Below are 280,332 nucleotides of genomic sequence, written 5' to 3'. Positions count from 1 at the left end.
AGGAGGCTATGCATTACAGAGCTATGATTCCTAAACCCTTTCTCCGATTTGGATGTGAAAACTCTCATATTGCAGCTGGGAGTGTGCACTTTCAGCCCATATTATATATATAATTGTATTTCTGAACATGTTTTTGTAAATAGCTAAAATAACAAAACTTGTGTCACTGTCCAAATATTTCTGGACCTAACTGTATATATATATATATATATATATATATATATATATTTCTTTATTTTATTATATCATATATAATCTTTTATTTTGTTAAATCTAAAGTGTTGAGACACCCGCTCTTTCAACAGTGCAGGGGATGTGAAGGATCGGGTTATTCTCTAGAAACCAGTGTAAGTGATGCTATGAAGCAAGGAGTGGTATAGAAGCGCATGTGTGGCGCCCTGGACAAGCCAGGACGTCACAGGTACTACACCAACACACCCCACACCCCGGTCAGGCACACCTAAGTCAAACAAAAATCCTTGTTGCCTGTTCACGCCAGGGGGTGGGCCAGGCGGTTTGTCCCGCCCACCGAGGAGTTCACAGTCCTGGAGGCTGGAAAAGCAGAGCAGATTAGTTTGGAAGTGGAGAAGTGAGGTGGTAAAAGAGCAGTCTGAAGTTGGTCCGGGTGTGTGACCCGGACGGAACAGCAAGGTTGGCAGACGGTGGTGACCGTCTGCAGGAGAGGCCTATTGGAGCTAGCCGTAAGTACCGTGGACGGGCGGTGGCCCGGCGGTACCGGACCGGTACGCAAAGAGAAGCCAGCACCAACCGGCAGGGCTTACGGACCCCGACAAGGCTAGGAGTCGCAGCTGAAATTGTCAAATCCGTTAGCGAAGGGAACCTCCGGGGTTTCCCAGCAGCCAAGTCCCGATAGAAGGCAACAGTCCAACCGTTAGAGGGAAACACAGTCACCGCCAAGGCTACAGTTCCCAGGGCCAGAGCCTTTTCACTCACGGGCGAGGAACGCCGCTCGAGTCCCCGGGATCCGGCCCACCGCTCGAGCCACCACCGAGCAGCAGTAGCAGCAGCCGGACCCGAACAGTGGGAGAGCGCAGCGTCCTCTCCTCTGCCCGCGACAACTTGGCGTCACGAACAGGATCTTACCGCTCTGCCGTCTGGTAGAGGTGCGCCTTGTAACCGCCAGAGGTGTCCGGCTGAAAAATTTGAGAAGCCGCCATCTTGGGCGCGAAAAGTCCCCGCTCAAGCGTCTCCTCGAGCAGTGGAGGCGCGAAAATCAAAACCCTGCCCCGGTAGAGGAGGAGCCAGAAAAAGACTAAGGGGGACGGAAACAAGATGTCTGCGCCCGACGGAGCCGCTGGAGGAGCGGCGGACGCAGCCGCGGTGGCACCCGCAGATGGGAATGGGCCTGCCCAGGTCCCGGCCACGCTGGCGGGAGGTGCTGTGGCCCCAGCGGTCGCTCAGGTGATGCCGTTCTCCTTGCCCTATGTGCCCGGAGCTACCTGGCTGCCGCAGTACGATGGGAAACCTGATGCGTTGCTGGTCCTCCGGAAGAAGATTAGCCCGCTATTAGAGTTGTACCCCCTAACCGATAAGCAACGTGCAGCGGTAGTGCTGGGGCAGCTAACCGGCGTGGCTGAGCAGGAGGCGGAGACCTGGGCTGAGGGGGACCGGTTCTCTGTAGCCACCATCTTTAAGAAGTTACAGGCTGCCTTTGAGACCCGTACCGAAGCTGAGCTGTGGATGCAGTTTTACCAATGCCGGCAATGGCCTGCGGCCATTCGGGACTACGCCTTGCGTCTACAAACCGCCCTCCGCACACTGAAGCGGGTAGACCCCATCAACGATGCGGACAGCAACAAAATGCTGGTGGAACAGTTTGTACAAGGGATGAGGTCCTCGGAGGACCGCAAGCAACTTCGGCTCTGGGCCTTAGAACACCATGATGTTGGCTTTGCCATGTTAAAGGAACGGGCCATTAAAGCCCTGCAGCCTCCAGCAGCGGAAGTCCCTGAGGCAGCCCCATGGCCAGTTGAGACGGCTCCCGTCGTGGTGGCCCCTGTCCTCCCAACACCTCCAGTACCTGCAACCCCAAGCGGCATGATGGAAGAGCTGGCTGCCCAAGTCCGCCGCATGGATGGGGACCTCGCCAAAATCCTTGCCGCACTCCAGCCTCCAACCAGGTCCCAGCCCCCGGCGAAGATGCAGCTCGCTGACAGCCCCGAGGACGTCCCCTGGATGCAGTGGAGAACGGCCAATGACCCACGGTATAGACCCCCTATTTGTTACAGGTGCAGCAAGCCCGGCCACTACTCTCGACGGTGTCCGTTAAACGAGCAACCCCATGGGCCACGGGCCAATCCTCAGGAGTAGAACCTCATGGCCCCCCAGACTGGCGGGACCGGTACATTGGAGCCCGACCCATCATCCCCATGGCAGTGGACGGTATCCCGCTAATGGCTCTTCTGGACACTGGATCACAGGTAACCACCATACCATACACACTGTATCAACGGTATTGGGGAAAAGACGAACTGGCTCCCCCAGATGCCAGTATGACACTGATTGCTGCTGATGGACTCCCATTGACCCAAGTGGGGTACAAACAAGTGGCCATGACTGTGGGATGAGCTGAACTGCAACACCAGGGTATGATTGTGATAATGAATGAACCCAGTGATCATAACCCGAAGGTAGTGCTAGGGACTAACGTGATGGAGCACTGTATGAATGACGTGCTGACCCTACTGCAGCAGCTGGCCGCCACGGCGGCAGGGAGCCGACAGAGAGCTGTGCAGTGTGAGATCCGAGCCCTGATGTACCGCCAACATGTGAACTCGACAGGAGGAGAGATTGGTGGGGTGAGAGTGATGGATGTTGCCCCTTTGATTGTACCTCCCAGGAGCGAGATGATGATTTGGTGTAGGGCAGCGGTAGGGGCCCAGGGGCGTAACTACCCCGCCATGATAGAACCCATGCCCTCTGAACACTGGCCCACAGTAATGGCCGCCCGAGGGGTGGTAGACGTAAAGAAGGGGAGAGTGCCCGTGAGGGTGCTGAACTGCGGGGAGGAAGAAGTCAGGCTTCCCCGGTACGCTACCCTTGCCAAGTTGCTCACTCTGGATCCCCACACCATCCACGAGGCCGTTCCCCCAACCTCACCGCCTACTGCCAGCACTCACCCATCCCAGGGGGAGTTAGACAAGTGGTACCGAGAGCTACACATAGGCACTGACAATACCCCTACATATCACAAAGAAGGGGTATACTGGGTGGTACGGGAGTACGAGCGAGTTTTTAGCAAACATCCCCTAGATTTTGGGCAGATTAAAGGGGTCCAACACCATATCCCCACCGGTGAGCACACCCCTATTAAAGAGAGGTACAGGCCTATTCCCCCAAAACACTACCAATGTGCCAAGGACATGTTGAGGAACATGAAGGAGGCAGGGGTTATTAGGGACAGCTGTAGTCCCTGGGCCGCCCCATTGGTACTGGTTAAGAAGAAGGATGGCACCATGCGGATGTGTGTGGATTATCGAAAAATTAACCAGATAATGCATAAGGACGCTTACCCTCTGCCCCGCATTGAGGAGTCCCTGGCTGCGCTGAGAACCGCTAACTACTTTTCCACCCTTGACCTCACCAGTGGGTACTGGCAGGTGGCTGTGGCGCCAGAAGACCGAGAGAAGACTGTATTTGCCACCCCTATGGGACTCTGCGAGTTCAATAGCATGCCGTTCGGGCTGTGCAATGCCCCTGGAACCTTCCAACGGCTGATGGAATGCTGTCTGGGGCATCTAAATTTTGAGACCGTCTTGCTGTACCTGGATGATGTGATTGTGTACTCCCAGACGTATGAAGCCCACCTGGAGCACCTTGCTGAGGTGTTCGCGTCCCTTGCTAAATATGGGATGAAGTTGAAGCCCTCAAAGTGTCATCTGCTGAAACCCAGAGTGCAGTACCTAGGGCATGTGGTTGGTGCAGAAGGTGTCGCCCCTGACCCCGAGAAGATCACCGCCATCCAGGACTGGCCGAGACCGACCACGGTGAGGGAAGTGAGGCAGTTTCTGGGCCTGGTGGGATATTACCGTCGCTTCATTAAAGGGTACACGAAGATGGCTGCCCCCATGCAAGACCTCCTCGTGGGACAGACCAAGGGTGGTAGACCCCTAGGAGCCCCATTGGTGTGGGAAGATAAGCATGAGGAATCCTTCCGTCAGCTGAAAACGGCCCTGACCGGGGAGGAAATCCTAGCGTACCCTGACTACAACCGCCCATTTGTCCTCTACACGGATGCCAGCAATGTGGGCTTGGGGGCTGTTCTATCCCAGGTCCAAGACGGAAAGGAAAAGGTAATAGCTTATGCTAGCCGAAAACTCCGACCGACTGAGAGAAACCCTGAGAACTACAGCTCCTTCAAGCTTGAGCTTTTGGCCCTGGTGTGGGCTGTCACCGAGCGGTTCCGTCATTACCTGGCAGCAGCCAAGTTCACCGCATATACAGATAATAATCCGCTGACCCATCTAGATACGGCCAAGCTGGGTGCGTTGGAGCAGCGGTGGGTGGCCAGGATAGCCAACTATGATTTCACCATCAAGTACTGGGCCGGCCGTACCAACGTCAATGCCGATGCACTCTCCCGGATGCCCCACCTGTCGGAAGAAGGGCCGGAGGACGATGACCTCGAAGAGATCGAGTTGCCTGCATTTCACCGGCCGTTGACTGAGAAGGTGTATGTCCATCAACAACGGTTGAACCTGGACCCGCTGCCCAGTCAGGAGTGGCAGGAAGCTCAGGACCAGGCACCTGCTGTCCACCTGGTCAAGACCCTGGTGGAACAGGGCTCTGCTGTGATAGACCCTGCCGCCCCTGCTGAAGCGCAACGCCTGTGGCGAGAACGGACCCGGCTGTACCTCCACCAGGGGAAGTTGTATCGTGAGCTGATTAATCCGAAAACCCATGAGAACATCCGCCAGCTGGTGATCCCCCAGGCTAACGTGCCCACCGTCCTGCAAGCATACCATGATGGTGCTGGGCATTTCGGGTGGAAGAAGCTGGAGATGTTGTTGAGAGAGCGGTTCTATTGGAGTGGAATGCGGGAATCTGTAGAGGCCTGGTGCCGAGAATGTGGCCCTTGCGTGTTGAGAAGGAAGGATGAGGCCAGCCAGAAGGCACCCCTACACCCGATCGTTACGCATCAACCGCTGGAGCTGGTTGCCCTTGACCATGTAAAGCTCACCCCCAGCCGAAGTGGGTACACCTACGCTCTAACCATTGTAGACCACTATTCAAGGTTCATGGTGGTTGTCCCAGTTAAAGACCTAACCGGCCGTACCGCCGCCAGAGCATTCCAGGCTTATTTCTGCCGACCACATGGGTTCCCCGAGAAGGTGCTTACCGACCAAGGCCCGGCCTTCAAAGCAGAGGTTTTCCAAGAGTTCTGCCTGTTGTACGGCTGCAAGAAAATCCGAACCACGCCTTACCATGCCCAAACCAATGGCATGTGTGAAAAGATGAACCACCTGGTCCTAAACCTCCTTAAAACATTGCCGCTGGAAGAGCGGAACCTGTGGCCGGAGAAGCTACCTGACTTGGTCGATATGTATAACAACATCCCTTCCAGCTCGACGAAATGCACTCCAGCATACCTGATGAGGGCTCGCCCCGGCCGGCTACCCGTGGATTTAGAAATAGGGTTGGAAGCCCCGGAAGCCCTCCCTTCAACGGCTGACTGGGACACTCAGCGGAGGGCGCAGTACCGACAGATCCAGGAGTATGTTGAAAAGAACTTGTGTCGGAGTCGGGGACAACAGGAGCAGCGCTTCAACAAGAAGGCGTCTACTGGTCCCTTCCATCCTGGAGATGTAGCGCTGAAGCGAAAAAGGAGGACCCACAAGCTGGATGATCAATGGGAACGAACCCCGTATGTAATACAACCCACAGGATGGGAAGATGGGAAGGCTTACCAGATCAGCCGTGACCAAGGAGGAACCTTGGCCACGGTTTCCCGAGACCATCTAAAGAGGTGCCCACCAGCATTGAGGGTAGCGGCTGAAACTCCAGTTCCCAGACCGGCGGAGAAAGAAAAGGAGGTAATCCATACCATGATGGGTGATTTCCCGGCAGACTGGCCTACGCAGAACGGCACAGTGATTCTTCCAGGGATACTATTCCCACAACCCGTGGATGAGAGAGTAATGGAAGTGATCGACGATGAACCAGTGCCCAGGGATGAACCTGTACCCAGCTCCCCTATGCCTCCGCCTGCTCCCCATGATAGCGGGGAGGAGTAACTGGTTGTTCTCCCTGCCCCATTGCCTGTCACCACTGATACTGGACCTTGAAGGTCCACTCGTCCCAACCTAGGTAGACCCCCACTTAGGTGCAGGGAAACTCCTCTGTAGAGGGGGGCTTTGTGTGTTGAAAGTACCGTTTTGAAAGTTTTAATGAATGATAAGAAAGAATAAACCGAAGATGTTACCTGATTGACCAACCCTGATTAGAACCGGTCGTTGCCGGTAACTGTTGTCCCCGTGGGGACTGTTTACAACCCAATGCATAGAAACTGCTACGGACAAGCCCGAGAACTGGCAGGGCAACCACGAACTTGTGGTGTGTAAATAGATATGTTTTTATGGCTTTACCGTTACCGCCTCCGGAGAGGCTGATTTGGAGGATGGGCCTGGAGGAAAGTGATGGCCCAGGCCCGCCACTACCGCAACCGGTGGCGATCCTCCGGGGGGGGGGTTTCAGGGGTTCCCCATGGACGTGGGTCCCCTGAAAAGGACAGAACCCGCTCGGGTAACTTGTGCTGGACTAGGGTCAAGGGGTGCTGCCCATTTGCTTAGGGGCAGCATCATGGCCAGGTTGCTTGGGTGGGAGAGAGCGGAAGCCGTTACCGTTAGCAACGTTTAAGAAATGTGCCTTCCGATGTGGGAAGAGTTAATATACTTGTATTATAAGTTACCGTTTTATCTCTTTTCAGTTGTGAAAATAAAACCGGTGATGGACGGGCAGCCCGCGGACGGTCTGCATTTTACGAAGGGGGAATGTGGCGCCCTGGACAAGCCAGGACGTCACAGGTACTACACCAACACACCCCACACCCCGGTCAGGCACACCTAAGTGAAACAAAAATCCTTGTTGCCTCCCTCCAGGGGCTGATGTTCACACCAGGGGGTGGGCCAGGTAGTTGGTCCCGCCCACTGAGGAGTTCACAGTCCTGGAGGCGGGAAAAGCAGAGCAGATTAGTTTGGAAGTGGAGAAGTGAGGTGGTAAAAGAGCAGTCTGAAGTTGGTCCGGGTGTGTGGCCCAGACGGAACAGCAAGGTTGGCAGACGGTGGTGACCGTCTGCAGGAGAGGCCTATTGGAGCTAGCCGTAAGGACCGTGGACGGGCGGTGGCCCGGCGGTACCGGACCGGTACGCAAAGAGAAGCCAGCACCAACCGGCAGAGCTTACAGACCCCGACAAGGCTAGGAGTCGCAGCTGAAATTGTCAAATCCGTTAGCGAAGGGAACCTCCGGGGTTTCCCAGCAGCCAAGTCCCGATAGAAGGCAACAGTCCAACCGTTAGAGGGAAACACAGTCACCGCCAAGGCTACAGTTCCCAGGGCCAGAGCCTGCGGGCAAAAGGGGCTCCTTCAGCACATATCCAAGCTGGGGAGCGGGTTACCGGTGGGAATCCATTGGAGCTGTCTACACTACACAGGTGCAGGGAAAGGCAGTCACCATCAACCTGCCGGGAGGAGAAACACCACAGCCGTCTGTGGGACCCGTCCATCCAGCCGTTTGTTTTACCGGAGACTTTGTGTTCATGATTGGCTGAGTGAGTACCACCGTGCCGTGCGGCACAGCGCTGCCCCCGTGATCCTGCACCTCACCAGGCCCCGTAACCTGCCTGCCATCCATCCCTATCCCATCACCGGGCCCCGGGACAACCAACCCCCTACCCACGGAGGGGAGAACCAACATCCAAGCTGCTCCCTGTCATCGCTCCCGGGATCCCCGTCCAGAGCAGCGGTGGTGTCACCAATCTCACCACAACCGTGGGTGGCGTCACGGACAATAAATCCCCAAAACCAAACCCCTTTTCACTCACGGGCGAGGAATGCCGCTCGAGTCCCTGGGATCCGGCCCACCGCTCGAGCCACCACCGAGCAGCAGCAGCAGCAGCCGGACCTGAGCAGTGGGAGAGCGCAGCGTCCCCTCCTCCGCACGCGACACATGCGTGGGGAGCAGGTTCCCCGTAGTAAAAGGTAATGAGAGTTCAGATCGTGAGAAAAAATGTAGAGCGCATGCGCAGTGTGAGAAGAGTGAGCAGTTTCCTATGATAAAAGGTAATGTAAGTTCAGACCGTGGGAAAAAAATGTAGAACGCATGCGCAGTGTGAGAAGAGTGAGCGGTTTCCTATGATGAAAGGTGATGTAAGTTCAGACCGTGGGAAAAACAGTATGGTGCGTGCGCTGAGTGAGAGAGTGATCAGGTGTCCCGCTGCATTCAGGGGGAAGATGTGGAAAGAGACTTTTTGCCATGTTGAGGAGATCCGTGATTTTTTATTTTAAAATTAAGTGAACTGATATAGATTGCGCTATATTATACATTTCATGTGAAGGCATAGAGCATAATAGGAAAGAAATTTTTGGGCTTGTTGCTAAAAGAGGGGAGAGAAGGGGAGAAAGAACAGAAACCTGTATTTTATGTAATTTATGTAATTTTTAGCTTTCCCCAGCACGTTTTTAACCCTATATTTCTATCTTTTATCTGTCAATTTTTCAACCAAACAAACTATCTTTATATTTGCTGCTTCTATTATTCCCATTTATACATGATCGTTTCACATACACCAATTTCATGCACAGACTCATATGCTTGAAATCCTTTGAAATCCGTTTTTTACCTCGGAAATTTACCATAGAGCAATTTATTTTTGCCTATATTTGATCCCTGTTCTTTCTCCCCTTCTCTCCCTTCTTTTAGCAACGAGCCCAAAAATTTTTTTCCTATTATGCTCTATGCCTTCACATGAACTGTATAATATAGAGCAATCTATATCAGTTCACTTAATTTTAAAATAAAAAATAAAAAATCATGGATCTTTCCACATCTTCCCTCTGCATGCAGCGGGACACCTGATGACTCTCTCACTCAGCGCACACACGCCATACTGTTTTTCCCATGGTCTGAACTTACATCACCTTTCATCATAGGAAACCACTCACTCTTCTCACACTGCGCATGCGCTCTACATTTTTTCCCACGATCTGAACTCTCATTACCTTTTACTACGGGGAACCTGCTCCCCATGCATGCACTTCAATGCCCCTCCTTGCTTCATAGCATCACTTACATTGCTTTCTAGAGAATAACCTGATCCTTCACATCCCCTGCACTGTTTTGTCCCGAGAAAGAGCGGGTGTCTCAACACTTTAGATTTAACAAAATAAAAGATTATATATGATATAATAAAATAAAATAAAGAAATATATATATATAATATAAAAACATCCTACAGATCCCCCTTGAGCCACTGCTCTTTAGTATTCACCCAGAACAGAGCAATGGTTAGGGAGGCACCCTCCCATTCTTCCCGACACTTTCTCCTCAGGTTCAAGCTTGATCATTCCTTTTCCCCAGCTCTTGTTTTCCTACTTCCTCTCTCCTTTCTTTTGTTTTTATTTTCATCATGAAAAATACACAAATTCCGTCTTGGTAGAATTCATTTTATTGTGGGTGCACTATCATTCTACCTTGAATGACAAAAATTATTTTTCATTTAATGTGCAACATCCTGCAGGTTGTGTTTTTTTCTATCATGACATAGCTCTACTCCTCGTGGCTATGAGTCATGAGGTGATGAGGTCATCCCCAGGAGCGTGGCTTCTCCTGGAAACTTCTATATAAACGTCTGTTTTTTCTGTATTTGTATGATTTCTTTTCCCTGAAGAAGGAGGTGCACATGCCTCTGAAACGCGTAGGAACAACTCAATAAAAGAATATCTACTTTTAATGCACCAGCTCGTGGTTTATAGTGCGGCATGAAACCCGTTTTCTATTTTGAACTTACTCGCTGTTGCTGGGAGGACTTGGAACCACGTGTGGACTAGAGGGACTCTCATGAATGGTACTTTTGCCTTAAGCTGATTTGTGGCAGAAGGTCTGGTAATAACCAGGACAGCAACGTCGTGAACGTTGAGGAACTGTGGTTTGTGGTACTTTATGTAAAGCAGGGGTGGGGAACCTTTTTTCAGCCGGGGGCCATTTGGAAATTTCTACCAAACTTCGGGGGCCGCACAAAATTATCAATGTGAAAATGACCAGGCTATATTTGGTCAAACAATTAATTAAGTTACCCCTACTGTGGCGGCCGAAGCTGCATCTCTTTGGTGCGGCTGTGATGTTTGGTGATACTTATCATGTTTCTTCTCACAGCTGCTTTTTCATTTTTGTCTGGGTCTGGAGCACAGTCAACTCTTTGTGATAAGATTGGTAAATCATATACATCACATAACAGACACTATATATACATTACATGAGACACTGGAGGCACATATAACACATAGGAGACACTGGGACTGCGGTATATATATCACAGGAGACACTGGGGGCACATACATCACACAAGGGGCTGGGGACATGTATATGCCCCCAGCCCCTCCTGTGATGTATATGCCCCAGTCCCTCCTGTGATGTATATGCCCCCAGCCTTCCTTTGATGTATATGTCCCCAGCTCCTCTTGTGATGTATATGCCCCCAGCCCCTCCTGTGATGTATATTCCCCCTGCCCCGCCTGTGATGTATAAGTCACAGGAGATGCTGAGGACATGCACATCACAAGAGGGGCTGGGGGCATGCACATCACAAGTGGGGCTGGGGGCACATACATGACAAGAGGGGCTGGGGCACATACACATCGCAAGAGGGGCTGGGGGGACATACACATCGCAAGAGGGACTGGGGGGACATACGCATCGCAAGAGGGGCTGGGGGGACATACACATCACAAGAGGGGCTGAGGGGACATACACATCGCAAGAGGGGCTGGGAGGACATACACATCACAAGAGGGGCTGGGGGGACATACACATCACAAGAGGGGCTGGGGACATGCACATCACAAGAGGGGCTGGGGACATGCACATCACAAGAGGGGCTGGGGTGCAGGTGCCACACAAGAGGGGCTGGGGCACAGGCGCCACTGGGGGGGCACAGATATCACTTGCGGAGCCCTGACGTCAGTGGGGGGGAGGAGGGACACACAAACCTGCTGTGTGCATTGGGGGGCACACAGCAGTGAGGGGAGGGGGGCCACAAAGCACTGGACAGGGCACACAGCAGCAGAGGGCTGGCGCTGGACACACAGCAGCGCCGGACTCACAGCACCGGAGAGCAGGCACCGGACACACAGCTCAGAGGGCCGGGGGGCGGGGACAGCAGCTCAGAGGGCCGGGGAATGGGCACGGCAGCTCAGAGGGCTGGGGAATGGGCACGGCAGCTCAGAGGGCCGGGGAACGGGCACGGCAGCTCAGAGGGCCAGGGGGGGGTGGGCAACGCAAAGCACTAAACCCGCCCACAAAGTAAGTCCTCTCTCACTGGCACTGGCCAGCCGGAGAATGCATTGCTAAGCACAGCAGCACATGTGCGGATTTAAAGGGCCGGCGGCCCACAAGATGGCGGTGTCGGCTCGAGCACTGCAGCTCCCGGGAATCTGCCTGGGGGCCGCATAAAAGGGCATGGCGGGCCGTATACGGCCCGCGGGTCGGAGGTTCCCCACCCATGATGTAAAGGAAAAAAGGTCTAATAAGTCATGTGCCTGCTACATATTGTGCTTGGTCATCCACAAAAGACTGTTCAGTAAAATGTTGTTTATGAAGAATCAGTGGTCTCCTTCCTTGATTGCTATAGTAACTGGTCCTGGCCTGCCCACAACAATGGCAGCATGTGGCCTACAGGTGTATAGCAACCAAAGTCCTAAAGCCCACACACCGAGTTAGGAACAGAAAACTTTTCCTGTGAAGTGTGGCTGGAGCGTCTGTTGGAGGGAATCCCTTGCTTGCGACTATCGCCCTTTGCCCCCACTTTATATTTTTTTTTGTGATACACAAGGATTGTTAACCAACTAGATGCTGTGGTTGAAATTGAAAGAGGCATCTAGGGTATTAAATGGCCATGATCAATGCTAACACTGATTATGGCCGATGCGGCAGGGTGTCAGCTGTAATATACAACTGACATCCTCTGCATTTTTGTCCATCATAGGCTACTATTTACTTAATCTTCAGTAGTGTAAGAAAGTATGCCTAAAATTAATGAGACATAAAGATGTTCATAAAATGGTGCAACAACAGTTATTAAAGGTTAATAAGACACTTGAAAGCTATAGTGGAAGTAAATGCTAAAGAACGGGGCATAAAAGGAGGACAACACTTTACATTTTCTCATGTAACACCCAAATGAAAAGTTGTGTCATATTGGATCAGACAAAGAGATTGACTAAAGGCCGTTTTACACGCGTCAATTTATCATGCGATTGCATCTGCGATCGCACCCGCCCTGATCGTTTGTGCGTCACGGCCAATTTGTTGCCCGTGTCACACAAAGTCGGGTTCCCTGTCACACGTACTTACCTTCCAAACGACCTCGCTGTGGGCGGCGAACATCTTCTTCCTGAAGGGGGAGGGATGTTCGGCGTCACAGCGACGTCACACAGCGGCCGCCCAATAGAAACGGAGGGGCGGAGATGAGCGGGACGTAACATCCCGCCCACCTCCGTCCTTCCGCATTGCCTGGCGGGACGCAGGTAAGCTGTGTTCTTCATTCCCGGGGTGTCACACGGAGTGATATGTGCAGCCTCGGGAACGAAGAACAACCTGCATCCAGGAATTTGACCGATATTTTGAAAATGTACGACGTGTCAACGAGCAACGATAAGGTGAGTATTTTTGCTCGTTCACAGTCGCTCGTAGCTGTCACACGCTACGATATGTCAAACGATGCCGGATGTGTGTCACTAACTACGTGACCCCGACGATATATCGTTAGATATATCGTAGCGTGTATCGCCGCCTTAAGTCCAGAGAAAATATTGTGCCTTGGATCGTACTGCAAATTCTTTTCAATCACACAGGAAAGTCTGCCTCTATACCACATATTCATGGTACAACCAGCAAGTGCCAACCAATTTTTTTCCTAAACAACATATTAAAAAATACAATAGGTACATTTAAATATTCTTTCTCAGGTGTTAGCCCAGTTGCATAATTTTATTTTTCACCGAATTAGACTCTATGAACTCTTTTGCCACTGACTCTTAATAATATATCAGTTAAAAAAAAGTTGAAACGCGGATGCAACTCTGAAGTAGTGTGTCTTCTTTGTTTCAGCCGTGTCTCTCAGATTTCCATAGACTATAATGGCTGAGTCAAATCTGCAAAATGGATGAATACAGGGCATGCTCTGAGTCTTCTGGACTGGAGACCGTTTTTACAACTGATATGTGACTGGCTCAATGAAACGCTATGGTTCCGTGTGCTGTCCGAGAAAAACAAAATGGGCAAAACTAGATTGTGTCACAAGGACGTGTGAAATTATGTTAAAGAGAACCAAACCACAGGATTTTCCTATATAACCTAAATCCAGTGCTATAGTGCTATACTGGCATTATCAGGCTGATTCTATACATACTTTTAGTTGTAAGCTATGATGTATAGGTTTTTAAATTCAAGAAAGCTAAGTTTATAATATCATCAGCTTCTTGAGTGAAAGCAGCTGAGGATAAGATAATAGCTGGGGTTATTCATACTTATCCCCTCCCCCTGTTAGAATTAGCATAAGTATTATTCAATCAATTTAATATTTGACTTGCATGACTTGTGCTGAGGTCATACCCATGTGACCAGAAGGGCTGGGGCCTCAGCCAACAAAAAAATGTTGCTTCCTGGTATCAGCTTTGTTGGCTGAGGCCCCACCCCTTCTGGTCACATAGGTATGACCTCAGCACAGGTCCTGCAAGTCAAATATTAAGTTGATTGTTTAATACTTATGCTAATTCTAACAGGGGGAGGGGATAGGTATGAATCCACCCCAGATATTATCTGCTCCTCAGCTTCTGTCACTCAACAAGCTGATGATTTTATAAACTTTACTTTCTTAGATTTCAAAACCTAAATATCCGAGCTGACCACTAAAGGTATGTATAGAATCAGCCTGATAGTGATAGTATAGCACTGACCTTAGGTTATTTAGGAAAATCCTGGTGACTGGTTTCCATGAAATCCTTATGGAACACTAAAGAGTAGAAGTAATATCAGTATTTTGCTCAGAATACTGAGATGAAGACTGAAGAATAAATTACCATGAGCTGTAAAATCATCATAATTACAATCACATTCTCTACAAGCGCGTTTAGCTTGAAAAACAATCATGGCTTTTCAAATTCATTTTCAAATCAAAGTAAACTCAAGGACCATCTCTAGCGCACAACCTGGTATCAAGAACATAAACTGAGAGGCAATCTGCCTTTTCACCTACTAGACACTACCTGAGAATACTGTGTTGGAGTTCCTCCTGACATCAGAGCACTCTGGGACCCGCAAACTCACTCATCTTTCTCGCGTGTGCTTTCAGTTGTTTGTTTTGAGACAATTATGGCTGTGCTATATCTTTCAAAGCACTATTTCTGTTTGTTTCTCATCATAATGCTGTACTTGCCCGACACCTTTGATTTAAAGTGACTTCACCCTTTGTAGTTTTTAGAATAACATCTCGTTTTCATCTCTGGACCTGGTATGTGACTTTGTGTCACTTATATGCCTTTAGGACTTTACAAGATTCCTCATAGTCATAGCTAACTGATGCTTGTTTGGCTCAAATTTGTTTTGTATTTATTAATGATGGGTGAGCATACTGGTCACTGCTCGAAACTCGATTGGGTATCCCTGATGCTCGAGTGCAATGCTTGAGTCCCCACCCCACATTATTCAAAGCTGTTCTTTAACAACTAAACATTGCCTGCCAATCAAGGTAATGCCATAGCCATGTTATCTACTGTTATTACTATAATTGTCTTGCTGCAACATGTCATCGAGTCTATTTAAGACTTGGTGACATGATACTTGGCTCACTGTACTCTGACAGTGCAGTGTTAGTTGCTGCAGGAGGGATTGGTTAGGATTAGAGCCATATAGGCAGGGTTTAGAGCTTTATAGTCCTTGCTGCTGAAACTTAAAACCAAAAATCCTGTGTCAGGCCTACATTAATTCTATTCCCTATAAATACAGCTGGTTTGCTGCATTCAGTGCTGCTGGAGGAGGGATAGGCTTGTATTACAGGCATATAGAAGGGATTGGTTAGGATTAGAGCCATCTAGGCAGGGATTATAGCCTTTCGGTCCTTGCTGCTGCAACCTAAAATCAAAAGTCCCTTTTCAGGGCTATATCTATTGTATTCCTTATGAATACGGCTTTAACCTGCATTTACTGTGGTGCTAGTGTAGCTCCCCTGAGAACCTCAGGGCACTACAGGGAACTGCATCCTCTTGGGGATGCAGGACCTACCCTCTGGGACCTGACGTACCAGTGCCTTTTCCACTAACACACATCTAAATCCTGGTTCTTCTCTCCACACTGGGCATAGAGGGTTAACCATGTATGGGCATGGTCGCCATGGGAGCGAGTCCCACGATATAGCCAGCCTGGTGGGAGGGTTCAGTCCATCAGTGACAGTCAGAGGGGTTGGAAGCACAAAGGAGAGGTGTGCGGACATGCCTGAGCTGGGTCCGTGTAACCCAGACCCCGGGGGCACAGGAGAGAGGTCGCCAGGACGGGTACCGAGATATCGCTGGGACCAGAGCACGAACGGGGCACAGGGCACTAGGTCAAATGTCAAGTTTAAAATGGTTTGATAAATACCTGCATGGTGAGGACACCCTCATGGACTTCATCGAACCAAATAATCCGGGGGCATCAGCAATAAACTGGGATCGGGGTTCGGACACTTACCTCCCCGCAGGGTCCTCACTGCCCGCCGTATGGAGACTGTACCTCGAAAAGAACAGTCGGGGTTCCCAAACGCTCCACGCTACAGAGAGTGCCAGGGACAGAGCAACCTGGGTCACTCCCTACATTGTCACTGATACTCCTGGGACCAGAACTAGCAAGCTGAGGGTCCATGTAAGTAGAGACTGTTAAAAGTCAACCTGGTGTGGTCTCCATCATTATACACCATATATCTCCCAGGCACAGCACTACCTGTGGAGGGCCTACCACCATAGCTGCCACTACCACTATCCCTGGGAGTACCCACGTTGAGCAGCGGCGGTTCTCCATTCTTAACCGCAACCCACAGGTGGTGTCACAAACATTAACTCTATTATCCCCTGTAAATACCCCCTTTTATTAAGCGTCCCCAGGGCAAGGGATCGGGCAACAGCCACCAGAGTGACATTCCCATTTGTTACTGCCCGTGACCGAGTACCCCCTTCCCTGGACAACACACTAGCTACTGGAGGAGGGATACGTTTGGATTACAAGCATACAGGCAGAGATTACAGCCTAAAGGCCCTGTCACACACAGATATAAATCTTTGGCAGATCTGTGGTTGCAGTGAAATCATGGACATATTGTTCCATTTGTACACAGCCACAAACCTGGCACTGATTGTTCACAATTTCACTGCAACCACAGATTTATCTCTGTGTGTGACAGGGCCTTTACAGTCATTTCTGCTGCATTTCTTATTTTAAAACCAAGAGTCCATTGTCAGGGCTACATCTAATCTATTCCCTATTATTACCATCGAATTCACTGTAGGGCTAGCTACTGGAGGAGGGATAGGTTTGGATTACAGGCAGGGATTACAGCCTAAGGAGCCCTTTGCACACGACATTGCAGGTGCGATGTCGGTGGGGTCAAATCGAAAGTAACGCACATCTGGCGTCGCTCTCGACAACGTAGTGTGTAAATCCTTTATGATACGATTAACGAGCGCAAAAGCGTCATAATCGTATCATCGGTGTAGCGTTGGTCATTTCCATTAATTGGGAAATACCGATGTTACGATGTTAATAAGGAGGCGGTTCACCGGCCAGAGCGATGTCGCAGGGCAGGTGAGTGCATGTGAAACTGACGTAGCGATAATGTTCGCTACGGCAGCTATCACCATGAAATCGCAGCTGAGACGGGGGCGGGGACTATCGCGCTTGGCATCGCAAGTATCAGCTTGCGATGTCGTAGTATGCAAAGTGCCCCTAACAGTCCTTGCTGCTGTAATCTAAAATCAAAAGTCCCTTGTCACTGCTACATCTATTTTATCCCATATTAATATTGCTGTTTGCCGCATTCAGTGCTACATCTATTCTATTCCATATTAACCTTTTAACCCCCAAGCCTACCTTCACGTTCATGACCAGACCAATTTTACAACTCTCACCAGTGTCACTTTATAAGGTAATAACTGCAACGCTTCAACGTATCCCAGTGATTCTGCTTTTAGTGTGACATATTGTACTTCATTTTAGTGCCAAATTTAGGACAATATTTTTTGCATTTATTCGTGAAAATACCGGAAATTTGGTGAAAATTTTGAAAATTTCACTATTTTCAAAATTTTCATTTTTATGCCCTTAAATCAGAGAGTTATGTCACATAAAATAATTAACAAGTAACATTTCCCACATCTCTACTTTACATCAGCACAAATTTTTAAACATATTTTTGTTAGGAAGTTAGGGTACCATCACACCTTAGCAACGCTCCAGCGATCCCACCAGCGATCTGACCTGGTCAGGATCGCTGGTGCGTCGCTACATGGTCGCTGGTGAGCTGTCAATCAGGCAGATCTCACCAGCGACCAGTGACCAGCCCCCAGCCAGCAGCGACGCATGGAAGCGATGCTGCGTTTGGTAACTAAGGTAAATATCAGGTGACCAAGCTCTTGGTTACCCGATATTTACCTTGGTTACCAGCGCACTCCGCTTAGCGCTGGCTCCCTGCACTCCTAGTCAGCATGTACACATGGGGCTAATAAGCAAACCGCTTTGCTTATTTACCCGATGTGTACTCCGGCTACTTGTGCAGGGAGCAGGGAGCCGGCACTGACAGCGTCAGAGCGGTGGATGCTAGTAACCAAGGTAAATTTTGGGCAACCAAGCAATGTGAGAAGTACCCCTTAGAAGGGTTAAAGGTTTATCAACAATTTCTTATTTTTCCAACAAAATTTACAAAACATTTGAAGAGACTTTGAGGGGCCTGTGTGACAGAAAATACCCCAGAGTGACACCATTCTAAAAACTGCATGCATCCCTCAATCTGCTCAAAACCACATCCAAGAAGTTTATTATCCCTTTAAGTGCTTCACAAGAACTAAAGCAATATGGATGGAAAAAAAAAATACTCTTTCCCACAAAAATGTTACTTTAGCCCCAAATATTTCATTTTCACAAGGGTAACAGAAGAAGAAGAACTGTACATTTTGTTCTCCCATTTCTCCTGAGTATGTGTGATGCCCTGGCCTATCAGGTCGTCACAGGGTATTGTGCAATCTGCCCTTCCTTGCAGTATCCACCTCCTCCTTGGTTACGGATCTCTAACAATTGGTGTTGCCAAGACCAGCTAATCAAAATCCTAGGAACACTCTGCACCACACCCACCAGACACACCAGTGGACAGCCTGAGTCGAATAGGGTCGCCCACTTGGGGGGGTTGGTTAAGGAGAGGTCAGGAGTGTCGGGAGTAGGCCAGTGTAGTGTTGGAAGTGAAAGTGAGAGGAGGTCAGGAGCTGGGCTCCTTGGAGTTACTAGGTAGCAGACGTTGGTCTGAGCCTGGTAGGAGCTGGACCCCCGGTCGCAGGGGATCATGACAAGGGGCACGGCATTGTCGTGGAGGATAGCCGGCAGCCTTGTACCATCACCGGGCTGGGACCAGGGTACGACTGGGTACATGGACCCTAGGTCAGGGAGTAGCTTCAGGCAACCTGACAATTTGCCCGACAAGAACGGAGCCTTCAAGATCCGCTCTCCACCCACTCCAAAATCAGGGTACTAGCGCAACGAGAGGGATAGGACTTTCCACAAATATGGTCCAAGAAATCCCAGGCGTGAACCCTGAGAGCAAGCTCCCTCATTTAGCCATACTGGGGAGCGGGACCCGACTAGTTTTAGGCTACAGGAACCAACCAGAAAGAAACAAGGTGCCATGGGAAAAGGTCACAGATCTACAGGCAAGACCAACAGAAACGGGACCAAGGTGTGCTCTCCCTCAGTGGCAGCAGTGTCCAGAACTTTGGTTTACTACATTTGTCGGTGTCAGCGTTATTGGACTGAGTGAGTACGCAAGTGACCCTTACCTCCGCAACGGCACCTCCCTGTCATCATCACCGAGCCCCGGGGCATTCCCCTACCCGTGGAGGGGTTAAACACCTGGCTGCCCACTCCATCACCACCAGGTACTCCCAGCCGCAGCGGTGGTACTCCACCTTACCACACACCACGGGTGGCGTCACAAACTATTCCATACAATACTCCCCTGTAAATACCCCCTTTTTCTATTCGAGTGGCCGCGAGACCCCCGGGTCCGGCGCCCTTCGAGCCACCGCGGATCCAGATCCAAGCAGCTCGGCTGCTGACATGGGGTCGGTACATATGCCTATACCTTTATTTTATAAATCTTATATATAAAGAGAGACAGACCGGGAAAGATACAGACAGACAGAGACAGGCAGAAACAGACAGACAGACAAAGAGACAGACAAAGAAACAGACAGATAGACATAGAAAAAGAGACAGATAGGGAAAGACACAAACAGGAAAAGACAGGGTGTTACGTCACCACCGGAGTGCGCTCCAGCGACTTCTGCTCTGATCGCCAGGCGACGCCGTGTTCCTGCCGTGGATGGTGCTGGTGATGGGAGAGGAATCGATACCAGCGGCACCGGTGGGCGCAGGCTCCGATCATCCACTGGGCTGGGTTATCGTGGGATCTGCAGTACCACTGGCTGACTGTGGGTGGCGTGTGTCTTCCAGCTGAAGTTGCCAGCGTTCAGCTACAGCCAATGGGAAGACACCACACCCTTCTTAGCTCCCCTCCTGTCTGCTCACCTCTGCCAGAGATAGTTCTGATTTCCTGGCTCCTGGTCCACCCTATTCTGTTTTGTGATTCCTGTGTGCTGACTTCTGCGTGTTTTCTGACTACCCTTCTGCCTGCTGTTTTTGTACCACGCTGCCCAATCCGGATTTGACCTCTGCTACGTTTTCTGATTACGTCCTTGTCTGCCGATTCTGTCCCTGTTCTGCTATTCCTGGTTTGACCCTGCCTGACAACTACTCTCATCGGACTGCAGCCTTCCACAGGTAGTGATCTCCAGGGCCCTGTGTAATTCCAAATCCCTGTATAGGGGTTAAAGGGTTTCAGGGTTCTGGGGGTCATGCTTGGTGAGTGGCTTCCCTCTAGTCTGTCCATTACATCCCACCTGAGTCTGTTGATCCAGGCAGGCGTTACACAGGGAAAGAGACAGACAAAGAGACAGACAGAGACAGATAGGGAAAGAGAGAGACAGAAAGTCAGAGAAAAAGACAGACAAGTAAAGAGAAAGAGAGACAGATAGGGAAAGAGACAGACAGGAAAAGAGACAGACAGGGAAAGAGAAAGACAGACAAAGAGATAGAGAGAGACAGACAGACACAGAGAGAGACAGACAGAGAGGGAGACAGACAGAGACTGGGAGAGAAACATAGAGACAGTTACTATCCTGACCAACACCGGGTGCTACAGCTAGTATATAATATATTTATTATACAGCAATATTGTGGAAATCTACTGTTTGGGTGCATGGCAGGGCTCAGAAGGGAATGAGTGCCATCTGACTTTTTGTACGCAAAATTGTCTGGAATAGTTTGCGGATGCCATGTCTCATCTGGAGCGGGGGCAGGTGCTTCACAAAATGTAATAATGTTGAGCTGTGAAAATAAAAAAATACTTATTTACCGCAAAAATGTTGCTGTAACCCCAATTTGTTTCATTTTCACAAGGGTATCGGGAAAAAGAGCACTTTACAAATTGTTGTGCAATTTCCCCTGAGTATGCCAATACCCCATATGTGGTTGAAAACTATTTTTTAGGCACAGTACAAAATGAAGAAGAGAAGGAGTGCCATATTTGAGTTCAGATATAGCTGGAATGATTTGCAAGTGCCATGTCACATTAGTAGAGCCCCTGAGGTGCCAGAAAAGAAAAAACTTTACAAACTGCACCCCTCAATGAATTCATTAAGGGGTGCATTGAGCATATTGACATTAAACGTGTGTCACAAAATTTTATACTCTTGGGCAGTGAAAAAAAACAAAATTACATTTTTACCACTAAAATGTAATTTTAACCCCAAATTTCCAATTTTCACAAGGGAAATAGGTAAAAAGGCCACAAAATATGTTACATATTTTCTCCTGACCGTGGCAATACCCCACATGTGAATGTACAGTAAAGCTTGGCCGCACTGCAGGGCTTAGGAGGGAAAGAGCGCATATTGATTTTTGGAGCACAGATTTTTATAGAATAGTTTGTGGACTTCATTTGCAGAAACCTTATGTGCCAGAACAGTAGAAACCCCCACAAGTGACCAAATTTTGGAAATTACACCCTTCTATCCATGGAGTCTAACACAATGAATGTTGATGAATTTAAAGTTGCAAATAAGCCCTCCTTGTGCTCATACTTCTGGAGACATACAACCCAAAAATTAAGCGAGCTCACTACAATAATACCAAACATGTCGATGTTAACTATGGTTTAAGCACATTGTGGGGATCAGAATGGAGGGGGGCATTTGGATTTGGGAGTGCAGATTTTGTTTCATTTCATTTTGTTTGATTTCATTTTTGAAGGATTTCCATAGCGCTTTTCCAGAGCCTTTGTGCTACCATTAACATGGAAGCCTCCTACATTTCGATTAACAAATGTTGGACCTGAGTGGGGGCTTGTATTTTTGCGGATTGAGTTGATCACAAGGATGTGTAGATGAAAGAAAACCAAATGGCAGCTGCCATTTTATTGGTCAGTATACAGCATCAGGTTCGAATACAGAGTCATGCCACGCCAGCCTTACCAAAGTCCTCGGTGCGTGTGTGCCTCCAATGGGGTGAAGCTCCTCTTACTGCTCCATATAATAATACCCACTACTCTGTTCCTTACAAAGTAAAATGCCTCATTTTTGCCATCTAAAAGGTAAAATTGCCACAATAGTAAATATTAATGCCCTGTGCAAGTGCCCTAGAAAACAGTGTCCACATTTGCCCCTAGAAAGTAATAATGCCCCATGTGTACCCCTTTAACTGTCACAATACCTTTGTGCCCCTATAACAAGAATGCTTCTTAAAATCCCACACAACATTAAATAATGTCCTTTGAGTCTCCCTATGTACAGCTCCCCTATAAACAATGATATAGATCCACAGCTCCCCAATACACAGAATGATGGTTCCACAACTCCCTTATACACAGTATACTGGACCCACAGCTCTCCTATACAGATTATGATGAGTTCACACCTCCCTTATACACAGTATGATGAACACACAGCTCCCTATACAGAGTATGAAGTCCCAACAACTCCCCTATACACAGTATAATGACCCCTAGAGTAGCCCTCACTCTGTATAATGGCTCCCAAAGTAACCCACAGACTGTATAATGGCTAACACTTTATAATCGTCCCCACATTAGTCCCCATACTGTATGATGATGACCCCTATAGTAAGTATAAAATGGCCCCCACAGTAGTCCCCACACTGTATAATTGCCCTGCCCTCACACTATATGATGTCCCTCACACTGTATGATAGCCCCCACCATGGCCCACAAACTGTAAAATGGCCCCCACTTTAGCTACCACACTATATATTGTCCTTCACAGGTTTCCCACAATGTATGATGGCCCCCAGAATAGCACCCAAACTGTATAAGTCCCCCCACATTATTTTTCCAACTGTATAAAGATCCCTCAATAGTCCGTACATCATATGTTTTCCCCCACTATAGGCCCCAAATAGTATAATGGCCCCAAACTGTATGGGAACCTTCCACAAGAGTCCGATCAATGTATGAGGGCCCCCCCTCACAATGACAGCAGACACGTGGGGCTAACAGGCGTGGGTGGATCCGCTATCCACCCATGCCTGTTTGACACTTAGATCATGCTGTCAAAATGTGGCAGCGTAATTTAAATGGCTTTGGCAGGGATCTCACTATTCCCCGCCACCATTGGAGGCCCCATGACGTGATCACAGGGAGCTGATGGTTGCCATGTTCACTATCACGTACTTCTTGTAAAAGCTGACAGAGTGGCGGCTCTTAAAGGAACAGTACATTTTTGCTGATCAGAGCTGTGCAGCTCTGATCAACAGAAATGCACAAGCGATCAGACTGCTGATCCATAAAATTCCCTAGGAGAACTTGTAACATAAATAAAAAAAAATAAAAAACGTTTTTAAAAATATGAAAAAATAAAAAACCCTAAAAGTTCAAATCACCCCCCCATTTGCCCCATTGAAAGTAAAACAGTTAAAAAAATAAAAAATCTACACATATTTGGTATCGATACTTTCAGAAATGCCCGATCTATCAAAATATAAAATCAATTAATCTGATTGGCACACGGTGTGGCGAGCAGCAATTTCCAAAGGCCAAAATTACAATTTTTTGGTCGCCACAAAACTTTTTTAAATTGCAATAACAGGCAATCAAGTCATCACTGAGCCCCAGATTCCAAAAAATGAGAAAGTTACGGGTCTCGGAAAATGGCACAAAAGCGCAAAAAAACCTTTTTTTTGGACAAACTTCTGAATTTTTTTAACCCCCTTAGCTAAAAGTAAAAGTATGCATGTTTGGTAGCTACGAACTTGTACAAACGTGAGGCATCATACTGACATGCTAGTTTTACTATATAGTGAACACTATAAATAAAATATCCCAAAAATAATCATGCAATTGCACTTTTTTTGCAATTTCACCGCACTTGGAATTTTTTTTCCTGTTGTCCAGTACACTATATGGCAAAACTAATGGTTTCTCTCGAAAGTACAACTCATCCCACAAAAAATAAGCTTTCATATGGAAATATTGAAGATAAAATAAAAAAGTTACAGCTGTTGGAAGAAGAGAAGCAAAAAACGGAAAGTCACCCTGGGGTGATTAATGCTCGTGTTTCTAAAACGTGAAAAAAGTTTTCAAAACTTGATTCACATATATTGAACTTTAACATGCTGCAGATTAGTGGTGCAGAATACATACTACAATTCCACAGAAAACTAGATTACCTTAGCAAACACCTAGTTGACAAGATGAATACATATTTGTCCAGTTTTTCATATATTCACTAGTAGCAAGAACTGCACAATGCAGAGCTCTAAGCATTTACTAAAACATACATGTTAGGCCCCTTTAAGACATCCATGTTTAAACAGGTACAAGCCACACAAACCGGTATGGGCATCTGTGTGACATCTGTGTGTGCATGCATGTGGAATCTGTGTGACTGGCACCAGTAAAAAAATGCATGACACTAAATTGAATGGGTTTTTAATGTGTAAAAGATGGCAAAGCCTGAAAAATTATGGATATATATAGAAAGATAGATAATAACTGATAAATATGTACAGATAAAATAGATAGATAGAACAGATAAAATAGAGAGATAAAAAGAAAGAAAATAAGAAAGAATATAAAATAGACAGAAAGAATAGATAGAATAGCTCAATAGATATAGAGGTAGCTAGCTTGGCCAGCTGTTTTACAGCATTTTTATTTTTTAATTTAAAGAAAAAAAAAAAATGATGTTGGGTCCCCTCCAACTTTCATATCCAGCACAGGAACAGCAGCAGCTGCAGGTTGCAACCCTCTGCTCTCTGGCTGGTTATTAAAAGTAGAGAGGATCCCACACTTATTTTTTTAATTTTTGATGAAAAAAAAAATGACATGGGGTCCACTCCATTTTACTAAAACCAGCCAAGCTACAGCAGACAACTGGGGGCTGATATTATTAGGGTGGGAAGGGCCATGGTTATTTGGCCTTTTGCAGCCCAACAATAGCAGCCCGCAGCTGCATGCACCATGGTGCTGGACCGGGCTTTTCCCTTTGCCCTGGTGCGGTGACAAACAGGGTAATATTTGTGGGGTTGATGCCTCCCTGGTATTAGTGTCTAGCAGACACCCGCCGTTACCAATCCAGTAGCTGAAAGAAGAATAAAAAAGTTTATTTGAACAAAAACCCCCAAGTAGAGCCATCATTCACGAATTTATTTGTTTTTAAAATAAATAAAAATAAAATACAAAAGGTCCGCTGTAATCCATTGTGAGGTCCCACAACGTTCCCCAAAAGCAAACCTGAAAAGATAAAAAAGGAAAATGATTCAATAAATAAACACAAGTGCCACACTCTTTTCCAATTTATTTCCCTGTCAAAACCCTAATCTTGGTCCGCCGTAATCCAATTAGGGGGTGCACACGTTGATTCCATATTGCTGGCACATTCAATGGAGAACCAAACATTCCCCAGTGATTGTAAGAGCAGCCCCTGCTTCCCTGTGGTGACCTGGACCTCATAAGGTCAACCCAGGTCCCCGCAGGAGCGCCCTCAGCAGTGTGTGTGTGGTTGTGGCAGTGACATCACGGGTTCATCAGAGTATCCAATGAACTCGGATGACCTCCTGACGACACCCCAGCGACACCCACACTACCGCAGGTATCGCGGCAGTAACGTCATGGGTTCATTGGAGCTCCCAATGAACTCTGATAAACCTGTAAAGTCACTGTCGCGACACCCGTGCTAGCACGGGTGTTGTTGGGGTGAGTTACAAGGTCATCCAAGTTTATGGAACACTCCGATGACCTCCTGACATCACTACATACACACTGCTGGATACTCACCTGTTCCTGGCAATGCTGTGCTCGATGCCTAGGTCTCCAGTGATGTTACTGCTTCCAGGTCCTTGGTGTATTGGTGTAGTGCATATGCAATGAGCATAAGGAGTGGGGGTTGGAAGCAAGTGATAGTAGACTAAAAACAGCAGGGCTGGAGACAGGTGAGTATAGAAATCATTCTATTTCAAAGACATGTGTTTTCTCTGGTACATGTCACACTGATGTCACGCAGATCACATCAGTGTGCGATACATGTGACACCAGTGCTGCCTGAGAAAAAACGTACATGTCTCCATGTGTACGTGCAGGACCATACGGTCCGTGTGAAAACCCAGATATGTAACACCATAGAGTGACATGAGTACAGGTAGCATCCGTGTTAAAAACGGATGTCATATGTACCTGAAACACAGATGACTGAAAGGGGCCTTAAAAGAACTACCAGGTGTGTTTAAAGGGAATCTGTCAGGTGGTTTCTGCTATGTAATCTGAGGGCAGCATGAGGTAGAGGTTACATAGTTACATAGGTTGACACACTATTTTCACCAACGTTTCACTTATAAGGCTGCGTGCTGCTGTTTCAATACAATGTCTCTTATCAACAGGAGATTAACATTTACTGGAATAGATACCACATGAAACCTGGTCCAATCAGGCCCTCAGCAATGATTAGTAGCTTACTATCAAAATATTAAGTGTACAGAAAACTGCTGAGGGTGGGGAAGGGGGTTAGCTTTCTAAGCTCTGCTACATGCTAGATCTAAAAACTTTGGTTGTATCATAAATGCTGCATCCCGTAAAACTAAGTGATATATGTCACGAGTGTGTCCCTCCCTGCTATAACCTCAGGGGTATCTAGGATCCGAAGGTCACAGCATTTGGCTGATCGCAGGTCCTTTTTTGAGCCTGCTTGCTGATTATCATGAGGATATATTTCCTTTCTGTGCTTAAAGGGTTAAGAGTGCCTTTCTTTTCCTGCTGACCATCCTTGTAGCTTTAAATAGCTGTTGAACTTTATGACTGCTCCAAACCTCTATTTAAACTCACTCCTATGCCGGTTATAGATCTTCTATGCAGACCACTCTGGTGAAATTGTTCCAGTTGAAGCAGCGGAGTCCTTTCCAGTAGAGGTTATGAAGTCCCACTCTGAAGAAGCTTTGGAGTTCCTTTATGTATTTTGTCCTGCTTGTTTGCCTCTCTCCACATGTGGTCTTATTACAGTAGTAAGACTCAGGGTACCGTCACACTTTAGCGACGCTCCAGCGATCCCACCAGCGATCTGACCTGGTCAGGATCGCTGATGCGTCGCTACATGGTCGCTGGTGAGCTGTCAATCAGGCAGATCTCACCAGCGACCAGTGACCAGTCTCCAGCCACCAGCGACGCGTGGAAGCGATGTTGCGCTTGGTAACTAAGGTAAATATCGGGTAACCAAGCGCTTGGTTACACGATATTTACCTTGGTTACCAGTGCACACCGCTTAGCGCTGGCTCCCTGCACTCCTAGCCAGAGTACACGTCGGGTTAATAAAGCAAACCGCTTTGCTTATTTACCCGATGTGTACTCCGGCTACGTGTGCAGGGAGCAGGGAGCCAGCACTGGCAGCGTGAGAGCGGCGGACGCTAGTAACCAAGGTAAATATCGGGTAACCAAGCAAAGGGCTTCGCTTGGTTACCCGATATTTACCGTAGTTACAGCTTACCGAAGGCTGCCAGAATCCGGCTACCTGCTCCCTGCACATTCAGATTGTTGCTCTCTCGCTGTCAAACACAGCGATGTGTGCTTCACAGCAGGAGAGCAACGTCCAAAAAATGAACCAGCACTGTGTGTAACGAGCAGCGATTTCACAGCAGGGGCCAGATCGCTGATCAGTGTCACACACAGCGAGATCGCTAATAAGGTCACGGGTGCGTCACAAAAACCGTGACTCAGCAGCGATCTCGCTAGCGATTTTGCTATGTGAGAAGTACCCCTAACATCTTGCTGCTATACACACTAGCTAGGGCTGTTCTGGGATTACCCAGGGCTTGGGCAAGCGACCCGTGTAGGATGATAGGAAGTGCAGGATTCAGCCTCAAGTGAGTGTTAAGGGGTGAACCTTCTTCCCTCTTCCTATTTCCAGGGCCTCCCTTTTACTTTTTCACTGGTGCTCCTCTCCTGTTGCAACACCATTCGTTGAGCATTTTCTTGCTATGGCAGGACAATACATCGCCGGAATCAGAGTCCCTTTTCTACATTATGTTGCTCTAAGATGAGGTTTCAAAAACCTGATGACAGATTCACTTTAAAGAGGTTTTTTTATAAATACAATCCTTAGCCATATGCTCTCTTGAGTTAATATTTGGTTATATGAATGCTCTAGTCCTCAAGAATCCCCTATAGACACATTGAAGAAGATATATTTTGTTCTAATTTTCTTTATTAGATATAAGTCTGTACAAGAGAAATGTACTTGTTCTTTTTTCTTATTGTAGATAAGTTTTATTTTTTATGAGGATTCCATATTGGAGATTCACTGTTACTGCATTATCTAAGTAGTCAGCTCTATAGTGTGAATGTGTTTTACAGCAGCTGCAATAATTGATTGGCAAAATATCAAGAGAGAAATGGCTTCCTGGAGACTATTAGACTGGGTTCTTGCAGGGTATTTTATTGTCGATTTAACTTGTTTTTGTTTACTCGTAAAAACAATGCTAACTATTGATGTAGTGTAACTAATTAAATCACCCATTCCATATTAAATAGTCAAGACATAGTCTGTTGTTGATATTTGGAAACAGATTTTGGAAACAGCGTTTCCCCCACTCCTTCAGTCGATGTCTGTATTAAAGCGTAACCGTTCGTTTTCAGGTTTTTTCCTTTAATAAATCAATAGTGCACGTGAGAATAAGCAACTTTGCAATGTATAGTCATGGCTGAAAGTGTTGATGTCCTTGAAATTGTTCCAGGAAATTATTGCAATTACACAAGTTTTATTATACACTTATTTATTTCCTTTGTATGTATTGGATCAACACAAAATAGAGAAAACAAGGCAAATTGGTTATAATTTCACACACAACCCCTAAAATGGGCCAGACAAAATTGTTGGCAGCCTCAACCTAATATTTGGTTGCACCTGTTGCAATATGTAATCAATCTCTTGCTATCTGGGGTGGGATTCAGATTTTTAACATCAGGTTCCCTGTTTGTGTTTGGGAACCACGCCCAATTTAAAACCACACTAGATGGATACCACACACATTTTTTTTTTTAAGCAATAATTTTCATTATTTTACAAAATATGTAAATCACAGCCAAAATATACATATTGTATATTATATCATATGACATTTTTTTGTCTATTGCATTCCTTTTTTGTAATAAAACTCCAATCAGATCTCTTACCCACACCCCCCACAACAACACGCATACGTTTCTATCTCTGTAAATAGGACTTCCCTACTAAGTGCAAACATTTTTCTGTGTTACTAATTTTTATATTTTGTGAACAGTATATGCTTCTTGAAAAGCAAGTTATCCATAGCATTTTAACCCGTTTCTTCCTTGGCAATAAAGACGTCACCAATCCCTTGATTTGCCCATATTGCAGAGCTTGCTGCGCATTTAATTCAAATGTTGATATTATTTCCTCCTTCTTCATCCATCTACACTCCTCCCCATGAAGCAGATGTATTACCTTATGAATCCCCTTTTTTTCCATTCTTGAAATAGCCTACTATCCCTAATGTTTGGAAGGGCAGGGTTTCCCATCAGAGTGCCAATTAGTTCTTGTTAGCCAATCTAGTGTATGACAGAATATGCATCCTAGGCTATACCCTCTTGTGTCAAGTAAATTTATACCTCCATCTTATCTTGATATCATAAGTGTATGTAATTTTATACGAGAGCGTCGCCGCTTCCAAATTAATTTTCTAATAGCAGTGTTGATCTGTGACGCCCTGGCCTATCAGGCCGTCACAGGGTATTGTGCAATCTGCCCTTTTGCACAGTATCCACCTCCTCCTTGGTTACGGGTTCCTGACCTTTGGTGTTGCCAAGAACAAGCTAATCAAAATCCTAGGAACACTCTGCACCACACCCACCAGACACACCAGTGAACGGCCTGAGGAGTCGCCCACTTGGGGGGTTGGTTAACAGGAGGTCAGGAGTGTCAGGAGAGGGGCAGAACAGAAGTAGCTCTCAAAGTGAGAGGAGGTTGGGAGCTGGGCTCCTTGGAACTACTAGTGGCAGACGTTGGTCTGGGCCTGGTAGGAGCTGGACACCGGTCACAGGGGATAGTGACAAGGGGCACGGACTGTCGAGGAGGACAGCTGGCGGCCTTGTGCCATCACCAGGCAGGGACCAGGGCACTCCCCGTCGCCCATATCGAGTCCCGGGGCATCGCCCCTACCCGTGGAGGGGTTAAACACCTGGCTGCCCACACCATCGCCACTGTCTACTCCCAACTGCAGCAGTGGTACTCCACCTTACCACACACCAAGGGTTGTGTCACGAACTTCAAACAAAAACATCTCGTGTAAATATTCCCCCTTTAGTCCGAGTGGCCGCGCGACCCTGACCCCCCCGGGTCCGGAGATCCCTCGAACAACCGCGGATCCGGATTCGAGCAGCACGGCTGCTGACGCAGGGGCAGCACACTTTTTTTTAACATCTATATGTTTTAAAAGAATATGGATTGTTTGTAGGAGATAAATTTGTGAAGCCCTGGCCTATCAGGTCGTCACAGGGTATTGTGCAATCTGCCCTCCCGCACAGTATCCACCCTTCATGGTTAACGGATCCCAGTCCTCCGGTGTTGTTAACAGCTAGTCCAATTAAAATCCTAGGAACACTTTCCACTTGAACCTACCGGACACACCATTGGGGGGCCTGAAGGGAATAGGGCCGCCCACATGGGGGATTGGTGAGGAGAACGTGAGGACAGTGACAGTTGAGAGTTTTGAGTTGAGAGTCAAGGAGGGAGGAGGTGAAGTGGCTCTTGTGAGGAGAGGCCACGGAGGAGAGCTTCTGCATACTAGGTGGCAGACGTTGGTCTGGTTAGAGCTGGAACCCAGTCGCAGGGGATAGTGTCGAGGGGCACGAGCAGCCGAGGAGGGCAGCCGGCCTTGAGCTATCGCAGGGCAGGGGCCATGGCACGACGGGGTACGTGGACCCTAGGCTGGAGAGTAGCTTCACGCATTCCAGTAATTACCTGACGGGGTGAAGACTTCAAGTGTTATCCCCAACCCGCTTTAAAAATCGGGGTACTAGCGCAACAATGGAATAGGACTTTCCCACTACAGTCCAAAGAAATCCTACGCGTGAACCCCGAGAGCAAGCTCATCTCGTTAGCCACACAGATGAGCGGGACCCGGAGAGTTTCATATCAATGGGTCCAATCACGTTTAAGGTGCCAGGGATAGGGCCAAAGACCAACAACAACACCAGGGGCAAGGATCCAGGCGTGCTCCCCGCAGACTACGGTGGTGCTCAGAACTTTGATTTACAAGCTGTCGGTGTGGTTATTCTGGGACTGAGTGAGTTCATTGGAAACCCTCTACACCTGTCCCCTAACGGCACCCAAACACCATCCAACACCAATGGGCCCCCAGGCACAACCCCTACCCATGGAGGTGTTAAACACCTTGCTGCTACACCATCGCCACTGAGCTCCCCCCCCACCAACAGCAGCGGTGGTACACCATCTTACCACGCACCGTGGGTGGCGTCACGAACTTTCCAAAATCCCCCTGTACATAGCTCCCCCCTTTTTCCTTTTACTCAAGTGGCCGCGCAACCCCCAGGTCCGGAGACCCCTCGTGCCACCGCGGATCTGGATCCGAGCGGCGGCAGCGGCCCGGCTGCCGGCCCGAGGGTGGTACATATTCATTTAGAAATACTCATCAATTTTAGAAAGTGTATTCTTCCCAATAGACGCATCTTTCTAGTTCTGCTTGGATATTGGGAATGACCAGATTGAAATTAAGGACATACACTGAATCCAACCTTCTACCCAATTTGATTATCAGATATTTTATATAGGATTTAGCTATTGGTATCCCTCCAATTCTCCCTTCTACGTGACTCAACCTTCCCCTCTCTCTCAAGTATAGAATCTCATATTTAGTTCTATTTAATACAAATCCAGAGAAATTCCCATATTCTTCTAATAAATCTAGAACTTTAGGTAAGTCTGTATTGACTTCTGATATGTATAATATAATATCATCTACAGATAATGAGGCTTTCAAATTCTAATTTCTTTTTGCAATACCCTCAAAAATGTTAGTTTTTCAATGTGTCGTGTTAAAGGTTCTAGCTTGAAGTCAAATATAAGTGGAAATAATGGGCATCCCTGGCAAGTCCCCATTTGAAGTGTGAAAGTGTTCTATGGGTGTCCAGGACTTTGTATCCTCACTAGAGGCCTTGTGTAGATTGCAGTTATGTAGTTTCGAAAGCTCCAAACTAAACCAACTTCATCTAAACCTTGCTCCAGCCATTCCCATTTTATATTATCGAATGCTTTCTCTGAATCCAGTGTGATAAGTGCAGACCCTATTCACTCTTTCACTTGTCACATCCATTGCTAGAAATGCCTGATATTAGTAACCACACTCCTCCCCTTACTGAAGTCTACCTTTGATGGAGTTATTAATTTAGGACAGAACTCAGTTATCAGTTCACCAATAGCTTGTCGGCAGAGGGCAGGCCCAGGGAATCTGCAGTACCTCGGCAGCTGGCGCCATGGACACAGTACAATATTTGGTAGAACGGCAGCAGCAACAGGCAGAGTAGTGGGACCGTCCTGGATAGATATATGGCTGGATAGGTATTGCAGCAGCAACTGACGTGGATATTAGCGGCAGCTTGTATCATAGCAGACAGCTGGCCAAGATGGACATAGCAGCAGCATCAGATAAGGAGAGCACTGAAACAGAGGTACAAATCAACAGCAGAAAGTAGCAGAATATCATCAGCAGCAGCACTGAGGACCTAGCAACATAACTAACTCATTGCCCAAGCACTTCCCTTAAGGGCAAGGCGCCTTAACCCCTTCACGACCAATGACTGATATATCCGTCATGGATCGTGTGAGGTTAATCCCCGCCCACTGCCATGGGCAGGTCACGGCGATCCGCGCACATATCAGCTGTTTTCAACAGCTGACATGTGTGCCTGCATGTTACGAGTGGAATCGCATTCCACCCGCAACATTTAACCCCTTACATCTTGCTGCCAAGTCTGGCAGCGAGATGTATATGCGTGCGACCATTACTTTCACTTACCGCCGCCCCCACTGGAAGTCACGTGCGTGATCACGTGACTTTCGGTGGTTGCCATAGTAGCACAGGGTCATGTGATGACGCCTATAGCTAACATGAGTCACTTTCTCTCAGTGCCGGCATAGTGCCAGCATGGAGAGTAAAACACCATATCTGCAGATCTCGGCTCTGTAGCTGAGATCTACAGATAGGGCAGAGCGATCGGATTGTTGATCTATATAGCCCCCTAGGGGGACTAGTAAAATAAAAAAAAAAAGTAAAAAACAAAGTTATAATAAATAAATAAAAAACAAAAACTAAAAGTTCAAATCACCCCCCTTTTGCCCCATTGAAAATTAAAGGGTTAAAAAAATAAAAATATACACATATTTGGTATTGCCGCGTTCAGAAACGCCTGATCTATCAAACTGGAAAATCAATTAATCTGATCAGTAAACGGCATAGCGGCAAAAAAATTCCAAACGCCAAAATTATGTTTTTTGGTCGCCGCAAGTTTTGCACAAAATGCAGTAACAGGCGATCAAAACGTAGCATCTGCGCAAAAATGGTACCATTAGAAACGTCAGCTCGAGACGCAAAAAATAAGCCATCACTGAGCCATAGATCCCGAAAAATGAGAATGCAACAAGGTAAGAATACTATAGAAAGTAGATATAACAAGTGGAACTGATAATAGTTTGCTTTTATCAATTAACAGAATGGGAACTGAATCAACAAAAATCTAAATCTAATCGATATTTTATATGACTACACTTTGCTACCAAAGAAGCATCAATTCTTCTTGGTATACTTGCACACAGTGTTTGAAGAAATTGGCTTGGATGTCATATAAAACATCGTGGAGGACTAGCCACAGATCTGTGGCTGTAGACTTGTGAAAATCCTTCTCTCTCCTCATATAATCACATACAGACTCAACTTCTTGTTATTATGCTGAAAATAGTATTTAAGACATTGTTTTGTATATAAGATATTATTTTTCAAGTAACCAGGTATGGAGGCCCAAGGGTCAATGGGTGCTCTTGTCCGCTGGCCTGGCTGTCTTCAGAAAGACAGCATGGACCAAGGCTCATCCCATTGAATGCTTGCACTCTTTCCCCATGGGCTAAACACTACTCAGACAAAACAGGATGAGGGAATCACACATTAGTAGGACTTTATTGGTTCATCAACAGGCAAAAAGATATAGTACATTTCCAGAAAAAACATATGATGGTACAAGCGACATTAGAATCTTCGTGACTTTGGGGCTCCAGGGCCAACTATCCCAGCCAGCAGCACCCTGCATTTTGCGGGCACCCACTGAAAATAGATAGCGGCAAGCTTAGGAAGCTTAGCACACAAGATATGTAGCCAGGCAACCGAGTTGTTCCAACCTGGGTTCTCCAAGCAAATCAGTGGGCTCAAATTCTGTAATTGTCCAGCTGGAACCATCCTATGCTCAAGTCCTGTAGAAAGAATGAAGTGAAGCAGTTCTTTGAGCATCCATCTGGAACCGTAGATCCTATGCTGAAGTCCTGTAGAATAGGACTGAATCTTGAAGCAGTTCTGTGATCTTCCAGCTTGACCCATAGATGTTAGGCTGAAGCCCTGTAGGATATTAATGAATGAGTCTGGTGACCGGAGCAAGACCCTTTTTATACCACTCAATTCTCATTTCAGGGTATTATGTCTTACAGGATTGGTGGAAGATAGCTGGACATTGCTCATTAGTTCAATCTGATTGTATAATTTTCCTCTGGATTTTTTTGAAGTCAAAAGGGCTGAGGCAATCCACATTTACAGACAATAGGGCTTTGGTTAGTCTAACATGAGACAATGGGTAACGTCTGTTGATTTTCCAAAGGAACCATACGTCTGGTCTAATTAAGATCAGTTCACCCCCACCCAAGTGACCAGATGGTGAGTCGTCATATCAGGTCTCTCTAAGGGGTACTTTACACGCTGCAACATTGCTACCGATATATCGTCGGGGTAACGTCGTTAGTGACGCAGATCCGGCACCGGTAGCGACATCGCAGTGTGTGACAGAAATGAGCGCCGATCAACGAGCGCAAAAACGTGAAAAATTGTTGCTCGTTGACACGTCGTTCATTTCCTTAATATCGCTGCTGCCACAGGTACGATGTTGTTTGTCGTTCCTGCGGCAGCACACATCGCTGTGTGTGACACCGCAGGAACGACAAACATCTCCTTACCTGCGTCCACCGGCAATGCGGAAGGAAGGAGGTGGGCGGCATGTTACGTCCCGCTCACCTCCGTCCCTCTGCTTCTATTGGCCGGCCCACTTAGTGACGTCGCTGTGACGCCGAATGCACCTCCCCCTTGAAGGAGGGATTGTTCGGCAGTCACAGCGACGTCGCTGAACAGGTATGTTCGTGTGACGCTGCCGTAGCGATAATGTTCGCTACGGCAGCGATCACCACATATCGTTACAACGACGTGGGCGGGTGCTATTGCATGCGACATTGCCAGCAATTGCCAGGGATGTCGCAGCGTGTAAAGTACCCTTAAGTCTCTTGAGACAATGATCCTTGAAAACTTATAATTGTTTGTCTTCAATTTTTAAGTATTACTGGTGTACAACATTCTTTGCTTTCCGCAAGTTCAGAAAACCAATGACTGTGAGCCAGAATTTTGATTTAAATATTGCCCCCATTTGCAACACCTCAGATTCTTCCATCATATTCATAGAGGTCCCATATACGCCTTTTACATCTTAGTTTTATTTTTAGCTTTTAATTGTAATGTTTTTTTCTAAAAAAAAATCCTTTTATGTGAATCACCTGTGAAGACGGATGTTTTGCTTAAAATAGATTTCAGTGTCAAGTATCTGCCTGTATTTCTCAGCACTGAGGACACCAATAATAATGCACCAAATCTCCAATTCGGTTAGCTGAAATGCAGCCCTAAAGGACCCTCCACCATGCTTCACTGTTGCCTGCAGACACTCATTATCATACTGCTTTCCAGCCAATTATCTGCCTTTTGTTAAAGTGAAAAAAATCACTTTATTACTTTTCAGTCCAGAGAATCTTCTGACATTTTTCTGCACCCCATTTCCTATGTTTTCATGCATAGTTGAGTTGCTTGGCTTTTTTTGTCAACAGTATGTTTTCTAGCCACAAGTCTTACATGAAGACCATTCAGGACAGAATTCTCTGAACAGCAGGTGGGTGGAGATGGGTTCCACGGGTTACTGCCATTTCTGACGTGATGACATCTCACAATTTTGAAAGGAATTTGCTGTACTAAGTTTTCATTGCCTATGACTTTGTTTATGTTCCTCAGCATTGCCCATTTCTTGGTGTCCTTAATACTGAGAAATACTGGCAGATACTTATCCATCATGCAATGAGGATCAAGAAGGAGTCTGAGTTATTCCAAATATGTTCTGTAGTAAGTAGTGCTGAGCGGACCCGGACTGTAAACGTCCGGATCCGCGCGGTTTCAGCTCTATCCCCTGGCCGGACCCGGGCGCGGGATTCCGGCTGCACGATCCGGAATTTGCAATTAATAAAAATGTTAAAAAACAATAAATACATGAGCGTTTCATACTTACCAGACTCTGTCATGGCGGCACACTTGCTTCCGGGTCGCGCTTTCACTTTCTGTGCTGTGCACGCAGTCACACAGCTTTCCGTGCTTTCCCCACCCACCGGCCGTCCTCTCAGCTGTGATTGGTTCCTGGCTGATGCGCCCCCAGCCTGTGACAGCTCTGCCACACAGTCATCGCAGCTCAGTAATAGGCTGCACTCAGAGCGGGCAGCCGTGCTCTATGGCTGCTCACTCTGACATGTAGCAGAGCTGGATGTGTCGCCGCTGGGCTGGATGTCATGTGGATTACGCCGGAGGGCTATGGTGGGATAATAAAGTGGTGAAGGAAGAGGCTGCGTTTCTACTTTATTCCAAATAAAGGATTTCTCTGTGTCTTGTTTATTTACAGTAACTTACAGGTTTGTGATGCGGGTATCTCACAGATGCCCGTGCGGTCACAAACCTGGGGTTTAGTAACAGCCGTGCGCTGTTATTAACCCCTGCTATTACCTTGATTGCCACCGCACCAGGGCAATCAAGATGAGCTGATATCGCACCGGAATGGCCACATCTAACAGATGCGACCATATCGGGCGGCTGCGGGCTGAGGATATACCAGCCCCCGGCCAGCGTTATCATGGCTGGGAATGAAAATTGGGGGGACCGCATGTCGTTTTTTTTTTTTAATTATTTATTTAAATTTAAAAACAAAAAAACCGCATGCGGTTTATCTTAGGCAGCAGTCACAGCGAGGGACTCCCACAAGTGTGACATTGCAGCACAGCCGCACACACATCTGACAGGTGCGTGCATGTGTTTCTAGGTACATGCACGCTCATGTTCAGACAATGGCAGGCTGTGACGGGTGATGTCAGACCTGCACGAGTCTGACACCGCATCACCGACGCAGCTGCACACTTCTGATAGGAGCGTGCATGTGTTTCTAGGTACATGCACGCTCATGTTCAGACAGGCGTCAAAACACCGCGATGTTTTGCCAGGAGGTGTAGATTGGATGCAGGAATATGGTGTAAAAATCACAGCATCAAATTTGCATCCCTTGGCCTCCAAAAATAAAAAAAAAATAAAAAAAATTTGCCACAGGTGGAAATTTGGTGCTGAAAGCTGGTGCAGACGATTTCAGCACCAAATGTGCACCTCCTGGCAAAAAAACGCGGCAAAAATTGCGAAAAAATAACCGCGGCAAAAACCGCGGCATAAAAATTGCGTCAAAATACCGCGATTTTTTGCCAGGAGGTGTAGATTGGATGCAGGAATATGGTAAAAAAAAAATCAGCACAAAATCTGCATCTCTTAGCCAAAAAAACTGCGCTTTTTCTACTAGGAGAGGCAGGTCTGTGAACTCAGTGACCTCCGCCTGAGGTCAGGTTACCTGCGATCACAGGTGAAGGACCGTGGGAACCTCCAGCTGTGACCGCAAATTAACGGAGTGACGTCACAGCTCAATGCTCAGCTCATTCATTCTCTGGAGCTCACAGAGAGCGGTCGGTTGAGCCGCTCTCTGTGATATTCAGATGTAGCAGAGCTGAAGCGGCGTGGGACTTCTCCTCTGGATTACGTCCGAGCTGCAGGGTATTTGGGGGTTAATAAAGTGGTGAAGGAGGAGTGTTTTGTATTTTATTCCAAATAAAGGATTTTTCTGTGTGTTTGTTTTTATTTACTGTCATTTACAGGTTTGTGTGATGCAGGTATCTGATAGATGCCTGTGCCATCACACAAATCTAGGGTTTAGCAGCAACCGTGCGCCTCTGCTAATTCTGCTATTACCCCGACTGGCACCGCATCACGCCAGCGGGAAGAGCCAGTAGCGCACACCGGTATGTCGCATCTAACAGATGCGACATACCGGACGGCTGTGGGCTGAGGATATACCAGCCCCCGGCCGGCGTTATGGCTGGATGTGAAGATTATGGGGGACCGCACGTCGTCTTTTTTTTAACTTTCACCGGAGTCACACGTGCGACGGGCTCACGCGAGTCTGCCATGGCAGCACTAGTGATGTGTCGGTCGCGAACGATCCGACACAAAGATCCGGCTCCCTGCTGTGAACGACAGGAGCCAGATCACCAGTCTGAGCCAATAATATCTCTAAATGGCTCTTTTCGCCGTCAAAACCCCGCCCACCTGTGGCTAAACTCCGCCTACTCAGCAATCTAATAGGCCGCTTGGAAGTGGGCGGGGTTTAGCCGCGGGTGGGCAGGGCTTTGGCGGCGTTACTATAATCTTAAATATGTTTTCACCTGGGGTGAACGCATATTTAATAAGGAGCCAAGAATGAGCTGAAAGATCCGGCTCTTTTTGGTGAACGGAGCCATAGGAACCGGATCACCAAAAAGAGCCGGACTGCCCATCACTAGGCAGCACCTGGCAGCCTCACACGTGTGACTCCGGGCACTGTATACACAGTACAGACTGCGCGACGGCTGAGGCTGCAGCCGAGCGCTATAACTGTGCTGCCGAGTGTTTACTACTGTGAACTGACCGACAAATTGTACTGCTTTCCCCGCCGCCCACCGGCCATCCTGTGATTGGTTGCAGTTAGCTGCCACACTGCCACTCAGAATGGGGGCGTGTCTAGCTGGAACCAACACGAGCCGGTGGGCGGGGAAAACCATGAATATTGAATTGTCGGCTCCGGAAGGTAACAGCATGACCCGGAAGGAGTGTCGCCATGACAGCGCCTCGGTGAGTATGCTGCGCTCGCTCCTAGCCCCTCCACAAACGTTTTTACCCTCCGGATTACGGTCTCCATTGACTTATATGGGCACCGGATTCCGGAGCTGATCGAATTCTTTTTTTAAATCTGTTAGTGATCCGCCGGCCCCGGATTATTGGCCGTTCGATCAGCTCTAGTAGTAAGACAATGGCATCAAATATTCAATATTTATTGAGAACTACAGTATCTTTAGTGTAAAAGTGTAAAGAAGGACAAGGAGTCATGGTAGTGATGATACGGCCCCCACAATGCCCTAATTCTAACCAACAAGTTTGTTTGGGATTACATGAAGAAACCGAAGAGTTTGTGCAAACCTTCATCCACAGACAATAGGTTGAGCCTGAAATAAAATTAACATATTTTCTCTAAGGATTCAACAAAAGGGAGGACATTTTATAGCTGATGAATATTTCAAATAGTCAGACATTAAGATTCTCATTTTATAAAATGTCATCTTGCTCCAGTGATTAATGTACAGTCAAGTAATCTTATCGCCTCATATTTTCACCGACTGTCAACTGCATAGATAGGTTTTGGGAAATGTAATAAGTATGTACAATTTTGCTGATGTGTGATGTAACTGAATAATTCAGTATTATCTATAAAAAGTGACAAACATTATTTTTAGGTTTTAAAATTACAAGTTTAGGTGTGATTAGGGACATCTCGGAATAAAGAACTGGTATCGTTTTTAGCTATCTAAAATATGAGCAGATATCTAACAAATTTATAATTATACATATATGTTGCCTATAGAAAAATATTCTGGAAACAATGGCCAGTTAATCGAGAGGTCTTTTGTCCTTTATTGTCTAGCGCAATGTGAACAGATTTCTCAACGTGTTGTAATGTCCCAATGCAGAATCTAATCTAGTAACAGTTTTTGGTGTAACAAAGTTTAGTAACTTGAAATAAATGGACAATATAACTGCAACAAACCAACAAGGCAGTGAATTCAACAAATTAAATAATTTACTTTCATATTAATGACAGCCAATACGCCTGTTAATCATTAATGGGCCTTGTCACCGCCTTCAAAAAGTTGGGCTGAGAATTACTACTACTAATTTGGCACCCTTCTAAATGTCCTACTCTTCCTCGTAATCAGTTTTCTAATATACTTCTATTACCTGCCCTGATTTTGTAAGCTTATCTCATCATGTGTAGTTAAAATGGTATAGTACTTTGTTGTGATGTAGCCACTGCCACTTATGATCTGGGGATTGAAATCAGACAAACTAAGTAGCACACATTATTGGTAGAGATGAGTGAACCTGAGGTTTGATTTTCGAACCCAACAACTTAAAAAAAAATCAAGGTTCAGATTGGGATGCTTTACGTGCGAACTTCACTCATGCGAGAAATGCTGTGCTCAGGTACGCTTAGTGCTTAACCCTGGGTAAGCCACTTATAGTGTTTGAACGGCACGCACTGAGGATAACATCAGCACAATTAGATTTAGTGTGCAACCCAAAAAAATTGTTTGAAATTGCCCACCTACCCTCCACCAAAAGGGATTGGCTTATGGCTGGCTGTGGGTGGAGACTCAAACTGCCAATCAGTTACTTGCTCCAGGGGTCAGGTGAAGCTCGAGCCTGTGGAGGCTCGGCTCCTTGACTTCCTGCAAACCAAACCTCCACGGAACAGCTCATCTCTAGTAATTGGTGGTGGTGGCACTATCACCCAGTGAATGACAGTAGTCTAAGCACACATGCTCAGCTCAGACTTCATGTTCCACCTCTGTTAGGATCCTGCTTAAGCCTTGAAGTACTGTCCCTTTAGCTGACAGGAGCTGCGATCTGCATATCACAGGGCTTGTCAGCTGATGGGACGCCACTTCAAAGCTTCAGCAGGATCCATGCAGAAAATGATCCTTGCAAAAAAAAAACAACAAAAAAACAAAACATGTACAATTCTCAGAATATTGCAATGCAAAACCAAATACATGTTTGTAAAATATTGTTTTTAATGTGCAGAATTCAACAGGTCAGTAATTTCTTCCAGCTAAACTGCAAACCATAAATTAAATCACACAATCCTTTTCGAGCCCTGCCCTGCGCACAAACATTAGATTTTTACCACATAAAAGGTAGATCAATGCATCAGAAATTATGGGTCTATTTTTCCTTTCATCTCTTGATAAAATTAAAAATTTGAGTCTAAATCAACAATTAACTGGAATAAAACTAATAATATTTATATATGAAAATGAAAAAAGTTCTGTGAAGAATCCGTAAGTATAATATACTCAGGTCAAGATGAATTTCTTGAGAGTTCTAGTTTACAAAATGGGGTCAATTATAGGGATTTTTTAGAATACCAAGGGCATCTGCAATTGTGACATGAGATACTGACACATTCAGGAGAAATTGTATAAGAAATCTTGGGGTTCATTTTCCCCTGCTACCCCTTTTGAAATTATTTTTTATCTAAATAAATATTTTAGTGAAAAAAAATTTAACATTTTCATTTTTTATCCCTTTCACTTTGCCTTACATCCTGTGTAGAATTTGAGGGATTGACAAATTTACTGAAAGTAGCCTAGATTATTGTGAGGGGGTGCAGCTTTTAAAGTCGTACCACTTCTTGGGGTTTTCTAATGTACAGGACCCTCAAAGTCACTTCAAAATGAATTTTGTAAATGTCCTTGAAAAAAAATCAAAAATTGCTGCTAAATTTTAACTGCACTTATGCAACCCCACATAAGGGCATTAACATCATTATATTTCACTGTAGTCTCAATAAATTTTTCTATATTTTTTTTTTAATAAATGCATGGTACCTAAAGTGAAACATGGTGGTGGCAGTGCCTTATGTAGGACTCCATGAGTGTTACTGGTGTTGGGATCTACATTTCATTTATGGAATCATGAATTCACAATGTACTGCTCTATATTGAAAAAGATGCTCCATCACTTTGTGCCCATATTAGAGGTGCACTTTTCCAACATAACAATGATCTAAAACACACGTGTTTCATTTTTATTGAAGAACAGGATGAAAATGATTCAGTGGCCAAGTATGTCTCCTCATTTGAACCCAACTGAAACACCTATGGGATTCTGAAGAAAGAAGTTGACCATCACTCTCCATCCAGCATCTGAATGTTAAAAGAAGTTATTCTTAAAGAATAGGAAGAGATAGATTTTGCAACGTCACTAACATGTTTATGAAAGGACTAGAAAGGCTATGTTTATATACTGCATCCTTTCTTAACCACAAAGATGCAGTGTTTTTGGCCCCAAAAAACGCAGCTGCGGCAAAAACGCATAAAAAAACACTTGTGTTTTTGACACGTTTTTACGGCATTTTGCCCAATGCATTTTTTAAGTAAAATCTATTGACTGGAAGGGCTCAAAAACGTTGGAAAAACACAATAAGAATTGACATGCTGCATGTTGGCTGCATCTTCAAAAACGCAGCCAAAATGAGATGCACTGTGTGGACAGAAAAATAGAAACCTCATAGACTTTGCTGGGGAAGTAAATGCATGCATTTGGGTGCATCTGTGTGACCTCAAAAATGCTAAACTCAGTAAAAGATGCAGTGTGTGAACATAGCCAAAACTTGATGCTGTCCTTAAAACTCATTGAGCTTGTACAAAATACTAGATGTAGTTGTATTTGATTTGGGTTGTATTCATTTTTGCATCAACCAATCTGAATAAAAATGAAGAATTTGTAATGAAATATTTATTATTAACCTAAATTTCATGTTATAGGTTAACATTTTTCCTATGAAATGTATAGACATATACTGTATTTTTTGTTTTATAAGACACACCTCAAATTTAGAGATAAAGAAGGGAATTTTGTTACTTACCGTAAATTCCTTTTCTTCTAGCTCTTATTGGGAGACCCAGACGATTGGATTGGGGTATAGCTACTGCCCTCTGGAGGCCACACAAAGCACTACATCAAAAGTGCAAGGCCCCTCCCCCTCTGGCTATACCCCCCCGTGGTATCACGGGTTCTCCAGTTTTAGTGCCAAAGCAAGAAGGAGGAAGCCATTAACTGGTTTAAACAAATTAACTCCGAATAACATCGGAGAACTGAAAAACCGTTCAGCATGAACAACATGTGTACCCGCAAACAACAAAAAAACATCCCGAAGGACAACAGGGCGGGTGCTGGGTCTCCCAATAAGAGCTAGAAGAAAAGGAATTTACGGTAAGTAACAAAATTCCCTTCTTCTTCAGCGCTCTATTGGGAGACCCAGACGATTGGGACGTCCAAAAGCTGTCCCTGGGTGGGTAAATAAATACCTCATGTTAGAGCTGCAAAACAGCCCTCCCCTACGGGGGTGTCACTGCCGCCTGCAGGACTCTTCTACCTAAGCTGGCATCCGCCGAAGCATAGGTATGCACCTGATAATGCTTGGTGAAAGTGTGCAGACTGGACCAGGTAGCTGCCTGGCACACCTGTTGAGCCGAAGCCTGGTGACGTAATGCCCAGGACGCACCCACGGCTCTGGTTGAGTGGGCTTTTAGCCCTGAAGGAACCGGAAGCCCCGCAGAACGGTAGGCCTCTAGAATTGGTTCTTTGATCCATCGAGCCAGGGTGGCTTTAGAAGCCTGCAACCCCTTGCGCGGACCAGCGACAAGGACAAAAAGTGCATCGGCACGGCGTATGGGCGCCGTGCGGGAAATGTAGATTCTGAGTGCCCTCACCAGATCTAGCAAACGTAAGTCCTTTTCATACCGGTGAACCGGATGAGGACAAAACGAAGGCAAGGAGATATCCTGATTAAGATGAAAAGAGGATACGACCTTAGGAAGAAACTCCGGAATAGGGCGCAGCACAACCTTGTCCTGGTGGAACACCAGGAAGGGAGCCTTGGATGACAGAGCTGCCAGCTCAGACACTCGCCGAAGCGATGTGATCGCAACAAGAAACGCCACTTTCTGCGACAGCCGAGAAAAGGAAACTTCCTTCAGAGGCTCGAAGGGCGGCTTCTGGAGAGCAACTAGTACCCTGTTCAGATCCCATGGATCTAACGGTCGCTTGTACGGGGGCACAATATGACAGACCCCCTGCAGGAACGTGCGCACCTTAGGAAGACGTGCTAGACGCTTCTGAAAAAACACGGATAGTGCCGAAACTTGCCCTTTAAGGGAGCTGAGCGACAAGCCCTTTTCTAACCCCGATTGCAGGAAGGAAAGAAACTTGGGTAATGCAAATGGCCAGGGAGACACTCCCTGAGTAGAGCACCAGGATAAGAAAATCTTCCACGTCCTGTGGTAGATCTTAGCAGAATTCGACTTTCTGGCTTGTCTCATTGTGGCAACCACTCCTTGAGATAATCCTGCAGATGCTAGGATCCATGACTCAATGGCCACACAGTCAGGTTCAGGGCCGCAGAATTCTGATGGAAAAACGGCCCTTGGGACAGTAAGTCTGGTCGGTCTGGCAGTGACCACGGTCGACCGATCGTGAGATGCCACAGATCCGGATACCACGACCTCCTCGGCCAGTTTGGAGCGACGAGTATGATGCGGCTGCACTCGGATCTGATCTTGCGTAGCACTCTGGGCAAGAGCGCCAGAGGCGGAAACACGTAAGGGAGCTGAAACTGCGACCAATCTTGAACCAAGGCGTCTGCCGCCAGAGCTCTTTGATCGCGCGACCTCGCCATGAATGCCGGGACCTTGTTGTTGTGCCGGGATGCCATTAGGTCGACGTCCGGCACTCCCCAGCGGCGACAGATTTCCTGAAACACGTCCGGGTGAAGGGACCATTCCCCTGCGTCCATGCCCTGGCGACTGAGGAAGTCTGCTTCCCAGTTTTCTACGCCTGGGATGTGAACCGCGGATATGGTGGATGCTCTGTCCTCCACCCACATTAGAATGCGCCAGACTTCTTGGAAGGCTTGCCGACTGCGCGTCCCTCCTTGGTGGTTGATGTATGCCACCGCTGTGGAGTTGTCCGATTGGATTCTGATCTGCTTTCCTTCCAGCCACTGCTGGAAGGCTAGTAGGGCAAGATACACTGCTCTGATTTCCAGAACATTGATCTGAAGGGTGGACTCCTGCGGAGTCCACGTCCCCTGAGCCCTGTGGTGGAGAAACACTGCTCCCCACCCCGACAGACTCGCATCTGTCGTAACTACTGCCCAGGATGGGGGCAGGAAGGATCTTCCCTGAGATAATGAGGTGGGAAGGAGCCACCATTGTAGAGAGTCCTTGGCCGTCTGGGAAAGCGAGACTTTCCTGTCCAGGGACGTTGACTTCCCGTCCCATTGGCGGAGAATGTCCCATTGAAGTGGGCGCAGATGAAACTGCGCAAAGGGAACTGCTTCCATGGCTGCCACCATCTTCCCTAGGAAATGCATGAGACGCCGCAAGGGATGCAACTGGCCCTGCAGGAGAGATTGCACCCCTGTCTGTAGTGACCGCTGCTTGTTCAGCGGCAGCTTCACTATCGCTGCTAGAGTATGAAACTCCATGCCAAGATACGTTAGTGACTGAGTCGGTGATAGGATCGACTTTGGAAAGTTGATGATCCATCCGAAAGACTGTAGAGTCTCCAGCGTAGCATTCAGGCTGTGCTGACATGCCTCCTGAGAGGGAGCTTTGACCAAAAAGTCGTCTAGGTAAGGGATCACCGAGTGTCCCTGAGAGTGCAAGACTGCTACCACCGCCGCCATGACCTTGGTGAAGACCCGTGGGGCTGTCGCCAGACCAAATGGAAGAGCTACGAACTGAAAATGGTCGTCTCCTATCACAAAACGTAGAAAACGTTGATGTTCTGTAGCAATTGGCACGTGGAGATAAGCATCTTTGATGTCTATTGAGGCAAGGAAGTCTCCTCTGGACATTGAGGCAATGACAGAGCGGAGGGTTTCCATCCGGAACCTCCTGGCGTGCACATGTTTGTTGAGCCGTTTTAGGTCCAGAACAGGACGGAACGAGCCGTCCTTTTTTGGAACCACAAAGAGATTGGAGTAAAACCCTTGCCCTTGTTCCTGAGGAGGGACTGGGATCACCACTCCTTCCGCTTTTAGGGAATCCACCGCCTGCAGCAGAGCATCTGCTCGGTCTGGATGTGGGGAGGTTCTGAAGAACCGAGCTGGAGGACGAGAATTGAACTCGATTCTGTACCCGCGAGACAAAATGTCCGTCACCCACCGGTCTTTGACCTGTGACATCCAAATGCCGGAAAAGCGGGAGAGCCTGCCCCCGACCGGCGATGCGGAGGGGGGGGGCTGGAAGTCATGAGGTAGCCGCTTTGGAAGCGGTACCTCCATTTGCTTTCTTGGGGCGTGTGTGAGTCCGCCACGAATCTGAGTTTCTTTGCGTCCTCTGAGTCCCTTTGGACGAGGTAAATGGTGTCTTGCCCGAACCTCGAAAGGACTGAAACCTCTGCTGCCACTTTTTCTGCTGAGGTTTGGATGTTCTGGGTTGTGGTAAAGAGGAGTCTTTACCCTTGGACTGCTTAATGATGTCAGCCAATGGCTCGCCAAACAGTCTATCTCTAGACAAAGGCAAACTGGTTAAACATTTCTTGGAACCAGCATCTGCTTTCCAGTCCTTTAACCACAAGGCTCTGCGCAAAACTACCGAATTGGCGGACGCCATTGAGGTGCGACTGGTAGATTCTAGGACCGCATTGATAGCGTAAGACGCAAACGCCGACATCTGCGTGGTAAGGTGCGCCACTTGCGGCACTGCTGGATGCATGATAGCATCCACTTTTGCTAAGCCAGCTGAAATAGCCTGGAGTGCCCATACGGCTGCGAATGCCGGAGCAAACGACGCGCCGATAGCTTCATAGACAGATTTTAACCAAAGGTCCATCTGTCTGTCATTGGCATCTTTAAGTGAAGCGCCATCCTCCACTGCAACTATGGATCTAGCTGCAAGTTTGGAAATCGGGGGGTCTACCTTTGGACACTGTGTCCAGCGCTTGACCACCTCAGGGGGGAAAGGGAAACGCGTATCTTTAGATCGTTTAGAGAAACGCCTTTCTGGGTGAGCGTCGTGCTTCTGGATTGATTCTCTGAAGTCAGAGTGATCTAACAAGGCACTCAATTTACGCTTGGGATAAAGGAAACGAAACTTCTCCTGCTCCGCAGCCGCCTCTTCTGCTGAAGGGGCTGGGGGAGAAATATCCAACAGCCTATTGATGGCTGAGATAAGGTCGTTTACCATGGCATCCCCATCCGGGGTATCCAGGTTGAGAGGGGTTCCAGGAGTGGATTCCTGATCACTCTCATCAGACACATCACAGGGAGACTGATTGCGCTGAGACCCTGAGCAGTGTGAAGACGTCGAGGGTCTTTCCCAGCGAGCTCGCTTAGGGTGGCTGGGGCCATCATCTGAGTCATAATCCTCGGCCTGTGAAGCCGGGGACCCCCCTGTGGGCTGGATACATTCCAAGTAAGGGGGACCTGAGGACAGAGGCCTCGCCGTGGCCAGAGACTGAGCCCCATGCATAGATTGCAAGGTTTCAAGGATTTTTGCCATAGACACAGACATATTATCTGCAAAAACTGCAAAGTCTGTCCCTGTCACCGGGGCAGAACTTACAAGCGTCTCAGCCTGGGTCGCTACCTCTCCTGACTCCGGCTGGCGAAGCAGCACCGGGTCGGAGCATTGCACACAATGGGGGTCATCGGAGCCTGCTGGTAGATTAGCCCCACATGCAGCACACGCAGTATACACAGCCCTTTTTGCCTTGGCCGCCTTGCGTTTTGAGGATGACATGTTGCTGCTTCCACAGAGCGATCTGGGATATGCAGCCAGAAGCGCACCTCACAGTGCAAGAAATACAATATCTATATATCTGTACCCAGTACACTGATACACAGTGAGGCACTAGAGGGACCAGCACAGAAAAATCGCTTACCGCCCGCTTAAAAAGCGGGTGTGTGGTCGCCAGATAGCCCCTAGTCCAGGTCTCCCAGAGCCTTGCGTCCTTCCTCCAGCCAGGCATGCATGTAATGGCTGCCGGCGTCTCGAGAGAGGAAGGGGGGCGGGCCCTGGGCGTTCCTGGCCAAGAGCGGGAAGCCTGCTTCCCTCTGTGCCTAGTGTGAGGGCTGGAGCATGTAAATCAGGCTCCAGCCCTCGTCGCTGCTAGCGAACAGCGTCTCTCCCCTACCCTGAATGACAGGGTGGGGGCGGGAACGAATCGGAGCTGCCGGCGTCCTAGGCCCAAAAAGCCGGGGACTAAATTTATAACCGCCGCCGCCGTAAAAGCGCGGACGGCGGATCCCCGGCGCACCACAAGTCACAGCAGCGCCGCCCGGTCCAGAGGGGGTCGGCGCTGCGTTCCCATACACAAAAAAGTCCCCCAGTAATCTGTAGGGACACCAACTCCACGTTGCGGTCCCCGGCGCACTACAACACCCAGCCAGCCCGGAGTGTGTCTGTGCCTGCCGGGGACACAGAGTACCTGTATGATGCAGGGCCTGTCCCTGATCGTACTCCTGCTCCGTCTCCATCAGGTTCTAATGGGTCTGTGGATGGAGCCCGGCATCAGAGCTGAGAGGCCGGCAGGATCCCACTTCCACAGAGCCCTACCAGGGGATGTGGAAGGAAAACAGCATGTCAGGCTCCAGCCCTGTACCAGCAATAGGTACCTCAACCTTACAACACCATCCAGGGGTGAGAAGGGAGCATGCTGGGAACACTATATGTGTCCTCTTTTCTTCCATCCGAAACAGTCAGCAGCTACTGCTGACTAAAATCTGTGGAGCTATGCATGGAATGTCTGACCTCCTTCGCACACAAAGCTAAAACTGGAGAACCCGTGATACCACGGGGGGGTATAGCCAGAGGGGGAGGGGCCTTGCACTTTTGATGTAGTGCTTTGTGTGGCCTCCAGAGGGCAGTAGCTATACCCCAATCCAATCGTCTGGGTCTCCCAATAGAGCGCTGAAGAAAGTATAAAAAAAATATGGTGCCCGTCTTATACTCCAGTGTTATCTTACCGGAGAGGATGCGGGAGTGAAGTCACAGGAGACAGGGGTGGTGCTGGTGGGGTCTGTGCTGGCAGTGGTATTGGCTGTGACGGCAGCGGTGGAGTCTGTGCTGGCAGCGGTCGCACTGTGCTGGCTGTGTGGAGCAGGCCAGTGCGGCGAGTGTCCCAGATCCTCTGTTGGTGGTGTAAGATTCAAAAGAAATGGCGCAAATATTTGGGAGGAAAAGTGCATCTTATAATCTGAAAAATATGGTATATACACACACACAGAGCTGGTGAACTAAGTATTGAATACGTCAACAATTTTCTAAGTAAATATATTTCTAAAAGTATTATTGACATGAACTTCTCACCAGATGGTGGTAACAATCCATCCAGTCCACACAGAAATGAAACCATAAATGTCCTTAAATTTAGTGATGTCAAATAATGAAAAATGACAAAGGGAAAAAAGTATTGAACTTGCTTACTGAAATTTATTTAACACTTCGTACAAATCCCTTTGTTGGTGATGACAGCTTAAAGATGCAGCCTTTGTGGAGAAACTAGTCGCATGCATTGCTCAGGTGTGATTTTGGACCATTCTTCCACACAAGCACATTTCAAATCTTAAAAGGTTCCATGGGCACCTTCTATGAACTCTGAGCTTTAGTTCCTGCCATATATTTTCAATTGGATTTAGGTAAAGTGATTGGCTGGGACATTCTAGCAGCTTTATTTTCTTTCTCTGAAACCAATTGCGTTTCCTTGACTGTGTGTTTGGAATCATTGTCTTGCTGGAATGTCCATCCTTGTTTCATCTTCATCCTCCTGGGAGATTGCAGCAAATTTTTATCAAGAATGTCCATTCATCATTTCATCAATTATATCACGTTTGCCAGGCCTTATGCTGAAAAACTGCTTTACACCATGATTATCCACCTCCAAACTTTACAGTTGGTATGTTGTTTTTAGGGTGAAATGCAGTGCCTTTTTGGCATCTAAACATAGTATGTATTATGGCATCCCAAGAGTTCAATTTTGGGCTCATTTAACCAGACTATATTATCCCAGTAGTTCACAGGCTTGTCAAAATGTTGTTGAGGAAACTTTAAACAAGCTGGAACATGCTTTTTGTTCAGCAATGGAATCTTGTATGGTGATCGTGTGTATATAGGCCATGGAGGTTGAGTGCATTGCTTATTGTTTTACTTGAAATGATTGTGCCTACTGATTCCACGTTTTTCTGTAGCTCTCCACAGGTAGTTCTTGGCTCTTTGAAAATTCTTCTGATATATATTTTCACACATCTGTCAGAAATCTTGTAGGAGTACCTGGTTGTAACCGGTGTATGGTGAAATTATGTTCTTTCCGCTTCCAGATTATGGCCCCAACATTGCTCACTGGGACCTTCAGTAGTTAAGAAATTCTTCTGTAACCAATGTAATCAGTATCTTTTGCAACAAAAAGATTTCAAAAGTGTGGAGACAGCTCATTGGTTTTACCAATCATAAGATGTTTCTTGTGTGGCAGCTTGGTAATGAGACACCTTTTTATAGGAAAAAGAGAAGTGCCATAAATGAGGGATCACCACACAAATATTTGATCAAGAATAGTAAATATATTTATTTGAAGTCAAGAACCCAGATCACACAACACGGTGTCCCTACACAACCATGTACAACAAATTTTTAAAAACATTTAAAAACATACAAAACAGAGATCAGGTTTTATTCTGACCCTATAACCTATAGAGGGATATACCATATATTCTTAAATTCCATCTAGAATATTGAAATAACTACTGAACAACCCAACAAAAAATATTCCAGAACATATCATATATAATTCACAAGTAGAAATTTTATTGGTTAAAAACATGCACACAATTAAAAACATAATAAAAACATATACAAAAGAGGGGAAGGTAGGGAAAAAGTGTACATAATATCCGGGTGGCCAGGTAATGGATATATTAAGTTTATTTTGAGGTCTATATGCAATAAAGAATTTTTGCTGTAAAAATGGTAGAGAAAAATGAATGTTTTTTTACATATATATATGATTATATGATTAAAGCTGGAAACATCAATGCATAAACAGCTATAACTGAATTTGTCACAGAAAGTCTATTCTAAACCATAGATAGGTGTGCAAATTCATCTATTAACCAGGGATAACATCCATGAGCAGCTATAGTGAACATCCCCGAACCCAGTAAGACAAGTAAATGGAGTCAGGATAGTAATGAGGAAACAGAGCACAATCAAATAAACATTAACATACCCATGGAACGCATAAGAAAACTTACAGATGATCAAAGCATATGAACCATAGACCAAAGGTACATCAAGGCCATACCCATTAGTAACATGAATACCTACCAACCCCTCCACACCACTCCAACGAACGTTTCGCACCCGCTTCGTCAGGGAGTGAAGTGGAGGGGTCAGTGAGCTGACTAAATAGCCCAGTGGCAGCTGTCTCAAATTAGACAGTATAATGGTAAAATGCGGCGCATACCGCGTATGTGCGGAAGCGCCGACCCACCGCCGGAGGCTCGCCCGCATCAAACCAATGGCATCGCTCACCATCGGTGACGCGGATAGGCCACCAACCGCAGAGCGCCGCCCGCGCATGCGCAGAGCACCACACAGGAATCCCAGACAGTGTCATGGAGATATCCCCATGACGCTGATATCCAGGAGGCAGTGTGCCGCGCATGCGCGGACAGCGCACAGTGGCCGAGAGATCCCCCACATACACCGCAGGCGAATCCTCACCAGCGGTGACGCAGGTCAGACCTCCAGCCACAGTACACCGGCCGCGCACAACACCACCCCCATAAGGGAACTCCAATTCTTCCAGGTAGGGCAGCAACACAGTGAGCCTTATCATAGTCTCTCCTGTCAAAAAACAAAAATACCAGAATGATGTGTGGGAACCGAAACAACCATATAATACCAATAAAATATATCAAAGCTAGTGCTATAATAGTTCCACTAGGAAATATGGTGATAAATATTCATCTAAGTATAACAGAAACCTTTTTAATATATATAATAATATATGTCCGGACATATAACTCTCCATATCACACACACCATTCATAAAAGATGTTAATTATTTAATATTGTAGAAAGGAGAGAAAATTTTGAAGATAAAAAAGAGGAAGGAGAGGAGAAAAAAGGGGGGGATTCTGAAGTCCAGGTAGATTATATCCATAAATGCTTGGGAAGATACAGTCAGCAGACCAGACCACTACAACCTGCAGAACAATGCATTAGATGGGAGAAGCAAAATTTAATTACGAAGTTATCAAAAAAACATGATCAATATTTAAAAACCACAGTGGCGCAAGCGAAGAGGCGGGAGGACAAGCAGACCAGCAAGAGATTATATAAATGTATTAATGTATTATAGAAAACTTGAGAAACCCGATTGCTCATTAAGGCTTATTCTGACCCTATTGTGAGTTCTGCCTGTCAGGGTCATAAACTGTTAGCGTAATTTTTGACACCTTCCGAACAATCTCATGAAGACTTCACTCAACTTACTATATGAATTTCTACAGGACTCATGTTCCCTACTGTTGCCTTTTTTGACTTTATTGTTAATTATCTGCCTGACCACGGCTGCATGTGTTTATATGTAGATCTGTTATGATTCATGGTCACACAACACCTTGGGTTTGTCATGTGTAACACAAATTGTATTCTTTGGCCACTGTCTTTCTTATACTTATGTACTCTATGATGATCCTACTTGATGTGTAATTGTATAGGTTTTTCCTGATAAGAAATAATTGTGTCACTCTGCATAAGTGTGAAAGCCCCCTACCGACTAGGTTGAGGTGTGATTTACTCAATATAAGTGTATACCTTAGTCTCCAATAAATGTTTTGTCATATTTTGGGGACACCATGGTATAAATAATTGTACATTAATAACCTGTTCTTGGTAATATTCTCATTTGCGCAAATGCAGTATCGTGGTCCGGCCTGTCAGGCAGTGCTACATATCAACTTTGGTGCATTGGGACAATTTCCCGTATACGCATGCACTGTTCTTCTAATGATATATTGTATTTCTCCATCATGCCTGCGCGTGAACAGTTTGTTACAGCTGGGTGCTTGCCGCGCATTGCGCGCGCGCCGATATCTCTGAGCTCCTCGCTGACTGCGCATGTGCTAAAGACCGTAAACCACAGCATGTAGGATATACTTGGAGACACAACCGTTGTTAATCCGGGTCAGGTGGTGATTGAGATCCTTAAGTATGTATACTCTATTTAAGCAACCTGTCTTAGTACTACACTGCTCATTATTTTTCGCCCTTGATAGTCACCTTGAGTAACGATACGCGTTGGGCAAGGGATCTCCTAGGTCTTTTCTGGACTACTTATCTATATCAGGGTTATCTACCAACATGTTTTCGCTCTGTATTACTGGCTTGCAGGTATAGGGCACTTATATTTTCCTGTTGCCTGCATAATTTGGGTTTCAGTACTGGAAGCCTCTTACACATTGTATTCTTTTCAGGATGTTCTGTAGAGATTATGGTTCACTATAATTGCATTGCAGGTCTCCGTTATTATATAGATATGCCTCACCAACTTGGGAATATTTAAATGTGTTTTGTGATTTTTTTTGACACAGTGTCAGTTTATACCTTGCAATCTAAATATGTCTGTGCGCTTTTGTTTGATCTAATAGCCAGCCCTTCTATTCTTGGGTCTGTCCAGACCTGGGGGATACGTGATCTCTGTTTTGTATGTTTTTAAAAATGTGTTGTACATGGTTGTTTAGGGACACCATTGGTGTTGTGTGATCTGGGTTCTTGACTTCAAATAAATATATTTACCATTCTTGATCAAATATTTGAGTGGTGATCCCTCATTTATGGCACTTCTCTTTTTTTCTAAATATGTATTCTAAGTGCCAGGGGAGATCCCAGGGGTTGGTGCCCTCCTATATTTAAACTACAAACACATTTTTATAGGCCATCACTTGAACCAGCTGATATTTTTCACTAAGTGGCAGGATTGCTTTCTAATTATTCATAGATTTCAGCTGATGTCATGACTTTCCATGGCTCTTTGCACCTCTCTCTCTGCACGTGTTCAATACTGTTTCCCTGTGTCATTTCTCATTATCACGCAACTTAATTTATGGACATATGTGGTTGTTACCAACATCTTGTAAGAAATTCATATCAATAGCACCTTTAGAAACATTTTTGTGATGTGTTCTATACTTATTTCACCCACTGTGTATCTGAGACATTTTTTTAAATGGCTTTTTTTATTACTTGCTATTTTTAAATTATTCATGTATATTACACATTGTGTTCCCTCGTAGAAGACTTCTGGTGGTATTTCAATATTTAAATTTTCATTCAATTTCCCTTGTAATTAGGGCTAATATACCAATTCTAGGAAAAAAGCAGCCTCCTGGCTGTTTAGTGGAGCTAACTAGGTCTCCTATGCCCCAGCAACTCTGCCTGCCTCCCTGCACACAGCAATCATGCGACAGCAATGTATGGAGGAATAAGTGCCATCAACATTTCCGATTACTGCATACACAGCACTTGTCCAGTCTGTGATAGCTGGATCCTGTCTCCCGTAGCTGCATGATTGAGTGTAGCTGTACTACTACGCAGTGACATTTTAGACACACGGACGTTTAAAGTCTGTGGACAGCCTGGAAGCAGTTAATGTCAATATCGGCTCAGTCACTAAAGTGTTAAAATGCATGATACAGTACAGATTGATTATTATAATAAGCACAAAAGTAGTAACAACAATAACAAGCCAATGCACAAGAAAGTAAATAATTAGTTATTAGCAGTTTTCATAACATTGCAGCAGGTTATAGCTAGGAGCTGTAGCGCTAAAGACACATTGATGTTACTATTAGAGATAGGCGGCTAGTAACTATTCGTGTTCGGATGAATCCCAAAGTACTATTCTGGTATTCATCACGAATAATGAACCTAATGCAAGTCAATGGGGAACCTGAGCATTTTTTTTTGCAATGACAAATACTGGAATAGTACTCTTTATTCGGTAAGCATAATCCAAACACAAATAGTTACATAGGTTGAAAAAAAAGACCTAGGTCCATCTAGTTCAACCTTCCTCCACCATTTCTACATTTCGTTACTAAATCAGCTATAACCGACAATGATGTGTGTACTGAGGAAATCATCCAGCCCCTTTTTAAAAGCTGTTATAGTATCTGCCATTACTACCTCTTGTGGTCGGGCATTCCACAGTCTGACTACTCTTATTGTAAAGAACCCTTTCCTATTAAGTTGCCAGAATTGCTTTTCCTCCACTCGCAGTGAGTGCCCCCCGGTCCTTAGGATTGTCTCTGGAAGGAATAAGTCATGTGCCAGTCCTTTATATTGACCACACATGTATTTATACATATAAATGAGATCTCTTTTGAGACATCTCTTTTCTATGCTAAACAATTCCATCTTTTCCAACCTTCCATCATATGGGACATCTTCCATCCCATTTAGTTGCCGCCTTTGAACTTACTAACTTCTGAACATCATTTTTAAAAATGTGGAGCCCAAAACTGGATCCCATATTCCAGATGTCGCCTTACAAGGGATCTATAGAGGGGTAACAATACATTGGGATCACTAGTTACTATTCTTTTAGTCAGAGGTTTAAGACTGATTGGACAGTATCGGAATATGATGAAATGCACCCACAACTGATAACTCCTGTCAATCTATATATTTCTTGTTGTAATAACAGAGGGATAGCGTAAAACAGAGAAGAGCGAAGACACTTTTCAAGTTTTTATATTATGGGGAATACAATTTGCTAAAAAAAAAAAAAAAAATACACGTCAAGAAAGCAGACAAGTCCTCTTTACATTGTCTGTAGAAGATTGTGAAATTACAAAGTTTATGGGTCATATTTTGTCTTGTTGTCTAGTGTTATTGAGTTGAATGGGGTTCAGCTCGAATATCACAATAGTTTTCAATTTGGGGAAATGGCTAATGTAGCATAAAGAAGTAACTACAGACATGAAAAGAAACAACAACAACGTGGAAGCAAATATTTATTTGATATGCGTCATACACATTTACAAATTCTTAGTTGCAGTGGATAACGTATGCTTTAAGATGCTGGCAGTGCAGAATCTTCAAATCATATACCCCCAAAAATATATACCGTTTACAGCCTGATCCAGGAAAGGCAATCTCAATTTCTCATTCATTACAGCTCAAGTAATAGGGATACATAAAATGAAATATGAAATTCATCTCCGATTCTTACAAAGGAATACATTAGCGTTTGTCATTTGACAGAAAAGCCCTTGTGATAAAAATAAAAATCCATTCAGCTTTAATTATTCCACCCAGCAAAGATTTAGGCATCGGGCAATGAAAGCAAACATGTCAGAGACTTCCTCAATCACTTTGGCAGTTGGCTTTCCTGCCCCATGGCCGGCTTTGGTATCCACGTGGATGAGAAGAGGGTTAGTTTGCTTTGTGCTGCGGCCCACGATGTGCTGCAGAGTAGCTATAAATTTTAGAGAGTGTAACGGAACAACCCTGTCATCATGGTCAGCCGTAAGCAGCAACATGGCTGGATATTGCCTCCCATCTCCTTCAGGCACCTTAATATTATGAAGTGGTGAGTATCTGTAATGAGACACAAATTCTATACATTAAAATACAGTGTACACAAGCTGACCTACAATATTCTCACTTCACCAATACATACTTTTCTGCCCAACTATGTGGCTTTAGAAAGGAAAATATGGAATATCAACAACTGCTGGCCTATGGCGTCTTACAGTCCTCAGTGACAGCCATGTGCTTGGCATTTCCTATCAGTCTGTACTAAGCAAGGCCATCAGGTTATTTCTCAGTGATATCATCCTTCCACAAATTTAATGACAAACGATGTTGATTTTTTTCAAGAAGCACTTTTATCATCCTGTCAACAAAATAACTTATAAAGTTCTTTTTAATAAGATTCTGAATAATAAAATATACATCAATCATCGCATTTTGTACTTGGTTGCCATTTTAATCTAACTTGAGATTATGTATATCTATCAATCTATACATATTACATGCTTATTCAAAACTGTATTGCCTTTTTGTTCTACCTTGGAGAATCCCAATCCTTTCAGAGAATATTTTATTCTAAATTAATTTGCAAAAGGAATAAATTTAGCAAAAACCTAAAAGCCTTTTTAACTAAGTGATGTGAACTGTGTCTCAGTCATAAAAAAGAAAATTACAGACAAGCCAAGTACATACAATGCCTTGTGAAAGTATTCAGCCCCCTTGAATTTTTCAACCTTTTCCCACATTTCAGGCTTCAAACATAAAGATAAAAAAATTAAATTTTATGGTGAAGAATCAACAAGTGGGACACAATTGTGAAGGTGAATGAAATTAATTGCTTATTTTAAACTTTTATAAAAAATAATAAACTGAAAATTGGGGTGTGCAATATTATTATTATTATACTTTGTAGTGCTACCTTTTGCTGTGATTACAGCTGCAAGTCACTTTGGTTTCTGTGTCTATCAGTTTTGCACATTGAGAGACTGAAATTCTTGCCAATTCTTCCTTTGCAAATAGCTCGATCTGAGTGAGGTTGGATGGAGAGCGTTTGTGAACAGTGGTTTTCAGCTCTTTTCACAGATTCTCGATTGGATTCAGGTCTGGACTTTGACTTGGCCATTCTAACACCTGGATACATTTATTTGTGAACCATTCCACTGTAGATTTTGCTTTATGTTTTGGATCAATGTCTTGTTGGAAGACAAATCTCTGTCCCAGTCTTAGGTCTTTTGCAGACTCCAACAGCTTTTCTTCAAAAATGGTTCTAAATTTGGCTCCATCCATCTTCTCATCAATTTTAACCATCTTGCCTGTCCCTGCTGAAGAAAGCAGGCCCAAACCATGATGCGGCCACCACCATGTTTGACAGTGGGGATGGGTTGTTCAGGGTGATGAGCGGTGTTGCTTTTACACCAAACATATCGTTTAGCATTGTGCCCAAAATGTTTGATTTTTGTTTCATCTGACCAAATCACCTTCTTCCACATGTTTGGTGTGTTTCCCAGGTGGCTTGTGGCAAACTTTAAACGACACTTTTTATGGATATCTTTGAGAAAATGGCTTTCTTCTTGCCACTCTTCCATAAAGGCCAGATTTGTGCAGCGTATGACTGATTGTTGTCCTATGGACAGACTCTCCCACCTCAGGTAGAAACCAAGGAAAAAAATTTTTGTGAAAAAATACCCTGCTGTAACTAAATAAAAGCATAGTGCATATAAACATAGGGTACTTTGTAAACACTGTTTTTGATCAAAAAAAGCATAAAGCTATCCCGCCAACGCCAAGGTGTACCCAGTTGGGATAGTACCTACACTCTCTAATATTAAAACCTTACCATGGGTCTAAAATAGGCCTCAATGTGGCTAAGGGCTGAGAGCGACCGGGTCCCAACAGGACACACACACAGTCAGGGGGATTCACAGAATGAAATGTCCAGCTCGCTGAGAAGGGGGCCACTCCCTGTTTGTACGGAATACAAAAAAACTACATAAAAACAAAAATGTGAGCCGGAGTATGAGATGGTATACATGGTACTTGTGAGACCATGTTCACACTGGCCATGAGACAAAGAGAAACCAAGGAAAAAAATTTTTGTGAAAAAATACCCTGCTGTAACTAAATAAAAGCATAGTGCATATAAACATAGGGTACTTTGTAAACACTGTTTTTGATCAAAAAAAGCATAAAGCTATCCCACCAACGCCAAGGTGTACCCAGTTGGGATAGTACCTACACTCTCTAATATTAAAACCTTATCATGGGTCTAAAATAGATCTTGGTAGATTTGCAGTGGTATGATACTCCTTCCATTTCAATATGATCACTTGCACAGTGCTTCTTGGGATGTTTAAAGTTTTGGATTTCTTTTTGTGACTAAATCTGGCTTTAAACTTCTCCACAACAGTATCACGGACCTGCCTGTTGTGTTCCTTAGTCTTCATGATGCTCTCTGTGCTTTAAACAGAACACAGACTATTACAGAGCAGGTGCATTTATATGGAGACTATTACAAACAGGTGGATTATATTTATCATCATCAGTCATTTAGGACAACATTGGATCATTCAGAGATCCTCAATGAACTTCTGGAGTGAGTTTGCTGCACTGAAAGTAAAGGGGACGAATAATATTGCACAACCCACTTTTCAGTTATTTATTTTTTAAAAAAGTTTAAAATAAGCAATACATTTCATTCAACTTCACAATTGTGTCCCACTTGTTGATTCTTCACCATAACATTACATTTTTTATCTTTATGTTTGAAGCTTGAAATGTGGGAAAAGGTTGAAAAATTTGAGGGGGCTGAATACTTTCGCAAGGCACTGTAATTTGGGTAGCAGAAAACTATGGGTTCCCATGTATGAGTACCCTTATACAGACAAGACAAGGGACCAGCCACATAATAGGTACTCAGTTTTGACAACAAATGTTAACCAAACGTTTTTAACACATGTAGCAATAGTGGAATTCATATATTCATTTTTTGCAGTGTTCTGACGGATAGTGTGTGTTGTAAGAAAGCAAGCGGTAAGGTCCTGGATCATATATGTGCCACCAAGGTGGTTGCCTTCAGTAATATAATGTCCGTTACAGGAAATTTGACTGGATTTAGGAGCAACAAAAAGTCTGGGTGGGAAAGGTTGTTCCCATAATCCAGCCCAGGGCTTCCAGACATAATAACAGCAGCTGGGTTAGCTCAGCAGACTGGAATTGTGCTGGAGCTGAACAAAGGGGTGTTTAGTGAAAGCGTTTTTCACTACTTGAGATCCTACTGCCTAGAATACAGAGATTGGTGAGGCTACATTCTGCCTGAAAGAAGAACTGTGTATCTAAAGGTACCGTCACACTAAGCGTCACTCCAGCGATCCCACCAGCGACCTGAGCTGGCAGGGATCGCTGGTGCGTCATTACATGGTCGCTGGTGAGCTGTCAAACAGGCAGATCTCACCAGCGACCAGTGACCAGCCCCCAGCGACGCGTGGAAGCGATGCTGCGCTTGGTAACTAAGGTAAATATCGGGTAACCAAGGAAAGCACTTCTCTTGGTTACCCGATATTTACCTTAGTCAATAGCGTCCGCCGCTCTCATGCTGCCAGTGCCGGCTCCCTGTTCCCTGCACTCCTAGCCAGAGTACACATCGGGTTAATTATGTGTACTGCAGCTACGTGTGCAGGGAGCCGGCACTGGTAGCGTGAGAGCGGCGGACGCTGGTAACGAAGGTAAATATCGGGTAACCAAGGAAAGGGCTTCTTGGTTACCCGATGTTTACCTTGGTTACCAGCGTCCGCAGATGCCGGCTTCCCTGCACATTCAGTTGTTGCTCTCTCGCTGTCACACACAGCGATGTGCGCTTCACAGCGGGAGAGCAACAACTAAAAAATGGTCCAAGACATTCAGCAACAACCGGCGACCTCACAGCATGGGCTAGGTCGTTGCTGGATGTCACACACAGCACCATCGCTATCAAGATCGCTGTTGCGTCACAAAAATCGTGCCTCAGCAGCGATGTTGCTAGCGATGTTGCTTAGTGAGACGTGGCCTTTATTCACTTGTATTGGAGAAAGGCTGTTTTTGTTTTGAAGCTGTAAAGTTTATTATGGACAATAAACTTTGCGCTGTTTTGAAATAAAAATCCTATGCCTGTGCATATCCAAAACGCTACTAGAGAGCTGAAACCCTACAATTGGAGAAGAATGCGGGCTTGAAGACCCATAGACCATGGGTGATTATAGTTTAAATATTGAATGTCCTGGGTAACGTAACTATAGAAATGCAAATATTGTCTGAAAGCATGGAGGGGCTTCTTAAGCAACTGGTGGCGCAGCAGCAAGCTCAAAAGAAAAAAAAACTAAGAAACTCCTGATCCAGCAGTTGTCCGCATCAGAGCAGTGACGGACTGCTTTTGCCAGGAATTCTACAGCTTGCAGTGATGTCACGCTGACAGAGAGGTTCCTTCTCTTCTGGTCAGCTCTGTTGATGGGGCATCACTAATGACATTAGGGTGACTGACAGCTGGTTCGCAGATTCCTGAGGGGAGCCGACTGTCAATCAGCATGATGTTGGCTGTGACGCTTTGTCAAAACTGCAGAGTGGAAAAAAATAAGCTTTCGACGTGAGGTCAAAGGAAGCTTTACACTCTTTGCCTGAGCTGGCAGAGATCATCACCGACAGAACAGGCAGGTAGTTTGGAACTACCTGACCCGTTAAAGTAAAATAGCAAAAAGTCCCAGTAACTCCTTTAAGTTTAAAGGTGCTGGAAACTCTAAAAAGTGAATTGTCACTTTTGATAATGTTCAGGTCATTAGTGACTGTTTCAAAAGGGTTGTGCTACACTTTGGAAGATGCAAATGTCAGGTTTCTCATGTTCAAAAGTTGAAAGGATTGTTTGAGACACATAAAATCTATGTTGTACTGATTTATAGACAAAGCCCTTGCGGGCAGGGTCCTCTCTCCTCCTGTCCTTGTCTGTGCCTTGTAATGTTCATGATTATTGTACTTGTCTATGTATACGTATGCCCTTTTTCACATGTAAAGTGCCATGGAATAAATCATAATATATGGAATCCTAACACTGTGTAATGTACTCACTATGACTGCTATTTCTACACTCCTGGCACTTATGTGACAGCTCATACGCAAATTGTATACTTGCGATTGTGTCTCAATTACGTTTTCATTCTGGTCCTCTCAATTGAGACCATTTATACATTTCCTGAACCACCCTATGTTTATTCCAGATTCTTTTTAATTTTGTATGTTAAGCAGAGAATACACTATTTGAATTGGATGCAAAATATCTGTCATAGCTTTTCTATCTGCAACATGGAAATAACAGGACGTATGTAGGAGAAAATGAATCAATGATGACATATAATTTACTATCTGATATAAATAAATAGCAAATCTAACAAGAAATATGAGAGTCTTACTTGTATAGCCATTCAAAGTCTTCTTTATTATCGGAGCACCCAAAATCTGTGGTCCATGCGTGACCAATTGTGAACTTGTGGAACTTCAACATGTCCATCACACCAACCTGGGCAATGGCGCATCCAAACAGTTCTGGTCTCTGATTCGCACAGGCAGCTATAAAATAATATTAAACACATATTTTATACATTTAGATGCCTCATAAAACATACATTGAGGTAAATGCAGCAGATTAGCACTTCCCATCAAAAAATCCCCATCTCATTATCTGTACTATACCTTCCAGATTCATGTTCAGGAAATTGTTGAGTGCAAATGTATTGGGATCTTTTCCAACTCAATACTGTGTGTCATTTGCAACTCTCCTAAAAGCTCACTACCATATCCACAAAAAAACCCAACAAAACAACAAATTCAATTACTGCTGAATTTGCAATATTAAAACATCTGTACAATGCAGTAATATTAGTGGGACATAAGTACACAAATTATTCTGATATATCTTAGAATTTCACCTATGCAGACTTCTGGTTCCCTCAAAAACCCATCCCACCTTGTAGCTGTTGGGTGCAGCTTCCAAAAGAAGAATCGGGAGGCTGGAAGGCATGTATATAGCTTTCTCCATTCTGTTCTATGGGAGAGGGAGCCCAGTTCCCAAGATAAAAGAGTGACTATGGGACAATGAGGCACAGTCTCCTAAAAAACAGAATGGAGAGTGGAGAGGAACACACATGCACCTTTCCAGTACCACGTTATTCTTTTCCTTCCTGGATATAGTGCCTGTCAATTGCTTTATCAAGCAGGTTTGGGCTTAAGGGAATCTACATCTTTTACATATTTATAGCATATGCTATGAATAAATGACTACGATCAGAATACCCTTCTGGCTCAGGATATGGCATTGCAGAACTAGAGTCCTGATTTCAGATCCCACCAAGGACAATATCTGTAAGACGTTTATACCCGGATGAGCAAAAGGGAAACAATGTTTTGAACTTTTGACTTTCAACCTCCATATCTTATCATCCCCACAGCATTGAGAGTGGGACAACCTTAATTTTATACACCATAATTTTAGCCACCTCATCCATTAATTTGACTAGCAATTATTTAGCAAGGGATTAGTTATGCAGATTCTTGATATGCCACTGCATGGTTACTGTTTTCCTTCTGGTGTTCGAAAACTCTTTATCTTCATGTATACTACAAATTACAACCTGTTCACACATTCTCTAATAGCTCAGTGTGTTATCAGATTGATTCCAAAGTGAAAGGTCACTGGTTCAAATCAAGGAGCAAACATGAAGATAATTGCCAAGAAAATTATCAAACTTTATTATGTGAGTGCCAAGTCAGTGAGAAGAATAGGAAATAAAGTCCATGCATCAATTCTAAAGCCAAGAAGTGGACGTCCATGCAAAATATTGGAGTCAACAAATACGGTCATCACAAGGTCTATCAGCTCTAGCAAGACAAACACGGCAATGGAGGTGGCTTGTATGCTTTGTAATAGTGTGATCACAGACATCCATGCAAGCACTGTGTGACGCACGTTAAACAAGTCTGGAATAGTGGCCCGAAAAAAGGTGAAGCCTCAACTTCAATATCATCATAAGAATCGTCAACTCCAGTTTGAAAAAAAGTACAAAAAGTGGAGAGTTGAAGATGGGTGATTTGGAGACAAAAATCAATAGACTAGGCTCTGATGGGTGAAAATGGATCTGAAAGAAACAAGGGAAAAAAGGCTAACGTATCGAAAAATTGAAGGAACTGTCAAGTTCTGTGGAGGAATCTTGATGACATGGGGTTGTTTCACAGCTAAAGGCATTGGATACTTGACCAGGATCGATGGTGGTCTCAATGCGGAGCTATATGTAAGTATCCTAAAGAGGAGTTGCTTCATAGACTCGAGTACTATACATATGAAAAGGATGCCAGTGTCCCAGCAGGACTATGAACAGAGGTATAAGTCGAGATTGGCAAAGAATTGGTTCAAAGATAATAAAGTAGAGGTGTTGGATTAGCCCAAACAGTCCCCTGACCTCAACCCAATCAAACACTTGTGGGTAGAGTCGAAGAAAAAGCTGTATACATACTCAATTGAGTCAAGCAGCATGTACCAATATTAGAAATGCGTAGACGAGACTTGGGAACAGATTTCAGTCAAGACATGTATAAATCTGATCAAAAGCATGCCCAGAAGGATTCAGGCAGTGTTAAAAACCAAAGTTGGATTTACGAAATACTAACTAAATAATAAAAATGTAACTTCACATTTTTAGGAGCAAAACCATAACAATTGAGGAATAGGACAAGAATTTGTATAACTAGCCATATGTTAAATAGTTGCAACTAAAATTTAGGTATGAGATTACCTTCATTTTATAGACAATCATCTTGGCTATCTCACGCTTAATGTTGTATTGGATGTTGAGATATGGAGCCAGAACAATCATCTTGGTTATCTCACGCTCAATGCTGTATTGGATGTTGAGATATGGAGCCAGAAAGTTAAACGTTCAAAACATTGTTACCCTTTTGATCCTCACTGTATATTCTCCCCATGTTTGCATGGGTTTCTTCCTACACACCAAAGACATACGGATAAGGAATTTAGATTGTGAGCCCATTGGGGACAGTGATGATATCTGTAAAGTGCTGTGGAAATTAATTGTTTAAAAGAACAGAGAGTCCTCAGTGGTTGATACCTTTTAATGGCTAACTGAAAAGATGGTAATAATTGCAAGCTTTCGAGACTACTCAGGTCTCTTCATCAGGCATGGTATAACACAAAATCTGAAGAGTCACGTATTTATACACAACAGGACTTAGAATAGTGCAGTAAAAAAAAAAAAAAAAAAAAAAAAAGAACAAGTTATATGAAACAGAACTATCTCTATGGCAGGGGGACAAGCTGTTCTAGCCATAAATACATGCTTCCCAAAATTCACAAAATACTGATGAACTGATACCGGTGAGTCCAAGAATAGGCACATTCTACATGCTTCCCAAAATTCACAAACAGCAGTATTTATGGCTAGAACAGCTTGTCCCCCTGCCATAGAGATAGTTCTGTTTCATATAACTTGTTCTTTTTTTTTTTTTTTTTTTTTTTTTTACTGCACTATTCTAAGTCCTGTTGTGTATAAATACGTGACTCTTCAGATTTTGTGTTATACCATGCCTGATGAAGAGACCTGAGTAGTCTCGAAAGCTTGCAATTATTACCATCTTTTCAGTTAGCCATTAAAAGGTATCAACCACTGAGGACTCTCTGTTCTTTTAAACAATTTTTTTATCTCTACTGGCTAACACGGTACAAAGATATATTTTACTTGTGGAAATTAATGGCACTATAAAAGCAAGTAAAAGAAATAATGTTCAATTTATGAACAACAATAATTTATATAGCTATACAAAAATAAAGAGGCTGTATTGTATTAGGTCAGGCTTTATGTTATTTCACAAAGAAAACGATCATCAGAATTCTCTCTGGTCAGAATTGGGGTGTTTGCAACTTAGCTGTTTGATTGAGATCTATTCCTGGAGAAGAAGAAATTGGATTGCTTTACCTGATGTTACTTTACAGTGGATATAAAAAGCCTATACATCCCTGTTAAAATGCCAGTTTTCTGTCATGGAAAAAAAATCATACCAAGAAAAATCATTTCATAACTTTTGCCACCTTTAATGTCACCTATCATCTGTACATTGAGAAACTAAGTGAAATCATTCTGAGGGGGAAATTAAGATATATCTAAAATAATATACAGTGGTACCTTGCTTAACGAGTAACCCACTTAACGAGAATTTCGCTTAACAAGCAAAGCTTTCTGTAAATTTTTAACCCGCTTTACGAGAAAGCTTTGCTGGACGAGCGAAATCCTCACCTCACACACTTCCGGTTCCGTCCATCCACCGCGCTCTAACCCGCACTTGCAGTCCACACAAACACTCACATGTACGCACAAACACACACAAACATACACACACTCACACATACAGTATTATGCTCACCTTACCTTCCGTTCCACCGCCGGCCTCATGGTTCTTGCAGTTCCCAGGTACATCGCGGCGAACTACAAGTACCATGAGGCCGGCGGTGGAACGGAAGGTAAGGTGAGCATATAATATCTGTACCTTCCGTTTCATCGCCGGCCTCCTGGTTCCTGTAGTGCGCCGCTCCGCTCCACTCCAGGCATCGGCATCCATAGCAACGAAGCAGGAACTTCCTGGTTCCTATCACGGCTTGTCAAAGGCAGCGCGCTGGCCAATTAGAGGCAAGCGGCTCTGCCTTTGACGTCAGCGCTCTGGCAGGAAGTTCCACCCTCGTCGTTATGGTTACCTGATACATGGCCCGCACCGGAGAACAGCAAGTCCCAGGAGACCGGCGATGGAACGGAAGGTAAGGTGAGCATATAATATGTGCGTGTGCTTGTGTGTTTGTACATGTTTGTGTGCATGTGTGGAATGATAGAATAGGGGACCATGATGGTACATTTAACACATTGTGGAACGAATTGTCAGCATTGCAATGATTTCCTATGGGAAATCTTGCTCTGCTGAACGAGTAACTTGATTAACAAGCACAGTCCCAGAACGAATTGTTCTCGTTAATCAAGGTACCACTGTAGTTGCATAAGTGTTTAGACCCTCATAGCTGGGTATGTGGTTGTGTTTAGAATTAGCCATTTATACTTCTAGTAAGTAATAGTCAGTACAAAGCTATAATCATTTAAAGTGATTAGAATTAACCAGATATAAATTTTTGATGTTCTAGTAGGATTTTCCTGACATTTTCTTAGTTGCATTTTACATAAAAGCCATGGTACATAAATAACTTACTACAAAGAAAATATAGATGCCATTATTGAAAAGGTTCAGTCAGGACAAGGGTACAAACATTTTTTTCAAGGGAGATGTACCATGGAACACTGTGAAGACAGTCATGAAGAAGTGGTCTAAGTTTGGCACAGCATTCTCTAGAACTGCATGTTCCTTAAAAATTGATGAAAGACAATAAAAAAATTGGTCCAGGAAACTGCCATGAGGCCAAAAGTAACATTAAAGGAGCTGCAGCAATTTCTCATTGTGGAGTGATGATGAGTTGACATGAAGCCGAGGAAGACTCATGAAGACTTCTGAAGACTCTAATTCCTGTCATTACTGTGCTTCTGTGAAAGCCAGCCTGAATCTGGAATTCATAGGAGTCTGCAATTTTTGCTATACATCGCAGTGCTCTCTACAGCACAAGTGATAGGAGGACTGCAGCTTCAAGTTTCCTTAATTAGACTAACAAAAAATACAGTAAAAAGTGAAAATATTTTTTAAAAGATTAAAAAAAATAAATAAATAAATACGTTCAAAACACCTCCCTAGTGACCCATTAAAAATAAAGCAATTAAAAAAAATACACATAGTTGGTACTGCTGCGTTTGTAAAAGTCTGGTCTATCAAAATATAAAGTAAATTAATCCAATTGCTAAATAGCGCAAGGAGAAAAAAAAAATCGAAACGCCATGACTTTTTGGGCTACCGCAACATTGCATTAAAATGCAATAGGAGGAGATCAACACATTGTATCTAAAATTGGAAAATTGCTCGGTTGTGAAGAGGTTAAACAGTCAGGCCTAGGTCCTGCTCTCCGTGTGTCTGCTATTAGAGAAAGTCAATATTCACTGCTTCCAAGCCCATAATCCAGCCCACCTCATTGGCAGTGGCTTCAGTGCCGAGAGGTGGGTTGAATTTGAGCATGAGGAGCAATGAATATTCGTTTTCTTTAACATGTGTCCACCCCAACCACTGGCTCCCTGCAGTGAAGACTCTAATCCTGCCTCCTGTACGCGCTCCACCACCCTCATTATTTCCTTCCTTCACAGCGAGCCAAGCACTTCTGGACTATAATATGCACCCCTCACTGTCCTCCCAAATTTGGGAGACAAAAAGTGTGTCTTATAGACTGAAAAATACGGTATTAGTTATCTCATTGTTTTTGTTCTTCATTTTTCTATTTCACCCCCAAAGATTTCAATTTGTTTTCCAATTGATTTGTACATTTCATGGGCAACATTAACCCCTTAAGGACGAAGCCAGTTTTGTCCTTCATGCCCAGGCCATTTTTTGCAATTCTGACCAGTGTCACTTTATGAGGTTATAACTCTGGAACGCTTCAACGGATCCCGGTGATTCTGATATTGTTTTTTCGTGACATATTGTACTTCATGATAGTTATAAATTTAGAACGATATTTTTTGCTTTTATTTGTGAAAAAATCGGAAATTTGATGAAAATTTTGAAAATTTTGCAATTTTCAAACTTTTCATTTTTATGCCCTTAACCCAGAGAGTTATGTCACACAAAACAGTTAATAAATAACATTTCCCACATGTCTACTTTACATTAGCGCAATTTCTGAAACAAAATGTTTTGGGGTTAGGAAGTTAGAAGGGGTCAAAGTTCATCTGCAATTTCCCATTTTTTCAACAAAATTCACAAAACCATTTTTTTAGGGACCACATCACATTTGAAGTGACTTTGAGAGGCCTAAGTGACAGAAAATACCTAAAAGTGACACCATTCTCAAAATAGCACCCCTCAAAGTACTCAAAACCACATCCAAGAAGTTTATTAACCCTTCAGGTGCTTCACAGGAACTAAAGCAAAGTGTAATGAAAAAAAGCAAAAAATAAAATTTTACCTAAAATGTTGCTCTACCCCAAATTTATTCACTTTTAGAAGAAATAACACAACAAAATGAACCCCAAAACTTGTTACCCACTTTCTTATGACCACATGTGGTCAGAAACCTTTGTTTGGACAAATGGGAGGGCTCGGAACAGGAGCAGCAATATTTGAATTTTGGAAAGCAAATTTGGCTGAAATAGATTGCGGGCACCATGTTGCATTTACAGGTCCGCTAAGGTACCTAAACAGCAGAAACTCCTCACAAGTGACGCCATTTTGGAAAGTGGACCTTTCAATGCTTCTATCTAGGGGTATAGTGAGCATTTTGGATCCACAGGTACTTCACAGATTTTGATAACGTTACATTGTCACATTGAAAATTTTCATTTTTTTCTCAAAAATGTTGCTTTAGCATCAATTTTTTCACTTTTTCAAGAGGTAATTCCAAAATTTTGACCCCAATGTTTGTTACCCACTTTTTTATGAGCGCGGTGATACCTCACTTGTGGTCTGAAACCTTTGTTTGGAGAATTGGGAGGGCTTGGAACGGAAGGAGCAATATTTGAATTTTGGAAAGGAAATTTGGCTGAAAAAGATTGCGGGCACCATGTCGCATTTGGAGGACCCCTAAGGTATATAAATAGCAAAAAACCACCACAAGTGACCCCATATTGGAAACTAGGCCCCCCAAGGAATTTATCTAGATGTTTGGTGAGTACCCTGAACCTCCAGGTGCTTTACAGAAGTTTATAATGTTAAGCCATGAAAATAAAAAAATACAATTTTACCACAAAATTGTTACTTCAACCAGGTAGCTTTTTTTTTCACAAGGGTAACAGAAAAAATATCACCATGAAATTTATTGCGCAATTTCTCCTGAGTTTGGTGATATTTTGTACGTGGTGGAAATCAACTGTTTGGGCACACTGCAGGGCTCGGAAGAGAAGGAGTGCAACTTGACTGCAAAATTGGCTGGAATCAATAGCGGACGCCATGTTGCATTAGGAGAGCCCCTGAGGTGCCTAAGCAGTGGAGGTCCCGGTCCCCCACAAGTGACCCCATTCTGGAAAATAGACCCCACAAGGAATTTATCTAGATGTTTGGCGAGTACCCTGAACCCCCAGGTGCTTCACAAAAGTTTATAATGTTGAGCTGTGAAAATAAAAAAAATATATTTTTACCACAAAATTGTTACTTCAACCAGATAGCTTTTTTTTTCACAAGAGTACACGGAAAAATATCAGCATAAAATTTATTGTGCAATTTCTCCTGAGTATGCTGATACCTTATGTGTGGTGGAAATCAACTGTTTGGGTGCACAGCAGGGCTCGGAAGGGAAAAAGTGCCATTTGACTGAACAATTGGCTGGAATAATTAGCGGACGCTATGTCACATTTGGAAAGCCCCTAAGGTGCCTAAACAGTGGAGGTCCCCCACAAGTGACCCCATTCTGGAAACAAGACACCTCAAGGCTTTTATCGAGGTGTATATTGAGCATTTTGAATCCACGAATACTTCACAGAATTTGATAAGCTTAGGTTGCCATATTGAAATTTTCATTTTTTTCACAAAAATGTCGATTTAGCGACACATTTCTCACTTTTTCAAGAGGCAACAACAAAACGTGTACCCCACAGGTTGTTATCTAATTTCTTGTGAGCGCAGGGATACCCCACATGTGGCCAAAAACCTTTGTTTGGAAAAATGGGAGGGCTTGGAATGGAAGGAGCACCATTTGAATTTTGGAAAAGTTGAAGTAAATTGCGCGCACCATGTCACATTAGCAGGGCCCCTTGGGTACCTATACATCAGAAACCCCCCACAAGTGACCTCCTTTTGGAAACTGGACCCCTCAAGGATTTTATTCAGGAGTATAGTAAGCATTTTGAATCCACAGGTACTTCACAAAAATGTTGCTGTAGCAACAAATTTCTCACTGTTAGGCTATGTGGCCATGATCCAGCGACACGGCGTCTAGTACCCAGTGTCAGCCTTCCTGCAGAGATGTGAGTGTTGTCCACGGGAGAACGCAGCTGCCCATGCCCACGATTTGGGTTCAGGCTGCTGTGGACTTTAGCTCTATTCTACCTGCAGAAAACACTCATCTCCGCAGCATAAATTGACATGCTGAGGCTCGGGAAGCTGCGCCACAGGTCGTTTTATGCTGCAGAGAAAAGAAACACAGTGGGCACGGGATTTCTAAAAATCCTTCCACTGTGCTTCTACTGCACAACGCAGCGTCATGGACGCAGGGAAAACACTCTGCGCCCAAAACGCTGCAAACCCTGATTGTGGGCACACAGCGTAAAATGCTACAATGGATGAATGGATAGATGTCAAACATATATATAATGTCCACCCCCCTCTGCAGATTCTAAGCTGGCGCCCTTTAGTGCCTTTCATGTGACACTAAAGGGTGCCTAGCCTTGTATTTAGCCCAAAAGAAAAAAAAAGAATTAAAATAAATGACGTGGGGTCCCCCCTATTTTTGATAGCCAGCTAGGGTAAAGCAGACAGCTGTAGCCTGCAAACCACAGCTGACAGCTTCATCTTGTCTGGTGATCAATTTGGAGGGCTCCCCAAGCTGTTTTTTTTAATTATTTATAAATAAATAATTAAAAAAAACAAAACAAAAATGGGATCCCCCCAAATTAGATCACCAGCCAAGGTGAAGCTGACAGCTGGGGTCTGGTATTCTCAGGATGGGAAGAGCCATGGTTATTGGACTCTTCCCAGCCTAAAAATAGCAGGCCGCAGCCGCCCCAGAAATGGCGCATCCATTAGATGCGCCAATTCTGGCGCTTCGCCCCAGCTCATCCCGCGCCCTGGTGCGGTGGCAAATGGGGTAATAAATGGGGTTGATACCAGATGTGTGATGTCACCTGGCATCAAGCCCAGCAATTAGTTATGTCACGGCGTCTATCAGATACCCGACATAACTAATTGACAGTAATAAAAAAAAAATTGACAACAAAAAAAAAAATGTATTTGAAAAAACACTCCCCAAAACATTACCTGATTAACCAATTTATTGAAAAGAAAAAAAAATCCGCTGTAATCCATTTGGACGTCCCACGTCGACTCTGGACCTTCTAGAATATGGGGGACACGTTCAGGGAACGTATCCCCCATTTTCTAGGTGTACAGACCCTCCATTTGAGGAGAGTGGGTGCAAAGAATCTGCACCCACCCTCCCTGGGTCACAGCTGCAGTGTGCCGAGCAGCAGCAGCAGCCAGCGTCCTAAACACAAGAAGCTGACAGCCGCGCTCAGCACATGTGACCGGCGTCTGCTGTGAAGGAGCCGGAGGAGGGGGTCGCGGGGGATCAGCGCTCCGACAGTTATGTAGGACACCGGGGAACACGGGGGGGGGGGGGGTAGGGGGTGACCTGGCAGGGCATGGGGAGCAGGTTTCTGTCGCATATGTTATGGCACATACGACAGAAACCATAAGAAAAGTGTGAATGCGGCCGGCGCGCTGCTGTGCTCACCGGTGCGCGCGGCCATCTTGGATTTTCGGGACGGGGTTGGGGGTCGGGGGGGGGGCACTTTGGGGACACCGGGGGACCGGAGGGAACCGGGAAAGAGATTTATCTCCCATCTGACATGTTTGATCATGCCAGATGGGAGATAAATCATTTTTTACCGGCGCGTTCATTTACTATAACTTGATGATCGGTATACGGTGTATACCGGTCATCACGTGACTGGGGACCGGAAAAACCGGCCCGAATCATGATCTCCAGGGTCTCAGCTACCCCCGGTAGCTGAAACCCCGGAGATTTTCTGACGCTGGGGGGCGCTATACACTTATTTCTGCCCGCCGTTTTAAAACGGCAGAAAGGAATAAGGACCCTTTTTTGGTGCCGTTTTAAAACGTAACGCGGTCGTAATGGGGTTAAAGGTGGAAAAGGTTCTGAAATGATTCTTCTCAGTAGAACATTTTTTACATGACAAAAAAGGCATTTTAACGGGGTTGCGTAGACTTTTTTATCCACTATAGATAGATCTTGGCAGAGCACTACTCCCTTTTTTATTTTTATGTGGCTGGAAAGAAAACAATCTGATAGTTAGGGAATCATTGGAAATTTGTATATTGTAAAATTTATTATATATTATTATATATTTGTATACTACACTAACAGTTTTGATTTTTTAAATTTCTAATGAAGTGAAAATTGTATTTGTATTTTTGAGAAATAATGCCATGGATGCCAGTAATTATCAGAACAATAAAATATTAGCACAGTTTTTATATCTTCTATATATTAGGAATGCATATTGTATATCGAGGCCAGGTTTCAGATGAAAGGAAAAAGGCAATGCATACCCTTGTACATATATTACTGAAAAAAGACAGAACAATGGAAATGAAACCATGAGGAAGCACAAGGATCCTTGAGCTGGTCTCCTAGTAATAAAGATAGAAAAATCTGTGCAGTGAATGTCAGATCCGGAAACATGTGTAGGTCAGCTGGCAAGTAATTCTGTCCTACAGAAAAATATAGGTCTTTTCCCAATAGAATTAGCCCATTTCTAAGTATGAACTATCTATACCCTTGCAGAAAAGTGTGTGTATGTACAATATATACTGTATACAGTATATCTACATACATACAGTTGAGAACATAAGTAGCGTAAAAGTGACCTTAATGGTAAAGCAAATGATAGTCATAGAAGTCATGAATTTTGTTTTTTGTCTTTTGTGCCCAATCCTACTCTGGGGTCCAATTCTGCACTGGGGAATTCACAGTCAATGTACAAGAAAAATCATCCTTTACAGTGGGTAAAAAAAAGTATTTCATACACTGCTGATTTTGCAAGTTCTCCCACCTACAAAGAATGGAGAGGTCTGTAATTTTTATCGTAGGTAAACTTCAACTGTGACAATAAAAAAATACAAAAAAAAAAAAATCGCATTGTATGATTTTTAAATAATTAATTTGCATTTTATTGCATGAAATAACTAATTGATACAATAGAGAAACAGAACTTAATATTTGGTACAGAAACCTTTGTTTGCAATTATAGAGGTCAGATTTCCTGTAGTTCTAAACCAAACTGTAGCGGGGATTTTAGCCCACTCCTCCATACAGTTCTTTCAGGTTTCAGGGTTGTTGCTGGGAAAGATTGAATTTCAGCTCCTTCCAAAGATTTTCTATTGCATTTAGTTCTGGAGACTGGCTAGGGCCCTCCAGGACCTTGAAATGCTTCTTACAGAACCACTCCTTAGTAGCTCTGGATGTGTGTTAATTATCATGTTGGAAGACCCAGCTACGAACTATCTTCAATGCTCTTACTGAATGAAGGAGGTTGTTGGCTAAAATCTTGCGATACATGACCTCATCCATCCTCCCTTCAATACGGTGAAGTTGTCCTATCTCCTTTGCAGAAGAGCACCCCAAAATTTTGATATTTCCACCTCCATGCTTCACTGTGGGAACGATATTCTTGAGGTTGTACTCATCTTTCTTATTCCTCCAAACACAGCGAGTGGAGTTAATACCAAAAAGATCTATTTGGGACTCATCTGACCACATGTCCTTTACCCATGTCTTCTCTGGAACATCTAGATGGTCACTGGAGAACTCCAAATGGGCCTGGACATGTGCTGGTGTGAGCAGAAGGACCTTGCAGGATTTTAATACATCACGGCTTAATTTATTACTATGGTAATCTTTGAGACTGTGGTCCCTGCTCTCTTCAGGTCATTGTCCAGGTCCTACCATGTAGTTCTGGGCTGATTCTTGACCTTTCTCGGAATCATCCTTAGCCCACCAGGTGAGATCTTGCATGGAGCCCAAGACTGAGTAAGATTGACAGTCATCTTGTGCTTTTTCCATTTTCTAATAATTACGGCAACAGTTTTTGCCTTCTCACCAAGCTGCTTGTCTATTGTCCTATAGCCCATCTCAGCCTTGTGCAGGTCTACAACACTGTCCCTGGTATCCTTTGACAGCTCTTTGGTCTTGGTGGAGAGGTTGGAGTGTGACTGATTAAGTGTGTGGACAGGTGTCTTTTATACAGGTAACGAGTTCAATTATTGCAATTACTCGTGTTTTGTTATACACATCTTTATTTCCTTTGTGTGTATTGGAACAACACAAAAAACATTGAAAAAAAAGCAAACTGGATATAATTTGACACAAACCCCCAAAAATGGGCCAGACAAAATTGTTGGCAACTTTCCAAAATTGTGGGTAAAAACTTTGTTTTAAGCATGTAATGGATGTTTAAACTCAACCATCTTATACATTCTTCCCATTACTAATCTAGGGCTTAGTGGCAGCTGTGGGCTGTTATTAACCCCTTATTACCCTGACTGCCACCACACCAGGGCAAATCGGGAAGAGTTGGGTAATCCTATTACTAGTTCAAATGCACATTTTCGGCTATTCTCATGGTGCAACCAGTCCTATATTGGTGGGTACATACTATATTTACAATGTTTTAAATTACCTGCTTAAATTTATTATTCTCTATGCACTGCTAAGTTTACCCCTAAAAGAAAGCAGACACCCCTTAAAAGAATCACAGTTACCAGACCCCTAAAAAATTAGAGTTGACCAGCGAATGGGCTCTCACATATAAATCTGAGTTACCGTATTTTTCGGACTATAAGACGCACCGGACTTTAAGACGCACCCTGGTTTTAGAGAAGGAAAATAGGAAAATAAAATTTTAAGGAAAAAATGTGGTCATGACACACTGTTATGGGGCGAGGATCTGCTGCTGACACTATTATGGGGGTAATGTCCCCAAATTCTCTACTAAGGTACCCCCATTCTGGTAATGATGCTCCTGCCTTGTATATACAGTTAGGTCCAGAAATATTTGGACAGTGACACAATTTTCGCGAGTTGGGCTCTGCATGCCACCACATTGGATTTGAAATGAAATCTCTACAACAGAATTCAAGTGCAGATTGTAACGTTTAATTTGAAGGTTTGAACAAAAATATCTGATAGAAATTGTAGGAATTGTACACATTTCTTTACAAACACTCCACATTTTAGGAGGTCAAAAGTAATTGGACAAATAAACCAAACCCAAACAAAATATTTTTATTTTCAATATTTTGGTGCAAATCCTTTGGAGGCAATCACTGCCTTAAGTCTGGAACCCATGGACATCACCAAACGCTGGGTTTCCTCCTTCTTAATGCTTTGCCAGGCCTTTACAGCCGCAGCCTTCAGGTCTTGCTTGTTTGTGGGTCTTTCCGTCTTAAGTCTGGACTTGAGCAAGTGAAATGCATGCTCAATTGGGTTAAGATCTGGTGATTGACTTGGCCATTGCAGAATGTTCCACTTTTTTGCACTCATGAACTCCTGGGTAGCTTTGGCTGTATGCTTGGGGTCATTGTCCATCTGTACTATGAAGCGCCGTCCGATCAACTTTGCAGCATTTGGCTGAATCTGGGCTGAAAGTATATCCTGGTACACTTCAGAATTCATCCAGCTACTCTTGTCTGCTGTTATGTCATCAATAAACACAAGTGACCCAGTGCCATTGAAAGCCATGCATGCCCATGCCATCACGTTGCCTCCACCATGTTTTACAGAGGATGTGGCGTGCCTTGGATCATGTGCCGTTCCCTTTCTTCTCCAAACTTTTTTCTTCCCATCATTCTGGTACAGGTTGATCTTTGTCTCATCTGTCCATAGAATACTTTTCCAGAACTGAGCTGGCTTCATGAGGTGTTTTTCAGCAAATTTAACTCTGGCCTGTCTATTTTTGGAATTGATGAATGGTTTGCATCTAGATGTGAACCCTTTGTATTTACTTTCATGGAGTCTTCTCTTTACTGTTGACTTAGAGACAGATACACCTACTTCACTGAGAGTGTTCTGGACTTCAGTTGATGTTGTGAACGGGTTCTTCTTCACCAAAGAAAGTATGCGGCGATCATCCACCACTGTTGTCATCCATGGACGCCCAGGCCTTTTTGAGTTCCCAAGCTCACCAGTCAATTCCTTTTTTCTCAGAATGTACCCGACTGTTGATTTTGCTACTCCAAGCATGTCTGCTATCTCTCTGATGGATTTTTTCTTTTTTTTCAGCCTCAGAATGTTCTGCTTCACCTCAATTGAGAGTTCCTAAAGGCCCCGTCACACTAAGCAACATCGCTAGCAACATCGCTGCTAACGAACAACTTTTGTGGCGTTGCTAGTGATGTTGCTGTGTGTGACATCCAGCAACAACCTGGCCCCTGCTGTGAGGTTGTTGGTTGTTGCTGAATGTCCTGGGCCATTTTTTAGTTGTTGCTGTCCCGCTGTGAAGCACAGTTCGCTGTGTGTGACAGCGACAGAGCAACAACTAAATGTGCAGGCAGCAGGAGCCGGCTTCTGCGGAGGCTGGTAACCAATGTAAACATCGGGTAACCAAGAAGCCCTGTCCTTGGTTACCCGATATTTACCTTTGTTACCAGCCTCCGCCGCTCTCACTGTCAGTGCCGGCTCCTGCTCTGTGCACATGTAGCTGCAGGACACATCGGGTTAATTAACCCGATGTGTGCTGTAGCTAGGAAAGCAAGGAGCCAGCGCTAAGCGGTGTGCGCTGCTCCCTGCACATGTAGCTGCAGCACACATCGGGTAATTAACCCGATGTGTGCTGTAACTAGGAGAGCAAGGAGCCAGCGCTCAGTGTGCGCTGCTCCCTGCTCTCTGCACGTGTGGCTGGTCACTGGTTGCTGGTGAGCTCACCAGCAACTCGTGTAGCCACGCTCCAGCGATCCCTGCCAGGTCAGGTTGCTGGTGGGATCGCTGGAGCGTCGCAGTATGACATCTCACCAGCAACCTCCTAGCAACTTACCAGCGATCCCTATCGTTGTTGGGATCGCTGGTAAGTTGCTTAGTGTGACTGGACCTTTAGACCGCATGTTGTCTGGTCACAGCAACAACTTCCAAATGCAAAACCACACACCTGTAATCAACCCCAGACCTTTTAACTACTTCATTGATTACAGGTTAACGAGGGAAACGCCTTCAGAGTTAATTGCAGCCCTTAGAGTCCCTTGTCCAATTACTTTTGGTCCCTTGAAAAAGAGGAGGCTATGCATTACAGAGCTATGATTCCTAAACCCTTTCTCCGATTTGGATGTGAAAACTCTCATATTGCAGCTGGGAGTGTGCACTTTCAGCCCATATTATATATATAATTGTATTTCTGAACATGTTTTTGTAAACAGCTAAAATAAAACTTGTGTCACTGTCCAAATATTTCTGGACCTAACTGTATGTCCCTCATCCTGGTATAGCCCCATCTTGCTATATACTGCCATCCTGGTATATGGCCGCATCCTGCTATATACCCCATCTTGGCATATGGCCGCATCCTGCTATATGCCCCCATCCTGGTATGTGCTTCCATCCTGCTATATACCCCCATCCTGCTATATACGCCATCATCCTGCTATATGCCATCATCTTGCTATATGCCATCATCCTGCTATATGCCATCATCCTGCTATATGCCATCATGCTGCTATATGCCATCATGCTGCTATATGCCATCATCCTGCTATATGCCATCATCCTGCTATATGCCATCATCCTGCTATATGCCATCATCCTGCTATATGCCATCATGCTGCTATATGCCATCATGCTGCTATATGCCATCATCCTGCAATATGCCATCATGCTGCTATATACCATCATCCTGCTCATATACCCCCATCCTGCTATATGTCCTGCATCCTGTGGCACACAAAAAAATAAATAAACGTTTTTCCTACCTTTCCTCGTTCCACGCAGAATCGCTCCTCCTCCCGTCTGTGCCGGCAGCGCTGTGTGGAGCCGGCCATGATCCCTGCAGCATCGCGATGTCCTCCTGTCTGTGCCGACGCGGCTGTGTGGACACGTGCACACAGAGATGATGTCATCGTGGTGAGCACCGCTAGTCTCACACAGCGCGGCCGGCAAACAGGAGGAGATCGTAGTGCTGCAGGGGAACGGTGAGTGTATTGATTCACTGCACCCCGCGCTGATGATGATGCGCGGGGAGCAGTGAATACAGCCGCACATGATCACTCCAGGCTGTAGTTGCCAGGGGTGATCATGCGGGCTGGCTGTTTAGTATGCGCGCATCCACCGCTCATCATCCCGCCCACCTGTCAGCGCCGACTTCATTGCTGAGAGTTGGGCAGGAGGATGAGCGTGCATATGTAATGAGCGGGCCCATGTGGTCACGGCAGGCGCTGCTGCAGCCTGCTCGTGCCCCCGATGACCCGCTCCACCTTCATTCCCCGCAGCCCTACATTCAGACCATAAGACGCACCCCCCACTTTCCCCCAACATTTGGGGAGGGGGGGGGGGAGTGCGTCTTATAGTCCGAAAAATACGGTACTCCATCAAAAATTAGGCACAAATTGCCGAAAGGATTGATAATAAAATATATCTATATTGGTAATTATAATTTAATAAAAAATATATATATAAAGAACAGTATCAAAAGGATCAATGCTAAATATACAGGATAGAAGGCGAGGACAAAAAAGCAAGGGAGTGTCCGAGTACACATATAGAATATAATAAAAGAGCAGTGTCTTGGGTCAGAATATGCAGAAAAATTCATATGCTGAAAATCAGTTAGGAAAATAACCTATAAAGTAGCCAATGGCACAGAAATAGTTAATTTAAACCCTCACAAGTGAAGAGAGAGATTAAATCCACCCCAACATCTAATAGTAATGCAAAGTAATAATAATATTTATTCATTTATATAGCGCTATTAATTCCATAGCAGTTTACATAAATTGGCAACACTGTCCCCATTGAGGCTCACAATCTAAGGTCCCTATCTGTGTGTTTCTGTAGTGTAGGAGGAAACCGGAGAACCCGGAGGAAACCCACGCAAACACAGGGAGAACATACAAACTTCCTTGCAGATGGTGTCCTTGGTGGAATTTGAACTCAGGACCCCAAGTCCTGCAAGACTGCAGTGCTAACCAATGAGCCACCGTGCCACCCTAGTAGTGCAAAATATGCAACAACATTTCATATGCAGCAGATCAGTTAGGGGAGAAGACCGTTATAAAACTAAACTGGCCAGGATGGTTTAGAACTAATCAATCTGGCAGCCTCACAAGTGGTGAGACAAGAGTTAAATCTATTGTAACGTTTACAAAGTAATGCAAAGTCATTTACCCATATCAGTGCTGTGTCCCAAGTACACCTTCGTGCCCCCCTGACGTACGTTTCACGATTGCTTCTTCAGAAGGGGATCTGAGTTGCTGTCAGGTGCGTTCTACAGAAGTTGGCTTTCACTGGTGACTGGAAACAGTATCACTTGCGCAGAATTATACTAGTACCCGATCGGTTTGTGAAAGTGCGGTATTTTGCCAGGAGATGTAGTTTTGGTACAGAATATCTGCAATCAAATTCTCAATGTGCACACATTGATTAATCTGACATACCAGCACTGAGTTCGATGACTTCACCTGAGGTAAGGTCACTGAGTTCAATGAGTTCACCTCAGGTCAGTTCGCCTGAGGTCACACCTGGGGTAACATGGGAACCTCCAACTGTAACCTCAGGTAAACTCAGGTGATGTCACCGCTCACAGCTGCAGCTCTGTTAGTGTGTCCCTGAAGCCACAGTGAGCGGTCACATTTTCTAATGTGACCGCGCACTGCAACCTTAGATGTAGCAGAGCTGAGATTGTCGTGGGACCTTGTGTGAATTATGTCGGACCTGTAGGGGTGTTTTTGGGGTTCATACATTTTTGTTTTAAATAAAGGATTTTCCTGTGTTAATTTATTTTTACTTACAGGGTTAATAATGAAAGGGTCTGATATACTAAATATGGCCTTCTGAGGATGGGGGCGAAGCATGTAGTGTGAGAGCTCCCAGCAGCAGCTGATGCAGTGTCAATTTGCCTCATGCTGAACTCTGTCAGGGTGTCAGCAGAAGCTCTTCTGGCCTTCCTCACACAAGCTTATCTGACCTGTCTTCCTGCTTTGTCAGCAGTGACTTCTCAGTGCTTGGTCAGCTACTGGCTTGGCACACAGCCCCCCTGCACTGTGCACAGAGCACCTTCCCCCCCTGCCCTGTGTATAATCTGCAGCTCAGTAACATGGCACTTTTCAGCTGCTGTCTCCTGTGCTGTCTGTGACAATGATACAATTTCAGCCAATGCCTCAGCACACTCAATAAATGTATCATGCACTACACAGTGTAACTCTGTCCAGCAGTCCACACTCTGCTAACATTAGAGACAGATATGTATAGAGATATCTATCTAAGTCATATCTATAGATATCTGTCTTATCTATCTATGATCTATCTATGCCCCTATTGATCTACTGCACATCTATTTCTATCTGTAGGTCTATTATATCTTCTATTATATCTATCAATTATATATCTCATGTACCTACCTGAGAATGCATGAAATATAGCTATTGAGCGAAATAGCAATAGGTAGATAGATATATGATATATGTACAGTAAATATATAGTGATGAGCGAACCTGAACTGTAAAGTTCGGGGTTCGTACCGAACACATGGTGTTCATGCACACAATCCCAAACACGAGCTTTCTGGGAAGTTCATGTAACAGTTCGGTCCAGGGGCTGTAAATAAAAAGCACATTATTAAAAAAACATTATAATTATACGTACAGGTACCGCGACGCGTCCTGCAGCCTGTCTCCCGGCCACTTCTGCTTTCGCGTCCGATCATTGCTATGCCCTCCCGGTAACCAGCACTGACTTCCAGGAACTGCCATAACGTCATAGCTATGTGACCAGTCTGGTGTGAATGTTGTACAGATATTGGGTTAGACTGATCACATGGCTATGACGTCATGGCAGGTCCTGTAAACTTCCGGGGGTATGCACTGCCCTTAATTATTTTTTAAAATAATTAAAAAAAAAATTGACAGGCTTCCTGTATTTTGATTGCCAGCCAAGGCAAAGCCAGGTAGGTGGGGGTGGCAGCCCGTAGCCGTCCGCTTTATCTGCGCTGAGAATCAAAAATACAGCAGAGTGCTACGTCATTTTTTTTTTATTTATTTATTTTTACCCTACTATATGTGTATAGGTGCTAGAATGTATGGGCTAGTTTCAGGTTACTCTAACAGCCAATCACAGATGTGACAGCGTCTGTGATTGTCTGTTATTTTAACAGTAAAATAAAACAACACAGAGAAAAAAATATTTTATTAGAAATAAAACAGAAGACCTTTTGCCCAAAATAAACACCTCCAACATAGTACCAAAGGTGGGTGAGAATCTTCAGCTGTGCTACATCTGTGTGGAGACAAACACATGTCTGCTCACACAGACTCAGCTGAAAGCAGTCAGAGACTTCACCCGAGTGCACTGCTGAGCCCATCAGCTGTGCCCCCGTGTAACGTGCACTGACACTACAGGACCTTCTGTGACATCATAGCCATGTGACCAGTCTTTAACCAACGAGGTAATACAACATTCACACCTGACTGGTAAGATGGCTATGATGTCACGGAAGGTACTTTAGTCAGTGCTGGTTACCGGGAGGGCAGAGCACTGATTGGACCCGAAAGCAGAATTGGACGGGAAACAGTCCCATCATGGGACCATGGGACCCGTAAATATAATGACAATGTTTATTATTAATTATAATCTTTCTTTTACAGCCCCCCAAGCCCCATCCTATACCTGTAAAGTCCAAGCTCTGTGTTCGGACGCGAGTTCACGTTCTCAGGACTCGAACTTTACAAAATGTTCGGGCAATGCTCCCGAACATCGGAGGGTTCGCCCATCACTAATATATATATATATATATATATATATGTATATAGATAGAAAGAGAGATAAGTAGGTAAAATATAGCTATAAGTAAGAGATACATATGGGATAGAACAATATATAGAGAGGGCAATGCATTATGGGAGGTGAGGGAATGGCCACACCCACACAGCCCTCAAAGGTTATTAAAACAGCACAAGAAAAAAATACAGATGTGTCATATGGCACAAAAAGCATAATCCTAGCTACCATGTGACTCATCACTAACAACTAGCATAGTCTTGGTTTGTTTGTTTTTTCAATGAAATGACATTTACACTTTAAAGTGGTGTCAAAGTGTAGACATGAATCTCAAGGCAACAGTAATAAAGTCATTAAAAAGACTTTGCATTATAGGAAGAGAGTTAAAGTAGATTCAGTGGATATAATAAGTAACTTTAATACCATGGGTAAGCGAGAAGTACCGTACATACCAACTAAAAGACCACCATTTGATCCTCCATTGATGGTAATCTTCTCTGAAGAGGAGTATCCTTTCTTCACGAGATATTCAGCCGCACACTGGAAGTCATCAAAACAATTCTGTTTCTTACCCATAATAGCAGCTTTAAAAAGGCAAAAAAAAAAAAAGATTGTTAGTGATGCTTCACATTAATTTTTTACTATTGACTTTAATTCAGTTTAGCGGGTTGTAATGCCATCAGCAATACCAATTCTAGTGTATTTTGTTGTTTTTATATACTGTATACAATATATAAATCATTTTTTTTTTTTACAGAAGGAGGAATTTTTAATGTTTGTAGATTTTTTAATATTTAATTACGTTTTTTTTTCTATATAAAAAGTCATCATCAGGTGTTTGCCATTAAATTTGAGACCAGCATAAAATAAGGGTGGAGAGCTTGATTCCAGGGATTTGACAGCTATATAATAATAATAATAATATTTATTCACTTATATAGCACCATTAACTCCACAGCGCTTTACATATATCAGCAACACTGTCCCCATTGGGGCTAACAATCTAAATTCCCCATCAGTATGTCTTTCGAGTGTGGGAGAAAACCCATGCAAACACGGGGAGAACATACAAACTCCTTGCATACCTGTGTGCTGTAGTTTCAATATTATCGTGTTTTATTACCAGGAGATTATCACTGCCTGATTAGGTCCCAGGTGCAGGCCAGTCTGGCTAATCTGTATAACCTGACCAGCACCACTGATTAGCAGCTTGTACCCACAAAGCTGATAACCAGTGGTATGGGAGGGGTTATACAGAGCTCTGCATTCTGGCCACTGCTACATCTACAGCAGAGAAAATAAGGATTGTATTAAAACTGTACCAAGCAGCCCAGTGAGTGATATATCACTGAAATCAAGCTATCTGCCCCGCTATCATGCTGCTCTCAGATTACATAGCAGAAAATCCGCTGACAGATTCCCTTTAACACAATCCTCCACATTGCCATTAAAAAGTGACTATACATATGACATGTATAATCATCTACTCTGATGCCCTCCAGCAGCCTCATTCACTGCGACCAAGTCTTCGTCCTCTTGCATCAAAGATGGCCAATGCGGAAGCACTGCAGTAAGTCTGAACCACACCTTTCTTGCCTGCCTTTTCTGTGCCATGGTGCGTGGTTCAGACTCATAGAATCATAGAATGATAGAGTTGAAATGGACCTCCTGGGTCATCTAGTCCAACCCCCCGTTCAAAGCAGGATTCACTAAATCATCCCAGACAGATGTCCGTCCAACCTCTTTTTAAAGACTTCCATTGAAGGAGAACTCACCACCTCTTGTGGCAGCCTGTTCCACTCATTGATCACCCTCACTGTCAAAAACTGAGGAAGAACTTACTGCTTCTTATGCCCCTGCATGAGCCATCTGGGATGCAAGACTGGAATGCTGGTGGAGGAGGCAGCAGTAGACAAATGGACCTAGGATCGTGACTCTACCTAACAAATGAAAACCTCACTTTTGTTAATTCCTCCCCTTCCAAGAACCATAACTTTTTATTGTTCCATCCACGTACCTGCCTGAGGACTTGTTTTTTGCGTGACGAGTTGTGGTTTTGAATGACACCATTCATTTTACCATATAATTTACTAAATTACAAATGCAGTGGAATTGTGCAGAAAAAAAAATGCAACTCCCAAGTTTTGATTTTTTTTCCCCACAAATAGCTTTGCAACATGATTATCCTGGAAAAAGGGTCTCTGCCCCTACGTTATGCTGCTCTCAGATTAGGTGGCAAAAACCTGCTGACAGATTCCCTTTAAGTGCTGAAAAAAATGTGGAAATTTGTAAAATCTATCACTATCTTCTGAGACCCAAAACGTTGTCATTTTTTAGTCTGCTGAGCTGTGAGAGCATGTCTTTTGCATGGCAAGCTCATGTTTATATTGATACTATTTTGATGTAGATATGACATTTTGATTGCTTTTTATTGTATTTTTTTGAGTAATTTGATTGTTTTCTTTTAGGGGTACTTTGCACACTACGACATCGCAAGCCGATGCTGCGATGCTGAGCGCGATAGTCCCCGCCCCAGTCGCAGCTGCGATATCATTGTGATAGCTGCCATAGCGAATATTATCGCTACGGCTGCTTCACATACACTCACCTGCTGTGCGACGTCACTCTGGCCGGTGAACCGCCTCCTTACTAAGGGGGCGGGTCGTGCGGCGTCACTGCAACGTCAGACGGCAGGTGGCCAATAGGAGCGGAGGGGCGGAGATGAGCGGGATGTAAACATCCCGCCCACCTCCTTCCTTACGTATTGCAGCCGGGACGCAAGTAGGAGATGTTCCTTGCTCCTGCGACTTCACACACAGTGATGTGTGCTGCCGCAGGAACGAGGAACAACATCGGACTGTCACGTCAGCGTAATTATGGAATTCGCCGATGCTACACTGATGATACGATTACGACGCTTTTGCGCTCGTTAATTGTATCATCTAGGATTTACACACTACAATGTCGAGAGCGACGCAGGAAGTGCGTCACTTTCGTCATGACCCCACCGACATCGCACCTGCGATGTCGTAGTGTGCAAAGTACCCCTAAGCTTTGTGTTGTTCATCAAGTTTAAAAATTTCATATTTTGACAATTCGGACTTCATCTACTAGTAATTATTTTACCTTAATGCTTGCATTTTAGGCTTAAAATCAATGCTGAAATTGAGCGCTTTAAATTTTTTTTTGCACAGTTTGACTTTTCAACCTCTTTATTTCTCTGCTCTTGGCTTCCTGCTGAATGAGCTAAGCTTTCACAAGTTTGAGCATTGGCCACATCATGGAATAGTGGCTACAAAGCTGAGTAAATCATCATGCCTGGGTTCTTCTCTGCCCCCATCTATTTCTGAGGCCTGCCAGCACGTAGAGGAGTTGACTACAGGAGGTAGTATCCATTCTTATATAGGTAATAGCCACAGTGTGTATGTATTAGTTTCTTTAGTTTTGCTTTTGTTTTTTACACTTTGTACATATAGGGCAGGGGTCTCAAACATGTGGTACACGGGCTGCATGCGGCCCCTGAGGCTGCTTCTTGCGGCCCACAGGCACGTAGACCCCGTGACGATTGCAGCCCGGTACACGGGCACGCCATCATCAGTGCTTTACTTAAGTTGAATGATTTGTGGCACTACGCAGAGGAGCTCTATGCGCATCTTTACAAATGGCAGCCATCGGACAATCAGAGATCAGCAGCTGACGTCTGTGTGTGATGTCAGCTGCTGGCCTCTGATTGGCCGGCAGCTGCCATTGGTATAGTTCATAGAGCTTTTTAGAGGCTTTTTTAGCATGAGGCGAGGTAACAGTTAATTCATACTGTAGATAACAATATACAGTGCAACACAGACATTATAGGCGGCAAATGAAGCAAAAATATGTATTGAAAGTCAACTGTAAGAGTGATTTTTAACCCAAAACACATGCATTTAAGTAAAAAAAAAAAAAAGATGTCTCAAAAGGAGTCCATAATTCTTACACTTTCCAAAGTAAAAAAGTACCACTAACCTTTATGCCAGGTTTCTCCATACTCTCCTCCACCTCGGATATTTGCAATAGCAAGAATGCCACCTAAATGCCTTACGAATATCAACCTGGAAACACTGGAAGCAGAGAGACAAAAAGTAATATGTAGACAAATTCAGAATCTGACTTTTTACATTTTTTCCTCTAATGTTTTCCCATTTAGAAGCAAGTATTCTGAAAAAATTCTACAAGTGTCTTCAACATATATCAATTATAAAGACTTAAGCTACATTCACACATCTGTATGACACGGCCATGCCCTGTTCGCTTTTTCTTGGACATCACACAGCCCATAGAGTTTTATGTGTACATATGTCTCTGAAAATCATGGATCCATGTATGCAACTCGTGAGAATCAGAGCAGCTCTTCTGATCCAGGTTTTCAGATCAGAGTCAGCCATTCGTTGGCGTGGAAGTGAGTTGCCCTCGTCAGTAAAAAAAAAAAAATAAAAAAAAAATGACTGCAACCTGGAAGGAATACAGATGAAACAATAGAAACAAAACAGTCTATTCCTCACTGATGGTAAAATTCACACAGATGTGTTAATGTAGGCTTCATATTTACAAGATATAGTGCAGGTAGTGTGAAACCTATCTGTAGTTGTTATCTTGATCTACTGTATTTTATTTCCAAGAAGAAAAGAACAAAAGACAACTACAATATCTATACTGTATTCTTTTAAAGGGAACCTGTCACCAGATTCGCCCCATATAAAGTACGACAAGGATCTTTAAAGGGAACCTGTCAGGTGCAATATGCACCCAGAATCACGAGTAGTTCTGGGTGCATATTGCTAATCCCTGACTAACCGTCCCTTTATACACTAGCATAGATAAAGGGATCTTTAGAAAAAGTATTTCTAAAGATCTTTTATCATATGCTAATGGAGCCAGGGACTAGTTGCAAGGGCGTGAGTTCCCTTGGCTAGTCGGCATATAGCATTTTAGCACACCCCTGTGAGCGTTCTAAAATGCTAATGAATGTGCAGCGATGCCGCACATACCTTACTCTTAATGGTGGACGACAGAGGATGGATGCACACTACGCATGATCTGGAGTCCCAGTATACCTCACTGAAGCCAGCATGTTAGCATGCCTCTGTGGGCATACTAATATGCTAATAAATGCGCAGCAATGCCACACCTACCACACTCTTGATGGCGGCCGGCGGAGGATGAATGCGCACTATGCATGATCGGGAGTCCCGGGACATCAGATCATGCTCACTAAACTGATGTTGGGTGTAAGCTTCCTGGCTTCAGTGAGGTATACTGGGACTCCAGATCATGTGTAGTGTGTATCCATCCTCCGTCGTCCACCATAGTAGCTCTTAGACTGCAGAACATGTTTGAAACTGTAATTACCATTATGTCTGTAGATAAATATGTTTTTTTTCCACAAGCTTGCTTTAAAAAATTTTTTCCACTAAATAAATTACAACGTACTCATTCTGGAGACTCAAACTGTTGGACCCCTACTAATCTGGAGAACTATATTTGAAAGAAAAAGGACTTTGAGTGCCACCAAATAGAAAAAACGTAATAAATCTAGCCCAACTCATATTTCATGCATGATCTGGAGAACTGTAGTGTCAAAATTTGTGTGTGTCAATGGAGCAGTAATGCACATGTAAAACACCACTTTAATGAATGCCTGAATGGCTGTTTTTGTGTATCCCATAGAAGTGAATGGAAAAACTTTGGAATACCATACTTGGGAGCCCAGGGTATACAAACTGTCAGACCCTCAGGTATAGGTGTTAAAATGCTAAGCGTAGGAAACTCCCTTTAAATGATGCAACATTTTTACATAGGGTTTGCTCTAAAGTTGTCATTTCCACATTAGCAGTCATGTGGCCCCAGTCATACACACACATTAGGTTACAGAAATGGAAGCGTTATATATAGATGTGCCTTGCGTTAAGTTTATCTTGCCTAGCACAAAATGCCACCAAAGCCAAATAAAAAAGATATGACAGATGCCATGTGTCAACCTTCTGTCCCCAAAGTCTTCTATTATAAACAAATGTATATATTTAATGGACTTTTTTTTTTTTTACTGGATTTTTTAACATACATTACACATCTGCTGGATGATTCTGACAGATGATATTTATTGGCCATATGTCCCTCTAGGCTGAGATGTTAAAATAATAAAATATTTAAAATAGATGTGTTTATACTGGATGAAACCGTGAAAATTTCTTAGAAATTAATATACCGTATTTTTCGCTTTATAAGACGCACATTTAATCCCCAAAATTTTGGGGGAAAGTAGGGGGTGCGTCTTATAAGCAGAATATATGGGGGGTGTGTGTATATATATATATATATATACATACATACATATACAGTGCCTACAAGTAGTATTCAACCCCCTGCAGATTTAGCAGGTGTGATAAGATGCAAATAAGTTAGAGCCTGCAAACTTCAAACAAGAGCAGGATTTATTAACAGATGCATAAATCTTACAAACCAACAAGTTATGTTGCTCAGTTATAATTTTAATAAATTTTCAACATAAAAGTGTGGGTCAATTATTATTCAACCCCTAAGTTTAATATTTTGTGGAATAACCCTTGTTTGCAATTACAGCTAATAATCGTCTTTTATAAGACCTGATCAGGCCGGCACAGGTCTCTGGAGTTATCTTGGCCCACTCCTCCATGCAGATCTTCTCCAAGTTATCTAGGTTCTTTGGGTGTCTCATGTGAACTTTAATCTTGAGCTACTTCCACAAGTTTTCAATTGGGTTAAGGTCAGGAGACTGACTAGGCCACTGCAACACCTTGATTTTTTCCCTCTTGAACCAGGCCTTGGTTTTCTTGGCTGTGTGCTTTGGGTCATTGTCTTGTTGGAAGATGAAATGACGACCCATCTTAAGATCCTTGATGGAGGAGCGGAGGTTCTTGGCCAAAATCTCCAGGTAGGCCGTGCTATCCATCTTCCCATGGATGCGGACCAGATGGCCAGGCCCCTTGGCTGAGAAACAACCCCACAGCATGACGCTGCCACCACCATGCTTGACTGTAGGGATGGTATTCTTGGGGTCGTATGCAGTGCCATCCAGTCTCCAAACGTCACGTGTGTGGTTGGCACCAAAGATCTCGATCTTGGTCTCATCAGACCAGAGAATCTTGAACCAGTCTGTCTCGGAGTCCTCCAAGTGATCATGAGCAAACTGTAGACGAGCCTTGACATGACGCTTTGAAAGTAAAGGTAGCTTACGGGCTCGTCTGGAACGGAGACCATTGCGGTGGAGTACGTTACTTATGGTATTGACTGAAACCAATGTCCCCACTGCCATGAGATCTTCCTGAAGCTCCTTCCTTGTTGTCCTTGGGTTAGCCTTGACTCTTTGGACAAGCCTGGCCTCAGCACGGGGGGAAACTTTCAAAGGCTGTCCAGGCCGTGGAAGGCTAACAGTAGTTCCATAAGCCTTCCACTTCCGGATGATGCTCCCAACAGTGGAGACAGGTAGGCCCAACTCCTTGGAAAGGGTTTTGTACCCCTTGCCAGCCTTGTGACCCTCCACGATCTTGTCTCTGATGGCCTTGGAATGCTCCTTTGTCTTTCCCATGTTGACCAAGTATGAGTGCTGTTCACAAGTTTGTGGAGGGTCTTAATTAGTCAGAAAAGGCTGGAAAAAGAGATAATTAATCCAAACATGTGAAGCTCATTGTTCTTTTTGCCTGAAATACTTCTTAATACTTTAGGGGAACCAAACAGAATTCTGGTGGTTTGAGGGGTTGAATAATAAATGACCCTCTGAATAAACTTTTCACAATTTAAAAAAAAAAAAAAAAAAAGAAATAACATTCTTTTTTGCTGCAGTGCATTTCACACTTCCAGGCTGATCTACAGTCCAAATATCACAATGCCAAGTTAATTACGAATATGTAAACCTGCTAAATCTGCAGGGGGTTGAATACTACTTGTAGGCACTATATATACATATATATATATACTGCAGGGTCCGCTCTGGAGCGCTGCTGGGGGCAGGTGAAAGCTGCGGGCGGCAGCGTTAGATCTCCTGCTCCCACTCTTATAATATGCACAGCCGCTGTCCATCACCGTGGTGCTGAAACCGCATCACAGTGACGGGCTGGGGCAGGGGTGCATATTATATGAGCCTGCGCCCCCCTGTGATCGCACATGCCCCCCCCCTGTGTTAGATATGGCCCCCATGCTGCTGCTCATCCTAAAATAAAAAAGCTTTACTTACCTCCTCCAGTGTTTCTCCCCAGTGTCCCTGGTTCCACTGTGATCAGGCATGCAGCGATGATCTCACTCTGCTGTGCCGATCACATGACCGCACCGAGAACCAGGAAGTGGAGGAACAGAAGCACAGAGGGAGGCAGGAGGGAGATCAGCGCTGGAGGAGGTAAGGAAAGAGTGTTTTATTTTGCTATGGGCAGCAGCATGGGGGTGATATCTAACACAGGGGAACGTGTGCAATCTATAGGGGGCCATAGGCAGCACAGGGGAACGTATGCAATCCATAGGGGGCCATAGGCAGCACAGGGGAATGTGTGCAATCCATATGGGATCATAGGCCGCACAGGGGAATGTGTGCAATCCATAGGGGGCCATAGGCAGCATAGGGGACTGTGTGCAACCCATAGGGGGCCATAGGCAGCACAAGGGAGTGTGTACAATCCATAGGGGGCCTTAGGCAGCAAAGGGGAATGTGTGTAATGCGTAGGGGGCCATAGGCAGCACAGGGGAATGTGTGCAATCCATAGGGGGCCATAGGCAGCACAGGGGAATGTGTGCAATCCATAGGGGGCCATAGGCAGCACAGGGAAATGTGTGCAATCCATAGGGGGCCATAGGCAGCACAGGGGAACGTGTGCAATCGATAGGGGGCCATAGGCAGCACAGGGAACATGTGCAATCAATAGGCGGCCATAGCCAGCACAGGGGAACGTGTGCCAGCACAAGGGGGCCATATCCAATATAAGGGGGCCATATCCAGATTAAGGGGGCCAATTTTAGGATGGGGGGTTATGAGGGACATATACCCTATATTATTTGTTAGATGGACACTGGCATTATAAGACGGACCCCATTTAACATTAAAAAAATTCTCTTTTCCTTCACCAAATTTGGGGGTGCGTCTTATAAAGCGAAAAATACGGTATTTAAAAATGGAATGGGAAAAAAAAGCAAAACCTATCAAAATGGCATGTAAATACTTGTTTATTTTAAGCAGTGTTTTTCATGCTAACACTCTGGTTTTTGGTACAAAAGAAACCCTGTAGCAAATACTAAACATGTCCACATATTCAATCGCCTTAGTAGTGATCTGCTAAATGTAATATATAGTATGTACATATATATTGTAAAAACATTGCATAATTTGTCAAGAGCCACTATTAGCCATCAATGAAACACAAAGATCTGGCAGTCAGATTTGTGTGGCCAATATATTTCTCCATACCGGGAGAAAACATGAACACTTGTGTCCATGCACCATACCAACTGTCTGCATCCAGAACATGGATTAATTAATAGAAAACTCTTACCTGTAACTTGGGGTGATAGATATGTTGAAACCACCATAGCCATACAAAAAGGCAGGGTGTGAACCATCCAAATTAATGCCCTTTTTATGAACAATAAACATTGGAATTAGGGTTCCATCTTTGCTAGTGTAAAAATCCTAGGAGAAAAACAAAATAATACACTTTAGAGGTGTTGTCACTACCTTGTTATGCATGACTTTTTCCTTAGGATTGGTACTCAATATGGTGTGGGACACCTGACCCGCCCATCAATCATCTGTTGACATCCACAGCCAGATGTAGCCATTGTATGGAGCGGAACAACATGGCTCTGTACATTGTCAGGCCGCCAAGTTGGTAAAAATTGTCCCTTTCAATTTACTTTCATCTTCCTCTATTGGATAGGCAGCTTTACATGGTTTTTGCCTGGGAGGCTTCGCCCCCTTGAAATTGCGCTGGTGCCGTACCTATATTTTTACTATATAATATACATATATAATTTTTAGATGTAGATTTCTGTTAATGGATAACTGTCATTGTTTGTTTTTCTCATTTTGGGAAAAAGCTGAAATGGGGGAAAGAGCAGAGTCTTTACAGTGTGCAGACTCCGCTTCTTCACAGCCACAGTGAGAGGAGTGCAGTAGCGGAGTCAGCACAACTGTGATTATAGTGATGCTATATCCACATAGAGCATTGTGCAGAAGCGTCGCTGGGGAAATTAGATCTGCCATCAGTGGCTCCAGTGCTATAAAGAGGTCAGCGAGCACACTCTAACCCCCACCCGCTCCTCTAAGCGCCTCTCTCCAGGCCACAGTTCCTGCACTCCTCTTAATGTGGCAGTGAGGAGGTACAGCAGGCACACTATGAGGAATCTACTCCCCCATTGCTCAGTTAATACAGTAGATAGGCATTGAGCGATCCAGTATATATCGCTCAGTGCACATCTGCTTTGGTCTGCCTGTGTACATAGGCAGTAAAATGACAGCCAATTGGTAAAAGTTTAATGATTGGGGGTCTTATTGTACCACCTGTAAACAGACCTTATATGTGTACCAACCCACATCATGTGTCTCTCAAATAGCAGTATCACTACATTCAGAGATATGTCTAAGACTAATATTTCTGACACCATTCTGAACCTGGAGGGCCAAATTACTCCTTTGCGTTTTTTTTTAAGTCACCTATCTTTATCATCTTGTGTTGTTTGCTGACTTTTTTTGTGTTAGTGTCTTTATAACGGCGCAAACGTTCATTAATTTTACGCAAATTAAAAGGAAAAAAAAGTGACTTTTTGAAAAGTTACAAATGATGAATCGGGCAAACATCTGGAAATCCTAAATCTCATCCACAGTAGCAAGCTAAAAATAAGGCAAATACACATAAAACAAATTTAAAAGAAGGTGCAAATGGAAAGATGAATATGGTGCAAAGAAAAAAACAAACAAACAAAACACACGAAAAGCTTCACAAAAACTAGGGAAATGTAATAATGACTCGTGGCCCAAAGTGGGCTGGAATTACAATATGTCTAATATCTTATGACGTGCATGCCATATCTCCAGCTATCCGTGTGCCAAAAAGTGAAATATGCACTTTCTAAAGGCCGCTTTACACGCAATGACATTGCTAACGAGATATCGTTGGGGGTCACAGAATTCGTGACGCACATCCGGCCTCGTTAGCGATGTCATTGCATATGACACCTACGAGCGACCGCTAACGATCAGAAATACCTAATCGTTGATCGTTGCCACGTCGCTCCTTTCCCAAATATTGTTGCTCGTGCTGGATGCAGGTTGTTCATCGTTCCGGAGGCAGCACACATCGCTATGTGTGACACCCCGGGAACAACGAACAACAGCGTTCCTGCGTCCTCCGGCAACGAGGTGGGCGTGTTGTTAATGCAGCTAGTCTCCACCCCTCCGCTTCTATTGGCGGGCTGCTGTGTGACATCGCTGTGACAGCACACGAACCTCCCCCTTAAAAAAGAGGTTGTTCGCCGCCCACAGCAACGTCGCTAGGAAGGTAAGTACAGTGCTGGCCAAAAGTATTGGCACCCCTGCAATTCTGTCAGATAATACTCAGTTTCTTCTTGAAAATGATTGCAATCACGAATTCTTCAGTATTATTATCTTCATTTATTTTGCTTGCAATGAAAAAACACAAAAGAGAATGAAACAAAAATCAAATCATTGATCATTTCACACAAAACTCCAAAAATGGGCCAGACAAAAGTATTGGCACTCTTAGCCTAATACTTGGTTGCACAACCTTTAGCCAAAATAACTGCGAACAACCGCTTCCAGTAACCATCAATCAGTTTCTTACAATGCTCTGCTGGAATTTTAGACCATTCTTCTTTGGCAAACTGCTCCAGGTTCCTGAGATTTGAAGGGTGCCTTCTCCAAACTGCCATTTTGAGATCTCTCCACAGGTGTTCTATGGGATTCAGGTCTGGACTCATTGCTGGACACTTTAGTAGTCTCCAGTGCTTTCTATCAAACCATATTCTAGTGCTTTTTGAAGTGTGCTTTGGGTCATTGTCCTGCTGGACCCATGACCTCTGAGGATGACCCAGCTTTCTCACATTGGGCCCTACATTATGCTGCAAAATTTGTTGGTAGTCTTCAGACTTCATAATGCCATGCACACGGTCAAGCAGTCCAGTACCAGAGGCAGCAAAGCAACCCCAAAACATCAGGGAACCTCCGCCATGTTTGACTGTAGAGACCGTGTTCTTTTCTTTGAATGCCTCTTTTTTTCCTGTAAACTCTATGTTGATGGCTTTTCCCAAAAAGCTCTACTTTTGTCTCATCTGACCAGAGAACATTCTTCCAAAATGTTTTAGGCTTTCTCAGGTAAGTTTTGGCAAACTCCAGCCTGGCTTTTTTATGTCTCGGGTAAGAAGTGTGGTCTTCCTGGGTATCCTGCCATACAGTCCCTTTTCATTCAGACGCCGATGGATAGTACGGGTTGACACTGTTGTACCCTCAGACTGCAGGGCAGCTTGAACTTGTTTGGATGTTTGTCGAGGTTCTTTATCCACCATCCACACAATCTTGTATTGAAATCTCTCGTCAATTTTTCTTTTCCTTCCACATCTAGGCAGGTTAGCCACAGTGCCATGGGCTTTAAACTTCTTGATGACACTGCACTCCGTAGACACAGGAACTTTCAAGTCTTTGGAGATGAAAAAACTGTGGGATGAAAGGCGCAAATAGGGTCTTACCCGGTATAACAATAGGAGGTGAATGTGTAACAGGAACACTCACCTGAATTGGTTGTGCCAGTCACAACCTCTTTGACAGCATGAAAGTAACGTGGAAGGCAGCAGTCCCGCAAAAATGGAGTGATTTCAGACAATAGGAGAAAAGCAGGTTTAAATACCGCGCCAAACCACAGGAGTCCAGATGAAGTTAGTAAATCTCTTTTCTTTATTTTCACAGGTCTACGCGTTTCAAGGACATATCCGTCCTCTTCCTCAGGACAAATGCAGAGAATACTATAGCGAAAAGGAGGCTACAGGCTCTCATATATGTATTGGAAAAAAGCCACGTATCCAATGATTGCGTCATCAGCCTCCTCGTGACTCATAGGCACGTGGAGGAGTGAATAAAGTTTAGAGTATTGACAGAAGAAAAAAGAAGGGAGAAAAAAAGGGAAGAAAAAAAGAAATGAAAAAAAAGGAAAAAGAAAAGAGAAAAAAAAGGAAGAGAAGGGGAGGAAGAGACAAGAAGAAAGAAAGGGGTGAGAGGAAAGGGGGATAAAGAAAAGAAGATAAAAGGGGGAAAGAAGAAGGAAGGAAGTGAAAAAATGGAAAAAATTAAAATATGAAATGCGGTGATTAGGGCAAAAAAATGGAAAAATATATATCTCTATAAATAGATGTAAAAACGTATGGATACACAAAAAGATGAATGTGTATAATGAAAAACTTGTGTGTACTTAATAAAGTGAGAGTGATGGATATGGACAAAAAAATCGTGTTTTGATGATTATTACTATTTTGGGGGTTAATATTTATATTACCAAAATTGGTATGGGAGGAAAAAGGGAACTGTACAATGAGAAAAATATATGTGGGATACAACGTGAGAAACATCATAATTATATAGAGTAATACAAAAAGTGAGATGGGCTCGCTATACCAGAGGAGTATAAGCGGCTATGCGATGGAAGCATTTGAAAGGAAAAAAGGTATGTAACAGAGCGGGTGCGATGCAACCCGCTGCGGGAGTGAATGGGGATTAACAGCGTGGGAAAGTGTGATGTGCGCCTGCGCAAAAGGTGAAGTGAGGTGAGAGCGTGTGAAAAAAACGGTGGGCGCCGTTTTATTAAATATTAACCCCCAAAATAGTAATAATCATCAAAACACGATTTTTTTGTCCATATCCATCACTCTTTCACTTTATTAAGTACACACAAGTTTTTCATTATACACATTCATCTTTTTGTGTATCCATACGTTTTTACATCTATTTATAGAGATATATATTTTTCCATTTTTTTGCCCTAATCACCGAATTTCATATTTTAATTTTTTCCATTTTTTCACTTCCTTCCTTCTTCTTTCCCCCTTTTATCTTCTTTTCTTTATCCCCCTTTCCTCTCACCCCTTTCTTTCTTCTTGTCTCTTCCTCCCCCTCTCTTCCTTTTTTTCTCTTTTCTTTTTCCTTTTTTTTCATTTCTTTTTTTCTTCCCTTTTTTTCTCCCCTCTTTTTTCTTCTGTCAATACTCTAAACTTTATTCACTCCTCCACGTGCCTATGAGTCACGAGGAGGCTGATGACGCAATCATTGGATACGTGGCTTTTTTCCAATACATATATGAGAGCCTGTAGCCTCCTTTTCGCTATAGTATTCTCTGCATTTGTCCTGAGGAAGAGGACTGATATGTCCTTGAAACGCGTAGACCTGTGAAAATAAAGAAAAGAGATTTACTAACTTCATCTGGACTCCTGTGGTTTGGCGCGGTATTTAAACCTGCTTTTCTCCTATTGTCTGAAGTCTTTGGAGATGGACTTGTAGCCTTGAGATTGCTCATGCTTCCTCACAATTTGGATTCTCAAGTCCTCAGACAGTTCTTTAGTCTTCTTTCCTTTCTCCATGCTCAATGTGGTACACATAAGAACACAGGACAGAGGTTGAGTCAACTTTAATCCATGTCAACTGGTTGCAAGTGTGATTTAGTTATTGCCAACACCTGTTAGGTGCCACAGGTAAGTTACAGGTGCTGTTAATTACACAAATTAGAGAAGCATCACATGATTTTTCAAACAGTGCCAATACTTTTGTCTACACCTTTTTTATGTTTGGTGTGGAATTATATCCAATTTGGCTTTATGACAATTTTTATTTTTTTTTTTCATTGAAGACAAATGAAATGAAGATAATAATACCAAAGAATTTGTGATTATAATCATTTTCAAGAATAAACTGAGAAGCACAAACGACGGGGGCGGGTGCGATCGCTAGCGACATCGCTAGCGATGTCGCAGCGTGTAAAGCGCCCTAAAGCCTCAGCCATTTTTCAGAAAACCATTGGGTTTAATGGGAAAAAGTATAAGTCATGCAGAGGGTTAACTTTTCCCACCTAATACAAAAAGGAAGAGCTCAATGTATCTGATATGTATTGTTCTGGTAAATAATGCCAGAGACACATTGCTTTTTCCCTATCCCTTCCAATCTACCCTGAAGAACAAAATCCCTTCTCTTTTATTGCTCTCCATGACGGCGATCAGTTTGGACACTGCACGCGTCTTCATCTGACCTCGGCTACCCTAAATACAAGATGAGCTTTCCTGTAATCCATCAAAAACTTAAGTTGCAATTATTACTTTGCTGTAAACAGAGAACGCATCCGATCAATTACTCTTTAGCAACATGAGATGAGGCTTTTAAGACAACTCAATGCACAGATTTCTTGACAATAAATCCAATAGCGTCTAGCACTGGTGCATTTGGGCAAGCAGTTTGTTAAATTGATAATAAGCCATAATGTGAAAGGTTTCCATTGAGCAGGCAAGTCTTAAACTGAATGGACTTTGTTGCAATGTCTGAGTTATGAATATTAAAACAATATGCCATAGAATATAGATGGATGTATAACACAGGGTTATAGTTCGCATTTGACCAGGGAATTAAAGGGACCATTCAAAAAAAAAAAAAAAAAGGAACCTGGAAGATTTGCACCAGTTCATTTCCCTGAAAACATTACTGAACCTCAGAATATTTACTGAACCAGAAGTTTCCATCCACTAAATAGACACATCTGCATGCTTTTCTCACTATCTGACAAGAAATCAGAATAAACCTCTCTCATTTTAGGTCAATTAGGAACCAAAATTATTTATATTTGCACACAGGGACAAAAACCTTAATTTTTGGAGACATGTCATGTTGTCTGACAAAACTAAAATTGAACCGTTTCGCCATAATGACCATCGTTACGTTTTGAGGAAAAAGGGAGAAGCTTTGAAGCCTAAGAACACCATCCCAACTGTGAGACCCGGAAGTGGCAGCGTCATGTTGTGGGATTGTTTTGCTGCAGGAGGAGTTGGTGCACTTCACAAAATAGATGGCACGATGAGGAAAGAAGATAATGTGGCAACTATTGAAGCAACATATCAAGACATCAATCAGGAACTTAAAGCTTGGGCTGAAATGGATTTTCCAAATGACAGTGACCCGACGCATACTGCTAAACTGGTTACAAAGTGGCTTAATGATAACAAAATCAATGTTTTGGAATGGCAATCACAAAACCCTGATCTGAATCCTATTGAAAATTTATGGGCAAAGCAGAAAAGGCAGGTGTAATCAAGGCGACCTACAAACATGGCTCAGTTACACCAGTTCTGTGAGGAGGAATGGGCCCAAATTCCTACCAAATATTGTGAGAAGCTGTGGAAGGATATCCAAAACCTTTCACCCAATCATACAGTTTAAGGGCAATGGTACGAAATACTAATAAAATGTATGTAAACCTTTTACTTTACAGAAAGTAGTCAAAATGTCTTAATATATTCCCCTTCTCTGATTATTGTGGTATTTGGCAAATATAAATAATTTCGGAAATCCTAATTGACCTAAGAGCGGAAAGGTTTATTCTGATTTCATGTCAGATAGTGAGGAAAAACATGCAGATGTGTCTTTTTAGATAGTGGATGGAAACTTCTGCTTTCAACTGTATATTGTTGAAGCCCATAGCCTTCTGTCCATCCTAACAAACATTTGTGTGAGAATGGGATGCCCTAAAGAGTTTTTGGAATTCGAATGTGGTACAGCAATAGGATGTTCCTGCACTAACAAATCAGTCCAGGTAATCTTTCTGCTTCTAAATACTCCATTATCAATGATGAGTGGAATTGAAAAGTTTAAGTGTTGAAGAACCTCAACCGTGAAGAGCCGACCACATAAAATTACAAAGTGGGGGTTGCCATTTAGTCAGTATGGGTCTACAGAGCTTTGCCAATTCAATACCTACAGAGTACTGGCATTATCTTCAGCACAAAATCTGTGTATTGGGTGTGGCATGGTTCTCTGTGGCCAGCAGCCGCATGACAGCAATAGATCATCAAGCACAATACTAACAGTCAGATGGAGTGGTATAAAACACATAGCTCTGTAGTGGTGGAAACGTAGTGTGATGAATCACACCTCTCTAGCAGTCTGATGGACATGTCTGGATTTGAAGAATGCCAGGAGAACATCACCAGCCTAAGTGCACTGTGCCAAAGGTAAAGTTTGGTGGAGATGGGATAATTTTATGCGGTTGTTTATCAGTGGCTGGCAAGGCTTTTTAGATTCAGTGAAGGGCAATTTTAATGTTTCAACATGCCTAGATATTTGGCCAATTAAGTACTTGCAACTTTTCTGGGAATAGTTTGAAGAAGAAGACCCTTTTCTGTTCCAGCATGACTGTGCCCCTGTGCACAAAAAAAGGTCCATAAAGACATTGGGTGAGTTTTCTGTGAAAAGAACTTGACTGGCTCTGCATGGAGGCTTCACCTCAAACCCATCAGACACTTCTGGAATGTACTATAATAGAGATTGTGAGCCAATATCACTGTCTGACCTCATTAATGCTCTTCTCCATGAATGGGAACATTTCTTAGACATCTTATACCTAAAGAGTAAAACTTTGAGAAGATCTTCCACTTACAAAATCAGCACAATTTAGTTCCTCAATCTGTAGTGCTAGATCTGCTAATGTAGCTACAGACAATACTCAACCTGTAAGACATCAGTAGACTATTCACGTCTGAAAGGCTTAGATTTTAGTAATTGCTATAACATGGAGACTAAAAATCAATTTAATGCACCTTATCGGACTTTATTTTAATTTTCTAAGCACAATAATTAATGGATGCCAAGATGTTATCACACATCCCCCGGTGTGAAGCATAACAACTAACGGCACACCGGATTATTTAACACTCTATATCACAAGAACAGAGCAATCTGAAAATACAATTATAAAATGCACAATAGAACAAATGATAACAATAGAACAAACGATAACAAAAAAGAACATGGTGTCACTTCTATCTGACCATGAAAAAAAACCTTAACATCTTAAAGAAGTTATTGAAGAATATACACTGCCTTGGGTGTGTAAAATCATGCAAGTTACAAGGAGCTAATTATACTGAAAGCAAACCTCAGGAGAGTCTAAAAAAAAAAAAAACTACTGTACATGCCCGTGGTTCTGCTCTTGTTCAAGATCACTTGCCACATACTGAGGAAAACCTGTACTTGCTATGTCCTTGCATGTAACAGACGTCCTGAGTAAACCTAAGAAAGAATATGTTATCAAAGGGCACATCTACGTATTTCAGCATGGTATACTATGAACTATTGAACAGGTCTGTTTCAAGAGTATCAATATAGAAAAAAAATATGTATTATTTCTTGCTACTTTTCTTGCATTTAAAATTTACTTATTAACACCCTTAGGAAAATGTGGAGTACAATATACTCATACATAACTAAAAATAATACGCACATGGAGGTGTGGATAACCATCTCATGGCAGCTTTCACGCTTTAAGAACTACAGATCTTCTGCAGTAAAAACAGCCACCAGAGTACCCAGAGGAAACCCACAAACATGGGTAGAACATACAAACTCCTTGCAGATGTCCTTGGTGGGATTTGAACCCAGGACCCCAGCACTACAAAGAAACAGAGCTAATCACTGAGCCACTGCCGTGTCTGTTCTTGATATCTGCCTTGGTTATTCAGTTTTCCAACATACCTTCCATTTACTTTAAACACCATTCCTTATCTGCACTATGTCACGTACTAGTAGAAGAGAAGAATCGGCACATCCAAGAATATAAAGTTTTCTTGCTTTATTTCCACATTAAATTTAAAAGTCCATCCAAACATACTATCCTGACGCGTTTCCGGCGTGAAGGCGCGCCCTTAATCATCTTTTAATTTAATGTGTAAATAAAGCAAAAAATGTTATATTCCTGGATGTGCCGATTCTTCTCTTCTTCGTGTTGCAGTGTACCTGGCTGGCTTTTCATCGTAGCACTCCATGGATGTATCGTGACTCCCATTCTCGGGCAGGTCCAGCTTTTCCCTCTGCCCTTTGTTTATGTCACGTACTGTTATTGCTTGTTCAAAAATAATAAAATGGAATGCTGTTAATATTTCTGAAATATTCACAAAGTAGTAAACCCATATGGATGGTCACTTTTGTACAAAATATTAGGTTTTGTTTTTTGAGTGATCAAGTTGCTTTTGATAAGATTATTAGGCAGTGCAGGAAAACCCAGCATTACTGTTCTACTAATGATGATATGCTGAACAGATGGAGGATCATACTTTGTTCCAACATTGAACATGTTCCCACTGATTTTTAGACCAGACAGATTCACAATTTAGACAAAAACTATAAATGGAGATAATTCTGACAGTAATAATTAGTAAAGGATGACTTAGACCGTGACGCCTTCCCTAGCCAACTTGATCAGTGATCGGTGGGCTAAGATGATCGAATATTCTTAGCCCTATAATGACCAGGGATAATTTGGCCCCAATTATCAAATATCATTGCTGCATAGCTTTGTTCCTTAACAAAGCTGCATGAGGGTTTTTTGCCTTTGACTTTTTATCCTGAAAAAAACCCTTTTTTCTGTGACAAGTTGTACGGTAGTTTTCATTGGTAGCTTTGCATGGTATATATGACTTTTTGATCACTTTTTATTACATGCTACAAAAACAAACCTCAGGCAATTCTAGATTTTATTTTCTCAATCATCATTCTCAGTTAGGTATAATTTACGCTAACGTGATTCTGCAGGCTGATACCATTATGACTAGACCAACTTTATATAATTTATGCTTTAAGTTTAAAGTTTTTGATCCTTAATTTTTGTTCTAACTTTTTTTTTTTTTCTTTGTCTGGTCTATAATCATCAGTACACCAGAGTATTGTAATATATAGTTCTAGTAACAGTCTCCAAGGAAACCCAACCAGAGGCTAAGCTTAATAGGAATTCCTATAAGGCGGTGATAGGGGCAATCAGCAGGGTCTCCCCCCCACCCTTGGAAAGGACAACCAGCTTAAATACCATTATTATTGATTGATGGACTGATAGCATTTAAAGGTCTACCATCAACACTATTACAGGCAGATTCCGGCTTGGGAACTCATCCAGGATATCTGCCTTGTGTGGAGCGGGGTCAGCTGGAGAGCCTGCTCCATACATATACATGCATTCAAAGACATAACATTAAGTCATGGTGCGTCATGGTAATGAATAAAACATTTTTTCTGTCGTAATATTCTGAGAGCCATCACACTTATTTTTCTGTTGACAGAGCTATGTGATGGCTTGCTTTATTCTGAAATGACCAGTAGTTTATATTAGTACAATTTTGGGATACTTGGTACTTTTTGATCACTTTTTATTTTGTTTTTCATCAGGTGTGATGAACAAAAATATATATATGTTTCCTAATAGCTTTTACTGTGTTTGCGATATAATATAATTTTATAACATGGATTGTTGCAAATGTGGCCATACCAAATATGTAGTTTTGCAGGAGCTTTTTTTCACATATAAACCAGTTTTTTTTATAACTAAAACTAGGATTTTTTTTAATATGACTTATTGTTCTTGTAAGAGGAGGACTAGAAAATAAGCCATAGCATCTCATTGGCAGCCTGTAAGGTGGCGCAAATTGGCTGACAGAGGAAATACTTTCCCTCGGTAATACTACTCACTGTCACACTTGATAGCACCTGAAGGGTTAAAGTGCTGGGATCAGAAGCTCTACTCACAGCACATGCAACAGGAGCTCAGCAGTATATAAAAGCAACTGCCAAAGCAGATGGCACAGGCCCCATACCGGAGCCTGTACCATGTTTGGGACTTAAAGGGAATCTATCAGCAGGATTTTGTGATTTAATCTCAGAGCAGCATAATGTAGGAGTTGAGAGCCTGATTCCAACAATGTGTCACTTATTAGTCTGCGTACTGTCACTTTAATACAATGAGTGTTTTGTCAGCAGGACACTATCAATAGTGGATTAGGTCTCACGTGCAGAGCAGTCAAACTAAATTGTGTAACCCCGCCCCGACCACTGATTGGCAGCTTACTGACAATTCCCAGTGTACACAGGAATCTGTCAGTCAGGGGTGGTTGGGGTTATACACAGCCCAGAAGTCAGCTCTGCTACATATACATCAGATTAAACATGGATTCTATCAAAGCTACACCAAGCAGTCCAGTAAATGATACATCACTGGAATCAGGCTGACTTCACATTATGTTATCAGATAACATAGCAAAAAACTGCTGACACATTCCGTTACTATGTATCCTGATATGGCAACTAAAATCAGATAGAGAAACACAGTTATGCCCATTTATACAAAAGGGTTTAGTCTTTATCCAATGAATGATCGTATTGGTTGAAATATGATCAACAACTTTAATGTGTATTGGCAGTGCCTTAACATCTGACATATGAATAAAAGCGGTGTTAAGATGGTCTCCTTTAGTAGAAGCAACCTATATTTTTAGTAGAAACAGGCATATAATATACACTGTATGCAGACTTATTAGGCAAATGAGCATTTTGATCACATAATACTTTTTATACATGTTGTCCTACTCCAAGCTGTATAGGCTTGAGAGCCAACTACAAATTAAGTAAATCAGGTGATGTGCATCTCTGTAATGAGGAGGGGTGTGGTGTAATGACATCAACACCCTATATAAGGTGTGCATACTTATTAGGCAACTTCCTTTTCCTTTGGCAAAATGGGTCAGAAGAAAGATTTGACGGGCTCTGAAAAGTCCAAAATTGTGAGATGTCTTGCAGAGGGATGCTGTAGTCTTGAAATTGCCAAACTTTTGAAGCGTGATCACTGAACAATCAAGCGTTTCATGGCAAATAGCCAACAGGGTCGCAAGAAACGAGTTGGGCAAAAAAGGCACAAAATAACTGCCCATGAATTGAGGAAAATCAAGCGTGAAGCTGCCAAGATGCCATTTGCCACCAGTTTGGCCATATTTTAGAGCTGCAACGTTACTGGAGTATCAAAAAGCCCAAGGTGTGCCATACTCAGGGACATGGCCAAGGTAAGGAAGGCTGAAAAATGACCACCTTTGAACAAGAAACATAAGATAAAACGTCAAGACTGGGCCAAGAAATATCTTAAGACTGATTTTTCAAAGGTTCTATGGACCGATAAAATGAGAGTGACTCTTGATGGGCCAGAGGCTGGATCAGTAAAGGGAAGAGAGCTCCACTACGACTCAGACGCCAGCAAAGTGGAGGTGGGGTACTGTTATGGGCTGGTATCATCAAAGATGAACTTGTGGGACCTTTTTGGGTTGAGGATGGAGTGAAGCTCAACTTCCAGACCTACTACCAGTTTCTGGAAGACAACTTCTTCAAGCAGTGGTACAGGAAGAAGTCGGTATCATTCAAGAAAAACATGATTTTTATGCAGGACAATGCTCCATCACATGCATCCAACTACTCCCCAGCGTGGCTGGCCAGTAAAGGTCTAAAAGATGAAAAAATAATGACATGGCCCCCTTGTTCACCTAATCTGAACCCCATAGAGAACCTGTGGTCCCCCATAAAATGTAAGATCTACAGGGAGGGAAAGCAGTACACCTCTCGGAACAGTGTCTGGGAGGCTGTGGTGGCTGCTGCATGCAATGTTGTTCGTAAACAGATCAAGCAACTGACAAAATCTATACATGGTAGGCTGTTGAGTGTCATCACAAAGAAAAGTGGCTATATTGGTCTCTAATTTTTGGGGTTTTGTTTTTGCATGTCAGAAATGTTTATTTCTAAATTTTGTGCAGTTATATTGGTTTACCTGGTGAAAATAAACAAGTGAGATGGGAATATATTTGGATTTTATTAAGTTGCCTAATAATTCTGCACAGTAATAGTTACCTGCACAAACAGATATGCTCCTAATATAGCCAAATCTAAAAAAAAAACCATTCCAACTTCCAAAAATATTAAGCTTTGATATTTATTTTGGGTTGATTGAGAACATAGTTTTTGATCATTATTAAAAAAAATCCGCTAAAATACAACTTGCTCAATAAGTCTGCACGCGGTGTATAAGGGTGCTCATAGCATTAGGAAATTCCTACAAATGATGTGTGCTACTAGTTTATATAGAAATGAAGGGAATTTTGTTTACTTACCGTAAATTCCTTTTCTTCTAGCTCCAATTGGGAGACCCAGACAATTGGGTGTATAGCTATTGCCTCTGGAGGCCACACAAAGTATTACACTTAAAAGTGTAAGGCCCCTCCCCTTCTGGCTATACACCCCCAGTGGGATCACTGGCTCACCAGTTTTAGTGCCAAAGCAAGAAGGAGGAAAGCCAATAACTGGTTTAAAGACCAATTCAATCCGAGGAAACATCGGAGAACTGAACCATACCACATGAACAACATGTGTACCCGAAAAAACAGAAAAACCCCGAGAAAACAGGGCGGGTGCTGGGTCTCCCAATTGGAGCTAGAAGAAAAGGAATTTACGGTAAGTAAACAAAATTCCCTTCTTCTTTGTCGCTCCATTGGGAGACCCAGACAATTGGGATGTCCAAAAGCAATCCCTGGGTGGGTAAAAGAATACCTCATGATAGGGCCGTCAAACGGCCCTCTCCTACAGGTGGCCAACCGCCGCCTGAATGACTTATCTACCTAGGCTGGCGTCTGCCGAAGCGTAGGTATGCATCTGATAATGCTTGGTAAAAGTAAGTAGACTCGACCAGGTGGGTGCCTGACACACCTGCTGAGCCGCAGCCTGGTGCCGTAATGCCCAGGATGCACCCACGGCTCTGGTAGAATGGGCCTTCGGCCTTGAGAGAACCCGAAGCCCAGTAGAACTGTAGGTTTCAAGAATTGGTTCCTCGATCCCCCGAGCAAGGGTGGATCTGGAAGCTTGCGACTGTTTACGCCGACCAGCGACAAGGACAAAGAGTGCATCCGGGTGGCGCAGGAGCGCCATGCGGGAAGTAGAACCTGAGTGCTCTCACCAGAACCAACAGATGCAAATCTTTCTGAAATTGATGGACTGGACGAGGACACAAAGAAGGTGAGGTGATATCCTGATTGATATGAAAATGGGATACCACCTTAGGGAGAAATTCCGGAACCGGACGCAGAACTACCCTGTCCTGGTGAAGGACCAGGAAGAGAGTTTGTATAAGAGCGTTGCTAGCTCGGAAACTCTCCTAAGAGACGAGAACGTTAGTAGAAGGCCACTTCCCGTGAAAAACGGGAAGGGAGACATCCTTCAAAGGCTCGAAAGGCGGCATCTGGAGAGCAATTAGAACCTTGTTCAGATCTCAGGGCTCAAACAGCCGCTTGTACGGAGTGCTGAGAAGACAAACTCCCCGTAGGAACGTGCGTACCTGAGGAAGTCGTCGTTTCTGAAAAAAATACAGATAGCGCTGAGACTTGTCCCTAAAGGGAACTGAGCGACAACCCATTTTCCTACCTAGATTGCAGGAAGGAAGGAAACATAGACGATGCAACCGGCCAGGGAGAAACACCCTGCGCCGAGCACCGAGATAAGAACATCTTCCACGTCCTGTGGTCAATCTTGGCGGACGTTGGTATGCTAGCCTGTCTCATGGTGGCAACCACGTCCAGAGGTAATCCTAACGACACTAGGTTCCAGGACTCAATGCCACACCATCCGGTTGAGAGCCGTAGAATTCAAATGGAAGAATGGCCCTTGAGACAGCCAGTCTGATTGGTCTGGTAGTGCCCCCGGTTAGCCTACCGTGAGGCACCACAGAACCGAGTACCACAACATCCTCGGCCAATTTGTAGCGACGAGGATGGCGCGGCCGCAGTCGGTCTTGATCTAGCGCAGTACTCTGGGCAACAATGCCAGAGATGGCACCTAAGGGAGCTGGAACTGCGACCAATGCTGAACTAAGGCGTTTGCCGCCAGAGCTCGATGATTGTGAAACCGTGCCATGAAGCTGGCACATTGTTGTTGTGCCGTGACGCCATTAGATCGACGTCCGGCCTCTGTCAGCGGCGCCAGATCTCCTGAAACCCGTCCGGGTGAGGAGACCATACTCTTTCGGCCACACCTCAGCGACTTAGAAAGTCAGCTTCCTAGTTTCCACACTTGGGATGTGAATTGTGGATATGGTGGATGCCGTGTCATCCACCCACATCAAACCTGCCGGACTTCCTGGAAGGCTTGCCGGTTGCGCGTTCTTCCTTGGTGGTTGATGTATGCCACCGCTGTGGAGCTGTCCGACTGAAGTCGGATATGCTTGCTTTCCAGCCGCTGTTGGAAGGATTGTAGGGCAAGATACACTGCTCTGTGTTCAAGAACATTGATCTGAAGAGTGGACTCTTGCTGAGTCCACGTACCCTGAGCGCTGTAGTGGAGAAAAACTGCTCCCCACCCTGATAGACTCGCGTCTGTCGTAACTATCGCCCAGGACGGGGATAGGAAGGACCTTCTTTTTGACCAAGAGGTGAGAAGAAGCCACCACCGTAGAGATTCCTTGGCCGCCTGAGAAGAACGACGACTCTGTTGAGGGACGTCGACTCCTCGTCCCATTGGCGGAGAATGTCCCATTGTAGTGGACGCAGTAAAACTGCGCGAAAGGAACTGCCTCCATTGCTACCATCTTACGTAGGAAGTGCATGAGGCGTGTCAATGTGTGCGACTGGTTCTTAAAGAAGAGCTTGCAGCCCGTAGTGAATGCTGTTTGTCTAGCGGCAGCTTCACTATCGCTGAGAGAGTAAGAAACTCTATGCCTAGATATGTTATCGATAGGGTCGGGGTCGGATCTGACTTTAAAAAGTTGATGATCCACCCAAAACTCTAGAGAGTCTCCAGCGCAACGTTCGGGCAGTGTTGGCATGTTTCCTAAGAGAGTGCCTTGACAAGTAGATCGTCTAAATACGGGACCACAGAGTGACCCTGAGAGTGCAGGACTGTGACTACTGCTGCCCTGACCTTGGCGAAGACCAGTTGGACTGTCGCTAGCCGGAAGGTAGAGCTACGAACAGAGGGTGTTCGTCTCCTATAACGAAGCGTAGAAACGCTAGTGCTCTGGATCAATCGGCACGTGTGGATAAGCATCCTTGATGCCTAATGATGCTAGGAAATATCGTTGGGACCTTGAGGCGATGACATGGCGGAGGGATTCCATCCGGAACCGCCTGGTGTCCACGAGCTTGCTGAGCATTTTTAGATCCAGAACGGGACGGAACGGCCCGTTGTTATAGGTACCGCAAAGAATTTGGGGTAAAAACCGTGACCTTGTTCCTGAAGAGGAACGGGGGTCATCACTCTTTCTGCCTATAGAGTGCACCCTGTTTGCAGAAGAGCAGCGGCCCGGCCGGGAGGTGGAGAAATTCTGAAGAATCGAGTTGGAGGACGAGAAGTGAGCTCTATCCTGTACCCGTGAGACAGAATGTCTCACACTCAATGGTCATTGACCTATAGCAGCTAAATATCGCCAGGGCGGGAGAGCCTGCTACCGACCGAGGCCGCAAGTCATGAGGAAGCCGCCTTGGAAGCGGGTTTTCCGACTGTCGCTTTTTTGGGCGAGACTGAGCCCGCTAAGAATCTTAGCACCTCTGATCCTCTTGAGTCCACCTTGGACGAGGAAAAATGGGACCTGCCCGAGCCTCGAAAAGGCCGAAAACCCCGACTGCCTCTTGCTCTGTTGGGGTTTGTTGTGTCCGGGCTGAGGAAAGGATGAATCCTTACCCCTGGACTATTTGATGGTTACATCCAACGCTCACCAAACAGTCGGTCAGCAGAAAAAGGCAACTGGTTAGGCAACCTTTTTTGGAAGCAGAATCTGCCTTCCATTCACTTAACGAGCAGACCAGGCTCTGCTTAAAAACACGGAGTAGCGGAGGCTACCGCCGCACGGTTCGCAGAGTCCAGGACAACCTGAATCGCGTAAGAAACAAATGCAGACATTTGAGAGGTTAAGGATGCCACCTGCGGCACAGATGTACGTGTAACCGTGTCAATCTGTGTAAGACAAGCTGAAATAGCTTGGAGTGCCCCAAGGGAGAGAATGCCGGAGCCAACGGTGCGCCGACAGCCTCATAGATGGCTTTCGACCAGAGATCCATCTGTCTGTCAGTGGCATCTTTGAGTTTGCAGTTCCATCTCCCACTGCAACTATGGATCTAGCTACAAGCCTGGAGATTGGAGGATGCCGCTCGGGACATTGGGTCCAGTCCTTGACCAAGTCAGGGGACAGGGATAGCGTGTATCCTAAGCCGTTTGGAGAAGCGCATATCTGGATAAGCGTGGTGTTCCTGGACTGCCTCTCTGAAGGCAGAGTGGTCCAGAAAAATACGTGAAGCTGACTCCTCCACTGGAGGAGTTGTGAGAAATAACCCACATTCTATAGATGGACGCTATAAGATTATTTACTATGGCGTCACAATCAGGTGTATCCAGATTGAGAGCGGTCTCAGGATCAAAATCCTGAGCCGCTACTTCCGCCTCATTACACAGCGAGTCCTTCTGTTAGGACCCTGATGAAACCGAGGCCGCTCATAGCGAGCCCACTTAGGCTGTCTGGGACTGACGTCCGTGCAGAGCCGTGACTCTGGGATGCGTGTGACATTCCCGGAGCTGTTAGTTATTCACACTGAGGGGGGCCATGGATCAATGATTCAACAGTGCCCATATTGTGAGAGACATGTCCGGACTGCTAGGCTTCTAGTATCATAGCCATAGTCTCAGAAAAACTGTCAGTAAATACTGCAGACACCGTCCTCATCCCCTGGCCATTAGTGCATACAATGGGAGTCTATGTACCTGCCGGCCGTATAGCCGTACATGCTGTACCAGCTGTATAGAAAAACATGTGGTTCTGCACCTTTGTTTTACACAGAGAATATGCTGATAACTCCTCCGCATAATCCAGGAGGGTATATACAACGTGCGACCAAACAGTGCAATGTATATAGTACAAGCATATCTATAAGTGCAATTCTGCACTAGTGGGGTTAGCACCACAGGTGCTGCTTAACGCCTGTTACAGCGATTGTGTGACTATCAGAATGCCAGGGTCTTCCACACTTGTCTCTGTATCGTACAGAAACTGACACTAATGGCTGCCGGTGTCCTTGTAGAGAAGGAAGCCGTGGGCGTGCCTGAGAAAGTGCGGGAATCCGGATTCACAGTGCACACAGTGAGAGGGGTGGAGTATGCAAAACATACTCCAGCTCTCAGCTCTGCTCTATGCAGCGTCACGCCCCTACCCTGACTGTCAGGGCTGTGGGCGGTAACGAAGGGAGACTAGGCCCAGAAGCCGGGGACTCGAGTTAACAGCGCGGCCGCCGTAAAAGCGCGGGCCGCGCTGAAGTCCCCGGCGCACCACAAGTGCCAGCCGCGCCGCAGTCCCAGCGGCCGGCGCGACCGCCCTAGAAGTGGCCAGCGTCCCGCCCCTCTCCTGACTGGCAGGTCTGGGGGCGGGAACGAACTAAAGCAGGCCGCAAAAGCCGGGGACTCGAGTTATCAGCGCGGCCGCCGTAAAAGCGCGGGCCGCGCTGAAGTCCCCGGCGCACTACAAGTGCCAGCCGCGCCGCTGTTCCAGCGGCCGGCGCGCCCGAGTCCTAGACGTGGGCAGCGTCCCGCCCCTCTCCTGACTGGCAGGTCTGGGGGCGGGAACGAACGGAAGCAGGCCGCAAAAGCCGGGGACTGTAGTTATCAGCGCGGCCGCCGTAAAAGCGCAGGCCGCGCTGAAGTCCCCGGCGCACTACAAGTGCCAGCCGTGCCGCAGTCCCAGCGGCCGGCGCGGCCGAGTCCCATAAGTGTGCCTGCTTCAGCTAAGCTGAATGAGGCTATGGCACAGGCGCCGCAGCGCTGATGTCCCCCGGCGCACTACAACACCCAGCATGCTGCGGTGTGAGCGCCAAATGCACGGGGACACAGAGTACCTTGAGGAAGCAGGGCCATGTCCCTGATGTACTCCGCTCCATCCAGCATCTTCTCCAGGGGCTGTAGATGGAGCACGGTCTCAGTGCCTGGAGACCGGTAAATCCCACTTCACCCAGAGCCCTGTAAAAAGGGATGGGGAAGGAATCAGCATGTGGGCTCCTGCCGCCGTACCCGCAATGGGTACCTCAACCTTACAAACACCTCCGACACAGTGGGGTGAGAAGGGAGCATGCTGGGGACACTATATGTGTCCTCTTTTCTTCCATCCGACATAGTCAGCAGCTGCTGCTGACTAAAAAGTGGAGCTATGCGTGGATGTGTTGCCTCCTTCGCACAAAGCACAAAACTGGTGAGCCAGTGATCCCACTGGGGGTGTATAGCCAGAAGGGGAGGGGCCTTACACTTTTAAGTGTAATACTTTGTGTGGCCTCCAGAGGCAATAGCTATACACCCAATTGTCTGGGTCTCCCAATGGAGCGACAAAGAAAATGTAATTTAAGATTACTTTGAGCAAACATTAGCTATATAACCAATTGGTTTCAACACAAATTGCGGTGGTGGTAAGTTTACACTTCAACAACAATATGAAGTAATACAATTGATGCTGCAAATTAATTAACTTTTGCAATGAATAACAGCAGTTTAAAGTTTTCATGCGTTGCTTAAATACATTGTTTCCAAATATGAGTCCCAGCGGGCATTAAAGAACAGATTGCTGAATACTGCACAGTGCTCAACTCCCAGTAATTAGACGACACACGGAAGCCTGGCAAATGAATTGTAGAAGATGTTATTGTGCCTTTACCGTTCTACCTGACTGGTTATATTAACTCTACAAAGACACCCACTCAAGTCATAAAACACTCGAGCATTGGCAACAGATGCACAAAACAAAAACAAAATGGAGAAAAGTTGATTATATCATGGGAGACTATCCATTTGTGTATGGCGATTTTCCATGCTCATACTGGAATGAGATTTGAGTCATACACAGCATGCAAATGCGGCATCCAAAGGAATCAATGGGCTTATACTGTAGCTTTGATTATGCAAGCTGCTACACAAAAACCCATATGGAATTCATGAGGAAAAATAAGATGTGGCATGGCCCAATTGCCTTCTGTATAATGAAAGGAGAATTCATCGCTCGTGTATATGTCATAGGATGAATTCGGTCTTAGGGCTCAAGCAGACGTCAGTTTTTTGTTTAGGAGTTCTTTCCATTTTTTCATAAATCGATCTTGCATCTATTAAATTCATTGAGGCTGTTCAGATGTCTTGTGTATTTCCGAGGATTGAGTGGTCAGCACTAGAGATGAAAGAACCCACAGATGTTCAAGTCCTGCCGGCCAGCCTTAAAAGAGTCATGTTCGGGGCCAGACTTGAACCCAAACTACATATAAGTCTATGGGAACCTGAATTTGTGTGCTGTAATATGGTGTTAGTAGGGGGCTGCAAGAGGAAGCAAAATGTGGATTATAGCCGGTCAGTTAAATTTACCAAGTTTCCGCATGGATGTCACACTGCTTCCATGTCTGCTCAATAAATCTCAAGAATATTCACAGTTTTCCTGCCCACCCCTTTGTGACAGTGTCTGTGATTGGTTGCCCTCAACCTAGCTGTCTGGAGTGTAAAAAAAAAAAATAATCTGAAAAAATTGCATAGGGTCCCTCGTATTTTGATACCCCGCGCAGATATAGCAGACAGCAGGAGGCTACAGCCCCGAGATGTGTGTGTTATCTTGGCTGTGTATCAACATACGAGGGACCCTATGTGGCTGTTTTACACATATTTAAATAATTTTAAAAAATGGTGTGCGGTCCCCCCCAATTTTGATACACAGCTAACAAAGTGGACAGCTGGGGGCTTGTATTCTCAAGCTGGGGAGACACATGGTTATTGGGCCCTGCCTAGCTTAAAAATAAAAGTCCGCAGCGACACTATAATTGAAGCTACTTTTAGATGCACCAATTCTGGCGCTTAACTGGCTCATCTCGATTGCCCTGGTACGGTGACAATCAAGGTAATATCAAACAAAGCTGTGGAAAAAGAGAAGCGCAGATAGGGTCTTATCTGGTATACAGATGGGTGTAAGAAGTCAGACAGGTACTCACCTGTTTGAGTTGTGACAGGCACAACTCCTTTGTAGGCATAAAGCAAAATGAATGCAGGGAATGGTCAGCCGCAGCCCCGATGTTGCAGTAAAAAATACAGGGTGGGTAGAGAAGTCGGGTTAAATGCTGCGCTAGAAACCACAAATCCAGGAGATGTAATGAATTCTTTCCTTTATTAACACAGGTCAACACAGACCTGTGTTAATAAAGGAAAGAATTCATTACATCTCCTGGATTTGTGGTTTCTAGCGCAGCATTTAACCCGACTTCTCTACCCACCCTGTATTTTTTAATCAAGGTAATATAAGAGATAAGAGATTAATGACAGCTGTGATTTGTGAACAAAATCACAGCTGTCATCAAGCCTGAGGTTAGTAATGGGGAGGAGTCATTACTAATCATGTAAGTAAAAAGAAATCACCACAAAACAGAGGAAAATTGTTTTAAAAAAAAACAACCCCAAAACATATACAACACCTTCTTTCTCCAATTTATTAACGCCCAAAACACTCCTGCACGTCCGATGTAATCTACAGACAGGACGATCCTGGCTCTGCTACATCCTGAGGTTGCAGTGTGCGATCACATTAGAAAATGACTGATCACTGCAGCCTACGGCATACACTGATGGAGCAGCAGCTGTGAGAGAAGTGATGTCAGTGAGTTGACCTGAGGTCACAGCTGGTGGCTCCCATGGTATTCCAGTTGTGACCTCAAGCGAACCCAGTGAACTCACCTGAGGTGAACTCAATGCTGGATTACTGGCTTAGGCTATGTCCAGACGCTGAGGATTTGGTTGCAGAAAACCTGCATCTTGGCAGAAAAACACACCAACAATGTGATGCAGCTTTGACGCATATTTTTCTGCCAAGAGATGCAAATTTTTTGCAGAAATCTGTACCAAAACTGCATCTCCTGGCAAAAAATGCACCAAAAAACGTGATGCAGTGTTGAAACGTTTTTCTGCCAAAAGATGCAGATTTGGCGCAACAAACCCGCATCTCCTGGCACAAAAATGCGTCAAAACCGCATCGCGTTTTTTGGTGCATTTTTCTGCCAGGACATGTAGATTTGGTGCAGAAGAAAAACACATATACTTACTGAAAGAAAAATGCATCAAAACCACATCGCGTTTTTGGTGCATATTCCTGCCAGGAGATGCAAATTTTCTGCAACAAAATACTCAATGTGCGAATGTAGCCTAAGCCGGTAACTCGGCATTGAGTTCATTAACGTCACCTCAGGTGAGTTCATAGAGTTTGCCTGAGGTAACAGCAGGGGTACCGTTGGTGAACTCACTGACGTTACTGCTCTCACACCTACGACTCCATCACTGTGTCCCAGACGCCCCGTAAATCGGTCACATTTTCTAATGTGACAGCACACTGCGACCTCAGATGTAGCAGAGGAGAGATCGTTGTGGGATGTCGTGTCTGTGGATTACGTTGGACCTGCAGGGGTGTTTTGAAGGTTAATAAACTGGATAAAAAGGTTTTATTTAAAAAAAAAAAAAAAATATATATATATTTTTTTCTCTGGGTTTTGTGTTTATTTATTTTTACTTACATGATTAGTAATGGGGGGATGTTATAGATACCTCCCCATTTCTAATCCAGGGCTTCATGACAGCTGTGATTTTTTGACAAATCCCAGCTGTCATTAATCTTTTATACTATCCCGAATGTCACTGCTGCTGGGCAATCGGGATAAGCTGGGTAAGCGCCAGGATTGGCGCATCTAATGGATGTGCCTATTCTAGGATAGCTGCGGGCTGCTATTAGTACCCTGTGAAGGGCCCAATAACCATGGGCCATTCTAGCCCAAGAACACTAGACCTCATCTGTCTGCTTTATCGTGGCTGAGTATCAAAATTGGGGGGTGCACATCAGTTTTAATTATTTACTATAAATTATTATTATAAATAAATTTAAAAAAAGCCACATGAAGTTCCTCATTTTTTGATACACAGCCAAGATAACTTACACAGCCGGGGGCTGTCTGCCTTATCTGCACTGGGTATCAAAATGATTTATTTTTTTTATACTTTACTCTGGCTACCCAGACAACTAGTGTGATGGCAACCAATCACAGATGCCGGCATGCTGGCAGTCCGACTGCAACCATTTTCACAGAGGGTGGGAGGAGAAAGCAGTGCATATTGATAAAGGTTTAATGAGCAGACATGGAAGCAGTAACAGCAACGCAGAGACTCTGTAAATTTAACTGTCCTGCTTTAATCCCCAATTTTGCTTCCTTAGTCCTGTTTTTTTTTTCTTTTAATTTTTATGTGGGCTGCCAAACCCGAACAGTAACACGAACAGTAGGTGTCAGGCACGGACCCCAAACTTTACAGTTCAGGTTCGCCCATCGCTAGTCAACACAAAATTACAAAGACTTGTTTGATATTCATGAGAGTCTCAGATCAAACTCACCATTGCAATCAGAAAAAAAAAATTGGACAGCACTTGGATGCCAATTATGCGCTGTCCATCTTTCAGACTGTTTGATGGAATCTTAACAGGGACATCTTGTACTGTATTAAAAAAAAAAAATGTGCCTAAGCACAAACAGGCAGGTAAGCTGCTACCTACCTGCCTGTTGTGCTTTAGTACTTAGGCACTTTTTTTTTTTTAACAAAGTCTTGGATATCCCCTTCAAAGCACACTTCCAGCATTTTTTTTTATTTCAGCGATGGAGTGATGCTTTAAATCTAAGTCCCCTGCCCCTGTCTTACGGTCTATTTTTCCTTTATTTTCTTTTTTATTTCCAGAGTTGCTGGATCTGTATCAACACCTTTGAAACTGCACGGATCCGGACTTTTACAGTCCGTGTCCTCCAATCACTATTACTGAGAAAACTGGGATTATTTTAATTTGTTATATATATTTTTAAACACTTATAACATTTTGTTTCTTGAAATATTTCTTATTCATACAATGGACCTTGAACATGCAATCTGTAGATTGCATAATTAACATCACATAAATACTACCTTTGTGGTGCAGTGCAATATCTCAGCCTATCCGTGTAAAGTGAAAGGCAGTGTATTAGACCCTGCCTACGGCAGGGTTGAATAGGCTTTGGTCTATGAAATACGCAGAGGTTACTGATAGGCCTACAGATGCCACAGGAATCCATCACCACTACAACATAGTGCTGAAAAAGAAAAGAAGCATTTTTTCATTTGGCAAACTTCTCAAAAGCTGTCTATTAACTGTGTCATAGGAAGATGCTTGAGATAAATTAAATGCTTGTGATAGGAGCTCATTCTGGTCACAGCAGTTGGAGAGGGAGCATACACCCACTATAAATGGCACATGCAAAAGTCCTGTGATAGTGCCAACTTTGAAATACATAAGTATGTCCTGAATCGGGAACCAACTCCCCATCAGGCTGTATATACTCAAGTCCATATGCAGAAAGGGCTTAAGTTCCATCCTATAGTCCCGAAAATGTAAAATACTGTCCTAAGATTACTCATTGGGTTAATGTGGCACCCTACGGTTAAGTAGCCACAGTAATATCTGGTAAGTGCAGGAAGAGATTTCCACATTGGGAGAATTCACATAGAACACTTTCCACCTCAGGCCTGTAGGGGAAGCTCGACTAACTGACGTCAGGTGTATTGGCTGACGTCAATTGAGGTCTCCTATAAGAAATGCTGAGGACGGGGCAAGAGAATCAGTTGAGCAGACTCAGTTCAGCGGAGTTGAGTGTGGGACAGGTCAGAGGAAGAAACCTGTTAGATGGTGCTGCATTAGACCGATACCAGATGAAAGCTTAGTGAGTGTGAGAGATCCAGAGTGAGGGTTGGAAGGGAGGCGAGACAGAAATGGGTGGAGGGACCAGTTCGGTTCACCCCAGAAGAAGCAACCCAGAGTCTGTACGGGTTCATTCAGGTCCAGCAGAAAAGACCGGAGGGTGAAAGGGACTTCAGTCTTCTAGTTCAGGAACACTTGTAGCACCGCCATCAATAGAGCCAGGGACCGCAACGGAGTTAGTGGTGCCCAGGAGAACGGTTCTCATCGCCTACTATACAAGTGAGAGATACAAGAGAGGTCAGGGCCAGGTTTTAGACAGCCCAGGACTTAAACAAAAATACAGTAATAAGGAGGCCTCATATCTCACGGATATGGAAATCCTAATTGCCACTCGACCACCTGGACTGTACCCTGGACTTAACCCTGCTAACAACATCAGTAAAGGTACAGAAAGAAAGACCCGATGTGTGTGTGACAGTTATTGTTATCAAAGGTACTGCTCTCACTATGGACTTCGTTTGCCTGAACATGGGGAGCCAAATCTCAGTGGCCTTGAAGAGACCGGTATCCTGAACATGGGGAGCCAAATCTCAGTGGCCTTGAAGAGACCGGTATCAAGACTCGTGTGGTAAGCTGTCTCCCTGTGCGTAAAATCTCGATCCTTATCAACTGCCCCGGGGACATCGCCCAACCTACGGGGAGCGTAACAATCTAGCTGCTTCATAATCACTCCGGAGGTCTGCAAGCAGCGTCGGTAATATTACCGAGAACCGTATGTGGCATCACAAGACACTTTTATTTTATTTATTTTTACTATTTTTTTTTATCAGACTTCTTTTACCTACCACCAGGGTCATGGGACCGGGCACATCCACCTGTGACAATCCCCTAACAACTAAAAGCCCGGGACCGGGTACCCTACGACTCTGGGCCAGGCATTAACAGTCCATACATATACACAATCTGGCGGTTAAATGAGTTATCCATCCTGTGGAGCGTTTGGCTAGTATTATGAATGCACATGGATAAGGTTTGTATAAGGTGCCAGTCACACTGATATGTGTAGTGTACCATGCTGGCTTACAGTCTATTGGTCACAAACGTGCCATTACATTAGGTAGCTTGCCCAACGCTATATAAGAACACCCCAGAAGAGCAGACACCCCTATTTCCACTAATAACAGTATAGGGCATCGCTGTACCTTGCAAAAAAAAAAAAAATACATGGCTAAAATGTGCAAGCTTGCAACGTATCGAGTGTCCCTACACTAGACTGCTCACGTTTTCCAAGAAAACATATTTATACTGCTCATTTCTTAAAATAAAGTTATGCTGTAATACAGTCTTTTGTTTGAGTCCTGTTTTAACAACCACTTTACAGAGAAAGTTTTAGTAAATGTGCTTTCAACAAACGTCAGTTTATGGCTCCATTGTCTATCTGGTGATCCTCCCAACTTAAATTTCTCTAACAACAAAGCATAAACACCACAAAATATTTATAGTCACTATGAAAAATAATAGCGAAGCATTGATAAAAAAAAATGTGAAGTGTGCCAAACCCAGCAGCAATATCAACAGTTGCTTCAGGATGACAAATCCGCAAAGTGAATTTTAACACTCACAAAATTCCTAATGACTAACTCAGCTTTAGCTTGGAGGATCATTAACTTTCCAGCAATTTTACCTTTATTAGGAAGACTCTGCTTGGGCTGAAAGCCTGTCACACGACCGTAATATCCAACACACAGCACAAAGACTAATCTACAGTATCTCAGAGAAAGAAAGGGCGCCAGGTTTCTAAATAGAGAACTTGTAGTCTAGCGAGTAAGGTGTTATAGCCGCCATGTGGTAACTGGTTACGCTAACGTAGTAACCAAATTAGAAAACTAAGAAGATTTAGTCTGGCAGTTTAACCCCATTCACAACATGCAAGCTGGAGACCAGCCAGGTACCTTCAGGTGGTTTCTCCTTTATATAAGTAGAGATGGGTAAGCATTAAAATGCTTGGGTACTCATTACTCGAGCCCAGCAGGTCAGATGCTCAACTTGAGTAATGAGTATAATGGAAGTCAATGATTGGTTCAGCTCTTCACCCACATACAGCCATCCATGAACAGAGCACTTCTGGGACCAGGGAGGGCGTTTTGTTTTTTTTAAATATATTTTGACACACTACATCCGAAAATGTTATTTTACCACCATTGACTGGCATTAAAAAAATTCGAATGGCTCTCGCTGGTGTAACTGCTCACATCAAGCAGTGAAGTCAGCCTGTGGCGTTGTGGTCGTTTCACAGTTGAACATCCAAGAACCTGTGATACTTCACCAAGCTCCGCGAGTACCCAAGCACCCTGATGCTCGATCAAAAGAGAAATTTCAATACAATTTCAGGGATTAGTGATTATGCCACCTAAATATTAATCACTTAAAGACAGACTGCTTAATTTAATCTTTCTGTAAATAGTATCCCCTAAGACAAGCGAAACTGACACAAAAAATAAAACCCCCCCACTCACTCACACCATCCAACTTATGGAAAACCTGGCAGCATAAAGTACTCTTTACTAGTGATGAGCGGACTTGCAGATAACTGGGACTGGTGGATGTCGGTGATTCAGTTTTTAAAATATGGTCCTGGGCTGGATTCCGGTCCCCATATAAGTCAATGGAATCCAGATATTAAAAATGTTGGTAGAAGGGATGGTGATAGGAGCAAGTGCGCTGTACTTATCGAGGCACCGTCTTGGTTATACACTGCTTTTGGGCTGAGCATTCATTTCTGGGGCTGCAACTTAGCCTTAATTACAGATGCACTGCTTTCCCAACCCATAGGCACCTGTGACTGGTTGAAGTTAGACGTGCCCTCAACCTGAGTAGCAGCGTGTCAGCTGACTGCTTCCAATCACAGGCACTGTCTGCACGTCTATCGTACAGTAAAAATAAATAAAACAATTGGCATAGTGTCCCCTTATTTTAAAAAAATCAACGTGCAGTCCCAAGTTTTTATACCAAACCAAGAAAAAGCCTGACAGCTGGGGGTTGGTATTCTCAGACTGGGGAGGCCCATAGTTATTGGGCTGCCACCCAGCCTAAAAATAGCAGCCTGCAACCGCCTGGGATTGTTGCTTCCATTAGATGCAACAAGCACGGAACTTTACCTAGCTCTCCCCTATTGCCCTGGTGTTGCGGCAATCGGGGTAATATAAGAGGTTAATGGCAGCCTGCAGCTGCTACTAAGCCCTAGATTAGTAATGGGGAGGGTCTATGAGACCTCCCCATTACTAATCTGTACGTGAAAGTAAATATCCACAAACACCGAAAAAATTCTTTATTTGAAACAAAATACAAAAACCCCCCACCCTCTTTCACCACTTTTTTAACCCCCAAAACACTCCTGTAGATTCGACGTAATGTACATGAGGTCCCACGACAACTCCAGTTCTGCTACATATCTGAAGTAACAGCGCGCGATCAGGGAACATGACTGCACACTCTGAGTTCCAGACAGAGAATGAATGAGCCACGCAATCAGCTTTGCCGTCAATCAGGTTAGTTGCGGTCGCAGCTGAAGGTTCCCACGGTCCTCTACCTTTGATCGCAGGTAACCTGACTTCAGAGGACCTCAGGTGACCTAATTAAACGCATAAAAAATCATCACATCACTATAGCAGCACACCTCATACATTTTGATGTATTTTTTTTGCCAGGAAATGTAGATTGGATGCATGAATATGGTGTAAAAATGTAATCACCATGGTTTTTCTGCCAGGAGGTGCAAATTTGATGCTGAAATTTGGTGCTGACATTTCAGCACCAAATTTGCACCTCCATGTAGAAAACTGCACAACCAAATGGCATCAATACTTTTTTTTTGGGGCCAATCTAGGGCGTAGTAGCAGCTGTGGGCTGTTATTAACCCCTTATTACCCCGATTGCTGATGCATCAGGGCAATCGGGAAATGCCAGGTAAAGCGCCGGGATTGGCGCATCTAATGGATGTGACAATCCTGGGTGACCGTAGGCTGTTATCTTTAGGCTGGGGGTGCCCAATAACCATGGGTCTCCTCAACGTTATCAAAATTAAGTATCAAAATTAGGGGGGGACCGCACACTTTTTTCCACTTTATTTAAATAATTAAAAAAAAAAAGCCACATGCGGTTGCTCTTATTTTGATACACAGCCAAGATAAGCAAATGGCTGGGGCTGCACTGCAGCTTGCGGCCGTGGGCTTTATCTGTGCCGGTATCATAATATGGTGGGACCCTATGCCAATTTTTTTATTTATTGTTACTGTACGTGTCGAGTCACACTGACGTATGACTCGCACGAGTGCAGTGAGAAAATCTCACATTGCACTCAGCCCCAATGACAATGCTGCAGATCACATCTGCGAGTTTTTCCTCACCTCTAGTCGGACTAAGGAAAAGAAAAAAAAAAAAAAATCGCAGCATGCAGCGATTGTCTGCTTAGTCTCCTATCACTCGCACCCATACAAGTCTATGGGTACAAGAGAAACATCAGACTGCACTGATGACATGCAGTGTGCTATATGAACAAGCTGACAATGGAAGAGATTGGGGGATTAATTCCTTCTCCTCCGCTGCTGTCATCCGATCGCAGGATCAGGTCACAGTCACATGACACTTGGACCACGCTTGCAGCAGAGCCTGACCCGAGGGTCATTAGCATATCACATCAGATGCTCTTGCCTCAGATACCATACGCCAGTTTGACCCCAGTCTACGATATAGACGAGCATAGTGCCTGTGAATGGAAGCCGTCAGCTGACATGCGCTGCCACTCAGTGTCGGAGTGACTGACTGGAACCAATCACAGGCACAGGTGGGTAGGGAAAGCAGTGCATATTCAATGAAGGTTAGTTAGATCTCCGAAAGTGAATGTGTGGCCTGGAAGCAGCTTACTGCCGCCATGACAGATCTTTGGTAATTAGATTGCACGCTCCTGTCTCTTTATCCCTTCTACCAACATTTTTAATCTCCGATTTCTGTTCCCCATAGACTTAGACGGGGACCGGATTCTGTATCAGAACTGGGTTTAAAAAAAAAAAAAAAAAAGATAACAGGGGCCCGCTGGTCCCAATTATCTTCAAGTCTGCCCATCTCTACTTATAAGTATTTATCAGAATTGTCTCAAATCCTCTCAGATAATATTCCTTTGTTAGCAACACATCATCGCTGCCCTTGAAAAAAATTTCATCATTAGATCTTAACAACTGAAAAGCTTTTTGTTCACCAAAAGTTAAATTAAGTTTTTGCTGAGGATAAATAACTGCATGTGCCTCTTAAGATATGTTCATAAAATAGGTCAACAACATTGCCAGTTTGTGTGACTGGCACCTAAGAGGATTTTATGCCACCAAGGAAAGGTTTTAAAGTCTTCTACACTGAAATAATTTTAGATAAACTCTCGTTCAAACTTCAAGTAGCTGCATTCTCAGATATGTTTGAGAAGTAAGAATCTCTGGACATGCCAAAGGTATTAGATATACTGGGAACCTCACCTGTTTTCTTAAAGTATTGATGGGAGGGGTATGACAAACATTTTAAGAAATAGACTTTTATTGCCTTAAACAAGTACACCTTAAATTCCGCAAAATAAAAATCATTGTTCAAAAAAATAATTCAAGCTCGTAGCCAACACTGCAAGCATATCATTACTCAATACACAGTCCGTAAGATTAATGACTTTCTATTGATCGTCTAGCATCTCCAAGATACATGTTTGCTTCTTGTTACTGTATTTTTGGGTTCGTCCTCATCTAGTCTATTTCCTAAAGCAATATTCACCATAGTTGTTTTATTTGGTCATTTTCTTCTGACATCTAAAAGCAGTGAGTCTTGTTTCTTCTGACGCACTTGAACCTGAGTCCGTGGTTCAGTAATCAGACTTGTTTTTTTTAAAAACTCAAGGTCTATTTTTTTGTGCTTTTCCACACTGAAAACCTTGACCTAATATTATAATCTGTTTTGTTCCTTAGGAACTCATCTTTTTTTCTTTGATTTATCTCCGATTAAACATTTTTTTCCAATTTTGTGTTGAAGTTCTTTATCTAGCTCTCTGAAAGGTGACAACACAACTTCATTTTTGCTTTACCCAATTCCATAGAAATAGTGTTATATTCTTTTTCAATCTGCATTAAGATACGCAACATTAAATTCTTAGAAATTATCCAGGTGTACATTTTTCCAGGCTGTCGAGAATACACTTCGGAATTGTGACATCTCTGTATAAACTCACAAGCCTCTAGAGATACAATCACATTCTTGAAATGATTTTAATAATTTAATAGTCCAAAAGAGACTGATCTCCTCAGCCAGCAGGGTTATATTCGGTTGTAAAATTGAATATTAATGACTTGTAATTATTCCTTGAGTTTGCAGTCCTAAAAAAGAAACAAAAAAACTCCCAAAACGCACCTATATCCTCCTCAACTGTACGAAACTTGACCATCTGTAACTATGAGACCATTTATAATATCAGTGTTTATAGTATATATTCCATTGAATAAAATGATGTGCTCAGAGTCTAAAAAGTCATCAATAAATTGAGGAAATCAAGAAAGAAAGATGCTCGGCACTTTCATGGATTTAAAATGGAATACTTGTAGTTGTAGTCTGTCTTATATGGCTACCATTAACCAGGTGGGTACTCTGTTAACAAGTCACAAGCAGGAAAAATGGAAAATCCAATAAAAACAAGGAAGAAAAAAAAAAAAAAAAAAGAGAGGGTAGCGGTACTCCTTATGGATAGTTCTTGTCATTCAATCCTAAAGGTCCTTGCACATTTGTATTAATGATCCATAAAGCTTCCCTTTGTAATAATTTATGCTGATCGCCTCCTTTTATTGGCATAGTCTAGCCTCTTCCAATTAGGCTACGCTCACACAACTGCGAGAGTGCAATGCGAGAAAATCGGACCTATGTTACTCAACGAGGCGAGCAGTTAATCAGCTTTTTTGTCATCCAGATTCTGGATGATCAAAAAGTTGCAACATGCTGCAATTTGTTGACGAAATCGTGCGAGTCTCAGTAATACAAGTCAATGGGAGCGAGAAGAAAAACGGCGTTACACTGACAGGACAAGGACCATCCTAGAGACGTCCGTTTTTATGGATACATTACTAACATGTAGCAAAGAACACTGTAAATGGTCCTGTAAATGACTAATAGCGGAGAATAAAAAACTGATTGCACACAGACAGCACATGGATAAGTGAGAAAAAAAAAAAAATCATTCTACTCTCCAGGATGAGAATGAGACCATTTTCTCATATGCTCGTGTGACTCTAGCCTTTTAAGAATTTTAGTAGAGCACCTGCAGTAGTTGCATGAACTTGCCGTACTTGTTGCATCAATTTAGGTGATCCTTTCCCTGTCTCAATAGAACATGAATGTTCCCTAAACCTAACAACTAATTGTCTGATCCTTCTTCCTATGTAAAAATTCCACATGAGCATAAGATCGCATAAACTATATATTTGGTGTTCTAAAATTCACAAGATATGAAGAAGTTAAGCCTGCTTTACACGTTGCAATTTCGCATACGATATCGTATGCGATTTGCAACGCCCCCATCGTATGTGCAGCACGTTCAATTTGTTGAACGTGCCGCACATACGATTAACCTCCATCACACATACTTACCTACCATACGACCTCGATGGGGGCGGCGAACGTCCACTTCCTGGAGTGGGAGGAACATTTGGCGTCACATCGACGTCACGCGGCAGCCGGCCAATAGAAGCGGAGGGGCGGAGCTGAGCGGGACGTAAACATCCCGCCCACCTCCTTCCGCATTGTGGGCCGGGGCCGCAGGAGGCAGGTGAGATCTGTTCATCGTTCCCGGGGTGTCACACACTGCGATGTGCACTACCCCGGGTACGATGAACAATCTGACGTTCAATTAGTCAGGAATGAACGACGTGCATGCGATGAACGTTTTTTCGTTCAATCGCAATTGCACGTCGCTGTCACATGCTACAACATACCTTACGATGCCGGATGTGCGTCACTTACGACGTGACCCCGCCGACACATCGTAAGATATCTTGTAGCGTGTAAAGCAGGCTTTAGACGAACAGAAAATGGATGGAGGATCGGCATAAATTATTATAAAGGGAAGCTGTATTCATCATTAATACAAATTCATAGGGACTTTTAGGATTGAATGACAAGAATGATCTCTTAATTTTTTATAAATAACTCTTTATGGTAATTTTATACCATAATGGTAGTTTTACTGTATTTTTGGTCTATAAGAAGCACTTTATCCCCAAAACATTTGGGAGGAAAATGGGAGCGAGTCTTATATTCTGAATGTACATGACTCGCTGTGGGGAAGGGGGGGGGAGGGCAACATTGGAGCGGGGTCAAAGGAGGGCAGTGATAGTGAATGATTTTTACTGTCACAGATGCCGGTGTCAAGAGGTGAGCGGGATCATGAGTAAGGAAAGCAGTGAATAGTAATTTCCCTTTAATGGAAAGAAAAATATTCACTGCTGCTGCCGCAACAGGCATACTGCAGTAGCAAACATACTCCTTTCTTAGGTGCACCTGTAACTGGTGGTGCATGGCACTGACATAATATGCTGTCTGTCACAAACTAAAGTAATTTGCCTGCATAAGAAGAAAACGCCGCCCAGGGGGAGTGAAGAGATGATGAGAAGAATGTTGTTTTTTTTTTTATGCGTGTGGCATAACGGGAGGCATATATACCAGAAAGGGCCCATGATGGGGAACATATGTATCAGGATGATGCACATAAATACCAGAATAGGAAACATTGATACCAGGATGGAGATATACACCTTGTGCAGAATTATTAGGCAAGTTGTATTTTAGAGGATTTTTTTATTATTGATCAACAACTATGTTCTCAATCAACCCAAAAGACTCATAAATATCAAAGCTTAATATTTTTGGAAGTTGGAGTGTTTTTTTTTAGATTTGGCTATCTAAAGGCCGCTTTACACGCAGCGACATCGCTAAAGCGATGTCGATGGGGGTCACTGAATTCGTAACGCACATCCGGCCTCGTTAGCGATGTTGTTGCGTGTGAAACGTACGAGCGACCGCTAACAAGCAAAAATACTCACCTTATCGTTGCTCGTTGACACGGTGCTCCATTCCCAAATATCGTTGCTGTTGCAGGACGCAGGTTGTTCGTCGTTCCTGCGGCAGCACACATCGCTATGTGTGACACCGCAGGAACGAGGAACCTCACCTTACCTGCGGCCACCCGCAATGAGGAAGGAAGGAGGTGGGCGGGATCTTCATCTCGCTCATCTCCGCCCCTCCGCTTCGATTGGACGGGCGCTTAGTGACGTCGCTGTGACGCCGAACTAACCACCCCCTTAGAAAGGAGGCGGCTCGCCGGTCACAGACGGGTCGGAGCGATGTTGTGCGCCACGGGCAGCGATTTGCTCGTGACGCACAACCGATGGGGGCGGGTACGCACGCTAGCGATCTCGCTAGCGAGATCACAGCGTGTAAAGTGGCCTTTAGGAGGATATCTGTTTGTGCAGGTAATTATTACTGTGCAGAATTATTAGGCAACTTAATAAAAACAAAATATATTCCCATCTCACTTGTTTATTTTCACCAGGTAAACCAATATAACTGCACAAAATTTAGAAAGAAACATTTCTGACATGCAAAAATAAAACTCAAAAAAATTAGTGACCAATATAGCCATCTTTCTTTATGATGACACTCAACAGCCTACCATCCATAGATTCTGTCAGTTGCTTGATCTGTTTATGATCAACAATGCGTGCAGCAGCCATCACAGCCTCCCAGACACTGTTCCGAGAGGTGTACTGTTTTCCCTCCCTGTAGATCTTACATTTTATGAGGGACCACAGGTTCTCTATGGGGTTCAGATCAGGTGAACAAGGAGGCCATGTCATTATTTTTTCATCTTTTAGACCTTTACTGGCCAGCTACGCTGTGGAGTAGTTGGATGCATGTGATGGAGCATTGTCCTGAATGAAAATCGTTTTTTTTTTTAACAATACCGATTTTTTCCTGTACCACTGCTTGAAGAAGTTGTCTTCCAGAAACTGGCAGAAGGTCTGGGAGTTGAGCTTCACTCCATCCTCAACACGAAAAGATCCCACAAGTTCATATTTGATGATACCAGCCCATACTAGTACCCCACCTCCACCTTGCTGAGTCGGAGTGGAGCTCTCTGCCCTTTACTGATCCAGCCTCTGGCCCATCCATCTGGCCAATCAAGAGTCACTCTCATTTCATCAGTCCATAAAACCTTTGAAAAATCAGTCTTAAGATATTTCTTGGCCCAGTCTTGATGTTTTATCTTATGTTTCTTGTTCAAAGGTGGTCGTTTTTCAGCCTTCCTTACCTTGGCCATGTGCCTGAGTATGGCACACCTTGTGCTTTTTTGATACTCCAGTAACGTTGCAGCTCTGAAATATGGCCAAACTGGTGGCAAATGGCATCTTGGCAGCTTCACGCTTGATTTTCCTCAATTCATGGGCAGTTATTTTGTGCCTTTTTTGCCCAACACGCTTCTTGCGACCCTGTTGGCTATTTGCCATGAAACGCTTGATTGTTTGGTGATCACACTTCAAAAGTTTGGCAATTTTAAGACTGCTGCATCCCTCTGCAAGACATCTCACAATTTTGGACTTTTCAGAGCCCGTCAAATCTCTCTTCTGACCAATTTTGCCAAAGGAAAAGAAGTTGCCTAATAATTAAACACACCTTATATAGGGTGTTGATGTCATTACACCACACCCCTCCTCATTACAGAGATGCACATCACCTGATTTACTTAATTGGTAGTTGGACAACATGTATAAAAATTATCATGTGATCAAAATATTAATTTGCCTAATAATTCTGCACACAGTGTATATACCAGGATGATTGACATATATAACAGGAAGGGACACATATATACCAGGATGGGGGACATTTATACCAGGAAGGAGCCCAGGATTGGGGACATTAAATTAGTAGAGAACTGGGGGGAGAATTAGCCCCATAAATTGCAGATCCCCCCCGTAACAGTGTCAGCAACAAATCCTCCCCATAACAGTTTATGATGACCACAATTTTTGCTTTAAATTTTGTTTTCTATTATCCTCCTCTAAAATCGAGGTTTGTCTTATGGTCCGGTGCGTATTATAGTCCGAAAAATACGGTGTACTGTTTTTTTATTTGGTTGTTTGTTTTGCTATTGTGTTCCCATTGCATGTTCTGTGTAAATTGGATGACGTTGCTGCTAGCAAGGAATGAAAAGTAAAGTTATCTATGTCATCTCTTGTTCAGACCCTTTGAAGCATAGTTGAAAGCGAAATGGCCGTCGTGTGTTCAGGTGCACCTGCTGTGGCTCTTCTCTCAGATACCACTGTGACAATGTCGTTTTAAAGAATTTGAACAAAGATTTTTTTTTTTACTTGTAATGGTGAGTGCCACTATCCTCTTTTTTTATTGCAAATTTCAAGCATGCACATGATTATTGTTACTTTTCATATTAGTGCGCAATGAATCCAGGTATACTGTAGGTTCCCTGGCTTCATTGGCACACAAAGCATGCCCAGGGAGCATAGCCATCCTTAGTGTTCTCATTTAGGGTACAGTCTTACAGTCTTTCAGTCCTCTGTGGATGGCAGTTTAGATTGTGACGATGTGCCCCCCACACATTTGAAGGGTGCCAATAGAGCTGGGAAAAAAACACGTCTCTGTTGTGAACTGCCATGAAAGGGTGAAAGTTGTGCAAATGTGTGAGATTTGCAAAGAGCTAGTGGTGATGCCTGTAGGTGTGATAACATTTTTGGTAGTACGAATAATCTCGAGAAAGCAACGCCTACTATACTAGTCTGACAGTACACTAGATGTAAGGGAGATAAATGGAAATGGGTTCTTATTTGTGAAGACAGTACAATACCACAGCAATTGCTTGCTCACCTGGACGAGTTGTGAGACACAACCACTATGATAGCGAAAGGTATAGCTGGAGCCCACCCCCCCACGTTGTGGAAGTGCAGACCGTAATGATGAAAAGGGTTAAAAGCTGCACTAATGTTCACTGAAGAATGAGGACCGTGCTTGGACATGTGATTTTGTTCAACACGTTTCGGACATACTGTAAAAAACGGCTTTTAATATGTGTAAAACCCATGGTAAAAAAAACGCAAAAAAACCCGCAATGTATGAAGATGGCCTAAAGAGAACTAGATTTCCCTTTAAATATTGATAGGTTTGCAATCTACCACAGAGAGAAACACAGATGTAGCAACCTGGATTTTGGTCATCATGCAGGGTAGTCTCGGGAGATTACACTACTATGTATTCTTTAATAAAGTAGACAAATACAGAAGAACTTCGCAAGCAGTGGAAATGTTCATATAAAGATAATGGTATTTTGTACTATTCAATAACATTGTACAGATGAAAAGCTTATCTCAGCTGCAACAGGACAATACTTTATGCAGGAGCCATTTCCAATTAGACTGGTGCATTGAAACTAAACATTGTATATATACAGTGGTTCATACAGCTTCAAAACTGGGCACAGCTTCACTTGCCCCACATTGAATATTTCACAGACAGCTTTTATTCAGACTATAAAATAAAAGGATGAATGGCTGTATTCATACTACAGTATTCAGCTTCTTGAGTAGTCAATAAACTTAAAGGGGGAGTCCATTATGTGTAACGTTTACTGAAAGATAATGCCCTTTATGTATCACAAACATGGATTCCAATTATACACAAGGATGGTTTAAAGACACACCATTACCAAAGGAAGATACGAGACTCAATAAATTTAACTCAGCGCACTTAAACTCAAGGCAAGAGATGTATCAAAATGAATGTGAATAGCAAAAGTAGTGCAATTGCTTATCAACGCACTTTCAGCTGTAATTTTGCTAATTTCCTAGTCAAAAATCCTGAAATGTTCTCAGCTGCAATTAAAATTATTCAACACTCACAGGAAATTAGATTAGAACATTTTTTAAACTTTCTGCTATTCAAAATATACCAATCCAGCAAGAACAATAAAATAGCTTAACAAAATACGTAATTACTTACCGGTAATGTGTTTTTTCCGAACCCATGATGGCACCACGAGAGAGGATCCGCCCATCAAGGACAGGACACCTGCAGGTTAAAAAGGGGCGGTCCTCTCGCCGCCTCAGTTGATTACAAAGCATGAGAGGACCTCCAAAAAAAACAACAGGTTAGTATAAGGCAGTGTTTCTCAACTCCAGTCCTCGAGACCCACCAACAGATCATGTTTTCAGGTTTTCCTCAATATTAGACCGGGAATAATTCCATCACCTGTGCAACATTAAGGAAATCCTGAAAACCTGACTGAGGAAAACCTGAAAACATGATCTGTTGGTGGGTCTTGACGACTGGAGTTGAGAAACACTGGTATAAGGCCACCACCAGAAAAATTGCGGAAGAAGGAAGAAAGGAAGGTGAACCAACCAACAACCCCCTGTGCAGGGTGGGAATATAAGGGTGCCGTCATGGGTTCGGAAAAAACACATTACCGGTAAGTAATTGCGTATTTTTCCCTCACCCTATGACGGCACCACGAGAGAATTACAGCGAAAGGAAAAATTAGGGAGGGACCACAGCCTGTAGAACACGCCTCCCAAAAGGTGAGGTCGGAGAAGGAAAGATCCAACCTATAATGCTTATAAAAGGTCGAGGGTGATGACCATGTGGCAGCTTTACAGATTTGAGCAATGGAAACATCCGCCGTTCTGCCCAAAAAGATGCTACAGCCCGTGTGGAATGTTCCTTCAGACCCACCGGAACGTCAGCACCCCTAGCTGTGTAAGCTAATGCAATGGCGTCCCTAATCCACCTGGCCAGCGTGGACTTGGAACTCTTAACCCCCTTTTGAGGCGCCTGGAAAGATACAAACAGAGACTTGTCCTTCCTCGAGGAACTGGTGACAAGAAGATACTGGATGAGACAACAACGTACATCCAGACAATGCAAACGCCTTTCCTCCGCACGCGTCGGGTTAGTGCAAAAGGACGGCAACACAATCTCCTGGGACGTATGAAACCGAGAAACCACCTTGGGGAGGTACGCAGGGTCAGGGCGCAACACTACCCTATTGTCCAGTATTTGAGTATAAGGAGGGTCAATAGAAAGGGCCCGAATGTCGCTAATCCTACGGGCCGAAGTCGGGCTACCAGGAGGACCGTCTTAAGGGAAAGACATTTAACAGAGATGGAGTCAATGGGTTTGAATGGAGGATCAGTCAGGGCCGCCAAAACCAGGTTAAGGCCCTGTCGTCCCTGATTTTTTTCAGGACAGAGGGGAGAAGGACCAGCGGGGGGAACGCATATGCCAGGGGAACGTCCCACGGGATTGACAGGGCGTCCACTGCATACGGAAGTTCCTTGGGATTGAGAGAGCAGAACTGAGGAACCTTCCTGTTCTGCTTGGTGGAAAAAAGGTCGATGACCGGAACCCCCCACCTGGCCGCGATGAGGTTGAAGACTGACGGGTTGAGTGCCCACTCCCCCTGGCGCAGGCGAGTGCGGCTCAGAAAATCCGCCGCGAGGTTGTCTTTCCCCCTGATGTGAACGGCAGTGAGGGACAAAAGGTGAGTTTCTGCTAGTAACAGAATCCTGTCGGCTATCATCATAAGGGACCTGGATCTTGTGCCCCCTGATGGTTCAGATAAGATACCGTCACCTGATTGTCCGACAACACCCGGGTATGGTAAACGGTCAGTGAAGTGAGAAGTCCAATCAGTGCCCGTTCCACGGCCAGCAGCTCTCTGATATTGGAGGAGGAAGTTGCCTGGGCGACCAGAGACCTTGAATCGAACGGTCCAGCAGGTGAGCCCCCCACCTGGACACACTGGCATCCGTGGTCACAACTCGGGACACCGGGACATACCATGGGACTCCCCTTGTGAGGTTCGCAGGAAACAGCCACCAGTGAAGGGAGGTGACGGAGCTGGAGCTCAGAGTAATCCGATTGTTCAACCTGTCCCCCAGAAACGACTGATGTTCCAAAATGTCCCACTGAAGGGCCCTGGTATGTCCTTGAGCCCATAAAACCGCGGGGAGAGTGGAGGTCAGTGAGCCCAGGAGAGATATAGCCCGTCGCAGGGACATGTGCGGAACTGCCACTGCCTGCTGCACCAGAGCGCGAATCTTCTCCACTTTGTAAGGTGGGAGACGACATTCCTGTAGGAGAGAGTCCAAGGTAAGTCCCAAAAAGACTTGCACTATGGCTGGAAGCAACCTTGATTTCTCCATGTTCAAAATCCAGCCTAGACCTTCCAGCTTTGAACAGACAGTCTGAAGGACGGCAGTACAATGGGTCGCCGAATCCCCCACCACGAGGAAGTCGTCGAGATACGGGATAATGAGGATTCTGTCTTCCCGCAGGTGGGCAGTGATTTCCAGGACGAGCTTCGTGAAGATTCGGGGCGCAATTGCCAGGCCGAACGGTAAGGCCCTAAACTGTAGATGACGCACCGACCCGTCAACCATCACCGCCAACCTGAGATATTTCTCGAAGGGAGGAGCGATGGGGACATGATAATACGCGTCCTTTAGATCCAGGACAGCCATATGACATCCCGGGTAGAGAGACTTGATCGTGGACTTCATCGATTCCATCTTGAAGGACAAGATTTGCAGGTGGCTGTTCAGACTTTTGAGGTTTATGATGACCCAAAAGGAGCTGTCCGGTTTCCCGACCAGAAAAAGAGGGGAGTAAAAGCCCTCTCCCCTTTCTGCCAATGGGACGTCCGTCAGGACCGCCTGGCGCAATAGGGTCTTCACTTCCCCCTCCAAGGCATGTTGTTCGCTCGGGGACGTCCTCGGGGATGTCAGGAGAAAGCGCCTGGGAGGAACACTGCGGAATGGAAGCATCAGACCTGATCGGATGATATTGAGAATCCACGGACTCGAAGAAATACGTTCCCAGGCCGGAAGAAAGTAGGTCAATCTCCCTCCCACCTAGGGAAGGGAGTCATTGGGAAGACTTCTTGGATTGGGAAGGGCCCTTGAACAAGAAACCCTTATCTTCCTTCTTTCGATCCGACCAGGTACTTTTATTCCTGGGGGTGAACTTACGGGTGAACTGCTTCTTACGAAAGGATCGCTTGAAGGAGGGAAAGGACGGGGCCGGAAAGTTCCTTTTTCTGTCCCCAGCCTTCTCAAGAACATCGTCCAGAACCGATCCAAAAAGAAACTTGCCCCGACAGGGAATGGAACACAGCTTAGACTTAACCTGTAGATCCCCCGGGCAACATTTTAACTATAAGGCCCGACGAGCCGCATTAGAAAGGGCTGCTGTCTTAGCCGCTAGTCGAGTGGAATCTGCCGATGCATCTGAGATGAAAGCCGCCGCTCCCTGCAGCCTGGGCAGAGAAGAAATAAATCGTCCCGAGGAACCTTGGTCCTCCGCTTCTTCTCTAATTCGGACAACCACATCAACCAGCCAGAGACCGTGCCGTACAAGTAGCTGCAATGGCAGGCCGGAGAGCACCCGCTGAGGACTCCCATGCGGTTTTAAGGAAGACATCTGCCTTCCGATCCATAGGGTACTTTAAGGATCCCATGTCCTCAAAGGGAATGGAAAACTTTTTTGATGCTTAGCCACTGCTACATCCAAGTTGGGTGCCCTATCCCAGTGGGAACAGGTTGCGTCCTCAAAGGGATACTTGCGCTTGAAGCCGCCTGGAAGAGAACCCCGCTTATCCGGCTTCTTCCATTCCCTGGAGATCAACGCCTGTATCTTGTCCACTACTGGGAAGGTCCTGCGCTTTCTATGCTCCAGACCCTTAAACATGACATCTTGACTGAAGGCTGCAACTTCTCCTCAGTAATGCCCATAGTGTCCCTGACAGCTTTAACCAATTTGCTCGTGCCTTTCACAGGGAAACATTGGTGGACGTCAGCCTCACTGTCAGAGGAAGAGGATGCAGAACCAGAAGACCCACACTCTCCCTCGGATCGACTGGATGGCGAGGCCGGGGAGGCCTGTCTATGCCGTTTACGAGGAGGCTCTTTCAGGGACTGCAGAGAACTCTGGACTTCGGACCGGATAATGGCACGAAGATCACTAGCAAACCCAGGTGTCTCATCCGAAAATGGTCTGCTGGATACAGTCTTTGCAGAGCCGTTTGGACCAGGACAAAGTCAGTTCCCAATTACAGAGTGCGCATTCCCTGTTATTCGATTTGGTAGTACACTTCCGTGGCTTTTTAACCTATGCATGACAGGGACGGAGGGGAGACACAACACCAGGAAAATAATGAACAACAGGTACACATGCCCGAAGATCACTCACCCACCAGGACATGAAGGGTCGGTACCGGTTCCGGGGAAGGAGCTTTCATCAAAGTCTTCCCTCTGGAGACGCCTTTGCCGTCAGATGTTTCTCGGGTCTGTTTAGTGGCCCGGGTGCCACGCTTGCTAGACAAGCTGGCATCTGAGCCAGAGTCGCTCCTGCGACGCTCCGGTGGTTTCACCACTTTCCTGCTGGCAGGAGGGGATGAGGACTCACGCACTGAGTGCCGGTCCTCCTCACGGTGCACATCCTTGTCCATACCGCTGAACCGAAGGCTGTTCGCTATGGCAGAACAATCACCTCCGTCAGGCAGGGAGGACTGGAGGCACCTTCCACTGCCTAGAGCTCCGTTTTGAACTGAGTGTGGCTTCCCCCCTGCGCCTCCGGACTCACTTCCTGGGTCTGACGTCACCGCCGACGTCAGCGCAGGTCAGGTGCGGCCGCCGCGCATGCGCAACGCCCGCCAAAACACGCCCCACGATAGCGGCAGCGTGCAGCACGCTCGGCCGCGAGCAACCCCATCACCCTGGAAGGACCGGCAGGGTGCTGCACTTACCTGCCGCACTGCACCCGCTCATGGACGCAACCCCCGGGGGTCCGCCATGGCGCCTCCAGGAACCCGAACGGAGAGAGGCAGGACCCGTGCCGCCACCAGAACCGCCCGTCGGGACCGAGTAAGGCTTGCTTGTAGATCTACGGCCCCCCAGGGCCGCATCCTGAGGTATCCGTCCAGGACAGGAAACCAAACTGAGGCGGCGAGAGGAAAGCCCCTTTTTAACCTGAAGGTTTCCTGTCCTTGATGGGCGGATCCTCTCTCGTGGTGCCGTCATAGGGTGAGGGAAAAAGTAACATAAGTAGTTTCTCAATATTCGACACAAAATGCCACTTTTAATGACTTCAGCAGTCTCAGACGTAGCCTAGGGCTACAACTACAGCTATGGCCATGACACAGGTTGCACATCTAAATATTCCAAGGTGTTGCTGCTACAAGTGAATGGGGTCAAATTGCGACCCCAAAAGTACCACAATAGGGTAGTTGCAAAAAATCCATTTGGGTCAGATTTTTCACAACTCTCTCCACGCTGTACCGTTTGGGTCACAATGCGACTCCATTCACTTGTATTGAATAGGGATGTAGAAACAACACCTAACAATGTTTGGCCACACAGCTGTGCTGAAATCAAAGTTAGGCCAGAGTCACACTTGCGAATCTAGCATGAGAGTGTGAGGCAGTACCGGGTGGTGCGATGCTAGATTCGCGCAAGTCACTCGCAAGAGTGACTCTGGCCTTACTAAGTAGTCCCAGCATTATTCAATCCCTGGAGTAGAATCCCTCACGAGAGCACAGATTTGTAAATCAGGAGTTGTCTCAAGTGCACCTGTTCATAATAATCAAGGGCTTCATTAGTTTCTAATTACTTCTTGAACCCGCATTGTAAATTAGGATGATTAGTAAAACAGAATATATAACAAGTGGTTTCTTTAAATTCACTGTTCGTGACCCCAGCTATCTCAGATTTATTCAACCCCTGGAATTGAATCACTCATTAGATCACAGATGTACAAATCAGTTGTTGTCGCAAGCACACATCATGCATGTAATCAAGGTCTACATTAGGTGTGTTACAAATCAAAAACATCAAATACCTGTACTGGCTAGTGCTTTGCTAATTGTGACAAATGACTGCATTTAAGTAGTATAACCAAGTCAAAGAGTTGTCGAAAAAGTTTTGGGTGAACAAAAGAAAAGGATACAAAAAAGACAGCAAAATCATTGCTCGGGGTACACATTTCCAAATTCGCCCAATTAAGTGCACAATAAAGTGTCATAACTAGTGCTGGGCGGACCCAAACTTTAAAAGTCCGGATCCCCACGGTTTCAAACTTACCCGAGCACCAGAACCGGGCCCGGGATTCCGGGTGTTGATCCGGATCCGGCAACTCGAGGAATAAAAAAAAAAAAAAAAAAATTAAAAGGAAAAACAAACAAAATAAGAATGAAGCAACCACTTCATACTTTCCAAGGTTCCGTCGCGGCTGTAACTGCTCCCGTGGCAGCTCATTCACTTCAGGGGCCGCTTATTAACTTCACAGCAAATGCACTGCTTTCCCCACCCACCTGCCGGCCTAATGTCTATGACTGGCTGCAGTCAGATGCACCCCCAGCCTGTGTGACAGCGTCTGCCTGCAACCAATCACAGGCGCTGTCTGCGAGTCTATATCGTACAGTAAAAATAAAAATATCTTGCATAGGGTCCCCTCATATTATGATACCCAGCACAGATAAAGCATACGGCTACAGGCTGGAGACCCAAGCCGTGCGATTATATTGGGTGTGTATTAGAATAGGAGGTCGGGGGGGCCCACACTTTAACATCTTCACGACACATGACATACTGGATACATCATGGATCGTGTGAGGTAAATCCCCGCCGCCTGCCGTGGGCAGTCCGTGGCGATCCGCGCACATGGCTTATTTCAACAGCTGAGATGTGTGCCAGCCAGGCGCGAGTGGAATCGCGTTCCACCCGCGCCTATTAACCCTCTTACATTTCGCTGTCAAATTTTGGCAGTGAGATGTATCAGCCCGCTGCCATAAGCATAACTTACCTAGCCCCATCGGAAGTCACGTGATGTGATCACGTGACTTCCGGTGGATGCCATGGTAGCACAGGGTCATGTGAGGACTCCTGTAGCTATCATGAGTCACTTTCTCTCACTGAAGGCACACTTCTCTGTGTGAGAGCTAAACAGCTTTTCTCCAGATCTCAGCTGTGTAGCTGTGATCTGGAGAAATGGGAGAGCGATCAGACTGCTGATCGTTATAGACCCCTAAGGGGGCTAGTAAAATGAACACAAGAAAAGTTAAAAAAAGTTTGAAAAAATTAAAAAAAAAAAAAAAAAAAAAAGTTCAAATCCTCCCCCATTTGGCTTATTGAAAATTAAAGGGTTAAAAAAAATACACATATCTAATGTCGCCGCGTTCAGAAACTGCATGCTGTCGCTGGCTCCTGTTACTGGGTGCATCTCTTGTCTTGACACAATCTTAAAACTGTTTACATTACCATTTTCTTGCTGACCTTGGTCTTTTTTTGCAAAAGACGCTGCTCTATACTGTGCTAATATACATTGCTGCATATATTTGTTCCAGTACGTATAATTTTGTGAGTTGTCTGATGAAGGCCACTACGTGGCCGAAACGTCACATGTTTAAAACAAAATGAATTTGAAAATAAACTTTGTTTAAAGTATACCCTGAAGAGTGCCTTGTTTTATCTTGGATATCTACGGTTTGGAAACTGACAAGTGCACCTCCATTTCCACTTTTTTTGGACAAACTTGTGAATTTTTTTTATCTCCTTAGATAAAAGTAAACCTATACATGTCTGGTGTCTATAAACTCGTACCAAACTGAGACATCACACTGACACATCCGTTTTATCATATAGTGAACATGGTGAATAAAATATCCCAAAAACTATTGTGATTGCACTTTTTTTGCAGTTTATTTTTTTACACTTGAAATTTTTTTGCTGTTTTCCAGTACATTATATGGTAAAACGTATGGTTTCATTTAAAAGTACAGCTTGTCGTGCAAAAAACAAGCCCTTATATGGCAAGATTGACGAAAAATAAAAAAAGTTAAGGCTCTTGGAAGGAGACGGAAGGAAAAAAAAAACAAAAACAGAAAAACGCCAGGGGTGAAGGGGTTAAGCCAGAGTGCTTCAGGTCACCGGAGGTCATACCGTGAAAACTTGAGTATGACCTCCGGTAAACTGAGTGACGTCACTACTGTCAGCCGAGTCCCCCTTGTCAGTGTTTCCTGGAGCCTGGAGAGATTGGACATGTTTTTGGTCTCTCCAGGCACGGATGTAGCAGAGCCAGGACCGTCGTGGGATGTCGTATGGATTACGGCGGAACTTCAAGGGTCTTTTTGGGGTTAATAAAGAGGGGTGCTGTAGTTTATTTCAAATAAAGGATTTTTCTCTGTTTGTGTTTATTTCTTTTTACTTATAGGATTAGTGATGGGGGGCTCATAGACCCCCTACCCATCACTAATTTTGGGCGTGATGATAGTTGTGCACTGTGCACTTAACCCCTTATTGCTTCGAATGCCACTGCACCAGGGCAATTGGGAAGAGCAGGTAAAGCGATGGGATTGTCGCATCTAATTAAAAATTGCAAATACATTATGCTGCCCATACACTGTGTCCAGCTAGTGCTTCTGGAGACACACACCACGTACATTAAGCGGGATCTCCTCTCAAGGTCCACATGTTTGGTATTGGGGTAAACTGTAGTATAGTCATATTGTGGGCTCCGAGTGGATGAGGGCATTTGGATTAGAGAGTGCAGATTTTGCTGGTTTTCTTTTTTTTTGTGGGAGCCATAGCGTTTATTTCCAGAGCCTTTGTGCTACCAGTAACGTGGAAGCCCCATTTATTCCTGTTAACAGATGACAGACCTGAGAGGGGACCTGTGTTTTTGTGGGTTACGTTGAATGCAATTGGTGATTATTTGGAGTATAGAACATTTTGGATCAGTTTACAACTATCCTTTGCTCTATGCTGAAACATCAGATTAATCTATTCACTATAATGAGGCAGCAAAGTTACTCTGGATTCTGCTTGGTCTCTGTTCTGTGGTGTTCGTCTTTTCAAAGGTGCAAAAAGCTGTTGCACACACATTTACACACGCCTAAATTGACATGTAAAAAGATGGACACCGCCGGAACAAACAGGTCAGATGGTAGTTTAAAGTGACTCCGTCTGCGTCATCACAGCAAATTTTTTATTGGGAATTTTGTCTGAATCACATTTTTCAGAGATTTACATAATCCCTGGTGTAAGCACTCAGCATAGAGCGCAGGATAAATGTGAGTTGAGCCTTACTGCAATTTTACGAAGCAGAATGAACACATCAACAGCAGTTGAAGAATTGGCTGTGAGATGGCGTGTGGCTACAATCGCTAATGGGCGGTATGTACCACGAAAGTGGTGGGAGCCTCAGGAATACTGGCACCTGTAATGCCACAGTTTATTTGTTTTCTTTCAGTATTCAAAGGGTGAGGCTTTCAGGTGACTAAAAGAGATGGGTGGGTCTGGTCACCTGGATACCCGCCCATGTGTGTGTTTGACATGTGGCTGACAGGTCACATGTCAAGTATAAGTAGATCTGCTGTTTGATGATGGAGCAGAGTGTGTGACGCTGTGTGCAAGAAGCCTCTGAGAGCAGTGCAACATCGACCGGAGTCAGTGTATGGGGAGACTGCTAAATCTCCTGGGTGGAATAGATTTAGATTCCATGGAGCGAACCTGACCGGGGTTGGTGAGTGGAGCTGAGTATATCTCCACTTGGATACATGACAACCATATCCCAAACCTGTGCAGGTGCACTGTGAATTAACAGACTTTAAGCAGTGATTTACCATGTTACCTTGTTTATTTTGCCTGTAAAGCCAGAGGATGCTCATGTTATGTTTGAGCATCGGTTTGTGCTGTGTTTAAATAAACCACCTGGACTTCTTAAAGAGACAGTGTTCCGGAGTCTACCTCGCATCACACCAGAGTGAGTAAACACCCCCCCATTATACAGTGTGTGAACTGTGTGCAACGTCACATGGCTTTATTATTTTATTTTTTTTTACACCGTTCACCTTGTGGTATAAGTAATTAGGCAGCTTTATTCTTCAGGTCAGTATGATTACAGCAATACCAGACCTACATAGCTTTTTTTAGGTTTAGCTACTATCACACTAAAAAACTTTTTTTTCTTAGAAAATATAGTTTTTTTGCATCATCGAACTTTGAAGGCTATAGTTTTTTTTATTTTTCTGCCAACAAAGTCATGTGAGGGCTTGCTTTTTTTGCAGGATGAGTTGGTTGGAGTTTTCATTGCTACCATTTTGGACCACATAATATTTTTTGATCGCTTTCTATTTCTACTTTTTGTGAGGCAGAAATGAGAACACGCAATTCAGGAACCCCCTCCCTCTCTCAGCCTCCTAAATGCTGAAATCTCTATTAATTGCTGCATTTAGAGGGTTAAACAGCCAGGGATGGTGAGGACACAGGCTCTGGCTGTGAACATTGGAGCTAAGATATCACTTAAGCCAAGCTCCCGGCGACAGTCGCGCGAGCACAGCTCCTGTGATGCATGATTGCCATGACGTACTAGAACGTTCATTTTCAGTAAATCACTACAAAATATCATGTACTGGGATGTCAAATGTTGGGAAAGGGTTAAAGAGCTGCAATTTTTTTCTCATTTGAGTATTAAATTAAATCTGCCATTTTTTTTCCACAATACATGCGGTGTAATTTTTTTATGTTAATTTCATACGCATTTCTTTTATGTTTTTGCTGATAGGATACAGCAGTGGAAAAATAAAGAAAACAGACAATGATCTCTACACAATTTTTGGACTACTCTCTTGATTTGGGTAATCTTCTAACATGCAGTGAAATGTTACAATTCGCAAACTCCTAGGCAGTCCAGGTATTTGATGTGTTTAATATTTCATAGTGATGAGCGAATAGTAACTATTCGTGTTCAAATTATTTGTAATGAATCCCAAAGTACTATTGCAATATTCATCATGAATAACCAACCTAATGCAAGTCAATGGCGAACCCACACATTTTTCCGGCAAATCTTCAAGTAACATGCTCAGGTTCTCCATTGACTTGCATTAAGTTCATTATTCGTGACGAATACCGGAATAGTACTTTGGTATTCGGTACGAATAATGTGAACACGAATAGTTACTATTAGCTAATCACTAATATTTAGCACACCTGATATACCTAATGAAGCCCTTGATTACATGCATGAGGTGCGCAGGAGACTATCTAATTTGTTAAATCTGTGATCTAATGAGAGATTCTATTCTGGGGGTTGAATAATTGTGAGATGGCAGGTGTCAGTAATTGTGGCAGTTTGCTTTGAATTTAGAGAACCACGTTTTCCATCCTATATTTTACTAGTCCATCCTAATTTGCATTTGGGGTTCAATAATTTTGATTGCATCTTCATATTTCTGCAGTACATGTTTAACAGTAGAGATATTTAGATATTGATATATTTTCCTAATCACAATGCCCATGACTTGTAACTGCACAGATCAAAGCTTCAAAATATTGAGTAACCAGTCACTTCAGTATATATGAACCAGTAACTATTATGTATCACTTCTTATATGGGTTGTCTGTTCACATGGCTAACCTAATCTGAGAACAGCATTGCGTAAAGACAGAGACCCTGGTTTCAGCAATATATGTCACTTACATGGCTGCTGGCTGTAGTTTTGATAAAGCATTGTTTTATTAGCAGGATAATATCACTTGAGGATTTGTTTATCTATTACCATGTAGTCTTCAATATTCATGAGCTATCTGTCTATGCACAGCTTTCTACATGGGCACATTGTACACAGAATGCTGTCAATCAGCGATGTGGGCGGAGTTAAACAGAGGTCAGCATTCAGAGAACGGGTAGGTCTGAAGCAAGTAAAACAGTGATATCAAAACTGCAGCAAGCAGCTCAGTAAGTGAGATATTGCTGGAATAAAGCCTGCTTTACACCTTACGATCCAGCATACGATATCGTATGCGATCGTAACCGCCCCCATCGTATGTGTGGCACGTTCAATTTGTTTCATGTGCCGCACAAACGATTAACCCCCGTCGCACGTACTTACCCGTCCATACGACCTCGCTGTGGGCGGCGAACGTCCACTTCCTGGAGTGGGAGGGACGTTCGGCGTCAGAGCGACGTCACGCGGCAGCTGGTCAATAGAAGTGGAGGGGCGGAGCTGAGCGGAACGTAAACATCCCGCCCACCTCCTTTCTTCCGCATTGCTGGCCGGGAGCCGCAGGACACAGGTAAGATCTGTTCATCGTTCCCGGGGTGTCACACACTGCGATGTGTGCTACCCCGGGTACGATGAACAATCTGACGTGCAATTCTAGAGAAAGGTACGATGTGTATGCGATGAACGTTTTACCGTTCAATCGCAATCGCACGTACCTGTCACACACTACAATGTACCTTACGATGCCGGATGTGCGTCACTTACGACATGACCCCGCCGACACATTGTAAGATACATTGCAGCGTGTAAAGCGGGCTTAAGGGTTTCTGCCCTTATATTATGCTACTATCAGATGGGGTAGTAAAAACCTGGTGATAGGTACCCTTTAAAAGGATTGTCTAGGATTAGAAAAACATGCCGTGGATACATGTAGTTGCACTTTGATAGAACCTCACCTTGTTGGTGGGCTGCAGGTAAAATTCTACTAAATAAGTGAATTGCTCACAATGTTATGGGAACAAATCTGAAACTATATTAGATATACGAGTTAAGATACTGCAATTTTTATTGTGGAATGATTGTGTGCTGTAACTTTTTTTTAAGCTACAGAAATGTATGAAACATAACTAGGGCTCCAGAGACGCAGGATTGAAGTCATGGCTGTCACTAAAAAAACAAATATATATATTTATATGGTTCCCTGAGATCCTGGAGAGAAGCGCTTACTGAACTACTTTCATCTTACTGCAGACTCTTGCTCGCATGGGTTACAAGCCTCAGCGGAAGTAATTTTCCCTTGACATGCATTCATTGATCTATTAACTATCAGACGACTTCTAAGCTGACAGGTGTCGTTATATAACCATCATCACATTGTGTTCCTCAGGAATGACAGGACATGAGAGAGTGGCATGTCCAAGGCAAATTAAGTAGCTGTGCAGGAGATACAGTCAGCTGTCTGCTTTCTTCGAGACAGATTATGCCCTTCTTACCATGATGCCCATTAATCAGAGCAGGGCTGAAGGAGCTTCAAAGATCTGAAAGTTAGAAAGTACACAATATTCCGTGCAAATATACAAAGTTTTTTTCTGTTTTAATCACCTGCACTGTCTGGTAGTCCGCCGGATTGAATCCTTTGACAGTCACTTCCCGGAAAACCCTTGGCTCCTGTGTGCCTTTGGTCAGGTCATAGTAATAAATAATACCTAAAACAAGAGTTCCGGAACGTGAATTGAGTACACATAGATCACGAGAGGAACAATGGATCTGAAAGCACTATGGTCGGTAATGAATGACAAAAGCTGTGCACCGCTACAAAACAGCCGAGGGTACATTTATGCAGTGAATAATTTATAAGCACTTACTCAGAAGAAAATGAAGCCCTTTATAAAGACTGCTCAATTATTCCTTATAAAGGTTTCAGGCTGGAGATGGTAACTGAACAATGTAAATGTCTGCACGTTTCAAACTAAAACCAACGTAAACCATAAAAAAAAGAGTTCTAGCAATCACATTTATCATAATACAACTTTTGTTACTGGTCACACAAGAAGGAGACCATCACTGATGTCCCCATAAACAGAGTTGGTAAAAGCAAAGTCAAACTGAATATTACATTTTCAGAATTAAAAGAAATGTATATAGGGATATTAAAGAGACCCCCCCACCCTGGCACTGAAACGTGACCATACACTAGTCACAAGAAAAGAAAAAAAAAACGAAACAGCTCACCGAAATAACTCAGTATCTTACAGTCTGGAGCTCCGATACATTCCTGCCAGGACGGAAGCGATAAAGTCAACAAAATCCGCCTTCACAAACTTCTTTATTCTTACAATGGCAGGCATCCTTAATCATGATATAGCAATCTATATAATGATTAAGGATGTCTGCAATCTGAAAAGCGTAGGGGAAAAACAATTGGAGAAGTGGCATAAGCTGTTCATATGAATTTTAAGAATAAAGCAGTTTGAAGTTTGTGAAGCTGGATTTTGTGTGCCTAAAGGCCGCTTTACACGCAGCAACATCGCTAACGACATATCGGTGGGGTCACAGAATTCGTGATGCACATCTGGCCTCGTTAGCGACGTTGTTGCGTGTGACACTTACCAGCGACCGCTAACGATCGGAAAAGTACCAAAAATCGTTGGTTGTTGACACGTCGTTCATTTCCCAAAAATCGTTGCTCGTTTGGTACGCAGATTGTTCGGCGTTCCTGAGGCAGCACACATCGCTACGTGTGACACCCCGGAAACGACGAACAACAGCGTACCTGCGTCCTCCGGAAACGAGGTGGGAGTGACGTTCATGCGGCTGCTCTCCGCCCCTCCACTTCTTTTGGTGGCCTGCTGTGTGACGTCGCTGTGACGCCGCACGAACCTCCCCCTTAAAAAAGAGGTTGTTCGCCGGCCACAGCGACATTGTTAGGGAGATAAGTTTGTGTGACTGGTACCAGCGATATTGTTCGCCACGGGCAGTGATTTGCCTGTGACGCCCAAACGACGGGGGCGGGTGTGATCGCTAGCGACATCGCTAGCGATGTCGCAGCATGTAAAGCGGCCTTTATAGATTTGTCCAGTATAGTCACCCTGCCTCGTGATTTTCAGTTTGCCCAATGACTCCTAAGCAGTGCCTCTCCATCCAAGTTGACCGCACAATAACATCTGAAGCAGTGGTAGGTCTAAACAACCCCATGCAGTGGCCATCTTGGATGAAGACAGTCATTGTGCCATAAATATGCAGACATTGAATATATGAATTTAAAAACTGCATTGCAATAGGCTAGATTTGTAAAATTGAGGTACAAATTGGCTAATTTGTGTTTTCCCACGAGCAACGACAGGCCATACCTTTTTTTTTGATGGGACACTAACATGTTATATCAGACATACCTTTCAAAAAACCAAAAGACAAATTTAAAAAGATATGTAGGATCAGCACTAATGAAAAACAGTCTTAGCTCTTGTTCAGACAAGTATATTAAAACAGACATGCGCTGTTTGTGTGTCCATGAACCGCACATTGAGAGAACATACAGCCATTGTAGTCAACGGTCTGCTCTGAAAAAAAACGCAATGCGCAGTACTTTGGTAGTGGTAGCAGACAGCATGTTCACTTGACAAATATGCCGATCAGCAGACGGAGCTGCACACTGAGCCAGTCACGGTCACAACTGTAGATGGGACTGGTCTGAACCTTTGTAAGATTGTCTGAATCCCGCCTAAGTCCGTATAATATGCTCATCTGAACGCGCTCGTAGGCTGATGGGAAGAGTGCTCAGCTATCTATGGGGGTAGTCACTACCCCCAATTGTATGCTACAAAAAAAAAATCTAAACTAATCCGGCCAACCATGAAGCAAATGTGAACAGGTGCAAGATGCTGTGACAGTGGCGTCAGTACATTTTGAGTGGCAAAACTAGGATGTACTAGCCTATCTCAGCTTTTTGGTTTTTATATGTAGGAAGTTCTAGATTTAATGAACAAATATGTGCATTTTCGTTGGCTCTCCATTGATCACAATGATCTATTCTCTACATACCCCCCGAAGGCGCTGTAGCCGAAACGCACGTTGGGGTGGTAAACAAAAGACTCTGAGGACGGCAGCTATCGCCTGTTAGGTAAAAATACAAACTTCCCTATATCACCATTTGTGCCCATGGTATTTGGATATGGATGCATCAGAATGTTAGCTACCAGTTAGACAGCATTGATGTTAAGCACTGGCACTTTACTTATTGTCTTTTATCATGTGGTATTTTCTGCACTACCCTGTAATATACTTGGGACATTATTGAATAACAATGTGCTATGTACACCAGAGTTTTTTTTCTGTAGAAAGCGGCCCCCTTTTCCCTTTGTTGACAACTATTGTAGTCTCTGTGAGTGTTGTTTCTACCCCTTACACTCAACTTATACTATACTATTGAATAAAACCTTAATTACTTTGCTATGGACTTTTGAGTTGATCTTTCTTGTTTTTGTTTGGTAGTTATTTTTTACCAACCTGTCCCATTTTTAGGCCTGTATTTCCATTCATCGTATGTTCATCATATATGGTATATTATTAAAAACTTCCAGTCTAATCAGTTGTCCTTTTTGATCAACATTTACATGCGGTTTACATTTTGACCTTTGTAATTAAGAAATTAGATAAATTTGAATATTGGTTAAAAAAAATAAATCACAAATTCATGGCCACTTCATTTTCATTACAAATACGTCCCATCTGGACTAAAGGGGGCTTTACATGCTACGATATCGTTAATGTTTTATCGTCGGGGTCACGTCATTAGTGACGCACATATGGAGCCATTAACGATATCGCAGCGTGTGACACTTATGTGCGACCTAAAACGATCGCAAAAGCAGCCAAAATCGTTTGCCGCAGAGAGGTCGTCCTAAAACAAAAAATAGTTTACCTCTCATTAGCGATGTTGTTCCTCGTTCCTGCGGCAGCACACATCGCTATGTGTGACACCGCAGGAGCGAGGAACATCTCCTTACCTGCCTCCACCGCCAATGTGGAAGGAAGGAGGTCGCCGGGATGTTAAGTCCCGCTCATCTCCGCCCCTCCGCTTCTATTGGACGCCTGCCGTGTGACATTGCTGTGGAAGGAGGCGGATCGCCGGCCAGAGTGACGTAGCAAAGCAGGTAAGCCGTGTGACGGGGGAGCGCGATTTTGTGCGCAATGGTCAGCGATATGCCCGTGTCGCACAAACGATGGGGGCGTGTACATACGCTAGCGATATCGGTACCGATATCGCTACTGTGTAAAGCCCCCTTAAGGCCTAAGCCACACGGCATGAAAATCGGAGCGAGTGGAATGCGATAAAACATCGCATTCCACTTGGACCAATATTAGCCTGTGTGTCAGCACTCATGAGCGATTATTTTCTCAGCCCTAACCGGACCGAGAAAACAATCGCAGCAAGCTGCGACTGTAATGCATTCCTGGTTTCTCTCGCACCCATTCAAGTCTATGGGGCGGGAGATAATCGCAATGCACTTGCAGTACACTGGTGTATTGCGAATGCAGTGCGAGAATGGCAATAGCCGGCTACGAAGTGCCGGGCCACCCCTCCTCAGCGCTGGCCCGCCCCTCCTTAGTGCCAGCCCGCACCCTGCAGCTGAGCTCAGTCGCAGTGACACTCGGCTCCCGCTGTGCTGCCAGTGTGAGCAGAGTGTCATGCGAGGATTGCAATAGTGCCCCTTGTGGCCCTGGCCTTATCTGAAGTGTGCATTCAGACACAGCGTCTTTGGAAAAACACTGCCCTTTTTTTTAGGTAAAGCCAAGAGTAGGAGCAAAATTCATATCGTCATATTTCCATTCCCTTAAAATCCACTTCTGGATTTGGTTCAAACAAACTATACGAAAAAAATTGCATGTGTGACTTCAGCCTAAAGGAAGAATATTCCCTCTCAACTCTTCTACCATCTTCCTCTTTGAAGTAGCATCTAAGATTTTTTTTTAGCTGGAGTCAAAACTAATGGTTAGAAATAACAAAATGAAAGTGATGTGAAGCCGTTATGCTGTGCGACATCAGCACTAATAAAAAGCAGTACTCATCTAGATTTTCTGTATTTGTTTTTGTGTGACAACAACAAAGTAAAACTCTATAATACTGCAATGGAGAATAACACTGCAAAGCCTAAAGTAAGTTTAAACTAGAACAGGAGCATTTTTTAAAAGAGCTCGGCTTTGTGATAGCGAGATGGATGAAATAGTTGATTACAGCGCTAGTCTTCCATTTGTCAATACGGTGTGACACGACAGTCTGACTTTGTTAAGTGACTGAACAGTCGCAAACTGCATAGGGACAAAGCGGGAATCAAAGTTGTATATATATTCATACATTTCCAGAAGAAAAATCAGAAGCAGCACAAGAGTTTTAGGATTTAATACTTTAGAAATGTCAACTTATGGAAAATACAAGTATTTGCTTTAAAAGATATTTCAGGGACGATAACAGAACTATATTCTGATAAAAAAAACCCCATGCTCATAGATTTCCCATGTGGAATAAATTGCTGAAGTTGACATATTTCTTGGTGCACAGATTCTCTGATGGCTTGCAATCTTTTAGATATATTCTAAAAGCCTTAACAAGATGCAAACACTGCCGCCTTATTAAGATGCTTCATGGAAAGCAAAGTGCCTTATACTCTTTTATTGCTGTAGGAATGATGGCCGAAAACATCACTTTTTAAGAAGATTTTCACTATTGGGCAACCCCTGCTTAATCAATTCATGGCCCCAATGGAAATAAACAATCTATACTCGTCTGTCACAGGAACACCATACCACAGATGTCAATGTTGCTGTTGAGTGAGTGACATGATATTATGTCTTCTATTGAACCAGAGAAAATTTACTAACCAACCATAACTTTAAAACCATCCAACTAATATGAGTTAAAGGGAACCTGTCACCAGTTTTTTGCCCTATAAGCTGCGGCCACCACCAGTGGGCTCTTATATACAGTATTCTAACATGCTGTATATAAGAGCCCAGGCCGCTGTTTAAAACGTAAAAATCACTTTATAATACCTACCTAAACGGTAGCTGCGGTGGAGTTGGGTCATATTGGCGTCTTCGTTCTACGGTGCCGGCACCTCCTCTTTCAGCCATCTTTGTCGTCCTCCTTCTGAAGCCAAGGTGCATGATGCGTCCTACATCCGGCATTGAGGTCTTGCGCAGGCACACTTTGATCTGCCCTGAGCAGGGCAGATCAAAGTATTGTAGCGCTCCTGCGCAGCACCAGTGAGTATGTATGACGTAGGACGTGTCATGCACAGGCTTCAGAAGGAGGACGAAAATGGCCGAAAGAGGAGGTGCCAGCACCGGAGAACGAAGACACCCATATGACGCAACTCCACCGCAGCGTCCGTTAAGGTATAAAGTGATTTTTACCTTCTACATAGCGGCCTAGGCTCTTATGTACAGCATGTTAGAATGCTCTATATAAGAGCCCACTGGTGGTAGCCACAGCTTATAGGCCTCAAATCTGCTGACAGGTTCCCTTTAAATGAAGTTATTTATAAAGACTGTCCACTTATGACATCATAAATGCTCTGATATCTAAGGCAGGCACTATATAGACAACAAGTCCTCTGGAAGTATCCTATGGTACCTGACATCAATATCATTGCAGCGTACTGCATCTGCAGTAGTTTTTTTGTTTGTTTTTTTTAACTTTATCCTGTAGTTAGTCCCTTAATATACTTACCTGATTTCCTTTTCGATTACATGTCTTTATGTTATCTAAAAGGGGGCCACCATCTCAGTCACCACAACAGCCTAGAGTAAGAAACTGCATTGAATATACCACTGAAGTTCTCAACATGAGGGACAGAAAAAAAAAAAACTATCAGAGTTACTGATGATAACTCTAAAGGTCGTGTCACACAACTGTAATATAAAAGTTGACCGTTCAGGCTTCAGAATGTATACCAGTATAAATATGTTAACTTATTTTAGAGTAAAGATGACCAAACCTCAGGCTCGGAAAATGACTTGAAAATGTCCCTGGTAAGTATCACAATGTGCTTGTGTCTGTGTGATGAGCAGCATTATGCACACTGTGGGAAGTGTATGATCAGCTCAAATTTGACTTAAAATCAGCGTTCTGAGATGTAATGTTCACGGAGAAATTAAAAAAAAAAAAAGCACGGTCCACCGACCTCTGGAAATGTTTTGCTTTCAGGCCACAGCAAAACATTTCCGGAGGTGGGTGGGCGGTGTTTTTTTTTTCCTCAAATTTCTCAGTGAACAATACATGTCAGAACACAGAATGTAAGTCAAATTTCAGCCAATCACACACTTCACCCAGCGCGCACAATGCTGCGCATCACACAGACACGAGCACAGCGTGATACTCACCAGGGACATTTTCACGTCATTTTCTGAGCCCGAGCCTCGAGCCTGAGGTTCACTCATCTCTATTTTTGAGAACATAAAAGGGAGAGAGGATGGTAATCAAAGTTATCACAGCAAACAGAGAATGTACTGGCTCTAGCTGCCAATTTCATGTGGTTCTTATGCATCATGGGATTGACGGCAGAAAACAGAGAAAGAAAATGCAGAGAAATCTAAGAATCCAGATGAAGGCTGTAGAGAGGCAAATTAAAAAAAGGCTGAACTACAATGATGTAGATACAGTGTGAGTAAAAAGTGTAAAGTCTGATTGACAATCAAGGGATGGATGGCAAAATGGAAACAAAAAAACCTGCTAGATAGCTCCTTTAAAGAAGCACTCCCATGAAGATTTAAAAAAAAAAAAAAAAAAGTTTATTTGATGTAGTGAGTCTTTGATAAAGAGGTTGTCTGGTCTTAGTATACAAGTCTGTGGTCACTTTGTGCGACTACATTCGTGAATCCTCACATAATACGCACTGCGAGCTATGAAGAAACTCTAATGTCGAACTACACGCATGCGGCAACATGCCGACTAGGCTGAATCTGCCATCAACACAAGTGTATTAAGCAAGGCCGAATACAGTCTAGTTAGAATGTAGCCGGAAGTATGAAAATTGCTTACTTGCGGTCACATGACCCCGTGCGCCCAGAAAATCCTCACAGCACGCAATGTGGGGTTTCACAATTCTGCTGTCACAGAGTTCGGTACAGATTGGACAATTGCAAGTTTTGACATTTTAGTAGGTTACCAAGACATACTCAAAATACAGTTATATAATCAATATGGGCTTAAAGTGCAGACTCCGCTTTAATTTGAGGGTACTATCTTCCTAATTGGAGTAAAGGTTTAGGAACTACAGCTCTTTACGCCTCTTTTTCAAGAGATGAAAGGTAATTGGACAATTGTCTCAAACGTTCTTTAATGGGCTGTTCTCGTTAATCCATCATCAATAAAACAAGTAAAAGGTCTGGAGCTGATTCCAGATGTGGCATTTGCATTTGGAAGCTGCTGCAGTGAACCCACAACATGCTGTCAAAAGAGCTTTCAATAGAAGAGAAACAGACCATCATTAGGCCAAAAAAAGAAATCCATCAGAGAGATAAAAGAAATGTTAGGAGTGTCCAAACCAGCAATTTGGTACATTCTGCAAAAAGAAAAAAAAAAAAACAAACAACAAAAAACAAAATGAGCACACAGGTGAACTTGGGAACTCAAAGTGTCCTTGATGTCAACGTAAAATAATAGTGTTGGATGATCACAGAATCCTTTCCATGATGGAAAAAGAAACCCTTACACAACAAGCATCCAAGAGTAGAACACCCTCCAAAAAGTAGCTTTTTCAGTATCTAAGTCTACTATAAAGAGTAGACTTCATGAGAGCAAATCCAGAGGGTTCACCGCAAAGTGCAAGCCATTAATCAGCCTTAAAAATGGAAAGTCCAGATTGGACTTTGCCCAGAAAAAAAAACATCTAAAGAAGACAGCCCAGTTCTGGAAAAGCATTCTTTGGACAGATATAACCTAAGATTCACCTTTACCAGAATGATGGCAAGAAGACCGTATGGAGAAGGCTTGGAGCGGTTCAAAAGCCAACGCACACCACATGCTCTGTTAAAGGCAGTGTGAAGAAATGGGCATGCATGGCTTCCAATGGCACCAGGTCTCTATTGTTTATTGATGATGTGACTGAAAACAGAAACTAACCAAATACTAAAGTGTTAAGAACTATACTTTCTGGTCAGATTCAACCAAATGCAGGAAGGCTAACTGGACGGCGCTTCACAGTACAGAGAGGCAATGACCCAAAACATACTGCGAAAACAAAACAGGAGTTGATCACCATATCTTAGCCGCATCAAGTATGCATTTCACATATTTAAGTCAAAATGTAAAGTAGAAAAAGCCACAAACAAGCAACAACTGAAATCAGCTGTAGCAAAGGTCTGGCAAAGCATCACAAAGGAGAAAAGACAGTGTTTGTGATGACCATGGCTTCCATCGTTCAGGCAGTCATTACTTGTAAAGTATTCACTACAAAGTATTAAAAATGAACATTGCTTTAATGGTAAAGTAAATTTGGCCAATTACATCTGAGCCCCTGAAATAAGAAGGCTTTATAGAGAAATGGTTGCAATTCCTAAATACTTTAAAGGATATTTTTGTTCATACCCTTTAATTAAATCTGAATGTCTCCACTTCAATTGTCTTTCAGTTGCTTCATTTTAAAACAAAACTAGTGGCCTAGAGAGGCCAAATCACGAAGATTCAGTCACTGTCCAAATATTTCTCAACTTAACACTAAAGTGATCGCAGACTTGTACACTAAGGCCAGACAACCCCTTTAATATACTCACCTACCGCTGCCTTCTCTGGGATCCTGCACCATTCTGCTCCTCTCCTGAATGACGTCTCCGCTCTTCAGACTCTCTGGCTCACCCAGCACTTGAATTATAGAGGTTATTAGTAGCGATGGGTGAATAGTAACTATTCATGTTTGGATTATTCATAACAAACCCCAAAGTACTACTAAATTCTGGTATTTGTCAGGAATAACAAACCTAATGCAAGTCAATGGGGAACCTGAGCATTTTTCTTACCATACTGAAATAGTACTCTGTATACGGTAAACATTATTCGAACACGAATAGTTGCTATTCGCCCATCACTAGTTATTAGTCTTAGGTCATTAGCAGAATGGAGAGGATGAGTAGGGTGGTAGACAGTGCAGAGGGGAAAGATATAGTGCGGTTCAGATCTTTGTGGGTGAGAGATATAAGTTTATATTGTATTCTGTAGTGAATCAGCAACCAGTGTAATGACTGACACAGGGTAGAAGCATCGGTGTAGCGGTTGAACAGAAAAATTATACTGGCTGCTGCATTTAGGATACATTGAAGAGGGAAGGGTTTAGGAAGACTACTTAGTAGAGAGTTGCAGTAGTCAAGGTGAGAATAAACCAGAACAACAGTTTTTGCAGAGTTAAGGATCAGAAACGTTTTTGAAGTTCTGGTGGCAAGTGCAAGCGAGTGAATGGATAAAGAGTGTGAACAAAAGATCTGGGTTAAGTATAACCACAAGACAGTGATTGTGCTGCTTGGGAGTCATAGTAGATCCACCATCAGAAATGGCAATATTGGGTTTGTGTAGACTAGTAGACAAAGGAAACAAAAGGATTTTAGTCTTGGAAGTGCTTTGACACGCCCAAAGCACTTAAGCCTTATTGGCACATTGATTAAAACAGCGATTTTTCAGTCAGGAACCAACAGATTGCATTAGTAAAGGGATGAATGACATTATCCTCCAGAGATCAACTGTACCATGTAAATAGTATGAACAGTTTGGGGGTGGTGGGATTGTTCTGGCTCATTCAATTGAAGAGCTTGTAGTCTAGAAATCCTACCATTTGACAGGTGTCATTGTAACAAGGTAAATGATACTCCATTTCACCTGTGGGTTGTATTAATGAATTGGCTGATTGGTGTATATTTCAGTTTAAATAACAGTAAAAAACCCTGTTCTTACTTCAGTCAGGTGCACCATGTTTTATTTCTAACTGATAGGCCATGTAGTGATCTCCAGAAATCTGTTTCATTACCACTTCTGTTTGAGCTCAAGTACTATACAGAACATTCCTTATTTCCCTCTGTATCCACAACTTGATCTTTGGACCTTTGTTACTCATGTTGCATTAGTTTACATCTCTCCGAAGAGTACTAAGCATACCCACATATACGTTCAGTGGTCCAAATTTGGCTTCCTTGAGAATTGGCACAAAGATAACCTACCTAGAAAAACAATGACTTCATATATAACGACAGAAGCATAGATCCTGCAGATCCAATCATCAAACAGATGAATGATGTACAGGAAACACTTAAAATAAAAAAAAAAATAAAAAAAAAATCCAGCATCCATTAAAAATATGTTTGAGGATCACAGAAAGCCTTGAATGCTTTCTGTTAATAAATGCCAGACTTTTCACTCATTTGACGAACCAATAAAGAGAGTAAATTACTTTTGAAAGCAAAACTAAATAAATGAACAACTACTCACCAGGTGATAAAAATGAAGTGAACTGGTAGAAGATCTCCGAGTCTTTCTTCTGGCCGCTATACCCAACAATACTGCCAACATCCAAGGGGAAAGTTTTAATATGGCTTCCCGAAGGAAGGTCATGTAGGTACAACACATTCTTCACGTCATGGAGGTAGCACAGCACCAGAAACTTGGAATGCACGCAAGATACCCATTCTAAGAAAAGACAAAGAGCACTGCTGTCATGTATTACCAAATCAATTTTGAAACAGAAAACGCTATTATCTTGTTGCCATCCTATACATAACGTATATTATCGTTATGTGGGTCATGTATATCTTCAAATCATGTACATTTTTTTAATCTGAGAGGTTAATTTTAATGGGATTTTCAAACATATGGTAAAAACACCCACCCTCATCCCTCTGTTTATTGATTTTAGGTCACAGTATCTTTGTGTTGGAGGACACCTGGCACTGAAAGCCCTAGTATGGCTTGTCACAAATAGACAATTGACCATCAAACTTTTTAAAGTACATATATCTTTCTCCAAAAAAGGACCCTATTAAAATGATTAAGCTCTTTTTCATCTAGCTATTTAGATTCTAGAAGTTTGAGCCTGAAAAATATTTCTCTGCAACTTTTGAAGATCTACATATTCCAGAATCCACACTATTTGGGTGCTTGGTGGAATAATCTGAAATACTTGAAAATGAGATGGAATGCTTTCCCCTATGTATATCACAGGACACATAGGCGCTGGAGCATCTCAGGAGACCGGTGGCTGGAGCATGTACATCACAGAAGACCATGGGCTGGAGCATGTACATGACAGGAGACCGTGGGCTGGCGCTTGTACATCACTGGAGACTGTGGACTGGAGCATGTACATCACAGGAGACCGTGGACTGGAGCATGTACATCACAGGAGACCGTGGATTGGAGCATGTACATCACAGGAGACCTTGGGCTGGAGCATGTACATCACAGGAGACCGTGGGCTGGAGCATACATTACAGGAGATCCGAAGGACTGCTGCTTCACCTGTGGGATGGAAGAGCATGGAATGCCAACTCCACCCAGAGAGTAAGTCCTGACACTGGCACTCACTACTGAAGGCTGTGTGCGTCTGCCTCTAGCTTAGGGTTTAAAGTGCTGGCGGCCGGCATGACGTGGCTGCTAGTCAAAGCACAGCAGTCCCCAAAAATCTGCCATGGGGCTGGAGAAAAGGTCATAATGAGTTACAAATAGTCTGCAGGTTGCCCACTCCTTCCCTAAAACCCCCAAAGTATAGCACTTGCATATCATATGCAGTAAATCTGCCTGATCCGCTGAACGTTTATTGCACTGCATATCTGAACCTAAAACTATATTTATGTAACAGCACTGGTACGTGCACTGGAAAGTACTCAAAACTTAAAAAAAAACCCTAAGGCGGGCTTTGCACGCTGCGACATCGGTAACAATGTGTTACCGATGCTGCAGCGATAGTCCCGCCCCAGTCGCACGTGCAATATCTAGTGAAATCTGCTGTAGCGATTATTATCGCTACGGCAGTTTCACACGCACATACCTGCCGTGCGACGTCTCTCTGGCCGGTGACCCGCCTCCTTCCTAAGGGGGCAGGTCGTGCGGCGTCACAGCGACGTCACACGGCAGGCAGCCAACTGAAGTGGAGGGGCGGAGATGAGCAGGATGTAAACATCCCGCCCACCTCCGTCCTTCTCATTGCAGCCGGCGGCAGGTAAGGTGAAGTTCCTCGCTCCTGCGGCTTCATACACAGCGATGTGTGCTGCCGCAGGAGCGAGGAACAACATCGCACCTGTCGCTGCACCGGCATTATGGAAATGTCGGAGGCTGCAGCGATGATACGATAACGACGCTTTTGCGCTCGTTCATCGTATCAAAAAGGTTTTACACGTTGCGATATCGACTGCGACGCCGGATGTGCGTCACTTTCGATTTGACCCCATCGACATTGCACGTGCAATGTGGCAACGTGCAAAGCCGCCCTAAGCATTATGGTGAGCGATGTCTAAGGGATTCTTAAAAAAACAGAAATCACTGCTTTAGCTAGAATACTCCTTTAACCCCTTAGTGACAGAACCAATTTTGATCTTAATGACAAAGTTCAATTTTTGAAATTTGACCAGTGTCAGTTTTATGTGGTAATAACTCTTGAATGCTTCAACATATTCCAGTGATTGTAAGGAGGTTTTTTCGAGACACATTGTACTAGATTCCAAGAAATAACAATTAAATCTATTATCACCATAGGTCAATGTATACTAAAATAGTAGAGATGGCAGCAACTAGTGCAAAGGACATCCATGTCACTCATGTGTCACAAACTATATATTGAAGATATATATAGATAACAAAATGGCTAGTGCGGTTATCCCAATAAGATCACTAATAGCAGTGCCAATATTAAAAGTAGGGTAAATGATCAATTAATTAGTAGATAATAAATGATATAGTGGAGAAAATAAGGTATTTGCAAGTCTAAAAATATAGGTAGTGAGCGTGTTTAAAAACACAATAGTGGTACTGCGCATATATGACAACTCCGTTGGTGGTTCGTGTGTCGCTGCAACCTTGCTGTGGAGATTGGACAGGATGGGGGTAGTAGTCGGGTACCGAGCTGGTCTATCCCACTATACATGTCCTAGCACGATGGATGTTGTACCCGGGACGCCTAGGACCATCGGCGTTACCAGCTAACGGCAAGGTCGCAGAGTGTGGCGCTGAAGGCAACGTCACTTTAGGTATGGGATCCGGAAGGCTCAAAAAGAACTCTGTATGTTACGGAGCTCCTGGGCTACTTTGTTACGGAATAGCATACCAAAAATGCTTCAGTCTGCACCTTAAATAGGAGGGCAGATCATGTGACCTCACATAGTGACCTCCCGCAACATTAAGTGAATTCCTACAGTTTTCAAATAATTGAACTTATATACTAAAAAGTGTTGTATACACTTTGTAACTATCTCATCTATTACAGGTGATGTATAAAAATAGTAATCATAAAAACTACACATTTTATTTGTGACTGATAAAATAACAGAGCTTGCTGAAGAAAAAAAAAAGAACACAAAGCTGTTTAGAAATAATATTTTTTTCCCTTTTTTTTTAAAAGAAAAAAAAAAGTGAAAATTGTTAATTTTTTTTTCAAAAAACGTTTCAGAATGTATGTATATTATAGACTCTTCAAGAGGGAAAGGAAGAAAAGAGAACTATTTGTTTTTGCTGCGTACGTTTGTCTGGGATAGATTGTGAATGGTATGCTACATACAGTTAGGTCCAGAAATATTTGGACAGTGACACAATTTTCGCGAGTTGGGCTCTGCATGCCACCACATTGGATTTGAAATGAAACCTCTACAACAGAATTCAAGTGCAGATTGTAACGTTTAATTTGAAGGTTTGAACAAAAATATCTGATAGAAATTGTAGGAATTGAACACATTTCTTTACAAACACTCCACATTTTAGGAGGTCAAAAGTAATTGGACAAATAAACCAAACCCAAACAAAATATTTTTATTTTCAATATTTTGTTGCGAATCCTTTGGAGGCAATCACTGCCTTAAGTCTGGAACCCATGGACATCACCAAACGCTGGGTTTCCTCCTTCTTAATGCTTTGCCAGGCCTTTACAGCCACAGCCTTCAGGTCTTGCTTGTTTGTGGGTCTTTCCGTCTTAAGTCTGGATTTGAGCAAGTGAAATGCATGCTCAATTGGGTTAAGATCTGGTTATTGACTTGGCCATTGCAGAATGGTCCACTTTTTTGCACTCATGAACTCCTGGGTAGCTTTGGCTGTATGCTTGGGGTCATTATCCATCTGTACTATGAAGCGCCGTCCGATCAACCTTGCGGCATTTGGCTGAATCTGGGCTGAAAGTATATCCCGGTACACTTCAGAATTCATCCGGCTACTCTTGTCTGCTGTTATGTCATCAATAAACACAAGTGACCCAGTGCCATTGAAAGCCATGCATGCCCATGCCATGACGTTGCCTCCACCATGTTTTACAGAGGATGTGGTGTGCCTTGGATCATGTGCCGTTCCCTTTCTTCTCCAAACTTTTTTCTTCCCATCATTCTGGTACAGGTTGATCTTTGTCTCATCTGTCCATAGAATACTTTTCCAGAACTGAGCTGGCTTCATGAGGTGTTTTTCAGCAAATTTAACTCTGGCCTGTCTATTTTTGGAATTGATGAATGGTTTGCATCTAGATGTGAACCCTTTGTATTTACTTTCATGGAGTCTTCTCTTTACTGTTGACTTAGAGACAGATACACCTACTTCACTGAGAGTGTTCTAGACTTCAGCTGATGTTGTGAACGGGTTCTTCTTCACCAAAGAAAGTATGCGACGATCATCCACCACTGTTGTCATCCGTGGACGCCCAGGCCTTTGAGTTCCCAAGCTCACCAGTCAATTCCTTTTTTCTCAGAATGTACCCGACTGTTGATTTTGCTACTCCAAGCATGTCTGCTATCTCTCTGATGGATTTTTTCTTTTTTTTCAGCCTCAGGATGTTCTGCTTCACCTCAATTGAGAGTTCCTTAGACCGCATGTTGTCTGGTCACAGCAACAGCTTCCAAATGCAAAACCACACACCTGTAATCAATCCCAGACCTTTTAACTACTTCATTGATTACAGGTTAACGAGGGAGACGCCTTCAGAGTTAATTGCAGCCCTTAGAGTCCCTTGTCCAATTACTTTTGGTCCCTTGAAAAAGAGGAGGCTATGCATTACAGAGCTATGATTCCTAAACCCTTTCTCCGATTTGGATGTGAAAACTCTCATATTGCAGCTGGGAGTGTGCACTTTCAGCCCATATTATATATATAATTGTATTTCTGAACATGTTTTTGTAAACAGCTAAAATAACAAAACTTGTGTCACTGTCCAAATATTTCTGGACCTAACTGTATTTCACTATGCACAGCCGTATTAAGAGGCCCGGCTGCACCCCGCATAATCAAAGTGCAAAAAAATATATATAAAATATATGTGAGGTATTAGTTTGTAAATTGGCCAATGTACGTAAGCCCACAATCCTCATCACGGATCCTCACGCTTGCGGGTTCCTACACTGATAAATATCAAAAATAGCAACAAGAAGAGGAGATAAAAACTCCCCCAAAAATGTATTATAAAATGTACTCACAGCAAAAAAGGCCTCTTAATACGGCCGTGCATAGTGGAATTTCTGTCCCTTACGTGCTGCAGTGAGTTGTGTCCGAGTAACCCGCCTAATCTAATAGTAAGGGCGTGGTAATAGGTTGCTGGCTGGACACCATGCGCATACAAGTGTGAACAGTGCCCTATGCGCGCCACTAGTGTGCAATTTACCTTGCACCTGTGAAGTGTCCATCATGTTGAGAGGCTTGTCTGCATCCTGTTTGTGCATTAAATGTGTTGGCCTGGGCTAACTGGACTGGTTGCCCTTTTTTGCTGTGAGTACATTTCCATGGAAATCCCACAAAAATGCAATTCAGACTAAATCCCAGATGGAACCACTCACTATATAAGGCAAATGGAGACACTTTGGACTCAGTCTGGCATCTGCTCTAGTGATGTCAATCTTTTTACGTGGGTACAGAATAGTGCTTGACCACAGTTATGAACTTAAAAGACACACAAGAACACTCAAAATTAAAATTGACTCCATCTGTCTTATAGTAGGGAACGATCCATCAGGGGTCTGAATTGCGTTTTTTGGGCACATGCGCAAGACTTTGGCACAGCGTGGAGGATGACGGGACCGTCGTCATCAATTCAAAGAAACACAGGGGACGGCATACAGCGGCAGGAGGGGGAAGCGAAGGAGAAAGAGAGCCCGCCCTTTAGGCCCTACCAAAAAATTTACATACGAAAAGGTAATATTTATAAAGTTGTTTATGCGGTCTGAAAAGGGGGCCAGATACACGGCACACCTTCATAGAATGCAGCCGAGAAGCGGCAGAAGGTGGTAGTTTTAGTTGCATAGGGAAAAATCTGGTGACAGGTACCCTTTAAGGGGCTAATCGGTCCTGTTCGGTTACAAAACTGTTCGGTTTCTATGTTGTAGAGTTTCAGCTGGTATCTGGGGGCCCGCTAATTACTTACGTCTCGCTGCCATTTTAGGATTTTGCTACCCCATCTGAGAGCAGCTCAATATAGGGCCAGGAACCCAGATTCCAGCTTTATATCATTTAGTGAGCTGCTTGCTGTAATTTTGATAAAATCCTCTGGTAGCCTTAGTTACAGAGGTTATGCATAGTGATAAATCTACTGATGATAAATTAGTGATTTTAGCAAAACTGCACTAATGATCCCAGTAAGTGGCCCATCGCTGGAATCAGGGTCTCTGTTTCTAGATTATGCTGCTATCAGGTTAAGTGGCAAAAACCTGGGGACAGATTCCCTTTCAATTAGAACATGAAAATCCTATCTAGATAATTAGATTTTCCAATTTGGATGCTCAGACGTTAGTCATCTGCATAGACATCTAACAGGATGAGCTGCAGTTGGTCATAGCAGGTGGAGTATTTTTCGATGGTTTGTCAGGGTAGGATTTTGCTGTTGTTGTTCAGTGAGTAGCTAAGCAGAGAGACAGACTAAAGGACTGATTTAAGTGTTTACATCAGAATTCTCACATAAATCACCTTAATAAATCGCAAAATTGGTGCGTAACTCAGTAGTTGCACAAGATATTGTGACGTTTGGCGTTTTCACCCCAGTCCCAGCTAGTTACACCAATATAGGAGGAACATGGACAAGATGTGGCTACACCCATATGACAAATGCATGAAATGTTAGTGGCATAAATGATTACAGAAATATGCTCCAGACCCTAACTGAAGTACATTTCTGCTGGAGGCACAGAGCGCTTGTAAGAAGCGCCTAATTCATTAACTGGCATGGACGTCTTAATGAATTAGATGTATCTTGCTAAAGATAAGTCATCAATATCATAGTAGTGGAAAACCCCGTTAATGGTTACTTTGAATGGAAATAGAATGATGTTCTGTAACGTTTGTACCTTAAAGGGGTATTTCAATCTTTAAGATCCTATACCAATATGTAGTAGGTGTAATAATAATATTAGTTGTATACCAATAAGGATGACGTAAAGTAGGTATTTTAGCAAAACCAGAGTGTAACTACTTTAAAAATTAGAAATTTTATTGATCAATCACTTACAAACATATATAATTAAAATGGAGGTTATTTTTTGAGAAAGGAAGAAGGAAGAAAACTTCCCTAAGTTGACCCTTCCTCAATGACGGGGGTCGGCGTCCTAAAGTGAAGACGCCCCCGTTCCTCGATGGCTTAACCCTAAGAAATCCCTCCCTCGAGGGTAGGAAATGTCCCCTAATAGATAGAATCAACCCCAAAGATGGTAACACCACAGTGAGGAAGAGGTGCTCAGTCCACAGTAGCTAATTTGTCTGTATCACTACTTGGGTGAGTAAGGGTAGGGTCTAGGGAAGTCGTCAAGTATTCAGAAGTCCATGTGCTCAGTATCAAGGTTAGAAGCAGGAGTCACATAGATTATAACCAAAGTACACTTGTCAATTATAGACACAGTTCATATTCAATGTGTAAATTAGTACAAGCAATGCCCATTGTAGGCATAATTCATATTTGACATATGGATAGGTTCAAGAAACGCCCGACGCGTTTCGCCCTTGTCAATATTCAGGGGCTCATCAGGGGCTTTCCAACATGTTCTTGAACGAGGTGTCCACTTTTGAACAATTCAGTAGTGGTATAAAATGTTCACTTCAGAGGGGTGTAAGATGAAAATACACTGCCTACCCGGCTGTTCAGTCATGAGGCTAGTCTGAATGGCTTATCCACCTTTAGTGAAGGTGTCTGTCTCACTCAGATAACGAATATACGTGATCAAAACTGGACCCTGAACTGTTTATATCACATCCACCCTGGAGTGTGCGTTATGTTGCTCAGGATAAGGGCTGTAACGAATGGCTGAATATCTCTAGTCCATGGTAGGACCAATTCCACTTAAATACGTCAGTCAGAATGATTCTCCTCCACTGGTCACTTAATTGCCGACTGCCTTGTAAGGCTGATACAGCCGCCAGTGTCAAGACAAATACCCAAAACAGTCCCTAGTTGCTGTCCCACCATGTGGTTAGGGTTTACCGTAATGAACGACAGCCAATCTTAAACAGGTCCGTCTGGGAAAAACCAGGTGTGGCGTCCAGTGATCGCTGGACGCCACACCTGGTTTTTACAAGGCAGTCGGCAATTAAGTGACCTGCTTCTAACCTTGATACTGAGCACATGGACTTCTGAATACTTGACGACTTCCCTAGACCCTACCCTTACTCACCCAAGTAGTGATACAGACAAATTAGCTACTGTGGACTGAGCACCTCTTCCTCACTGTGGTGTTACCATCTTTGGGGTTGATTCTATCTATTAGGGGACATTTCCTACCCTCGAGGGAGGGATTTCTTAGGGTTAAGCCGTCGAGGAACGGGGGCGTCTTCACTTTAGGACGCCGACCCCCGTCATTGAGGAAGGGTCAACTTAGGGAAGTTTTCTTCCTTCTTCCTTTCTCAAAAAATAACCTCCATTTTAATTATATATGTTTGTAAGTGATTGATCAATAACATTTCTAATTTTTAAAGTAGTTACACTCTGGTTTTGCTAATAATAATATTAGCAAATATCTCCAGTTAGAAATGTAGTATAGTTCTCCTGATTAGATATGTCGCTTACCTCATGTGCAGGGCATTGCAGTAGCTTAGGTATCCATGGTTACAGCCACTATCTACTAACAAACTATATGACTGGTCGCAACTAGGGATGATCGAATATCACAAATTTTCGGCAATATTCGGCTTTGCGAATATCCGACGAATAGGTCGCCGCTATTCGACTATTTGCGAATATTCGATGCGCAATGTAAGTCTATGGGAAGCCCGAATAGTTGCTATTCGGCAACTATTCTGGTTTCCCATAGACGCATTGCGCATCGAATATTCGCAAATAGTCGAAAAGTGGCGACCAATTCGGCAAATATAGGCGTTGCCGAATATTTGAGGTATTCGATCATCCCTAGACTCGCAACCATAGATACCTAAGCTACTGAAATGCACTGTACAAGTAACATAGCTAATCAGGAGAACTATACTACATTTCTAATAGGAGGTATTTGTTATTATTATTATTATTCCTACTGTCTATTGGGATAGGATTTTGGACATGGGAATAAACCTTTAAGGTTCAATATGGTAGTCAACCATTCTTGTCAAAAAATGTTGACCCCCTTTGCAAGATTGCCCACTGTCTTATCTTGCAAGAATCGAGAATAAACCAAAAAAGTGAATCTTTTAGGAAACACACAAATAGATGGGCACCTGTATAGCGCATGTAGTTTGTACTGTACACGTGTTATAGACTACACTAATCTACTAATATAAAATGAATTTGTATGCAGAACAAAATTTCCATTAAACTTCAAAAGCTACACAAGATGTTCCAATTAGCAAAGAAGAATCGGTGTAATTGCTTTCGGAATACAAATGCTTTTCATAAGACGTGTTCAACCTTTTAGGCTTAGACATAAAACTAATAAAAGTACAGACGGCAAAACTGGTCAGAAATCAATAAGTCAATATGGAATCTCTTATAATTAAAATTTCATTTGTGGAATTGTTTTTTCAATTTCATTATAGTCAGTTTGTCATCTTTTCTGTCGTTCTCTACTTTATATACAGTGCATGTCTTGACATCCTCTTGTTTTCAGTTTTGGACACTTTTTTGGTTTGCAAAAAAAGCATGACGAATATAGAAGACTATGACTTGTAGATAAAAAGAACTTTGGTTACTATCCGGTTGAGGTGAACAAAGGAATGATCCAGCTTCATGTGTCATGTGTTTCATGTAAAAACACAGCTTTAATGAAAAACTTTTTTAAAATACAAAGAATATTTTTCTTGTAATAAAGATAAGCCACAAAAGTATACTATCTCTGAGTCAGGAAAAATCCTAAGGTTCTTTAAACCGCACACCAGACGCGTTTCGAGCACATGGCTCTTAGACCTTAGCAAATACTGGAAAACATTGTTGTTCGGGAACCATTGCCTCCGTTCAAGGTAGCTACATGATATATGCCTTCAAGTGGGAAAAACTGGCTAAATTATAAGTTTTTACTTTAAGATTATTAACATTATGATTTTAGCCCCATTTGCTAGTGTAATGTTATTTTTCTTGCTTTCCTTTTATTCTCCTTCCTCATTTTTTACCAGTTTTTTTTTTTTTTAGAAAGCTTTAATACTCAAACTATAATTATTCATTCAGTATGCTGCTACATTGCAATTTGTACAAATGTATTTCTCTGCCAATATTCTTGAGATTAAATAAAAATGTGTTTATCAAAACAAAAAAGTTGAATTCCAGAAAAAGTCCCGTTTAGTTAAATGTGAAGTAATAGGGCACCAGACAGTCTGGGAACTGAAAATGTTCACAGCCGCACATTTATTACTACTTGGTTTTCTAAAATAAGCAATTAAATAAGGAAAAACACCGTTTTATACTGCCTCCATCTTCCTTTCACATTTTTCGGGTAATAGCCCAGTCTGCTGTTTAAAGAGAACCTGTCACTTGCCATAAATATGTCCATTTTTTGTACCTGTGATAAATGTTGCTAATTTTCTGAATACAGTTTTTCTATTGTGTCTGCGCCTAAGATGTTGACCGCTGTGCCTTGTATCTAAATCTAGTCTTTTTCGCCATAGATCTTCACTCTACGCTATGGGAGTTTTCTTAAGAACCACACCTAGCTAGTTAAAATGACTACAGTGCCAATTTATCATGGTATTTCCAGCAGAATTCTGGAGTTAGCCAACTTCTAATGTCGCAGACATTTTGCACAACGTGAAGCTGGCCACAAAAAATGAGCGCACCTCTTATTCTTGCATACTTAGAATTTGTCAGCAGGTTTTTGCTATGTAAGCTGAAGCCAGCATGCTGCAAGGGTTAAAGGGAACCTGTCACCAGGTTTTTCCCTTATGAGCTGCGGCCACCACCAGTGAGCCCTTATATACAGCATTCCAGAATGCTGTATATAAAGTGCCTAGGCCACTCTGTAAAACGTAAAAAAAAAACACCTTTATTTTACTCACCTAGGAGGCGGTCTGGTCCGATGGGTGTTTCTGCTCTAGGTACTGCCCCTCCATCTTGTACGATCGCGGTCCCCCTGCCCAGTCCCATGTGCATGACACGTCCTACGTCATTCACACATATGCCTCCATTGCGCACCTGCACATGCACATTTTGATCTGCTCTGTTGAGGGTACAGCAGAGTACTGTAGCGTGAAAGGTCAAAAACCGCCAGCGCATGTGCACTACAGTACTTTTATCTTCCCTGAGCCGGGCAGATCAAAGTGCGCATGCGCAGGAGCACAATGGAGGCCTCTCTGTGAATGATGCAGGACGTGTCAACACACGGGGCTGGGCAGGACGACGGCAATCACACAAGACGGAGATCACACAAGATGGAGGAGGCACTGGACTGAGAACAGTGACACCCATCGGACCGGACCGCCTCCTAGATGAGTAATATAAAGGTGTTATTTACGTTATACAGAGCGGCCTGGGCTCTTATATACAGCATTCTGGAATGCTGTATATAAGAGCTCACTGGTTGTGGCCGCAGCTTATAGTCGCCAAATCTGGTGAAAGGTTTCCTTTAACACAGGAAAATCAGGAAACCCTGTCTTATCACACTCCTATCTGTTGTTTATTTGCTATATTTGGTTAAGCAGCAAAACCATTATCATTGCTCGGACTACAAAGTCAAGTGCACGGAAGCCCTCTCCTGTGATTGACACCTCACTGTCAATGTGCAATCTACAGAGAGAGCCTGGTGTGGGCAGAGAAGCTTTCTCAGCTCTGTTAGATGGCTAAATGTAAAAATTCTGATTGGTGTAAGAATGGCTGCACCCAATAAAATAAGTGATACATTTTTGAATTCAGAATCTCTTTGCCTACATTATGCTTCTCTTAGATGAGGTAGCAAAAACCTGCTGACAGATCCCTTTAAGGAATTGGGGCCTTCATTTATATACAGTGAAGTGGGAGCCATATCTCAGGAATGGGGAGGTGCAGGAACAAAAACAGACAATGCTAGATGTCCCTGAAATTGGGCTTTCTTGTCCTATTATTATGCTGCCTTCAGGTGAAATAATGTAAAAGGAATTTATCAGCAAATTTAAGCGTTAAAGACAAAAATGCAAGCAGCAGGCATTCTCTGCTGTGAAGAGTATAAGGCCGGCTTCACACTTGCGATTAACTCGCATGAGTGCAATGCGAGAAAATCTCGCATTGCACTTGGACCCATGTTAATCAATGAGGCAGCTCCCATCTGCTATTTTTTTCTCAGTCCAAATCGGACTGAGAAAAAAATCGCAGCATGCTGCGTTTTGGTGAGTTTCTCGCGCGAGTCTCTCCAATGCAACTCTATGGGAACTGGTAAATAAATGGATGTCACACGGACGGCACATACACAATCCTAGTGACATGCGTTTTTCTAAATATATTTATCGCATGTTTCAAAAAACACTGGAAACGAGTGAGGTCTCACAATGTCGGTCTATCTCTGTCAGTCGGTCTCTCCCACTCGGTCTCTATTCTCTCTCTCTCTCTCTGTCCATGTCGGTCTATCCCTCTCATTCCCTCTCTTATACTCACTGATCCCCGATCACCAGCGCGGCGCTGCACAGCGTTCACACTGCGGCGGCTTCTCTTTTGAAAAAGCCGGCCGCTCATTATTCAATCTCGTATTCCCTGCTTTCCCCGCCCACCGGCGCCTATGATTGGTTGCAGTCAGACATGCCCCCACAATGAGTGACAGCTGTCTCACTGCAACCAATCACAGCTGCCGGTGGGCGGGTCTATATCAAGAAGTAAAATAAATAAATTAATTAATTAAAAAAAAAAAAAAGCGTGCAGTCCCCCCCAATTTTGATAAAGCCACACGACTGGAGGCTGGTATTCTTAGGATGGGGAGCTCCACGTTATGGGGATCCCCCCCACCCTAAAAATATCAGCCTGCAGCCGCCCGGAATTGCCGCATCCATTAGATGCAACAGTCCCGGGACTCTACCCGGCTCATCCCGAATTGCCCTGGTGCGGTGGCAATCGAGGTAACAAGGAGTTAATGGCAGCAGCCCATAGCTGCCACTAAGTCCTAGGTTATTCATGGCAGGCGTATCCCCAAGATACCTTCCTTGATTAACCTGTTAGTTAAATAAAATAAACACACACATCCAAAAAATCCTTTATTTGTAATAAATGACAAACAACAACAACCTCTTTCACCATTTTATTAAAGTCCCCAAATACCCATCCAGGTCAGACGTAATCCACAGAGGTCCCACGACGCTTTCAGCTCTACTACATCAGAAGCTGACAGAGAGCGGCCACAGACCACGACCGCTCTCTGTGAGCTCCCAGCAGCGACTGAAGTGAGTGGCGCTATCAGCGACGACGTCACTCAGGTTACCCGCGGCCACAGATCTCAGCTGGAGGACTTCAGCTGTGGCCGCGGGTAACCTCAGTGACGGCACCGCTGATTGACTGCAGTGATCTGTGCTCTCAGGGGATCTGCGGTCACCGGCGACCGAAAATCAGGCAATGCCACACAGACAGAGCCGCGGGATGACAATGAAGTCGGGTGACGTTCAACCGACTTCATTCTTATCACGCGGCTCTGTCTGTCTGCTGTCAGCGGCCATTCAGCTCTACTACATGGCTCTGTGTCTGCTATCAGCGACCATGTAGCAGAGCTGAATGGCAGATGACATAGCTGCTGAGAATAAAAACGGATCCCATACGCATCAAACACGGATTGCACACGGACTACAATCAATTGAAAAAACACAGATTCGCATTGCTGTTGCATTACACAGTGATCATAACGTGAACAGAGCTCATGCTACTTTCTAGCATGAGACTCGGACCGATTTTACACGCATAAGTGTGATTTCAGCCTAAGTTGCACAGTATACTAGCAGACTATTCCCATTACATCTCTAACCTCCATGTTTCAGGAAAGCAAATATGGAATAGTAACATGTGCCCTTAGTATGTCTACCTGATACTGGTTTCTTGCTCAAGCGCTATAAATAGGCATTTTAATTACCATGGAGAATAGTGTGACACCTTTCATGGACATCCGACAGAAATGTAAAAATGATCTTTTTTTTCTAATTTTCTGCAGTTTACTTCAGGATACAACAATTTCACCTCATTACCAGCTTTGTTTCAAGGTTAATCAAGGGACTAATCATTTGTATTCTTACTATGGTAAATCAGCCTTCACAGCAATCAGAAACAGTTGGGGTTAATTAATTCAGTGGAGACTTGGGCTAAATTTAGTGTTCTTAAGAAATTGAGTTCAAAGGAAAAGCCATGGTAATGTAAAGTTTTCGGATGTTTAATATCTATGTGTTTGTAGCTGTTACTAGAGCATCCCTAATGTGCATACACAACAAACATTTAAAGACAACCTGAATTGTTTTAATTTAAGGCCCTTTATTGCACATTATATAATTAATTACATTATATAAGTACTGAGGATATACTGTATTACACAGCACAGAAGTTTGGAGCTTTTAATATTGCCAAACTATAAAAAATAACATTGTGTAATCTTCAGGGCTTATTTAGGCTGAACATCACAGGTCCTTCTGCACTTCTAATGCTGTTGCCTGCTTATGATTGGTCGGCATCATACAGGGAGAAAAAAAATGACATGCCCTCAGTGAAAACTATCTAAAAACAACCACTGGGCTTAGCTAAGGTTCACTCACTAGGTGTAAACAGGAGAAATTCAGTTCACCACAATGATCTGATTGGGCTGCAATCCAGAGCACGGAATCGTCTCTGCAAAGACATGTGGAATGCAAAAGGAGGATAACTCCGCGCCACACGTTTGCAGTCATCTTTATTACATTAACATTTCTTGAAAACATAGGCAGTGAATGCAGCATATAACATTCTACATGTTTCAGATTTACAACGCTTAGAATGCTATATACTGCAGGCACTGGCTATGTATTTAAATACATTTTAATGAAATATAGAAGACTGCAAAATTGTGAAGCTCTATTATCCTCTTTTAATTTACTAGGTGCCAAATATTTAGATTGTTAACATTTCCGAATCGGAGAGGCAAAATAAAAAAAAAAATAAACAACCTGTTATTCCACTCTTCAGCCACCAGTACTAGGTTTGGTGTCCAGTTCAACATGAAAAATTTGGTCAAAGGTTTTATAAGAGATACCCCGATAGCTCAAATAAGGGTGAAGTCACATAATCCTTGAAGATACATGTTTTTCAGAACTTTATGACAACTTTTTTGGTTCTTCAAACCCTTCTCCCTGTGAGAGCCGATTGTGTATTTCCCTTCAGGCAAAACCATTCAAGTTCCTGGATCACTTTGCCACCTGGCTTCCACTTTTTCTGTCCTGTGATAGTCACAGATTCATCCTGGGGGGACTTTAAAATCCCATTGATTATTCACTTGGTGCATCTACTTACAAATGTCACCTTCTGGAGACCTGCTCTTCTTAGCTGTATGTCAGACCTGGTACTCAGTACCCAGCTATCTGACAGCTGCAAGCCACATGTGGCTCCTGAGACTGGGAACTCTGCTCTACAGAAACTGTCCTTACTAAAGTCTCTATCATTCTATTAACAGCTACACACGTGGTCAAAATTGTTGATACCGCTCATTTAATAAAAGAAAAACCTACAATGGTCACAGAAATAACTTGCATCTGACAAAAGTAATAAATGAAAAAAATCTATGAAAATGAACAAATGAAAGTCAGACATTGCTTTTCAGCTTCCACAGAATTTTTAAAAATAATAAAACTCATGGATAGGACTGGACAGAAATGAAGGTACCCTTAACTTAATATTTTGTTCCACAACCTTTTCAGGCAACCACTGCAATCAAATGATTCCTCTAACGGTCAATCAGACTTCTGCACCTCTCGACAAGTATTTTGGCCCACTCCTCAAGAGAAAACTGCTCTAGTTGTTTCGTGTTTGAAGGTTGCCTTTTCCAGACGGCATGTTTCGGCTCTTTAAAAAAAAGATGCTCCAAAGGATTTAGGTCAGGGCTCATGGAAGGCCACTTCAGAATAGTCCACTGTTTTCCTCCTAGCCATTCTTGGATGTTTTAGCACTGTGTTTTGGGTCATTATCATGTTGCAAGACCCATGGCCTGCGACCAAGCTTTCTGACACTGGCCAGCACATTTATTTCTAGAATCCCTTGATAGTCTTTAGATTTCATCGAAACCTGCACAGATTCAAGACACCCTGTGCCAGATGCAGCAAAGCAGCCCTAGAACACAACAGAGCCTCCTCCATGTTTCACAGTAGGGAGAGTGTTCTTTTCTTGATATGCTTCTTTTTTCCATCTGTGAACATAGAGTTGATGTGCCTTGCCAGAAAGTTCCATTTTTGTCTCATCTGTCCATAGGACATTCTCCCAGAAGCTTTGTGGCTTGACAACATGTAGTTTGTCAAATTCCAGTCTGGCTTTTTTATGATTCTTTTTTTAACAATGGTGTCCTCCTTGGTCGTCTCCCATGAAGTCCACTTTGGCTCAAACAACGACGGATGGTGCGATCTGGTACTGATATTCCTTGAGCTTGAAGTTCACCTTTAATCTTTTTAGAAGTTTTTCTGGGCTTTTTTGTTACCAATCGTATTATCCATCTCTTTGATTTGTCATCAACTTTCCTCCTGCGGCCACAGTCCCATGGATCTTAAATTTCTGAATATATGCAACTATAGTTACAGGAACCTCAAGCTGCTTGGAGATGGTCTTCTAACCTTTACCTTTAATATGCTTGTCTATAATTTTCTAATGTCCTGAGACAACTCTTTCCTTCACTTCCTCTGGTCCATGTTGCGTGTGGTACACACCATGTCACCAAACTGCACAGTCTGTATTTGTAGCCCTTTATACAGGCCCATTGACTGATTACAAGATTGTAGTCACCTGTGATGCTAATTAGTGGGCACACCATATCACCAAACAGCACAGTGAGTATCTGTAGCCCTTTATACAGGCCCACTGACTGATTACAATATTGTAGTCACCTGTGATGCTAATTAGTGGGCACACCTTAATTTAACATGTCCCTTTTGTCACATTATTTTCAGGGGTACCATAATTTCTGTCAATGCCTATTTCATGAGTTTTATTTTTTTAAATTCTGTGGAAGCATGATGGAAAAGCAATGTCTGACCTTCATGTGTTCATTTTGATAGATTTTTTTTTAATTATTACTTTTGTCAGATTCAAGTTATTTCTGTGACCATTGTGGGTTTTTCTTTCATTAAACGAGGGGTACAAACAATTTTGACCATGTGTGTAAATCTAATGGTCACTACTCCCTGCAGATTCTCCTTGATCTTTCTTCTGCTTTTGACAATAAGGGTCATTAGCTCTTCCTTACTACGCTCCGCTTTTTTGACCTCAAACAAACTGTTCTCTTTTGGCTCTCCTCCTACCTCTTTGACTGCTCCTTCACTATATCATTTGACTCTTCTTCCTCCCCTTTCTTCCTCTTTCGCTTTTCCTGATAGTTTGTCACATAGGGGCAGTGTATCAGCAGATTTGGTTTTTAGTACCATCTATATGCTGATGACTCCCAATTATACACATCCTCTCCTTACATCACCCCATCTTAATACAACATACCAGGAATTATGGCTCTGCTGTCTCTAACATCATATCTTTTCTCTTTCTGAAACTGAATCTCTCGAAATATGAACTTCTCATGTTACCACCCTCTACTAACCTACCCATATCCGGCATTGCAAATTTCTTGGGTGGTTCAAGAATAACTCCCAAGTAGCACACACATTGTTTTGCGGTCATATTTGACACCGAACCTTTGTTTATTCCCGCTAGTGGATCATTCACTGGCTCATGTCACCAGAATCTTTTAAATATCTCAAAAAATCTAACCTTTTCTCACCTTTGAAACTACAAAAACAATTACTTGTGCTCTTACTCATTCTCGTCTGGACTGCTGCAACTTTCTACTGATCGATCACCCACTTAGCATCCTGAATGCGGCAGCTAGGGTCATATTTCTGTCTAGCCGCTACACCAATGCCTCTACTTTGTGCCAGTCAATGCATTGGTTACCCATCTGCTACAGAGTACAATATAAAGTTATCTCTCTCAGCCACAAAGCTTTGCACAGTTTTACGCCAACATGCATCTCCTCCCTCACTTCAGTTCTAGGTGATACCCTACCTGTTCTCTCAGTTCTGCAACTGATCTATAACAAGTATCCTCCATAATCTGAACCTCCCACTTCCAACTCCAAGACTTCTCTCATGCTGCATCAGTTTTCTGGAATGCACAACTCCAGACAATCTAATACCTAGCCCCTACGTTTTTAAGCATGCTTTAAAAATGCATCTCTTTAGACATTGCTTACCTAGACACTTCCCTCTTACCCCATTTCTAAATTTTCCTCAGAATCCTGTCACTCTTAATCAGTCTCTACAGTCTCTATGCACGCAATTGAATTTGGTAACTCTACTGGCTGATGACTGGCAGCATTTTTTTGAAAACCCTTATTTATTATAATGATGGCTGGACCAAACATGACAAGCACTTGTTATCTATTTTGTCCCCCGCTTGCCAGCAGAACCCCATCTCCTCCTGTAGCTTTTGAACTGATACTTTTTGAAGTCTTTATGGTATTTACTTGTCCACGCTTAACTGTAAAATGCTGCAGAATATGTTAGTAATATATAAATACATTTTTTATTAAATTATTATTAGTTAAATTTCTCTTTAAAACAACATCACATCAGTTGTATTTAGTATAAAAGGTTTCTTTAGATGAATAGTATACTGATTGTTCAGATGTACAGCTTAGCTTGGTCCTATTTTCAGTGTGCAATCTCCTGATCTACGCCGTATTCATCACAATAAAAATCTTGCTTTGGAGAATTCAGGTCACAGTGAAATCTTAGAGAGAGTGGATAATAACAGCAGATAAGGATATGTGCCTTTTATTAATGGCTGCGTCACACATTTGGCCTTTTGTGGTGTATCCATTCTTCTGGAGATGCTATTGTAAAACTTTTCATTCTTGCCTTTTCATAAATCACAGCCCAGATAAATAGATTTGATTAGTCCTGACAAGGAATAATGAAACAACATCTGAATTCCTTTGTGACATCACTATGTCTTGTACTATGTGGAGATCCTTCATTTATCTGAATAAAAAAATTGTATGATGATAAGCGGATGGGCCCTCGGGGATGGGTTTGGGGTGTAGACGCGAACCCTGCACTCTGGTCTTCTACTGTAAATGTACATGTGCAGAAACCCAACTCCCAAACCCACCTGCTGGGTGGGTTTGGGAGGTAGACGCAAACCCTGCACTGTAGTCCTCTACTGCCAATGTACATATGCAGATGGGCCCTCCTGTGTGGGTTTTGGGTCAAACACGAACCCTGCACTGTGGTCCTCTACTGCCAATGTCCACCCCAGCTCATAAGCATATATGAGGTTGTTCAGCTTGTGTCAGGCAGCGCATGGTACTCAGCCCGCAACACACGGATGTGTGAATGTAACTCAAGGGTGCATTTACATTGGCCAAATATCGGGACAAGCATTCCTAGGATCACGTTTCAGGTTTCCAGATAATCTGCCACTGTGAACCACTTTACAATCAGCCGATGAACAAGCAGTGAAAACCTGCTTTAAAAAAACATTGTTTTAGGCATCATGCATGGTCCTGTGTAAACCTAGTCTTAATGCTTAAAGTGAAAACTGCAGGATTTTGGGTTATTAAAAGTAATGTATAAGGATTGAAAAAAAAAAAGCTAGTGGACTATTTTAGGGATGCAAAAAAAGTCTTTACACTTTAACAGAAAGCTGGTGACTATACTGTGTAAAAGCATGACTTTTATTTTTAAGCACAAATTTTAATGAAAGGCAACCGGTCAGGTCCCCTATAACCTTCAACAGAGCAGCATTGCTACCTGTATGCCCAAATACCCTCCCTAACCAGCCCTGTATAACGCTATTCACTAATATGAATGTTTAAACAAATAAGTTATAAACCTCGCTGTCTTTATGCTAAGTTATTAAGGCCTTGACTAGTTGAAGAGGCGCTGTTTCCCTATACTAGTCAGCCTTCTTTCCATGTCACTACACTCCTGTGGGTGTGATAACATGACACGAGCCGGCGTCTGAACTTCCGGTCATGCACAGGACGTCTAATGAAGCCGGAAAACGTCCACCCTGCTTCTGAGACGCACTGACACGGCTGAAACGAGGCATGTGCATGTGCAAGATTTCCATTAGCTGGTGGTGACACTGGCTCATGGAAGTCATGTTATCATGGCCAAAGGGGCTTTATCACATGGAAAGATAGCCAACTAGTCTGGGGAAAAAATACCCCTGCGATTAGTCAAGGCCATAATTAGCATAGGGACATCAAGGTTTAGTAGCTTTTAAAAAAAATTATATATTAGTGAATAGCATTATATAGGAATGGTTAGGGAGGGAATTTGGGCATACAGGTATGAATGCTGCTGGGTTGAAGACCATAGGGGACCTGACATGTTCCCTTTAATTTGACTTTTTACAGTGACAAATAACTTTTGTTTTAACAGTGCAGACAATCATAATTACACCTAAAAGGCTAATAAATCATTTCACACATAAAAATTGTGCCCTGGGAACAGGATTTCAGTTTCCACAGTAGTCTCCCAAATATGCAGGAATCTATGCACTAATGCATATAGTCTATTATTTATAATGGGGAAGCCAATGCTTAATGTATTCATAATCAATGCTATTACTGGTAGTAGTCAGCAATATTTGATCAAACTTTCATTAAAGGTAATTTGTCAGTGGTATTTAACCCCCAAACTACGGTAGTTATATAGTCATGTATGAAAGTGTTGAAACCTTGAGATTTCTAGAAAATTATTGCAAGTACACGTTTTGTTATACACCTATTTCCTTAGTGTGTATTAGAACAACACAAAAAAAGGAGGAAAAAAACGCAAATTTGATATAATTTCACACAAAATCCCCAAAATTGGGCTAGACAAAATTGTTGGCACCTTTCCAAAATTGTGGGCATGGAGAACAAAAAGACAAGAGAACTGTCTGAGGATTGGAGAACCAAAACTGTTGAAAAATATCAACATCTCAATTTATTATTATTATTTATTATTATAGTGCCATTTATTCCATGGCGCTTTACAAGTGAAAGAGGGTAAACGTACAACAATCATTAACAGTACAAAACAGACTGGTATAGGAGGAGAGAGGACCCTGCCCGCGAGGGCTCACAGTCTACAGGGAATGGGTGATGGTACAATAGGTGAGGACAGAGCTGGCTGCGCAGCTGGTTGCGCAATTTCAGTCCTTCTCTAGAGATCATAATGTTCTTTTGTTTTAAGAGTGCCAACAGTTTTGGCCATGACTTTATGTGCATGTAGCTCTTTCAAACACAAGTCTAGTCATACCTATATATTTAGCCAATTCATTCCTCCATTACTTAGAAATTAGTCTTTGAATCGATAAGCAAATGAGGCTTAAGTGCTTTCGGTGTGTGGAAGCCCTTCCCAAACCTCTGTCACTACAGCTCTATTCCCTGCCCAGCGCTGCCTTTACCTCCTTAACTGGCAACCTTTAGGTTGTGTGAATTCAAGCAAAGGATCTGTCAGAGAAGCAGAAGAAGGTGGTGCCGAGCAAGGAATAGAGCTGGAGTGACAGAGGCATGGAAAGATCTTCCACAGCCCGAATGCACTTCAGTCTCATTTGCATATTGATTCCAAAGCGGACTTCTCGGATAACGGCCATGTAAAGATATTGCTGGACTTGTCTTTGAAAGACATGTGCGGCCTCACTCTATACAAGTGACTTGAGCAACGCCATGCACAACTTGTTAAAAAGTAACATATCACATACTTATGGCCAAATAGTCACTGTAGACTTTCCCGAAAGGCCTGGACATACTTTAAAAGGTGGGTCATTAAAAATCTTTCCATTCAGATTACAGGAAGAATATTAGATATTTGACAATATGTAACTGTGTAGCTCTGAAAATTCAACAATCCAATATAGTAAAATAAATTCAAGCCTGAGGTTTACAGCTCTTATTTATTCCTACACCAATGGCAGCTTAAAAAATATGGCCACATTCACACAACACAATTACAACTGCACATTTAGGCTATGTGCGCAAGTTGCGTATTTGCATGCAGTTACGCTGCGATCTGCACCGCAGCGTAACTGCATGCATCCTGCATCCCCAGCATAATCTATGAAGATTATGCAGGAGACGTGCGCACGTGGCATATTAGAGTGCAGCGCTTCGCCTGCTGTCCGAAGCGCGCGTTCTAATAAGTGACATGTCACTTATTCCGTGCGCTCTGCCTGCAGTCCTCGCTCTGTCTATGGGAGGTGCTGCACTCAGAGCGCATGAAATCGGCTTTTTTTTTCATTACGGACTCTTTCTGCAGCGATTTGAAGCTCACGTGTGCTATTCAAATCACTGCAGAAATTTCTGCAGGGCAGAACGCTATGTGCGCACACAGCCTTATTGTGTAATTCTCCAAACTTGCTGAAAAAAGGTAGTAACTTTAAAACAATTTTGGAAAAAAAAAAAAAGATGCCGTACAATTGCATATGGTGAACATGGCCTTCAAAACTGTAAATGTTTAAGGGAAGCCATCAGAAAATAGCCTATTAGTCAAATCAGAGTTTTCTTTTAAATGTATTTTTTTTTCAATTTGGCAAAGGTTTTTTTTTTTTAACCTATCTCATACTGTATCCAAAATAAAAATACAGGGTGGGCCATTTATATGGATACACCTAAATAAAATGGGAATAGTTGGTGATCTAAATTTCCTCTCTGTGGCTCATTAGTATATGGAAGGGCGGAAACTTTTCAAGATGGGTGGTGACCATGGTGGCCATTTTGGATCCAACTTTATTTTTTCCAATGGGAAGAGGGTCATGTCATACATCAAACATATTGAGAATCTCCCAAGAAAAACAATGGTGTGCTTGGTTTTAATGTAACTTTATTCAGTCATTAGTTATTTTCAATTTTATGACCACTTATAAAATGTGTTCAAAGTGCTGCCCTTTGTGTTGGATTGTCAATGCAACCCTCTGCTCCCACTCTTGACACACTGATAGCAACACCGCATAAGAAATGTTAGCACAGGCTTCCAGTATCGGTTGTTTCAGATGCTGCACATCTTGTATCTTCACAGCATAGACAACTGCTTTCAGATGACCCCAAAGATAAAGGTCTAAGGGGGTCAGATCGGGAGACCTTGGTGGCCATTCAACTGGCCCACGATGACTAATCCACTATCCAGGACACTGTTCATGTAGGAATGCTCAGTCCTGACACCCATAATGTGGTGGTGGTTGATTTTCTTGTGAAATTCTCAATAAGCTTGATGTGTTACATAACCCTCTTCCCAATGGAAAAAATAAAAGTTGGATCCAAAATGGCCAACTTCAAAATGGCCACCATAGTCACCACCCATCTTGAAAAGTTTTCCCCCTCCCATATACTAATGAGCTACAAACAGTAAGTTGATATCACCAACCATTTCCATTTTATTTAGGTGTATCCATATAAATGGCCCACCCTGTAGACTAACTTAGTGTTGACTCAAGAAACACCACATGTGCATAGCCACAATGATCAGGTGAGCGTGTGCAAGGATCATTGTAAAGGGAAGGGAAACATGGTCAACTTGGACTTTGCATATTGTAGTTGGTGGATCCTTTATCAGATGTATATAGTTTTGTTACCCTTCATTGTAATCCTGACTTTGATGATAAGAAGTATAGCTATACTCTTCATGAAAGGATAGGAAGTACGAGATAAAAAAGGCCCCAGGGGCCATTATGAAAATTGAAAGATTATATACGGTATTTTTTCTTTTTTAATGCATGTAACACAAAAACTTGATTTAAACAAGAGGCCATTTTTTGACAGCTTCCTTTCAACCTTTCACGCCATGGCTTTTCTTTTTTTCTCTCCATCTTCCAAGAGGTATTCCCAAGAGCAAATCAAGGGCAAATTTGTATGAGTGAAAATAGGTTAACTCCTTAACGACTAACAATTCACATTAAAACAGCAGCTGTTAAAGGGCTTTATTCCCTTTAATACAATTCTGATAATCTATTTATGCTGTACAAACATATTGCACAATTCTTCACAGTTTATGTTGAATATGATATATCATTAAATAGTCGACAACCTATTTGATCTATAAATATATTCATATATTCAGTATTGTTTTACCTAGCAACATTGGAACTTTAATCAATAGTTATTTATATTTCTACGATTCATGTTATCTGCATAGAGTCACAATTTGATATGGCCATGATTAGAATGCGGCTTTAGCATAACATCGGATATCAGGTAGCCTTAGCATACACTTACCTAGAACATCCTTTTCATGCTGTGGTACAAGTTCTTTCCAGTTGGATTCACCGGGATCACTGAAGTCTATGTTGATCAATTTGTAGTTTGGGGCATTGCGGTTAGTTTTAAATGTGAAGACGGTCCCTTCATTTGTTACGTATTCATATTCTGCATCAAAATTATCTATTAGTTTCACCCATGGAAGAATTCCTGTAAGAAAAGAACAATTCAAGTTATGGAGCCTGTAGAGGATGGATGAAGAAAGGAAGTGAGTCGCATTATGTGAACCATTTTTATCTACCGCCATTTGAAGACTTGTCTATGCTGCAAGCAGAAGTGAGCCAAGACTAGGGCAGGGAAAGCACATGGTATGGCCAGAATGTAAACTACCACACTTCTTACACAGGGGTCTGTCTATATGTGGTCCGTGCCTAAAAAGGCAACCTTTAGAAATGAAAATGCCTTGCAGCGCCTCTTCTTTGTGTTCCTTATGTTCGCTTCGAGGTGCCAAAAAGTGTATAATGAGTCACTACACATTGACACTGTTCCTGCACATCAAAGTTGTTCTTATATGCCAGTAAGCAAGCAGAGTGACAAGCACAGAAAGTATTCTAAAACCTGAACTTTTCACATGATTGTTTAGGGGAGAAAAGAAAAAGCAAAAAAGAATAGCAGGAAATATACACAGTCATTGCCAAAAGTGTTGGCACTACTGAAATTGTTCCAGAAAATAAAGTATTTCTCCCAGAAAATGATTGCAGTTGCACGTTTTGTTATACACAGGTTTATTTCCTTGGTATGTAATGGAACAACACAAAAAAAAAACAGACAAAAAAGGCAAATTTGGCAAAGTTTTGTACAAAACTCCAAAAATGGGTTGGCCAAAATTGTTGGCACCCTCAACTTAATATTTGGTTCCACACCCTTTGAAATAAATATCTGCTATCAATTGCTTCCTATAACCATCAACAAGCTTCTTAGATCTCTCAACTGGAGTTTTGGACCACTCTTTTGCAACCTGCTCCAGGTCTCTCATATTTGAAGGGCGCCTTCTCCAAACAGTAATTTTAAGATCTCCCCACAGGTGAGGTTAATGGAATTTAGATGCAGATTCACTCCTGGCAACTTCAGAACTCTCTAGCGCTTTATTTACATCCATTTCTAGGGGCTTCTTGAAGTATGTTTGGGGTCATTGTCGGATGAAAGACCCATGAACTAGGATGCAAACCAAGCTTCCTGACACTGAGCACTATATTGCGACCCAGAATCCTTTGGTAATCTTCAGATTCCATGAGGTCTTGCTTACAGTCAAGGCACACAATGCCAGAGACAGCAAAATAACCCCACAACATCTTTGAAACGCCAGCACTGTGTTCTTTTCTTTGTAGTCCTCATTCTGTTTTCATTGAACAGTAGAAGAATGTGCTTTACCAAAAACCTCTATCTTGATTTCATCTGCCCACAAAACTCTTTTCCAGAAAAATTTTGGCTTACTCACATTCTGTCAAATTGAAATTTTGCTTTTTTTTATATCTGTCAGCAGTAGGGTCCTCCCGGGTCTCCTGCTATAGCATTTCATTGCATTCAAATGTTGATAGATAGTTCAAAACAGACACCGATGCACGCTGAGCCTGCATGACAACTTTAATTTCTTTGGAACTTGATTGGGGCTGCCTATACACCATCCAGACTATCCTACATTGCAAACTATCATCAATTTTTTTTCTGCCGTCTACAAGAGATTTCCACTTTTGATCTGATTTCAGGTGTGATTTTCATATTGCCCACGCCTATTACTTGCCACAGGTGAGCTGTAATGAGCATCACAAGTTTGAAATAAAGTTGTTTACCAAGAATTTGGGAAAGATGCCAACAATTTTGTCAAGCCTACTTTTGAGGTTGTGTGTGAAATTCTGTCCAATTTGATGTGTGTGTGTATATATATATATATATATATATTATACACACACACACACACACACACACACACACACACACACACACACACACACACACACTGTATATACATACACACATACACAGTGCCCTGCAAAAGTATTCAGCCCCCTTGAATTTTTCAACCTTCTCCCACATTTCAGGCTTCAAACAAAGATAGAGCATTTTAATTTTATGGTGATGAATCAACAAGTGGGACACCATTGTGAAGTTCAACGAAATTTATTGCTTATTTTAAACTTTTGTAAAACAAATAAGTGAAAATTAGGACGTGCAATATTATTCGGCCCCTTTACTTTCAGTGCAGCAAACTCACTCCAGAAGATTATTGAGGATCTCTGAATGATCCAATGTTGTCCTAAATGACTGATGATGATAAATATAATCCACCTGTGTGTAATCAAGTCTCCGTATAAATGCACCTGCTCTGTGATAGTGTCAGTGTTCTGTTTAAAGCACAAAGAGCATCATGAAGACCAAGGGACACAACAGGTAGGTCCGTGATACTGTTGTGGAGACGTTTAAAGCCGAATTTGGTTACAAAAAGATTTCCACAACTTTAAAAATCTCAAGAAGCACTGTGCAAGCGATCATATTGAAATGGAAGGAGTATCATACCACTGCAAATCTACCAAGACCCGGCCATCTATCCAAACTTTCATCTCAAACAAGGAGAACACTGATCAGAGATGCAGCCAAGAGGCCCATGGTCACTCTGGATGAACTGCAGAGCTCTACAGCTGAGGTGGGAGAGTCTGTCCATAGGACAACAATCAGTCGTACACTGCACAAATCTGGCCTTTATGGAAGAGTGGCAAGAAGAAAGCCATTTTTCAAAGATATCCATAAAAGTGTTATTTAAAGTTTGCCACAAGCCACCTGGGAGACACACCAAACATGTGGAAGAAGGTGCTCTGGTCAGATGAAACCAAAATCGATCTTTTTGTGCACAATGCCAAATGATATGTTTGGCGTAAAATAAACACAGCTCCTCACCCTGAACACACCATCCCCACTGTCAAACATGGTGGTGGCAGCATCATGTTTTGGGCCTGCTTTTCTTCAGCAAGGACAGGGAAGATGGTTAAAATCGATGGGAGATGGATGGAGCCAAATACAGGACCATTCTTGAAGAAAACCTGTTGGAGTCTGCAAAAGACCTGAGACTGGGACGGAGATTTGTCTTTCAACAAGACAATGATCCAAAATATAAATCAAAATCTACAATGTAATGGTTCACAAATAAACGTATCCAGGTGTTAGAATGGCCAAGTCAAAGTCCAGACCTGCATCCAATCGAGAATCTGTGGAAAGAGCTGAAAACTGCTGTTCACAAACGCTCTCCATCCAACCTCACTCAGCTCAAGCTGTTTGTAAAGGAAGAATGGGCAAGAATTTCAGTCTCTCGATGTGCAAAACTGATAGAGACATACCCCAAGCGACTTGCAGCTGTCATCGCAGGAAAAGGTGGTGCTACAAAGTATTAACTGAAAGGGGACGAATAATATTGCAATTTGCCCAAAGGGCAACTGGAGGTACCCTAAACTAAAGATTAATAAAGCATAACTTTTAATCCTAACAAATTAACACAGATCAATCTAAAATCAGTAGCAGGTAGAGCAATCAAACATATATTAAATCACGTATCCGGCCATGGACCGGACACTATGAGTAAGTGAACAACTGTCCTATAGCCTTAGCCCCCTGATGAAGCCAGACATGGTTAAACATGTTGGGGAGGCTATTAGTTAGCTTTTATTAGGCAGGGTAGGGCAATATCACTGACAATTATTGTAGGACAGTTGTTCACTTACTCATAGTGTCCGGTCCGCGGCCGGATACGTGATTTAATATATGTTTGGTTGCTCTACCTGCTACTGATTTTAGATTTATTTGTGCTAATTTGTTAGGATTAAAAGTTGTTTTATTAATCTTTAGTTTAGAGTACCTCTAGTTCCCCTTTGGGCAAATTGTGTTTGTGTCGCGGGCGGCGGGGCGCTGCGCTCACCACGCTCGGGTCCGGCGCTGCTGCTGCTGCTCGGTGGGCCAGATCCGAGGACTCGAGCGGCGCTCCTCGCCTGTGAGTGAAAGGGGTGGTTTGTTGGGGTTTGGGATGTCTGTTTGTGATGCCACCCACGGTGTGTGGTGAGGTTGGGGCACCACCGCTGCTCTGTACGGGGATCCCGGAAGTGATGACAGGGAGCAGCTGAGATGTTTCGTTCTCCTCCGTGGGTAGTGGGATTTTGGTAGTCCCGGGGTTGTTATCTGCTTGGTGGGTTGCGGGGCCTGGCCAGGTGCAGGGTCGCGGGGCAGCGCAGTGCCAGATGGCACGGTGGTACTTACTCAGCCAGTAACGCACATGGAGTCTCTGGTAAAACAAACGGCTGGATGGACGAGTCCCACAGACGGCTGCGAAGGTCACTCCTGGTAGGTTGGCGGTAACTGTCTCTCCCTGCACCGGTATTATGTTCACGGCCCCCATGGCTTCCCACCGGTAACCCGCTCCCCAGCGGTAGGTTGGCTAAGGGAGCCCTGTTTGCCCGCAGGCTCTGGCCCTGGGAGCTCTAGCTCTGGCGGTAGCTTTCTCTCCCTTACGGTTTGGACGGTTGCCTTCAGTCGGGTCTTTACTGCTGGGAAACCCCGGAGATTCCCATCGCTGACGGATTTGACCGGTTTAACGGCGACTCCTAGCCTGGTCGGCGTCCGTAGGCCCTGCCGGATGGTGCTGGCTTCTCTTCGCTACCCGATCCGGTACCGGCGGGCCACCGCCCGTCCCCGGTCCTTTCGGTTGTGCATCAATCGGCCTCTCCTGCAGACGGTCACCACCGTCTGCCAACCTTGCTGTCAGGTGCCCGGGCCACGTACCCGGACACGGCCAGTCAGTTCCTCCACTACCACTTCCCTGACTCTCTCTCTCTACACTCCTCGTCACTATCTGACCTTCTTTCCCGCCTCCAGGACTGTGAACTCCTCGGTGGGAGGAGCCAACCGCCTGGCTCCACCCCACCTGGTGTGGACATCAGCCCCTGGAGGGAGGCAACAAGGGTTTGTGTTTGACTTTGGTGTTCCTAACCGGGGTGTGGGGTGTGTTGTTGCAGTACCTGTGACGTCCTGGCTTGTCCAGGGCGCCACATTTGCATTTATGACCCTTTGCTAATTATGGGTATAGATTGAGGTTTAGTTGTTCGAATAATATTGCACACCCCACTTTTCAGTTTATTATTTTTTATAAAAATTGAAAATAAGCAATAAATATCGTCCAACTTCACAATTGTGTCCCACTTGTTGTTGATTCTTCACCATAACATTAAACTTTTTATCTTTATGTTTGAAGCCTGAAATGTGGGAAAAGTTTGAACAATTCAAGGGGGCCAAATACTTTCGCAAGGCACTGTGAATTATTATATTTTTCTATAGTTTTCTTTATTTTCATTACTCTGAAAATTGTAGATTCACATTGAAGGCATCAAAACTATGAATTAACACATGTGGAATGAAATACTTAACAAAAAAGTGTGAAACAACTGAAAATATGTCTTATATTCTAGGTTCTTCAAAGTAGCCACCTTTTGCTTTGATTACGGCTTTGCACACTCTTGGCATTCTCTTGATGAGCTTCAAGAGGTAGTCACCGGAAATGGTTCTCACTTCACAGGTGTGCCCTGTCAGGTTTAATAAGTGTGATTTCTTGCCTTCTAAATGGGGTTGGGACCATCAGTTGTGTTGTGCAGAAGTCTGGTGGATACACAGCTGATAGTCCTACTGAATAGACTGCTAGAATTTGTACTATGGCAAGAAAAAAGCAGCTAAGTAAAGAAAAACGAGTGACCATCATTACTTTAAGAAATGAAGGTCAGTCAGTCCGAAAAATTGGGAAAAGTTTGAGTGTCCCCAAGTGCAGTGGCAAAAACCATCAAATGCTACAAAGAAACTGGCTTACATGAGGACCGCCCCAGGAAAGGAAGACCAAGAGTCACCTCTGCTGTGGAGGATAAGTTTATCCGAGTCACCAGCCTCAGAAATCACAGGTTACCAGCAGCTCAGATTGGAGACCAGGTTAATGCCACAATTCTAGCAGCAGACACATCTCTAGAACAACTGTTAAGAGGAGACTCTGTGCAGCAGGCCTTCATGGTAAAATAGCTGCTAGGAAACCACTGCTACGGACAGGCAACAAGCAGAAGAGACTTGTTTGGGCTACAAAACACAAGGAATGGACATTAGACCAGTGGAAATCTGTGCTTTGGTTTGATGAGTCCAAATTTGAGATCTTTGGATCCCACCAGCGTGTCTTTGTGCGACGCAGAAAAGGTGAACGGATGGACTCTAGATGCCTTGTTCCCATCGTGAAGCATGGAGAAGGTGTGATGGTGTGGGGGTGCTTTGCTGGTGACACTGTTGGGGATTTATTCAAAATTGAACACATACTGAACCAGCATGGCTACCACAGCATCTTGCAGCAGCATGCTATTCCATCTGGTTTGCATTTAGTTGGACCATCAATTATTTTTCAACAGGGCAATGACCTCAAACACACCTCCAGGCTGTGTAAGGACCATTTGACTAAGAAGGAGAGTGATGGGGTGCTACGCCAGATGACCTGGTCTCCCCAGTCACCAGACCTGAAACCTATCGAGATGGTTTGGGGTGAACTGGACCGCAGAGTGAAGGCAAAAGGGCCAAAAAGTGCTAAGCATCTCTGGGATCTCCTTCAAGACTGTTGGAAAACAATTTCTGGTGACTACCTCTTGAAGCTCATCAAGAGAATGCCAAGAGTGTGCAAAGCAGTAATCAAAGCAAAAGGTGGCTACTTTGAAGAACCTAGAATATAAGACATATTTTCAGTTGTTTCACACTTTTTTGTTCAGTATTTCACTCCACATGTCTTAATTCATAGTTTTGATGCCTTCAATGTGAATCTACAATCGTCAGAGTCATGAAAATAAAGAAAACTCATTTTGGTCTGATTATATATATATATATATATATATATAAAAATAAATAATAATTGTATTCATTTATATAGCGCTATTAATTCCACAGCGCTTTACATACATTGGCAATACTGTCCCCATTGGGGCTCACAATCTAGAGTCCCTATTTGTATGTCTTTGGAGTGTGGGAGGAAACCAGAGTACCCGGAAGAAACCCATGCAAACACGGGGAGAACATACAAACTCCTTGCAGATAGTGTCCTTGGTGGGATTTGAACCCAGGACCCTAGCGCTACGGTATATCTTATATATATATGAAATACTGTAGCAAGCTTGTACTTTGTTGCTTCTTCGCAATATCAATAAAACCAAAATTTACAAATATTTTAGGAGTAGAAATCAAAGCCATCTGATGCACAATGCCATGAAACTGTGATATATAGGTAGTGATTGTATGTAAATGAACATTGGTTCTGCCAGCTTCATACCAGACTGGTTTAATAGATATCAAATAAAAATGTAATGCGGAACAGCATGTTAGTTACAAGTAAATTTGTCAGAAAGGAAAGGAAATATGATCTATTAATATACTGCAGGTTTACCATGAAATTACCATTTCAATCAATTCAAATACCGGAAGATGGAAATTATGTTCAAATTGGGAAATATCTGGACAGAGATCAAAAGTTTCTTTTTTCTGCCAATTAAGTGGTCATGGTTGGCATTTTAGAGCCAATTAAAACTGTACAAATCTGCCTTAATAAGTAAATATTCAATGCAGATTCTGCAAACTACGCTGTCTAATTTTGAAAACAGAAGCAAAAGTTATTGACCTGTGTGCATTGGAAATTATTTACATACATTGCGCTGATAACGGCAATATAGGAAGGAGGACCACAATTGAGAAGCGTACCCCATGTTAATAAAGCCCCATTTAAATAGGAAAAAAAATCCAAAAAGCTGATAAACAGAGGAGAGCTGTATGCAGCTGTGCAGTAAGTCACGTTACACACCGTACTTGTTGCCAATCACTGGTCTAAACAAAAGTTAAAACAAAAGATGGAACAAAAAGTCCAGGTCAATAGCATTTCAATAATGTCCTGCTGCCTGAAAGTGCAGAGCGAGCTGTCAATCAAAGTGCCAGGCGTGCTTACAGCCACTGTGTACTGAGCGGTGGTGACTGAAGCCAACCTGGGATTTCTCAATGACTGAAAGTTGGCAGCTCCTGGGAGGATTAAAGTTAATTTCCTTCCAGTAGCCTCAATTTCATTAAGGCAGCTGTACAACAATGGAATGTTATTAAAGGGAATGAATCAGCAAGTATTTGTTATAGAATCTAATAAGAGCATAATGTAGAGACAGAACCTGATTCCAGCAATGTATCACTTACTGGACCACTTGGTGTAGTTTTGCTAGTATTCCTGTTTTATCAGATGTAAATGTTGTAGAGCTGACTTCTCGACTGTGTATAACCCGCCCACACCCCTGACTGGCAGCTTCCTGTGTACACTGTACATCGTCAACAAGCCGCTAATCAGTGGTGGGGTTGTGGTTATACAGATTAGCCTGACTCATCTGCACATGTAGTCAGGCAGTGAATCTCATGCTGATAAATCACCGATTGTATCACATTTACAGCGCACAGCCTAGCGAAAGATACATCCCAGTAATCAGGGTCTCTGCTCTTACATTATGCTGCTCTCAGATTTAATAGCAAAAACCTGCTGACAGATTTTCTTTAGCCTGCAGATTAACCCTATGATTGCAGGTAATGGTTTTTGGGGCTTTTACAGGTTCCCTTGGGCAGATTGCTGAGGACCGCAGTACACAAACCTGCAGCTGCCAGCCCTTTAAAAGGGAATGTGTCACCAGGTTTTTGCTCCCCAATCTGAGAGCAGCATAATGTAGGGACAGAGACCCAGCAATGTGTCACAGCTGTTTGCGTCATTTTGATAAAATCAATGTTTTCTCTGCTGCAGGTCTAGCAGCTATACATGGCTCATGAATATGCAGCATGCCAAGTAGTTCGCTAATAATAATCCACTGGTGATTAAACAGTCATTTTATTAATACTACACTGAACAGCTCTGTAAGTGACACACCTCTGGTCTCTGTCTCTACATAGTTACATAGTTACATAGTTACTAAGGTTGAAAAAAGACCTAGGTCCATCTAGTTCAACCTTCCTCCACCAGTTGTACATTTAGTCACTAAGTCATTTATAACCAACAATGTGGTGTGTACTGAGGAAATCATCCAGCCCTTTTTTGAAAGCTGTTATAGTATCTGCCATTACTACCTCTTGTGGTAGGGTATTCCACAGTCTGACTGCTCTACATTATGCTGCTTTCACATTAGCTGTTAAAAGCCTGGTGACAGATTCTCTTTAAACTCCACTTTCACAAAGAACATGTAGTGTTCACTACCGAACACTGCGTGCACATGCATTGAAGCAATACGTCCTCACACGGGACATACTTTGTGGGTGGAGTTAGCACCCATTGAGCTCCTGTCTCACAGATGAAGAAAGCATAGGCCGTCGCACCATCCCAAGTGATGTATGTGCCCCCAGCCTTCCCAGTGAGGTATGTGTTCACAGCTTTCTCAGTGATGTATGTGCCCCCAGCCTCCCCAGTGATGTATAGGTCCCTACCTTCTCCTGTGATGTATAGGCCCCCACTGTCCCTAGTGATGTATAGGTCCCCAGTTCTCCCCAGTGATAAACAGATTCTCAGCCTCCCCAGTGATGTACAGGCCCCCAGCCTCCCCAGTGACGTACAGGCCCCCAGCCTCCCCAGTGACGTACAGGCCCCCAGCCTCCCCAGTGATGTACAAGCACCCAGCCTCCACAGTGATGTACAAGCACCCAGCCTCCCCAGTGATATACAAGCACCCAGCCTCCACAGTGATGTACAAGCACCCAGCCTCCCCAGTGATATACAAGCACCCAGCCTCCCCAGTGATATACAGGCACCCAGCCTCCCCAGTGATATACAGGCACCCAGTCTCCCTAGTGATATACAGGCACCCAGCCTCCCCAGTGATGTATATGGCCCGTAGCGTTCTCATTTTTCAGGATCAGGGGTCAGTGAAGTCTTATTATTTGCGTCTTGAGCTGTCGTTTTCAATTATACCATTTTTGCCTAGAGGTGATGTTTTGATTCCCTGTTACAATGTTGCGGTGATCAAAAAACGTAACTTTCGTGTTTGGAATTATTTCCTTGCCATGCTGTTTACCGATCAGAATAATTTATTCTATATTTTGATAGGTTGACATTTCTGAACGTGGCGATACCATATATGTGTATTTTTTGTTGTCGTTTTATTTGCAATGTGGCAAAGGGGGATGTTTTGAACTTTTAGGTTTTATTTAGTTTTTAATATTTTTTAATTTTTTTAATTTTTTTTTTTACACTGATTTTGCTAGTCCCCTAGGGGACTTTCTAACTGCACAGTCTGGTTGCTTCTGATCAAAGTGATGCTTCAGCATCGCTCAGATCAAGAGAAATGCCGTGTTACTGTGAGTGATGGCGCTCTGCCGGCATTCACAGGAAACACGTCATGGCAGCGACAGGGGTCAACAGCTGATCTTGTCCTGCCATGCCAACCCACTAGCGTCCCTTGATCGCTGCTGTTGACGGCAGGGAACGGCGAGATCCACGCCAAAGCCCTTTAGATTGTGCTGTCAGAGATTGACAGCACGACCTAAGGGGTTAACTGGAATGGTAAATCTCCGATCCACTCGCTCCTGTTAGCCGCACAGGTCTGCTGATCAGAGCAGCAGACCAGACATGTGGGGTGAATGACTGTGGGCTCACCGCGGGGGAGGGGAACTAGGACGTACATATACATCCTAGGTCGTGTAGGGGTTAATTGACCAAATATAGCAGGGCAATTTTCAAGTTAATAACTCTGAGTGGCCCCTGAAGGTTGGTAGAAGTATCCAAATGGACCCCAGAAGGAAAAAGGTACCCTGCCAGAGCTTTAACAGGATGAGTACTGGGCCCTTTTTTGTAACTATGTAGATTGCAATCAGAAAAAAAATTCATTATTTGCAGATCATATTGCCTCCTGTAAAATAAACCACGGGGGGGGGGGGGGTCTCTTTGGCTATTTTAAACTATCTCATGTTATCCAATGGGGAAGGTGGGTGCAATAGGGGGATGAATTATCATGAAACTTCAATTTTGATGAGCTAAGGTACGTGCTGGATATACTTCCTCAGAGTTTGTTTTGTCTAAGAGGCAAGTCTCGTATTGTAGGGTTACATATGAAAAGGTCGTCAAAATTGTAGTGTAAAACCTTAAGTTTCCAAGTATAGTCTGCATGCCGTAGTAGTAATGCAATTAAAATATTGACTTACATGTGCAAAAAAGTGTGTCACTTGCTTGATCATAAGGAATAAAAGTAATCAGATTACTTTACAGGCGTGGTGACTGACAGAAAAATAGGTACCCTACAGGACATGATGCCGTAATGCCACATCTTTAAAGAGGTCATTTGATGTTGACAGAACATTGTGAGTGTTCCTGACACTCGGATAGGAAAATGTCAAATCATTTCAGCAGCGCTCTGACACGTCTTGTTGACCTCGAAGTGCCCATTTCAATGGCTCATAAAAAAAGCAAAAACCGATTATAAGGAATTAATCCAAGAAAGATAAAACTGTTCTGCAACTCCAGTAGGTGACATTTTACAGACTTGTATTAAACCATGAAAAGCTGCAGTGTTACAAGATCGCTTAGCATGCAGCTATCACAAGGATAAGTCATGTCTATCCAAAATATTTTGGGTAATACTCCTTCCCTTTGCTGCTTTTTGTAACCTTCTTATTTCTCTTTCCATACTTGCTGAGATGGCATGTAAGAATATTGTGCTGAGGCATTCAGATGTCTCCTACAAGCTGAACTTTTACCCATCTCATGTTCAAATCTACTGAAATAAGTAATGAAGAAACTGCAGCTTCATCCCCCTCTTCCCCATTTTCACATGCTACAATTGCAGAATAGGTGAAAAAAAAAAAGTAAGGATAGAAAGTGAACAACAAAATTGTCCTATTAAATGAAGAGGTCACTAAAAACGACAATACTGTTAAAATCTTTCATTCAATAGCATTTTGTCCATCCGAGAAAAACAGTCCAATCATGCTAATCAGACTCTGATCAGAGTTTGATCAGAATGGGATCTGTTCTTCACGGATATGGAGAATAAAAAACCCCAAAAATTCATAAACCCTATTTAAAACTTAACATTTATTAATACTCGATATTAAAAGATTAATCACCACATTACATGAATATGTGCACAGAAGAGAGAGGGAAAAATCCCTACAATATCCACTCCCTCCTGTGCTCTACCTAGCCGCGGAGGTTGGCACCCTAAATTCTGCGCAGCGGCGCCCCCGCTCCTCGACGGCTATCCCTGCTATGGCCCTGTGAGTCCCTAGCCAAGAAGATAAAGTGCAGTGCAAAAAAATCAATTAAAGTGCAGTGCAGACCATAAAGTGATAATGTGCCAATATGGAACTCACAGTTAACCTCTAAACGCAAGAGGCTGTCAGCCTTATCACAATGAATATATTCTAATAGCAGGGATATAACACTTAGCTTGTGCTGCCTCTCAAGCTGCCTCAACGCGTTTCCCCATTTTCTGGTTCATCAGGAGGCCGATATAAGTCTATTGTGGTCTGATAAACCCGTGACAGTCAAAATGCTGCCAGATTCACATGATGCTAATGATGATGGTGATTAATCTTTTAATATCGAGTATTAATAAATGTTAAGTTTTAAATAGGGTTTATGAATTTTTGTTGACATCCCTAAACTAGTGGAATAAAAAACCCCCCAAAGTTTCTCCATCATCTCCATTCTGTGAAAATTGGACTGCACTCAAATGTCACCAGTGTGGTCCAATTTTTTCATGGACCGATAGACTTTAATGGCTGAGTGCCATATGAATCTTGGAGGTAAATAGTAAATGATTCAATTGTTTTCCTCGGGCCACCCGGTCTAAGGAAATAAAATTGGACATATGCACTTGCAGATTACACCAAGACTGAAAATGCAGTCATCTACACAAGCCGTAAGAGTGATGTGAACTGAAGTGGCGTATACAAAATAACATATAGAAAGGAAGGTGTAAATAATTGTACTCTGCTGGTATGAGCTCCTCCATTTTAATTATGTGCAGGAGTTCAGCCTCTAAGAGGGGAGGGAATCAATTTGGGATCTTGATCGTTTCAATTTTCAATGCCACGGGATAATCATCTCTGGAAGAAGTGTTTATAGACGTGCGGAGACCAGTAAGTATAAAGTGCTTGCTATATTCTTATTTTCGTTGATTTACTTCTTTTACTACCCAGTTGGACGGACCTGAATCATTACCCGGAGCTCCCTGAGAACTCGGGGCCCGGGGTCGGTGCTCAGGTTCTTTTGAACCCAAGCGGATGCGGACTTTTACAGTTTGGGTCCACCCATCATGACTTTTAGGCTATTTTATTACAATGTGCAAATATATGAAAGGACACTACAGAGATCTTTCTGATGATCTTTTTATACCTAGTTCTGTGACGGGGAAAAGGGGTCATCCACTACGCTTAGAGGAAAGAAGGTTTCATCATAATCACAGATGCAGATTCTTTACTGTAAAAGCAGCGAGACTATAGAATTCTCTGCTACATGATATTGTAATGGTTGATTCACTACTAAAATTCAAAAAGGGCCTGGATGACTTTCTGGAAAAATATTATATTACAGGTTTCAATCACTATGTGGGTTTTTTCCTTCCTTTGGATCAACATATTAGGCTATAGGTTGAACTATGGACTTAAGTCTACTTTTAATCTTAAAATTTTTGAAACAAACTAATTACCAGATTAAGTCCATTAAAAGATAAGGATATGCGATTAGTGTCATTTATAGATTTTCAATCAAACATGGTCTCTGCAATGCAGTTATTTTGTTTGCTCGAGATGTAGAAAAAAATAAGGCTCAATAGTTTGTTCACTCTTTCCAGTATGGAAAGAAGGAAGACGAAGAAAGAAGGAAGACGAAGAAAGAAGGAAGACGAAGGAAGACGAAGAAAGAAGGAAGACGAAGAAAGAAGGAAGACGAAGAAAGAAGGAAGACGAAGAAAGAAGGAAGACGAAGAAAGAAGGAAGACGAAGAAAGGAAGACGAAGAAAGAAGGAAGACGAAGAAAGAAGGAAGACGAAGAAAGAAGGAAGACGAAGAAAGAAGGAAGACGAAGAAAGAAGGAAGACAAAGAAAGGCGGAAGACGAAGAAAGGCGGAAGACGAAGAAAGGCGGAAGACGAAGAAAGGCGGAAGACGAAGAAAGGCGGAAGACGAAGAAAGGCGGAAGACGAAGAAAGGCGAAAGAAGAAAGGCGAAAGAAGAAAAGGCGAAAGAAGAAAGGCGAAAGAAGAAAGGCGAAAGAAGAAAGGCGAAAGAAGAAAGGCGAAAGAAGAAAGACGAAATAACAAAGACGAAAGAAAGAAGAATGAAGAAAGAAGAAGAAGGAAAAAGGAAAAAGAAGGAAGACGGAAGAAAGAAGGAAAATGAAGGAACCAGAAGGAAAAAGAAAGAAGAAGAGAAAACAAATATTTCTACTGGTATCAGTAACATGCCATAAACATAATTTAATATTTTATTTTTTTTTTGTTTGGTATACTTTGTTCTGTCCTTTAGTTATTTTTACATTGCCAAAATCATTTATGACAAAAAATAAAGGAGAATATTCGATCATTTACCATTAATAGCTGCTCACGAGTCACAATTTAATTTGCAGATAAACATAATAACTTTTAGCTGTGAACAGAGACTGACGTAAGCTGTTGCTCAATTGTGCACTACGAGGCCGCAGTACACAGTCGCGTCTGCAAACCATCCATCGAGTGTATCCATCTTACTTCTAATATGTACTCATAATGAAAGCAATTTTTAATCTAACAATAATAAGCACTGTAGCTTTTTAATTCCTTGATTTTGAGATTTCGTTTGTGAGAGTGACATTCTAGCCGGTTAATGTTCTGGCTTTCTACCCATTGTTCTGCACAATAAAAATTGTGCAAAATATTTTATATGCCTATAAAAAAAATAGATAAAATAACTGCCTTATGTTCCAATAACTTTGTAACAGATCAAACATTTTTTTCTAAAACAAAGCTTTCTAAATGCCACAAATAGGGACTGAAGAAAATAGAAACCTAATAAACAAAGGAAATGGCAACTGAGCTGCATAACGTCGCATAAATGGGTAGATTCAATTTCGAGAGAAACCACATAACGATCAATGTAGGGGATTAACAAACATTATTGGTATATTAAAGCAATGTAAAGGTCAAAATTACAATAGCATTAGCAAATGGTTTGTGAAGTCTAATGTCTTCTTTCTTTTCCTGCCCTGCTGACAAAGCAGAATCGAATACTGGCCATTAATAGTGTTCCAGCAGCTGAAAGAGGTCATTAAAAATGGAGTTATCCAGCAAGTGCTAGTTCTAATAAATCAGTATTATAGCCGAAAAGAAAATGAAAACTACACCTCCATATCCATACAGAAAAGACAATAAAGCGTAAACTGAATTTCTCAACAAGAAAACACCTCGTAAGTCACGTTGTGCGGTACAGATGACTGCAGATAAGCAAGGATTTTGCTGTAGCATGAAAAAGAAAAAATACTAGGAAGAGCACGGATTCAGATCAGTCTCTAAAATGTGTCACAACCCACATCATCTTTAGCACCAATATGAAGTCAACCGAGGACAACATCCATAGAAAATCAGTATGTTCTTCCTGTACTTGTGTGGATTTCCTACTGACCACATACTAGTCACCATGTTCAAAACAAGTGATGGTATTATGGTCGGCACACTGGTAGTTTAAGGGTAAGTTCACACAGTGCGTTTTTCGCAGCATTTTTGCGCGTTTTTCGGGTGCATTTTTGCTCAGAAAACTGCATGACTTTGCTTCCCCAGCAAAGTCTATGAGTTTTCATTTTTGCTGTCTGCACACAGCATTTTTGTTTAGCTGCGTTTTTGTGGTGCCCACAAAAACGCAGCATGTCAATTATTTTTGCGTTTTCCACCCATTGAGTTCAATGAGATGTTCAAAAACGCAATGAAAAACGCAAATTGCAAATATAGCTGTGTTTTAGTGCGTTTCTATGACTAACAACGCAGCTATAAACGCAAGGGGCGGGCAGTAAAGTGACATGTACAGGAAGAGGATTCCTTCTGTCAGTAAATACAGAAGCGTGAATCCTCCCGGTACAGTCACCGCTGCGTCCACCTCCAGTCCTGTGCATGTCAGCTCCCGTGCGGCGCTATGTCTGGGCGGGAGGTGGAGGCAGCTGCGAAAACAAAAGTGAACAGTAGAAAAAAAAAAATATCATACTCACCTGTCAGCAGACTCCCGGTGCCATGCCCGCTCCCAGCTCCTCTCCCGGTACCGCCGCTCCGGCTGTGTGCAGTGTCCCCGGGCACGTCCGATGGCTGCAGGACCTGGCGGTGGATCACCTGATGCGGTCACCTGACGCATCAGCTGATCGTAAGTCTAGCGGTGATGCCGGCACCCGGCCGGCTTAACCTGTCAGCAGATGCTGTCAGGAGACTTCATCACTGATTACCGGCAGCTCCTGCAGCGATTAGACGGGATCAGACGCCGCTCCAGGAGCTGCCGGTAATTAGCGCGTGAGTATTTTTTTTTTTTATGCACTGATGCATCAGCTGATTGTATAAACAGCTTTTATACAATCAGCTGATGTGTGATGTGATTCACGTCCTTGATCCTGACACATCATCTGATCGCTTTGCCTTCCAGCAAACCGAACAGATGATATTGGATCCGGATTGGACGGCGCGGGACCTTGACCCAGGATTACTGCGGAGGGGGGTTCTTTATTTCAATAAAGATGGAGTCACTAATTGTGTTGTGTTTTATTTCTAATAAAAATATTTTTCTGTGTGTTGTGTTTTTTTTGTTATCTTTACTAGAAATTCATGGTGGCCATGTCTAATACTGGCGTGACACCATGAATTTCGGGCTTAGGGCCAGCTGATAATATATAGCTAGCCCTTACCCCATTATTAGCCAGCCACCCGTCACCAGGGCAGCTGGAAGAGTTGGATATTCATGAAATAAAAAAAAATGCTTCCCTATATTTTTGGTTCCCAGCCGGGTACAAATAGGCAGCTGGGGGTTGGGCGCAGCCCATACCTGCCTGCTGTACCTGGCTAGCATACAAAAATATGGCGAAGCCCACGTCATTTCTTTGGGGGGCAAAAAACTCCTGCATACAGTCCTGGATGGAGGATGCTGAGCCTTGTAGTTCTGCAGCTGCTGTCTGCTCTCCTGCATACACTATTGGATGTAGTATGCTGAGCCTTCTAGTTCTGCTCCCCCTGCCTCTCCCTCCTGCATACAGTCCTGGATGGAGGATGCTGAGCCTTGTAGTTCTGCAGCTGCTGTCTGCTCTCCTACATACACTATTGGATGGAGTATGCTGAGCCTTGTAGTTCTTCTCCCCCTGCCTCTACCTCCAGCATACAGTCCTGTATGGAGCATGCTGAGCCTTGTAGTTCTGCAGCTGTCTGCTCTCCTGCATACACTAGTGAAGAATGAAGAACATATTGAAGAAGGAAATGACAAAATTACAATCAGACCTTTTTTTTTTCAACAATCTTTAATGGCATTGTTCACTGATAAAAAAAACGCATGAAGATGCAGAGAGCAAAAACGCAGCAAAACGCAGCAAAAAAACGCAACAAATCGTGGCAAAAACGCATGCGTTTTTACCGCAAAAATACCCACACAAAAACACAGGGTCAAAAAAACGCAGTGTGTGAACCTAGCCTAATAGTGCTACGTAGTAGAATGTAAACCTGATTAATATAGAGTATTTACCACAGCACTCAATTTGCATTTACAGAGATATTTTTATTTCAGCTTTTGTATACATATAAACAGTATAGTAATTCCGGGGCCTTTATCACAAAGCTGTGGCATGAAATGCTGAGGTGATACGTGTCTGATGTTTCTAACGCATGTGCTGTGCTTGTTTGATGCGTCATATGTGTGCCCTGTGTTTGTGTGATGTTTCTGATGTGTGCCCTGTGCTTGTGAGATACGTCGGGTGTGTGCCCTGTGCTTGTGTGATACGTCGGGTGTGTGCCCTGTGCTTGTGTGATACGTCGGATGTGTGCCCTGTGCTTGTGTGATACGTCGGATGTGTGCCCTGTGCTTGTGTGATACGTCAGATGTGTGCCCTGTGCTTGTGTGATACGTCGGATGTGTGCCCTGTGCTTGTGTGATACGTCGGATGTGTGCCCTGTGCTTGTGTGATACGTCGGATGTGTGCCCTGTGCTTGTGTGATACGTCGGATGTGTGCCCTGTGCTTGTGTGATACGTCGGATGTGTGCCCTGTGCTTGTGTGATACGTCGGATGTGTGCCCTGTGCTTGTGTGACACATCGGATGTGTGCCCTGTGCTTGTGTGACACGTCGGATGTGTGCCCTGTGCTTGTGTGACGCGTCAGATGTGTGCCCTTTGCTTATGTGACGCGTCTGATGTGTACCGTGTGCTTGTGTGACGCGTCTGATGTGTACCGTGTGCTTATGTGATGCGTCTGATGTGTACCGTGTGCTTGTGTGACGCGTCTGATGTGTACCGTGTGCTTGTGTGACATGTCTGATGTGTGTCCTGTACTTGGGTGATGTGTTGGATGGGTATGGTGTGCTCGTGTAACAACTCCTGTTCTTGGGTGATGAATCTCACGTGCGTGCTGTGCTCGTGTGATGGCTCTCATGTATGCACTTTGCTTGTGTAACGTGTCTCATGTGGGTGCTATCCTTTTGTGATATGTCAGAAGTGTGTGCTGTGTTATTGTGATGTATGCGCGGTGCTTGTAAAGTAGAGCCATGCACAATTTTTTCACAGGGGCCCTTTACTCTGTGATCAGACTTGATATTGTATATTGAACTATATTTCTGTAAAAGTTTATGAACAATAATTAGACTATACCGTTTCATGTGCTTTATGAATTCAGAGCCAGCAAATTCTACAGGATTCTTACCATTTAACTCAGCAAATGTGCATACATTCCACATATTATAAAATTTAATATTAATGAATGTTACTTTGTAATGGATTCGAAGTGAATAATTCATTGTGGTTTTGTGTATTTTTTAATGACTTCAATTGGTTTTCAGTGAATAAAAGAAACCAACTTAAACCCAAAAATCTCTTCCCAAAAGGCACCAAAGAAGTGAAAAATTCATAATGTAAAGTTATCACAAGGGCTGGGATCCAATTTTCTCCTTTAATGGATTTCAATTACCGTATTGGCATGAAATGACAGCACCAAAGGAAATGGTTTAATGGCAAATGCAAATTATCTAAATAAGCACATGTTCTGTAGTCATCCGGAAAATGGCATCTAAATACAACAGTGTGCCTCATGCCAAACACCAGAAAATGACTAGAAATAATGAAAATGGCACAGATTTAAAAATCAACAGCATGACGATTATTGTGGATTCTGCCCTAACAGCCAAGTTTTCGCTTTGCTATATTACAATAAGGCTAATCTGCAGTAGAAATCCAAGAATCTATTGCTCACGTCTGAGTAATGTGAACATGGCTTTAGGATAAACATCAATAAGGAGGTTCGAGTTTCTAATTTGCAATGAAAAATTACTGATTTATACGGTTTATTAGCTTTATTTAATGACAGACTGCACACTTTCTGCCATTTAATATTGGCCAGAAAGAAAATAGACAAAGGACTTCAGTAATTCAACTTATATCCTCCTTGCTAAGCACGGTAACAGTACATAGCAAATCATCTATGTATCTGCAATATTACATGATAGGAACTGTACAACAAAAAGCATTATGAAATTTCATTTTACACTAAAAGGTAGACTAAGTATTTTCATGAAAGCTTGAAGGTCTTCTTTAAAGGAAACCTGTGAGACTTTATTTATGCTGCATAAAGGCCAGCATAAATCAGAGCCTGGCTGCATGATTGCACCCAAGCAGTTTTCTCTGAAACACTCCGGTGTGTCAAAGCAAAAATATTTTATACAGTGGCAAAAAAAGAAAATGAGACTAATCCGGTACCGTCTAATGATGGCCTCTTCCTACACTGCCCTAGTTGATTGACAACTAAAACTAGTCCATGCGACAGTCTAGTTGATTGACAGCTGTATTGCTAAGTACTGACACGGGAAAGATCTGTCAGTCACCTGGAGTGGTATGGGAAGATGATGTACGGGGCGGCGTCAGACCAGTCTCATCTCTGCCTTTAATTTCCAGCTTCTCAAAGTATGTGCTCTCTGAAAAACTGAAGCGTTTAAGACAAAAATATACTTGACTGAAATCATACAGCCAGGCTCCTCTTATTTATGCTGTCTATTGTTTAAACTACTTTTTCATTCCCTTTGTTCACCTACAAAAATAAATAAGCCTAAATTTGTAGCGCCCTTGAAGCCATCAGGGAGCTACAAGGTACTGCATCCCTACCGGGATGCAGGGCTTACCCCCTAGGGACTCAGAAAACCAGTGCCGGTAACGCAAACACTGCAGGTAATCCCAGTTGCCCCCAATTATCCCCCACAGAATGTAACAAGGCTAGGGTCGAACCAATGGATGGCCGCCTAGAGGTGGAGCCACTCCAGTCCACTAGACAACCAGGTGTGAGGGCAGACAGTGGAGAGTCAGAGTGGAGAGTCAGACAGTGAAAGAGATACAGGAGTTGGTCTGAGGAAGTAAAAGTGAGCAGACGGACTGAATGGAGTGAACAGTGACCTGAGGGAACAGGCGGTTAGTTGCCGGTGGAGTATGGTGGAGTACTCCCGGAACTACGCACCAACGGGGTACAGAATCCTAGGTCAGGCAAAAGCTCCAGGCAGACCTGATAAAATCTGCACAGTGAGAGGACCATCAAGAACCTCACTGACCTTGAAGTTTGGGACTCAGTAGCAAAGGGAGAACCGGGGACAGGACCAGAGACTCCGACCCCACAGGGTTCACGCTACTGTCATACGGACTGCTGAAGAAGACAACTAGGAGGGGACCCCCTGCCACTCTACACCACGGGGACCCACCAACCAAAGACAGGTGCAGGGGAAAGAAGCCACCAGGTCACTAAACCGGCACTGGGACTAAGGGGACCTGCGGTTAAGACCAGCCAGTCTCGGATGACCAGTTATCACCAGAAAGTGAGTAAAGAACTAGTTGCACTGAAACCCGTGTGTGGCATACCTTCTTCCGACACCTGTCACATCACCTACCCTTTGGGGCCTGGACCTGCTTGCGGAGGGGCCTAACATCCAGACTGCCACTAACACCAGCCCCAGTAGTCAACATTGTGCAGCAGCAGCTCCATCCACATAGCCGCAACACCGCAAGTGGCGTCATGTATAAACTTTATTCAACAATCCCCTGTAAATATTTCCCCCTTTCAAAAAGCATCCAGGGCATGGAACCAGGCAACGGCCACCACAGTGACATTCCCCAGTTATACACCGCCTGGGACAGAGTACTACATAACCCTAGGCGACACATACTCATCTCTGATGCAGCCACAGATCCAGCGATATATGAAATCGCATCCCGGGCCCATGTGGCATTGTTATGACACGCGGGCTCCGCAACCAATCAGTCCCGGCTTCCTTCACCCTGCCTTCGGACACTTCAGGAGGAAGTCAGCGTAGCGCTCACATCCTGCTCAAATGTCCAAAGACAGGGAGACATATGCAGGGCACGGATTGGTTGCAGAACTCACGTGTCATAATGATGTCATGTGGGCCTCAGGACTTCAGAGATCGCTTGGACCATAACCGCAACAGAGGGGAGTATAGGCTTCTTTATTTTTATGCGGCGAACAAGGGGAATGAGTAGGGGTTGTCCAAGTAGTGGACATCCCCTTTAAGCCCATGTTCTGAAAAGCAGTAAACCATCTGTCTTTATGCATTATTGCAAAACACAAGGAGAAAGACAATAAAACGCTATCACTTTAAAGCACAGACTGTATATAAATTCATTATTTATTAAACCAGGATATAAAAGCTTTGGCTACATTAAAATTAAAAAAAATATTTTTGTGATTAGCCATTACACGACAATTTGCGATTTGGCTGTAAACAACAGTTCAATCTCAGGTTACAGACAAGTCGAAACCAAAAGGTGTAGGTTTTTGTGATTATTGTGCCATGATTATTCCTTTGCAATAATGCACATGCACTGATAAAGATCCTTAAAGGGGTTGTCCATCACTTTCAAATCAGTGATGAGTGGTGTTGATGATGCTGACTCCGCTTACTTGCTAAGAAGTGTGCGCGATCAGAAGGAATTGTGCACATATACTATCCTAATTAACAAAACTCGTGTACACTATTTACAGATCATGTACGTGTCTCGGTAGGTGTGCAGGATCGAAACGTCATCCACAGCGATGTGTTCCCAAGCATTGGTCCTAGCTTCAAAGCAGACCAAAATTATTTGGGGATTTTGCAACCCTATCTGACAGCAGCATGATGTGGGGGAAGAAGACCCAGATTTCAGCGATTTTTCACTTACTGGTCTCCTTACTGTAGTTTTGATTAACCGCTTCACCACCCTGCGAGTTTTTATTATTGCACATTTGTTCTTTTCATCCCCTTCTTCCAAGGGACATAACTGTTTTTATTTTTTGTCAGTATTGCCATATGAGGGCTTGTTTTTGCGGGAACCATTCATTGGAAAACAGGAAAAAATTCTAAGTGCTGTCAGCCTGCAAATAAAAAAGTGCAATTCCACAATTGTGGTTTTTTTTATTTACTGGGTTCACTATATGGTAAAACTGACCTGGCCATACAACTCCCCAGATCAGTACTAATTCGTAGATTTACAAAATGTATAGATTTCTTTCAATTTAAGTTGTAAAAAAAATATGTAGAAGCTTGCCCCCTTCCCCCAAAGAAAAAATGTCTGTCACCATTTTCCGCAATATTTTTATTTTCAGGATCTGGGGCTCAGTCACAGTTTATTTTTGCACCCTGAGCAGACATTTTTACTGATCCCATTTTTGGGAAGACACAATGTTTTGATCGCCCGTTATTGCATTTATTGCAATGTTGCGGCAGCTAATGAAAACTTATTCTGGCTTTTTGATTTTGTTTTTTTTTTTTTTAATTTAGGCTATTTACCGATTAATTTATTTTATATTTTGATAGTTTGGACATTTCTTAACTCAGCGATACCAAATATGCATTTTTTTATTGTTTTATTGTTAATGTGGCAAAAGGTGGGCGAGTTGCACTTGAGGGGTTTTTGTTTTTAGTTTTTTCGTTTTAATATTTTTAAAAACCTTTTTTTCCATCACTTTTTATTGATTGATTTTATTTATTGCCCACTCCGGACGATCACAGCTTCAAGACCTCTATCACTTGTGCTATACACAGCGGTGCATCAGCCCTGTTCTGTAAAGCACCGGCATGCAGCAGTTCACAGGACGTTCGTCATGCCACATACAGGGGACATCAGCTGACTCCTTGCTGTTATGACAAATCGGAACCCTGTCATCACATCATGGGAATGCCGCTAAGAAAGGTCACCACCTATGAGGAAATTATACATCATAGGTTGTGAAGCAGTTAAATTGCAATTTTATCAGCAGCTTATGACTAGAGGACTAATAATCCTGCTGCCATGAAGTCCCCCATAGTCATGAGCTCTATATAACCCCACCGCTACTGACTGCCAGCTTTCTGCATATGCACAGTGCACACAGGCAGCTGCCAATCAGTGGTGTGGGCGGGGTTATACAGCATTCAGATAACTGAAAGACCTGCAGCAGAGAAAACAGTTTTTTTTACCAAAACTTAAGTGAACATCCCAGAAAGTCACATTTCATTGCTGAAATCAGGGGCTCTGCACCAACATCATGCTGCTCTCAGATGTGGTCCCTTGTAAAGAGAACCGGCCATCATAATTTTCATGTATAAAGTAAAGCCAGTGCCATACTGATTGGCGTCTGCATTGGGGCAGGATGTCACCCGTCGGGTCTTGCGTTCTTCATCTGCCCGTGTAAGATGGCCTGGCCTTTCGCCACAGTTACTGCCATTTCATTTATGTCCAGCGCATGTGTAGTAGCAACTAGAAGTATTTCCTGAACTCTTTAGTAAGATGGCATCAGAGATAGCACTTTGCGCAGACGCTGATTGTGGTGCCATCTTAGTAAAGAGTTCAGGAAAAAGAGAATTTTGTTTACTTACCGTAAATTCTTTTTCTTATAGTTCCGTATTGGGAGACCCAGAGATTGGGTGTATAGCTTCTGCCTCCGGAGGACACACAAAGTACTACACTAAAAAGTGTAGCTCCTCCCTCTGAGCATATACACCCCCTGGATAACCAGATCTAGCCAGTTTAGTGCAAAAGCTGAAGGAGAATAGCCACCCACAAGTAAAGACAGAGCAAGAACCGGAACAACCGGAGCCTCTGTCTACAACAACAGCCGGTGATAACATGCGGAACAAGAAACTGCCAACAGGCAACAGGGAGGGTGCTGGGTCTCCCAATACGGAACTATAAGAAAAAGAATTTACGGTAAGTAAAACAAAATTCTCTTTTTCTTTATCGTTCCTATGGGAGACCCAGACATTGGGACGTCTCAAAGCAGTCCATGGGTGGGAATAAACAGAAAACTGAGAAGTAGGCGGAACCTAACTTCACAAATGGGCGACAGCCGCCTGAAGGATGCGTCTGCCCAAGCTCGCATCTGCCGAAGCATGAGCACGCACTTGGTAGTGCTTTGAAAAGGTATGCAGACTAGTCCAAGTGGCAGCCTGACAGACCTGCTGAGCCGTAGCCTGGTGCCTGAAAGCCCAAGAGGCACCGACAGCTCTGGTCGAGTGTGCCTTGATCCCCAGCGGGGAAGGCACCAGAGTACACTGGTAGGCATCGGAAATGGCCGACCTAATCCAACGAGCTAAGGTCGGCTTAGAAGCCGAGAGGCCCTTACGCCAACCTGTGGTTAGCACAAAAAGAGAGGTGCACCGCCTAAGAACAGCGGTGCGAGACACATAGATCCGGAGCGCCCGCACCAGATCCAGAGTATGCAACGCTTTTTCAAAGCGATGAACAGGAGCCGGACAAAAGGAAGGCAGGGAAATGTCCTGGTTAAGGTGGAAAGGAGAAACCACCTTGTCTTGATGAAAGACCAAAAAAGGTGACTCCGAAGAGAGCGCAGCCAAATCAGAGACTCTCCTGAGGGAAGTTATGGCCACTAGAAAGACCACCTTCTGTGAAAGATGAGACAAAGAAACCTCCCTAAGAGGCTCAAAGGGGGGTTTCTGCAAGGCCGTGAGGACCAGATTGAGGTCCCAGGGATCCAAGGGCCGCCGGTAAGGCGGAATGATGTGAGACGCGCCCTGCATGAAGGTGCGCACCTGAGCCAGCCGGGCGATACGCCGCTGGAACAACACTGACAGAGCCGAGACTTGTCCCTTGAGGGAATTGAGGGATAGTCCTAGCTGCAGACCGGACTGTAGAAAGGACAGAAGGGTCGGCAAGGAAAAAGGCCAAGGAGCATGGCCGGAAGAGCGACACCAGGACAGGAAAATTCTCCAGGTCCTGTGATAGATTTTGGCCGAGGAAGACTTCCGAGCCCGAGTCATAGTGGAGATGACTTCAGGAGGAATACCAGAAGCCGTCAAGATCCAGGACTCAAGAGCCACGCCGTCAATCTGAGAGCCGCAGAATTCTGGCGGAAAAACGGACCTTGTGAGAGAAGGTCTGGACGGTCCGGAAGATGCCACGGCACCTCTACGGACAGATGGATCAGGTCTGGGTACCAAGCTCGCCTGGGCCAGTCCGGAGCAATGAGGATGACCCGACGGCCCTCCATTCTGATCTTGCGCAGAACTCTGGGCAAGAGAGCTAGAGGGAGAAACACGTAGGACAGACGAAACTGGGACCAATCTTGAACCAGAGCGTCCGCTGCAAAGGCCTGAGGATCGTGGGAGCGAGCCACGTAAACCGGAACCTTGTTGTTGTGCCGGGATGCCATTAGATCCACTTCCGGAGTGCCCCACTTGCGGCAGATTGACCGAAACACTGCCGGATGCAGGGACCACTCGCCACTGTCCATGGTTTGACGGCTGAGATAATCTGCTTCCCAGTTTTCCACGCCTGGGATGTGGACTGCGGATATGGTGGACTTGGAGTCCTCCGTCCATTGAAGGATGCGTTGAACCTCCAACATTGCCAGGCGGCTGCGTGTCCCGCCTTGGTGATTGATGTAGGCAACCGCTGTCACGTTGTCTGACTGGACTCGGATGTGCTTGCCCGCCAACAGGTGGTGAAAGGCTAGGAGAGCTAGAAGCACAGCTCTGGTTTCCAGCACATTGATCGAGAGGGCTGATTCGGACGGAGTCCAAGTGCCCTGTGCTCGGTGGTGGAGACATACCGCTCCCCAGCCGGATAGACTGGCATCCGTGGTGAGAATCCCCCAGGACGGAGTCAGGAAGGAGCGCCCCTGGGACAGAGAGAGGGGCCGAAGCCACCACTGAAGGGAGCCCCTGGTCTGTGGCGACAGAGTCACTAACCTGTGCAAGGAGGAAGTCCGCTTGTCCCAACAGCGGAGAATGTCCAGCTGCAGAGGACGCAGATGGAACTGTGCAAAGGGAACAGCCTACATTGACGCCACCATCTGACCCAGCACCTGCATTAGGTGCCTGATAGAATGACGGCGGGGCCTCAGCAGAGAGCGCACCGCCAGATGGAGGGACTGCTGTTTGACTAAGGGCAGCTTCACAAGTGCCGGCAGAGTCTCGAATTGCATCCCTAGGTACGTGAGTCTCTGGGTCGGAGTCAGAGTGGATTTGGGCAGATTGACCAGCCACCCGAATTGGACTAGAGTGGCGAGAGTGAGCGAGACACTCCGCTGACAGTCTGCGCTGGATGAAGCCTTGACTAGAAGGTCGTCCAGGTAAGGAATCACTGCCAACCCCTGGAGGTGCAGAACCGCAACCACTGCCGCCATGACCTTGGTGAATACTCGAGGGGCCGTGGCTAACCCGAAGGGGAGAGCCACGAATTGGAAATGTTCCTCTCCGATTGCAAAACGTAGCCAACGCTGGTGTGAAACTGCAATTGGCACATGCAGATAGGCATCTCTGATGTCGATGGATGCCAGGAAATCTCCTTGGGTCATTGAGGCAATGACTGATCGCAGAGACTCCATGTGAAAATGCCGCACCCGAATATGCTTGTTGAGAAGCTTGAGATCCAGGATGGGCCGGAAGGAAACGTCCTTTTTGGGGACTAGGAAGAGATTTGAGTAGAAATCTCTGAACCGTTCCCGGGCGGGAACCGGTACAATTACTCCGTTGGCCTGCAAGGATGCCACGGCCTGAGAGAAGGCGGCGGCCTTAGAGCAGGGGGGAGTTGACAGAAAAAATCTGTTTGGCGGGCTGGAAGAGAATTCTATCCTGTAGCCGTGGGAGATGATCGCCACCGTCACACGTCGCCAAAGTGGGAGAGCCTGCCACCGACTAAGGACGTTACTGGCGCGGCCAGATAGTCAAGAGGAGGCTGCCTTAGTGGCAGCAGCTCCTGCGGTCTTCTGTGGACGCGCCTTTGTGCGCCAGTTAGGTTTTTGGTCCTTGGCTGAGTTAGTGGACGAGGCCGAGGGCTTAGAGGATGACCAGTTGGAGGAACAAAAGGAACGAAACCTCGACTGGTTCCTACCCTGGGCAGGTTTCCTGGTTTTAGTTTGTGGCAAGGAAGTACTCTTCCCGCCAGTAGCTTCCTTAATAATTTCATCCAGTTGTTCACCGAATAGCCTGGATCCAGCAAAAGGGAGCCCAGCAAGGTACTTCTTTGAAGAAGCATCTGCCTTCCACTCTCGAAGCCACAAGATCCTGCGGATAGCGAGGGAATTAGCCGAAGCCACCGCAGTGCGGTGAGAAGCCTCCAGCATGGCAGACATGGCATAGGATGAAAAAGCTGAAGCTTGGGAAGTTAAGGCAACCATTTCGGGCATAGATTCCCTGGTGAGGGAATGCATCTCCTCTAGAGAAGCAGAGATGGCTTTGAGAGCCCACACTGCTGCAAAAGATGGGGAGAACAAGGCCCCTGCCGCCTTATATACAGATTTGGCCAGAAGGTCAACCTGGCGGTCAGTGGAATCCTTAAGAGAGGTGCCATCAGCCACTGATACAACGGTCCGGGCTGAGAGTCTAGACACCGGGGGGTCTACCTTTGGTGAATGAGCCCACTCCTTGACCACCTCAGGTGGAAACGGAAAACGGTCATCAGAACCACTCTTTGGGAAGCGTTTGTCAGGACAGGCCCTAGGCTTGGTCACAGTGGCCTGAAAACTGGAGTGGTTAAAGAACACACTCCTTGTCCTCTTAGGCAAGGTAAACTGGTGCTTTTCTGCCAGAGAGGGTTGCTCCTCTGATACTGGCGGATTGAGGTCCAGTACAGAATTAATGGACGCAATCAAATCACTAACATCTGAGTCACTTTCGGACAGATCAATGGGGCACATGGAGGTAGCCTCCGAGCCCCCAGTAATGGCATCCTCCTCGTCCTGCGAGTCAGCTCTTGAATCAGAGCCACGGGACGAGGAAGGAGAGAGAGCCCTGCGTCTCCTCTTAGGAGGACGGGGTCTGGGACCAGATGAAGAATCCTCTGTGAGCTCCGCTGAGAGAGCCCTAGCAGCAGAGGCGCCCTGATAAGAGGGCTGATGCATGTTCAGCAAAGTCCGGGACAGCTGACCCATGGAGTCGGCAAAAGACTGTGAGATTGACCTAGAGAAGGATTCTACCCAAGCCGGGGGTTCAGCCACCGGAGCCGGAGCAGCCGGAGGGACCACTGTGGGTACGATTCCAGGCTGAGGCACCGTCAGGTTAGAGCCGGCATCACAATGTGGATATGTGCTCGGTTCATGCAGCACGAGCTTACATGCAGTGCATATTGAGTACAGCCTTGTAGCCTTGCTCCTCGTGTGAGACATGCTGCTGAAGTGAGGGCTCTGAGCCAGAATGACCCCCAGAGTATATAAGCAGGTCCACAACCGGAGGTTGTGGCTTACCAGACCGTTTGTGTGCCCTCCAGATCCCACAGCCCGGACCCCAAGCAGCTTAGCAGGGATGCTGCAGCCAGCGCCGATCGCAGAGAGAAACGCTGATAAAATGGCGCCGGAGCGAGGAGAGGGGGCGGGACCTGCTCTGAGAGCGGGATCTGGAGGGCCAAGGAGATTTACAGGGGAGGGGACATGTACTGAGAGAGGAGTGTCCCTCCCCTGTGCCGAACGGCCGCTGGGCGGAGCCGCACTGTCCCTCTGCATGATTGACATGCAAGGGCAGTGAAATCGAAAGTAGTCCTCCGGCGAAGCCGGGGCCTAAATTTAAGCGATGCGGCCGGCGCACAGGCACCATCGGCGAGGTTCTCAGGCGACAACCAGAGAACCGGCCGGAAATGTCAGAATAGTTACACAGCACACTCTCCCCAACAATAAAGTACAAGGGACCCCCCGAATATAAACGCCTCAGATACTTAGCTTGCTGAGACGCAGGGTTCCAAGTCCCTGGGGATGAGTGCTCCGTCCAGCAGGATCCTGAAGGGCTGCGGATGGAGACCGGCCTCCTGCAAAGCAAGGAGAACCGTGCTGGCTCCCACTTCAAGCCAGAGCCCGAGGGCTGGTGAAGGAGCGCGGCATGTAAGGCTCCAGCCTTGGAATCAACCTTAACAACACCGCCGACACAGTGGGGTGAGAAGGGACATGCCGGGAGTCCAGGCTTGGACCCGCTTTTCTTCAAAAACTTTCCAAAATGAAAAATCAGATGAGAATGCATGTGTGGATGTGTGCCTCCTGAACACAAAGCAATGAACTTGCTAGATCTGGTTATCCAGGGGGTGTATATGCTCAGAGGGAGGAGCTACACTTTTTAGTGTAGTACTTTGTGTGTCCTCCGGAGGCAGAAGCTATACACCCAATGTCTGGGTCTCCCATAGGAACGATAAAGAAATACTTCTAGTTGCTACTGCACATGCACTGGACATAATTGAAATGGCGGTAACATGGGGAGTGTGGTAGGTCTATGAAAGGCCAGGCCAGCATACAGGGGAGGATAAAGAATGCAGTGCATTTCTGGAACTTGGATTAAAGACTTTTCAGCAATCAAGTATGAAATTTGTGAATTAAAGGTATCATTGCATTCAGCTTCCTAGTGGCAGTATGTCACTGGCTTTACTTTATATATGAAAATTCTGATGGTTGGTTCCCTTTAAGGCCAGACAGTGTAGGTGAATACACAACCATACCATGGGCAGTGGCGAGCAGCCGGGCGAACTATCACCAAAGTTGTGCAGGAAGTGAACACAGCTTCTTGTTGTGGTTTGGCAGCAATGTTCAGCTACACCATTTGGTCTCACCCCTCACTTAAAATTTCTTGTCGCATATCTGTTTGTAAATACTAACTGTATTTACAACTAAACTCTTAAAGAGAATCTGTCACCAGGATTTTGCCACCGAATCTGAGAGCAGCATAATGTAGAGACAGAGACCCTGATTCCAGTGATGTGTCACTTACTGGGCTGCTTAGTGTAGTTTTGATAAAATCACTGTTTAATCAGCAGTAGATACTCATTATAGGACTACTTGGGTGTGCTGCTAGGTAGTCCAGCATATTCATGAGCTCTGTATAACTGCTGGATCTGCAGCAGAGAAAACATTGATTTTATCAAAATGACAGCCAACAGTTCAGTAAGTGACACATCACTGAAATCAGGGTCTCTGTCTCAACATTAGCTGCTCTCAGATGGGGGGAGCAAAAACCCGTTGACAGATTCCCTTTAAAGATTATTGGCAATTGATTTAGCTACTGTACATTTATTTTATCTTATTTTCCTTTTTGAAATACTGTATAAAAATAACTCTCAGAACATTTATGGAAGAACACTACTCACCAGTAATACCATTTGCTTGCTTGTGCAAATCACAGTACCACAGGCGGTTGACTGGATCACAGCCTTCCCGGATAGACAAAATTACGTACTGGCCATCATCTGAAACCTGTAGGAATTGATAATAGTGAGCAAGATGACAAGACCACATCAATTTAATCAGGAAAATTACTCACGTCCAAGAATTTAAACTTTTTACACTGTACAGTAGGATTCTCTGCAAAGGCACACAGTTTTGTAAGCCAAAATGGAAGAATTCAGGAATTTATTTATTTTTTTATGCCAGTCACTGTGCTATAAAAGTGATAAGACCGCTTTATTCCTCAGAGTAGTACGATTACAAAGATACCACATTTCCCTTTTTTATATGTTTTGTCGCTTTTACACAATCAACACAAATTTACAGAAAAAATTGTTGTTGTATTGATAGCTTTTTTTTATTTTTTTTGCTGAAGGAGCTGTATGACAGCTTTATTTTTGTGGGACAAGATGAAGTGTTCAGCTATACTATTTTTTATTTATATATGACTTTTTGATCGCATTTTTTTTTCTCTGTTCTATGATGAAAAGACATACTGGTAGCAAAAACTATATATTTTAATCTATTTTCTTTATAGTGTTCAGTGAAGGGGTTAACTAATGTGACTGTTTTATAAATCGGGTTGCTCCAGATGCAGCAATACCAAATGTGTACTTTTTTATATTTTTTTACTTAAATATACATATTTATCTAATTTTTTTATAGTTCGTTTTTTTTCAGTTCTTTAGTTTATGATTGTTTTTTAATATGTCACTTTTTTTTTTTACTTCGTCCCTCTGTGGGAGATTAACTTTTAATAGTCTGATCGCTGGTATAATGTATTTCAATGACACAGCATTGCAATACATTTATACCCATCAGTGTGACACTGACAGAAGCCTCTTAGACCATACTCCTGGCATGGTCTAACAGGTTTGCCATAGATAGTTGACCTAGAGGTTGTCATGACGACCATGGTTGCAACAGGAAGCACACTCCCTCTCCAAGCCCCCTTAAATACTGTGATCGCTGTTGACTGCGGCATTTAGGGTGTTAAACAGCCAGAGGCAGCGACCTGTACGTGGCAGCCAAAGCTCGGCTATACGTTATGCTGAGCTCCCGGTGGGATTGCGCGCTCTTAAACTATTTTTATATACGGGACACAATATTTTTTTCTACAGGGATGTTAAAAAAAACCTTTGCAGGGCATTTTAACATAGAATAGATTACTTTCTCCCAATTGCACCTGTAACTGGCATAATAGCCTCAGTTACACTAGAAATACAGTTCCCGGTCTGCAAAGCAGCTGTCTGAGGTTCCACCATGTTCCCTATTTACACCTAGTGATGACATCTTACCTGGGTTTGGAGTAGAGAGTAGACACTACTTCGCAATATGTATTCCCGATACTTCTACAGCTCTGTGTATATAGCGATCAGAAAGCCAATTCTCTCTGCCTTTTCTGCAGGGAGTCTGGCTGTGTCTGACAGCTGGCTCCCTACGCCACCTCCTGCAAGCTGCTTAGTAACTTGGCATTGACATTTTACAACATCAGTGCAAAAAAAAGTGAGGACTGCCCAGACAATTAAAGTCTATGGATGGTACTAGAAGTAGCTAAAGGGGTTTTCCAATTCTGGGCAATTCATTCTAAAAGGGTTTGTCCACTACTAGACATATCCTACTTAATAATTTTAGTGCCCGTGTGTCTAGTTTAGTAGCTATACCAAAAATGCTGATGTATAGTAGCATATGTATCCCTTAGAGGCTCCCCAAAAATCTGCAGTATACTTTTTTTCTTGTAGTCCACATTTCTATATAGGTCTGTTTTTAAATAAGGGCCCTTTTACACTGCATTATTACCTGTGTTCATTAGTCCAGTCATAGATTCTGTTTAAACCCCCGCAAAGAAGGGAATTTTGTTACTTACCGTAAATTCCTTTTCTTCTAGCTCTTATTGGGAGACCCAGACGATTGGGTGTATAGCACTGCCTCCGGAGGCCACACAAAGCAATTACACTAAAAAGTGTAAGGCCCCTCCCCTTCTGGCTATACACCCCCAGTGGGATCACTGGCTCACCAGTTTTAGTGCAAAAGCAAGAAGGAGGAAAGCCAATAACTGGTTTAAACAAATTCACTCCGAGTATCATCGGAGAACTGAAAACCGTTCAACATGAACAACATGTGTACCCGAAAACAAACCAAAAATCCCGAAGGACAACAGGGCGGGTGCTGGGTCTCCCAATAAGAGCTAGAAGAAAAGGAATTTACGGTAAGTAACAAAATTCCCTTCTTCTTCGGCGCTCTATTGGGAGACCCAGACGATTGGGACGTCCAAAAGCTGTCCCAGGGTGGGTAAAGAAATACCTCATGTTAGAGCTGCAAGACAGCCCTCCCCTACGGGGAGGCAACTGCCGCCTGCAGGACTCTTCTACCTAGGCTGGCGTCCGCCGAAGCATAGGTATGCACCTGATAATGTTTGGTGAAAGTGTGCAGACTCAACCAGGTAGCTGCCTGGCACACCTGTTGAGCCGTAGCCTGGTGTCGCAATGCCCAGGACGCACCCACGGCTCTGGTAGAATGGGCCTTTAGCCCTGATGGAACCTGAAGCCCCGCAGAACGGTAGGCTTCAAGAATTGGTTCTTTGATCCATCGAGCCAAGGTGGCCTTAGAAGCCTGCGACCCCTTGCGCTTACCAGCGACAAGGACAAAGAGTGCATCCGAACGGCGCAGGGGCGCTGTGCGGGAAATGTAGATTCTGAGTGCTCTCACCAGATCTAACAAATGTAAATCCTTCTCATACCGATGAACTGCATGAGGACAAAACGAAGGCAAAAAGATATCCTGATTAAGATGAAAAGAGGATACCACCTTCGGGAGAAACTCCTGAATGGGGCGCAGCACTACCTTGTCCTGGTGGAAGACCAGGAAGGGAGCCTTGGAAGACAACGCTGCTAGCTCAGACACTCTCCGAAGAGATGTGATCGCTACCAGAAAAGCCACTTTCTGTGATAGTCTAGAAAGTGAAACCTCCTTCAGAGGCTCGAAGGGCGGCTTCTGGAGGGCAACTAGTACCCTGTTCAGATCCCATGGATCTAACGGCCGCTTGTACGGGGGAACTATATGGCAAACCCCCTGTAGGAACGTGCGCACCTTAGGAAGTCGTGCTAGACGCTTCTGAAAAAAGACGGATAGCGCCGAGACTTGCCCTTTAAGGGAGCCGAGCGACAAACCTTTTTCTAACCCAGATTGGAGGAAAGAAAGAAGGGTAGGTAATGCAAATGGCCAGGGAGACACTCTCTGAGCAGAGCACCAGGATAAGAATATCCTCCACGTTCTGTGGTAGATCTTAGCAGACGTGGGCTTCCTAGCCTGTCTCATGGTGGCAACGACCCCTTGGGATAAGCCTGAAGACGCTAGGATCCAGGACTGAATGGCCACGCAGTCAGGTTGAGGGCCGCAGAATTCCGATGGAAAAACGGCCCTTGGGACAGTAAGTCTGGTCGGTCTGGTAGTGCCCACGGTTGGCCGACCGTGAGATGCCACAGATCCGGATACCACGCCCTCCTCGGCCAGTCTGGAGCGACGAGTATGACGTGGCTGCAGTCGGATCTGATCTTGCGTAGCACTCTGGGCAAGAGTGCCAGAGGTGGAAACACATAAGGGAGCCGGAACTGCGACCAATCTTGCACTAGGGCGTCTGCCGCCAGCGCTCTTTGATCGCGAGACCGTGCCATGAATGTTGGGACCTTGTTGTTGTGCCGGGACGCCATTAGATCGACGTCCGGCCTTCCCCATCGGCGACAGATTTCCTGAAACACGTCCGGGTGAAGGGACCATTCCCCTGCGTCCATGCCCTGGCGACTGAGGAAGTCTGCTTCCCAGTTTTCTACGCCGGGGATGTGAACTGCGGATATGGTGGAGGCCGTGGCTTCCACCCACATCATAATGCGCCGGACTTCCTGGAAGGCTTGCCGACTGCGAGTCCCTCCTTGGTGATTGATGTATGCCACCGCTGTGGAGTTGTCCGATTGAATTCGGATCTGCTTCCCTTCCAGCCACTGCTGGAAGGCTAGTAGGGCAAGAAACACTGCTCTGATTTCCAGAACATTGATCTGAAGGCTGGACTCCTGCTGAGTCCACGTACCCTGAGCCCTGTGGTGGAGAAACACTGCTCCCCACCCTGACAGACTCGCGTCTGTCGTGACCACCGCCCAGGACGGTGGTAGGAAGGATCTTCCCTGTGATAATGAGGTGGAAAGGAGCCACCACTGCAGAGAGTCCTTGGCCGTCTGGGAAAGGGAGACTTTCCTGTCCAGGGATGTCGACTTCCCGTCCCATTGGCGGAGAATGTCCCATTGAAGTGGACGCAGATGAAACTGCGCAAACGGAACCGCCTCTATTGCCGCCACCATCTTCCCGAGGAAGTGCATGAGGCGTCTTAAGGAGTGCGACTGACCTTGAAGGAGAGCCTGCACCCCTGTCTGTAGTGACCGCTGCTTGCTCAGCGGAAGCTTCACTATCGCTGAGAGAGTATGAAACTCCATGCCAAGATACGTTAGTGATTGGGTCGGTGACAGATTTGACTTTGGGAAGTTGATGATCCACCCGAACGCCTGGAGAGTCTCCAGTGCAAAATTCAGGCTGAGCTGGCATGCCTCCTGAGAGGGTGCCTTGACCAGTAGATCGTCCAAGTAAGGGATCACAGAGTGTCCGTGAGAGTGCAAGACCGCTACCACTGCTGCCATGATCTTGGTGAACACCCGGGGGGCTGTCGCCAGACCAAATGGCAGAGCCACGAACTGAAGATGTTCGTCTCCTATCACGAAGCGCAGAAAGCGTTGGTGCTCCGTAGCAATCGGCACGTGGAGATAAGCATCTTTGATGTCTATTGATGCTAGGAAATCTCCTTGGGACATTGAGGCAATGACTGAGCGGAGGGATTCCATCCGGAACCGCCTGGCGTTCACATGCTTGTTGAGCAGTTTTAGGTCCAGAACAGGACGGAAGGAGCCGTCCTTTTTTGGAACCACAAAGAGATTGGAGTAAAATCCTCGCCCCCGTTCCAGAGGGGGAACAGGGATCACGACTCCTTCTGCTCTTAGAGAGTCCACCGCCTGCAGCAGGGCATCTGCTCGGTTGGGGTGTGGGGAGGTTCTGAAGAACCGAAGTGGAGGCCGAGAACTGAACTCGATTCTGTACCCGCGAGACAAAATGTCTGTTACCCACCGGTCTTTGACCTGTGACAGCCAAATGTCGCAAAAGCGGGAGAGCCTGCCACCGACCGAGGATGCGGAGGGAGGAGGCCGAAAGTCATGAGGTAGCCGCCTTGGAAGCGGTTCCTCCATTTGCTTTCCTGGGGCGTGAGTGAGCCCGCCAGGAATCTGAGCTCCCTTGTCCTTTCTGAGTCCCTTTGGACGAGGAGAATTGGGGCTTGCCCGAGCCTCGAAAGGACCGAAACCTCGACTGCCACTTTTTCTGTTGAGGTTTACTTGCTCTGGGCTGTGGCAAGGAAGAGTCCTTACCCTTGGACTGTTTTATGATTTCAGCCAATGGCTCACCAAACAGTCTGTCTCTAGATAATGGCAAGCTGGTTAAGCATTTTTTGGAACCAGCATCTGCTTTCCAGTCCTTTAACCATAAGGCTCTGCGCAAAACCACAGAATTGGCGGCCGCCATAGAGGTACGGCTCGTAGATTCTAGGACAGCATTGATAGCATAGGTCGCAAACGCAGACATTTGCGAGGTTAGGGACGCCACCTGCGGCACTGCTGGATGCATGATAGCATCCACCTGTGCTAAACCAGCTGAAATAGCTTGTAGTGCCCACACGGCCGCGAATGCTGGAGCAAAGGATGCGCCGATAGCTTCATAGACAGATTTCAACCAAAGGTCCATCTGTCTGTCGTTGGCATCTTTAAGTGAAGCGCCATCCTCTACTGCGACTATGGATCTAGCCGCAAGCTTGGAAATTGGGGGATCCACCTTTGGGCACTGGGTCCAGCGTTTGGCCACTTCAGCGGGAAAAGGATAACGGGTATCCTTAGAACGCTTAGAGAAACGCTTGTCTGGATGAGCGTCGTGCTTCTGGATTGATTCTCTGAAGTCAGAGTGGTCCAAAAAAGCACTTAATTTACGCTTGGGATACAGGAAATGGAACTTCTCCTGCTGTGCAGCTGCCTCCTCTGCAGAAGGGGCTGGGGGAGAAATATCCAACAGCCTATTAATCGCCGATATAAGGTCATTAACCATGGCGTCACCATCAGGGGCATCCAGATTGAGAGGGGCCTCAGGATTAGAATCCTGATCACCGTCCTCAGTCTCATCACAGAGAGATTCTTCTCGCTGAGACCCTGAGCAGTGTGATGACGTCGAGGGTCTTTCCCAGCGAGCTCGCTTAGGCTGCCTGGGACTGTCATCTGAGTCAGAGACTTCAGCCTGTGATGCTTGAGACCCCCTTGAAGTACGGATTAGTTCCAACTGAGGGGGACCAGAGAGCATAGCCACAGCAGTGTCCATGGTCTGAGGAACTGGCCTGGCCTGCAAGGTCTCCAGGATTTTTGTCATAGCCTCAGACATTTTATCAGCAAACAGTGCAAAGTCTGTCCCCGTCACCGGGGCAGGGTTCACAGGCGTCTCTGCCTGGGCTACCACCACCATAGGCTCTGGCTGACGAAGTGCCACTGGGACTGAACATTGCACACAATGTGGATCATTGGAGCCTGCCGGTAGATCAGCCCCACATGCAGTACAAACAGTGTACACAGCCCGTGCCTTGGCAGCCTTGCGTTTTGCGGATGACATGTTGCTGCCTCCTCAGAGCAGTACAGGGTGTCCAGCCAAGAAGCGACCTTACAGTGCAACTATATATATATATATGGTACCAAGAAAAAAGTACACTAATATATCACTGAGGCACTAGTGGGGCCAGCACTACTGTGCAGCTTACCGCCCGCTTAGGAGCGGTGTGTGGTCGCCAGAAATCCCTCTAGTCTGGGTCTCCCAGAGCCTGCTGCCTCTCCCCAGCCAGATCGCATGTGTAATGGCTGCCGGCGTCCTTGTGGAGAGGGGGGGCGGGCCCTGGGCGTACACCGACGAAGAGCGGGAAGTCTGCTTCCCCCTGTGCCTAGTGAGAGGGCTGGAGCATGTAAATAAGGCTCCAGCCCTCGGCGCTGCCATTGAGCAGCGTCTCTCCCCTACCCTGATTGACAGGGTGGGGGCGGGAACGAAGCGGCGCTAGGCCGCAGAAGCCGGGGGCTAAAGTTAAAAGCGCCGCCGCCGTAAAAGCGCGGTCGGCGCAAAGCCCCCGGCGCACCACAAGTCGCAGCTGCGCCGCCGCTCCAGGAGCGGTCGGCGCAGTAGTTCCCAACACACAACGTCACTCAGCAAAGCTGCAGTGACCTAACCCCCAGCGTACAGCGCCACTGTCCCCGGCGCACTACAACGCTCAGCAAGCCCTGAGAGTGTCCGTGCCTGCCGGGGACACAGAGTACCTGAAAGTTGCAGGGCCTTGTCCCTGAACGGCACTCCCGCTCCCAATCCAGCAGGTTCTATGGGTCTGTGGATGGAGCCCGGCCCTAGGGCTTGGGGGCCGGCAAGATCCCACTTCCACAGAGCCCTCCAGGGGATGTGGAAGGAAAACAGCATGTGGGCTCCAGCCTCTGTACCAGCAATAGGTACCTCAACCTTACAAGCACCAACCGCGGGTGAGAAGGGAGCATGCTGGGGGCCCTATATGGGCCCTCTTTTCTTCCATCCGATAGAGCCAGCAGCTACTGCTGACTACAAACAGTGGAGCTATGCGTGGATGTCTGACCTCCTTCGCACAAAGCCGAAAACTGGTGAGCCAGTGATCCCACTGGGGGTGTATAGCCAGAAGGGGAGGGGCCTTACACTTTTTAGTGTAATTGCTTTGTGTGGCCTCCGGAGGCAGTGCTATACACCCAATCGTCTGGGTCTCCCAATAGAGCGCCGAAGAAACGAGTTTTGGACGCATGCGCCAATGGGTCCATTGCCTATACTGTAACAGGCAGAGTCACTGTGTGCTCTGTCTTGCACCATTTTCGGGTGTATACACTTTCTGTAGACGGACAACCAGATGCAGTCTACTGCATCTGGGTGTCCGCCTCCAGAAAGCGTATGTGCCCGAAAATGGTGCAAGACAGAACACACAGTGACTCTGCCTCTACAGTATAGGCAATGGACCCATTGGCGCATGCGTATGAAACCCAGTTTGCGGGAGGTTTGGATGGAAGCTACGACGGGACTAGTGAATGCAGGTAATAATGCAGTATGAAAGCAGCCCAATTCTGATACATACCACTATTTTGATTATAACGGTAAATATGTTTGATGAATTTGTTGGAAATTTTACCATTACCCAGTGCAACAGCAATGTGCAATGCGTACTGAGCCTACTGGAAGCTAAAATATACAAGACCTGATAAACTGCATATGACTAGAAATGTGGGGATTGGGTAAACATAGGCATTTTACTATTACTTACTTGACAGTCTAATATACATGAAACAAAGGTGTGCTTAGCTTGGCGCCATATTATTCCTCTAAGCTGTAAGTGTCCCGACATTATATATGCAGTAAACCAGGCAAGAAAAGTCTTTCAGCTACAAGAGCGAGCTGAATAATATACACAGAGCTCATTATGCTACACATAATGCAAACCGAAAAAAGTCCGCTCCGATGCAGGAGGAAAATAAGATATTCAGAATCGCACAGAAACACACATTTTTATTAAGAATTCACAAGCCATGTCTGAACAGGAGTGATCATTCCAATTTCCCAAGAGGAAGAGGTCTTTTTATCTGTCTGATGACAGAGATGTGAAATCTTCAGATGTATGTTACCTGAGTAAGGAAGGAATGATGTGCACTGCTGAAGAAAGTGGAAATGTAGAGCAGAAAAGAAGACTTTTCTTACCTGCTATAAATTGTTTCAATGCCTCAGGATTTCTAATCGGGATAGAGAACTACTAGAGATAGTACTAGGTCATCCTGACGCAGGTATTCCCAGAGGATGCAACTTGGTAAAGGCCAATTAGGCATATATTCATCACCACAAATGCGTTAACCATTGGGAATTCCACACAGTGGAGAAAAATCGGGCCAGAAACCAGACTCTACTTTATTAAATCCCCTAATATGATTTTTAACCACTTAACCCATTACAAAGAAACTATACTGCTCATGTAGCCGAGGAGGATACGTGACTGAGTTTTGCAATTTCCTGCATGTTGGAATCTGGTCGAGTGGCATGGTTTATGGAGACTATGGCTTTATACGCTGTGTATATGCACATGTCTGCATCATCAAGGCCAATTAGTATATCTGTTAGGTTAAGTAGCTAAACTGTGGCCTATGACATCTACAGCCATAGCCTTCTATGACTGCCCTGTGGCACAAAAGACGCAAACATGACAAGCTGCACAAAAGAAAAATCCCACTGTAAAATACCGTATACTGCTCAAATAAAGCGGGGAACACAAATCTCATATTGGATCTCGATGTACAGGGTCAAGGTGAAATCTTTACCAATATAAACGGTGTGATTTGCTGAGCCTAAAATGACTTATAAACAGTAAGAGGAAACCAAAATCAACTGAGAACAAAATACTAAATCCCCCAGAAGATGAAAGTAAAAGAACAGATCTAACTTGTGCAGTTTCATGACAACGACTCACAAAATGATCCAGTAGGGCAGGGGTGGGGAACCTTTTTACTGCCGGGGGCCATTTGGAATTTCCTACTAACCTTTGGGGGCCGCACAACATTATCAACTTGAAAAATAACCCTGCTATATTTGGCCAAACGATTAATTAACTCACCACTACTGTGGAGGCAGAAGCTGCTTCTCTTTGGTGTGCGGCTGTGATGTTCAGTGATAGTGATCATCTTGTTTCTCTCAGCTGCTTTTCCAGGTTTGTCTCGGTCTGAAGATGCTGGGGGCATACACATCACAAGAGGGGCTGGGGCATATACATCACTAGGGGGGCATGGACAGAACTGGCGGTGGCACAGACATGACTGGGGACAAGGGCAGCACTAGGAGGCAGCACGGACAGCACTAGGAGGCAGCACGGACAGCACTAGGAGGCAGCACGGACAGCACTAGGAGGCAGCACGGACAGCACTAGGAGGCAGCACGGACAGCACTAGGAGGCAGCACGGACAGCACTAGGAGGCAGCACGGACTGCACTAGGAGGCAGCACGGACAGCACTAGGAGGCAGCACGGACTGCACTAGGCATCACTAGGGAGACACAGACAGGACTGGGGGAGCATAGACATCACCAAAAGGGCAGGGACTGGGGGGCATAGACAGCAGTGGAAGGGTACAGACAGCAGTGGCGAGTACAGAGCACTGGGGGGTACACCATACTGAGGGGTGGCACACAACACTGGGGGGCACAGACAGCACTGACTGTGGCATGGACAGCACTGGTGGCAGCATGGACAGCATTAGGTGGTGCGGACAGAACTGGGGGAGCATAGACATCACCCAGGGGGTACAGACAGCACTAGGGGGGCATGGACAGCAGTGGGGGGTTCCACAGCGCTGAGGGGGTGCACAGCGCTGGAGGGTACACACACTACTAGGGGGTACACACACTACTAGGGGGTACACACACTACTAGGGGGTACACACACTACTAGGGGGTACACACACTACTAGGGGGTACACAGCACTGGGGTGTATACAGCATTAGGGGGTACATAGCATTAGGGGGTACACACAGCATTGGGGGTACACACTGTACTAGGGGGTATACAGCATTAGGTGGTACACACTGCATTAGGGGGTACACAGCATTAGGGGGTACACTGTACTAGCAGGTACACAGCACTGAGCGACGGGGGGCAGCGATGGGTTGAATACTCACAGTACTGGGGTCGGGAGAGGGGGGGGAGGGAGTCATAGAGCACAGCACAGGTCCGGGAGGCCGGTAATCTGCTGCAGCTCTTCTGTGACTTTATCGCAGCGTGCTGCTTACCCCGCCCACCAGAGCACACCAGCACAGGCCGGGGATAAGCCTAGAATGTATGGGCTGCAGTCAGGTCCTGGAAGTCAGGATCTGAATAGAGCTCGTACATTCTAGCATCTACCCTCAGGGCATCAGGCTGTGGGATTTAAAGGGCCAGCAGCCGGGAAAAGCGCTGCTGCTGCCAGAGTACATCGGTCACCGGGAATGTGCCCAGGGGCCGCATAAAATGTTGTCACGGGCCGCATACGGCCCGTGGGCCGGAGGTTCCCCACCCCTGCAGTAGGGTGTATGACCTCAACGTTATGCATTCCCGATAACATGGGGGGCATGCTCTTGAAGAGACAGTGTGGGTGGTGTCCTGTGGGATCTCCTCCCAAACCTGAATCAGGGCATCAGTGAGATCCTGGTTTATGTCGATACTTGGCATGGTCAGATGCAATATAAATAATGAGGTTTTTAAAGGGGTTGTCCACTACCAGCACAACCCCTTTTGATTCCACGTTTCCACCAGGTAAAATAAGAAAGCCCTAACTCACAAACAATCAATCAACAGGACGTGAGTGCAGCCACAGCGCAGGGCTCGTGTGACGTCACAACCCCATGTGAGCCCTGGCACTGCAAGGCCTTACACCGTTGGAAAAGCACCAGTACGGGAGGTGAGTATAGGCTTTATTATTTGATTTGGGGGAAACATGTGGAATCAAAAGGCGTTGTCCTAGTAGTAAACAACCCCTTTAATTGGATTCAGGTCTATGGCATGCGAGTCAAGCAACACACTGGCAACAAAAGCTGGGTATTTTCCAGCAGGAGGAGGAAAACCAGGCCCATTGCATCCCTGTAAGGACTGAAAAATGGCTCTGTAGATTTCAGAGCAGTTACAGTACCATTGACAATCACATGGAGGTTTGTGTGACCCTCCAAGGATTTGACTCAGGAGACCATTATTGACTCACTGCCAAACTGGTCATGCTGGATGATGCTGAAGGCTTATGATTGTCACAAGTGTGGACCTGCCTTGAAGTGTGAAGAGACCGAGGTGCCCATGGTGATCTGACAATTCTTGTGGTCTCTGGCGAATGCCAATTAAGTTGTACAGTAGTGGCCTATGAGTGCAGGTCCCACTACAGGACACTATATGCCACCTTCATGGAGCTGGCTTCTGACTGTCTGGACACAATCATGCACACAGAATTAAAATCTCTACTTTTTTTAGGATGGAAAAGAAATAAAGAGAAAAAGTTGCTTGTCTTTACAAACACTTTCTTTATAATTTGAATCATTTATCATGTTGAGAGAACCCATTTTTTGAGCAGTCTATATAAATAGGATTAAAAATATATAAGAAAAAAAAAAACAAAAAAACGACAGTTGCAATGGCAGCCTTTGTGAGTGGAAAATGAAAAAATGTGAGACTCCAAAAATGACAACGCTGTTTAGAAAAAAGAAAAAAAAAAAAAAAGCTAAAAACATTACCATCAAAAACTTAAAGTTTTTTTCTGTTTTTAGAAAAGTGGACCGCATACAATTCATTAAATGTAAAATAACAAAGCCAGAGAGTTCTCGTCCTCCTTCGCTCCAGGCCCTGCTCCGGTCTCAGTGTTTTGGCTGCAGCGGTGACATCATTTCAACAGCGCACATCACCGCTGTAGCCAATCACTAAGGTGGCAGAGACAGAAAACCCCTTTATTACACTATTACAAATCTTGGCATCACTTAAACAGTACTGAAAAATATAATATGATAAACTAGGGAAAAACATTTTGGAAAATGATAATATTTAGACCATATGCAATTTAACTAAAATAGCTCCCAATAGCCTTCTAGCTCCATCTGCTGGACACAGAAATACTGCACGCTGTACTATAGAAGTAAGCTGATGACAGAGGAGCCAAAACGTACAGCTAAAGTATGTATGTCCACATATATCCGGTGGGAGCAATATATATATTATGTATATGTGTATATTATATATATATATATATATATATATATATATATATATATATATATATATATATATATATATATATATATATATATATATATATATACACACACACACATATATTAATATATATATATATATATATATATATATATATATATATATATAATATACATATATTAATATATATATATACATATATTAATATATATATATATATATATATACACATATATATATATACATATATTAAAATATATATATACATATATTAATATATATATATATATATATATATATATATACACACACATACACACACACATATACATATACATATACATATACATATATATATATATATATATATATATATATATATTTATTTATTTTTGTTTGAGAACTCTGGGTTCTCTTTACATAAATCGGGTTACAGCAGCCCAATGATATGAGATAGTAAGAGTCAAGTGCATGCTATATAAATATCATTCTTGGGAAGTTTGTTAACCCTTTAGCAAATCGGATATGAAAAATATAAGGACTGAAGTTTCTTCTTACCTCAGCACCCCCCATCCACTTGGGCTCATCTAAGAATTCAGCACATAATATATCTTTTGACTGGTCATTTCCAATGACATGATAAAAAAGCTTTTGGTGAACATTGGTGGATGTTTCGGTACCTTTAGAAAAGAAGTAAACATAATGTCATATAGTCATAAGTCAGCGCCTTATTCACATCAACGCTCATCACATCAGTGCCATATGGAGCCCATTAACTAGAATGGGGCCTTCAGGTTCCGGTTAGGATGGCCAGCATGCAGAGATCACTTAGTTCTGCTCTAGGGTATTTTGGGTACACAGTTGTTGTGTACATTATTAATTTGTTGGGCCATCAATGTGATTTTTGCTGTATGTAGTTTGGAAAAAATGTGAAAAAGTATGCTTTATTTTTCAGCTAATTTTTCTGGTAATCATGCAGTGTTAACCTAAAATAGAATTATCTGAGTTTGTCATCATAGACCATGAATTTTGATATAATGCCAATATAAAGTCAATTCAGAATACCTTATATATATGTAAGACCCGGCAAAACTATCAAAAGACAGGGTGCCTAGAAGCAAAAAATAGTATTAGAAAATAGAATAGCTTCGGCACACCAATAAAGAAAGGAGGAACATTTTGTAATCAGCAACTCTCGTTATTTATTGGTGTCAAACGTATGTACAACAACATATTTATATGTATGTATATAGAGAAGGCTTAACTTACTGTATATCTCCTGTGGAGAATACAACTGTACACATACCTCTATAAGTAGGATTTTTGGAACTTATCCGGTTCAATACTTACTCTTGTTTATGTTTCCCCAGATTAATATTCTTTTATGGAAGATATGAATACTTTTTTCCTAATTGATTTTTGACTTGTTGTTTGTCAACTCCGTTATATATTTCTATACAAAACATTTTTTTTTTTTACATGTACAGTACAATGTTACCATTTTTCAGATTGTAACTGATCTAATTATTTTGTACTATTCTTTCGGTATAGACCAATTGTCCTTGAGAAAGACTCCTGAAGGGTCGATACGTTGAACACTTTGTTCTTTGTTATATGTTACCAATAAATAACGAGAGATGCTGATCACAGAATTTTTCTCCTTTTTTTATTGGTGTGTCGAAGCTATTCTATTTTCTAATTCAGAATACCTGGCTCAGAGCTAAGGCCCTGTGCGCACTTGCCGGTTTTTGCCGCGGATTTCCTGCGGTTTTGCTGCATGTTTCGCTGCAGAAAATGTTCATAACATCTCTGCAGTGATTCACCAGCAAAACCTATGGGAAAAAAAAATGCTGTGCGCACTAGGCGGAATTTGACAGCTGCATGTTTTGCTGCGGGATTCCCGCAGCAAATACAATTGCATGTCACTTCTTTTCCGCACGTCGCTGCGGGATTTCACTCCATTGACTGCCATGTAATCGTGAAATCCCGCAGGGAATAACTAACGCAGGCAGAAAATTCTGTGCGGTTCATTGCGTTTTCCTGCGTTATTCCCTGCGGTATTTTGCGGTTTACCTGCGGTAATATTCATCGCTGCCTGCGGTTTGCAGGGAAGTGATGTCATTATGCCAGGAAGAGGAAGCGGAGCAGAGTAAACACACACACAGATAACACACAGACATAGAACACACACACATCGCACTCACACACAGACATATAGAATGCACATAGAAATCAAACGGCCATATAGGAAAAAAAACACGTGGGCTCCGCTATATTTTTACCATCCAGCCAGGTAAGCACAGAGCAGCGGCCCGGTATGCTCAGGCTGGGCAGGGCGAGGGCCAGGGTTAACGTCCCCACCCTCCCGCAGCTGAGAATATCAGCCCGCAGCTGCCCCAGGACTGTCGCATCCATAAGCGGCAGTCCCGGAGTGTCCCCGTCTCTTCCTGTTGCCGTGATGCGGTGGCAGTCAGGGCAATAAGGAGTTAATGGCGGCGGATCGCTGCCACTAAGTCCAGGTTTGATCATGGCAGCGTCTATGAGACAGCTGACATGATCAACCCATAAGTAAAGTGAATAAACACACACACCGAAAAATCCTTTATTTTAAATAAAACACAAAAAAAGCCCCTGGTTCACCCCTTTATTAACCCCTCCCAAAACACACAGCTCCGGCGTAATCCACGTCCTGCGATGCTAGCATCCAGCCGCGACTGACACTGACAGCGCTGAATGCAGCCTGGCAACGAAACAGCAGAGGTAACCACAGGGCATTTCCCACGGCCAGTAATGTGAACACACTACTGCTCGGGAGAAATGCAACATGTGCTCACAGGGACTCTATCTACGGTATCTATCCCTCTATCTATTCTTCTGTCTATTTATCTATCTTCTATCTCAGAAGGAAATTACACGCGTGCGCTAATCTTTCAGACCCTGCGGAATTTTCTTAAGAAAATTCTGTTTTCCAGTGCGCACAGGGCCTAACACTACAACAATGATTGTTGTGAGTGGGAGAAGTGGCATATTTTATCATTTTATCTTTTTGGCTGCACAAAGGCTATCGTTACAGTGTTGGTAAAAACAGCAGCACTACTGGCACCCCCTGGCAATCAAGTGACCATCAATCATTGAGATCAATGCAAGTAAAGAAGACAGGAGCGGGTTTTATGGCTTCAGTCTTGTCTCCATGATGAATGTATTTTAGGCTATGTGCCCATGTTGTGTTTTTATTTGCAGAAAATGTGCACATAAAAAAAGCATGTTTTGGAGGAAAAAAACAGCTGAAAAAATGCGCCTTTGATATTGAATTTGCATGGTTTTTCACATGCTTTTTTCACGCTTCTTTTTGTGTTGTTTTTTTTAGTCATGGCGATTGCGGGGATTCAGGCGCTGTACCCCCACGATCGTCGCTGGTTCTCCGGCTGATGTTACAGCTGGGACCCAGCTCTCTCTGCTCATAGCGCTGCCCGCAGTGATCGAAGCATCAGGAATCCCTTATCTCTCCCTGGTGATCAGGTCACAGGGACCTGATCACTGCCATAGTAACCCTGGGTCGTCGCCATGATGGCCACAGGTTACTGAGCTACGCAGAGCCTCACACACCATGCAATGTGCTGCACTATAATCCTCTGTAGTGATAAAGCTCTGCAGGGGATTATACAAACGCAGGAAATAAATGCAGAAACAATTGACATACTGCTTCTTTTTTCAGCAACAAAATCTGCAAGGAAAAAAGAACCGATGTGGGCACAAGAAGTCAGGATTCTCATACACTTTGCTGGGATGAATTTTCCTTGCTTTTAGTGATTGAAATAAGCAAGGAAAAATGCAAAACAATGCCATGTGGGCACATATCCTAGAATAATAAGGGCATGGGTTTTAGGCTATGTTGAGGACTATCAATTGTGCAAAATTATTATTATTATTATTATTTATTATTATAGCGCCATTTATTCCATGGCGCTTTACAAGTGAGAGAGGGTATATGTACAACAATCATTAACAGTACAAGACAGACTGGTATAGGAGGAGAGAGGACCCTGCCCGCGAGGGCTCACAGTCTACAGGGAATGGGTGATGGTACAATAGGTGAAGACAGAGCTGGTTGCGCAGTGGTCTACTGGACTGAGGGCTATTGTAGGTTGTAGGCTTGTTGGAAGAGGTGGGTCTTGAGGTTCCTCTTGAAGCTTTTCACGGTAGTGGAGAGTCTGATGTGCTGAGGTAGAGCGTTCCAGAGTATGGGGGATGCACGGGAGAAATCTTGTACGCGATTGTGGGAAGAGGAGATAAGAGAGGAGCAGAGAAGGAGATCTTGTGAGGATCTGAGGTTGCGTGCAGGTAGGTACCGGGAGACTAGGTCACAGATGTAGGGAGGAGACAGGTTGTGCATGGCTTTGTATGTCATGGTTAATGTTTTGAACTGGAGTCGTTGGGTGATGGGAAGCCAGTGAAGGGATTGGCAGAGTGGCGAGGCTGGGGAGTAGCGAGGGGAGAGGTGGATTAAGCGGGCCGCAGAGTTTAGGATAGATTGGAGGGGTGCAAGAGTGTTGGAAGGGAGGCCAGAGAGCAGGAGGTTGCAGTAGTCGAGGCGGGAGATGATGAGGGCATGCACTAATGTTTTTGCTGATTCTTGGTTAAGGAAAGCACGGATCTGGGAGATGTTTTTGAGTTGTAATCGGCATGAGGTGAAGAGGGCTTGGATGTGTGGCTTGAAGGATAGAGCAGAGTCGAGGGTTACTCCAAGGCAAAGAGCTTATGAGACTGGGGAGAGTGAGCAACCATCAAGTTTGCTTGGCTTGTTGGAGGAGATGAGTGAGGAGGAGGAAAGACAATGAACTCTGTTTTGTCCATGTTAAGCTTTAGGAATCGCGCAGAGAAGAAGGATGAAATAGCAGACAGACATTGTGGAATTTTGGTTAGTAGAGAGGTAACGTCAGGTCCAGAGAGGTAGATCTGTGTGTCATCGGCATAGAGATGATACTGGAAGCCGTGGGACTCTATGAGCTGTCCCAGGCCGAAGGTGTAGATGGAGAACAGCAGGGGTCCAAGAACTGAGCCTTGGGAACACCGACAGATAGGGGGGTGAGATGAGGAAGTGGTGTGAGAATGGGAGACGCTGAAAGTTCGGTCGGTTAGGTATGAGGAGATCCAAGATAGGGCCAAGTCTGTGATGCCTAGAGATGAGAGAATCTGTAGTAGGAGGGAATGGTCTACTGTGTCGAAGGCAGAGGACAGGTCCAGGAGGAGGAGGATAGAGTAGTGTCGCTTGGCTTTGGCGGTTAGTAGATCATTAGTAACTTTAGTTAGGGCAGTTTCAGTGGAATGATGCGGTCGGAAGCCAGATTGTAGCTGGTCAAAGAGGGAGCAGGAGGAGAGGTATGAGGACAATTCAAGATGGACATGCTGTTCCAGTAGTTTTGAGGCGTAGGGGAGAAGGGATATGGGGCGATAGTTTGACACAGAGGATGGGTCAAGGGAGGGCTTTTTGAGGATGGGTGTAATAGAGGCATGTTTAAAGCATGAAGGGAATACACCAGTTGTTAGTGATAGGTTGAAGAGATGGGTTAAGGCTGGGATGAGGACTGCGGTGATGTTGGGGATGAGGTGCGACGGGAGCGGGTCCAGTGCACAGGTGGTTAGATGTGATCTTGAGAGTAGAGTGGAGAGATTGTTTTCTGTCATGGTGGAGAAGCTGGATTTGGAGGAAGAGGGATGAGTAGCTATGATGAGGGGCTGTGGTGATTGTGGGCCAAAGCTTGCTCTGATGTTGTCAATCTTCTGCTTGAAGAAAGAGGCAAAGTCTTCAGCTGAGAGGAGAGGAGAGGGAGGTGGTGCCGGAGGACGGAGGAGAGAATTGAAAGTGTTGAATAGCTGTTTAGGGTTGTGAGAGAGAGAAGATATGAGGGATGAGAAGTAGGTTTGTTTTGCAGCAGTGAGTGTGGACTTGAAAGTGGTGAGGGACTCTTTATATGCAATGAAGTGCTCAGTGGAATGAGACCTCTTCTGCGCTCAGCAATTCTGGAAGCCCGTCTCAGTTCTTTAGTCTGCCTTGTGTGCCAGGGTTGCCTGTTGATTGTGCAGGTTTTGGTGTGTGTGAGGGGGGCAGCTGATTCGAGAGCTGCAGAGATTGTAGTGTTGTGGCTATTATGTTGCAAATCTGTATTGGATATCATCATTTGGGGCAATCCATTTGTCTCCATGTAACAGCATGATGCAAGAAAAAGGGCCAATTCTCATCTCATTATCCCTTTAACCTGCATGGGACCATATACACAATATGTGGGACTTAAAGTACTATAAATGATTATGAGAGCCCATCAACCGCAGAGAAAAATTAACACTTTACAGAAGCAGTCCAGAGGAATGAATAACAGGCTAAACAATACAGATAAGAAGCATTAGCCCTGTATGGATCAATGGTGTATTATACCATGTAAAGCTAGAACAGCAAGCATAACTCACCATCACTTTTGCCTTCTTGTTTAGGATAAGAGTTGTAGAACATCCCAACACCATCGTGGGTCCAGGACATGCAGCTGAACTTCACTCTTTCTAGGACATCTGGGAGCTCCTCCCGGTTGGCGACTTTCATGAATTTAATAGTAACCCAGTCTGAGCCGCTGTTACTTAACCCATAAGCAAAGTACTCTCCATCCTCAGTAAATGCATAGCCTGGACAAAGGCAACATGGGAAATGATTACCTCAATAGTCTGTGTAAAGCACAACATGTTGTGGATGGGGCAAATTTTGCATGCACATACTGATGACGAGTCCGCGGGACAGAACATCAATACAAGATTGGTGGAGGTCCGACATGCAGCACCACCCACTGAACAGCTGTTCTGTTCCCATTCACTTAAAGGGTCTCTACGAGCCTATCCCAATATGCAATAGGTGTAATAATAATAATATTAGCAAATAACCCCAATTAGAACTGTAGTATAGTACTCCAAAGATATACAGAGAGGGAATTTAGATTATGAGCCCCAATGGGGACAGTATTGCCAATGTATGTAAAGCGCTGTAGAATTAATAGCGCTATATAAATGAATAAATATTATTATTATATTATATAGCCATGTCTCTTACCTCATGTTCAGGGCATTGCAGGACCTTAAATATCTATTGTTACGACATTGCATATAGTCACAGTTGCTAGAAGAACTATACTATATTTCCAATTGGAAGTTTTGGCTAATATTATTATTATTATCGCACCTACTACATAGTGGAATAGGATCTGGGACATGGGAATACCCCTTTAAATTTGAGAAACAATAGTACTCAGCAGCTGTTACTAAGCAATTTATAGGGCTGCAGTGTTATGTTCCACAAATTCCATAATATATATATATATATATATATACACACATACACACATATATATATATATATATATATATATATAAAATTATATTATATTCTTTTTTTATTTATTGATATGATTGGCAGGTGTCTGACCTCAACAATCTCATAATGATGGCCGATCATTAATAGTTTAATCCCCAATAAGCCCTATGAGTATAAGGGTGATCCCTCACATCACTCCTCAGACACACGAAAAATACAGTGGAAACGTGTCCGTGTCTCATAGCACATTGTCACAATTCAGCATACTGTACTTGGTGTGAATGCAGATTCTCCTTCTTAGACAAAAAAAACCCTTTAATTTTTTTTTCTTATATTTTTAATTTCCTTTGAGAATTTGTACATTTAATTGTTGTTTGATCGCTTGTTCGATTTATAATGAAAATGATGGCCTCATATGAAGTACAGGCACATGAGTACCAAGATGGTAGAAATGGGGGCATTGAGTAGGTCCTTGACTGCAAACGGAACCAAGTAGCACTTCACATTTTTGTCCCAGCCCTTGAAGTGGTGCTATCAGTGATTGACAGATATTACCAGTTGTTTTTAGAGGCAGACACTGGCTGTATAACACAGTCAGTATCAGACATATATTTTGGGGGGGCTCTTTTCCTGAGCCCACTCTATATGCAAAACGCACTGGTACATTCATATGCGCCAAGGGATTAAAAGAGGTTATCCACTACTTTAACAATGATAGGTCATCAATTTCTGATCAGATGTTGGTGGTGGCAGCAGGTGGCCGAAAATGCTCAGTTCCGGAGCTGCTCATCAACTGATCATGGCCACAGCCGGAAACTGCACATCTGCCTCCTGTTTATTTGTAAGGGATGCAAATATGCAGATGTGCAGTACCTGGCCGAGGCCTGTATCAGGTGACAGGGCAGTTCCAAAACTCAGCATTTCTGTCCGCCTGCTACCGCCGCCAACACTGAGAACAGCTCTGTGATTGGTTGGAATCACACACGCTGTCTACATCTCTATAGTCTAAAAATAAATAAACAACTTTGCTTGGGGTCCCTCCATATTGTGATACCCAGCGCAGATAAAGCAGATGGCTACAGGCTGCAACCCCTAGCTGTGTGCTTATCTTGGCTGTGTATCAATATAAAAGGGACCCTATGCTTCCTTTTTTTTTTTTAAATAAAATTAAATTATTTAAACCGTGGGAACCTCCATCTTTGACCGCAGATAAGCTGGTTGACGTCACTGCTCACAACTGCGGCTCAGTCAGTCTCTACCTTAAGCCACAGTGTGCAGTCATGTTTCTAATGTGCCCGCGTGCTGCGACTTGAGGATGTAGCAGAGCAGGTTGTCGTTTGACCTCGCGTGGATTATGTTGGACCTGGGTGTTTAGGGTTAATAAATTGGAGAAAGAGGGTGGGTTTGTTTGTATTTTATTTCAAATAAAAAAAATTTTCAGTGTCTGTGTTTATTTCTTTTCAGTGGGGGTGGTGTCTCATAGATGCCTCCCATTACTAATCAAGGGCTAAGGGACAACTGTGGGCTGTCATTAACTCCTCATATTATCCGACTGCCACCGCACCATGGCAATCGAGATGAGCTGGGTAAAGTGCCTGAATTGTCACATCTGACGGATGCAACAATTCTGGGTGATTTCAGGCTGCTATTTTTAGGTTGGGGGGGGGGGGGGCGGCGCAATAACCATGGGTCTCTTCAGCCTGAGAGTACCAGCCTCTAGCCGTAAGCTTTATCAGGGTTGGGTATCAAAATTGGGGGGACCGCACGCCAGTTTTTAAAATTATTTATTTAACTAATGTGGGGGCGCGGACTGTCTGCATCCAGTCACGGACGCTGGGACAGCCGGTAGGAAAGGGAAGTAGTGAACGTATGGGGGTTAATGAGTGGATCCAGAAGTAGTGTTACAGCAGCAAGGGAGACTCAGTAAGTATAACGCTCCTGCTTTCTTCCCTGTTTTTTTTTTATTATTTTTCCTTTTTTTTTTAATTATCCAGGTGACCAAATCCAAACAAACAGTTACATGGAGTTCCATGAGAACTCAGTGTTCGGGGTCCATGCACAGACACTAGGTATGCGGTACAGACGCCGAACTTTAGAGTTCGGGTTCGCCCATCACTACTACAGGGTAAAAATCAGTCTAGGCCACATAATGCTCATGCAGGTACTTGGCTCCTTACAGCACGATACCAGAGCTCAATCAAGTAAGCCAAGCACCGGCGTGTCCATCACCACACCAAGACAGAATGTTACCTACAAGAAGTAAACACAGACTTCAAAAACCACGAGGGACTAATACTGTATCAATGATGAAAAATCCCAGCACTTTTAAACATGCAGTGAATAAGCTGACATAAGTATTTTAAAATTAAGAAAGTGATCTAACCTCGCAACGCAACAGTGCCATCTTCAGAAAATGTATTGGGATCCAGAAAAACCTGAGGTTCAGCATCTAGAGAATCTTGAACATACATCACTCGTTGATTCTGAAGGCCAGAATTGTAAAAATAGAAATACCTTAAACGTGAAAGGAAAACGCTTGTTAGTTACATTACAGTATACAAATAGAAAAATGTGAATGATTTAAAAGTATTGTGCTGTGAAATATTACATTTCCAAAAGAACATGATGCTGCGGCGCCACCTGGTGTTCTTCTGATGTACTTAAAACATTCAACTACGGTAATACATGCAGGTTTTAGGGTATGTAGTGTACGCTGCAGATATGTTCACACTAGGCTGCACAGACTTACAGCAAGATGGGCTGCAGTGTGTACATCGCCCTGGCCAAAAACTAGCACTCTAGCAGGATACAGCTAAACCCCCACTAAAGTGGAAGCGTCACAGTTGCAGGAGGAGCAAATCCCACACACACCTCCATGGAATGGAGGAGGGCGATTGCTAGATGATAAAACTGCACACTAGTGGCTTGCATAGAGCGCTGTTCACATGCATATGGCACAGTCACAAACCCGCAGCCTATTAGCTGACGCCCATACTATCAGATCAGGCGGGCTGCCAAGCCGTACCCCCACTGTGTATCATGCACGGACAGACACTCTACAGTGCAAGGCCCAACAGAAAGGGCCTATCAGCCTGATAGTACCAGTATAGCACTGGCTTTAGGTTATATACGAAAATCCTGGTGATTGGTTCCTTTAACCCCTTCAGCCCCGGGGCACTTTCCGTTTTTGCGTTTTTGTTTTTTGCTCCCCTTCTTCCAAGAGCCGTAACTTTTTTATTTTTCCATCAATCTTGCCATATGAGGGCTTGTTTTTTGCGGGACAAGTTGTACTTTTAAATGAAACCATAAGTTTTACCATATGGTGTACTGGAAAACAGCAAAAAAATTCCAAGTGTGGAAAAATTGCAAAAAAAGTGTGATGGCACAATAGTTTTTGGGATGTTTTATTCACGGTGTTCACTATATGGTAAAACTGATGTGTGGGTATGATACCTGAGGTCGGTGCGAGTTTGTAGACACCAAACATGTATAGGTTTACTTGTAACTAAGGGGTTAAAAAAAATTCACAAGTTTGTCCAATAAAAGTGGCGCACGTTTTGCGCCATTTTCCGAAACACGTAGCGTTCTTATTTTTTGGGATCTATGGCTCAGTGACGGCTTATTTTTTGCGTCTCGAGCTGATGTTTCTAATGGTAGCATTTTTGCGCAGATGCTACGTTTTGATCGCCTGTTATTACATTTTGCGTAAAACTTGCGGCAACCAAAAAACGTAATTTTGGCGTTTGGAATTTTTTTGCCACTACGCCGTTTACCAATCAGATTAATTGATTTTATATTTTGATAGATCGGGCATTTCTGAACGCGGCGATACCAAATATGTGTATATTTATTTATTTTTTAACCCTTTAATTTTCAATGGGGGGAAAGGGGGGTGATTTGAACTTTTAGGTTTTTTGTTTTTTTTTTTAATTTTTTAAAACTTTTTTTTTACTTTTTTTATTTTATTTTACTAGACCCCCTAGGGGGCTATAGCGATCAGCAATCCGATTGCTGATTGCTATCTGCTGATTACAGCTATACCGCTGTAAACAGCAGAAATAGTCACTTTCTTTCTTCCTCGGCTCCGTGCCGAGGAAGAATGAAAGTGAAACTTCGTAGCACCAGGCGTCATCACATGACCCTGTGCTACGATGGCAACCACCGAACGTCACGTGATCACTCACGTGACGTCCGGAGGGGGCGGCGGTAAGAAAACAAGATGGCCGCGCGCATATAGATCTCGCTGCCAGACTTTGGCAGCGAGATCTAAGGGGTTAATGTTCCGGGTGGAATGCGATTCCACTCGGAACATGTAGGCACACATGTCAGCTGTTGAAAACAGCTGATATGTGTGCCGATCCACGCCGCCTGCCCGCGGCAGGGGGCGGGGCTTACCAGGACACGATCCATGACGGATATATCCGTCCATGGTCGTGAAGGGGTTAAACAATAGGTAATTTCTCACATATCCCAAGGCACTTGGAGGAACTGAACTCGAATGGTATTAAACAGGATATGTAAGGATCTGTGGTGGAGGGGAGAAGATTAAAGCGGGCTTTACACGCAACGACATCGCTAACGAAATGTCGTTGGGGGTCACGGAATACGTGACGCACATCCGGCCTCGTTAGCGACATTGTTGCGTGTGAAAAGCACGAACGACTGTTAACGATCAAAATTACTCACCTAATCGTTGTCCGGTCGTTCTAATCCAAATTATCGTTGCTGTTGCAGAACGCAGATTGTTCGTCGTTCCTGCGGCAGCACACATCGCTACGTGTGACACCGCAGGAATGAGGATCATCATCGTACCTGCGGCTGCCCGCAATAAAGGAAGAAGGTGGACGGGATATTCGTCCCGCTCATCTCCGCTCCTCCTCTTCTATTGGGCGGCTGCTTAATGACGCCGCTGTGACGGCGCACGAACAGCCCCCTTAGAAAGGAGGCGGTTCGCCGGCCACAGCGACGTCGCAGGGCACGTAAGTATGTGTTACGGGTCCTAGCGATGTTCTGCGCCACGGGCAGCGATTTGCCCGTGACGCACAACCGACGGGGGCGGGTGCTTTCACCAGCGTCATCGCTAGCGATGTCGCTGTGTGTAAAGCCCACTTAAGAATCTGAGGGAACAATACTATTATATGTGAAACACACGCAGGGAAGTACATATTTTTGGTGACCAGAGTGTAATGTGTAAGTGCCATTTTTGCCATAATAGAACATGTGAATAGGCATATTTTGGGAATATAGTATTTTTGACTACTGCATCTACTACTTATATTAGTATATATTTCCCTTATGCTTTAGTTTTATTGTCTATGAATTTACTTATCATTGTGTTGAAAAATCCTGCAGAATATGATAGAGATAAGCATTATTTGCTATACATGTTATGTAGGTACAAGAAGGGAATTTTGTTTACTTACCGTAAATTCCTTTTCTTCTAGCTCCTATTGGGAGACCCAGACAATTGGGTGTATAGCTTCTGCCTCCGGAGGCCACACAAAGTATTACACTTTAAAAAGTGTAACCCCTCCCCTCTGCTATACACCCTCCCGTGCATCACGGGCTCATCAGTTTTGGTGCCAAAGCAGGAAGGAGGAAACTTATAAATTGGTCTAAGGTAAATTCAATCCGAAGGATGTTCGGAGAACTGAAACCATGAACCAAAAGAACAATTCAACATGTACAACATGTGTACACAAAAGATCAACAGCCCGAAGGGAACAGGGGCGGGTGCTGGGTCTCCCAATAGGAGCTAGAAGAAAAGGAATTTACGGTAAGTAAACAAAATTCCCTTCTTCTTTGTCGCTCCATTGGGAGACCCAGACAATTGGGATGTCCAAAAGCTATCCCTGGGTGGGTAAAAGAATACCTCGATAAAAAGAGCCGAAAAACGGCCCCCTCTTACAGGTGGGCAACTGCCGCCTGAAGGAGTCGCCTACCTATGCTGGCATCTGCCGAATCATCGGCATGCACCTGATAGTGTTTCGTGAAAGTGTGCAGACTCGACCAGGTAGCCGCCTGACACACCTGCCGAGCCGTAGCCTGGTGTCGCAATGCCCAGGACACCGACGGCTCTGGTAGAATGGGCCTTCAGCCCTGCAGGAATCGGAAGCCTAAAAGAACGGTAGGCTTCAAGAATCGGTTCCTTGATCCACCGAGCCAAGGTTGACTTGAAAACCTGAAATCCCTTACTCTGGCCCGCGATAAGGACAAGAGCGCATCAGACCGGCGCAGGGGCGCCGTGCGAGAAATGTAGAGCCGGAGTGCTCTCACCAGATCTAATAAATGCAAATCCTTTTCACATTGGTGAACTGGATGCGGACCCAAAGAGGGTAAGACGATATCCTGATTGAGATGAAACGGGGATACCTTAGGGAGAAAGTCCGGGACCGGACGTAGAACCACCCTATCCTGGTGAAACGCCAGGAAGGGGGCTTTGCCTGACAGCGCTGCTAGCTGAGACACTCTTCTGAGTGATGTGACTGCCACTAGGAAGGCCACCCTTTGCGAAAGGCGACATAGAGAGATCCCGCATCGGCTCTAAAAGTGGCTTCTGAAGAGTCGTCAGCACCCTGTTAAGATCCGAGGGTGTTAACGGACGCTGGTAAGGTGGGACCGGAAAGCGCCGATACTTGTCCCTTGAGAGAGCCGAGAGACAAGCCCTTGTCCATTCCGGATTGAAGGAAAGAAAGAAAAGTGGGCAAGGCAAACGGCCAGGGAGTAAAACCCTGATCAGAGCACCAGGATAAGAAGATCCTCCAAGTCCTGTGATAGATCTTGGCGGACGTTGGTTTCCTGGCCTGTCTCATGGTGGCAATGACATCTGGAGATATCCCTGATGACGCTAGGAGCCAGGACTCAATGGCCACACAGTCAGGTTTAGAGCCGCAGAATTCAGAAGGAAATATGGCCCTTGAGGCAGCAAGTCTGGTCGGTCTGGGAGTGTCCACGGTTGACCCACCGTGAGATGCCACAGATCCGGGTACCACGATCACCTCGGCCAGTCTGGAGCGACGAGGATGGCGCGGCGACAGTCTGACCTGATCTTGCGTAACACTCTGGGCAGCAGTGCCAGAGGAGGAAATACATAAGGCAGTCGAAACTGCGACCAGTCGTGAACTAGCGCGTCTGCCGCCAGAGCTCTGTGATCCTTGGACCGAGCCATGAATGCCGGGACTTTGTTGTTGTGCCGAGACGCCATTAGATCGACGTCCGGCGTTCCCCAGCGGCAACAGATCTCTAGAAACACGTCCGGGTGAAGAGACCATTCCCCTGCGTCCATGCCCTGGCGACTGAGAAAATCTGCTTCCCAGTTTTCTACGCCCAGGATGTGAACTGCGGAGATGGTGGAGGCTGTGGCTTCCGCCCACAGCCGAATCCGCTGAACTGCTCGGAAGGCTTGACGACTGCGTGTGCCGCCCTGGTGGTTGATGTACGCAACCGCCGTGGCGTTGTCCGACTGAATTCGGATCTGCCTGCCCTCCAGCCACCGCTGGAACACCTTTAGGGCTAGATCCACTGCCCTTATCTCCAGAACATTGATCTGAAGGGAGGACTCTGTCGGAGTCCAGGTTCCCTGAGCCGAGTGGTGGAGGAAGACCGCTCCCCACCCTGACAGACTCGCATCCGTCGTGACCACAGCCCCGGCTGGGGGCCGGAAGGATTTTTCCTTCGCCCAGGAAGTGGAAAGAAGACATCACTGAAGAGAGGTTTTGCTGCAAGGGAAAGAGAGACGTTCTTGTCTAGGGACATCGACCTCCTGTCCCATTTGCGGTGTCCGATAGAATCGAACGCAGACGAAACTGCGCAAGGGAACTGCCTCCCTTGCTGCCACCATCTTCCTTTGAGAGTGTAGGACCGCCACCACTGCTGCCATGACCTTGGTGAAGACCCGTGGGGCTGTCGCCAGGCCGAATGGCAGTGCCACGAACTGAAGGTATTCGTCCCTGTTGGCGAAACGCAGAAGCGTTGAAGCTCGGGTGCGATCGGCACATGGAGATAAGCATCCTTGATCTTCAACACAAAGCATAAAAACTGGTGAGCCCGTGATGCACGGGAGGGTGTATAGCAGAGGGGAGGGGTTACACTTTTTAAAGTGTAATACTTTGTGTGGCCTCCGGAGGCAGAAGCTATACACCCAATTGTCTGGGTCTCCCAATGGAGCGACAAAGAAATTGAGATTTGTAATCTCTGGTGACCATTGTGTATTATTTCTCCGTCTTTTTATGCTATGTCCACTCTTTTGGGAAACGCACACTTATTGCCGTTATTTTTCCACCAATATCAGTAAAATGAGGAAAGATTTTCACATTAATTTAAAAAAATAAAACGAAAATGTGTCTGGTCAGGAACAGGATTAAATGACCCAATCTTGAACTGATTCGCAGGCATTTGCTATTTAGGCTACATTTCCAAAAGCTTAATAAAAACTCAACATGAGCCTTAATCTAAAAGTAGCATGAGAACGCCTCAGAGACCTGGATTCCAGAGATGTATCACTTACTATGCTGCTTGTTGTAGTTTCAATATAATTAGTGTTTTATAAGCAGGAGATTATCACTCTTCTCGTGACACATAGTCCTCTTGCTCTGTATAATCACGCTCCCGCCACTGCCTGTACATAGTATACACAGAAAGCAGCCAATCAGATCTAAACATTCAGAGAACTGCTAGATCCCGCTGCAGTTTTAATCAAAACTGGAACAAGCAGCCCAGTAAGTGATACATCATTAAAATCAGGGTCTCTGCCCTTACATTATACTGCTCTCAAATTACAAAGCAAAAACCTGCTAACAGATTTACAATAATGAAATCAGTGTCATCTAATGTCTTTAGCCCTATCTAGGCATACCTACATGCACAGACTAACTCATTGCAGCAGACTGTACATTTTTAGTATGATACACCCTTAAAGGGAACCAATCATCAGGATTTTCGTGTATAAGCTGCAGCCAGTGCAGTACTGGCACTATCATGCACAGTGTGTACATACCATCAGGGTGCAGCTCGGGTGTTTAGGCAGTGAAATTCATCTTTATAAAGTTTGAAATTTCGTGCACTTTTTGATTGACGTGTGCACCTCTCTGTTAATGTCCGGGCGGGTTATGCAGGAGTTCCCCGCCCCCCCACCAGCCTGTTCCTCCCGCTCTCCTGATGTCCGGGCGTGTTATGCACGTGTTCCCCGCCCCCCCGCGCCGCCTGTTCCTCCCTCCCTCCCTCTGGCTGTATGTAAATATCTAATCTTCAGAAACACGGCGCCAGAGTGGGCCTCTGCGCACAGCGCTTATCTCCAGCGCCATGTTTCTGAAGCCCGCATCACACAGCTTGGTGTTAGAGGGCGGCGCATGCGCCCTCGCTCCTTCAGATCCCGTTGTGACCGCAGGAGCGAGCGCGATCACAACAGGACTGCAGAACAGCTGATCGGAGGACGCGATTACCTGTTGCTCCTGTATCGTGCCGCCCCAGGACACCGGGCCAACACACCAGCCGGTGTGACATCGCTGTGGCGCCGCCCTCTCAGACACCAAGTTGTGTAATGCGGGGGCTTCATAAACATGGCGCCGGAGATAAGCGCTATGCGCAGAGGCCCACTCCGGCGCCATGTTTCTGAAGATTAGATATTTACATACAGCCAGAGGGAGGGAGGGAGGAACAGGCGGCGCAGGGGGGCGGGGAACACGTGCATAACCCACCCGGAGAGAGGGAGGAACAGGCTGGTGGGGGGGCGGGGAACTCCTGCATAACCCGCTCGGACATTATCTGCAGAGGTGCACACGTCAATCAAAAAGTGCACGAAATTTCAAACTTTATAAAGTTGTATTTCACTGACTAAACACCCGAGCTGCCCCCTGATGGTATGTACACACTGTGCATGATAGTGCCCGTACTGCACTGGCTGCAGCTTATACACGAAAATCCTGATGATTGGTTCCCTTTAAGATTTTGGTGTATATTTGGCGAATTGAATATCAAAAAAAAAAGAGAATTTTGTTACTTACCGTAAATTCTTTTTCTTATAGTTCCGACATGGGAGACCCAGACCATGGGTGTATAGCTTCTGCCTCCGGAGGACACACAAAGTACTACACTAAAAGTGTAGCTCCTCCCTCCGAGCATATACACCCCCTGGATGACAAATCTAACCAGTTTAGTGCAAAAGCTGAAGGAGGACATCCACCCATAAGTAGAGATAGAGTAAAACTCGGAATAACCGGAACCTCTGTCTACAACAACAGCCGGTGAAAACACACGGAACAATTACTGCCAACAGGCAACAGGGAGGGTGCTGGGTCTCCCATGTCGGAACTATAAGAAAAAGAATTTACGGTAAGTAACAAAATTCTCTTTTTCTTCATCGTTCCTTATGGGAGACGCAGACCATGGGACGTCTCAAAGCAGTCCATGGGTGGGAAATAAACAGAACTGAGAAGTAGGCAAAACCTAACTTCACAAATGGGCGACAGCCGCCTGAAGGATGCGTCTGCCCAAGCTCGCGTCTGCCGAAGCATGAGCATGCACTTGGTAGTGCTTCGAAAAGGTGTGCAGACTAGACCAAGTGGCAGCCTGACAAACCTGCTGAGCCGTAGCCTGGTGCCTGAAAGCCCAGGAGGCACCGACAGCTCTGGTCGAGTGCGCCTTAATCCCTGGCGGTGGGGGCACCTGAGAACATTGGTAGGCATCGGATATGGCCGACCTAATCCAACGAGCTAGGGTCGGTTTAGAAGCCGAGAGACCCTTGCGCTGACCTGTGGTGAGCACAAAAAGAGAGGTGCACCGCCTAAGAGCGGCGGTGCGTGACACATAGATTCGGAGCGCCCGCACCAAATCCAAAGTATGCAATGCTTTCTCAAAGCGATGCACTGGGGCCGGACAAAGGGAAGGCAATGAAATGGCCTGGTTAAGGTGGAAAGGAGACACCACCTTAGGGAGAAAGTCCGGAGTCGACCGAAGAACCACCTTGTCTTGGTGAAAAACCAAAAAAGGTGACTCCGAAGAGAGAGCAGCCAAATCAGAGACTCTCCTGAGAGAAGTTATGGCCACCAGAAAGACCACTTTCTGTGAAAGTCGAAACAAAGGAACCTCCCTAAGAGGCTCAAAGGGGGGTTTCTGTAAGGCCGTGAGGACCAGATTAAGGTCCCAGGGATCCAAAGGCCGCCGGTAAGGAGGAATGATGTGAGATGCGCCCTGCATGAAGATGCGCACCCGGGCCAGTCGGGCGATACGCCGCTGGAACAATACCGACAGAGCCGAGACCTGTCCCTTGAGGGAATTGAGGGATAGACCTAGCTGCAGACCGGACTGTAGAAAAGACAGGATGGTCGGCAAAGAAAACGGCCAAGGAGCATGGCCGGAAGAGCGACACCAGGACAGGAAAATCCTCCAAGTCCTGTGGTAAATCCTGGCCGAGGAAGACTTCCGAGCCTGAATCATAGTGGAGATGACCTCGGAAGGAATGCCTGAAGCCGTCAGGATCCAGGACTCAAGAGCCACGCCGTCAATCTGAGAGCCGCAGAATTCTGGCGGAAAAACGGACCTTGAGAGAGAAGGTCTGGGTTGTCCGGGAGATGCCACGGCATTTCTACGGACAGACGGAGCAGGTCTGGGTACCAAGCTCGCCTGGGCCAGTCTGGAGCAATGATTATAACCCGACGGCCCTCCATCCTGATCTTGCGCAGGACTCTGGGCAAGAGAGCTAGAGGGGGAAACACGTAGGCCAGACGGAACTGGGACCAATCTTGAACCAGCGCGTCCGCTGCCAAGGCCTGAGGATCGTGGGAGCGAGCCACGTAAACCGGGACCTTGTTGTTGTGCCGGGATGCCATTAGATCCACTTCCGGAGTGCCCCACTTGCGGCAGATTGACCGGAACACTGCCGGATGCAGGGACCACTCGCCGCTGTCCACGGTTTGACGGCTGAGATAATCTGCCTCCCAGTTTTCTACGCCTGGGATGTGGACTGCGGATATGGTGGACTTGGAGTCCTCCGTCCACTGAAGGATGCGTTGAACCTCCAACATCGCCAGGCGGCTGCGAGTCCCGCCCTGGTGATTGATGTAGGCAACTGCAGTCGCGTTGTCCGACTGGACTCGAATGTGCTTTCCCGCCAACAGGTGGTGAAAGGCTACGAGAGCTAGAAGTACAGCCCTGATTTCCAGCACATTGATCGAGAGGGCTGATTCGGACGGAGTCCAAGTGCCCTGTGCTCGGTGGTGGAGAAATACTGCTCCCCAGCCGGAGAGACTGGCGTCCGTGGTGAGGATCACCCAGGACGGAGTCAGGAAGGAGCGTCCCTGAGACAGAGAGAGGGGCCGAAGCCACCACTGAAGAGAGCTCCTGGCCTGTGGCGACAGAGCCACTAGCCTGTGCAAGGAAGAGGTCCGCTTGTCCCAAAAGCGGTGAATGTCCAGCTGCAGAGGACGCAGGTGGAACTGGGCAAAGGGAACCGCTTCCATTGACGCCACCATCTGCCCCAGCACCTGCATGAGGCGCCTGATGGAATGACGGCGGGGCTTCAACAGAGAACGCACCGCCAGATGAAGGGACTGCTGTTTGACTAAGGGCAGCTTCACAAGTGCCGGCAGAGTCTCGAATTGCATCCCTAGGTACGTAAGTTCCTGGGTCGGGGTCAGAGTGGACTTGGGCAGATTGACAAGCCACCCGAATTGAACAAGCGTGGCGAGAGTGAGCGAGACACTCCGCTGACAGTCTGCACTGGATGAGGCCTTGACTAGAAGGTCGTCCAGGTAGGGGAGCACTGCCAACCCCTGGAGGTGCAGAACCGCAACCACTGCTGCCATGACCTTGGTGAACACACGAGGGGCCGTGGCTAACCCGAAGGGGAGAGCCACGAATTGGAAATGTTCCTCTCCGATTGCAAAGCGTAGCCAACGCTGGTGTGAAACTGCAATTGGCACATGCAGATAAGCATCTCTGATGTCGATGGATGCTAGAAAATCTCCTTGGGTCATTGAGGCAATGACCGATCGCAGAGATTCCATGCGAAAGTGCCGCACCTGAACATGCTTGTTGAGAAGCTTGAGATCCAGGATGGGCCGGAAGGAACCGTCCTTCTTGGGGACTAGGAAGAGGTTTGAGTAGAAACCTCTGAACCGTTCCCGGGCGGGAACCAGAACAATTACTCCGTTGGCCTGCAAGGATGCCACGGCCTGTGAGAAGGCGGTGGCTTTGGAGCAGGGGGGAGTGGACATAAAAAATCTGTTTGGCGGGCTGGAAGAAAATTCTATCCTGTAGCCGTGGGAGATGATATCCCGCACCCACTGATCGGAGACGTGCTGAAACCACACGTCGCCAAAGTGGGAGAGCCTGCCACCGACCAAGGACATTGCTGGCGCAGCCAGATAGTCAAGAGGAGGCTGCCTTAGTGGCAGCGGCTCCTCCGTTCTTCTGAGGACGCGGCTTCGCGCGCCAGCTGGGTTTGCGATCCTTGGCTGAGTTAGTGGACGAAGCTGAGGGCTTAGAGGATGACCAGTTAGAGGAACGAAAGGAACGAAACCTCGACTGGTTCCTGCCCTGGACAGGTTTCCTGGTTTTAGTTTGTGGCAAGGAAGTACTCTTCCCGCCAGTAGCTTCCTTAATAATTTCATCCAGTTGTTCACCGAACAGCCGGGACCCAGCAAAGGGGAGCCCAGCAAGATACTTCTTGGAAGAAGCGTCTGCTTTCCACTCTCGAAGCCACAAGATCCTGCGGATCGCGAGGGAATTAGCAGAAGCCACCGCCGTGCGGTGAGAAGCCTCCAGAATAGCAGACATGGCATAGGATGAAAAAGCCGAAGCCTGGGAAGTTAAGGCAACCATCTCGGGTATAGAGTCCCTGGCGAGGGAATGTATCTCCGCCAGAGAAGCAGATACTGCCTTAAGAGCCCACACTGCTGCAAAGGACGGGGAGAACGAGGCTCCTGCCGCCTCATATACAGATTTGGCCAGAAGGTCAACCTGGCGGTCAGTGGGATCCTTAAGAGAGGTGCCATCGGCCACAGATGCGACTGTCCGGGCCGAGATTCTAGACACCGGAGGGTCTACCTTTGGTGAGTGAGCCCACTCCTTGACCACCTCTGGTGGAAAGGGAAAACGTTCATCAGAACTACGCTTTGGGAAGCGTTTGTCAGGACAGGCCCTGGGCTTGGTAACAGTGGCCTGAAAACTGGAGTGGTTAAAAAACATACTCCTTGCTCTCTTAGGTGAGGTAAACTGGTGTTTTTCTACCAGAGAGGCTTGTTCCTCTGACGCTGGTGGATTGAGGTTCAGAACGGAGTTAATGGATGCAATCAAATCACTAACATCCGCATCACCCTCAGATAAATCAATGGGGTACATAGAGGTAGCGTCTGAGCCCACAGTAAAAGTATCCTCCTCGCCCTGCAATTCAGCTTGTGAATCAGAGCCGTGGGACGAGGAAGGAGAAGAGTCCCTGCGTCTCCGTTTAGGAGGACGGGGTCCTAAAACATACTCTGTTAGCTCTGCAGAGCGAGTCGGAGCGGCAGAGGCGTCCTGAGAAGGGGGCTGATGCATGGTCAGCAGAGTCCGGGACAGCTGTCCCATGGAGTCGGCAAAAGACTGGGAGATAGCTCTGGAAAAAGATGCTACCCAAGCCGGGGGTTCAGCCACCGGGGCCGGAGCAGCCGGAGGGACCCCTGAGGAGGCTCCAGGCTGAGGCACCATCATGTTAGAGCAGGCATCACAATGTGGATATGTGCTCGGTTCAGGCAGAATGAGCTTACATGCAGTGCATATAGAGTAAAGCTTTACAGCCTTGCTCCTAGTGACAGACATGCTGCTGAGGTGGAGGCTCTGCAGTAAAGAATACACTCCTTTAGAATGACCCCCTGAGAGTGTATAATAAAGCCCACAACCAGAGGTTGTGGCTTACCAGACCGGTTTTTGTGTGCCCTCCGGATTCCACAGCTCGGACCCCAGTGGATGCAGCAGCTGCAGCGGCCAGCGCCGATCAGTGTGAGAACGCTGATAAAATGGCGCTGGAGTGAGGAGGGGGGGCGGGGATTAGCCCAAGAGCGGGAACCGGAGGGCCAAGGAGAGATACAGGGGAGGGAAACATCTCCTCAGACAGGAGTGTCCTCCCCTCTGCTGAACGGCCGGTGGGCGGCGCCGCACTGTTCCCCTGCATGACTGAGATGCAGGGGAACTGAAAACTAAACTAGGCCGCAACTGAAGCCGGGGCCTAGATTTTTACATGCGGCCGACGAGCAGGCACCCTCGGCGCGGTTCTCAGGAAAAACCCAGAGAACCGGCCGGAAATCACAGCAAGGTTAACAAACACACTCCCCCCTCAATAAATGTACAAGGGACCCCTGAATAACGTCTCAATACTTAGCTTATGAGACGCAGGGCCATGTCCCTGGGGGGGGGTTGAACGCTCCGTCCGGCAGGATCCTGACAGGGCTGCGGATGGAGACCGGTCTCCTGCAAAGCAGAGAGAACCGTGATGGCTCCCACTTCAAGCCAGAGCCTCAGGGGATGGTGAAGGAGCGCGGCATGTGAAGGCTCCAGCCTTGTAAAGTCAACCTTAACAGCACCGCCGACACAGTGGGGTGAGAAGGGACATGCCGGGAGTCCAGACTGGACCCGCTTTTCTTCCAAATCTTTGAAATAAAAAAATCAAAAATCAAAAATCAGAGAATGCATGTGTGTGTGTGACCTCCTGAACACAAAGCATTGAAACTGGTTAGATTTGTCATCCAGGGGGTGTATATGCTCGGAGGGAGGAGCTACACTTTTAGTGTAGTACTTTGTGTGTCCTCCGGAGGCAGAAGCTATACACCCATGGTCTGGGTCTCCCATAAGGAACGAGGAAGAAACTATTTATTACATCTGTCAAATCAAACTTCTGCACCTTTTTGTAAATGGTCCCTCAAATGGACAAAAAAAAACCCAAAACACTAAAAAAGTCGTACAAATTAAAGATTTTTCATAAGTCTAGGTGGTCACTAATAGATATATGTTTTACTTACCTCTTCCCTTTCTTGAAATGGCAGCTATATTTGGGAAAGTCGTACAGCTCTGTCATCCGTTCTTTAAATAGACGTCTGACGGGGCATTGTTCAAGAAATGGCATTGTAACTTTGTTCTGAGCCTCGACAAAGGCCTGGGAAATAAAAAAGCATTGTGTCAGTTTAGAAAACATCTGAATTATCATAAGATAGGTACAAGTTAACATTGAGAAAGAAATGGGACTGGCGTGTACGCTTGGCAAGTTTGTGAAAATGTTATGGGGAGAAATCATCCTTTGACCTCCGGGATGATGAGAGCAGTCATCTAATTTTCAGATTCTCTCTGTTGTACTCTATGGAGCTAGACAAACTCCACAGATCTCCCACAACTACTAAGGGCAGGTGCAGATGGCTGCAGAGTCCCTCATCCGAGAACATCGGGCAGACTATGCAAATTACACGATCAGAGTTTTATCCGAGTGTTAGCACAGTGTGGTCCAATACTCTCGGATTACATAATCGGAGCACATTGTGAGGAGAGGATGGAGAACAAAATGTCCCCAGTCTGTGAATCTGCAGAAATCGGACTGCACTCTGATGTCATCTAAGTGCAGTCCGATGTTTTCCATCATTGACTAGCACTGCCGAGTGCGATCAGAATATCGGCTCAAACCCGGACATGCGGAGTCTTTTTCCTCGAACAGACACGGTTTGAGGAAAAATCTGCCGTTCGGGATCCCATAGACTAGCATTAATTCAAGTGCGATCAGATGTTTTGTTGAATAGAACTTGGATTGAAAATAAAGCAGTCTGAATCTCCCCTAATAGACAGAAACTGTGCATTTATGACTACCACAATTCTCTCAATGGAGGTTAAAAGGGTTGTCCACTACTAGGACAACCCTTTCTGATTCCACATGTTTCCCCCAGGTAAAATAATAAAGTTTATACTCCTCTCCCATGCCGCCACCCTTCTAGCTGTGCTCGCATTACCTGGGCTCATGTAACATTGTGATGTCACGCGAGCCCCGAGTCCAATTAGCGCTGACTTCTGTCTCCCTGCCTTCAGACATAGTAGCAATCAACAGGAAATGAGCGGCAGCCGCAGCACTTACTTCCTGTTGTTTAACTCCTTTGCTCCCGAGGTGGGAAGACAGAAGCTGATACTGATTGGACGCCAGGCTCGAGTAACATCACAAACCCATGTGAGCGTCGGCACCACGAGACCGGACATTGTTGGAAGGGCACCAGTATAAGAGGTAAGTATAGGCTTTTTTTATTTTACCTGGGGGAAACATGTGGAATCAGGAGGGGTTGTCCTAGTAGTGGCCAACCCCTTTAAAGAACCTTTCTTGTCATGACTGGGGGCTGCACTGATCTAACCCCGATGATAGAAAATAAATTACAAATGCTTTTGATATAAGGATGGCTTAGTTCAGCATCACGTACATAGATATAAAAGCCTTCATTACATGTATGAAATCACAGAAATGTCTTCAAATCTCTAGAATTTGAACTCAAGTAAACTTTAAATAGAATGTCTTCCCTGTGGTGGCACTGTAGGGAAAGTCATCAATGCTTTTGTTTTGTTTTTTTTTTTTGCTTTTGCACTTCTTTCGGGTTTTTATTTGTGCCTTTTTTTAAAGTCCCTTTTTATGTGTTTGGGTTTTTTTTATTTTAATTCACCATTATGGGCAGGGTGTAGACTTTCCAGATGCTTTTGCCTGATTCATCATTTGACTTTTATCCAGGATTGTGAATTACATTGGAGCATCATGGGAACATTTTTTCAATGATTTAGTGAACAAGAGATTTTGTGAGAGAGTCTTTTTTTGGAAATAAATAATTTTTTCCCTGTGTTGTTTTTTTTTTTTTTAACTTTACACTAACAGGGTTAGTAATGGGGGTGTCTGATAGACTCCTCGTCATTAGTAACTTCTGGCCTTGATGCCAGCTGACATTACACAGCTGACTTCCACTCCATTAACCATTACCACATTTGCCATCGCACCAAGGCAAACAGGAAGAGTCAGGGCGAATTACCAAAAGTGGTGCATCTAATGCGATGCGTCAATTCTGGAGCAGCTGCGGGCTGCTATTTTTAGGTTGGGAAGGGCCAAATAACTATGTTCGCTCATGGCCAGCATCAGACCGAGAATTTCTCACGCGTAGTGATATTGACGTCACCATTTGTGAAAAATTCCAGGTCTGGTGCTGACCAGGAGTGACCTATGAAGCATCATTCTCTGAACAAGGCTTCATAGGTTAGAATATGGATTCAAGGGATGCAGCGGGACCACTATACCATCGATTACGTTGGATCGTCATGTTTTTATTTTTAATAAATTGGTGAACGAGGGATAACATGGTGGAGTTTTTATTCAAATTAACTATTTTTCCCTGTGTGTGTTTTTAACTTTACACTGACTGGGTTAGTAATAGGGGTGTCTGTTAGACACCTGACCATTGCTAACCCATGGGATTTATGTCAGCTGACACTACACAGTTGACATCAAGCTCAAAAATATTACACTGTTTCCAAAGCACCAGAGAAATCGGGAAGACATGGGGCGCAGCGTCTGAATTGCCGAATCTAATTGATGCACCAATTCTGGGGACACGCAAGCTGCTATTTTTAGGTTGGGAAGTGCCACCAATCTACAAGTCATCACCTATTTTTAGTAGGAGTAATAAACTGGTTATTCACATCATTACAAATTATCTCTTAAAAAACACAATGTCTTTACAATGGATGTACAAGGGACTTTTTAGTCATGTATCCAGTTTATACATCAGTCCATCACTAGTGCTGTGCTGTAACATCTTTGAACATGAGGTACTGACTAGAGATAAATAAAGTTTATTTAACTTTTTAGGTGTATCTAAGGAGATTGACTGAAGGAGATCCCTCCTTCTGTCAGTATTATATAAGTAATATTAGTACATACAATAAAGCTAAAGAGTACACATAAGGCAGACCATTCTAATCTGCTCTGGTGAGCCAGCCTGAAGCTATGTTTGGACGAATTTATGAAAAAGTGACATATTTCGTCAAGAAAAAAAAATATTTGTTTTTCATCCAAGAAGAAGGGAATTTTGTTTACTTACCGTAAATTCCTTTTCTTCTAGCTCCAATTGGGAGACCCAGACAATTGGGTGTATAGGCTATGCCTCCGGAGGCCGCACAAAGTGTTACACTAAAAGTGTAAAGCCCCTCCCCTTCTGCCTATACACCCCCCGTGCTCCCACGGGCTCCTCAGTTTTGGTGCAAAAGCAAGAAGGAGGAAAAAATTATAAACTGGTTTAAAGTAAATTCAATCCGAAGGAATATCGGAGAACTGAAACCATTCAACATGAACAACATGTGTACACAAAAAAACAGGGGCGGGTGCTGGGTCTCCCAATTGGAGCTAGAAGAAAAGGAATTTACGGTAAGTAAACAAAATTCCCTTCTTCTTTGTCGCTCCATTCGGAGACCCAGACAATTGGGACGTCCAAAAGCAGTCCCTGGGTGGGTAAAATAATACCTCGTAATAGAGCCGTAAAACGGCCCCTTCCTACAGGTGGGCAACCGCCGCCTGAAGGACTCGTCTACCTAGGCTGGCATCCGCCGAAGCATAGGTATGCACCTGATAGTGTTTTGTGAAAGTGTGCAGGCTCGACCAGGTAGCCGCCTGACACACCTGCTGAGCCGTAGCCTGGTGCCTCAAAGCCCAGGACGCACCCACGGGTCTGGTAGAATGGGCCTTCAGCCCTGAGGGAACCGGAAGCCCAGCAGAACGGTAAGCTTCGAGAATTGGTTCCTTGATCAACCGAGCCAGGGTTGATTTGGAAGCCTGTGACCCTTTACGCTGGCCAGCGACAAGGACAAAGAGTGCATCCGAGCGGCGCAGGGGTGCCGTACGAGAAATGTAGAGTCTGAGTGCTCTCACCAGATCTAACAAGTGCAAATCCTTTTCACATTGGTGAACTGGATGAGGACAAAAAGAGGGTAAGGAGATATCCTGATTGAGATGAAAGGGGGATACCACCTTAGGGAGAAATTCCGGAACCGGACGCAGAACCACCTTGTCCTGGTGAAACACCATGAAAGGGGCTTTGCACGACAACGCTGCTAGCTCAGACACTCTCCGAAGTGAAGTGACTGCTACTAGGAAAACTACTTTCTGCGAAAGGCGTGAGAGAGAAATATCCCTCATTGGCTCGAATGGTGGTTTCTGAAGAACCATCAGCACCCTGTTCAGATCCCAGGGTTCTAACGGCCGCTTGTATGGAGGAACGATGTGACAAACCCCCTGCAGGAACGTGCGTACCTGTGGAAGTCTGGCTAGGCGCTTCTGGAAAAACACAGAGAGCGCTGAGACTTGCCCCTTAAGGGAGCCGAGCGACAAACCCTTTTCCAGTCCAGATTGAAGGAAGGACAGAAAAGTGGGCAAGGCAAATGGCCAGGGAGAAAAACCCTGAGCAGAGCACCACGACAGGAAAATTTTCCACGTCCTGTGGTAGATCTTGGCGGATGTTGGTTTCCTAGCCTGTCTCATAGTGGCAATGACCTCTTGAGATAATCCTGAAGACGCTAGGATCCAGGACTCAATGGCCACACAGTCAGGTTGAGGGCCGCAGAATTCAGATGGAAAAACGGCCCTTGAGACAGCAAGTCTGGTCGGTCTGGTAGTGCCCACGGTTGGCCGACCGTGAGATGCCACAGATCCGGGTACCACGACCTCCTCGGCCAGTCTGGAGCGACGAGTATGACGCGGCGGCAGTCGGCCCTGATCTTGCGTAACACTCTGGGCAACAGTGCCAGCGGAGGAAACACATAAGGGAGCTGAAACTGCGACCAATCCTGAACTAAGGCGTCTGCCGCCATAGCTCTGGGATCTTGAGACCGTGCCATGAACGTCGGTACCTTGTTGTTGTGCCGGGACGCCATTAGGTCGACGTCCGGCATGCCCCAGCGGCAACATATCTCCTGAAACACGTCCGGGTGAAGGGACCATTCCCCTGCGTCCATGCCCTGGCGACTGAGAAAGTCTGCTTCCCAGTTTTCTACGCCTGGGATGTGAACTGCGGATATGGTGGAGGCTGTGGCTTCCACCCACAGTAGAATCCGCCGGACTTCCTGGAAGGCTTGCCGACTGCGTGTCCCGCCTTGGTGGTTGATGTATGCCACCGCTGTGGAGTTGTCCGACTGAATTCGGATCTGCTTGCCTTCCAGCCACTGCTGGAACGCTTTTAGGGCCAGATACACTGCCCTGATCTCCAGAACATTGATCTGAAGCGAGGACTCTTGCTGAGTCCACGTACCCTGAGCCCTGTGGTGGAGAAAAACTGCTCCCCACCCTGACAGACTCGCGTCCGTCGTGACCACCGCCCAGGATGGGGGTAGGAAGGATTTCCCCTTCGATAATGAAGTGGGAAGAAGCCACCACCGAAGGGAAGCTTTGGTTGCCTGAGAGAGGGAGACGTTCCTGTCGAGGGACGTCTGTTTCCTGTCCCATTTGCGTAGGATGTCCCATTGAAGAGGACGCAGGTGAAACTGCGCGAAAGGGACTGCCTCCATTGCTGCCACCATCTTCCCCAGGAAGTGCATGAGGCGCCTCAAGGGGTGTGACTGACCTTGAAGGAGAGATTGCACCCCCGTCTGTAGTGAACGCTGCTTGTTCAGCGGAAGCTTCACTATCGCTGAGAGGGTATGAAACTCCATGCCAAGATATGTCAGCGATTGGGCCGGTGTCAGATTTGACTTTGGAAAATTGATGATCCACCCGAAACTCTGGAGAGTCTCCAGAGTAGCGTTGAGGCTGTGCTGGCATGCCTCTTGGGAGGGAGCCTTGACCAGCAGATCGTCTAAGTAAGGGATCACCGAGTGACCCTGGCAGTGGAGGACCGCGACTACTGTAGCCATGACCTTGGTGAAAACCCGGGGGGCTGTCGCCAGGCCGAACGGCATTGCCACGAATTGGAGGTGTTCGTCTCCTATGGCGAAGCGCAGGAAGCGCTGATGCTCTGGAGCAATCGGAACGTGAAGATAAGCATCTTTGATATCGATCGATGCAAGGAAATCTCCTTGGGACATTGAGGCGATGACGGAGCGGAGGGATTCCATCCGGAACCGCCTGGTCTTTACGTGTTTGTTGAGCAGTTTTAGGTCCAGGACAGGACGGAAAGACCCGTCCTTCTTTGGAACCACAAACAGGTTGGAGTAAAAACCGTGACCCTGTTGCTGAAGAGGAACAGGGATCACCACTCCTTCTACCTTCAGAGTGTCCAACGCCTGCAGAAGAGCATCGGCTCGCTCGGGAGGCGGAGATGTTCTGAAGAATCGAGTCGGAGGACGAGAGCTGAACTCTATCCTGTAACCGTGAGACAGAATGTCTCTCACCCATCGGTCTTTTACCTGTGGCAGCCAGGTGTCGCAGAAGAGAATTGGAGAGCCTGCCACCGACCGAGGATGCGGTGTGAGGCGGCCGTAAGTCATGAGAACGCCGCCTTGGTAGCGGCACCTCCGGCGGTCTTTTTAGGGCGTGACTTAGACCGCCATGAATCGGAGTTCCTCTGATCCTTCTGAGGCCTTTTGGACGAGGAGAATTGGGCTCTGCCCGCACCCCGAAAGGACCGAAACCTCGACTGTCCCCTCCTCTGTTGGGGTAATTTTGGTTTGGCCTGGGGTAAGGATGTTTCCTTTCCCTTGGATTGTTTTATGATTTCATCCAATCTCTCACCAAACAAACGGTCGCCAGAAAATGGCAAACCGATTAAGCACTTTTTGGCAATCGAATCTGCCTTCCATTCCCGTAGCCACAAGGCCCTGCGTAATGCCACCGAATTGTCGGCTGCAACCGCCGTACGGCTCGCAGAGTCCAGGATAGCATTAATAGCGTAGGACGCAAATGCCGACGTTTGAGAGGTTATGGAAGCCACTTGCGGCGCAGACGTAAGTGTGAGTGCGTCAATTTGGGCTGGACCCGCTGAGATAGCTTGGAGTGCCCATACTGCTGCGAATGCTGGAGCGAAAGACGCGCCGATAGCCTCATAGATGGATTTCAACCAGAGCTCCATCTGTCTGGCAGTGGCATCCTTGAGTGAAGCCCCATCTTCAACTGCAACTATGGATCTAGCCGCCAGTCTGGAGATTGGAGGATCCACCTAGGGACACTGAGTCCAGCCCTTGACCACGTCAGGGGGGGAAGGGATAACGTGTATCCTTAAGGCGCTTGGAAAAACGCTTATCTGGACAAACTCGGTGTTTCTGGACTGCCTCTCTGAAGTCGGAGTGATCCAGAAACATACTCGCTGTACGCTTGGGGAACCTGAAACGGAACTTCTCCTGCTGAGAAGCTGACTCCTCTGCTGGAGGAGCTGAGGGAGAAATATCCAACATCTTATTTATGGACGCAATAAGATCATTCACTATGGCGTCCCCATCAGGAGTATCAAGGTTGAGAGCGGCCTCAGGATCAGAATCCTGATCAGCTACCTCCGCTTCATCATACAGAGAGTCATCTCTCTGAGACCCTGAACAATGTGATGAGGTCGAGGGGATTTCCAAGCGAGCTCGCTTAGGCGGTCTGGGACTGCGGTCCGTGTCAGAGACCTCACCCTGGGATCTATGAGACACCCCGGGGGGACATTGTTGTTCCAACTGAGGGGAACTAGGGGGCAGTGATTCCACAGTGCCCATGGTCTGAGATACCGGTCTGGACTGCAAAGCTTCTAGTATTTTAGCCATAGTCTCAGAAAGTCTGTCAGTAAAAACTGCAAACTCCGTCCCTGTCACCTGGACAGTGTTAGCTGGTTGTTCCCCCTGGGCCCCCCTTAGCAGAGGCTCCGGCTGAGTAAGTGCCACAGGGGCCGAGCAGTGCACACAATGAGGGTCAGTGGAACCTGCCGGTAGCGAGGTTGTACATGCGGCGCAGGCAGCATAGTAAGCCTGTGTTTTGGCACCCCTGCTTCTTGTGGGCGCCATATTGTTGTCTCCTTTGAGCAACACAACAGGGTATATAGCCAGAAATCAACTGTGCACCATACAGTGTAAAGTATAGCCTGTAAACATATAAACTATAATCACACTTCTGCACAAGTGGGGCCAGCACCTCAGGTGCTGCTTACCGCCCGCTTAAGGCGGTTGTGTGGCCACCAGAATCCCTGCCTGGGTCCCCCAGAGTTTGTCTCCCCTCTGCAGCGTCCTAGGAGCTGACAGGAATGGCTGCCGGCGTCCTGAGGAGAGGAGGGAGCCGTGGGCGTGACCCAGAAAGTGCGGGAGCTGGTGCCTCACTGTGCACAGTGAGGGGGGTGGAGTATGCAAAGCATGCTCCAGCCCTCAGTGCTGCCGTGCTGTACAGCGTCCCGCCCTTCCCCTGACTGGCAGGGCTGGGGGCGGGAAGAAAAAGAGACTAGGCCCAAAAGCCGGGGACTCGAGTTATAAGAGCGGCCGCCGTATAAGCGCGGCCGGCGCAGAGTCCCCGGCGCACTAACAGTCCCAGCCGCGCCTCAGTAAAAACAATGGCAGCGGCGGTTAGCGCGGTAGTCCCCATACACAAACACACTCAGCGACGCTGCAGTGTATAATGGCACAAACGCGGTCAGCGCCGCGGTCCCCGGTGCACTAGCACACCCAGCAATGCTGGAGTGTTGCTGTGCGCGGTCCCCACGGGGACACAGAGTACCTTAAAGTAGCAGGGCCATGTCCCTGAACGATACCCGGCTCCTATCCAGCAGGCTCCTCAGGAGTTGTGGATGAAGCACGGTCTCAGTGCCTGGAGACCGATAGGATCCCACTTCACCCAGAGCCCTAAGGGGGATGGGGAAGGAAAACAGCATGTGGGCTCCAGCCTCCGTACCCGCAATGGATACCTTAACAACACCGCCGACAAGAGTGGGGTGAGAAGGGAGCATGCTGGGGGCCCTATATGGGCCCACTTTTCTTCCATCCGACATAGTCAGCAGCTGCTGCTGACTAATCTGTGGAGCTGTGCGTGCATGTCTGCCTCCTTCGCACAAAGCAAAAAAACTGAGGAGCCCGTGGGAGCACGGGGGGTGTATAGGCAGAAGGGGAGGGGCTTTACACTTTTAGTGTAATACTTTGTGCGGCCTCCGGAGGCATAGCCTATACACCCAATTGTCTGGGTCTCCCAATGGAGCGACAAAGAAAATTCAAGAAAGGGAAACAGAACAGCAAGGAGTATCCAAGATGGATTTACATGCGCTTCCAATGGGTTCCTTTTTATGATTTTTATCCAATAGTCACCCATTATTATAATCCACGTGGCAACCGAATTTATACTTTAGCAATTAGAAAATTATACAAGGTCAAATACACTTTCCTATGTAACTTTCGCTTCTGCCTATTTTTAATAACCAGCACAGGTAAAGTAAAGAACTGGGGGCTGCAACCCTCAGCTGTCAGCTTTACCTTGGCTGGTTGTCAAAAATAGAGGGGATCCCATGGCGTTTTTTAAAATTGATTAAAAAAAAAAACCATTGTGCAGTCCCCCCCTCCCCCCCCCGATTTTTTAAAGACAGCTAGTTTAACAGCCTATGGAGCTCCATTCTAAGAATAGGGCTCCATAGGTCACTCCCAGTCAGTGGTAGGTAAGGAATTTCTCAGGAGCGTGAGAAATTCTGGGCTGTCGCCGATCGGCAGTGACCTACAGAGCCTCCTTTCAGAACATTCTAAAAAAAAAAAAAAGCTCCATTGGATTCGATGGGAGTCATGGGACATTAAACAATTGGATTAAAGGGTGGGGGAGTCTTTATTCAATAACTGGATTACGTTGGAACTTAGAGGATTTTTTTATCCAATAAATTGGTGAATGCGGGAGTGTGGGGGAGTGTTTATTCAAATAAACTATTTTTTTCCCGGAGGGGTGTGTTTTTTTTTTTATCTCTACACTTGCCAGGTTAGTAACGGGGGGTGTCTGATAGATGCCTAGCCACTGGGCTTCATACCAGCTGTCAAGGATTGCCACCCCAGGCAAAGGGGCAGAATTGGCACATTCAATGGGTGTGCCACTTCTGTGGCGGCTGCTTGTTTTGGCTGGAAAGGGACAAATAACCATGAGCCTTCCCAACGCAGTAATACCAGCCCCCAGCTGTCTGCTTTGCCTTGGCTAGTTATCAAAAATAAGGGGGACCTAATGCGTTTTTTGAAATTTATTTATTTAACTCATTTAAGAAACAGCGTGGGATCCCCTCTATTTTTGATACCCTGCCAAGGTAAAACTGACAGCTGAGGATTGCAGCCTGCAGTGGTCTGTTTTACCTGTGTTGGTTATTAAAAATAGGTGGTGCACCATGTCATTTTTTAAAAAAATGTATTCCTTATCCACATTTGTTTGCAGGGCAATTGTCACCATTTTGCAGTCACCTAGCCCTTACTACAACCATTTTTTCATCCAATTACAGCACAAAAGTTCAGGTCTCCATTGACTTATAAAATCTTCATTAAATACAGTGCATCAGCAGTTTTTAACTCTCTTAGATAGTCATACTAATTGCCTGAATAAGAAAAAAAATAATTTCAATCCACCAAGCACCATGATGCCAGTTGTCCACAGGGAATAACCTCACTGTGAAGTGTCCTGACCTCCTTACTCCCTGGCAATTGTACTTTCACATTGGGTTTGACACAGGAGAGAGCTTCTCGTATCAGCATTTGACCAGTGATGTGTATGAAGGTGACTTGATGACTGTTTCACTTTAATAGCCAAGTCAGCCCTCTTTGCCACAACCGATCAGTAGACAGAAGGGAATTGGCTCACCATTTAAAATGATTCACGATAGGAGAAAAAACAAGTGGCACTCACCATCCAAACAACTCCTTTTCATTTCCGTATCGTTAAAACACAAAAGTAGAAGGAGGCGGGATGCATTATGAGCAATGGCTATTTCTCGTTAACTCCACTTAAAATGGGACCCGTTGAAGTGTGGTCATACGAAAAACATCCATTATCCATAACATATCACACCTCTTCTGTCTTTTAATGATATGGAAATAAAACGTTTTATGGATGGTGAGTGCCACTTGTTTTTTCTCCTATCATAAATGTTTAAAGACTTTATCAGGTTGGTCACAACGTGATCTAATTGTAAGAGTGTATGTCCAGTGTACTGATTTAGGTTTCCAGGTGGTGCCAAATGTTTTGTTATTTTTTATTTGTACCATTCAACATGAGCCAGTCTGCTAGCCCATTATTAACATATTCACTTTGGTCAATGGGAAAGAACTTCATCCTGTGTTCTTGAAGAATGTGCCCAGAAAGATTGTTCGCCGTCAAAGAGGTGTGAGTTAGTGATGAGTGAGCACTACCATGCTCGGGTGCTCGGTACTCTTAACGATCAGTCGGTTGCTCAGACAGGCTCAACTCGTGTACAGAGCATAACGAACGTCAATGGGAAACTTAAACATTTTTCGGAAGATCTTCTGGAACAAAATATCTTGAATTCCCCATAGACTTCCATTAAATTCAGTACATGAGTTGAGCACGTCCAAGCGTCCGACTGCTCGTCACCACTACTGAGCACTGTAATGTTTACTCATCACTAGTGTGAGTTAATTAAACATTTTTAGAGAAAGTCTGTCCTTTTAGAGGTCTTGAGCACAGATTGAATATTGGGTGAGTTTTTACCTCAGTATTTCTAAGCCAAAACAAGGAGTGGAACAATCAGAGGAAAAGTATAATAGAAATATGTGAAAGAAAAAAGAAAAAACAAAACATATAATGTCAGCTCACTTCCTAAGTTCAGGTCCAGGTTCCGTATCCCCAGTTCGGACACCTTGGAATCAGATTTATTCACTTCATTAAAAATCGCTAGGTCATCAGACATAAGGACATAAAGACATGTGGGAAGACCAAAACCAACGCGTTTTGACATAAGCCTTAATCATGGCGTTGGTTTTAATTCCCCTTCCTTCCCCAATGTTTTGATGTCCTTACGTCTGACTACCTGGCAAATTTAAGGAAGCTAATAAATTTGAACTATGACATACGTCTATTTGTCCCGGTTTCTCCAGCACTGGAATATCTTTGTCCAATTGAAACACGGGCACCACTTCTGCAGTTTTCACCCACTCCTAGTTTTGGCTTTCAAATACTGAGGTAAAATACTAACCATTCAACATGGCCTAATAATTTATCCTTAAGCAGGACAACCCCTCAGACCTGTGTACAATTTATATGGTGCAAACACCTTTCAGGGGTATGAAGTAAAGGAATTACCTTTGTCTGCTCACTGTCTGGATCTTCCAGCCACCTGTATGGATCAGATACTTTAATTCCATGATAGTCATCTATCTGCAACACACACAAGGTCAGTATTAATACAAATGTCTAACATTGTAAAAAATAGGTACAAACATGTTGTAATAACCTAAACTAACAGAATAAAAATATGTGCACACGATCAGTGTCTGCAGCGTTTTGGATGCATGTTTTCGCTGAGGTCCAAGACGCTGCGTTGTACAGTACAAGCACAGTAGAGGGAACTTATAGAAATCTTGTGCTCACTGTGCTTCTTTTCTGGGCAGTGTAAAATAACCTGTGGAACAGCTTTCTGAGCCACAGCGTGTCACTTTATGCTTGCAGAGACGCGTGTTCTTGGTCAGAAAACAAAGCGAAAATCCGCTGATCCCAGAATTCTGATCTTGGGCACGTACGTTGGGTTCTCCTGCAGAAGACACTCGTGTCTCCGCAAGACTAATGACACTGTGTACAGAATGAAGTGTCTTGATCATGTGCACATACCCGAATGTTCAGTCCACATATGGACAAACGCAAATAAATATCAAAGTCAAGGTTGCAATGAGACTTCTGTTGTTTGATATGGGTAAAGCAGATGCATCAAGCCTTTATTTCATAGTTAGAAAGTCTGTAAAAGCTTCATGCAGTTCTTGTTTAATGAATCAATAAAAACTCCTATGCAATTTTGACTTTAACGTGCTTATTGGGGAGACATATTTTTTAACAGATGTGGAAAAAAATTATCACACCAATAATCATGCTGCTGTGTTATTCACTGACACAAGGCAGCAGTGCATGCGACCGCTACAATCAGTCACTGGGGTCAGCAATAATGCTGGTAAAGACTGCTGAACCCAGTGATTGCCTGCAGTGGTCACATAAGCTGTAGTCATTACATCACCACTGCAAACTGTCAAAGACTGGGGGGTAGAGAGACTGCACTGGACGCAGGGAGCGTCAGCTTTTGTGGGATTTTTATGTCTGCAAGCAAGTGCTGATATAAACACACACCCAGGCAAACCTTTTAAAACAGTTAAGCTTCGGCGTATTTGGTGTGAAAAGATATATTTTCATGTGATGCATATGCTGCAGATTTTTTCCACTGAATGCTGACATAACCTAATGGCATCCGCCTTTGTCATTGCTATTTGTGGCCTATAACAATGATGCTGTGGTAACCACGAACACAGAAGTATTACCAATCTAGTGAGAAAGCCTGCATACGTGGGCACAATGTATTACCAGACGGAGATGCCCGTATTGTCCAATATTACACACCAGCGGGTTTTTGCAAAAAAAAAAAAATGCATTATCAGCTAGTCCGCCACAACTAGGGGATCTGACAGGCTTTTTTATACAGCCTTCTAGACGGAACCTAATGGACTGGAAACCAATTCAGGTCATGTCTAAAACTAATGAAACATGAAATCAGTCTAAGGCTGTGTGCACACGTTGCGTTTTTTACCGCGGAAACGCTGCGTTTAGAACCGCAGCGTTTCAGTGGCAAATTGCATGCGTTCAGCTTTCCCAGCATGGGAAAGCTGAAAAATCAGTGCACATGCTGCGTTTCTAAACGCAGCGTTTTGGATGCCAAAAATCGGTGCGGAAAGAAAAGCAGCATGTCACTTCTTTTGTGTGTTGTGGCTGTGTTCTCTCCCCCATTGAAATCAATGATGTGGGGTCAGAACGCAGCTACACCGCATGGAGCTGCTTTTTTGTTGCGGTCCGCGGGCTTTGTCGGCACGCCAGAACGCAGGCATTTATCTGGAAGTGAGGTCAAGAGGCTTCCTGTTCACCTCACTTCCTGGCAAAGCCCCCGGTGTCGCCAAAGTGCCCTCCCCGACCCCCCTCCCGAAAATCCAACATGGCCGCGCGCACAGTAGCGCACCGGCCGCCCTGCTCCTATGTTATCTGTCGCATGTGCCTTGAGACATGCGACAGAAAAATGCACCCAGGCCCTGCCCGTTCACCCCAATTCCCCCCGGTGTCATACATACCTGTCCGGTCGCAGCGCTGATCCCCTGCGGCCCCCTCCTCCTTCACAGCAGACGCCGGCCGGTCACATGAGCAGAGCAGCTGACAGCCAGCACAGTGTTCAGAGAGCTGTGCTGGCTGCTCGGCACTCTGCAGCTGTGACCCGGGGAGAGTGGGTGCAGATTTTTGCACCCACTCTCCTCAAATGGAGGGTCTGCCCTCCTAGAAAATGGGGGATACGTTCCCTGAACGTGCCCCCATATTCTAGAAGGTCCAGAGCCGACGTGGGACATCCAAATGGATTTCTGCGGACCCATTTTTTTTATTAAATTGGAGAACAAGGGAATGATTTGGGGAGTGTTTTTTCTAATAAAAAATTTTTTGTTGTCTTTTTTTGCTTTTGTTTACTGTCAATTAGTTATGTCGGGTGTCTGATAGACGCCGTGACATCACTAATTGCTGGGCTTGATGCCAGGTGACATTACACATCTGGTATCAACCCCATTTATTACCCCGTTAGCCAACGCACCAGGGCGCGGGATGAGTTGGGGCGAAGCGCCAGGATTGGCGCATCTAATGGATGCGCCACTTCTGGGGCGGCTGTGGCCTGCTATTTTTAGGCTGGGAAGAGTCCAATAACCATGGCTCTTCCCACCCTGAGAATACCAGACCTCAGCTGTCAGCTTCACCTTGGCTGGTGATCTAATTTGGGGGGACCCCATGTTATTTTTTTTTTATTATTTTTATTTATAAATAAAAAAAAAAAACCTGGGGAGCCCTCCAAATTGATCACCAGACAAGATGAAGCTGCCAGCTGTGGTTTGCAGGCTACAGCTGTCTGCTTTACCCTGACTGGCTATCAAAAATAGGGGGGACCCCACGCCATTTTTTTCATTTCTTTTTTTTATTGGATAAATACTAAGATAGGCACCCTTTAGTGCCACATGAAAGGTACTAAAGGTGCCAGCTTAGAATATGCAGGCGGGGGTGGGACGTTCTATATATTTGACATCCCTTCATCCATTGACGCTTTTTAGGCTGTGTGCCCACAATCAGGGTTTGCAGCGTTATGGGCGCTGAGTGTTTTCCCTGCGTCCATAACGCTGCGTTGTGCAGTAGAAGCACAGTGGAAGGATTTTTGGAGATCCCATGCCCACTGTGCTTCTTTTCTCCACAGCATAAACTGACCGGTAGCGTGGCTTCCCGAGCCTCAGCATGTCAATTTATGCTGCGGAGACGAGAGTGTTCTCTGCAGGTAGCATAGAGCTCCACAGCAGCCTGAACCCAAATCGTGGGCATGGGCAGCTGCAGGAAGGCTGACACTGTGTACTAGACGCCGTGTCGCTGGATCATGGCCACATAGCCTTAGGCCCCTTTCACCCGTCAGTGATTCTGGTACGTTTGTGCTTTTTTTTAAACGTACCAGGATCACTGACATACGCAGACCCATTATAATGAATGGGTCTGCTCACACATCAGTGATTTTTCACTGCACGTGTCTCCATGCGGCGTACCCGCGTGTGCGTGATTGCCGCACGGAGACATGTCCATTTTTTTCTGGCATCACTGATGTTCCACGGACCACGCAGTGGTGTGATCCGTGAAACACGTGCCAGAAAAAAACGTGCTTTTAAAATAAAAATCATTTTAACTCACCCGGCGTCCAGCGATGTCCTCTGCAGCCCGTGCAGCTTGCTGCTTCTGAGCCGGCTCATTATTGTCGCGCATATTCATGATGCACGACACAGCCGACCCGGAAGCAGCTGCTGCGGGGGTCAGCGCCGGCCGGATGCTGCACCGCGGGAGCGATCAGCACCATGGAGAGTGGGAGCGGGTGCAGGTGAGTTAATCTCTAAGTGCAATCACGGGCCACGGAGAACGGAGCCCGGATTGGACTTAGACAACCCATGTGTGCCGTGATTCACGGCACACGGAGGGACATGTGCGTGTTTTACACGCCAGTGAAAAACGTCAGTGTTTTTCACTGACGTGTGAAACGGGCCTAAAAGTGAGAATATTGTTGCTACAGCAACATTTTGGGTGAAGTAGCTGTGGATTCAAAATGCTTAATATACTCCTGAATAAAATCCTTGATGGGTGCAGATTCCAAAATGGGGTCACTTGTGGGGGTTTTCTGACGTATAGGTACCTAAGGGGCTTGGTGCGCGAAGTTTATTTCAACTTTTCCAAAATTCAAATGGTGCTCCTTCCATTCCAAGCCCTCCCATTTATCCAAACAGAATGTGGAGAAGGAAATGACATCACAGGTTTTTTTTTCCAAAGGTCTGTGTTCAACCAACTTTATTAACACTGACAAGTCTTAAAAAACGCACCTAAAAAAACGCATGAAAAACGCATGAAAAACGCATGCGTTTTCGATGCGTTGTTTCTCAAAAAGCATTGTTTACAATTCTCCCCTCTGCCAGAGGGTGCGTTTTTTTCCGCACGGAAAAAAAAGCAACGTGTGCACATAGCCTAAGGCCACGTGCACACGTTGAGTATATTGTGAGTTTTTACCTCAGTATTTGTAAGAAAAAAACAGGAGTGGGTACAAATACAGAAGTGATGCCCATGTTTCTATTATACTTTTCCTTTGATTGTTCCACTCCTGGTTTTGGCTTACAAATACTGAGGTAAAAAGCTCAAATTCGCAATCAGTGCACATGGCCTTACAAACACTGAGGTAAAATATTGACCAAATACTCAACATCTGCATGAAGCCTTAAGGGTGCTTTCACACATCCGGATTTTTGCTCTGCGGCACAATACGGCGTTCTGCAGAAAAACCGCCACCGGCTTTTGTAACGCCGGTGGCGGGTTTTTTTGCACAGACTTACATTAGTGCCGCATTGTGCCGCAGGGGCTTGCGTTCGGTCCGATTTTGGCCGCATGCGGCAGATTTAGCTGATGCGGCGGCCGGATCGAACGTCCCCTGCAACGTTTTTTGCTCCGGAAAAAAACACCGCTGCGGCGCATTTTTCAATGCATACCTATGGAGGCCGGATGCGGCGCGATGCAGAAAAAAACGCATCCGGTCGCCGCATGCGGTTTTTTCCACTGCGCATGCTCAGTAGCATGCCGCAACCGGAAAAAAACGGACGGGCCGCATGTAAAAACTTATGCAAAGGATGCGGTGTTTTCGCCGCATCCGTTGCATAGTTTTCACAGCCGGATTGAGCCGCAGGGCTCAAACCGGATGTGTGAAAGTAGCCTAAGGCCCTGTCACACACAGATAAATCTGAGGCAGATCTGTGGTTGCAGTGAAATTGTGGACAATCAGTGCCAGATTTGTGGCTGTGTACAAATGGAACAATATGTCCATGATTTCACTGCAACCACAGATCTGCCAAAGATTTATCTCTGTGTGTGATAGGGCCTTTAGGCTGTGAGCGCACATTGCATGCATTTACGACGCATAATGCACTGCAGCGTAAATGCATGCGTCCTACGTCCCCAGCATAATCTATGAAGATTGTACATGATACGTGCGCACAATGCTTTTATGAATGCAGCGATTTGGATGCTAAAATTTTGAACCAAATCTGTGCGTTCATAAAATAAGCATGTCAATTTGTACGCTTTGAATGCAGCTCCCACTCTGTCTATGGTGGGGGCAGCATCCCGAGCGCAGGAAATCGGCTTTTTTATACAAAAAAAACTGCATCCATTATGCAGCGTTTCTGCAGCGATTTGAAGCCCACATGTGCTGTCAAATCGCTGCAGAATATTCTGCACTCACGTGCGCATGAGCCCTTGGGGTTCGTTCTCACATGGCAGATATTCTGATTGGACTTAAAATCTGCACTATATTACAGCATCAACAAAATGGAGTTACTAATTTTAACCACAGATTGTGGGAACAAAATCTGTACAGAAATCAATGTACAGAGTAGATTATAATCTGCAGCAAAACTGGTGTTAATCTGTAGAAAAATCTCCAGGTAAGGCCAGAATCACACTTGCTAGTGCCTCGCGCGAGTCTCTCATTGAATCACCCGGCATGGCCGCACACTATGCATACAGGAGCGTCTGAGCTGCATAGAGATACATGCAACCGACCTGCTCCTGTCAGGGGAGTGTGCGGCCAAGCCGGGTTCTACCATGAGAGACTCGCGCGAGGCACTAGCAAGTGTGATTCTGGCCTAATGGATTGTTTGACTGAATTTATGCGGCATCTGGATGTGACCACCTAGAGTATGTTGCGGATCAGGGAACGACCAAAAACCACTGACAAAAACCACGTGTGAACAAAATTTCACCAATGAAGAGTGATTCCTGACTAGTCCTCTGATTGAAAAACGGAGGTTTTGACTGCCGGAAAAAAAATTATGAACCTCATGTGCGCACAGTGCATTTTAAGAAGCAGGTCCGCTACAAAAAGACTTTTTAAAAAATCTCTCAGAAAACACTTGAAGGACTCTTCCTATTCATTTTCATGATAAAACCACTATGCTGTTCTTATGAGGAGTTTGGAGAGGGGTTTTTTTCTGCTTCAGGTTTTGAAAAATGCCTGGCGAGTAAAAGCGAGTACAAGTCATCGCTCTGAAGGGTCTCCTGATGGAAGCCACTGCAAAATAGACACTGCCTAATCGAAAGGCTGGAACAAAAACACTAAGAAAAAACGCTTTAAAAACTGTTGTTGAAATTAAAAATTGCTCCAATCACTCCCCAAAGAAGAAGCGTTTCCTGAAGCCATTTCCAATAGAAAACTAGTTAGTTTTGATAACCTGAAAAAACTTCATGCAGCTGTGCCCTCATTGTAGAGCTGGCACAGTGTACGAACATCTGTGCGGATGCCAGGACATTCCCCGGAGCAGCTGTCAGACTAACCCTGACCATAACACATCCATAGGGAGAGTGGCTGTGCACCGTGGGCTAAGGCTCTATCAAAATTGGCATCTCTGCCATTTACATCACCATCCACACTGGCATCACGGCCATCTGCATACATCACCATCCACACTGGCATCACGGCCATCTGCATACATCACCATCCACACTGGCATCACGGCCATCTGCATACATCACCATCCACACTGGCATCATGGCCATCTGCATACATCACCATCCACACTGGCATCATGGCCATCTGCATACATCACCATCCACACTGGCATCACGGCCATCTGCATACATCACCATCCACACTGGCATCACGGCTATCTGCATACATCACCATCCACACTGGCATCACGGCTATCTGCATACATCACCATCCACACTGGCATCACGGCCATCTGCATACATCACCATCCACACTGGCATCACGGCCATCTGCATACATCACCATCCACACTGGCATCATGGCCATCTGCATACATCACCATCCACACTGGCATCACGGCTATCTGCATACATCACCATCCACACTGGCATCACGGCCATCTGCATACATCACCATCCACACTGGCATCATGGCCATCTGCATACATCACCATCCACACTGGCATCACGGCCATCTGCATACATCACCATCCACACTGGCATCACGGCCATCTGCATACATCACCATCCACACTGGCATCACGGCCATCTGCATACATCACCATCCACACTGGCATCATGGCCATCTGCATACATCACCATCCACACTGGCATCACGGCCATCTGCATACATCACCATCCACACTGGCATCACGGCCATCTTCATACATCACCATCCACACTGGCATCACGGCCATCTGCATACATCACCATCCACACTGGCATCACGGCCATCTGCATACATCACCATCCACACTGGCATCATGGCCATCTGCATACATCACCATCCACACTGGCATCACGGCCATCTGCATACATCACCATCCACACTGGCATCATGGCCATCTGCATACATCACCATCCACACTGGCATCACGGCTATCTGCATACATCACCATCCACACTGGCATCACGGCTATCTGCATACATCACCATCCACACTGGCATCACGGCCATCTGCATACATCACCATCCACACTGGCATCACGGCCATCTGCATACATCACCATCCACACTGGCATCACGGCCATCTGCATACATCACCATCCACACTGGCATCACGGCCATCTGCATACATCACCATCCACACTGGCATCACGGCCATCTGCATACATCACCATCCACACTGGCATCACGGCCATCTGCATACATCACCATCCACACTGGCATCACGGCCATCTGCATACATCACCATCCACACTGGCATCACGGCCATCTGCATACATCACCATCCACACTGGCATCACGGCCATCTGCATACATCACCATCCACACTGGCATCACGGCCATCTGCATACATCACCATCCACACTGGCATCATGGCCATCTGCATACATCACCATCCACACTGGCATCACGGCCATCTGCATACATCACCATCCACACTGGCATCACGGCCATCTTCATACATCACCATCCACACTGGCATCACGGCCATCTGCATACATCACCATCCACACTGGCATCACGGCCATCTGCATACATCACCATCCACACTGGCATCATGGCCATCTGCATACATCACCATCCACACTGGCATCACGGCCATCTGCATACATCACCATCCACACTGGCATCATGGCCATCTGCATACATCACCATCCACACTGGCATCACGGCTATCTGCATACATCACCATCCACACTGGCATCACGGCTATCTGCATACATCACCATCCACACTGGCATCACGGCCATCTGCATACATCACCATCCACACTGGCATCACGGCCATCTGCATACATCACCATCCACACTGGCATCATGGCCATCTGCATACATCACCATCCACACTGGCATCACAGCCAGCTACATACATACATCACCATCCACACTGGCATCACGGCCATCTGCATACATCACCATCCACACTGGCATCACGGCCATCTTCATACATCACCATCCACACTGGCATCATGGCCATCTGCATACATCACCATCCACACTGGCATCACGGCCATCTGCATACATCACCATCCACACTGGCATCATGGCCATCTGCATACATCACCATCCACACTGGCATCACGGCTATCTGCATACATCACCATCCACACTGGCATCACGGCTATCTGCATACATCACCATCCACACTGGCATCACGGCCATCTGCATACATCACCATCCACACTGGCATCACGGCCATCTGCATACATCACCATCCACACTGGCATCATGGCCATCTGCATACATCACCATCCACACTGGCATCACAGCCAGCTACATACATACATCACCATCCACACTGGCATCACGGCCATCTGCATACATCACCATCCACACTGGCATCACGGCCATCTTCATACATCACCATCCACACTGGCATCACGGCCATCTGCATACATCACCATCCACACTGGCATCACGGCCATCTGCATACATCACCATCCACACTGGCATCATGGCCATCTGCATACATCACCATCCACACTGGCATCACGGCCATCTGCATACATCACCATCCACACTGGCATCATGGCCATCTGCATACATCACCATCCACACTGGCATCACGGCTATCTGCATACATCACCATCCACACTGGCATCACGGCTATCTGCATACATCACCATCCACACTGGCATCACGGCCATCTGCATACATCACCATCCACACTGGCATCACGGCCATCTGCATACATCACCATCCACACTGGCATCATGGCCATCTGCATACATCACCATCCACACTGGCATCACAGCCAGCTACATACATACATCACCATCCACACTGGCATCACAGCTACCTACATACATACATCACCATCCACACTGGCATCACAGCCAGCTACATACATACATCACCATCCACACTGGCATCACAGCTACCTACATACATACATCACCATCCACACTGGCATCACTGCCACCTGCATACATTACCATCCACACTGGCATCACTGCCACCTGCACACATCACCATCCACACTGGCATCACTGCCACCTGCACACATCACCATCCACACTGGCATCACTGCCACCTGCACACATCACCATCCACACTGGCATCACTGCCACCTGCACACATCACCTGCATACATTACCATCCACACTGGCATCATGGCTATATCACTATCCACATTGGCATGACGGCCATCTGCATATATCACCATCCACACTGACCTCATGGCCATCTGCACACTAGTCCACCCCATGCCACTTCCAGCCCATCCATAGTGACAGGACACTGGAGCTACACGGAAGTGAGCGCGCACTTCCCGGCACTGTGCAGCCCCGCTCCCCGGACACGTGCCGCTCTGCACTCACTGCACTCTCATCGCGGGACACTTCCGGGTAGGTGAAGGTCTGAGGCGGCTGCATCTTCTCTCCAGGGACGAGGATCACACAAAGACGGCGCTACTACACACAAGCCCGGGGAAGATGTCAGTCTGGAGCCGGCGCCTCCTCTCGGCCTGTCTGGGAAGAGCTGTAGTCGCATCATAATGACGAAGAGACATTCATCACGGCTACCGACCGGCCGTCATCAGAGAGGGCCGGCAGGGGGGTGAGAGGGGCGGCGTGCAGGGGAGCCGGCTGTGTGCTCCCCAAAGCCAGACCCGCCGCGTCCACACAGCTTACATATTACTTACTGTGTGGATGGATATACTGTATATTTACATGTGGTTATAAAGTGAACAAGTACTTGAAATGTGCATGTATATATATATATGTGTGTGTGTATAAATAGATATATATATATGTGTGTGTGTGTATAAATAGATATATATATATATGTGTGTGTGTGTGTGTGTATAAATAGATATATATATATGTGTGTGTGTGTGTATACACTGGAGATCACATTAGAGACCAATGTATGACCAATTGCTTTTTTCACAAGTAATGTTATCTACATTGATCAACATTTGCAGGGTTTTTTTTGTTAGGCTACTTTCACACATCAGTTTTTTGCCATCAGGTTCAATCCGGAAAAAAACGGGTAAAACGGATCCGGTACCGCATCCGGTTTTTCACCATAGACTTGCATTGTTGCCGGATTGTACCGGATGGCTTTGCGTTGCATCCGTTTTTTTCCGGATGCGGCAAAATAATTGAATGCGGCGGCCGGATAGAACGTATCATGTAACGTTTTTTGTCCCCTTAAAAAAACCGCATTCTGCCGGATCCGGCGCAATACGGCATTGTATACAATGGGTGTCTATGCATGCCGGATCCGGCGCAATGCGGTTTAAACCGGATGCGGTGACCGCATCCGGTTTGTTAAACAGAGCATGCGCAAATTTTTTTTTTTCCTCATCACAAAACTTATAAAAGGATCCAGCACATTCTACACACTTCCTGCCGGCTCCTGACTTCAACTTCTGCTGTCCTCCAGTCCAGTGCTCCAGGGAAGAGGTAATGTCCACAGTACTGTCCACAGATCACTGCTGTGAGCTGCGTACATGTACTTAGACATTTTTTTTTCTTTTTTTGCAGGTGCAGTGTTGCGGTACATTTCTGGGCAGCCTGTTGCTGGGTCCTTTTATCTTCCGTGGCAGTGCAAGAGTGTTCCTGAGGTAATGTCCACAGTACTGTCCACAGATCACTGCTGTGAGCTGCGTACATGTACTTAGACATTTTTTTTTCTTTTTTTGCAGGTGCAGTGTTGCGGTACATTTCTGGGCAGCCTGTTGCTGGGTCCTTTTATCTTCCGTGGCAGTGCAAGAGTGTTCCTGAGGTAATGTCCACAGTACTGTCCACAGATCACTGCTGTGAGCTGCGTACATGTACTTAGACATTTTTTTTTTCTTTTTTTGCAGGTGCAGTGTTGCGGTACATTTCTGGGCAGCCTGTTGCTGGGTCCTTTTATCTTCCGTGGCAGTGCAAGAGTGTTCCTGAGGTAATGTCCACAGTACTGTCCACAGATCACTGCTGTGAGCTGCGTACATGTACTTAGACATTTTTTTTTCTTTTTTTGCAGGTGCAGTGTTGCGGTACATTTCTGGGCAGCCTGTTGCTGGGTCCTTTTATCTTCCGTGGCAGTGCAAGAGTGTTCCTGAGGTAATGTCCACAGTACTGTCCACAGATCACTGCTGTGAGCTGCGTACATGTACTTAGACATTTTTTTTTCTTTTTTTGCAGGTGCAGTGTTGCGGTACATTTCTGGGCAGCCTGTTGCTGGGTCCTTTTATCTTCCGTGGCAGTGCAAGAGTGTTCCTGAGGTAATGTCCACAGTACTGTCCACAGATCACTGCTGTGAGCTGCGTACATGTACTTAGACATTTTTTTTTCTTTTTTTGCAGGTGCAGTGTTGCGGTACATTTCTGGGCAGCCTGTTGCTGGGTCCTTTTATCTTCCGTGGCAGTGCAAGAGTGTTCCTGAGGTAATGTCCACAGTACTGTCCACAGATCACTGCTGTGAGCTGCGTACATGTACTTAGACATTTTTTTTTCTTTTTTTGCAGGTGCAGTGTTGCGGTACATTTCTGGGCAGCCTGTTGCTGGGTCCTTTTATCTTCCGTGGCAGTGCAAGAGTGTTCCTGAGGTAATGTCCACAGTACTGTCCACAGATCACTGCTGTGAGCTGCGTACATGTACTTAGACATTTTTTTTTTCTTTTTTTGCAGGTGCAGTGTTGCGGTACATTTCTGGGCAGCCTGTTGCTGGGTCCTTTTATCTTCCGTGGCAGTGCAAGAGTGTTCCTGAGGTTGAGGTCCTGTTGTGCGTGGCCTGTAATCAAAAAAATGTCGTCTTCTGGTAGCCCGCCCTTCGGTTCACAAACTGAGGTATTTTTTTTTTTTTGTTTTTTTTTTAAAAAATACAAAAAAAAACATTTTTTTAAATCAACGACATTTACACAGGTGGCCGAAACATCACAGGAGATGCTGCCAGAAGAGGACGGAAGTGGTGGAGAAAGACACGGAGCGGGCGATCATAGTGTAAGTTTCATACAGGAATTGTTTACCACAGCACACCAAACATATAAGTAAATAATTTTTTTTTGTTTTCTTCACTAAAGGCTTCAACTTCTAGGGCTCATGATAGAGCTCCCCCAAGACCGTCCCAGGGTCGTCGTCGAGGTGGCGGTGGTCATAGTGTAAGGTTTTTTTTTTTTTTTATTTTTTTTTTTTTTCATGTCAGTGTGAATTTTTGTCTATTTTTTTTTTTAATTTCTTTTTTCTTTCTTTGAACAGGCATCCCAGCGTGCTCCCGATTCTGACGGTGAGGAGGCCGGATTTATCAACATCGACCTCCTCATCGATGAAGTTAGAGAGAGGGAGCCGCTGTGGAACATGGCTGACCGCCGCCACGCTGATTCGATCGTAACCCGTCGACTCTGGGACGAGGTATGCCACGCAGCGGTAGAAGGTTGGGGGGAGCTCAATTCTCGTGGCCAGAAGAAACAGCGTAAGTATTCACAGTTCAGTAGGTTATGCTGCATGATGTAATGTGTTGTATAATAACCACTTTCTGCTTTCCACTTTCAGGTGACAAACTTCAGAAGCGGTGGCGGTCTATCAGGGATCGCTTCAAAAAGGAGTTAAATCAAGAGATGCAGGCCCCGAGTGGATCCGGAGGACGCAGATCGAAGTACCGTTACTTTAGAGCGTTGTCGTTCCTCCGGACAACTATGGTGTGCAGAAGGTAAATATTCCACACAATATGTACAAAGTATAATATTTTATGTCTGTTTTTTTTTGCTTTTTTTTTTTAGTCAGGGCCAATGTATAGCAATTAAATTAATTATTGTTTTGTTTTTCCTCTTTTTAACAGCACCGTCTGCAGCACTCAGGAGCCTGCATCGAACCCGACAGGAGCGATCCCTTTACAGTCCGCCACTGGTGAACACACGCACAGACCCCACCCATCTGAACCTTCCCTTCCATCTACATCTGTCCCATCCACCTGCGCTGGAGCTTCCCGTGAGACTTCATTACCTGAAGCTGCTGGTGATGAGATAGCTTTTCCCCTACCCCACCCCTCTGACACTGCTGCCCTCAGTAGAACACCTTTGGGTTCTGGGCGTCAGCGTCATAGGGGTCAGGAAAAGAGCTATGCGCCAGAGTTCTTGCATCTAAATGCAGCCTTCCAGAACGCCATTCAATTATTATCCGAACAAAATCGTGCCTCTTTTAGCTTCCTAAATGCAAATATGGAAAAAAATACACACGAATTGTGCACGCGTCTGGACAGGCTGCATTTAGATGCAAGTAAATCTCCCAATCATTGTTTTTTTCAAGCCGTACTAGAGCGCATGGAAAAGCTATCTCTTGACCATCAGATGCATGTAATGCAAGCCACACGGAAGGCTCTGGGGCAGGTTGACTCCCAACCACCTCCACCCACCCCTACAAGACCACCTGCCCCCCCTCCAGCCATTGTCCCTACTCCCCCTGCTGCCCAGTACCAGCCTGCTGCCCAGTACCAGCCTGCTGCCCAGTACCAGCCTGCAGCCCAGTACCAGCCTGCAGCCCAGTACCAGCCTGCTGCCCAGTACCAGCCTGCTGCCCAGTACCAGCCTGATGGCCAGTACCAGCCTGCGGCCCAGTACCAGCCTGCGGCCCAGTACCAGCCTGCGGGCCAGTACCAGCTCCCAACCACATCTGCCCCTACACTTCCTACCCACTACCACATCTCGCCTTCCACAACCATCATGACCCCAACTCAAACCACTAATTCACCCGCCACCTCTTCTGTCTCCCAATCCCTCCACTCCACCCCTCAATCCTTACCAAATCCCATCCCATCTCCTGGTTTCCCTCTTGGTTTCTCTACCACACCTTCATCTTCTGTTACTTCCCCACCACCACCACCAACACCACTTTCCACCCTCAATACTCCAACTGTGCGTGTGTTCCCACCTGTCAGTCCCTCCAGTACTATCTCCACCCCAAGCCCAAGATTTACAAATTTATAATTTATTTATCTATGTAATAAAAAATAAAAGTTTTTGGTTGAAAAGTATTTATTTGTTCTTGTTTTTTTTGGTGTGAATATTATTTAGCAAGTTAAGTTAATAATAAGGTAATACAAAAACATAACATGTTGTAATTTGACGGGGTAAAAATTACAAATTTTTAAAGCGAGTGAAAGATTAAAATTAACAAGGTTAACAAGATATTATTTAATTTATTTATAATTATTTTTATTTGTTATAAAACTGAAGAAAAATCTTACACCATTTGATCTTGCCAATCTACTCTACCTTCTGGGGACACAAAATAGTTAGCATATATGTCACGGATTGTTGAACAGGCAACACTACTCCTAAATCCAGGACTGGTGTAGTCTGACAAAGAGGTGGATTCCAAACTCTGGTCATCCAACGACAAAGGTTCCTTTGTTAAAACAAAATTGTGCAGTACCACACATGCTTTCACAATTTCATCAACAGTTTCAATGTTTAAATTAATGGCTGTTAACAAGACTCGCCATTTGCTGGTTAGTATCCCAAAGGAGCATTCCACCATTCTTCTGGCTCTGGATAATCTGTAATTATATATTTTTTGTGTTTGCGTCAATCCACGGCTTGCATATGGCTTCAATAGATGTTGGGATAGTTGAAAGGCTTCGTCGGCCACAAAAACAAAGGGCATTGGGGGCTCACATGTGCCAGGAAGAGGTCTTGCAGGAGGGAAATCAAAAGTATTCCCATAGATTCGCCGCCCCATTGGGGACATTTTGAAGACCTGAGAGTCATTGGATCTCCCATATGCGCCAATGTCCACTGAGATGAATTTGTATTCCGCATCCGTTATTGCCATTAGGACAATTGAAAAATACTTTTTATAATTGTAGTATTCTGACCCCGAAGCAGCAGGTTTCACAATTCTGATATGTTTGCCGTCCACTGAGCCAAGGCAATTTGGAAACTGACAAATGTTATAGTATTGTTCAGCAATTGCAAGCCATCTTTCCCTGGTGGGCTGGGGGATGAAATCCTCATGGAGGCAATCCCACAAGGCTTGGCAAGTGTCTCTAATGATTCCCGAGATGGTGGAAATTCCTAGTCGAAACTGGTAGTGGAGGGATGAAAGCGACTCTCCAGTTGCAAGGAATCTGTAAAGGAAAGACAATAATTATAAAAAAATAATAGCAAACACATTACAGTTAAAAGTCAATTTACAGGAGGATACAATTTAAAAAAAAAAAAACTTACCTAAGCGTAACCAGCAAACGCTCCTCGGGTGTTATAGAGAACCGGCTGTAGGTGTCCGTTTTACGGATGTTGTCCGCAACAAGGCCAAGGAGGACGTCAAAATTATTCACTGCCATCCGGACATAGCTTGTGAATTTTTCATGGTTTCCACGGAGCTCCAGGTATAGGGTTGAAAACACCCCACGTGTCAGTCTCTGGGCAGTCAGGGGATGGATCCAAAAGCGTCGATGTCGCTGACGCCTCAGTCGCTGTCGCTCCTTTTCTCTGACGATGATAGCCAAGCGATTTGCCTCAAATATAAAATCTGCAGCGATCTTTGTGTAATTTGCAAGAATAGCATCCATGGTTTCTGCTTGTCTCTGTCTTCATTCTGTAATATATGCTTCAAAATACTGTATATATACTATATGTTCCCAATAGCCAATCAGAATACGGAACTCGTTAATTGTTTGTTTAGTGTTTAAAAAACGGATCCGTTAAAAAACGGACATAACGGATGCAAAACGGATGCAAACCGGACCCACCGGATCCGTTTTTTAACGGATCCGTCCTAAACGGATCCGAAAAAAACCGGATCCGGTGGGTCCGGTTGGCTCCGGTTTGCACAACAAAAACGGAAACGTTGGATACGGCAAAAAAAAGGACTGTGCCTGAATACAGAAAACTGATGTGTGAAAGTAGCCTTAGTGGTACACCATGCCTCAGAACAGTGTTTTACAAAAGATCCAAAGTTTATTAAAATAAAACCTCTATTTTGCCCAAAATGTGATGATCATAATTGGAGAACAATAATGACTGTAGCACACAAAGATTATAAGTAAATTCTGAAGGTAACAACAGTCACCAATCAGTAGGAAGTGGACAGTCATGGCCAAAAGTTTTGAGAATGACACCAAAATTATATTTTCACATGATCTGTTTCCCTCTGGTTTTTAGATGTTTACATCACATACAGAAATATAATTGCAATCATATTATGAGTACCAAAAGGTTATATTGACAGAATGAGTTAATGCAGCAAGTCAATATTTGCAGTGTTGACCCTTCTTCTTCAGGACCTCTGCAATTCTCCCTGGCATGCTCTCAATCAACTTCTGGACCAAATCCTGACTGATAGCTGTCCATTCTTGCATAAGCAATGCTTGCATTTTGCCAGAATTTGTTGGTTTTTGTTTGTCCACCCGTCTCTTGATGATTGCCCACAAGTTCTCAATGGGATTAAGATCTGGGGAGTTTCCAGGCCATGGACCCAAAATCTCTATGTTTTGTTCCATGAGCCATTTAGTGATCACCTTTGCTTTATGGCAAGGTGCTCCATCATGCTGGAAAAGGCATTGTTGGGCGCCAAACTGCTCTTGGACAGTTGGAAGAAGTTGCTCTTGGAGGACATTCTGGTACCATTCTTTGTTCATGGCTGTGTTTTTAGGCAAGACTGTGAGTGAGCCGATTCCCTTGGCTAAGAAGCAACCCCACACATGAATCGTTTCAGGATACTTAACAGTTGGCATGAGACAAGACTGGTGGTAGCGCTCACCTCTTCTTCTCCTAATAAGCTGTTTTCCAGATGTCCCAAACAATCGAAAAGGGGATTCATCTGAGAAAATGACTTTACCCCAGTCCTCAGCAGTCCACTCCCTGTACCTTTTGCAGAATATCAGTCAGTCCCTGATGTTTTTTCTGGAGAGAAGTGGCTTCTTTGCTGCCCTCCTTGAAACCAGGCCTTGCTCAAGCAGTCTCCGCCTCACAGTGCGTGCAGAAGCACTCACACCAGCCTGCTGCCATTGCTGAGCTAGCTCGGCACTGCTGGTAGTCCGATCCCGCAGCTGAAACAGTTTTAAGATACGGTCCTGGCGTTTGCTGGTCGTTCTTGGGCGCCCTGGAGCCTTTTTGGCAACAATGGAAGCTCTCTCCTTGAAGTTCTTGATGATGCGATAGATTGTTGACTGAGGTGCAATTTTTGTAGCTGTGATACTCTTCCCTGTTAGGCCATTTTTGTGCAGAGCAATGATGGCTGCACGTGTTTCTTTAGAAATAACCATGGTTAACTGAAGAGAAACAATGATACCAAGCACCAGCCTCATTTTAAAGTGTCCAGTGGTGTCATTCTTACTTAATCATGACTGATCGCCAGCCCTGTCCTCATCAACACCGACACCTGTGTTAATGGAACAATCACTAAAACAATGTTAGCTGCTCCTTTTAAGACAGGAATGCAATGATGTTGAAATGTGTTTGGGGGTTAAAGTTCATTTCCTTAGCCAATATTGACTTTGCAAGTAATTGCTGTTAAGCTGATCACTCGTTATGACATTCTGGAGTATATGCAAATTACCATTAGAAAACTTAAGCAGTAGACTTTGTAAAAATTAATATTTGTAGCATTCTCAAAACTTTTGGCCATAACTGTACAGGCCTTTGCTTTGAATGACTTCAGCACATCTGCAGCCACAGGATATCACTAGTCTCTCACACTGCTCTGGTGTGATTTTGATCCACTCTTCTTCCAGTCACTTCCATAGTGCTTAGACTGTTGTGGGTTTCTTGGCCAAAACTTTGTCACCAAGGATTTTCCAGAGGTTTTCTATTGGGTTTAGATCAGGACTCTCCGTTTTCTGTTTCAAGAAACAGGAGGCATTGTTCTGCATGAAAATTGCTGGCTGATTGAGTGATGAACGCAAGTAAGGAACCACGTGTTGTTGAAGAAGGTTATGATATAAACTTGCATTCGCTCTGCCATGTAGCTGTCTGGGAGGGCCAACTCCTGCTGTGGAAAACATTCCCCAAACCATGGCACTTCCTCCACCACCTTTCCCTGACTTAACACACTTTTGGTACAGTCCTTGCCCAGTTTGTTGATGAACATAATGTTTCCCATCAGACCCAAATAAATTGAACTTGCTTTCATTACTAAAATGAACTGTGGACCACTTCTCCCCTGTCCACAAAACATGCTCCTCACCAAAGGTGAATCTAGCCTTTTGATTCTTGCTGCTAATGAGAGGTTTGGTCACTGCAGAGTTTGTTTTCTGTCCAAATACTCTTAACCCCATAGCGACGGCCTAACGTCTCAAGACATCGGAAAAACAGGGTACTTATTCTGTTCCGACGTCTTGAGACGTCAGGCCGGAAAAACCCTGTAGCGCCCCCCAGTGACGAAAAATCTCAGGGGTTTCAGCTACCGGGGGTAGCTGAGACCCCCCAGATTATGAATCGGGGTGTTTTTTATGCACCCCGTTAATGCGATCGCCGGTATACACCGTATACCGGCGACAACATAAAAAAAAAATAAATGGCTGGTAAAATTTATTTATTTCTCATCTGACGTGATCAAACATGTCAGATGAGAAATAAATGTGAGCCCTTAGTGCCCCCAAAGCCCCCGGTACCGGAGAAATCCATCCAACCCCCCCCCCCCTCCGGAAAATCCAAGATGGCGCCGACGCGCGCTGAAAACGCCCGCCGCCGCCGCCTCTGCATTCATTTCCCTCCGATCTGAAATGATCAAACATTTCAGATCGGAGGGAAATGTCCCCCTCCTGACCTCTCCTCCGGTACACCGGAGCTCTTTGGTCCCTGGAGCCCCCTCCAGTTCTTCAGAGCCCCCCTCCGGAGCGTGCAAGATGGCGCCGACGCGCGCTGAAAACTGCCTCCGCCGGCTCTGCATTCATTTCCCTCCGATCTGAAATGATCAAACATTTCAGATCGGAGGGAAATGTCCTCCCCCTGACCCCTCCTCCGGTCCACCGGAGCCCTCTGGTCACCGGAGCCCCCTCCGGGTCTCCAGAGCCACCCCCCCTCCCCCGCATTCATTCTGCTCTTTCTGCCGCATGTGACACGTCACATGCGGCAGAAAGGTGTCCCCAGGTCCCACTAGGTCACCCCCCATCACCCCCCCCAGCCCCCGGTCATACGTTACCTGTCTGGTGATCCGTCCCGCGATCACGCCGCCTCCTTCTTGAATGCTGGCGGCGCATGCGCAGACAGCGGCTGTCAGCTGGATTCCTCCCCCGGTCCACAGTGGAGCAGCCTGTGCATCAGCGACGTCAGTCTTGCAGGGACGCTGACGTCGCTGATGCACAGGCTGCTCCACTGTGGACCGGGGGGGAGTGAGTGCAGTAATCAGCAGTCTCTCCATGTGAGGAGTGTGGTCCTCACATGGAGAGACTGCTGTTCCAGAAAATGGGGGGTACGTTCTGTGAGCGTGCCCCTCATATTCTGGAATGAGGTTACTGCAGGTCACTCTGCCCTAAGTTGGACCGGGGCAGTGTGAGTGCAGTATTCTCAGATTACTGCACCCACACTGCTCATGGAGAGCTTGCTCTTCCAGAAAATGGGGGATACGTTCCCTGAACGTGCCCCCCATATTCTAGAAGATCCAGAGTCGGCGTGGGACCTCCAAAATGGATTACAGCGACCGGAATTTCTTTATTTTCAATAAATTGGGGAAAGAGGAATGTTTCGGGGAGTGTTTTTTCAAATAAATTTTTTTTTTGTCTTTTTTTTTGTCTATTACTTACTGGGTTAGTGATGTCGGGTATCTGTTTAGATGCCGTGACATCACTAACCCCAGGGCTTGATGCCAGGTGACATTACAGCTGGTATCAACCCCATATATTACCCCGTCTGCCACCGCACCAGGGCGCGGGATGAGCTGGGGCGAAGCGCCAGGATTGGCGCATCTAATGGATGCGCCACTTCTGGGGCGGCTGCGGCCTGCTATTTTTAGGCTGGGAAGAGTCCAATAACCATGGCTCTTCCCACCCTGAGAATACCAGACCCCAGCTGTCCGCTTCACCTTGGCTGGTGATCTAATTTGGGGGGGACCCCACGTTTTTGGTTTTTTTTTAAAAAAAACGCCTGGGGAGCCCTCCAAATTGATCACCAGACAAGGTGAAGCTGTCAGCTGTGGTTTGCAGGCTACAGCTGTCTGCTTTACCCTAGCTGGCTATCAAAAATGGGGGGGACCCCACGTCGTTTATTTTAATTATTATTTTTTTTGGGGGGCTAAATACAAGGCTAGGCACCCTTTAGTGCCACATGAAAGGCACTAAAGGGCGCCAGCTTAGAATATGCAGGGGGTGGGACGTTATATATGTTTGACATCTATCCATTCATCCATTGTAGCATTTTAGGCTGTGCGCCCACAATCGGGATTTGCAGCATTTTGGGCGCAGAGTGTTTTCCCTGCGTCCATAACGCTGCATTGTGCAGTAGAAGCACAGTGGAAGGATTTTTAGAAATCCCATGCCCAATGTGCTTGCCCAATGTGCTTCTTTTCTCCGCCACATAAACTGACCTGTGGCGCAGCTTCCCGAGCCTCAGCATGTCAATTTATGCTGCGGAGATGAGTGTTCTCTGCAGGTAGCATAGAGCTCCACAGCGGCCTGAACCCAAATCGTGGGCATGGGCAGCTGCGTTCTCCCGTGGACAACACTCACATCTCTGCAGGAAGGCTGACACTGTGTACTAGACGCCGTGTCGCTGGATCATGGCCACATAGCCTAAAAGTGAGACATTGGTTGCTACAGCAACATTTTTGTGAAGTACCTGTGGATTCAAAATGCTTACTATACTCCTGAATAAAATCCAGTTTCCAAAATGGAGTCACTTGTGGGGGGTTTCTAATGTATAGGTACCCAAGGGGCCCTGCAAATGTGACATGATGCCCGCAATTTATTTCAACTT

General features: G+C 44.8%; 2 protein-coding genes across 3 annotated transcripts; one reads left to right on the top strand and one right to left on the bottom strand.

Moving 5' to 3' along the window:
* Positions 1–56,369: 56,369 nt before the first annotated feature.
* On the bottom strand, positions 56,370–268,996 carry PREP (prolyl endopeptidase). Of its 2 annotated transcripts, none has more exons than XM_075340082.1 (15): positions 268,816–268,996; positions 258,573–258,647; positions 246,373–246,506; positions 232,767–232,897; positions 229,495–229,704; positions 223,588–223,709; positions 210,073–210,178; positions 179,245–179,436; positions 154,742–154,939; positions 143,872–143,975; positions 92,325–92,461; positions 86,779–86,873; positions 83,229–83,360; positions 62,339–62,495; positions 56,370–56,972 (listed from the first exon to the last, which is right to left on the bottom strand). In XM_075340082.1, the coding sequence occupies exons 1-15, from the start codon at positions 268,867–268,869 to the stop codon at positions 56,678–56,680; spliced, it is 2,142 nt and encodes a 713-aa protein (XP_075196197.1). In that variant the 5' UTR covers positions 268,870–268,996; the 3' UTR covers positions 56,370–56,677. The 2 variants fall into 2 exon arrangements, with proteins under 2 accessions (XP_075196197.1, XP_075196198.1); XM_075340083.1 differs by lacking the exon at positions 268,816–268,996 and adding an exon at positions 268,672–268,741.
* Positions 268,997–270,991: 1,995 nt separating this feature from the next.
* LOC142295271 (uncharacterized) lies at positions 270,992–273,440 on the top strand. The gene is made up of 6 exons (XM_075338380.1): positions 270,992–271,273; positions 271,349–271,426; positions 271,507–271,584; positions 271,682–271,895; positions 271,976–272,132; positions 272,262–273,440. Exons 1-6 carry the CDS (start codon positions 271,232–271,234, stop codon positions 273,403–273,405), a joined length of 1,713 nt encoding a protein of 570 aa, XP_075194495.1. The 5' UTR covers positions 270,992–271,231; the 3' UTR covers positions 273,406–273,440.
* The last annotated feature ends 6,892 nt before the right edge of the window (positions 273,441–280,332 follow it).

Source organism: Anomaloglossus baeobatrachus, chromosome 3 (assembly GCF_048569485.1).
Source record: "Anomaloglossus baeobatrachus isolate aAnoBae1 chromosome 3, aAnoBae1.hap1, whole genome shotgun sequence".
NCBI lineage: Eukaryota > Metazoa > Chordata > Amphibia > Anura > Aromobatidae > Anomaloglossus > Anomaloglossus baeobatrachus.
Note: the sequence above shows the minus strand (reverse complement) of the source record. Positions and strands in the feature narration are given on the sequence as shown.

Excerpts from the sequence above, each read along its gene's own strand:
- PREP (XM_075340082.1), bottom strand. The coding sequence starts at position 268,869 with ATGCAGCCGCCTCAGACCTTCACCTACCCGGAAGTGTCCCGCGATGAG. Across the intron at positions 232,898-246,372 it reads CATTTCAAGAAAGGGAAGAG|GTATTTCTATTTTTACAATT; the intron begins GTAAGTAAAACA and ends TTCACGTTTAAG. Across the intron at positions 154,940-179,244 it reads GCATGAAAAGGATGTTCTAG|AATGGGTATCTTGCGTGCAT; the intron begins GTAAGTGTATGC and ends GTCTTTTCTTAG.
- LOC142295271 (XM_075338380.1), top strand. The coding sequence starts at position 271,232 with ATGTCGTCTTCTGGTAGCCCGCCCTTCGGTTCACAAACTGAG. Across the intron at positions 271,274-271,348 it reads CCTTCGGTTCACAAACTGAG|GTGGCCGAAACATCACAGGA; the intron begins GTATTTTTTTTT and ends ACATTTACACAG. Across the intron at positions 271,896-271,975 it reads TCGTGGCCAGAAGAAACAGC|GTGACAAACTTCAGAAGCGG; the intron begins GTAAGTATTCAC and ends TTCCACTTTCAG.